Source organism: Sabethes cyaneus, chromosome 1 (assembly GCF_943734655.1).
Source record: "Sabethes cyaneus chromosome 1, idSabCyanKW18_F2, whole genome shotgun sequence".
NCBI lineage: Eukaryota > Metazoa > Arthropoda > Insecta > Diptera > Culicidae > Sabethes > Sabethes cyaneus.
Genome location: NC_071353.1, coordinates 153,508,226 through 153,752,018, shown reverse-complemented (window position 1 = coordinate 153,752,018; position 243,793 = coordinate 153,508,226). Strand labels below are relative to the sequence as shown.

At 40.6% G+C, this 243,793-nt stretch overlaps 6 protein-coding genes across 14 annotated transcripts; 3 read left to right on the top strand and 3 right to left on the bottom strand.

Annotated features, from left to right (window-relative positions):
* Positions 1-201: 201 nt before the first annotated feature.
* On the bottom strand, positions 202-55,294 carry LOC128733059 (actin nucleation-promoting factor WASL). 4 transcript variants are annotated; one of them, XM_053826639.1, is made up of 10 exons: positions 55,106-55,294; positions 53,897-54,263; positions 22,033-22,260; positions 21,854-21,953; positions 10,509-10,625; positions 10,153-10,415; positions 9,935-10,081; positions 9,677-9,868; positions 1,901-2,068; positions 202-1,829 (listed from the first exon to the last, which is right to left on the bottom strand). In XM_053826639.1, exons 2-10 carry the CDS (start codon positions 54,014-54,016, stop codon positions 1,545-1,547), a joined length of 1,620 nt encoding a protein of 539 aa, XP_053682614.1. In that variant the 5' UTR covers positions 54,017-54,263; positions 55,106-55,294; the 3' UTR covers positions 202-1,544. The 4 variants fall into 4 exon arrangements, with proteins under 4 accessions (XP_053682614.1, XP_053682613.1, XP_053682612.1 ...); XM_053826638.1 differs by having other exon boundaries at positions 9,677-9,865; XM_053826637.1 differs by having other exon boundaries at positions 53,897-54,216.
* Positions 55,295-75,268: 19,974 nt separating this feature from the next.
* On the bottom strand, positions 75,269-134,770 carry LOC128746081 (uncharacterized). Its single transcript, XM_053843133.1, has 8 exons — positions 133,521-134,770; positions 121,827-122,057; positions 85,840-86,007; positions 85,582-85,754; positions 85,411-85,498; positions 84,961-85,113; positions 77,091-77,366; positions 75,269-76,998 (listed from the first exon to the last, which is right to left on the bottom strand). The coding sequence occupies exons 1-8, from the start codon at positions 133,584-133,586 to the stop codon at positions 75,373-75,375; spliced, it is 2,781 nt and encodes a 926-aa protein (XP_053699108.1). The 5' UTR covers positions 133,587-134,770; the 3' UTR covers positions 75,269-75,372.
* Positions 134,771-142,753: 7,983 nt separating this feature from the next.
* Positions 142,754-143,455, top strand: LOC128732538 (baculoviral IAP repeat-containing protein 5.2-B). Its single transcript, XM_053825809.1, has 3 exons — positions 142,754-142,953; positions 143,044-143,223; positions 143,281-143,455. The coding sequence occupies exons 1-3, from the start codon at positions 142,849-142,851 to the stop codon at positions 143,416-143,418; spliced, it is 423 nt and encodes a 140-aa protein (XP_053681784.1). The 5' UTR covers positions 142,754-142,848; the 3' UTR covers positions 143,419-143,455.
* Positions 143,456-148,795: 5,340 nt separating this feature from the next.
* On the top strand, positions 148,796-168,107 carry LOC128737884 (riboflavin transporter 2). 3 transcript variants are annotated; one of them, XM_053832640.1, is made up of 5 exons: positions 148,813-148,932; positions 148,989-149,518; positions 149,839-150,277; positions 166,227-167,421; positions 167,483-168,107. In XM_053832640.1, the coding sequence occupies exons 3-5, from the start codon at positions 150,054-150,056 to the stop codon at positions 167,675-167,677; spliced, it is 1,614 nt and encodes a 537-aa protein (XP_053688615.1). In that variant the 5' UTR covers positions 148,813-148,932; positions 148,989-149,518; positions 149,839-150,053; the 3' UTR covers positions 167,678-168,107. The 3 variants fall into 3 exon arrangements, with proteins under 3 accessions (XP_053688623.1, XP_053688615.1, XP_053688608.1); XM_053832648.1 differs by lacking the exon at positions 148,989-149,518 and having other exon boundaries at positions 148,796-148,896; XM_053832633.1 differs by lacking the exon at positions 148,989-149,518.
* Positions 168,108-180,387: 12,280 nt separating this feature from the next.
* On the top strand, positions 180,388-215,540 carry LOC128734546 (DDB1- and CUL4-associated factor 5). 4 transcript variants are annotated; one of them, XM_053828813.1, is made up of 7 exons: positions 180,388-180,461; positions 180,632-180,724; positions 180,787-180,843; positions 191,411-192,609; positions 204,208-204,388; positions 204,454-206,234; positions 213,424-215,540. In XM_053828813.1, the coding sequence occupies exons 4-7, from the start codon at positions 192,390-192,392 to the stop codon at positions 214,356-214,358; spliced, it is 3,117 nt and encodes a 1,038-aa protein (XP_053684788.1). In that variant the 5' UTR covers positions 180,388-180,461; positions 180,632-180,724; positions 180,787-180,843; positions 191,411-192,389; the 3' UTR covers positions 214,359-215,540. The 4 variants fall into 4 exon arrangements, with proteins under 4 accessions (XP_053684788.1, XP_053684779.1, XP_053684797.1 ...); XM_053828804.1 differs by lacking the exons at positions 180,388-180,461; positions 180,632-180,724 and having other exon boundaries at positions 180,741-180,843; XM_053828822.1 differs by lacking the exons at positions 180,388-180,461; positions 180,632-180,724; positions 180,787-180,843 and adding an exon at positions 191,192-191,262.
* A 9,393-nt stretch (positions 215,541-224,933) lies between these two features.
* LOC128734590 (replication protein A 32 kDa subunit) lies at positions 224,934-226,014 on the bottom strand. Its single transcript, XM_053828866.1, has 3 exons — positions 225,901-226,014; positions 225,172-225,829; positions 224,934-225,109 (listed from the first exon to the last, which is right to left on the bottom strand). Exons 1-3 carry the CDS (start codon positions 225,911-225,913, stop codon positions 225,028-225,030), a joined length of 753 nt encoding a protein of 250 aa, XP_053684841.1. The 5' UTR covers positions 225,914-226,014; the 3' UTR covers positions 224,934-225,027.
* Between the last annotated feature and the right edge of the window lie 17,779 nt (positions 226,015-243,793).

Here is a 243,793-nt window from a genome sequence, read left to right as displayed (position 1 = left end):
GACTCACTCAATCATAACCTACAACAACGATATCTTGATTCGTTCCATTTTTAAACGACTTTTTGAAGCTCATAAAAAAAGTATTTGCCACAACCCACAAGTTAGACTTGCATTGGGGCAAATCGAATTCTTTCGATTCTATTTCACATTAACGTATACACACAGACAGAAATTAACAGAATAACTAGTTGTAAAGTTTAATCGTAATCGTAAATTGCTGGAAGAGTTCACAGACAAAAAGGTTGATAAAATTTATTGGAACACAAAATAGAAGTATAATAATAAGTAAGTAGGGTAGAAGACAAAGGAAATTCTAAATTTTTCTTGCTAAGCTTACACGATAAGTTTCTTACGACAACATATAATACACAGTTAAACCAACAAATTCCGCACAATAAGACGTGTGTTAATAAGTAGTATTGTTTTTTTAGACAAACAAAATTACTATCTATAGTTGCTACTACAAGTTAAAGTTGACCATTTAATAAAGTGACCAAAAGTTTCGATTTAGCCACTGAAAGAATGTTCATCATCCGCTCGTTATTGACTGCGCTCTTCCCTATAGAGTTACGTGTAAGGTAAGGTTAGGTAAGAAGGTAAGTTGTTTTTTTTTTCGTTATTACCCTGTTGATTGCCTAAAGCGACTCCTATAATAACGCTCCCTAACGATACATTGTGATAGTTGTGCAGTGTCAGTCTATGTTGTCCCTAAGTGCCACGGACCCTCTACCTACCGTCCGTTAATGGATTAGATATTAAACTGTGGTTGCTCACATCTCTTTTTGCATTGCACGAGAAGAAACCGAGCACAAGGGCGGGGCCACACGAACACGGGAGGGGCGGTGCAATTATCATGCTCTCTATATGCTCTACCTTTTTGATAATGCTAAACGCATCTCATTTAACGCAAATTATACATCGCATCGGTGCGGTTCGCGGTTTGGGTTCAGCGAGAGCGAGATCTAATCGTTCAAAATTAGTTAATTCAGACTCAGAGGCAGAGGATAAACGATAAATGGAAGAAAATACTTTCCATTTCTGTTGGCAAACGCAAACCGCACATCTTACATTTGCTTACTTTCATGCTTTGCTTGCGGTTTCAATTATTGTGGTTTGCTGAAGCATTAACGAAACAATAGTTCATCAAAAAATATTTACTCTCTCATTAATCTTTTTTGGCGGAGAGTCGCCAAAAACTTTTAAATGAACATACGTAATAATGTTTAGCTGATTAAAATTGTGCTTTGCATTTTAAACTTTCGCTAAATTAATCGAAAACTAAGAAGGATACGGAAATTAAAACGACCTACTGGTAAGTATGTTGCTAAAATACGGGACTGTGCGTAAAAATGTACAGCTTTAATCCTAACTTAACCCATTTCTAGTCTAAACATTTCACCTCCATCCGCTCATGTCCGGTAACCTGTTTCGTTCCACAATCTTCCTTTCCGTCTCGACTACAACTTCACATCACATTTGGCACCGCGTTCTTCCGTTGACTGGTTGAGAAACAAAAAATGACTCACCGACATTCCCGTGTGCCTTTAGTCATCCCAATCGTCGTTGGCCGAATTGGAGTCGCTGTCGTCCTCGTCCGACGAGCGAATGACACGGCCCCGTTCGGCGAGGGCCCGCCGCAGGGCGTCCGCCAGCGCATCGGTGCCGCAGTCCCCGCTGCCGCCGCTTCCGCTGCTCCGATCGACCGCAGCGTTCTGCTCCCGATCGGTGACCGGTCGCAGCTCGATGCCGTCGCGAATCTGCGACAGCAGATCGCTGCGCGGATCACCGCCGCCGCCGCTGCCCGTGCTCAACGCACTTTGGTCCACTTTCTAAAATGTTCAAAAACTCAAAATATTAAGAAAACACAATCTTGTTAACAAGAACGAATTGTTGGAATTACCTTAAGAGTGGTTCCTTTCCGAATGCTGTCCAGCAGTGCCGATCGGCCATCATCCACAACCGGTACGGGTGCGGATTTTTGCGACGACGATGATGATGGCGGCATGATCGGTGGTGGCGGTGGTGGAACCACTCCGGAGGAGGCTGGTGGCGGTGGAGGCGGAGGGGGCTAAAGCAAACAAAAACGTATGACAATTAAAATATCAATTAGCTGACGTCCTCTGCAAATATTAATAGTTCTTTTTGACACCCTGTCTATCAGTTATTTCACACTTGACTGCAATACCATCGAAGGTATGTAAACTATTGCATGTAACTAATTGTAAAACAACAAATTAAACGCCCAAAACCCATTTTTCGGATCAGACAGTCACTAACTGTTCCTCACTTTGAAAATTACCGCATCACTTCACATGCATGAATACTTTCTGTCAACCCCTTTTTCATATAATAAAACAACACATTCTTGCAGTATATGGATACAATCGGGCGTTCAGTTCAGTGTTTTGCGAGTCTATAAGGTTAGACAGACAGACAGACAGACAGATAAACAGACGGGACAGACAGACAGATGGGACGGACAGACAGACGATGGGACCGACAGACAGACGAGACTGACAGAGACAGACGGGACACACAGACAGACAGACAGGACAGACTGACAGACGGGACAGACAAACAGACAGACAGACGGGACAGAGAGAGAGAGAAGGACGGGACAGACAGACGGGACAGACAGAAAGATGGGACAGACAGACGGGACAGACAGAAAGATGGGACAGACAGACGAGACAGACAGACGGGACCAACACAGACGGGACAGACAGACAGATGGGACACAGACAGACGGGACAGAAAGAAATATGGGACAGACAGACAGGACAGACAGACAGATGGGACAGATAGACAGGCAGGACAGGCAGAGAGACGGGACAGACAGAAAGATGGGACAGACAGATGAGACAGACAGAAAGATGGGACAGACAGACGGGACAGACAGACAAACGGGTTAGACAGACAGACGGGACAGACAGAAAGATGGGGCAGACAGATGGGACAGACAGAAAGATGGGACAGACAGACAGACGGGACAGAGACAGATGGCACAGACAGACAAATGGGACAGACCGACGGACGGGACAGACAGAAAGATGGGACAGACAGACGGGACAGACACAGACGGGACAGACAGACAGAGGGGGCAGAAAGAAATATGGGACAGACAGACGGGACAGACAGACAGGCGGGACAGACAGACAGACAGACGGGACAGCAGACAGAAAGAAATATGGGACAGACAGACGGGACAGACAGACAGGCGGGACAGACAGACAGACAGACGTGATAGACAGACAGACGGGACAGACAGACAGACAGAAAGATTAGAGACAGACGGAACAGACAGAAAGATGGGACAGACAGATGGGTCAGACAGAAAGATGGGACAGAAAGACGGGACAGATAGACGGAACAGACAGAAAGATGGGACAGACAGACAGACAGAAAGATGGGACAGACAGACGGGACAGACAGATGGGTCAGACAGAAAGATGGGACAGAAAGACGGGACAGACAGACGGGACAGACAGACGGGACAGACAGACAGACGGGACAGACAGAAAGATGGGACAGACAGACGGGACAGACAGACAGACAGAAAGATGGGACAGACAGACGGGACAGACAGAAAGATGGGACAGACAGATGGGTCAGACAGAAAGATGGGACAGAAAGACGGGACAGATAGACGGGACACAGACAGACGGGACAGACAGAAAGATGGGACAAACAGACGGGACAGACAGACAGACGGGACAGACAGACAGACGGGACAGACAGACAGACGGGACAGACAGACAGACAGAAAGATGGAACAGACAGACGGGACAGACAGAAAGATGGGACAGACAGATGGGTCAGACAGAAAGATGGGACAGAAAGACGGGACAGATAGACGGGACAGACAGACAGACGGGACAGACAGAAAGATGGGACAGAAAGATGGGACAGACAGACGGGACAGACAGACAGACGGGACAGTGAGACAGACGGACAGACAGACAGACGGAATAGACGGGGCAGACAGACAGAAATTCATTTTTATAGTAGTAGATTTTTCTTCGTGTGGTTCTGGCATCTTTACATTGTGTTTTTGTCTACTTCCAACGATTTGTTGTTATTTTTAATTGCTCTTTATTGCATTCTTTTTGCCCTCATTTGTAGTACGTTTTTTGCATTTCTTGTCGTTGTTCGGTTGTCGTTTAATCGTCTCTTCATCGCCTTTTCTGCATCTTTTTTTCGTCGTTTTTGACATTTTTTGTCATTTCTCTGGTAATTTTTCGGTGTCCTTTTATCGTATTTTTTGTCATCTTTGGTCACTGTTATTTCAGCTTTTCTTCATCTACTTGTCATCATTTTTTGGTCATCTTTTCGTTCGCCTCGTCGTCTTTTTGCCGTCTTTTCGTCGTTCTTATCATGTCTTTTCACCATTTTTTGTTGCTTTTTCTCGACACGTTTTGGCGTCTTTTTTGTCGCCTTTTCAGGGACGTTTTGCCATTTTTACATCACTGTTTCGTCGGCATCTGTTCGTCATTTTGTGACTTCGTTTTGGCACTTTTCGTCACTTTTCGTCACTTTTTTCAACGGCTTCTGTTTTGACATCATCATTTTACAACTTTTCTTTCGTTCTTCGTTGTCTTTTCATCATCTTTTCTCGCTGTTCCGTTCGCTTTTGAGACAACCAAAATTGTCACTTTTTTTGAGTTATTCTTCCTTTTCTTAGACTTTTTTCGCCCTTTACTTGGACAGACAGAAAGTTTTCCTTCCTTTCCATTGAATTTTTATTCTTTTCTCGGAGGTTGGCTCTCTTTACTGTAGTTTTTCCTCGTTTGCTTTGAGCTTACATTTTTTCTTTGAGTTTTATTTTTTTCTTTTGATTTTTTCTTCTTTTTCCCGAAACTTTGCTTTGAACTTTTTTTCCTTTATTTTCCTTTGACTTGACTTTTAATTCCCCTTCTTTAAGTTTTCTTGCTTTTAAGTTCTCTCTTTTGAGTTTCGCTTCCTTATCTTTTAGTTTTCCTTCTTTAACTTCGAGTTACAGATTCTTTTCTTTGTGGTTTCTTTCCTCTTCATTGCATTTTTCATCCTTTCCCTTTCCTTTGAGATTTTTGTTTCCTTTGATTTCTTTAGTGTTCCTTTCTTTCCTTTGAGTCATACTTCCTTTCTTTCCTTCGTTTGCTGTGATTTGAGTTTTGTGATTTGAGATTTTTTTCTTTTACTTTGAGTTTCGCTTAATTCCCTTCCTTCGTTTGATTAAATTTGAGTTTTCATTCCTCTCCTTGCCGTTTTCCTTTCTTTCTTTTGAATTATTCTTCCATTTCTTAGACTTTTTCGTCCTTTCCTTGGAGTTTTCCTGCCTTTTCTTTGTGTATTCCCTCCTTACTCTAAATATTTGTTCTTTGTTTTGAGTTTTTCGCCCTTTGAGTTTTGTTTCTTTGATTTCCTTTAGCCTTCTTTGGGGTTTTCTTTGTTTTAAGTTGTGCTCTGCTTTGAATTTTGCTCCCTTATCTCTAGTTTTCCTCCCTTAACTTTGAGTTGCAGTTTGCTTTGAGTTTCCTCCCCTTCCTTGAAGTTTTTTCCTCTTCTTTGCGCTTTTCTCCCTTTCTTTTGAGTTTTTCTACCATTTCTCTGAAATTTGAGTTTTGCTTTCTTTCATTTGATTTGATTTTCTTGTTGTTGCTTTGATTTTTTTCTTCCTTTTCTTAGATGTTTTCTTTCTTTATTTTAAGTATTTTGCCTTTTTCTTTGAGTTTTGCTTATGTTTCCCTTGAATGGGATATTCCTTCCTTTCTAGATTTTTTTTTCTTTTTTTTAGTTTCTTCTACTTCTTGTCCTATCCTTGGAGTTTTTCTTCCTTTCCTTTGTGTACACCTTCCTTTTGTTAAATGTTTCCTCTTCGGTTTGAGTTATCGTCCTTTCCTTTAAGTTTCCCTTCCTTTCCTTTGAGTTTTTCGTCCTACTGTCAGATTTTTCTTTGAGTTTTTTCCTTGTCAATGAGTTGAGTTATTTTCCTTGGATCTTTGCTTTCTTTTATTTCAGCTTTACTTCTTTTTCTTTAATTTTTTCGTCTTTTTCTTCAAATCTTTGCTTTCTTTTCTTTGAATTTTCCTTCCTTTCTGTCGTGTTTTTCTTCCTTTTCTTTAATAATTTGCTTTGATTTTCTTTCTTTTCCTCGAATCGTTGCTTAGTTTGGTTTGAATTTTCCTACTTTCTTATGAGTTTTGCTTTTTTTATCTTTGAATTTTTCTTTTCTTCTCTTTGCTTTAGTTTCTCTTTCTCCATGCAATTTCAATACTTTCCAATAGCATTTTAAAGTTTTTATTCTTCTCTTTTGAATTTTCCTTCCCTTTAAGTTCTTTAAGTTTTTCCTTTTCCTTTCAATTTTGCTTGGTTTTCTTTCAAAAGAAGAACCTAAACTCAAAGGAAAGAAAGAAAAACTAAAAAAACACCATTTAACTAAAAACTTAAAAGAAAGGATGGATAATTCAAAGTAAAAGCGCAAAGATTTGAGGAAAAGAAGAAAAATTCAAAGGAAAACTCAAAACGTAAAAGAAAGACTAAAGCAAAGAAAGCAAAATTCTGAGAAAAAGAAGAAAAATGCAAAGGAAAACTTAAAGCAAAAGAGACATAAAAGAAAACATTTTTTTTTCTTTCTTTTCTGAGTTTAAGATCTGTTGTCTTTGCTTTTTTCTCTTTAGTTGAGTTTTTCTTTTTTTCCTGTGATCTTAGTTTTCTTTCCTTTGTGTTTTCTTTTTTTCCCAGACACGATCATTAAGACTGTCGCAATGCCCTGCGGGCATATAAAAAAAGGGACCCAAAATGTTGTTTTCTTTACTGTCGTTTCGTCGTTCTTTGTCGTCTTTTTCACGCTTTCTAAATCGTTTTCTTTTGTCATTTTTCGTCGTGTTTTCTGTATTTGTTGTTTTTTTGATGACTTTTTGCCATTTTTGTCGCTGTTTTGGCTTCTTTTCGTCGTCATGCTGTCGGCTTGCTGCCGTGTATTCATAATTTTCTCGTTATTTTGCATGTTTTTGGCGCTTTTCAAACGTTTTTTCATAGTGTTTTTCTTTTTTTTTTTGTTGTTTTGGCGTCTTTTTCATCATATTGTCCTGTTATTCATTCGTCCGTCGTTTTTTCGAGCTTCGTTTTTGGCAGTTTTCGTCGATTTTTTCGGCGCCTTTTTGGCGTCTCTGACGTTATTTTTGTTACTGTTTTGGCATCTTTTTAAGTCGTTTTTTATTGTCATCTCTTCGTTGGTTTTTGTCTCTTTGTTTCGCCGTTTTTTGTGTTATCTTTTAGTAGTCCACTTCTGCAATATTATCGTCATCCTATTTGCTGTTCAGACAACTAAAAGCTATATTTTTACTGTCTTTCCATGGTTCTTTCGTTGTCTTTCTGTCATATATTCACTATCTATTCATCGTCTTTTGTGCGTGTTTTGTCACCTTTTTGAAACTTCTAGATTGTTTTTTCGTCCCTGTTTTACCGTCTTTTTATCGTCGTCTCTTTATCGACTTTTCTACAGCTATTTATTATAGTCATTTCGTCATCTTATTGTTATCTTTTCGATACCTTTTCGCATCCCAATTTGTCCTCTCTTTGCTTTCTTCTGTTTGTATACGTCTCTGCCATATTTCTGTCGCCTTTTCGTGGTCTTTTTGCCACCATTTCAACGTATTTTCATCGTCTGTTCGTCGTTTTTTGAAGTCTGCTTTTGGCATTTCTGTTACTTTTTCAGCGGATTTTGCCATTTTCACCGTCATGTTTTATTTTGACACTATCGAACGTCTTTTTGTCGTGTTTTTTGTCTGCCTTGTCGTATTTAGTCATGTTTGTTTGTCGCTGTTTTGGTTTCTTTTCATCACCGTATTGTTTTTCGTTTCGTTTTCGGCGCCTTTTCGTCGTCTTGTTGCCATATCTCTGTCGTATTTTTGGTTCTTGCACATTGAAACCTTTTTGTCGACTTTTTAGTGGCTGTTTTAGCCTCTTTTCGTCGTCTTTTTTCGGTTTTATCATCTTTTCATCGACTTTTGTCGTCGTTTCGCTATTTTTTATTGTCATTTCATAAACTTTTATCAAGTTTTCATCATTCTGTTCGGTTGTCAAGACAACAAAAATGTCCCCTTTGTCTTTTCTTTGTTCTTTCGTTGTCGTTTAAAGTATGTTATGTATGTTACACAGTGAGACGGTTTTAACAAAAGGCGGACATCAGGTTTTGCGTAGAAACTACTAAGTTTCCTACATTGGTGTCTTCACAAAAGATTCTTGCTTTTCGAAGTACTTTTTTGTTCTACCAAAAAAAATTGCATTAAGAGGGTGGGTCAAAGACTGGAATTAAGGAGATACATTAGTTTGTAGCACTATACCTTCTTATCCTTGAGAGATAGAAGTTTTCTTTCTTCGACAAAAACTGCTCAAATAACATTTTATACAACTTTTTCTTAGACATTGTTTATATTTGGCTTCAAATAAAAAAGTTAAATTTTTGACCCACCCCCTTAATGCAAATTTTTTTGGTATAACAAAAAAGTATTTCGAAAAGCAAGAAACTTTTGTGAAGACACCAATGTAGAAAACTTAGTAGTTTCTACGCAAAACCTGATGTCCACCTTTTCGATGAAATCGTCCCACTGCGCGTTGCCTTGTTGGCCCATTTCAAACCTATTTTTATCATGTTTTGTTGCTTTTGTCACTGTTTTGGCGCTGAGTCTTGGCATTGCATTTTCATGTTGTTTCCGTCGTATTTTTGTCGTTTTTCGTTGCCTTTTTGTTAACTTTTCGACGCATTTTAGCCATCTTCTCATCACCTTTTCAATTTTTAATCGCATTTTTGTCGTCTTTACAGCGTCTCTTCGTTGTTTTTTCTTCGTATTTTAGATTTCTTTATGTCGTCTTATTGTTGTGTTTTCTGAAGGCTTAAATGTTCAACAGTTTTCAATTGTCACGTGAAAAGAGTAAAACCAGTCAAACTAATCAATGCAAATATAACAAGAATTTTGTTATTGAAAGAAATTTTCAACAATTTCTGTGAAGTTTACGAAATTCCGTAGATACGAGCACTTGATCCGTCGGTCCGTAGAAAATTCTTAAATCCGTAGAACCACGGATAAATCTGTAGATCTGGCATCACTGAAGATAGGATTGGACGCTCACTTTTTTATGACTGTTCACTTTCAGCACATGAAATTGGACTAGGATTTATGGGATAAGGAGACTCGTCATTTTTCCTGGTGCACTTCCCTAACACAGACATCAAATTGGTCCTAAGAAATTTTATTAGGACGAGAGGACTTTATCGTTTTTTTTGCGTACTTCCCAAGCACAGATATCAAATTAGTACATGTCTGGACGCCGTGGAGAATCTTCGACCGGTTGAGACAAGGGAGCTGACACTTTTTTTGTCTAAAATAAAGTAATCGAAATCGCAGTAATCACAGTAAAAAGATGATGCGTTTAACTGTCGTTTCTGCCTGTGAAGCAAGATGATCACAAAGCAAATGTATGGGGACATTTGATCTTGAAACTTTTCGTTAATTTTCACTAATAGAAACCACAATAATTGCTACATCTGTTGTGAATCGATCGGTATCTAAACCATGAAAATCCATTCATAATTGGCAGAGCTATTAGCGTTCAAAATCTGCGGTAAGACGCAGTCCTACGTCATAAATCGTTATCGTTTAAGAGAAGGAGGGCTTTATGGCGGGAATAGACTTACCGGTACCGCTGCCGGTGGTGTAGTCGTCGCCGTTTGCTGCTGCTGCATCGGGGGCGGTCGGGAAGGCGCTTGGTTTACCTTTGGTGGGGTCGTAGCCGGAAGTGGTGGCAGCGTTCTGTTTGGAGGCGGTGGCGGTGGGTTTCGCTGCTGATTGTTACCGTTGATTTGCTGCTGCTGCTGCTGCTGTTGCTGCTGTTCAAAAAACCAATCAAATTAATAACGTGTTAGTGTTATTGTTGAGTTGCAAACAAAACAAACCTGCTCCTGATGATTCCGGATCGGCACCGGCGGCGGTGCCGGTGGTTTCTGCTTCCGATTGCCACTCTGCTCGTACTTCATCGTGTCCAGTACCTTGTGGTTCTGAATGAAGTCGTAGATGAACTCACGTGTTTCGCGATCTTTCAGCTAAAAACCGCAGAACAGAAGCGTCAGACAGCTGTAAGAATGTAGGCAACGAGATTGCCGCAACTACTTACATGCTGGTCCCGCACGCCTGCCTTTTCCAGGAAGGGTTTAAGCGTTTCCTCTTCACCCTTTAGATCGAATCCGCTGGTTGGACTCCAGCCGACATGCGTCAGATGCTTGAAGTTCGATGGCATGCCAATGTCTTCCTTGCGTAGGCGTGCTTTTCCCTTGTTTTTGTTCGCTGACCGTTGATAGTACTGCGGCTGCTGCTGAGGCTGCAGTTGTTGTTGTGGCTGGTAGCCAGTGTTGGCGAACGCTGGTGTAGAAGAGATGACTGCAGTCATAAATTTGAGAAAAAAAAATTGGTTATGATTAGTAATTTATTTTCGAATGCGATTTTTTGTTTTTGCAAGGTTTCTTTGCTTACACGAAGGCTTGTTGCGTAGCGTCACGGTATTATCGTTGAAAGCATTGTTTTGGTTCGAAACTGGCGGCGGCCGTGCCGGTGGTGGATCTTTACGGGTGCTGTTCCGTTTGATACGATCTGTAATTGAAAGGAAAACACAGAATTAAGAGGTTTAAATTGCAATCGAAACGCATGGCAAAACTTTCAGTTTCATGTTGCCAAATACTTTTGACTTAGGAAAACCCCAAATAATGTAATTGAAAAAGCCTTTTTCATAATATCCTTCACAGATAAATGAACAAATAAGAAACCCCAATTAACCAGGACTGATTTATTGGAGCTCCTCATGTAGTCCAATTTCTAGTTTGGGCTATATTTAGAGTGACCGCCAGTAAACGACCTTTGCTGATGAGCAACACAGGTTTGGGTCTTTAGAAATAGACTCCTTCTCTGCCAAGCCCAGAAGAGGAAGGTTTCCTTCCGCGATTAGCGACGATCATTTTTATTCTTTTGCACTGTTTTGCTGGATTGATCATCTCTCTCTCTCTCTCTTGCGGTTCCAGCCTATAGCTCTTTGTGGTCTCTGTGGCCGGATACTCTCTCTATATTTCAGGCTTTGGGGCACGGAGTTCAGACTTGGCTGACCGTAGTAAATTCATATTAATAATAATACTGACATGTTGCTGGTTGGAATACGACAGAAATGTGAAATATTTTCGTTTCTATTTCTTCGCACATTTCACAACAGTTCCTGATAAGTTTTCTGTGGTAGGATAGAATTTCACTGTTGGCAAGTGAATAAGGTTAATCTTTATAACCTAGTATCTGAAATCCTAGTCATATTTGCATTAACTAACTTTGCTTCTTCTAAGCGATAAATAAAAACTGTTGAATATATGGAAGCCTTCAGAAAACACAATAAAAAGGCGATGGAAAGATGACTAAAATACAAAGTGCCGGCATAAAGACAACGAAAGTGCGATAAGAAGATGACGAAAAGTGATAAAGGATAATGAAACTGACGAAAATTAGGCGAAAATAAGAAAATATGTCGGAATTAAAATAAAAATACATTGAAAAGACAACGAAAAGTAGCTAAAACAACGACAAAAAAACACGACAAAGAGACATAAGACAATAAAAAGGTGATACAAAAACAAAGAACAGACGACGAAAATAAGCCAAAACAGTAAAAAAACAAACCATAAAAAACGACAAAAAATTGCAGAAAAAAGCGAAAAAACAGTCAACGAAAATACAGTGAAAAAATGGCAAAAATACGACGAATACGAAGAAAAGAGAATTGAAAAATGAATAAAAAAACAGCGCGTCGACAGGACAACAATATGATGACCAAGGAACAAGGAAAAAACAGGATGCGAAGAGGCGGCAAAAGACGATATAACAGCGACGGAAATGGCATGGAGTGATGACGACAAATTTATGAAAAGATGGTGAAAATGTAATGACAAGTTGAAAACCGATGAACCGATGAAAAAATACGGCTACAAAACCAATAAGAATGACAAAAAGTCGTTAAAAAAGTGTCAATAAGACGACGAAAAGATTTCTAATATCCGACGGAAGAACACACAGAGGCAATAAAAAAACAACTGATAACAAACAATACGACATAAAAATGGTAAGTAAGTGACGAAATAAAAATTAAACACAATAACACAAGAAAATATGGCAAAACGACGCAAAATACGATGAAAAAATGGCAAAAAACGAAGAGAAGACGACCAAATGACGACGAAAAGACATGTGACAACAGTAATAAAAAAGTAAAAAAAACGGCAAAAGCCGTCGCACAGTGGGACGGATTAAAAAGAATACGGACATCGATATTTGTGACGAAACTACTAAAGATATCAACTTAATGTCTTCTGCAAAGTTTCTTCGCTTTATAAGAACTTTTTTATGGTGTTGGAAAATTTGAGATTAAGGGGATAACACAACAGATAGAAAAAATAACTTTTTAGTTTTAAGCTTAACGTCTTCGATTGATAAGAAATATTTGTAGATATTATTATTTTAAGCAACTTCACTGAAGAAAGAAAGTGGCTATCTCTTAAGGGAAAAAAGTTACGGAGCGAATCTTGCGGGTACCCCCTTAATATTGTTTTTTTACATAGCTCTTTTATTTCAACTCTTATAAACATGAAATGTTCTGCAAAGTTGTAGACAATGCTAATTTGCATATTTTTGTAAAATATTTGGAAGCTCTACAATTGCCGGTTTTTAATTTGTTGAAATTTTTTGCTTTTTTATTGCAAACTTTAAGGCGATGTATCTTGAGTAGTAGCAGAATGTAGCAGCTGACTTATAATGTTTTTGCAACATCCACTCTTTATGTGTAAGAGCATGTATAAATGACAGTGGGATCTCATGGGCCAAATGAGTAAACTGCGTTTTAGTTTATCAGTTTTACAGTACAAAAGAACGTTTAAAGTCGTACAAATCTCATGTTACCTTAAATTAGCTGATTTCTTTTACTAAACATGTCTTATATATATACAGAAACATAAAAACAAATTAAGGCACGAATGCCATAACCTGGGTGAAACTAAGGTAAAGCCTAGATGCTATTTTCGAAACTTGGCACTTTGTTTTTTATTACGACAGACTTCACAGCCAGTTGTAGGAATTCAGGACAATTGTAGGGATAGTGCTGCGATTCTATCGCAGCATCTCCCAGTCAAGATTCGAACAGGCGACAAGTTGTTAGGTACATATTATTTACTTTGATTCTCTAACAGGTAACATCGGAAAAACCGTACGTTCGAGCTAATGACTTTTTCCACGATTCCATGTCTCCAGCGGTATATCTAAATATTTTTTAAAAATCAAATGTATTACAAAGTTTGAATAAATCATATGAACAACTCACAAAAATGATGAGGTCGATTAATTTGTTCTAAATGATCTTTTCTCTAAAAGTAAAAATGACGGAATAATCTTTTTACAATTCTCATGAATTCTTGGTTTTGAAAGATGATAACTCTCGAACGCATGGTGAGAATGTTGTAATCTTGTTTCCAAAATGTCAAGAAGTCTATTGTAAACAAACTTTTTATATTGTTCGTTCAAAACAAATTTCATAAATTGCTCTAAGGATCTAGGTCAGCAGGCGGTCTTTCTCGTTGGAGGGTTAAATCTTCAAAACTGGAAAACTTAAATGCAGTTTACTCATTTGGCCCATGAGATCCCATTGTCATTTATACATGCTCTTATACATAAAGAGTGGATGTTGCAAAAACATTATAAGTCAGCTGCTACATTCTGCTACTACTCAAGAAACATCCCCTTAAAGCTTGCAATGAAAAAAGCAAAAAATTTAAACAACTTGAAAACCGGCAATTGTAGAGTTTCCACATATTTTACAAAAATATGCAAATTAGTATTGTCTACAACTTTGCAGAACATTTCATGTTGATAAGAGTTGAAATAAAAGAGCTATGTGAAAAATACCAATATTAAGGGGGTACCCGCAAGTTTCGCTCCGTAACTTTTTTCCCTTAAGAGATAGCCACTTTCTTTCTTCAGTGAAGTTGCTCAAAACAATATTGCCTACAAATGTTTCTCACCAATCGAAGACGGTAAGCTTGAAACTAAAAAGTTATTTTTTCTATCTGTTGTGGTATCCCCTTAATCCCAAATTTTACAATACTATTATAAAGTTCTCATAAATCGAAGAAACATTGCAGAAGACAGTAAGTTGATATCTTTGGTAGTTTCGTCGCAAATATCGATGTCCGTCTTCTTTTGAATCCGTCCCACTGTGCGTCGGAAGAAACAACAAAAAACGAAACAAAAAAAGACGAACGAATGACGGAAATACAACAAAATCATAACAAAAATACTTCAAAGAAGCGACGTGATAAGACGATGAATATAAAGAAAAGACAACAAACAATGACAAGGCGACAACAAACAGGTGGCAAAAAGACCAGGGAGGGGGGGGGACCATAACTCCGAAACACCTGGACGGTTCTTCATCAAACTTGGCACACATGTTCCTTGAAATCAAGGAATTAGTACTGGGAAGTTGATAAAAGGGGGAAATCTCAAACATGGGGGGGGGAGAGATCTAAATAGGTAAAAGCGGTTGCGTTTCTCTTGCATTTCAACCGATTGCAGTTGTGCAATTCACTGTGAGAAAAGAGGGAGGTTCCACCGAGGAGGAATATATGGTAAATAAACCATTGTTTCGTTTTCTGTTATAGGCATTTTCATAGAACAAACCGATGCATAATTAGCTACGTGACTGTTCTTCGTCAAACGTCGTTTGTCAAACACATGTTTTTTTTGGCATAAAAGAATCAGCACCGGGGGGTTTACAAAAGAGGGAGACGGTCTCTTACAAGGAGAGAGAGAAAGGTTCAAATGGGTAAAGGGGTGCGTTTCTCTTGCATTTGGAACGATAGCAGTTATACAAGTTATGTTTTATTTCTGAAAGGGGGAATAGGGTAGCCAGGTTTACAAGTGCTTGGGGGACAACGCGAGAGGAATTGACAAAGAGTGGACATATTCAACTGAAAAAAGGGTTTTATTTCTTGCATTATGAGAGCTTACAAAAATAGATGTACAAGTGACTGAGTGACAAAGGGGCCTCGAGTGAGATCGGGCAATCAGCTACTCATAATCTATAGGGGAGAGACGTCTACAGTGAGACACTTTTTTTCCAAAACTTTTAAAAAATTTTCGGTGAAAGTTACCAACGAGGTCTTCAATCCATTTGAAAGGTATATCCTTCTAATTGTCTGAAAAAAAGTTTCAGCCCTTTTGGTTGAAAGCTAAAATAGTTACAAACGCAAATGTGAAGATGTTTTTTTGGCTCACTGTTCCCCAGTAGGTGGGAAGAGTGAGACAACCAGTATTGAATACTGAGACACATATTAGAATTAAACTTAAACCATATTTTTTGGTTACACAGAATAGTTTAGAGGTCGTACTGTATATTTTGTGCATAAAGCATACATTATTGTTGTGCATTATTGAAAATTCCGATTTTTCTCACATCTACATTTATATTCATATAAAGGTCCAATCCTGGTTATCTGACTTTCAACTTACACTTCAGAACTCATTTACAATCAATTCATATGGATTGATGGACAATTCAACACAAATTTTTTTTTTTTTTTAAAATTACTCACATCTGTTTGTCTCACTGTTCCCAATAGGAATGTTTTATAAGAAATAGTGAAATAGTGGTGTTAGCAAACAATTCGATGGTCTTATATTTTTTATTTTTATCTCTCATTCCTATGAGATGCCATGTAGTAAATTTAATTTGGATTACTTTTGCGATTTGCCGTTAAAATTCCCTGACAATGATCGCAATAAAATTTACTTTGACCCCCCCAAAAACGACTTTTGTTGAAAAATATACTAAAAAATTAACAATTTTTTTTCAAGCTGTATTATGTGATATAGATTCACAAACTTTACTTCGCAGGAAAATATCATGGATCTTGTATGTTTTATTGCGAAGCTATTCCCGATGTCTCACTGTTCCTGTTGTCTCACTGTTGACTACTCTCCCCTACCTATAAAAAAGGATTTCTGTCTGTCTGTCCCTATGTTCCTTATAGAATCGAAAACTACTGAACCGATCGGCACGAAAATTTGCATATAGGGGTTTTTGGGGCCAGGAAAGGTTCTTATGATGGTTAGAGACCCCTCCCCCCACTAAGAGGGGCGGCTCCCATACAAATGAAACATAAATTTCTGCATAACGCGAGAACTAATCAAGCAAATGGAACAAAATTTTACAGGTGGGAGTTTTTGGAGACAAGAATTTTTTCTATGGTGAATTAAGACCCCTCCCCACTTTAGGAGGGGGGCTCCCATACAAATGAAATTCAAATTTTATTATAACTTGACAACTAATCAAGCAAATGGAACCAAATTTGGCATGTGGGAGATTTTGGAGTTTTGAATTTATTTTATGATAGCCCCTGTGGTAGGGGGATATTGGCTCTCATACAAATGAAACAGAAATTTTGCGAAACTCAAAAACTAATCGAACTCGAGAAATTCGAGACTCTTCCATAAAACATTAGTCAATAACAAGACCACAAAAACTATCTATAGTAACACTAGATCATTCAGGACGAGACGGCCGCGAGAGTTGCCGGCGACCCGTTGTCGGAAGCGCCCACTGGGGGGAGACAACTCCCCGCAGAAATCACTACTGTCTAGGTTTATTTGTTTTCCTAAGTCTACCTGGGTTTCCTGGAACGAGCGACAGTGAGTAAGGAGAGGATTGCGAAATGGTACTTTCCACGAAAAAGTTTTCCGTGAAATGGTACATTCCGCTTAAGGTTTTTCGCAAAATGATATTCGGCGAAATGTTGTACAATCATGGCGAATATTATTATCCGCTTACTGGCTATGCAATGAGAGGACAGGGGAGTTGTTTTCTACTTTACTGTGAGGAAAAATTGCAAATTTGTATATTAAACTACCCATTCTTGGTAACTAATAAGCATTAACATAAGCAGCAAATCAGCTTATTTGGCATTTTATACTGCACGTAGTTGTATATTAGCTTTTTGACTGCATAGGTGTCAAACGCTTATTGGCTACAGTTGAATAGCATTGGTGATGCTTATTAGTTACCTGGGATGCTTTCATAGTTACGTAACTGCCAAAATGAATCATCTAAGGTTGAACCCCCTAGAAACTTGCAAAACTCGTGATTGTGACAACGATCATCCGAGATTCATGATTTATGTACAACACAGGTTAATTTGTGGCAATACGAAGTTTGTCAGGTCAGCTAGTTTATCGATAAAGAACGATCAATTTTTATTGAAGTTTATAACCTTTGCTTGGTATTACGCGTAAAAGTTTTTCGGGAAAATGCAAAATCGTTTTCGGGGAACAGTTGTACGACTCATCAACAGATTGGTCCATTCCGCAAGATGGTTTTCACCAAAATGCGAAAAAATGGTTTCGGCGATGAGAATTTGTGGAGAATAATCTATACTGGGGAATGGTACATTCTGGGAAAAATATTTCTGGGAAATGGTACTTTCTGGGGAATGGTTTTCGGGCAAATGTCATACAACTTAAAGGAAGCTGACCGCCGAGTGCTTGAGGTTCTTGAGCGTAAAATTCTGTGATTCTATGGAGCAGACGCATGAACCATGAGCTGTACAATGTGGCAAGCTGCGGTGGGCTGGGCACGTGACCAGAATGCCAAACGAAAGAGTAGTCAAAACTATGTTTAGCAAAGAACCAGGAAAAGGCCGTATACTTCGGGGTAGACCCAGCATCCGATGGATGTGCGCTTTTGAGGACGACGCACGGTTAGCTGGTGTTCGAGGGGTTTGGATAATTAGTTCCGCGCAGAATCGATGACGGATCGTCGCCAATAAAGTAGAACTAGAAAAGATGCGCAGTAAAATCCGTATGCATTGTGTCTGGGCCATATTTACAATCGTTGATAATCTCATTGCTCGCGTGAAGTCGCGATGAGTTGCGCCGGCTCGTGGTTCATCCTACTGTTCCATCTGCCGTTCTCACATACCCCGCCAAGAATGATCTTAAGCACAGGACGTTCGAAAACGACCAGTGCTCGTAAGTCCACATCGAGCATTATCCACGTACACATGTTACACTTATCACGCGGCGGTGAAGTTTAGTAAGCACGACTTCCAGCAAGAGTACATCAGCGGATTTCTCTGCTGCGATGGTTATCCGAAGTCACAAGTTCATCTACCATTTCGAATTCATTCCCATCGATTACAACACTATTTTCCCGCTCGGGTCCTCCTTCTAACAGGTACTTAGTTTCAAATGTATTTACTAGCAGTCCAACCTTCTCTGATTCACCTTTTTGGCTAGCGACAATGTCCACGTTGAAGCTACCAAATTGACTGGATTTATTGAAGATCGTGCTCCGTAGGTTAAGGCCTCAGGTTGAACCGCCTTGTCGAAGGATGTTTTAGACGAGCTTGATAAGGCACCACAGCACTGCACATCTCCCATCGTGACCTTAATTCATTATGTCAGCTTCCCGGGAAAGCCGTTCTCGTCCATTATTTTTCATAGCTCTTCAGTCTTCACGGTCGATAGTATTATAGGCAGCCTTGAAATCTATGAAAAGCTGATGCGTGGGGATTTGGTATTGGCGACACTTTTAGAGGATCTGTAGCAACACTAAGATTTGGTCCGTTGTCGATCGTCCACAAAATCGGCTTGATGACTTCCCACAAATCTACGACGAAAGATGATCTGAGACTTTGTAGCCGGCGTTTAAATAGTGATCGCTCAGTAGTTTCTACACATTTCGGCTAGCGGTACAAAGCCGTCGTTTTTCTTGTAGAATTTACGTGCTAATTTAGAACGAAACAGTTTCCTTTCCTCGCACTCCACTTCTTCCAGGCGGCACCATAGTGGTCCTAAGCCTGTTATTCAGCAACCAGGATACCTCCTCGTGAAACCAGCTGGAATACGACCAAGGTCTGCTGTAGATCAACCGACCGTATTTCTTCTTCCAAACTAGCGGATCTGACGATGTATGTTCTCTGCTCTTTTTTAAGTGATTAATCCCGTTGTTTACGCGGTTCCAGTTCCATTGATATTACATCGCTTGTTACTACTTTTTGTCATCTCTTAGGCAATTTTCGAATTCCTTCTAGGAAATGTTTGTTTTTTAAAAAGCCAATTTTCGATTTCTCCGAAAGAAGTTATTCGAAGAATACGAAGAATTTGAGCATTTCCAACCACTTTTGCGAAATGAGGCCAAGTATTGTGACGCAGAACAATCATTGTATCGTCTTTTTTCGCGTACCGCTTGAAAACTTTTGGTCCGAACAGATGCACAACTTGACCTTCGAACTATGGTGTTGATATTGAGGTCGATGGCAATGAGTGATTGAGCATTTCGTAGTATTTTTCTTCTTGGGATTGTCGTAGAATATCCATTTCTCTTCCTCAGTAACAATCCGATGTAAAAACCCTTTGTTGCCTTTGTTTCAGATACTCAAAAGTGAGTAATATTTTTTATCGTTCCTCGGTTTCGGTTCATAACCCAACTGGGTTGTTTCTAAATCATTCCCACGGATGTGAATCTTCAGGGTGTCGATTATCCGGTGAAAATAAAATTCCCTGACTTTTCCAGGTTTTTCCAGGTATATTTCGAAAAAATTCAGTTGCAAAATATCTCGCTAATTTCTCTTTTCAAAGTGTTTATTAGACTAAATTGGTTAATAACTCTTTAATTACTATTTCTTGATGAATCCATTTGTCTTTTTCAATTCAAATTCATCTTTTTTGCGACGATGAATTGAGCAACGCGCTTCGTTCTATTATTTGAATCCAGATCTTCTGTTTTTATTCAGTCTACTTGCAGCTAGCTTTTAATATTCAGGATAACTTCGGGTTTGCGATTCTTTGACTGTGTGTACCAGTCGAGTTTCACACATATGACTGATTTGTTTCACTAAATCAAGATTTTGAGGTTGAAATGGTCTATCCTCCGAAAACGAATTAATCGTAGATTTTTACTAGTGATCGACATCAGAATAAAAATGAAAGTCCGGGTTCCGGCACAAATGGGTTAAATGTCGTAGCTAATTTCAAAAGCTGATTTTGGTTCAGTTTGATTCGTTCTTATTTCGGTTACAGTCAGATTTCGATCCGGAAATCTGGAATTATCTAGATGCAAAATTTCTTTGTTTTAAAGATTGGACTTTTTCTAAATGTCAACTCCCATGACCCAATGAATAGTTGTTCTCGAAGCGTAGAATAGTGTTTTAAGAATCTTGCTACATTGGTCGCAGAGAAAGCAGAAAATGTATTGTTTCAACAATATTGCACGCACAGACTAAAAATATGCGCTATGCGTTTCAACATCCACTAGCCACACCGGACTTTTTATGTCACTTTCCACGCAAAATAAACAAATTTAGCACAAGTTGTGCATAAAACTTTTGTGCTAAATATCCGATCAATATCGAAGAATCCAATAAATACTGATAATGATTAATTAGGTGGTGAACCCTTCCGAAAGTCGATCAAATCGGTCCAACCGTTGTTGAGAAACGTGGCCTGGTAAAGAGCGGGTCAGTCGCACATTCATGAAATTCTAAATTTCGAAATTCTGTGAAATTTGTACGCAACAGATTGGTTGCACGTGAGTCAAAAACTTCATTTGTGCACACGTAATGGCATTGAGTAAAAATGTGCCAGCTACTTGAAATAAATGTTATCCTTGCGAAGCAACAGCTTTTTCAGTATATTTTCTTCTCGTGTTAAAAATCCCTGACTTCAAATGAAATTCCCTGACATTCCCTGACTTTTCCAGGTTGAAACGAATTTCCCTGATATTTCCAGGTTTTCCCTGATTTTCCAGATAATCGACACCCTGATCTTACAAAAAACTGCTTGTTGTGCCACTTCCAAAGATTCAGCAAGCTCTATTTGCATTTGACTTGGATGTTCGTCGAGTGATGTCTTCAATTCTTCGAACGTTTTTGACTATTCAGAGCAGGGTTTGTCTTCAGCACTGAAATTACCATCCTTGAAACGTCGAAACCTTTCCCAACATAATTTATCAGTAGGAGCATTGTCATAAACTTCTACAAGCATTCTATGCACTTTCTTTTAATTAAAGCAGAACATTAAAGCTTTCCACAACTGCCCAAAATTCGATATTTTCATAACGGTAAACAACATATCTAACCTTTCTGATATCATCGAAATCGTCAGCCATCTTATGAAACATTCACAACACCCAGAATCATCCCTTGAAAACAGACCGAACTAATTTGTACATCCAATAAAATTTGAAAACGTTTTTATATGAAACACTTGTGGAGCTAATTAATCTACAATATTGCTGAATTGAGTTCGCTTTTATTTTGTTGCTCACAAAGTGTGCATTCATTCAGCTGGTAACAAGGTAGCTGTAGTTGTAAAAGGACGGAACATATCAGCATTTATAATCCAACCCATTGCCGTGGAGTACAATGAAATATATTCAACCGATGGGGGAAAAATTCACATTTAAATGTGACGAACTTTGTCTACTGTTGCACGCTATCACGAATTATTTTCCTTATCTTTACTAAATCGCAAATTCAATACAGACTCCTCGAGAGAATGCATTGCAAACCATCACTATATCTTATCTCACCGTAAAATAAATCGCACAAGTAAAAATAAATTGCACAAGTTATCATTGTCTAATCTCCTTGAAATCGCTACCGCAGATAGCTAACTTGATAAAGTAAATCCGTTTTGCCCGATAAAGACTCAGGTGAACAGGTGACCCGAACAAACACATTCCGAACAATGATGTATTTTGAACGGAGAGAAAAAAAAAATACTTCCACCAACTAACATACCATCTCTCCGTCGATTCCGATTGTTGACCGTCGAACTAGTCGTACTCATGAAGGCGGTCGCTTCATCCTCCGTTGCAAAATTGAACGCCACTATGCCATCCTGTCAGAGAGAGAGAGAGAGAAAAATAATCACAAACAATTAGTCACTAGTTTACTCTCATAACCAGAAGACCTCTTACCTGACCCTCGAAAACGATCAGAAACGGTTTCGGCTTGGTCACGTCGATCTTGTCGTACAGCTCCTGCTCCCACACGAGCCGGTTCGTTTTCAGGCAGTACAGCCGAAAGAAGTACGACTTGCGGATGTTATCCTTGATGAAGCAGAGCGCTCCGGTCCACCTCTTGACCCAGGAAGCGTGTGCCGGCGATTGCGTCATGTACAGCTGCACCACCGCGGTGCATTGGGTCTGCTCGATGGGGTCATCGTCGATGTTGTTGTTGGATCAACGTGACACACGGTGGGTGGGGGAGATGGAGCAGATACGAGAGAAAAAAAAGGAAGGAAAAAGATAATTAAATATAATTGGGGTTGCTATATGGAGGCGAATAACGTGATTTGTTGATCTGTTTTTTTTTGCATATAAGATGAAAGTAAATCACAAGCGGTAACCAACCAACGCGTCGGATTGTTATTTCATATCTATCTGGATCGTCGTAGTAAGCGGGGAAGCATTATTCAATCTACACGACCGAAAGCATATTGGCTAACTAGGGGGGTGACATCACACATGTATGTAGGGTAGTAGAGAAATATGTGTTTTGCATTTGTCATAACCGTATAATAGTACTGGACCGGTTACCAAAGACACCGATTCTGAGTGTCAGATAAAAAAAATAAAGCAAATGAAGCCAATGCAAACTAATTCGCACGTGTAGCATTTCTCTTCCGCTCGCTCATCAATTTTATTATTATTCGTCGCCTATAGCTAGTAGAGTATTGAGGGTAGGTAACACAGCGAAACGGAATCGGAAAGAAGTCTGACTTTACGGTAATGCATTGTTATGCAAAAAAAGGCGAAATGCTTCGACTGCCGCAGGCTGATTTGAATGAACTACAAATGCTCTGCTCTGCTCTGCATCACGTTTTGGCTCGTATGAATGGAAGGTTTGTAACTATTAAGTAGTAACTATTTCACTCCAAGCCTGCTGAGCACACCGAAGAAGTACGGAGGGGGGGGGGACTGGGAACTAGTAAACCATCTATTCAGATAGGCAAACTTTGCTTTTCCATTCAAACACGTTGGCTTCCATCAAAGACCCAGCAGTCAAATTGGATCCGATTCCTTCCATGATTACACCATTTAGGCAGGTACCTCAGAGCGCAGACCGTCCGGCAATCGTAAAATAAAAGCAGCCGATAATTAGATATGGTAATCATCTGGTGCATAATAATTCGTGTGGTTACCCGCCTAATAAGCCGGGCAACGTTCATTCTGCAAGCATGGCGAGCAGCAAAAAACGTGCTCTAATTTGCGTTTGTTTTACAATTGGAAGTCACCTAGTTTTTTTTAACGATTTTATTATGCATTGGGTTAGATAATTGTTTCAGTGTTCAAACAGTGATTTAAATATACACGGTGAAAGCACGGCGATAGACAATTTTACGCTTGACTCGACGAATATGATCATTCTATTCGAAGCGTGACGAGTTTAAAGTTTTATGGAGAAAAGCAGCCAATTTGAACTACTGAAATATAAACTGATAAACAAATGAAAAAATTTCATTTCAACAGTCTATCCAGTAGGCCATGAGCTATTAAAAGCTGTAATAGGCCAAGCCAAGATCTCCATTTCCAAGAATCAGAGCACAAGACACGACCGCATAGGTGACGTAGAATTACGCAAGTCTCTTTGTAGCGATAGTAGGATGTATCCATGTATGTAATAATACAATTCTTCATGTATACATTTCCATGATTTGTTTCTACGTTGAACATTGCTTTTCCTGATAATCGGTAGACGGTACGCGCGAGCTTTCAAAAAGCCGAAAATTTTCCGCAAAACTTTTCTGTGGCTTACAAAAGAAGAACACTGAAAATAAAGCAGTTACAAGCTGCAGACGTTTTGGAAGTAGCAGAAAATGTCGCCCGTGACCAGAAAACTTATTTCCGCCATTTGTTGATCATCAGCAACGGCGAAAAATTCAACTTTTCCATCGGGGCCTGTGTTATTATGGTAATAACTGGATAAGAAAATATAATAAACTCTTCAATCGTTGTGTGGACCTTAAAAGGACCTATTGCTTTCAATAAAATCGTACTTGTACAGAAAGCCGTTCGTGACGGTCATGAAACACGATGAAATTCTAATTCTAATTACTCCATCACGACAGCCAGCTACAAAACCTACCGGTGGCTGGCTTTAGAGAAACTGATAACTATGCTAAGCAGTAGGCCCTGTTTTATTCGAACAAAGTCTATTTTCGCGGTTCGTCATTTCTGCCGTTTGTAGTTACTACCTTTTCAGCCGCTCGTTGCTTTAGTATATAACAAAGGGTTAGACGAAAATTGGCTACATTTTCATCAGTTTATTTGCCGTTTCAAACGTTTCTTCTGACATCTGGCATGTGGCAAAGCAGGGAATGGAAAAGTCCCGCTGGTCTGCAGTTCCGGGTAGGCATTGTTTGTTGAGAAAGCCAAATTGCGTGCGCCTATGAACCAGTAGCAGTAATTTCACAGCTGAAATTTTTGGATTTAGCAGTAGGCATCGCAGATTGTGTGACGACCAGAAGACTAGTATCATCTGCAGCTGGCTGTCCGTATCGACCAAGATTGCTCAAGATAAGTGAGAAGAATGCCGATATTTCTAACACTTGTATCAATTGCCAGACACCGTCCTTTTAAGGATGAACACATCTTCTATATATATAAAAATGAAATGCTGTTCGTGTGTCCGGTATAGACTCGCAAACCACTCGACGGATTTTGATGAAACTTGACATACATATTGCGTTTGATGTGAGGAATGTTGTTAGCATGGTTTGAGACCCCTCCCCCCTCTAGAAGGGGGGGCTCCCATACAAATGGAGCACAAATTTCTTCATAACTCGAGAACTAATCAAGCAAATGGAACCAAATTTGGCATGTGGGAGTTTCTAGAGACAGGATTTATTTCTACGGTTGTTTGAGACCCCTCCCCCTCTAGAAGGGGGGGCTCCCATACAAATGAAACACAAATTTCCTAATAACTTGGGTACTAATCAAGCAAATGGAACCAAATTTGACATGTGAATGTTTTTGAAGGCAGAAATTTTTTCTATGGTAGATTGAGAACCCTCCTTCCTCTAAGAGGGGGGGGGGGGTCCCATACAAATAAAACCAAAATTTCCTCATTACTTGACTATTAATCAAGCAAATGGAATCACATTTGGCATGTGAGGGTTTCTAGAGACAGGATTTATTTCTACGGTTGTTTGAGACCTCTCCCCCTCTATAAGGGGGGCTCCCATACAAATGAAACACAAATTTCTTTATAACTCGGGAACTAATTAAGCAAATGGAACCAACAAATTTGGCATGTGAAGGTTTTTGGAAGCAGAAATTATTTCTATGGTAGATTGAGAACCCTCCTTGCTCTAAGAGGGGGGGCTCCCATACAAATAAAACCAAAATTTCCTCATAACTTGACTATTAATCGAGCATATGGAACCAAATTTTGCATGTGGGGGTTTCTAAAGACAGGATTTTTTCTATGGTTTGAGACCCCTTCCCCTCTAGAAGGGGGGGGGCTCCCATACAAATGAAACATAAATTTCTTCATAACTCGGGAACTAATCAAGCAAATGGAACCAAATTTGGCATGTAAAGGTTTTTGGAGGTAGAATTTTTTTTTCTATGGTAGATTGAGAAACCTCCTTCTTCTAAGAGGGGGGCTCCTATACAAATAAAACACAAATTTCCCCATAACTCGACTATTAATCAAGCAAATGAATTTTGGGGTTACTGGAGGCAAAAATTTTTTCTATGGCGTATTGAGATTCCTCTCCCCTCTGGAAGGGGGGAGGGCTCTCTTACAAATTAAACAGAACTTTTTGCAATATTCAAAAAGTAATCGAACTCGCGAGTGTTGCCGTCCATACTAAAATATAAGATAAATTTGGAACAAAATTGTTAAGAATAAATCGGTGAAGCCATGATAATGGGTCAAATTAAATAAAAGTAAAATAATATAATACTTATTTTAAAAACAAAATTGAAAAGAAAATACATTGTTAAAATGAAAATATGAAGAAAATAATGTTGAGGTTACACTAAGTTTATGGTTTCTGACCAGTTTTCAACTGATTTCAATCGAACTGCACTGATATTTTATTACGATTTTGCCAACATTACCATTTTAAGGGTTGGTAATAAAACCCAAATCGTTACGTTGGACTTGCTGCTCGAGTCACAAATGCTTATGCGTTGGATTAGAAATTTGCGGCATGATTTAGGAATATCATGGGTTGTCAAAAAGAAACCTCTTGGTTGCAAGATTACAATTAATCAAATCTTCAGGATTATGCATGTACCCCCTTTTTAGAATGGCGTAGCAACGCGCGCCGGGTCCTCTAGTGCTTATATAAAGATATAAAAGATTGTTGTTCTCCACTGATCACAATAACGCTTATTGTGCCAGCAGTATTTCCGGAGTGATTCGCGATTAGGGCGCAACGAGCAAAATGTAAACAAATCGTTTTATTACACCATCAGCCTTAAAAGGATTGTTAATATCCATGGCAAGATTCCTTTCTTCTGTAGTAATCTACAGAATTATTTAAACAAGGTTTTAGTGATGGGCGACAGAAGTGCTTAATCAAAATAATTTTCAGTTTAGCCCTTTGCTTTGTTATGAATTAACTCATTTGCAAATTGTTTTGTAAACAGGCGATACTAAAGAGCGAAACTACGTTGTTTTCAAAACACAGTGCTATGGGCCAGAAATTAAAATTTCGGGACAAATATATTTGCGGTTAAACGGCATGTCTCAGTTCAATGTGGTCTTCGGCAACTTTTTGAATAAAAAAAATAATGCATCTTTTGAAGAGTTCGTCCAATATTTAGGTGTTACTTTAACAACAAATTAAATAATAACTTTTTGAGTAAATTGTTTTTCACCATTTTGGTTTCAAAATATTAAAGAAAAACCAATTATAAGTATTTTTTCTGAAGATATCAACCTTCTACCTTTTACCCATTTTCAGAATAGCATTTTCAGCTTTGTTTATAAACGACCCCTCAAATCACATTTCTTCTTGTAACATATTTATTTCAATAGACGGCTCAATGTGATGTTCTAGACAACATTTTGCACATAAAAGAGGAATATTTTTGCCGAAGACTATTTTACTTTTTCTGCATTAATTAATAAGATATAACTGATTTTAGGTTAAAAACCGTCTAATGAAAAATGTGTATATTTTCAAGGGTGGTGTCTTCGGAGAAGTAAAATAATAAAATATAGCGCATCTTCCTGCACTATTAGGGTGACCATGAATTCACCTGTTAGGGTGATACAAACTTTTGTTTTCTTAAATAATTTAAAAAAAAGTTTTTTTCTCCAAAAGTTGCAGAACATACTAAAAGAAGCAACTTTGCTGAATAAAGTAACTATCTATCTCTTACTGGTTGCGAAATAAAAGGATATGTTAGAAAGAGCACTTAAAAATCAATTACACTCAATAACTTTGCACACGATTATTTTATTGCTTTCAAATGTTCTACAAAGCTATTCAGTATGTTGAAATACATATTTTCTGTGAAGACTGTTTGACGCTAGGACGCATATTTTTTAAGTTATAAAATGTATGAAAAAAAAATCTGCAATATTCCCAGGTATTCCCAGCCATGGTATTCTCTGAAATACACATTTGGGCAGATAACTTTAACAATTGCTTACAAATTGGTATGCAAACTAATTGTAGATACTTGCAGATGGCTAAGATATTCGGATTTTCCGTCAGACGGTTTTTAACCTAAAATCAGTTATATCTTAATTATTAATGCATATAAAGCAAAACAGTCTTCAGCAAAAATATTCCTCTTTTACGTGCAAAATATTTTCGAGAACATCACATTGAGCTGTCTATTGAAATAAACATGTTACAAGAAGAAATATGATTTGAGGGGTCGTTTATAAACAAAGGTCTATTGCTGGAAATAGGTAAAAGGTAGAAGTTTGATATCTTCAGAAAAAATACTTGAAATTAGTTTATCTTTAATATTTTGCAACCAAAAAGGTGAAAAACAATTTACTCAAAAAGTTATTCCTAAAATTGTTGTTAAAGTAACGCTTAAATATTAGACGACTCCTTCAAAATATGCATCAATTTTTTATTCAAAAAGTTACCGAAGACCACATTGAGCTGAGACATGCCGTTTAACCGCAAATATTTTCGTCCCGAAATTCTAATTTCTGGCCCATAGTGCACAGGCGCATGTAAACAGGTGAAACTACATAAAAAATCAAAACAAGGCGTAACAGCACCGGGCGAATTTCATTGTCAAAATGCTTTGAGTCGCATTTTAAGGGATTCAACTAGAAAACATAGATTTTGAGCATGAATGCACAGATTTGATGCAGTTTAGTTGGGAAACTACATGATTGCTGCATTTTACACCAATTTATGTCTTTAAACTCGATTTTTCTCATTTTTATTTAAATTACGACATGAAAAGTACTTGCAAATTATCACAATGATATTCGTCATTGTATGCATTTTGCTAGTTGCGCCCGAATCACAAACCTATACCAGCTACCTTTCTGGAAGACGTAGTCCTACGTCAAAATTTCACTTCAACAGTCTATCCAGTAAGTCATGAACTATTGAAAGCAGCTGTAACAGGAAAGTAATTAACACACTTGCAGTTTTAACTACTTTAACTGCAAATTAGAAAACGTCAAGATCTCCACCTCTATAAAGCCTTTCGTCTAGGGTCTGGTGGCCCTTAGGACTAGTGGTACTGGATTGAAGGAACCATCCAAACAGTTCAGAGAGCTCTGGACAGAGTACTGACAGAGGAGAGAATCAATGTGTTTCGTCTAGTGTCCACATACCTTGCCAACCCGGCCGCTTCATGGTTTGCGTTATCAGCCCAAACAAATCCAGGAAGCACAGTGGTAAGGATGTTGTTGCAGTAGCAACTGAACGGATAGAGAAGAGTTTGTTTCCGGTTTCGTGACACGATGTATATTTGACGATGATTGAAACCCTCGGTACGCCACTGCAGTCACTGTGGCTTACCTTCCGTTGCTCCGACGTCGAGCGCCACAACTTTGGTCGCTGGTCTCTCCCGGAGTTCTCTCGCTGTCTGCACGGTTACTCGACGAACCTGTCCGTCCTTAGCCAGACCAGTAGTTTCTCGGGAGATTGCAGTCGATGACGATCAGCACAAGATCACCCTTCTCGAAGGGTTTTACGCGCTGGAACCATTTCATCTTCCGGGTCAAACTAGGTGGGTACTAATTCTGCCACTTCTTCCAAAAGATGTCCGATGATTGCTTGATAACAATAGGTCTATCGTCAAAACTGATCGGGGACTTTCTTCCATTAGACGACCCTAACCAAACATGGTTTGGTGTTAGCGGGGCGGTATGTCAGTGAGCAGTCGCGTGTTTAGTATCACTTCAATCTCCATTAGCATGGAGAGCACAGGATTTCATCGGAGGGCAAGCGCGGGGGGTTGAAATCGTTGACGATCTTCTTGACGGTTTGTATTAGCCGTTCCCAACAACCGCCAAAATGTGGAGCAGAGGGTTAAATGTCCATTTCGTATCTGGATCGACGAATTCCAGCTTTAGCTTTTCGTTATCTAATCTTTTCAAGGCTTTGCGCAACTGGCGGGAGGCTCCAATGAAGTTGGTTTCACGGTCGCTTATGATTTGCAACGGCGGGCCTCTTCTGGCGATCAAATTACGTAGCGTTAAGATGCACGAATCCGTAGTTAACGAATATGCGATTTCAATATGCACGGACCTGCTTGGCATGCAGGTGAACAGGACTTCCCATCTTATCTCAGTACGTCTGGAAACTGTCACCGACATCGGCCCAAAATAGTCGACTCCGATATACGAAAACGGTAGTTGGAACGCTGCTAATCGGGCAGGCGGGAGGTTTCTCATCGCTGGAGGTTTTGGGCTAATTTGTCGAATCTTCCAACGTTGCGAGTTCCTTCGGACTCAGTTTGTACAACGGGCTGGTTCTTGGGAGACTTTCGTTCCCTGGAGATGCGTTCGGGTTGCTGTCGGGGAGCATCGGAAGTTCGTCCGGATAAGCCTGTCTTTGAGCCAATCGATAGATGGTATTCTCTGTGAGTTTCAGCTCTTCCTGCGTTATCGCGCCTAGTTCTACTGCGATCCTTTTTTAGTGCGCTTACGAAGAATCGCAATGAAGCCAGAAGCCTACAAGAAATCCGGTCCACGGAGCCAACGGCTGCTTGGGTGGAAGTTGGGTAATCTTTTGTACCTTCATCTGCCACATTCTTTCGTGTTGGCAACCATCTCGATTCACTCACTTGAGTTATAGTGAGCTGCTCCACTAATCCTGAAAGCCACAAAATGGGTCTAGCGCCGATGATCCGATCGTAGCCAGTATACTACGTCGCGGAAGTCGGACCAAAAACCTCAAATTTTAAATATGCTACGGCAGCCATATATGCAGCTCGACGTTGTTGCTCGATTCAGCCAACGTTATGATTCGGTAGCAACGAGGAACCCTAACTTGACAAACATTTGGCAATGCTTCAATCCACGTCATCCACTTTTTGGATAGATTTCCCGTTATCTCGTCGTCTCAGCCGCAACCACATCTCCAAATTTCTTACAGGAGGATTTTCAAGTAGTCTAAGAGTTTTGATATGAGTCCCATGGGATCGTATACCACCATCAAGGTCCTCAGGTCCTTCGCATCGTGCTTTGGCGAGAACATAAATGTGAATGTGTCGGTTGTGGTATCCCATCACATGCCTAGCACCTTCTCTGTTGACATCTCCGTTCCGAACCTCATGTTACTTTCCGCAGCGTGCCGTTCGTGTAGCTTTTTCGTGACAAATCTGGAATTTGACAACCAATTCCGAATCTCGAACCCGCCTTGAGAGCTGCACCGGAAGTCATAACTGTTACCACGTACGTATCAGGCTCATCCGGAATCTTGCTTTCCCACAGGATCATATACTCCGCTGATCTTGTTTTTTCATCTTGAGTTGGAAGAACTTTTCTCGGATGTCTCCCACAACGGCCACGCGAAACTCGCGGAATTTATAAAGCACGGCGAGCAGACACCAGCTGATCAGGACCTGCATCGATAATTACCTTCCAAGCGAACTCCCTTCCAGTTTAGACGTCACTAATTTATGGTGTTTAATTTTGCTATTTTCAACATTTGTTTTATATTCTTGTGATTTCCTTATTCGCTAGGTGATGTTTTCAGTATATGAATCAAATGTTGAATAAATGAACAGAAATGATGACTAAAATATGACTAAGCAGATGAGAGCAGTGACCAAAAACGAATCATAGGTAGGACAACTTCCATGTCTTATGTTTATTTTGTGTCGAAAACATTACTTTATTTTTGATATTCTTTTACTTACTCCTTTTTACTTGCCTGTTGACTCCTTTTTTTTTTGTTAAGTTTTGCCTGGATTACTTCGGGTTTTGAGCTATTTTTGACTGTCGATCTGCTTTCCTTTCTTTAACTCTCTGGTGCTCACCGCCGCCTTTTAATGGGCTATGCGGAAACCTCTATAAAACTTCTTAAAGCCCAGATGTTTCTATTTTTTATGTTAACATACACTCACTTCTTCTTATTATAGTCTAATCCAATACATAGTTTGATTTATTACGTTAATTTAAAACAATAAATTCGTTCCAGGTACGACTCCGTATCGGTCAGACTGATCTAAAAACGCAATTTAATAGGTTTCATTTCGGTAGTTTGGCAAACGAAACCCAATTACAAGTGTAAATCATGTTAGTTTAACACTGGCTTTACTTAAACCATCCTGCTGCGGAAAAAGTAGTACCGTATACAGCTTATGGTAAAATAGTACACAGCTTTTTGATAAAATGGGAACACAACCACCATAACCATCGAACCAGGAAAAGCAAGTAAGTAATTACCGAGAGCAAACCTCAACACATTCCACATTCACTAGACCATCTAATGTGGAACAACGCCACCGGCGACCAGCAGCATATCATTGACGAGCGACGATTTTGCCGTATCGAAGCTTCCTACACAGACTGATCGGAACTCGTTTTTTTTTTGCTAAACCACCCTTACCTTCCTTGCCCAGCTCACCCAAAAACGGGGATCGTCAGTCACTCTTGCTTTCATTCGCACACACTCGTACGGCACATTTTCCTCACTACGCTACGGCGGATGTTCATCTCTAATTCATCTAACAGTGGACCGCCATCGTGGGTGAGAGTTGGAGAGTTCAGCAGCATCATCACCTAACAAACAGACCTGCTCGATGACGCGGTGGAGATACCGGTTGAATGTTGGAGCAAATTTTTCACTTCGAAAGCATTTCCTCCTTTGATTTGTAAGTGAATACAAACTAGCCAGTTAAACTGGATTCATTCGATATGCTTTCATTCCTTATTTTTTCAGTTTTTGTGTAGAACCTTCGCGCTTCTAAATGAAGTCAGATTTCTCTATTTCGGTGTTTGTTAATAAGGTTTCCTCGCCGTAAAGGTCCCGAAGAAGAAAGCTACCAAGTTATATCACCATTTTGATGCAAACAGCACAGAAATTCGACTTAAGCGTGTCAATTTGATGGATTGCGTAAGGAAGAGCACAATAAAAGCAAATACTTCGTAACTTATGCTAAACTAAAACTAATTTATGCTTCATCTTCTTCACTTATTCTGATTTCTCAACTGAATGGTGTGAATGACATTTTAGGGATTGTGGGCTCTAGTCGAATGAATTATACTATTCCAATTTGAAGACCGGAATGCATTATGCATTTTTGCTTCGTAGAATTAACATTAATATTTATTGAATTGTAGTTGAAATTTGAAATAACTGACCGTCTAGGGAGCAGGTCGCTTCAGATCGAAGATGAAGTAATCCATTGCCGTCAGAAACTACCGGACCATCCGGTATGGAACAGCCGGAAGTTCCAAAGCAGCAATTTATAGGATTTTCGCATCTGCTCTGTTCGGCAGATAAGCTTAAGCTGGTTGTGCACCAACCCTTATGCGCCTTCAGCCACGAATTCATTATTATATGGATAACGTTGACTGCATCCGTTGCAGGTTTGATGTTTATCACTTCATCCGATCCAAAGGGGACAGATGGACGGAACAAAATAAACAAACGGACATCCATTAGAAAAATTGAATAATAGGCAATAAATGGGTAAGTGAGTGAGTGAGTGAGTGACTGACTGAGCAGACGCACTGCTGCACGAGATTGCGGAAAATGGACCCAACGCATCGTTTCGCATCGCACAGCGGGAGGAGGGTTAATGGAAGAAGACAGCTAAAGAAATTAAGGCAATGGAATGACGATCGGGAAGTTCCCGGTCGATTTAAAATCAACGATACCGGTTGGCGATTGGCCGGTTTTCCACCTTGGGGCTGCGTTGGTAGTGGCAGGCAGGCAGTCAGTTCCTTGTTTTTTGTTTTATGGAACTAAGCGATGCACTAAAACTGGTGTCTGTGTTTTACGCGGCGGAAGTAGATTTCAATTAGTGTGCTAATCTGATAAACGATTATTTGATTAAGCCTGAGAAAATTCCAATTTAAAATAAAACCAACGCCAAGAAAATGCTCTATCGAAGCGTTAAAACAATAAGTTACGCTGTCCAAACGGAGTGGGTTAGTGCTTCCGTGCTCAACCGACTCAGACACCGCAATTGGATTGGAATGGACGTAGTCATAGTGGTTTCTCTTGCAATGTCTAAGGCGTCAACTATCTAAAAAAGCGTCCCTATTTTAGTCGGAAAATTGGTGAAATGTAATCTACTCTAGCTGAAGCATAGTGGTTAACATGCCAGACCAGCGACGTGACGACCAATATACGCAGAGAGCCATTAATCAATGCTGGTCCCCATCAATAAAAAAGCCATTTTTAATCATTTTCTTAGGTAAAAGTTAAAATCAAAGCATTATAATAGCCTAGAATGTAGGATAATTAGCAAATTGTGAGGTGATTTAGATGAAAAAAGTAAACACACGGGTAATCGAGTTCGGGTTGTACAATAAAAATGCAGTCATGCAACTAACAGAGGACGCTCATCTGCACTCAATGAGTAAAGAGAGTATTTAAATTGCATAAAACACTTTTACGCAAGGTTCAAGTAGTGCAGTATGGTGAAAAATTATAGCTAAAAACGAAAAAAATTATCTACTAATCCATACGTATCCTACGTTTCCATCCTACGTAACAGCTAGAAGAAGTTGTTGTCAAATTATGAGCTGTCGCTGTCATTCACTGAAGCTCGATATAAAGATGTCAATAGGCTGATAAAGAATCTATTTATATAAGAGGCTTGTCTGTAGTCAAAACCAGGTCTCGGACAGGACGTCATAAAAGGCTTATCGGTAATTAAAAACAGGCCTCTGACAGTACGTCATCTTTTCGTAGCAGTGAGTTCTATTCTCAGACACCTCACTGGTCGACTGCTGGACTATTCGATTGCTCAACTGGTTGGCTAGACTGCTCGACTGGATTGGTCGATTGGACTGCTCAACTAAACTGAACTGTTCGATTCGACTGCTCGATTCAATTGCTTGATTGGCCAGATCGACATAACTACTCGACAGCTCGACTGAACTGCTTAACTGGACAGCTTGATTTCACTGCTCGACTTAAACACTCGACCTGATTGCTCGGCTCAACTGCTTGATTTAACTGTTCGATTCGACTGCTCGACTCAACTGATAGACTGGACTACTCGACTCAACTGCTCGATTCAGCTGCTTAACTCAACTACTCGATTGGACTATTCGAATTGGCTGCTCGACTCAACTGCTGTACTCGATTGCTCGATTCAACTGCTCGACTGGACTACTAGACTGAACTGCTCGATTCTACTGCACAACTGGACTCAACTGATCGATTTCACTGCGAAACTCAACTGCTCGATTGAACCACTTGACCATACTGCTCGACTAGGCTACTCAATTCAACTGCTCGACTGGACTACTCGATTAAACTGTTCGATTGGACTGCTGGATTAAACTGCTCGACTCGACTGCTTGACTGGACCGATCTACATACAGCTTGATTCAACTGCTCGACTAGACTGCTCGACCAAACCGCTTGACTCGACTGCTTGATTCGACTGCTCGACCTGCCTGCTCAACTCGGTTGCTTGTCGCGATGTCATATGGCCGATGTTAAATCAAACCGGACCAAGTCGCAACATTTAAAAAAAATGAGTTAATGACAGCAAATGATCGAGAATTTTCTAAGCAACATTTTACCCTAATCAGATAACATAGTAATGAGATGATTTTGAACGATTGATAGCTATAAACCATACAGAGCAGCAAACTTTAAATGCGTTTTTCTCGAAGTCAGAACTTTGTCACTTGGTTCTGCCTGGCTTAACAACGACCGTATGAATCGGTTCGCTGCAGAAAATGGACGGTTCAAAGCCACTCACACAAAAGAGCCATTTGGCCCACCTATGAAATTAGCACAATGGAGATAATGTTTTTATTCAGTTAAATAAAATCCAATGCGAGCATAAAAACTATTCGTTTCAGTTTCCGGCTAAGACTCTTTTACGCACAATACTCAAAGAACTAATACAAAGATTAAACATCTTCGCAAACACTGGCCAATGGAATGTATCTGCAGTTATCTGAACAGATATTTATGTTTTGCGGATCGTAAGATTCGGGCTCAACTAGTCTAATATATCGGCACTAAATTTTCCAGAGGGCCTAACTGCAAAATGTAAACAAACCGAGTAAGAGTTCATTTGAGCTGGATATTCAAAATTAATTTTCGGTTCGCGGGAAACGTTTCCAAACAAAGTGCTGCTGCAGCTTCTCATCGTCAAACTTCCCTTCAGCAAATACTGCAACCTTAGCCGTTTTCAATTATTGTACCAAGCGTTCCCATGCTCCGCCCATGCGCGGCGCTCCCGGTGGTATGGAATTCCGTGTCATGATGACACTCGCGAAGGTTGTGCATAATCCCTGGCTTATCCGGTGCTGCAGTTCTCGATCAGCGACTATAGATAATAACCTGTTCTACAAATGTCCAATAAATAACTTTGTCATATTTGGCCCCGTTAAGACGGTACTGTCAAATGATTCAAAATTGAGTCAAAGTGATCGAACCATCCCTGGTTGGAAGTTGGTTCCACTGTCACTGAAGAAGGACCTCTGGAGGTCGGCGGCGATCCAAAAGTGACGACCGCAAGAGGTGAATGACTCTTTTATTTGTTTATTTATTTATAATCCATCTGACAATTTGTCTTAATGAAGTGTATGGTGTAATTATATAATATTTAATCTTTTCACTCGGTTAACAAATTGGGATGCAGACATTCCAAACTTGAACACAGATTCCACCGAAGTAAACAGGAGCACCATTGCAGCGATAGGCTGGTTGTAACCATAGCGTGTTCGATAAAATCCTGGCTGCATTAATGATCGCTGTCGCAAGGTTCTTCCTGATGCCCGGAAATCAAGTAGGGATAAAAGATGTGGGCAATCGATGTCGTCAGCGAGCAGTTTAACACGAAAGCGGCTTGCTGGATTTTGCGATACTGATCCCTTGCTCCCTTGCGGAACTCCAGATTTATTAACAAACTGTAACGAGATGCTTAGACCGTGTTTGACATGAAGCGTTCTATCAATCAGATAGGATGAAAGCCACGACACCAATCTGGTCAAGGCTCCCATTCGCAACAATCTACGCAGTAACACTTTGTGGTTAATTTTATCGAAAGCCGCTTTCAGATCCGTATAGATGACATCTACTTGCGCTCTACCTTCCATAGCCGTCGAACAAGTGGTAACGAACTCTAACAAGTTTGTAGTTACGGATCTGCCGGGAATGAAACCATGTTGATCAGAGGAGATATAAGACTTCGTTGCTTGTAGAATTCGGTCGCTGACGATAATCTCGAACAGTTTCGAGGCGGCGGAAAAGCTAGTAATCCCACGGTTATTTCTGACGTCACGACGATTACCGCTTTTATACACGGGAAACTTGTATGACAGCTTCCAGCTCGCAGGAAATTCTCCCCCAACGAACGATCGGTTAAAAATGGCGGCTAACAGCTCAGCAAAAGAACTAGCACAGCGACAGAAAACAACAGCCGGGATTCCATCCGGTCCAGGAGCTTTTTAACTTGAGGCAGTAACAATCATGGCGGGCGAAATTTCAAGTGTATCCAGGTCTACAGAATCCAGTAAGACATTAGACGCGGCAAGTTCGGCGTCTGCATCGGACGATTGTTCGGCTTGAAGGACTGAAGCAAAATGTATCGCAAAGAAATCACATGCTTCGGCTTCACTCGTAGATTCTCTGCCATCGTAAACCTTGTTAGATGGAATTGACTGATTTTTCCTCTTCGTATTCATACAACTCCAAAAGGATTTTGGATTCCGACGCAAACCAAACTGCACCCTTAGAACGTACAACTTATAAAGTGCAGCATTTAACTTTCTGTAGTTGTCACTCGCACTCTTGAAATTGTTCTTTAACACTACTGATCTATTAGTCCTCAAACGACGCAGCCAACGATTGCGGTCCCTTTTCGCTTTATGAAGAAATGGAGTACTCCATGGAGGTGAAATTGGTTTTCTTTTCACTGGAACGTTTGAGTTTAGCCATTGACGGATAACATCGCCGAACAGGCAGGCCATACCATGAACATCCACGCAATTGTGGATACAGTGCCAATCTGCACCTGATAGGTAAGCAGAAAGTCTGTCGAAGTCGATTTTCCGCAAGTTAAGTTCTCTTCTGCGTTCATCAGTCGTTGGCAGCGACCCCGAAAGTTCGCTACAAACATTAATGCGAATATCCAGTGGAGGATGATGAAAATCTACTGGTAGTAGGGGATCCTCTAAAGTGGTAACCACAGTACGGCTGGCCTCAGACACGAAAACTAAATCTAGTGAGCGGCCGTTGTTATTCAGTTGTAGATTTACTTGATTCATGGTCAAGAAGTCCATGCCATTGACCAATGCTATATTCGCTGGAGTTAAATATGACAAATTAGGAAGAGTACCGCTCTCGTCTTTGCGCCATGCAAGGCGGGGTTGATTATAATCGCCGCACACAAAGACTGTGTCATCTTGAGTGGTCCTGTTGCAGAGTTCACGGACGGTGCAAATGTGCTCTTCAATTAAATCAACTGATCGACTTTTGTCGGGAGGAATGTAAATATTGCACACCAGGAAATGATGACCCCGTATCGTAGCAGACACACACTTGCTCCAGCCTATCGCCGTTACATGTGTTAATGCGGGAACAACTATGCCGCTCGGCAACAGCAATTAACACACCGCCAAAACTAAGCTTGTCGCTGTTAACATTGGATTGGTCGCAACGGAAAACATTGAATGAGGTACCGAAAATCTGCAGTGAATCGATGCTGTCATTTAACCCAGTCTCCGTTAGCATAATTACGTCGTAACTACAATCGAAAGATGCCAGAAAGATGTCGTCAAGTTTAACTTAACTTATGTGCATGACTCGTATCGCCAGACAAGTAAAATACGCGATCTGGCTTCACCAGCAAGTTTAATCGTGTTTCCGAAGTGTCCCAGAAGGAATACTTGAGATGCGAGATATTTGGTTTTTCGACACAGATTTTGCAGCTGCAATTAAGAAACTAAAACCGCCTTTTCAACCGGGACCAGAAGGTATACCGCCAATGATCTTCAAGAATTGTGCAGATACCTTATGTTCACCCCTAACGCTTAACCTCAATTTACAACCTATCGCTGAGTCAGTCATCATTCCTAGATACCTGGAAGACAACGTTTTTGTGTCCTGTTTACAAGAAAAGTGATCGCACGGCTGTGGAAAACTACCGAAGAATTGCCTCTTCATGCGCAGGATCGACGTTACCGGAGACTCTCGTAAATAAGCTTCTATTTCATGAAGCAAAGCCCCATAGCTCAACTCCGCCTGCACATGACGGATCTCGGTAGAAGCATATTCGATGAACCTGAAAATACTGAGAGCCTGAGCAGAGGGTCCAAAGCCTGGTTTTAATAACTGTTATCCATGGCTAAAAGCAAAAACGTGCATGGATAAACCCCTAATCCAAGGTATCATGCGACCCGTGCCGAGAAATGGAAGGGGGGGGGGGGGGTTCTATAAATCCTCAATCTCAAACGGAGTCTGTGGAGTACCAGAGTGCCCTCCACAGTAATCAGTCCTTACCGCATCATGAGGGGCTCTGATGCGACGGACTTTTCTTTCCCTTCAACTCGTGGGATTCTATATGAATAATAACAAAACAAACCTAACTTCAGTGAGCGTGGACAGATTAGATAATCCGTTCACAAGAGGTGGTATCCACACATCTCCACCGATGGATACGAGTTGTCGCTCTAACTGCATCTACGCCGGACGCAGCGATGAACGATCCGTTGCTAATAAAAGCAGTGGAAGGAAAGAGAGACATGCTGCTAAAGAGTGGTAGCGGTGTCTCATCAGCTCGATGCCATTATCGAGTTCGACGCAGGTCACAGCACCCTAGCGAAGGACCTGAAACCAAGTCTGCTCATGCGTGCTGCGACGAAGGAGCACAGTGAACTCGATGCGCGAGTAAAAGTGGCATCGAGGTCTGCACAAACGGATGCCTGCCCGTTAATGACTGACCACACCGTGGCCCTCGTGACTACGGAGTAGTCCAACGACAACAAGGTATCCATCGAACGCGCAAGGCAGTTCCCAGGGGAAGAAACCCCCTCGGGCTCGAAGAAGCGCTTGATTGCAAAGGGTCGCAAGCCAACTGAAGAAGCAACCGAGGGTAATAAGACGTAGTTAGCGTCCGACAATCAGTGGGAATGCCCTTATCCTTAAAACTCAGGGGCTGAAATATTCAGAAGTTTTGAAGGTCATGAGAGAGGACGATCAGCTGAAGGGTCTAGGCGCGGATGTGCGGAGTAACCGCCGCTCCCGCACGGGCGACATGATCCTTGAGCTCAAAAAGCTGGTAGAAAAGGTCCTCGGCGATAGCGTACAGATCCGCGTACTACCGCCTGAAATAACTCTTTAGCTCTAAAACCTGGACGAGATCACTGAAGCGGGCGAACTAGCACGAGCTCTCAAGGAGCAATGTAATGTGGTGGTGACTACCGAGACAGTTCGTCTGCGCAAGGGACCGGCGGGAATCCAGACATCCACTGGTAGACGTAAATGCAGCTCTTTTTTGACGTAGGACTACGTCTTACGGCAAGTTTTGAGACAGGGTGTCATTCCAAAAAATCGAAAAATGCGAGCGTCACGAAATATGAAAGGTTTTTTTTTGTTTTATTTGGTCGGCCACCAGCACACCGAAAGGCTATCGGGCGTAAATGCAGCTCTGAAAGTGGCTAAACTGAAGGTGGAATGGTCCGTATGCCCACTGAGCGTGTTCCACCAGCCGGAGGCCTACTTCCGGCGCTTTAAGCGAGGGTACAAGTGCTGGAGCTGTAGCGGACCAGACAGAAGCCAGCAGATACTCACATAGATACTGTTTACACAGCCCTGAAAACGGCCTTAGCCGTGTGGACCATGATTTACTTTTGGTCTTTGTAGACTGGCTGAGGTCATATCTGGTTAACCGGCGTCTTGCTGTGAGACTGGGCAGCGCACACCCGAATCAATTTTGTAATCGATCGGGTGTCCCGCAAGGGAGCAATCTTGGACCTTTGCTTTATTTTCACTATTATTCAATGACGTACGTGCTGTGTTACCACGAGGATGCAGACTTCTCTATGCGGATAATTCGAAACTCTTCCTCAATGTTAAGTCTATTGTCGCGAGCTTCAAATGCTTCTTAACATCTTCGTCGACTGGTGCAAAACGAACGAGTTCCTCATCAGTGTGCAGCGAAATTTTCGACAAAACCTTTACAAGGAACAGCCAAGGACCCGACCATTTGTTTCTCGAAGCTTGGTCTTCCGCGTTTTATTCGAGAATCGAGATTTCACAGCCTGCTCCTAAAGAACAGGAGCTAGCGCAACAATCCTATTGACTCTAACAGCATCTCCCAGCTTAAATTCGAACATACGACGACTGACTCCTCAGGTCAGTGTTGTGACTCGAAACCAAATGGGGGGTGGTAAGAGCATAATGACATAAACAAAAATATCCGCTTTTTCTCACACACCAACCAACACAGCATAGGAGAATTCGAAACTATTTATTATCCTGAAGGTCGTTTTTAAACGATTGATTTGGCAAGTTATGATTTCTCATAACTGATGTTTTCAGAAGCGAATTATAGGTAGGACACTTTCCATGTCTTGTTTATTTTTTCGTTTATGTTATTTTATATTGAAAATTTAAGAAGTTTTATACTTACGGGGAAATATGAACTTGATTCGAACATACGGCGACTGACTCAAAGCTAACTGAGCGATCCTATCATCTTTTTTCACATTTGAATTCTGTTTTGAATTTTGACCTCCTTTCTTTCACTTTTAACTTCTTTTCTTTGACCTTTACCTTCTTTTAGTTTTTGAATATTAGACTCGAATTATAGGTAGGACACCTTCCATGTCTTATGTTTATTCATTCATGTTATTTTATGTTGAAAATTTAAGAGTTTTTATACTTACGGGCAAATATCAGTTGTAGGACTGACTACCGCGAGTCTTTTTTTACTCCGAAAAATGGAATGCAATCATTACCCTTTCTTCATGCTGAATTTTATATTATCCCGATGAGGCGCTTATGGACAGTGCAAAAGTCACTCTTATAGTTTAAGTGTACTGGTCAGAGGAATGCAATGAGTCCTTGCCAGGGACAGCTACAATGTAGGATAGTACATATTATATACCTTCTAAAAAATGTGGAAGTTGAAATAACAAATTTTCTTTGAAGACACTGTATAGGTACCTAGGACTAACGGTTTTAGCGCAATTACTTTTGTCCACCAAGATTTGTAGTTCAGACAAGACTACAAAAATACGACGGAAATAACATGCGAATGCGTTCAAAAGCGAACAGCGACAAAAATTTGGCGACAATGCAAAAAAGACAACATTTTTAATGTAATGTCAAAATTTATTTGTCTCAACTAGTTTGATAAATAATTTATTATTGTATAACGTCGAATATGTCGCCCGGGCCGCTCTTGCGGTACCGCCTAACCGTACATCGCGCTGGCAGCAGGTATATGTTGTGACACCCTGAACGACTGCCGCATGCATTCACAAACTGCAAATTTGAAACTTTTTCTGCCATTTCTTGCGTCACCCGTAGTACAATGTTGTGCAACGTTATTTGTACTAAATTCGGCAATGTAGACGGAAACGTTCGTAACCAGCCGGCTGGTATTCTCCAACCCCCAGACAGAACAATTTCATGCAGATCGGATAACCCTTCCAGCAAATCAAGCGGAACTTCACAGGCAAGCTCTACGGTTCTAAGATGCGAGAAACCATCGCCAATCTTTCCGACGGCTGATGCGACGTTAGTATTGCCCGACAATTTAAGATAATGAGCATTGGGAAAGGTATGTCGCATAGAAACATCGAAGCGCATAGGAACCGCGTTGTGCGAAGCCGCTAGGAAGAGTTCAACTATCTCCACGTTAACCAATCGTACATCTGCGTTCCTGAATAAGTTCAAATCACGACATTTCAAAGATAAAATCTGCAGCGAAAAAGAATTTTGCGATGAAAGGTTCAGCATTATAATTTAAATAATTTACCTTGAGCTGCGTTAAACTAGCCAAGCATTGCAACGATGTAATGTTGCTGGTAGTCATCCTTAATTTGGTCCACATCGGTGAGAACTGACACAGTCGTTGCAAACCTCTTTGATTAATACCATTCACACTTACTGATGTAAGCTTGGCTATTTTTGCACATGTTTGAAATGCACCAAATGTTTTCTTTGAAAAAGTCACAGCCAGGTGTTGCAGCGGTAATTTCTGAACGATCATCGGAAGAGTATCAAGCCTGTTCCACACCTGAAGCTTACGTAAATTCGGAGCTAGACAAATGACGCTAATCCTTGCTGTACTACTAAATACTAATTCCTCCAAATTTTCCAGAACCGGCAATTGATCAGATGGTATGACGTCGATAGAATTAAGGCGGACTTTCCTAACTGAAGGACACATCGAAAGTATTTTCAGCACCAGTCGGTCTGGGAAAAACGGATCTAAACATTCAAATTCCAGCAGGGACTCGCAAGGTTTCTCAACCATTGTCAGAATATTTTCAATGTCCTCTTGATTCAAAATGAAGTCTTTATAAAGACGCCGCAGGACAATGCTGCGGTAGCAGCGCACAATTTTATGTTGTTTCTTGAGGATTTCGCTGTGAAGTGCCACTCTCAGTCTAATAAAGCCCAAATAGCTGTGGTCGAAAGTCAGATCGTTCCATCGCCTGCAAACTAAGGATAGCGATTTTCGGTCCTTCAGCCGCGGTAGATAAGTGAAGATATGCAACAGCATCTCTTCGGGAAGGCCGCGGCAATACAGCTCGCTAGAATCCATGTTACTTCACTGTCGATCTGTGCCTGCAGCCTTTCGTTGACTATTTCTGGTTTCAAATTGATGACTATTTATTACTCTAGTTTCGTATTTCCTTAGAACTCACACACTGAACATCGATAACAACGATTTTCTAACGCACTTTATGCTAAAAGCAGCAACCTATCGTAACTGTTAACTTCGTTTCGGAGAGTACGACCAACGGGAAAAGAACTGAGAAGGAGTACCTAGTCTAGAGCTGGCCACCAGCTAGTGATGATACTTGTAAATGACTAGAGGGGTGTGATGACTACCTGATTTGCAAATTTACTCGTTACTTCAGGTAGACAGTTAAGCCACGACACATGACACTTGTTCAGAGTTGCCAGATTTTGCGGAAAATAAAACCACAGTTTCATCCGCATGTTTATTACCGAAGAAAGGAGTTACATTTTAAAAAATTGCCTTTCAAATGAAAAGGAAACAATTATTTCTGATCCCACCAAACACACAACAACCGAACCGGCATAGAAAACTATCAAGAGGCAGTCTTCTACAATTTCCTTCGTCTAACTTCATTAATAAGTCAACCCAGAAACATGAGGTAGACCTATTCTTCAAATTAATAAGTTATAAGTTTTGACTGAAAACTGAAATTGATCGTGTGTTCGTATTTCGGCTGAGCGGTGCTGCTAGAGTCGATAGGATCATTGCACTAGCCCCCTCATTGTCCTGTGTTCTAACAGCCAACTGCGAAGTCTGTTGATAAAGAGGGGTAATGACTTAAAAACGGTTTAAGCCCAACGCTTTGCTTTTTAGAATTTTTAATTGCTCTTGAAATTAAACTTATGGCTTGAGGTCGGTGGTAAAATAGAAATTTAATTAGAGGGACATTGAAAGTGTATGCTAATTGGACTTCGAAAAGTCCTTAAAATAAGGCTTGTACTTCAAATTGGAGGTGAAAAGGGAAGCAAATTAAACTTGGAATTTGGCTTAAAATGAGACACTTAATTGGACAGACCAAATTGGACTTGAAATCGGAGGTGAAATTGGAATTAAACTAAACTCGTATTGGACCTAAAATGGGACTTTACATTGGACATGAAATTACACTTAAATGGCATTTTTAAATCAAACTTCAAATTTGTTCTAAAATTAAACTTCTAAATTGCACTTGAAATCGGTGAACTTGAATTTAATTAGACTAGAAACTGACTTTAAAATGGGACATTGAAATTGGACCTCAATCGGTCTTTAAATTGCACTTTAAATTAAATATCAAGTTGGACCTAAAATCGGCTATTTGGCATTTGTAGACTTGAAATTGGACTTAAGGGGGCATAGCACCTTTTACACCATATTTTTTGCCTTATTTCAAATATTTTTTTCTCGATGACGCGAAAGACAAACTGAATCAGGTTTTCTGCATTCGAAACATTGCATTTTATACTAATACTAGCTGACCCGACAAACTTCGTATTGCCACAAATTAACCTGTGTTGTACATCAATCATGAATCTCGGATGATCTTTGTCACAATTTCGAGTTTTGCAAGTTTCTGAGGAGTTCAACCTTAGATGATTCATTTTGGCAGTTACGTGACTATGAAAGCATCCCAGGTAACCAATAAGCATCACCAATGCTATTTAAATGTAGGCCAATAAAAGTATTTAAGTCGCCTTAAATGCTATTTTGGCAAGATATACAGCTACTTTACTGATAACCGTCTTATAGTGCTGACAATGCTAATTTACAGCTAATTACCGACACGAAGAATTTGAATACAATTTTGGTTACCAAATTTCAAACACCTATGCAGTCAAAAAGCTAATATACAACAACGTGCATTATAAAATGCCAGATACGCTGATTTGCTGCTCATGTTAATGCTTATTAATTACCAGGAATGGGTAGTTTAGTACACAAATTTGCAATTTTTCCTCACAGTAAAGTAGAAAACAACTCCCCTGTCCCCTCATTGCATAGCCAGAAAGCGGAGAGTAATATTCGCCATGATTGTACAACATTTCGCCGAATATCATTTTGCGAAAAACCTTAAGCGGAATGTACCATTTCACGGAAAACTTTGTTGTAGAAAGTACCAATTCACGATCCCCTCCTTACTCGCTGTCGCTCGTTCCAGGAAACCCAGGTAGACCTAGGAAAACAAATAAACCTAGACAGTAGTGATTTCTGCGGGGAGTTACCTCCCCCCAGTGGGCGGTGCTTCCGACGGCGGGTCGCCGGCAACACTCGCGGCCGTCTCGTCCTGAATGATCTAGTGTTACTATAGATAATTTTTGTGGTCTTGCTATTGACTAATGTTTTATGGAAGAGTCTCGAATTTCTCGAGTTCGATTAATTTTTAAGTTTCGCAAAAATTTCTGTTTTATTTGTATGAGAGTCCATATCTCTCTACCACAGGGGTGAGAGGTCTCTAACTATCATAAAATAAATTCAAGACTGCAAAATCTCCCACATGCCAAATTTGGTTCCATTTGCTTGATTAGTTCTTAAGTTAAAACGAAATTTGATTTTCATTTGTATGGGAGCTCCCCCTCCTAAACAGGGGAGGGATCTTAATTCATCATAGAAAAAATTTCCGCCCCCTAAAAGCCCCACATGCCAAATTTTGTTCCATTTGCATCATTAGTTCTCGAGTTATGAGGAAATTTGTTTTTCATTTGTATAGGAGCCCCCCCCCCTCCTCCTAAAGCGGGGAGGGGTCCTAACTCATCATAGAAAAAATTCTTGCCTCTAAAAACACCTACATGCCAAATTTGGTTCCATTTGCTTGATTAGTTCTCGAGTTATGAGGAAATTTGTATTTCATTGGTACAGGAGCACGTCCTCTTAAAGTGAGGAGGGGTCCTAATTTACTATAGAAAATATTCTTGCCCTCGAAAACCTTCACATGCCAAATTTGGTTCCATTTGCTTGATTAGTTCTCGAGTTATGAGGAAATTTGTATGGAAGCCCCCCCCTTTTAAAGAGGAGAGGAGTTATAATTCCGCTTATAAAGAGGGGAGGGGTCTCAATTTATCATAGAATAAATTCTTGTCACCGGAAACACCCACATGCCAAATTTTGTTCTATTTGCTTGATTAGTTGTCGAGTTATGCATAAATTTGTGTTTCATTTGTATGGGAGCCCCCCCTCTTAGTGGGGGAGGGGTTTCTAACCATCACTAAAACCTTTCCTGGCCCCAAAAAACCTCTATATGCATATTTTCATGCCGATTGGTTCAGTAGTTTTCGATTCTATAAGGAACATACGGACAGACAGACAGACAGACAGACAGAAATCCTTCTTTATAGGTATAGAAGATTAGAATATTCTCCATAACCTTTTCCTGGTTCTATAAATAGATGCTATCTTCCAAAGGCCCATGCGCGGTGATAGGATTAGATAATATTTTAGCTGTACCAATGGCTGCACACTCGAAAATACCAGCAAAAAAGCAACAACGATCAAAATGTGCAGCATTTCATATAAAGAAATGTTTAATTCACTTCTCGTTTCCGTTTTTGTGGAATATTTTGGCTACGCGTCCCAAGAAACTCTTCAATTAAAGAATGCACTTTTTTAGTTTGTCAGCTAACAAATTTGCAGGGGTATGAAATGGGGAAGGCAACTAGGAAGAAGCGCCCAACATAGCTCTAGCCATCCCAAGCCCCTACCTAGCGCCTCCACGTGGCCATACCTGGAAATACTTCAATTTGTATAATTGAGTAGCCAAGCTAGGAGGTGCGGGGTCGTGCGGTTTTCAGTTCCTAACCTTACAAATGTAATTTTAGGCAACCATTAAACCACACGACTTTATTTTCAAGTATTATATGATTTAAACTAATATTTTTGGCAAACTAATCTATTTTCAGAGAGCGAAATAAGGCGCTATATCCTTGGCCAATTGCAGCCTGGCTTCTGGTCTAAATGCCATTAGTTCATCCCTGAGGGTCCCGAGTATCACTTAACCTTTATTAGCAAAGATACTCCCAACGATTGTAAATAAATCATCTATGTGTACGGGAAGCGTTTGGTACGGGAGGTCCACGCTTTCTTCCTTCCCCTTGATTTCAAGGAGTTAAATGGAATTAGATATTTTTTCTGGTTCCACTTGATTCCTTGGAATTCTCTCTGCGGTACATGCTGCGCAGTTGGCCTGGCCGTTGACAAGAAAAATGATTGATTCAAGTAATCGTCATTTTCCAGGATGCCTTCAAGAATTGGCTGCGTTAGTGTGAGATTAGATTAGATTAGATTATCAGCTAACAAATTTGCAGACATGGCGTCTTGTAGTATCACCGCTTGAATTTATTTTTTCTTTGCTTCTTCAAGCGTCGCCTGGTTGTCTTTTTTTTTACTTTAACATAAACAGAAAAAGATTAACAACAGAACTGTATGTAATTTTTCTGAGCAGTGTTGCCAGCTTTTTTGTCTCAATTTTAGAATTTGGCAACTCTGTCAAAACCTTTTTAAAGTGATTTTCATACAAAAAAATCTGGGAAATAAGATGGAATTGGGTGTTTAGGTTACAGTTGCTATTTAACTAGTTTGCAAGTTTCAAGTTTCGATTTAAAAGAATTAAAGAAAAAATGCACAACTCGTGTTAGCCTCTAACTGCTCAGTGGGGTGGGGGGGGGTTTGAGAGGAATTTATGTAGCTTACCGGTACAGTCACAACAATGCTTATTATCACCACGTAACTCGCGCGAACACAGAAACGGATATCGAAACAATATGCAAAGTTTAACCAAGGGAAAAACTTACCAGTTCAATTGCTGCTGTTGAAAGGCTAAATAAAATAGAAAAAGCAAAATTCTCAAAAGAAACCAAAAGAAGAGGGCTGAATACTCCTTTCGAGTTCGGTAAGCGGAAATCAGGGAAGTTAGTGGCGGATAATATTGCTTAAACCCAAAGTTATAATCACTATTACAATTTTTATTGTTCCCTATCCCGAGAATTCTCACGGCCTTATTAAGTTTACTTGCGCGCATTCGTTTTGGTGTACTAGAGGGGCTAGCGGTTGCTCCTTCTTCTCTGCGGTCTTCCCTCACCGCCGGCAATGGTCAAGCCGGTAGGACTAGGCTGGACTAAGCAGCCGAAGCACACGAATCCACCAGGATCTGTACTTCCCGGCCACCGATTTATTGACGTTCCGGGGATGAATGATTCTTTACCTTGAACGATGTTCGTAGCTTCGTGGTCGTAATTTTAGATGCGGATGCGGTGTTCTTGTGTTGCACTTTTGGTGACTGTCGAAGAAACGGTCCAAATTTCTGGAACCAAAACACAAAAGGCCCCTCCAGGACCTACGAGCGCATTAGATATCTCACCGTACTAGCCCTACACCTATTTCCCCGTACACCAGCATTTTTATTTAAAAATGTTTACCTTTTGTTTTTTGCTACTAACAATCACTTGTCTTCTCGGATATTGGATTACATTGTACTATCACAATAGCTATACTTAACAAACATACTTTTACAATAATATTCTTTTAAGATTGCACAATTAACTTTGACTTACTTTTGAATTTGAACAAAACAACATTATCTTCCGTCACAATTTAATTTTAAAAACTACAACTTTAAAAAAATCACCGTCGCGCACCTGTGTTTTCTTTTGGATTGCAAGAAAGAATAAAGCTTCATTTTACGGATTGGCCTTTTTAAAGCTTTTCAAGTTTAAAAGCGGGATATCCGAAGCTTCCCGATTTTAAACAACCTATTGAATTGGCAACAATCCTCTTGGTTAGCACCCTGTGGTATTGAACACCGTGTTCGTATTTATCGACGTATCTGTGGGCGTATTATTGTCTGAGTGGTCCGTCCATCCATGGACTTGGAGGGTTACCACCCTTACAGTTGCAAATCGGGGTGGTGATAGTAAGCAAAGTTTTCCTACTGAGTGACTATTCCGCCTAGAAGACTTGGAATATTATCACCCATATAGGTGACTGTATGCCGTCTCGGTAAAGTTATCCCGCCTGAGTGACCCTTCCATCTAGAAGATTTGGAGTGTTATCACCCACACAGTTGATAGCTTATCCGAGGCAGGTTGTTAGCAATGAGAGACATTCGCATCAGAGAAAACTTTCCCCTGTAAACCATCCCTCCGCCCAGAAGACTTGGAGGGCTATCGTTCACACAGCCGACAGCTTACTCAGATGTGGACTTAGGGCTTTAGGATTAAGGAAATTCGAGCAGGTTGAGATCTTAAATTGGCAAAGCTAATTATTTAAAATTTGTAACCGAAAGGTTACACTCGGCACCAACTTTTCAAAAGAGCCAATCTGCAGAATATAAACAAACCGAGTGAGGGGTTTTTTCCTGTGCTAGTCCAGCAGAAAATAACCCTCACTCGGTTTGTTTACATTTTGCAGATTGCCCTTTTGAAAAGTTGGTACCGAATTTTCTTTGATTATAAAATTTTTCATGAATCGTGCAAAATGTTTAGAAAGTAACGGTAGTAAAAGTAAAGTAGCTAGAGAAACAAATTGAGTGTTGAAGTTAAGTATTTCTCATAGCCTTGTAGTAGTGAGACAATTCTGTACTATTTTGATATCTATACCTATAAAGAAGGATTTCTGTCTGTCTGTCTGTCTGTCCTGTGTTCTTTATAGAATCAAAAACTACTGAACCAATCGGCTTGAAAATTTGCATGTAGAGGTTTTTGGGGCCAGGAAAGGTTTTAGTGATGGTTAGAGACCCCTCCCCCCACTAAGAGGGGGGGCTCCCATACAAATGAAACACAAATTTCTGCAAAACTCGAGAACTAATCAAGTAAATAGAACCAAATTTGGCATGTGGGTGTTTTCGGTGACAAGAATTTATTCTAGGGTAATTTGAGACCCCTCCCCTCTTTATCAGGGGAATTATAACTCCTCTCCCCTTTAAGAGGGGGGGTTTCCATACAAATTTCCTCATAACTCGAGAACTAATCAAGCAAATGGAACCAAATTTGGCATGTGAAGGTTTTCGAGGGCAAGAAAATTTTCTACGGTGAATTAGGACCCCTCCCCACTTTAAGAGGGGGTCTCCTGTACAAATGAAATACAAATTTCCTCCTAACTCGAGAACTAATCAAGCAAATAGAACAACATTTGGCATGTGGGTGTTTTCGGTGACAAGAATTTATTCTATGGTGAATTGAGACCCCTCCCTCTTTATAAGGGGAATTATAACTCCTCTCCCCTTTAAGAGGGGGGGCTTCCATACAAATTTCCTCATAACTCGAGAACTAAACCAGCAAATGGAACCAAATTTGGCATGTGAAGGTTTTCGAGGGCAAGAAAATTTTCTATGTTGAATTAGGACCCCTTCCCACTTTAAGAGGAGGGGCTCCTGTACAAATGAAATACAAATTTCCTCATAATTCGAGAACTAATCAAGCAAATGGAACCATATTTGGCATGTGGGTGTTTTTGGAGGCAACCATTTTTTCCATGAGGAATTAGAACTTCTTACCTTTTTAGGAGGGGGGGGCTCCCATACAAACGAAATACAAATTTCCTCATAACTTTAGAACTAATCAAGCAAATGGAACCAAATTTCGCATGTGAGAGTTTTAGATGGCAGAATTTTTTTTGTGGTGTATTACGACCCCTTCCCCTTTTAAGAGGGTGGGCTCTCATATAAATGAAATACAAATTTCCTTATAATTTGAGTACTATTCAAGCAAATGGAACCAAATTTAGCATGTAGAAGATTTTTGAGTCTTGAGTTTATTTTATGATAGTTAGAGACCTCTCACCCCTGTGGTAGGGGCATATGGACTCTCATACAAATAAAACAGAAATTTTTGCGAAACTCAAAAACTAATCCAACTCGAGAAATTCGAGACTCTTCCATAAAACATTAATCAATAACAAGACCACAAAAACTATCTATAGTAACACTAGATCATTCAGGACGAGCCGGTCGCGAGTGTTGCCGGTGACCCGCCGTCGGAAGCGCCGCCCACTGGGGGGCTTGCAAAACTCGAGATTGTGACAAAGATCATCCGAGATTCATGAATTATGTACAACACAGGTTAATTTGTGGCAATACGAAGTTTGTCGGGTCAGCTAGTTTCATATAAAGAAATGTTTAATTCACTTCTCGTTTCCGTTTTTGTGGAATAATTTTGCTATGCGTCCCAAGAAACTCTTCAATTAAAGAATGCACTTTTTTAGTTTGTCAGCTAACAAATTTGCAGACATGGCGTCTTGTAGTATCACCCGCTTGAATTTATTTTTTCTTTGCTTCTTCAAGCGTCGCCTGGTTGTCTTTTTTTTACTTTAACATAAACAGAAAAAGATTAACAACAGAACTGTATGTAATTTTTCTGAGCAGTGTTGCCAGCTTTTTGGTCTCAATTTTGGAATTTGGCAACTCTGTCAAAAACTTTTTTAAGTGATTTTCATACAAAAAAATCTGGGAAATAAGATAGAGTTGGGTGTTTAGGTTACAGTTGCTATTTAACTAGTTAAGAAATTAGTTAATATTTTACTATTTACCATTTGTTTATTTATTTATTTATTTATTTATTTATTTATGTAACATAATTGCCTATTTAGTTGTTGCAAGTTTCGATTTAAAAGAATTAAAGAAAAAATGCACAACTCGGCACCAACTTTTCAAAAGAGCCAATCTGCAGAATATAAACAAACCGAGTGAGGGGTTTTTTCCTGTGCTAGTCCAGCAGAAAACCCTCACTCGGTTTGTTTACATTTTGCAGATTGCCCTTTTGAAAAGTTGGTACCGAATTTTCTTTGATTATAAAATTTTTCATGAATCGTGCAAAATGTTTAGAAAGTAACGGTAGTAAAAGTAAAGTAGCTAGAGAAAAAAATTGAGTGTTGAAGTTAAGTATTTCTCATAGCCTTGTAGTAGTGAGACAATTCTGTACTATTTTGATATTATCTTATAACTGGCAGTCATTTGAATAACCTTCCCGAAGACCGCAACTTTCTAGATAGTCAGCAGCGCAAGATACAACCTGTAAATCAATATTACATATACACTAGCGCCACGTAGTGAACAATTTTGTGCTATTTTCCAGACCACCATAAAGCTGGTTGTCATTTGAATAACCTTCCCGAAGACCACAACTTGCTAGACGGTCAGCAGCGCAAGATACAGCCGTCTACAAATCCGATCCCATGGATATAGACCACTATATTGCGGAACGTTTTGGGGATTACGGTGAAAATATATATGAAATCATAGTGGTCTATGTACATTGGTGTGAATAAATCGTATATTTTGACAAAAGTTGGGATTTTTATATATTCTCATGTTGAATCACTTTATACACTACACATTAGAACACTTGGTTTGGATAAAATAATTGTATGGAATTTATTATAGAGTTTTTTAGACAATTGCGTCTCCTATAAAATTAACTAAATGGTCAATAAACCACTATAATTCGGAACGGCTCAATTGTGTGTGGCCCATGATTGTGGACTGACTGTAATTGTTGTCTGCTTTGGACACCATATTTTCATTTGCTTGTTGGTTGCTATGGCGCGCCCTTTGACATTGCCGGTTGCTGAGATCTTTATCAGTGTAAAGAAAAGTTAGTCAAATTACCTAACATTTCCATTACAAACACATGCTTTGCAAATTTTAATCCAAACAATTAACGTTTATTAGAAACCCCTCCCCGGCTGCAGGCAGCCTGTGGCTGTGCCACACCGGCCTCCGGTATGCTCCGTTCGCTTTGCTACCCAACTAGAAGCAGAACCAGCAATCTGCTGCTGCAGTGCTGCTGCACCACGATGCAAGCAGAAAAGTAGATAAATGCTTATTAAGTATGATACAGTTAATTGTGTATCAAGCCAAGCAAAAAAAAGAAAAGAGCAGATATTTCTTCATAATTCAGCAACCGCCGCGCCGACGAGTGCAATTTGCATAATCAACAGGACAGGACTGTGTAATTTGGTGCACCACCAAATTCGTTCGTTCGAATGTGCATTGACCTATTGGCAAACTGATTGCAGTGACATGTCGGGGCCGTCGCCGATTGGCCGGGCTTGACCCGTGAAAAGTTTCGAAATGAGAGGTGGTTTTTAGCCACGTTTTTCAGATATGATCGATAAACGAATCAAACCTTGTGTTTTAATAGTTAAGTAAATGTTGTTCCCCGGGACTTATCGCTCGCAAGTCGTGTTTCATCGCGGGTTCATGAAAGGACAGATAAGACAATCCGACTCCGATAAGAATGTTCCAGTTTTAATTGATAAAATTGCTTGTGACGGACAGAAAATGGAAACGCAAATGTCGATAGACATTTGCCCAATCAAGATGAGACTTTCTACGACTAAATGATTTTCGAACAAAGGAAAGAACTCTCAAAGCCCCTCGGAACTCTGAGTCATCTAGACAAAACAAACTGTCTATCCAGATCTGCATAGACTTCGAACAAAATATAAAACAGTAATAAACTCTCACCTGACATCGTCGGCCGAGCAGACTGAACAACTGCTCGTTCTCGTCGTTGGTCAGCAGCTGGCTCGGTCGGTTAGCCTTGCTGGCCGTCCGGTCCACTTCCGCCGATGCTGGCTGTTTCATCGTGGTGCGTTCGTTCACTATCACTATCACTGCTGCCCAAATCACTCACTCACGCACGGTTTCGTCGAACCACCGAGAATGTTGGTCTTATTAATTACTCGCACCGATCCACACCCAACACCCGATAAACACTCAGCTATTGTTCTTCCGACTGCAGCAGCTGCATACTTCAATTAACTGTAAAAACCTTAATTATTTTCCTGCACGGTTCGATTGCGTTGAATTAGCTAGGTAGTGTTTCGTTTGCCTGTTTTGTTAGAACTTGTAACTTTAAACTCGATCGAGGCTGGGTGAGAGCAAATTCTTTCCCGTTTCACGCCTAAGCTCCGGATTGCACTCCGAAATTCATTATATAAACATTCGAATCGAACCAAAGTGGAACTGAACTAGAAAACAACAACACAGACTATAATACGAATGATACGAAGATGGACAATCATTCCGTACCGTCGAGTGCTGTGTTTCGGTCTCTCAAATAGATACTCGATAGCTGTGTGAATTAATCTGAGATTTTCATATTTTAGGTGCTTCCCACTTATTTAAATTTGTTGAAAACTTGAAAGATATTTGCAATTTTGGGGGACAAACCCTCTCCACCGGACGGTGGCAAGTGCCATTATTAGGCAAAACAGAAACACAGATTCGTTTTTCGAGAAAAAGAAGCGAACGGTACCGTTTGGTTTCGCATTTTTTTCAGGTTCATTAGACATGTTTGTGGAAAGGCCTATTTTTCTGGTTGAAAACTTTGCATCCCCATCCATGCATGCATGGGGATGGGGAACAGGGAAACAACTACACGGGTAAATAAAAATTAATTGCTGTGTTATCACAGAAGTCGATTCGTCACCGTGGCGTATCGCGGACTGACTTCCGCTTGCGAAGCAAAGCGGGGCGCAGTCGGGACTTCGAAAAACACTTCCAATCAGGCGTCGGCCCATCCTTCTAGCTTGTTTCATTGTTATTTAGTTTCTAGGAAAGAATGATGTCACCAAGTCTCGAGTCCGTCTCCTGCCGTCCACCTCCGTAATGCCTATGCGGAGGAATCTCTAGCACTTCCCACAGCGAATCATCAGCCACAGAACTACTTACACATGCCACTATTGCAAACTTTTCAGTCTTTTCCACGACTATAAAACTAAACGCGAAAAACTATTTTCCACTCCACAATCTTTGCACTATTGTGTTGTCTCGGGAAATGATCACTTTCGAATGGATTCCGTCTGCGGACGATGATGGATTTTTCTACACTTTTGCTGCCTCTGACTGGCTCGAACGAAGTCAACTCGACAGCACGGCGGATGACAGATGGTTGGCTACGCGAATTGTGCACTAACACATGCTTGTGCCCTCTCGCGTTTGTTTATTATTCCGGATTGCACAACTACATGCTACAGCGAATGTTTTGGTTCAGCAGCACCCAGTGATGGGTGTTGAATGCTATGGTGTCATGATGAAATGGTGTTGCGCAGAAGCGACATCTGCTTCTGAGGTTATTGTTCGTTGATTTCCATTCAGAACTCGCTCAATTTTGCCGAGATTGTCTTCCATTGCGCCGGACCAATAATGCTAAAAACAGACTCTCCTTGCGTAGTTTTGTAATGAACCATATTCATATTATCAATTTCCCACCCTTTCGTACGCGATGAATTATAACCGTCGCGGGCGAATCCGTCGCCAGAATCGTCGCTGGGGCAAGAATTGTATATTTTGTCAAGCAAATCAATAGCTTACGTGCTAGACAAGCATAATATATACTTATTACAGTCAACTTTCGCTAATTGCACTAAGCTCTTAGCCCGTTTAGTGAAAGACTTTCGTTAATTGGGCTGAGATGTCAAAACCGAGGGATATATCGATTGTTTTTGTCGAAATCGTCACAGAAAGGTTTAAAAAAATATACACTTATATTAAATACAGAATCAAAGTGGAACCAAGAGTGGAACCTAATCTTTTCATTGTTGAAATTTAGTTGTAGATTGTTTAACAAGTTTCATGCTACAATGTTAATATATATTAGCATTTTTAACTGTTTTTTAACTAGCATCACGGTGAGATGCTAAAAATAGAAGGGTCAAGTTCATAAGGGATCGGAAAACGATATGAAGCAATTGTGTTCCATTCAATTAATTTTAATATTTTCTATATAAATTATTTTCCACATGTGAATGAACTATATTCAAGAGCCCCTCGAAAGAAAAAATACGCTGTCAGAAATGACGTTTGACTTCGTTTTAGATGGGCTATAACCCAATTAACGGGAGCCCGATTAAAACGTAGCCCAGTTAAAGATAGCCCAACGAACGAAAGTTGACTGTACTTACATACAGCCAAGCAGATTCTTTCTGCGACGATTTCAAACTATCAAAAAAGTGAGCAGCGCGTTTTGTTACCAAAGAAACGGACAATACCTACTGGAATTTAATCCGGAAATTTCATTCGTGACAGACGACAAGAATCAGCTAGCCAGCTCGCGTGTTGACTGCAACAACCGTGACACGCCAGAGCAGAGAGAGATACGGATGCTTTTACTTACTTTTATTAGTCCATGTTCGCCGGTTCCGGCAGAACAAAAGGATGAAATCAGAGATCTCCACTGCCGACGGTTACCTGCCATGGCCTTAACCTGTCGCCAGGACAGGTTCTCGTCTTCAGCCCGGCTAAGCTCCGTCGCAATGAGCCTCTGGGTCTGCTCTTGTACCCGTTGTACGATGTCCTTGCGGATTTCAGTCGAATGCTTCTCTGCAGATTTCGTTCGCTTCTTTCCTCAAGATGTGCTTAATCCACTTCAACCTACGTTCACGAATTTCTCTTGCTATCGGCCATTGATGACCTTGACGATGGAGTTCCTCGTTAGATATTCAATTATCAGGCCACCAGGTGCGAATAATATACCGCAGGTAGCGGTTAATAAATATTTGCAGTTTTTGCGTTGTCTCCGCTGAGACGCTTCAGGCTCCACGTTTCGCAGGCACACAGCACTACGGATTTAATGTGTGAGCTTAAAATTCGGGTTTTCGAAGGCCAAGTGATCTGTATTGGCGTAGCCGGTGAGTGAGGGTTGGGGAACAGACCCGCTCCAAATATTTTCACAATTGGAATTTAAAACCGGAAAAAATCAGTGTATAGGTTCCCAATATAATTTCTCTCTTTTCGCGTAAAAACCAAACAAATATCAACAAATTTGCAGTTGCGATTTTTAGTCGAGAGAACTTGGCCAAATACTGATGAGCAAGGTACCAGTTGACCGCGATCCTGAGAAGTCAAAAGCACCGAAACTCGAAATAGGGAAAGAAATCGTAAAGTTGACAATGTTGCAGAAGGAAACGGAACGGAAGTTTACCTAGGAGTGCCCATGGAAGATAGTAATCTCCCAGCACCTGATCTCCAAGATCTCAAACGAAAAATCCGGTTGCTGAATATCAACGAAGCCAGTGGTAAGAATTGTTTACCGGCAGAGCTTCATAAACATGGCCGGGTTTCGTAAATATATCCGCCCTCATATCTTCGGTTGGGCAGTACTCGAGACAAACAACATCGCGTTCAACCAAATCACGGGCAAAACTCTTTAGTCTCAATATGCTTCGACCTCTAGCTCTTTTTTTCGCATTGCACAAAACTCCAGCAGCCCTGGTTGACTTCGTGCACCAAAGTCGCACTAGTATGATTCTCACGGGCCGGAAACTGTACACCCAGATGCTGACGAAACTTCATTGTCTCATCATGGATGATGAGACTTACGTCAAGACGGACTTGCGGCAGTTTCCAGAGCTACTGTTCTTCACCATCCAGCACAAGTTTAATGTTCTGGAGGAAATAACGAAGCAGAAACTTTCAAAGTTTGCTAGGAAACACATAATTTGGCAAGATCGCTTGCCAAATTATATATTTCTTGGCAATATATACAGTACGAAGTTAACGGGGTTACTTTCGTACCCAAGGATATGAACCCCCCCCCAACACACCGGAACTAAGACCCATCGAAAAATACTGGGCTATTATGAAGCAGGCACTACGGAAGCACCCCAAGGAGGTCAAATCTGAGGAAGACATAAAGAAAAAGTTGGTTTCGGTACAGAAGAAGCTGCAGCCAGATGTACAGAAGCTTATGAGCTGAGTTAAGTTAAGCCTTAGATTATATATTATAGGAAGTAGATACGCCAGTCTTTGATTTCCTCATACTTGAGTAAAAAGTATGCCATCAGCACCAGACTGGTAGGTGAACTAGACTATCATAGTCTTTGTACCGCCTTCTCATTTTACACAAATGTTAGTGACAGATGATATAGTCAAACGTGTGCCTATGAGAACGCTTTACGAACACTATGACACGCTAGTACACGTTGTTGCCGTCAGGAATCACTTTTCTGACGATTGAATCTGCGAAGAGTGGCGTATCTAGTTCTTTAATAATCTGGCAGCTTAACATCGTGTTTTTGCCTCATTACAGCTTTTTATTGTCTTTGTTGTTGCTTTTTATTGCCTTTTCTGGCATTTTTGGTTGCTCTGGCGGCGTCTTTTTGTTTTCATTTGTTGTCTATTTTGACGTTTCATGTTTGCTATTTTGCTGTCGTTTAATCGTCTTTCCTGTATCTATTTTTAGTCTTTTCGTCTTTTTTTGCAATCTCTTTTGACATTTTTTGTTATTTCGTTGGCGTGTTTTCGGTTTCTTTCCGTCGTATTTTTATCGGCTTTTGTCCTTTATTTGCATCGGGGTTTCGCCTACTTGTCATTATTTTTCGTCGTTTCGTCGTCCTATTCGTCGTTTTTGGTACTTTTAAACGTCTTTTTGTTTTCTTGGTAATGGTTTTTCCCTATTTTGGCATCTTTTCGTCATTTTATTGTTGTGTTTTTGATACCTTTTCGCCGTATTTTTGTCACCTTTCTGTTATCTTTTCTTCGTATTCGTCATCTGCCAGTTGTCTACCAGTTTCTAATTTTTTGTCACGTTTTTTGTTCTTTTTGCTGTTGTTTTGGGGTCTTTTCACCATATTATTCCCATCTTTACGCACTTCTTTGTCTCTTTTCTGCGATTTGTGGTCATATTTTATCGTCTTTTTTGTCGTTTTAGATTGATCGCTTTTAGACGTTTTTTTGGTGCTTTTCGTCGCATTTTAGTCGTTTTTTCCCAATGGGTTTTTTGCCTATTTGTCATTATCTTTTTGTCATGTTTCTGTCGTCTTTTTGCTGCCTTGTTGCCTTTCTTTTGTCGTCTTTCTGTCACCTATTTGCTGTTTCTTTTGTCGTTTTTTCGTCTGCTTTGTCACCTCTTTGTTGTCTTTTCTTCGTATTCATCATCTTATTGTACTTTCTTTGCTGTATTTTTGTTTTTGTCGTATTTTCGTCAACTATTCGTCTGTTATTGCATCTGTCTTTGTATTATTTTGTGATTTTTTCGACTGCGTTTATCGTTTTCATTGTCATTTTGTCGTTTTTTCTTCGTTGCTTTACCGTCTTCTGTCGACGTTTCGCCATTTTTTAATGCCCTTTCGACGCAGTTTTGTCATTCTTTGCCGCCTTGTTGATTGTCAGTTGTCGTTTTACTGCCTTTGTGTTGTTCTCCGGTCGTGCATTCGCCACTTCTTCATCGTCTTTTCGTTGTCGATTTGCTGTCTTCTCTTTGTTCTTTGGACATCATATTGTAGTCTGTCATTTTCTGTTTTCTTTGCTTAGTATTTGTCGTCTTTTTGTCATCTCTATCGTATTTTTGAAGTTTGCTTTCGAATTTTTGCCACTTTTCGGCGATTTTTTTGCCGGTTTTAACAGTCTGTTGATTTGAATTTATTAGTGTCAACCAAGTGTGAAGCCCGAACCAAAACCAGAGAGAGAGAGACAGAGAGATCCAGCAGTTTTTGCAGATTACGACAATCTTCAATTGATCGTACAACAAGATACAATTTCAGATCGTTTGCGTACCGTTCTGATTCAAACTTAGAACAGTCTCAAACGTCGAACACTTCAGAATAAAATGCTCGTTAGTATCGCTAATTTGATTAAATATTATGCTTGTTATATTCCTCCGTGTTCGTTAGAATGACATTGACCTGTAGGACACCTTATAAGAAATCAGCAGGCGTTGGAAAAAAGTGAGAACTCAGATTTTAATTTTATTCGCTTATCCATAGCGTTTCGTATAAAAGTAACTGTTTTTTCGTTTGCATTATTTTACCAGTTCCTTTCCACTTAGCGATTATTAGATAAGTGCAAGATATGTATGTACAATATTTCATACATTCTTTTAAAGATATTAAAAAAATTAAAGTGTTCGAAATTTGAATCACGTTTTGAGGAGTGTTTCAAATATCGAACAGCCGCGAATAATCTTAGGGTTTTCCCGTTTTTCCTTACGGAAAATGAATTGTCCTGTTTGTAAAGCTGTTAAAAGTCAACTTGCATAAGATATGGTACATGCAGATCGAAAATATTAGCAATTAACTACACTGCCGGTGGAAGCATAACTGTCCCATGTTACATTTTGTCATTTCCGACATTTTGTTGTCTAACGTTATAATTATATATGTATTATAATATGAATTGAAAACATGGTGTTTATGCTAGAAAAATTTGAAAAAAGTTAAAGACAATTTGTCCCACTGGAAAGATGGACGCATATTTGTCTCGCTGCATATACCTTTCCATATAAAATGGTTTCAAGTTGTATACAAAATTTAGTGAAGTTTTTCAACATTATTTCAAAGAAGGACAAATAATAACATCAAAACTAAGTAATTTTAGAAAAATCAGTTTTTCAACTTTGAATGCGATTTTCTCATTTTCGTGTTTCGTAACATGGGACAGATATGCTTCCAGCGGCAGTACAGAAGTGCAGATTGTAACTAATTGTTATGTGAAAAATTTAAATCACACTATTAGGTGGATTTAAAAAGACAGTGTTTAGAAAAAGGATATAATTTCACTCATTTAAGTTAAATGGCACTAAAAACATAAATATTCATCAAAATAATACTAGTCTTCGATGTCTGAGACAGAAAAATTCGACCTTTGATTGTCGACCATGAAAGTGTTCGAAATTTGAATCAAAACCAAACTGTAACTTTTTAGTGTTTTTTAATGTAAAATTATATTTTACCGCCGTTTTGACCATTTTTCCGAGAAAATGATTAAATTGTCATGCTGTTAAACCATTTGAGAGGGTAAAATAACAAAAAAAAATCGAGCATTTTTCTTTGAACAAAGTTTCAGCATAGCTTAAGTGTTCGAAGTTTGAATCAGAACGGTACACTAACTTACAACCGTCACCCAGAAGCAAAGCGATGTTATTGAAGTACAGCGAGAAAAGCAATAGGCCCATATTGCTGCCTTGTGGTACGTCCGATTTATTTGAAAATGGGGTGGATAAACAGGAATTGAGCTGTACACGTAGAGTTCGTCCGCATAAGTAGGAACTTAACCACTCAGTAAAGTTTTGTGATGCACCAAGTCGAGAAAGTTTTCGTAAAAGTATGCGATGGTCAATACGGTCAAACGCTGCCTTTAAATCGGTGTACACTACATTGATTTGGGCCTTCTGTGATTGTATGACATTTGCCCGAAAACCACTTGCCAGAAAATTATTTGCCAGAAATTTTTTGCCAGAATGAACCAGTTCCCAGAAAACCATTCCCCAGAATGAACCATTTCCCAGAAAACCATTCCCCAGAATGAACCATTTCCCAGAAAACCATTCCCCAGAATGGACCATTTCTCAGAAAATTATACTTTGTCTCCCAGGAAACTTCACCAGAATGGACCATACCCCAAAATACATGTATTTGCATGAGCTTACCAGAAATTTGAAACAATGAAGCGTTTTATTGATTCTTGACTCTTTTTTGTATGTCAGAAGGGCATTGGGTTAAAAGGCCACTGCGACAGTCCTAATTATCGTCTTTTATGGCAGATCCCGATTGCTGTACACAGTTTACGTACCGCTCATACCCATTGATGGAGTTGAGCGGGATAGTTGTAATCCTGTGCCCCAATTTGGTACTGCATGGTTTATAAAGCCAATGATTGTTTTGGGATTTAGGTTCCATACGTGATATGGAGTAAGAAGGAAACTTCCGAAGAAGAGTACATTGTTTCCGCAAGTTCCTTTAGTTTTACCGTGATCATGCGGAAACAAGACGTGTGATATATTACTGAACTGTCAAAAACGCCGTTTAAATATTATGAACATGTCCGCCATTATGGCTCGTAAAAAGCTGGATACATGGATCAAGTGTATGATAAATACTTGAAACAAAAATGTTTATTGCTGTCTGGTTTTCGAATAATTTCCTATTAACAGTTTCCCTAAAATCAGCTTGTAGTAACTTGGGTTTAACTATTACTATTCGGAAACTGCGACAGCATGTTCGGCCTACTCATTGAGTATATGCTGTCCTTACTCGCTATCGCTCGTTCGGACTCAACTAAGGGATAGCCCCTACTAGTCAGTAAACCTAGGAAACTACTTGCACCTAAATTGAGGTGATTTCTGTGGGGGGGCTGCCCCCGTGAGTTTTGCAACTAAAAGAAAGTTTCAACTTTTTCCGTGAAGTTTGTGAACATCCGTAGATTCAAGCACTTGATCCGTAGGTCCATAGAAAATTCTCCGAGACTCCGAACCACTTTGCGGTCTATTTTACATCAACAGATACGCAAGGCATCGACGGTACATATGTCCAGCCATTTACGAACCATAATATTGGAAGAAGAAAGTTCGCATTGCGCTACAAAAGACTGTTGAGCTTTTATGTTTACCATACCTGGCCTGCTGGGTTTCTTTCGAAATTAAATTTTCTATTTCAATCGTCGCAGGCAGAATAAAACGGCGCACAACGCAACCAACGCAACAAGTGAACGTCAAAAATTTTCCATAATTTTATTGCACATCGAGGGCTTGCTATTTAGCGCTGATAATTATTTTATTTATTTACTTTTATTCTTTATTTCGTTGATCACACCGCCAATTCCATCCAGCATTATCATCAATCTGGATTAAAATCAACCTATATAGTCCGCCACTACTGAGTAGTTGTACATATCAGCCGCAGTAAGGAAAATTGGACAGATACTTGAGCCATGTGATCTGCTTCCGTGCGGACATAATATCTGAACAATTTTCCGAAACCGTTCTGTTACATGTACAAACTCAAACGTAGAATGCTAACGCTTTGGCAAGAATGGAATCGACAAACAGTGCACAGTGCCAGCGTAGTTCCAAATGGGGGTTAGCTTTTAATCGGCACTAGAATATCATTCTCTGCACTCACTTTGCGGCATCGTTCTACGATCTGGGAACAAAATTTGTAGGACCAACTTTTCTATCTAGCTGTTCTACGCACATCAACTGCTGTTTTAAATTCTCCTGTTTTTAGGTTTAGGGTTTTTTTAGACCCACGATTTTTATTTTTTGTTTGTTTGCTAACACAACTGCTTCTGCTGCTGCTGTGGAGGAGCTATTTTTCGACAACATGATGGGTACGATTAGGGATCTACATCCTTCGGTAAGCTGCGTTCGTTTACGAACGCACACAATATGGGTGTATATTAAGTACTAATAAACGTTATCAAATATATCAACAAATTAGTCTACAGTAGCTTTTGTAGATCGCTTGAGATCCGCGCGCAGCCGCGCTCCTTCCTAACGGGGTATTTTTTTTATTACGCGCTACTTCAGGTTAGCTTTCTACACAAAATATATGTAAATTCTTTCAGCATTTTTAATTTTCTTGGGGCTTAAATTCTAATTAATATACCCCTCTAATTGCATTGTCCCCTGCATATGGCACAAATCACTAGACAACAACTGTTAACTATTCTGGCATTTTTTTTTCTCAATGCATAAAGGACAGACAAACAGCCCGGAGAATTATTGTTTCTAGTTTTGTCGCTACATGCTTGGGTGGTATCGTTTTGGTTGGCGGGTCAGGTCTTCGGTATTTTACTAACAATTGACTGAATTGACGGGAAACTACTTTGGAAAATTGTGTGTTAACTAAACTATGCTAAGCTAAATGTACATACATTCTAACTTTACTGATTCAACGAGGCTGACTGGAAATGAAATCTATTGTTTTTTTTTGAGATTGCAAATCGAATTCGGTGTGTAGTCTTTGGCAACAATACGAACTCGACTGATTGTTCAAGCTGTTTCGGCTTAGCAAGCAACAAATCGTGGTTTTGTCTAACCTAGAAACAATCCACTTATCAAATAGTTTCTGAACCATTAATTATTGTGATTATTAAACAGCCAATAGAACCTTGTAACCACCCCAAGAGGTTCGTTTTCGAGTATTTAAAATAATTTTTGAAAAAAAATAACCCTAAATTAAACTTTGTTAATAAAGCAATTGCTATGGAATCAATAACGCATTCTAGCTTTGCGGTTTATTTACCAGGTATGTCGAGCGAGGAGAAAGGAAAAAAATTTTCATGGCTGCGCTTTTCACTTCGTCACACGACCTCTAAGGTCGTGTGAAGGTATTTTGTGTGAATGTAATAACGAGATTCAATTGACTAGCAATCGAATCAATAAACCCTTATACTTATTCCGTGTAAAAGTAAGCTAGTTTTTTTAAGTATACAAGTAAAATCTTTAGCGTACTTTGGTTGTTTAATTTCAGCTTAAAGTTTCGGCTGTTCATGCTGAAGCATGAACCGTTCCGTTTCCTATTCAATAAAACTTACGGCAAATTTATTACCCATTTAATGGAATGAAATTAACTATCTAATTCAAAGGCAGAAAATATGGCAACTCATCGGTATTCCAAAAGTAAAAATATAAATAAATATTGCCTCTCGTCAAATTCTAAAATTCAACTCCCCATAAATTCCATAAGTTTCCCCTTTTTAGACGGTCGTTTCGCGGAAAATCATCGCACTGCAGTGCGTCCCTGCAGCGGCATTCTGATGATGCTGCTGCTGCTGCTGATAGAACACCGAATCCGAATCGAGTGGCTCGGTGCCCGCCGTAGTCGTGGTACCGGCATCCGAAGTGTCCGAAGGATCATTTTCAACGGATCCTCCTTCCACAGGTAGACCGCCGTCCTCTGGACCTCCTCCTCCTCCTCCGGAGGAGGTCACCGAGTCCTGCGACCGTACGGGAAGATACTGAATGAAGTGCGATCTAACGGCCAGTACGGCGGCACCAGGTTCATCGCTGATTCGGGCATGCAGGTCGTCGTACTCCTGCAGACGGCTGCGAAGTTCCTCCTCGGTGATCTCTTCGGCGGTACCTGCAAACATGAAGGTGTTAAAAATGTTAGGATTCTTCAATTCCGTTGGTTAAGAGTTGGAACGTTTCCGGGGCACTTACAGCAGGGGAAACACACTATTGCAGAAAGCTTAGTAGTTTTTTCGGTGTGAATGCTGGTGTTGAAAGCACGTGTGCAGGAAAACGGCTACGAAAGGTTAAATCGAATAAACACTATCTAATTAACTACGAAACGACTTAAAAAGATCGGTAAAAAATTCACTTACCTGCGGATGTCATCACTTGGGGTTATGCCATCGGAGGAAGCCAACTTCCCGATTGCTAAACTTTCAACCCCCTATTTTTTCAAAATTATCGTACAAAATGGACTGAAGGGTCCTCTAAATTAATGAAATTTTGTACATGGGCTTATAACAGTACCTAAAAATTTATTGTCTTCTATTTTTTCAGGGAACTCGAAGGAAATTGTTTTGATTTTCTTCGATATTATTTACTTCGAAAATTCATATCTCTTGAACTGAACTCTTGAAAAAATACTTAATAAATCATGGTACAACTTTAAATTATTTGTTTCTCGTTTATTGATAGTAAAAAATTTCACCGATCAGACTAATCGCTCCCAAACTCCCCCCGTACGTGGGAGGCCAACTGATGGGCTGAAAGCTCACCTCATTCAGACGCGCATCGGTCGACTCACCAGCACGATCATTATTGTGATGTCGATAACACGTTTCGCCAGTTTCTTGCCTGCTTCTTTCAAATTGTCGGAAAAGAATTCTTGCGGTGGTCCTCTACGGTGCATGAGCGATAGCCAGCAAACAAAACTGTGTTGCTGTCAGTTTGGTGGAAATAAACTTCATCCGAATACCATCTATCCATTTAGCAGTAGGACGATCACTATTCATATTTAGTTTTTTTTGGCGTCTTCAACATATAGTACGATTTGAACCTGGAAATACAGACCACCGTCCTCCAATACTACATCGTGTGGAACAAGAACTGCGCTCGAAGCTCTTCCCCACGTTGCTATCTGCTCTGTTCAATTTCGTTCTCGTTGGTGTGTGTCCACCTTTGTGAAGCTTAGAATATCCCCTAAATCAAACTCAACGGACTGCTAATTAATAAATTTGTTGAACCAATCTGATCCAGGAGGTAGAATGCCGAACAAATTAGTGCAGAAATATTTCTGCTGATTTTTTTTCTGTTTTACTTGTCTCTGACTCTGTCGCTGCCCAACGTAAACCTTTTTTTTTTGTAAAGTGAAGGACCGCTTGGTGAGAAGAATGGTAAACTAGATGAAACTGGGATATTTTGATATGAGGTCAAAAATATACTGGGTCGTTCCAGTATATTTTTGACCTCATATTTAGTACCCAAGAGCTTTAGACAACTAAACTACAGTCGTATCGGTCTAAATCAATCGGTCTAAATGCTCCTCTTTTACTTATTTGGAACACCGCCACCCCCCGTATTTGTTATAAACCCCTAGTACAGATTCCGGTATGTCAAGAAACATGTTTGCTAAGTGGAGAACGGTCAAGACGTTCTGGAAGGTTGGCGGAATATAATGTCGTTGATTTTTTTGACGTATGACTACGTCTTTGTTTACTATACTGGGACTGGGTAACACTTTGTGAAAGAATAGAAAATAGAAGTGTAACGTTTGAATGAAAGATTTCAAATGCTAATAACTACTAAACTACTGAACGAAAATAAACAATTTATATGTTGTTGGATAGACAAAATGACCAGCAATTTAAGGGGGGTTAGATACCAATTTCAAGGAAGGCGTATGGGGGGGGGGGTCTCCCATATAAATGAAAGACAAATTTCCTCAAAACTCGAGAACTAATCAAGCAAATGGAACCAAATTTAGCATGTGGAGGTTTCAGAAGGCAGGATTTTTTTCTATGGTGAATTGAGACCCCTCCCTTCTTTAAGAGGGGGGCTCCCATACAAATAATACAGGGTGCTCCACCTTTTATGTCGGTACGTAAACGCTGTATAATTTTCACATTTACCAACCGATTTCTTTCATATATATTTTAGAAACGTCATTTCAGTACAATTTTCGCCATGTAACGCTTCACACCGAAAGAACGCGCTGAAATAGTGACATTTTACATCGAAAATAGTCGTTTCGTTGTGTTAACTCAACGTGCATATCGGAAAAAATATCGCGGCAAAAAGGTACCATCTGACAATTCTATTCGTCGTTTCGTGTCGAATTTTTTTGAGCACGGGACAGTAGGAGATCGTCAACACGCCATTCATCAAAGATCAAGACGTTCCAATGAACTGGTTGAAGCAGTGAGGGAGAGTGTTGCTCAGGACCCAACAATTTCGTGAAACTGTCGATGGAAATCGATATCGGTGGATGTTGGCTCATTATGTCTGCCCACGAATGCGCGAAAAAGGTCTAGAAGGTTACTGGTTTCAACAGGACGGTGCACCATGCCACACTGCGAATTCAATAACTTCATTTCTGCAACGAAAATTTCCGGGACGTCTGGTGTCAAAAAGAGGCGATATTGACTGGCCACCCAGATCACCTGATTTAACCCCCCCGGACTTCTTTTTGTGGGGTTATCTGAAAAGCAAAGTTTACGCCAACCAGCCACAAACTATTGACGAGCTCAAGGCAAATATTCGTACGGAATGCAAAACGCGAAAAAAAGGAGTCATTTTGTAATTTCTAATAAAGCTGGTCACTTAATTGATATTGTTTTCAAAAACTAAACCAAGAAAATTTTAAGGAACCAAACTAAGTAAAAATGCATAACTAATAGCAATCGGTTGTTTTTTTTAAAGTTATTTAATGTTTTCATACCGACATAAAAGGTGGAGCACCCTGTATAACCATCTTATTGCATCCTTCACGTTTCTGAACAGTTGGAAGCAAGCAAAGATTTTGCCACTGAAAAATAAACGTCTAGTGTACTCCAAGGCTCAGTGCTAGGCCCATTATTGTTCTGCTGCCGCACAAATGTCCTTCCATCGGTTCTCAGGTATTGTTCTATCCAAATGATGCGAGTGATCTGCAGCTCTACATCTCTCTCCGTTTATGCGTGACATAGTCAGTAGGGTGAATGAAGACCTTGAAATGATTTTGCAATATTCCCAACGGAATGGACTGGTCCCTAATCCCTACGAAAGCAAGGTATTGTTAGTTGCAAGTAGACGTCGAAGAACTAATGAAACTGTGTCCCCGAAGTACGACATCAAGATGGACGGCAAGAATTTACAGTAGTCAGAAAAAGTCAGCAATTTGGGATTTATTTTCCAAAGCGATCTTCAATGGGACGGCTTCGCTTAATATTACAACAGTGAGAAAAGATATACGCTGGTCTGCGGACATTGTATTCGTGCAAGTTCGCTGCACCGTTTGAAACCAAGCTTAGAGTATTCAAACCACACTTTCTGTTTGGAGTCATTTTTCACGTTTACCTCAGTACAACTTGCTTCGATCGCCTTCGAATAGCACTTAATTGCTGCGTGCACTCTGTTTATAGATGCTTATGGTATGACCATGTAACTCGCCTATAGAAACATTTGTTGGGATGCCCTCTTCAAGTTTTTTACTCATACCGTTTCTGTATTTTCCAATGGAAGCAAATAACAACACATTTCACGGAAAACTACATTTCCGTAGTCGACGTTTGCAGAATCTAGTTTTCCCTGCAAATAACACAACGTATTATGCCAATTAATTTTTCGGCCGGGGTGTAATAAACTGGAAGCGTTCACCACCTACAATTAAGCGGTTAAAGTTTTTAAGAACACTTAGCACGAAGTTCATCCCGAAAGCTCGATTTGGCAATAGATCGCCAATGTGATATCGTACTTGTTCGCCATGACTGACTGACTGACTGATGCCCCCATTTAACGCGGGAAATTGCCAACTCACTCTGACCGTTTCCCACTGTCCCGTTACCCGTTACAGGGCAATCCTCTAATATGGTATAAATACCAGGACGCCACAGGGCACACCTACGGGCCTAGAACACGAAAGACCTGCCGAAAGCTCATACCTTCATAGAGTAAGTACTCAGAACAGTGTCGATACCACGGACGAGAGAATCTTGCGATTCCTTCAGAATCAACACGGCGGCTTTTCAACGCAAATGTGGCACATAGGCCGTCGCAATGTGTTTGGAAAGATGGTTGAACTACTGATGGAGGTTGACTAAAATTCGGCTAGCCAGATCGCCGAGCAGCGCTTGATGCGAAACTACATGTTTGGTAAAGCACGCAGAAGGCAGAAATCCGATCAACACAGGCGCAACAGCCTCTTCTGAAGAAACGACGAAGGTACGAGCGGTACTCCTTTCTCCCGCCGCCACCTAAACAATGCAACCGTGCGAAGACTAGGTAATCAAAAGTCAATAGCAATACAACCTCAGAGGCTCAATCTACCGTTAAGTGTGAGTCTGTAACCTGTTCTTTTTGGATGCTTGGAATTCTGAACACTTGGATTTTGGGACACTTGAAGTTTAACTCTTATGCTGTGATTGTTTTGATCCTTCAACTTTTGAACTCTTGGATGCTTAAACTCTTGGGCCCTCGGGCTCGGACCCTTGATTGTGGACGCTTGGACTTTTGAAGACTGTTCAAGACTCCTAGACTCTTGAAATCTTAGGATCAAGTGCTCTTGGGCTCCCGGACTCTTGAACTCCTTATCCTCTTTTGGATTCTTAAGCTCTTGAACATTTAGCTTCTTAGACTCTTGGATTATTGAGCCCTAGGTTTTGGTCACTTGGACTTTTACGCTCTTCGACTCTCGGATTCGTCGACTCTTGGGCTCTTGAAACCCGGGAATATCTGGGAAGCCCGAACTCTTGGACTCAACATCAACATCAAAAATCACGAACTCAAGGAATCTTGATGTTTGGTCTTGGACACTTGAGCTCTTAAATTCTTGGACTCTCGATCTGGGTCGCTTGAATTTTTGACATTTTACTCTTGGTCCTTCCTTGTTGGGTACATTCTCCATTGCGACCAGATATTTAATCTAATGTGGCGGGCCCCTTTTGGTCACTTGAACTTTTAGAATTCTGGAGTCTACAAATGAAGAACTTTTGAGTTTTTACTCCCGGGTTCCTGGCCTCTAAAACTCTTGGACCTTTATATTCTTGGACCTGAGAAACGCCCACGGTTAAAAGCAAAGGTAAGAGAGTCAACTTTATTTATTTGATTCGATGATGCTGGGCCCTGGTGTTAACCGAGTTTTAGCTGAATCCAATGTCTTTACAGGTAAGCACAATTAAGAGTGTAGAGCTAGCACTAGGCTTTAAATTTGAAATCGATCTCCAGTGTGAACATAGATTTACTTTTGTACTTAGATGTGGACATAGCCACTCCCATGCGGTGACTGGTAGCCTTCCATCTCAATCTTTCCAGGCGCGATGTAAAGCCTGGCAAAAAGTAAATTTGGACGCACTGAGCAATCTATAACCCGGGACTGGAGTGTAGCAGAAATACCCATAAATGACTGGATTGCAGTATTTTTATTCAGCTTTAAGTTTCACAGTGTAACATTATTGCCTTTCTCTGGTTCTGACAAAATCTTGAACTTTTTTCTTAATAGAACTCATCATGAAACAGCATAGTTGAAGATGCGACTGAATCAGCATGTTTCTTCCAATTTGAACACTTTTATTTAGCACTATTGTTTGACAATTGCCCAAATTTTTCAAAATTCGTTTCTTCAAGTCATTATGTCAAATATGTCATTGTTAAGGAAGTGATGAAATGCTCAGTCTCCAGTCCACAGCTACATATTCCTTGCCACATCATGGCCTTCTTTGCGAATTTATCATCAGCAAACACGAACCTATACTTGCCTGACCGAACTTGTTCGTACAAATGCTTAGCATGCTTCTTGGCTACCAAATTCTGCTTCAAGAGCCGTTTCGGATGTTTACTGGCACTGTAAGACCCTTCTCGAGCGAGGATATTCAGCGTGGCTTGATAGTTGGCACCGTGCCTTCCAGCCATATCTCAATTGGAGATACCAGGATTGGGCTTAACGTACCTCGATATCTTCCACCTCAACTTTCGCTCTCTAGTTCTGGTTTCCTTAAAAGTTCTTTGCCGTCTTTCCGCACCTAGGTTCTCCTTATAACCTGTTGATTTTGGCATTTTTAGCGCTTTCGCCAATTTTGATCCAGACCACTCTGGATTTTACAGGTGTTTGGGCAAGATTTTGTTTACGTCGTTCGAGTTCTATTCTGTACTGCTCCGTACTGCAGCGTACAACGTTATGTCAAATGGTTCCTATTCCTACCACAAGAGGCGTGCCGGGGACGCATGAGATGCGTCTAAATTTACTTTAAGCCAGACTTTAGCGGAATCAAATGTGCATAGTGTGTCTTTCCAACAACGATATCTAAACAGGGTTATCACTTATGGGGTTAGATTAAGATCTATTTAGGAGAAACACTCAACACGTAGACGATAACGTAGACTGTCTTCCGCGAATGTCCAATCCTGAATATATACCATTTTTATATAAAGATTTTCTTTCCATGTCAACGTTTGCTGCGATCGTGATTGAAAACCTGTTTAAAAGTCGGGAAATCGTGAGGAAAATGTTAATTTTCACTATTCACCAATCAAAATACGATCTTTATCCATGCGAATCAAACCGTAGAAAAATCCATTATAAGCGTGTCTTTTGATATGCTTGCTTATTATGGCGTGCAAACCGTCAAAAGTTGTTTAGAATTGATATAACTAGGTATTAGCGTTCACAATCTTTCATGTTTTATGGTGCTTGCTGATATGAACCTAAATTTTAGATTAACACTTTACGGTAAGACGTACGATACTAAAATACACACGGTACGTTTTATAACATTCACATTTGATTAGCTTCTCGTAGTCTATACCTATAAAGAAGGATTTCTGTCTGTCTGTCTGTCTGTCTGTCCTGTGTTCCTTATAGAATCAAAAACTACTGAACCAATCGGCGTGAAAATTTGCATGTAGAGGTTTTTGGGGCCAGGAAAGGTTTAAGTGATGGTTAGAGACCCCTCCCCCCACTAAGAGGGGGGGCTCCCATACAAATGAAACACAAATTTCTGCATAACTCGAGAACTAATCAAGCAAATAGAACCAAATTTGGCATGTGGGTGTTTTCGGTGACAAGAATTTATTCTAGGGTAATTTGAGACCCCTCCCCTCTTTATAAGGGGAATTATAACTCCTCTCCCCTTTAAGAGGGGGGGTTTCCATACAAATTTCCTCATAACTCGAGAACTAATCAAGCAAATGGAACCAAATTTGGCATGTGAAGGTTTTCGAGGGCAAGAAAATTTTCTATGTTGAATTAGGACCCCTCCTCACTTTAAGAGGGGGGGCTCCTGTACAAATGAAATACCAATTTCCTCATAACTCGAGAACTAATCAAGCAAATGGAACCAAATTTGGCATGTGTGTGTTTTTGAAGACAAAATTTTTTTCTATGATGAATTGGGATCCCTCCCCACTTTAAGAGGGGGGGGCTCCTATACAAACGAAATACAAATTTCCTCATAACTCGAGAGCTAATCAAGCAAATGGAACCAAATTTGGCATGTAGGTGTTTTTGGAGGCAAGAATGTTTTCTATGATGAATAAGAACCTCTCCCCACTCTAGGAGGGGGGGCTCCTATACAAATGAAATACAAATTTCCTCATAACTCGAGAACTAATCAAGCAAATAGAACCAAATTTGGCATGTGGGTGTTTTCGGTGACAAGAATTTATTCTATGGTAAATTGAGACCCCTCCCTCTTTATAAGGGGAATTGTAACTCCTCTCCCCTTTAAGAGGGCGGGCTTCCATACAATTTTCCTCATAACTCGAGAACTAATCAAGCAAATGGAACCAACTTTGGCATGTGAAGGTTTTCGAGGGCAAGAAAATTTTCTACGGTGAATTAGGACCCCTCCCCACTCTAAGAGGGGGGGCTCCTGCACAAATAAAATACAAATTTCCTCCTAACTCGAGAACTAATCAAGCAAATAGAACAACATTTGGCATGTGGGTATTTTTTTTTGGTGACAAGAATTTATTCTATGGTGAATTGATACCCCTCCCCTCTTTATAAGAGGAATTATAACTCCTCTCCCCTTTAAGAGGGGGGACTTCCATACAAATCTCCTCTTAACTCGAGAACTAATCAAGCAAATGCAACCAAATTTGGCATGTGAAGGTTTTCGAGAGCAAGAAAATTTTCTATGGTGAATTAGGACCCCTCCCCACTTTAAGAGGAGGGGCTCCTGTACAAATGAAATACAAATTTCCTCATAACTCGAGAACTAATCAAGCGAATTGAACCAAATTTGGCATGTGTGTGTTTTTGGAGACAATTTTTTTTTTCAATGATGAATTGGGACCCCTACCAACTTTAGGAGGGGGGGTCCTATACAAACGAAATACAAATTTCCTCATAACTCGAGAACTAATCCAGCAAATGGAACCAAATTTGGCGTGTAGGTGTTTTTGGAGGCAAGAATTTTTTCTGTGATGAATTAGGACCTCTTCCCACATTAGGAGGGGGGGCTCCAATACAAATGAAATGCAAATTTCCCCATAACTCGAGAACTAATCAAGCAAATAGAACCAAATTCGGCATGTGGAGGTTTTTGGAGGCAAAAATATTTTCTACGGTGAATTAGGATCCTTCCACACTTCAAGAGGGGGGGCTTCCACACAAATGAAATACAAATTTCCTCATAATTCGAGAACTAATCAAGCAAATGGAACCATATTTGGCATGTAGGTGTTTTTGGAGGCAACCATTTTTCCCATGATGAATTAGAACTTCTTACCTTTTTAGGAGGGGGGGGGGGGCTCCCATTCAAACGAAATACAAATTTGCTCATAACTTTAGAACTAATCAAGCAAGTGGAACCAAATTTGGCATGTGAGAGTTTTAGATGGCAGAATTTTTTTTCTGTGGTGTATTACGACCCCTTTCCCTTTTAAGAGGGTGGGCTCCCATACAAATGAAATACAAATTTCCTTATAATTTGAGTACTAATCAAGCAAATGGAACCAAATTTAGCATGTAGGAGATTTTTGAGTCTTGAATTTATTTTATGATAGTTAGAGACCTCTCACCCCTGTGGTAGGGGGATATGGACTCTCATACAAATAAAACAGAAATTTTTACGAAACTCAAAAACTAATCCAACTCGAGAAATTCGAGACTCTTCCATAAAACATTAATCAATAACAAGACCACAAAAACTATCTATAGTAACACTAGATGATTCAGGACGAGCCGGTCGCGAGTGTTGCCGGTGACCCGCCGTCGGAAGCGCCGCCCACTGGGGGGCTTGCAAAACTCGAGAAGTGACAAAGATCATCCGAGATTCATGATTTATGTACAACACAGGTTAATTTGTGGCAATACGAAGTTTGTCGGGTCAGCTAGTATATCGATAAAATCGTAGTGAAGAAATGATTGTGCATAATCATTTATCACACTGTTTACTTCCAGGACATCATATTGGTCTAGGTTCAGAACAAATAAGCAATCTGTGACTTGTTGGGACGAGGAAATTTTGTCACTTTTTTTCTGAAATCGACGTAAGAAAGTAAGGTGCTGGAGGAAGGTGAGTAGTGAATTAATTATGTTCTTCAATTCTTAGATAAAATTTGTGATCGTTTGATGCAAAATCTCAAAAATCTTGTAGACAATACTCAATCGTAATTGGTCGTGTAAATCGACTCAACGTAGTCACCGTCGAGACGAGTGAAATGGTCGTATTATAAAAGTCGAGTAATTTTTCTTAACGAGCAACGAGAAGGGAAATTGAATTGACTACTAGTCCTAATAACTTACCATTTGAATTGCAAAGTAAAAAAGAGCAACAACAATACACTACCTGTAGGTTTACGATTTACGATCAACAACAATTTCAACAAAAGAAGCACAAACACTAGAGCAACTATTATCGTCGTAAAGAAAAGAACAAAAACAAAACACATACACATAGAATAAAAACAACTCGTTTTACTTTCTCGCTTGTTTTCCTTGCGCAAAAAATAAACCACAAAAAATATCTATCTAAAATTATCTCGCGTATAAGTACACAACAACAGAAACACACGGCCACAAACAATGTACAATCCACCGGGGCACTTTTACCCCTTTCGGGGCGCGGTACTACGAAATGGCGCAGCAATGCCGCTGGCAGCAGCTGACCAGCTTCCGATCCCCGGTGGCCGCCCCCCGATCCGAACCGAGCCGCTGGCCGGCGGTTCCATCGACGAGGGCACCGCCAACGCCATCTTTCGTCACCACCGAACCACCGCCACCGGGGACGAACACCAGTTCCTCCTTCAGGCCAACAACAAGACCCCCATCGGCAGCGACGAGACCGAGAGCGGCTTTTTCCGTCAACTGTTCGTCGGCCACGACGGCGGCGATCAGCGTTCCGCTGCTGTTGTTCGCACTTTTGCTCTGCTGGTACTGTTTCCGCCGGTCGGAGATTCGTTTTAGCTTTTCCAGTCGCGATTTGAGCTGCCTAGGGGAGACACCTCCGCAGCTGATGGTGCCCGTGCTGTTATTCAGGACGCCCGTTGCGTTGTTGTTCGCGATTGGATGCTTTTTCACCGAATTGGTGATCTGTTTTGGTGCGCCGCCTTCCAGCTGCTGCTGAGGCGTTTGGATGGATGGATCATCATCATCGTCAGCAGCATCGTTGTTGTTGGCCGCCAGTAGTGGTTCGGCCTGAGATTCGGGAAACTCCAACCGACCCTCGAAGGCACTTTCCGGCACGGGCGAGTGAGATTCTACACTTTCCGGAGTGTACGGTTCGAACTGATTGATCGTGCCCCCGGGGCTGGACATGCCTGTGGGTGGGTGGGTATAAGTGTTTAAATAGTGCGTATCGATACGGTTCACAATGATATCGTTAGCTAACATCAGACGGCGCGAGATGAGTGTCTTGCGATGCTCGATCGGTTGATGTTTGATGATGTTCCGACAGTTGGGACAGATCAGCGACTGGTCGGCGGTGGAACAGCTGACCGAACCGGACCGGCTGCGCTTCGGTTGTTCGCTGCCACCTGTCACTAAACTAAAGCTACTGCTGTACAATGAACACATGCAAACGTTGGCGTTGCTGTCCGTGTCGAACACGCTGATTCGAACCGGCAGCGGAGCCTTCGTCGACGCTTTGGTTGATGGTTCGTCTGTGGCGGTTTTTGTGGCCGCTTTTTTGCTGGGATCGTTCGTCGGTTCTCCTCCGACGCCGCCGGGTAGGCTGTCACTCTCGGCAGCGGAGGGACCGGTACCCGGCGAGAGTTCCAACACGGACAGGATCTGATCGAAGGTCGATTGAACACGATCGAAACAGTAAGAACAGTGAGATTTGTTGTTAGGCAGCGGTGAGTGACAGCTGTTGTTGTTGTTGCTGTAGTTGTTGTTGGCGGTTGGGGTGGTGGTGGTAGTTGTTATGGTAGCATTTGTGATGGCGGGAGAAGTGGTAGAAGAAACAATGGCACAACCAGGCGTGCTCGTGCTTGAAATGGGTTCATTAGCAATAGTGGGAGTTCGTATGCTGTGGTTATTGTTGTGGGTGTTGCTGTTGCTGACGCTGACGCTTCTAGCTTCACTACTATCGAAAGGTTTGCTAACTAAAGTACTACTACAGCTATTGTTATTATTATTAACAATCATAGAACTATTATTGGAAGAGTGTTCAACACGTTTAGGCGCATGCGTATCACAGGAACAGTAATTTAAAATACCTTGACTTGTCTTAATTCGTATATTCAGATAAACCGGCTGGAAGGAGAAATGAAACAAAACAAAACAAAACACAAATTAGTGAAACATTTTCCATGAAATCTCTTCAGTCTTTTAGGTTATGAACCAACCTTATGATCACCCATGCAGACCGATTCGCCGATGATACCGTAGGTCCCCTTCGGTACGATCCCACTCGCGGCCTTGCCGTTTTCCCGCTCTTCGTCGATAAGCCGCCGAGCGGCGGGGCTGATCAGTATCCGGTCGCACCAGGCCGGACAGCGGGTGGACATGTAGCTGCCCGGTTGCTGCGGGTCCTCCTCGTACGGGTAGGAGGGCGGGAATGTGATTGGATATTCGAACAGTATGCTGCGCAGCGAATCCAGCTCGCGATCGAATTGGCGCAGCTGGAAGAATAAAAAAAAATTATTACGCTAAAAACCATTAAAAACCAAATTGAATGAAGTATATGGTTCGATACGACCATAGATGAATTAAATGGTTTGGTACGATCATTGTATAATTAAGTATATGGTTCGGTATGACCATAGTTAAATGAAAAGATATGGAGCGGTAAGAACATAGACGAATGAAATTATTTGAAGTCAAAGTTGCTCTTAGGCTTGCCCTACGAGTCGTACCATCTTCAATGTGAATTTCAATCACAGTTTTCTCAAATGTTCCACCGTGATCCACAGTGACATATGTATGAAATGAAACAGACTACATTGCAGACCGTGAAGTAGCGGAGATTGGCTGCGCAAACCTGCGCCCTTTTAAAATAAAGCCTTTTAAAATTTGTTTAAAAATTAGACAAAAATTGCGTCAGCTCGGAACCACAAAAAGAAGCAACTACACTTCCTTTAGCAAAAAGATGTGTTTTCACAGTATGTTAAACTTTGTGGTTTACTGCGTAGGAATGAAAATAACCGAAGAAAATTTTGAAGAACTGGTATTAAGGGGATACATTAGTTTGCAGCACTATAACTTCTTTCCCTTAAGAGATAGAAGTTTTCTTCCTTCGACAAAAACTCTTTAAATAACATTTTGTACAACTTTGTCTCAGGCATTGTTTATTGTTGGCTTTAAATAAAAAAGTTAAATCGATTATTTTTTGGCTTACCCCCTGATGCAATTTTCAGTATTACAAAATAGTAATTTAAAAACCAAGAAACTTTTATGACTGTGTGACGTTGACGAAATTCGATTGCCTACAGTTGAATGACGAATGGCAGTCGAAAAGGTGACAGACATTGTCGAGCATACGAACCGGTCGAAATTCGCTCAGAAATATGTAGTTTAACGGCTTTTTGTACCAGTGCCTTAAAAAGCAACAATTACATTGCAATAGGTACTTCAGCCAGCACATTTACGTGAATGAGCGTCGGTTGGCTTTCCTGAAGCAACACAATTATTCCGTGCTGTTTTGACCGGAAGTGTTATCCTCTTTATGCGGAACAAAAGCCATGCCCAGCTAGCATTTTCATAGGTATAAAAAAGTTAAAAATCAGTATTACGTACAGGTATACATGCTAAATAAATCTTATTTCATGCGCAAAATTGGCATATCCGTACTATTTTGAAGGCGATATACGTGATTACGAATAATTTTGAGCGTTACGACTATATAAGTATTTATATACGATAATATCCGATTAAGCGCGAGTCGCTCCGTACTACTCTACGATTTTGTGCTGAAAATCGTATGTATGTCAGTCATTATCATTATATACGACAAAAAATCAACTTGATCCCACTTTATCCAGCTTTAGTTACGATTTCGAGTTTGTTAGGAGATATTTACGATAGTTTTCGTACATTGATATACGAGTTGGTGCTATCTGGGTGGCGTGGTACAACACATGCAAGTGGTGCCTAACAATAAGAACCAGACTTCCAACCAATCGAGAAATGCCAATAATCCAACATCAAACGGAACCAAAAGACCTAAAAAACGTAAAGTAAGGACGATGTGGCTGTTCCAAATCTGATGGCAGGAGTTAAAAGACAGGCCGGTGTGGGGGTTGAAGGCTCTTGGTACAGAATATCGCTTATTCCAGCATCAGCGCAGCGATACATTGTGCTGCCATTGCGATGAACGGTATGAACGCTTCGCCGCTGTTCAGCACCAGAGAAAAATTTAGAGTGTAATTCAATCAATCCCTTTTTGACATTATGAGATTTTAAAATTTTTAGTGACACAGTATTTTTCTTTTATTTTATCATACTCCAGTTTGGCGCCATGAAGTTACGTTATGTATTGAAACACATCTTCGATAAAACGAGCATATATGAACACAGTTTTATCTATTTCTGTATTTTGTTAGTTGGAGCGTTAACAGTACTGGGATAAAATTAGTATAAGATAAATGTCTTGGACACCCATTTTATTGAATGTTTTGGATTACGATCATTATTCTTGAAACATATGGTTCGGAACGACCATACATGAATCAAATGATTCGATACGATCATTGCTGAATGAAATACACTCAAGTCGCTTTTTTCGGGAAGGATACGTTCCGCGTAAATTCTGAAATTCGCGTAAAAAACTACGTAAATTTCGAAATTAGCATAAAAATAGACGCGTAAAAAAACAAACCGCATAAAAGGTGACTCCAGTGTATATGGTTCGGTACGACCATAGGCCAGTTAAATGGTTTGGTACGATCATAGTTGATGAAGTACAGTAATACCTCGATATAAAGTAACTTTATTTCTATTTCAACGAAATTGTTGGTAAGTGAAAAGGGAACCCTGCAAACCGTTAATTTCCTAATATTATGGGGCCCTATTCTCATAGTCACTTCACCTCACCTTACTTCTCTCACGCGTCCTATTCTCACAGTCACCTCACCTCACCTAACGGCTCCCCGTTTGATTTGTACAGTGTCTGTTTTCGAACTTAGAGTCGTAAGCTTGCGAGTCGTAGGCGAAATACGTATCGGTCGGAAATAAATAAAAATAGCAGAATTTAATTTGGGAAAAGTTTTCTTTTGCTTTTCTTTTATTTAATTTCAATTTGAATTAACCTTCATTAAGGAGTGACCTCGCATTGTTACTGTGCGAAAATCATTTCTATTTTTTCAAATTTTGTAAGTTTATGACACAATTCTGCTGTTTAGATTTTCAAATCTTTACACACCTGAATTTTTCAGCTGAGGTGACAATTTGCGGTTCTCACAGTCACCTAGGTGACCCCGCTCACCTGGGTGACTGTACAAATCAAACGGGGAGCCGTTAGGTGAGGTGAGGTGACTGTGAGAATAGGGCGCGTGAGAGAAGTAAGGTGAGGTGAGGTGACTGTGAGAATAGGGCCCATGATTTTCAAGTGGTTCGGTAAAACCATAGATGGATTAAATGACCTGGTGCCATCATTTTTGATGACACACATGGTACGGTATGACCATATATGAATTAAATAATTCGGTACGATCATTGTTGAATGAAGTATATGGTTCGGTACGACCATAGAAGATATAAATGATTCGGTACAATCATTGTTGAACTATACGGTTCGTTACGACAATAGATGAATTAAATGGTTTGGTACGATCATTGCTAAATAAATATATGATTCAGTACGACCATAGAGGAATTTAACGGTTTGGTACGATCATTGTTGAAGAAGTATGACAGATTTCACGCCAACTCGACAACAGGTTGGCACGAGCTCTGAGAGGGTGACCTTACCACCCAAATGAGAGTACGGCAAGCATACGTTTTATGTGTTTCGCATTCGCTATAGGTTCGATACATGTGCATTCTTTTGTGTTAGTAGATTTTTTTTCCTGTATGGACTCATCACTGCGACCAGTATGGTTAGATCTATTGTGATATCACCCGGGTGTTTGTTGTATAACCCGCACTGCATTTATTTTGGCTATAGTCGCTATTGAGTGAGCGATATGCTTATTGAATTTTATGCGTGCTTGTGTGTAATTTGTGTACCCTTCCTTCAATGCTTTTTCTTTACCCACCTCGGTCCACATGACAGCGCTGTCCCCAATTATAGCCATCCCTGGAACAGCTAACCAGTGCACTGAACTATAAGGGTCTCATTTTTTGCGCCCCCCGTGTTAGTAGATAGACACATGGTCTATAACTCTGCACTCGATAGAGATAGAAATGTCATTTCTTTAGCAAAGTTGTTTGCCTTCATGTTTTCTATAACGTTGCTGAAGAAACCGTGTTAGTAGATAGACACATTCAGTCGGCAGCAAGCCGGTAAGCGGTTAGGAGGTACCGCGCTCCAACCCACCTCTATATGTTGCCAAACGCGTCAACACCGTCTATCTTCAAAAACATTTTCATCAATTTCTGAGATGGCGTTTTCTGGAAAATCGATTTTTAATTGTTGAAATGCTTTTCTTTTTAGACTAGAAATTATTATTTTTGCAGTGTTTTTTTATGAAATTTCCGAATATTTTCTTAAAGTTACGCAAAGATCATTTTTTGCTATAGTTTTCGAGTCACATTTTTTAACAAAAAGTCAAAAAAAATTAAGCCCTTTCCCAATGTTAGTCTAGACCAATTTTGGAAAAAGTAAGTACAGTACCGCCCCGCTAATCCGACAAATTTATAGCCGGATTAGCGAATTTTGACTCGATAATCCGACAGTCAAATTGACGTCAGTGTGAGTTTGAAATGTGGATTTGTTTACATCCATACGTAAACAACTCCGGAAATTTTTGAAAATATCTGTCGAAAGTACGCAATAACTATGTTTTATACTCGGTAATGCTCAATTTCGTCAACAAAATACTTTGAAATTCTTAGTTAGTGTCGAAATAAGCGCAAGCACATCAGTCTATTGAGAGTAGCAATGAAAATATTATAGCCATGGCAAAAGTGAACGTAGTTAGAAGCAGCACCATGTGCCATTTCCATTTAGTTAGAAAGAGTGCCATTCTGACTTTAACGGAGACGCCAAACGAAGGTAGTGTTCGATTGAAAGAAGTCAAGTACAATACGTTTTAATTCGGAATTTTCCGGATTAGCGAGATCCGGACTATTGAGTCGTCGGATTATTGGGTGTCGGATTAGCGGGGGGATACTGTATGCAAAGTTGCTTATTTACATGAACTCTCTACACACACAAAGTATCATTGAATTCGGAGAGGGTGCTGCCAACTCCATAGACGAGTTGGCGTGAAATCCGTCGTATATGGTTCGGTACGACCATAGATGAATTAAATGATTTGGTACCATTATTTTTTTTATTAAACATTTGGTTCGGTACGACCATAGATGAATTAACCTTCTATAAGGCCGTGGAAACTACGAGTAGAATTACCACAAATTTCATCAATTCATTAATATACTTTTTGTTGAAAAAATAGCCGAAAAACTTGAAAAGATTGGTGGCAATATAGTTGCCACTGTCCGTTCAGTGCCAAAAATTAGTGGCAATATAGTTGCCACTGCCCTTCTAGCGCAAAACGTTGGTGGCCATATGCTTGCCGCTGCTCGTTAAGCCCAAAAAACATGTTTTCGAATATTCGTGCTAAGTTTTTCCAAAAAAAATCCAGTTTATTGGTTTTTCTACAAATTGAAGCCAAATTTACTGTTGACAGTCACAAATCAAGATTTGTTTTCATAAAAGTGACTCGTTAAAAACGTTGAGAAAGTTGCCAAAGGTTATCAGAAGCTGTTGAGTACATAATATGCTAAAACGATATTGTTAGAGAAGCAAAAACAATATTTTGCGTTGGTGGCAATATAGTAGCTGCCACTGCCTTATAAAGGCTTATATGATTTGGTACTATCATTTTTGATTAAACATATGGTTCGATACGACCATAGATGAATTTAATGGTTTGGTACGATCATTGTTGATGGAGCATATGGTTCGGTACGACCATAGTTAAATGAAAAGATATGGATCGGTGAGACCATAGACGAATGAAACTGTTTGATATGACCATTGATAAATAAAATGGTTTTATATTGATCATTGTCGAAAAGATGGTTTTATGCAGTGTGAATCAAATATCAGATTATATGCATAAGTAGTTATACAGGTTCGAGCTATTGTATCTTTTGAGAGATATTAGTTACAGGCATTAATCTTGGCCACAAACTCACGCTCAATTTCGTTAGAAAGAGTTTTCTACAGGGTTTCGTTTGCTTGGGAGATACCAGCTGAATGCATGACAAAGTCGGCTTTTAACTCAATACATGGTGCCGAAAAAATCCTTAAAAACTTAAAGGTTAAGCCCTGTAGAAGATCTAAGCCAAAGATCGAAACGTTGGCGTAAAATAAAACAAACCGTCCACTGCATTTAAAGACTGAACAGTCAGAATCCTCCAACCTGTTACTACCACAGTCGAAGAAACTCCCAATAATGGAAAATATTAACGTTACAGAATTTCTCCGACATACTCGCTAATATTGTTTCCGAAGCATGCCGGGCCAATTTGGGCGTCGAGTACCGACCGGGGGTAATATTGGTCGGATTTGAAACCGATTTCAGTCGACATTTAATCCGACTTTAAAGCCTATCGCGATTGTAGCCTCAGCCAATTTTGTTCGGACTTTAATCCAACACCAATTTGGTGATGGTGACTTCAGTTCGGGTCGATTTGAATTGAATTTGGAGCCGATTTTTAAGTCAGATTCGGAACCGATTTAAGCTGGACTTTAACTCGACTTTAAATTTTGCAGCGATTTCAGTCGAATTTTCGGGACAATCTGAGTTAGTTTTGAGTTGGATTTGGACCGGATTTACGGCCGATTTCGGTCGGACTAATTTGAGTCGCATTTGGAACCGGTTCGAGTTGGATTTAGTGTTGATTTGGGATCGATTTTTGATAGGATTTCAATCCGACTTTAAAGTCAGTGATGATTCCAGTCGGATTTGGAACCGATCTAAGTCGGACTGGAAATCGAGTTTGTTCGGACTTTAAAACCGGTGCGGACAGATTTTGAATCGGTTTTGAGATCGATTTGGGTTGCGACTGAAGCTATTGGAGCTGCTGAAAAACCGGTGCCGGTTTCTGTCAAATTTAGGACCGATTTAAGTTCGATTTGGGTCAGATTCGGAGTTAATTGGAATCTGGAATGAAGTCTGGGTTAGACTCGGACTGTTCCAAATCCGAGTTGAGCCCGAATTGAACTTGGATTGAACCCGGGTGGAACGTAGATTAAACCCGAATTGAATTTGGATTGAACCCGGATTAAAACCGAGTCCAACCTGAATTGAACCTAAACTAAACCTCGAATGTAGTTAGATTGAATCCAGATTGAACTTGGATTGATTCTGGTCAGACTCCAGTCGGACTATGTTCCTGATACGGGTCATATTCCGGTCAGTTTCTGGTCCAAATTCTGCTCCAGATTCTGGTCAAATTCAGGTCCAGATTTTGTTCAGATTCTATTCCAGATTCCCGTTCAGATTTTGGTCTGATTCTGGTCCATATTTTGGTCCAAATCCTGGTCTAGATTCTGGTCAGGGTTTGGTTCAGATGCTGGTTAGATTCTGGTCAGAATCCTGAGCGACAAGTCGGCAAAGTAAGAAACAAGGAGAAAGAGCAGTTTTTAGCCATTGTTCAACCGTCAATCCGAAACAAACTTCAAACTTTAAAGAGTGTGCATAAAGGATCATGGTAACGCTCCGTGCAAATTCACAATCCAAGTCAAATAGGAATAAACGCAAACGCTTACAAGTCTAAGGGTAAAGCGAAATTTCACTCCCTTAGTTGTTCCGCACTTGTGCGGTATTTGGGAGCGCATGGTGCAATCGGTGGAGGAAATTGGGACATCTTTCCGACTGTGTTGTCCCACGCAAAACCAACCCTCAGTAGCATGAGGACCCTGAGACGAAACTATCAACTGCAAGTCATCGTAAATTTTTTTTATAGTCTTTAACTAATTAAAATACTAAATTGCAGGTTAACCTGCTACTAAAAGCTGCTTCAAAACGGTGCAGTACTGCCATAAAGTTAACTCCAAACAATCGTCGAGGGGAGATACGTAAAAATATAGTAAACAGGTCTTACCCAATTTTCCTTGAATGTGCTTTGGTCAGTGTGGAAGAATTCTTTCTTGCCCACCGTAAGTACGTTGGCACCGTCGGAGTCACGGTACTGAACCTTGGTGTTGTCCATTTTTGCGTGTGGAATTCGGTGCATCGTGAGATCCTCAGTCAGTTTCTGGTTTGAAAGAAAATCGAAAGTTAAATCTGTACTAAAAAACCTAAAAGTATTATTTTCACACTCAAACTTTTATCATGAAAAACTTTGTGCAAAAACGCGCCACTGTTCAACGTCAATAACCTAACATACAGCTCAATTAGAATCGTAATTAGCGCTAATTAACAACCGTCTAGCAAAGTTCGCTTTTGTATCCCTTTATTAACCTATCATTTGCGTCATACCAGTCACAACAAACCGACTGAGCAACAAAAAAAAAGAACTGAACTCATAAAAAGAAGCTTCAATCAAACAAACCTTGACAACGCCTTCCGTGTCACAGCGAAAGTTGAAGTCACCGAAGACAAAATATGGCACGGCTCGGTTAACCTTATCCTTGTGAAATCTGCGGGAAGAAGAAAAGAAAAACAATAATAGACAATGACAAAGGCCAAGGACATGATGGCGGGTACGGCGGGTGGCGCTTACCTTTCCAGCGTGTGCACCAGCGCCCGCCGCCGGCTTTTGCAGTACACCGACGGGTACTCCTCGCAGGCAGCCAGGTTGGAAGCGTCGTGAAACAGATGGATGTTGACCAGATCGAACACGGTCCCGTTGACGCACCAGCGAGTCCGCAGGAAGCCCTTGCGGGACCATTTGCACTGAAACAAACAAACAAAGAGCGAATGTGGAATTATAGTGTGGTTGATTAAAAACAGCGAACTCCATTTTCGGGGGGCGACTAACCTCCGGGAAGAATTGCTGGGGAAACTTGGCCTTTTCTTTGGTTGCAATCGGTTCGATGTTGCCGGTGTGAATGTTTTTGTCCTCGACCGTCTCCCATTCATGCGTGAGAAAGTTCCACATTTGCAAATGGTCGATGGTGCGAATGGCGAAGTACAGATTGCCCAGGGCCTGCCAGGGGAGAGAAAGAGAAAGAGAAAGAGAAAAAAATAAGTAGAAATCTTAAATGGAAAAGACGTCACTGTAGATAAATTGAATGCATGCAAGACGAGTATCAAGCAAACGGATCGTTTGTTGAGCATCATTTGATTACAATCTAAACGATTCCACATCTCGCACGATCATAGCCCAGCTAAATGGCCATCAACGGCCGACCGGCCGGCCGGCTCGTCCGACCGTGTCCATCCGAGCGGTACACAACACAGTGTGGTCTATATTAGCGTAAGTGTGTCTGTCTGCCGGACACTCGATTTCTCTGTTTATAATGTTAACGGCCACGCTTGATTGCCAATCAGATTAAACATCTGCTCCGTCCTGACCTAATGGCGCTTACAGATGGGTGGATTATAAAAATTCTGTTTGTTTTCACGTTCGGTGTGCAATAGCAATAGCAACCGTTGTTATTACCAAATTCCGGCTTCGGAGGAGCGGAGCGGCGAGTCCGAAGCTGAATGGGCATTAGACTAGTTCATACTGTATTGCTACAATCTACAATCAAGCTCAGTACGCTGGGGCTTGATTTTGCAAAATTTAATCAGAAAGCAAATGAGAAATCGCAAAGTTGAATTTATTCTTGATACTTTCACATTCAAAGAAAGTAATTAATCGTTGCACTGGCTGCTATCCAAAATTGCTTTCTTTATTTTTTACCAAAAATGAATTCCTAAATACCTAAAATCAAGTAGCTTAAATTACTTATCTGTAAGATCACAGATTTGGCTTCTTCCAAGTTTTAGAAAAAAAAAGTTTTCCAAAATTTAGTTATTCACCATTTGTTAACATTTTAGTCCTGAATGGGAGTTGAGGGAGAACTTGACCCTTCTTTATCGACAGACGTCGATAAACGAGTGACTGGATCTGAAGATCTTGTCGGATGGTAGGCAAAGTCGCTTGAAATTCGTTCATGACCTTCACAAACGACTGCACTAACCTCTCCCTCCCAACGGCCTCCGAATTGAGGAGCGGGTTAAACGTCCACTTGGTGTTTGACTCAGCGATGGAGACAATCAGTTTTTTTTTGCACACCAGGCAAAGACAATTGTTCCACTCAGGTGAAACCCATTTCTTAACTCAACTTTCTGCAGAAATGAATGACGGTGCATTTTTAAATACATCACGAATTTTCCGATTGGCCCCATTGCATCACATATTGCCATTGATTAGCATTTTGAATATTTCCCGTTTCGGGGTCAACCTCGAACAACAGTTGCACATCGTGCTTCAAGGGTAATTCTTCACGTCGCACCGTGGGATGAAACCCAAAACATAAACTTTTTTATGGCTTAAGTTAGCTGAATTAAATGATCAGCAAAGTTAGAGAACATTAAATTTTGAGTAACTTTGCTGAAGAAATTAAAGTTCTATCTCTTATGGTTGATGAGCTAGAGCTTTTTAAAGTTATTTCATCGGGGTGGACCTAAAAGAATCGTTTTTTCTTTATATCTTCTTTCGTGTTTATTTCTCACAAATCATGCCTTCTGAACACTTTCACATGCATGGAAAACGCACATTTTGTTTGAAAGAATCAAGTTACTATCTCCTTCGGTTCCGAAGCTACAGGCATTTTTTGTAAAAAATATGCTTTTTTCAAATGTCAATAACATAAAAACGACTCCAAAGTAGCAAATTAAATGTTGTATAGATGCTTAGTAATATATTGGCCTCCAAAATTAATAGAGATTATATCGGTCCAGGTCGGCCTTCTTTTGCTAGACCGTATTGAACATTGAAGTAAAAATTACCGTTTTACTTACCAAAATTACAATTTTCACGTTAATAGAATGGCTTAGAAAAGGCTTAATCAAGTACAATTAATAATAATATAACTTCTCAGGGCGATTCAAGTTTCTTGCAAACCGGAATACCTCTAATGTTTGATAATAACAAATCTGAGTACTGTACCATCATACTAATTAAATCAATAGTTGTTTTCTCTCTCGAAAACTTTCGCGTATGTCTTTCTCTAACTTGCCTATATATCTTGGTAATTGCTTCCTGTGCTTCTTCAGGCATCATCCCAAACGGTAATATCAGAGAATCAGCTACAGTGGAGCCATGCATCCAAATTTCGTGCCTTGACGACCGATGGGTCCACTGTTTCAAGGCACTTAAAGTGTAATTCGCATTTTGTAACAATTTTTAACAACCAATCAAGTACAAAAGTACCAATATTTGAAGACCACGTGTCAGTAGTAGCCCGGTTTCAACAAGAATTTCTATTATATTTTCGGCGACCAAAAAATGCGAAAGTTAAAATAACAAATTTACTCAGAAGATACTATATACCTAGGACTAACGGTTTCAGCGTAATTACTTTTGTCCACCTAGATTTGGGTTTTATCCCACGGTGCGTCATATGTACAGCTTGGAGAACAATATACCCAAAATGCCTTCACTTTAAACACATAAACTAACTATCAGATCTTCATTGGGATTTCCGTTGGTCTATAAGATCAGCTGGCTGCGTCGGTCTTGCTACTTTAGGTGCACTTTGATAAACACAGAACCAAGCTTAGCGATACCAGCAGATATCTGTAGTCCTGATTGTAGCATTATTCACGTTCGTCAGACATTCCGTCATCATAGCAAAATTAAAAATTTAAGTGGAATTCGACTATAAATTAACTTTGAATAGCAGAACATACGACATAGGCTGATGGAAGACTTCGCTACTACTTAGTAGTACTGATTGGGTGCTCGTAACTATCACTGCCGACGCAGCACATATGGGAGGAAGCTGGGGACGACCGGTTCACACCGCCAAGAATAACCTGATGGCATTTTGCTTCTGGGAAAGGCCATCCAAACAGGGAGTAATCTATTCTATGAAGTAATCAATTTTCAAATCTATAACTTGCTAGCAGAAGTAACCATCGTAAACTGCTGACATATGCACTAATAGACAGGAATGATTTTGGGTAACATTTTCGACCACTTTTTTATCAGATTTTGGTTTTATTTGATATCAATGGGCCCCATTTTTGATCAAACTTTAGATAAAATTTTAGACCAGAGTCTAGACCTGCACTAGATTCTAGACCACATTTTTTCTCCGATTTTGTTTCAGATTTGCACACTTAAAAAAAGCCGAGTCGAGCGTTCGGTATTTTTTTATGATACCAAACGTTAGTAAAGATCCGTAAACGTCGATATGCACTACCGAAATTTTCACCGAACGCTCGATACTGTCCAAATCTCGGCAAATTTGTCCGAGTTTTTTAAGTGTGTGAAAATAAACTTGTACTAGATTCTGGACCAGATTTAGGACCACATTTTCATCAGATTTTAGACCACATTTTGGCCCATATGTTGCATCTTGGAACAGATTTTGGATCATATTTTGGGCCATGTTTTGGGCTATGATTTTGACCTTGGAACAAATTTTGGATCAGATTCTAGACCAGATTTTGGGCCACATTTTCGATCGGATTTTGGACAAGGGTCTTTGATCTCGACCAAAAATCTGGACTATATTTTTGATTGAACTCCGCCCAGTTAGCGTCGAGGTACGATGCTGGTCTAACAAGCCAGTCGTCGTAAGTTCGAATCTTGGCTAGGCGGGTTCTTGCTAGATAGAGTCAGTAGGATCGTTACACTGGCCCCGAGATTTTCCTGTACTCTAACAGCCGGCTGCGCAGTCTGTCGATAAAGAAGGGTAATGTCTAATGACGGTTTGAATTCTGAACCAGATTTTAGATCCGATTCTGGACCGGGCCTAAATTCTAAACCTGGATTAGATTATGAATTGAACCAAATTTTTGGACCTGGGATATACTTGACTATTTTTAGACCATACTTAGGACCATATTTCGGTCCTTTTGGTATTTTGGTTTATCAAATTTTAAGCCAACCCGAAAAAAAATTTACATTAAATTTTGTAGTAGAAACAATGCATCTACAACAGTTTTTATTGTGAACATTGAAACTTATGGTAAATTTATTGTAAAAGTGCCTCGAAATCAAATTTTATTCATATTTTTGTTTCTTATTTTATGCTATAGAATTGGCTATATTTCATCATAAATTTACTTCCTTTTTCAATTATATTTTATATTTACACCTGAAAAAATTACCATAAAAGAACGATAACTTTTACTGCAAATGAAAATTTTTGTTCGCGAAAAACTAGATTTTGTTATTGTTAAAATCTTAACAACCCGTCAATTTTATGGTAGAATCTCTGAAAACCATGAAAGTTATGGTGGACAACAATAAGTTTGATAGTTTGCTTCTTTTCGAACGATAAATGTTATTGTTTTTACTGTATTTTGTATCCTACTGTTACCATATTTTTTATCTTCGTGTTATGGTTATTTTTTCCGGGAGATTTTGGGCTATATTTTTGTTTATATTTTAAACCGCATTTTGAATCAGATTTGCGAGCATATTTTGGATCAGGTTTAGTTTTTTTTGTCAAATTTTGTTCTATATTTTGGTCCAAAATGGTCCAAATGGAACATATTTGGAGTAAGTTCTAGGCCTCGATCAGATTCTGGGCCAGATTTTTGACCCAATTTTTTACTTGAATCTGGACCTGAACCAGACTGTTGATCAGTCTTAGATTCTGGACCAGATTTTGGATCAGATTTTAGATAAGGACCTTGTTCTGCACCACATTTTTCATCAGATTTTGGTCCAAATTTGGTTTTAAATTTTGGACCAAATTCTGGACCTGGACCAGATTCTGGAGAATATAGACTAGTTTTGGGACCACATAAGACCACACATAGATACATTAGATTATCCACGTGGTCGCTGTCTAAACGTTGTTGCTGTTATGTGGAAGTCAAATAATGTCGTCACCGCGTTGAAGCTTGCCCACATAAAGCGGATGGAGTCATGTTGTCCGTAGGACGTCAGATTCCTGGGTCGTAATGATTTTTCTGGTGCATATAAGTTAAGCTGCTGCAAAATGTTCGGGGCATCGATTTTACCGGACAATATTTTCCCGACAAATAAGGCTTGTGCTTCGAATCTTCTTCGCTCTAGTGTTTGTATTCCGAGTAGTTGGCAGCGATCCGCATATTCTGGCAAGCAGTGTTCGTTACGCCATGGAAGAAAGCGTAAAGCATACCGTACAAATCTTCATTGCACGGCTTCAATTTTTGCATTCCAGTAAGCGTTGAATGGACACCAAACCTCTGGGTTAGACTCAAGAATAGAACGCACCAACGCACAATACAGTGATCGAAGACAACTAGGATCCCGAAATCCCGATCCCGATGGCCACGAATGGTAATTTCGGCCATTTGTGTTTCGGCCATTCGTAGGTAATCCGGCCTAAAGGTGAATGACGTATCCAGAGTTACACCCAGATCACGAACCGTATCTACTCTAGCTACAATCTGATCACTCATAGTATAGTTGAAGGTAACCGGGCTGGACTTGCGATGCAATGAAATCGCACAACACCTCTCGATACTGACGGTTTGTAGATTATTGGAGCACCATTGCAGAAAAACGTCAACTAAGCGCTGAAGCTCTAAACAGTCAGCATAATTTCTAATAATGTTAAATACTTAGTTTGATATCGTCTGCATAAAGCATGCGGCAATCTTCTGAAGGTAGGAGCCACATGTCGTTGATAAACAGCATAAAGAGAAGCGGGCCTAAATTGCTGCCCTGTGGGATGCCGGAGAGGTTGGAGAAATACTCGAATTGCACTTCATCCAACTTCACGTAGAGCATTCGATCTAACAGATAGGATCGAAACCATCGTACAAGGCTGGAGCCGACACCAAGTTTATCCAGTTTATCACAGATATGCTGTGGTCAACACGGACAAATGCAGCTTTTAGATCGGTATAGACAGCATCAATCTGGGCACCTAGGCTCATATGTGATCAGATTGTGGATCTAGACCAGATTATAGACCACATTTTGGGCTACATTTTTGATCAGATTCTACATCAGCCCAGTTAGCTTCGAGATACGATGCTGCACAGTGGAAAATATTGGGACAAAACACCCAAAATGGAACTGAAGTTTTTCATGAAGTATTATTTTTCTATGAAAGTAGACAGACTAAATAACTTAATTGCAAAATTTCAAAGTGCTGGGAATGATACAGCTTTTTGGAGAAATTTTTGAATCTGAGGTTTGTGTGACAACTTCTCATATTTTTCATTCAACGCAAATTTCGAAAAACGGTTTTTAATCGTATCCTGTTAGGTATTTGCATACAAAAAAACGTGATTTGGTATTGAAATGGTTATAGATTAGCACCTTATTTTGCAGATTGACGAACATCAAGTACACTCTAAAATATATTTGCTTCAAAACTCCAAATAGTAACACACATGTGACTTCGCATTTTCAAAGTTTAGCATCTTTTTTTTTGGGAACGGAAGGTAACCGTCATTTTTTCATATTTTATGTAGAATTTAGTCTACTTTCCAAAAATCATATCCGCATTTTGCGCAGATTTGCACAAAGACTAAAAATATTGAATTTTATAGAACCATGTGTTTTTAGGCAATTCCACTTTGTAATTACTTCAAGCAATACTGTTACAGATATTTTTAAAGTAAATCTTTGAGCATTTAGCAGGTATAGGTTAGTACCAGGTCGATAGAGCAGAAGTGACACTTTGATATTCAAATTTTAGTGAATAAACATGGTTATTGGCTGGAGAAAGCGCTATTTTTAAAATTCAAAATTTATTTTTAAATGTGGCGCAACCTTATGATTTGCTGAGTGTTACAAGGTCATTACTACTTCTCCTAATTATCCCAATGCAAAAAACACAAAATAAAAATAATAGTTCAAGTAGTTACGAAACTTTTCTTAGAGAATTATTTTAGAGACACCCTAATTATTGATTTTTTTTAATATTTGAAAACTAAGTTTTAGTGGTCAATTTGGTTCACAGTTATATACAAAATATGTAAGTTCCATGCTACTTTGCCAATTTTATTAGTTTTGTCTCAGTTTTGTTCTGACTGGCGCCACTGTGTGCTGGTCTAACAAGCCGGTCGTCGTATGTTCGAATCTCGACTGGGCGGCGGTGCTGCCTAGTTAGTTGGCTTTGATACCGACCCGAATTCCTTTTTGCTCGGTCCAACGATTCTAAGCCGCTTGCTCTCCTGGGCAAAATTTTTTGTTCACCAACTGCTAATCTTTTAGTGAAGAAAATTTTATTAAATCATTATTTTTCGTTCCTCAGTTATGGCAGCACACGAATCGGAATAGAAGGACATTGAAAAGAGTCTCTCAATATTATAGTGAGCACTTTGAAAAGTTACGCGAGAAATTATTTGAAAAATTATAATTTTGAATAATTTGGAGTTTCCACCACGGTAGAAACTTTTGCAAGAACACATTTCTTGTAATATTACCAGAGGTAAACTTGCTTACGTTTTAAAAGAAAGTGGTCCATGAGATGTGATTTATTTAAGTAATTTTCAGCAAAATTGATTTTTTTTTCAGCCATAATATAGGAACAAAGTAAAATTCCACTGTGTAATTTTCAACACCAAACGATGAAATGATGGACAATAAAACATTTTTTGAGGATTCTGCATTTTCAACAGTTTTCCCACTTTTCTTTTGAGTTTTATGTGTCCTCGATTACCGAGAAAATCTGCATGCGTTTTTCATTGAAAACAAAACGTACTGCAATGCTTGGATCAAGCAATGGCACTTAATTGGATTATTTCTAGGATTTGAGAGGAGGATAAACTACCGGAGGAGTGGACGGAAGGTGTAGTCTGTCCCATCTACAAAAATGGCGACCGGCTAGATTGCTGTAATTACCGCAGCATCACGTTGGTCAACACCCAGATCCCAGGCTCTCCCAGATTGTGTTACGACGGATCAAATTTTTACTCTCCGACAGATCTTCCAAAAATTTCGAGAGTACAACGTCCACCCATCACATCTTCGTGGATTTCAGGGCAGCATACGATACAGTTGAACGAGAACAGCTATGGCAGATAATGCACGAGTACGGTTTTCCGGACAAACTGACGCGGCTGATCAAAGCTGCTCTGGAGCGTGAGCAAGTGATGTGATACGTGCGCGTTTCGGGGACACTCTCTAGTCCTTTCGAATCGCGCAGGAAGCTGCGGCAAGGGGATGGACTGTCCTGTATGTTATTCAATATCGCTATTGAACGTGTGATCCGGCGAGCGGGCATCGAAACGAGAGCAACGATCTTCAGCAAGAGTAGCCAACTCTTAGCCTTCGCAGACGACCTTGGGACGGCGGAGGCAATCTACGCCAGACTAAACACGGTGGCTAGGAGGATAGGGTTACAAATCAATGCGCCGAAAACCAAATATAAAATGTAGGAAGAGGCTCCAGAGAAAGCAACGTTTGCCTCCCACGGACAGTGACTATTGATGGTGATGAACTGGAAGTGGTTGATGAGTTCGCATATTTGGGATCACTGGTCACTGCCGACAACAATGCAAGTAAGAAGCTTCAGTGATGCGTTCAAGCTGGAAGTCGATCTTATTTTTTTCACTGCAAGGCGCTTGGGTCAAGGACGCACAAAGCTGACGATTTATAAAACACTAATCAGACCGAGATCAGTAGTCCTCTACGGACTTGAGACAGTCACTTTACTTACGGATAATCCGTAATACAACCGGAAACCGAAAAGGAGATTTGGTATTAAAACTATTAAAATCGGTTCAGCGGTTCTGGAGAAATTCGTGTTTACTGTTAGTGTGTTATTGTAGAAAAATTTCTAATCAATCGATGCGATTTTTACACCATTACCACTACTAAAGCAGACCATTTGGCTACATTTCAACAAAGAGCTGTATTCTACGTGACTTTGCTTATCAATACTTGCTTCTAAGGCTGCAATATTCTCTATTGTACTTACTCTACATACCGTACACGCAACTAATTCTGCGCACCACATATTTTCCTGCATTTTTAAATAAATAACTCTATGTACATATATTTTCCTACATGTGTTAATTGAGATAAATTCGTGCAAAATTTGTTCATTGTAGTTTGATTATGGTCGATTATGATGACCATAATTTTATGGTCTAAGTTTGCGAAACACATTTTTCACAGAACACTAATTTTGTTGACACAATTGAACGATTCATAAACGTTGCTCAAGTGTGAGCCTTTCCATGATGAACTGGCAACAAAAATTGAGTATTTTTCAATTTGGCACGCGCCAAGAATCACGCATCAGTTGATTTGTTTGAAGTGAGCATTCCCAGAAAAACGACCGGAGCATGCAGTAAGGCACGAACCCGTCAGTAAACTTCCATCAATGCTTGGTCCACCACATGTCGTAGAACCGGTCTAATATGCTTACAGGATAGTGACTGAATAGTTTCACCTCCACCCATCGTATCCATCCCAGTGCGGGTTCCATCCAAGTACCATTTCATTCGTTCGATTCCAAACCGCCTCACTGCTGGAAAACGGTTTGCCTTCGATACCCGTGTACCTTTGAACCATAGAGGCGCTGGACAAAAGGAGACTGCGCAACCCCCCTTATTAGCGTAGCGACGTATCTGGTTTGGGTTATTTTTTTAGACACACAAATCGTGCCTCTTCCTCCTTCTACTGTAGAAACCACCGACCGAGAAGTTTTAATCTAACTTGTTTTTACTTTCAGGACGACGACACTATGCAGGCCCTTACGACTGCGCGTGACGCTGTTCGTCTGTCAGCGTGTTAGTCGCGATTCTCAGCGCGGGTTTTCGGACAAAAGGTAAGAGTCATTGCAACTTGTTAAGCGTAGCTACCAATTTGCTGCTTAGCTTTTAAGGGTAGAAAAATGATACTGAGAAATTATGAGAAGAGATATAAGAGCGTTGAGTATGTTGCAATGTGAAACTCCCAGCAGCTCGCTAATTGACGAGTTCAAGTTCAAGTTCTGCAAATGGGATAGTATCTGCAACATTAGACGTTAGACAAGCGTCAGCTAGCTATAGACAAACTTGAAAATCTTATTTTGGCACGGCAGAAAATAAAACGTTGCCCCTCTGACCTCTGGTTCGCCCAGTCGGTCGCGACGACGGGATCGGCAAACATGCATCATCACCGTCATCGTCGTCGCCGTCGTCGTATTATCTCGCTCTATTTCCTCTATGGTGCTAGGTATATGCGCACTTGGGCGCAACCAGCAGGGTAAATATCCGTGACAGGCGAATGCGATGATCCATTCGTTATGCCATTGGACAGTGAAACTAATTAGAAAAAGTTATTTAGAAAAAATGAGAAACCCAAACCGAGCAAAACAAACTTTTAAAAATCACCTATTAAATACCGCACTTTGGTAAAAAAAAAACGAATCTGAGTTTTTGTCCCAGAGTTTTTCCCACCGTGCGTGGGTTCGTATGCACTTGCAGAGTGCGCGCGAGAAAATTGCCTAGCATATGTAGCTATTTATGTTGGTTTCGCGCATACGTCAGACAACAATAGACACTAATAAACGGCGGCGTTGAACCAAACCAATATTCGAGGCGAACCCAGTGAACTGGTGAACTGGTCGGTGAAGACGCAAATCGTGAAAACAATATCGATCGATCAACGTTCCAGACGAATGGCGCACGGCTATGGATGTGGTGTGGTGGATGTCGTGGTGAATAATCCACCAACCAACCTTATACCCGGAGTCGGAACAGCGATTAGTCGTCGCACGGGGCATGGCACCGCACCCAAACATAACGGGGCGAACGTTGCGCGATTCGGCCCGGCGGCCTGTCTGTCCGCTGCTGTACGTACGCAAAACGTAAGCGGTCATATGAATGATATACACTCAAAAGCTAACTGAACTGAGATATCCAACATTTTAAATATTTTTTTCATTGTGCAAAAAAACAAAAAAACAAAAAAAATTTAAATAGTTCATTTTTACTGGAAAAAATTTCGACGTGTAATCATCCATAAGCTTCAACTATGAGTGCATCCTTCTCATTCGCAATAGCAATCGTCGAGTGGCTTCTTCCTCTTCCCGTACGGTGCCGGTTGCATAAACATATCAACGGGTTTATTTTGAAAAAAAAAAGAAGGTTTAAAATTAGATCGCTTAAGTAGATTGTTTAGTTTACGTCAACAAGAGCTTTGATCTGTACGGTCGCGGTGCGGCCGGCGGAAGCAAAATTCTTAAAAACGTCATCGCGTCACCACACATGGTACGGACGGACGGGGCGAACGGACTTCAGGACGTCAGTCCGGCCTGTCAGGATGAGCCCTTTTTTAAAAAAAAAAAACCCTCCATCACTGTCGTCCATTGCTGATGACAATGCAACGGAAGGTACTAATGATGATGACAATGAAACCGACGACAGTTTATTCTTAGATATCGTGAATTTAAAAATAACCCCGCCCATATGTAGGTAGCTATTAGAAGTGCACGGCTTCTCTACGCTTTGCTTTTTTTCTTCTATTGACCCAACCTCCCAGACAAGTTTTGCACGATTGACGACAATCCTCTCTCTCGATCGCACGGTGGTGGTGCCACTAACAATCTATAGTATCGCAAACAAACCGTGCTTGGTTTGATTTTTAATCTACTTATGGCTTTGCCGTTACAAATTCTTCTCGGAGTCGGGGGGTTTAAAGGAAAAATTAAATTTACCTTCTAGAGGGTAGGTTAGACCAGACGACTTTTTCAACTGATTGGCATGTACGTCCTAAATACCTACAGCATCGTCGCCGCACCGCACCGCCGTCGTCACAGTAGATATGTATGTTAAGTCAACTGTGCGTAAAAGGCGAAAAGCATGAAAACTAGACCGGCACCTAGCCTGAAATGATTGCTTTTTTATTAACGGGAAGCAGATCATTAGCATCTGAAGATAGATGTAAACCGACCGACCGGCCCGACCAACCGACCGACCGACACGGGAGGAAATTGATCGCACCACAGGCGAGACAGGTGAAGGTAGGTTGAAGTATGCTTAAAATTTCACCATCGCATCGCGAGAGATGCCTGGTGAAGGTGGAAAAATCGATTCATTGGGTGAACGTAAGCGACGCCGAAGGCGTTGCATCTTTGCAGTGTGGAAATGGAAATTGTCAAATCGATCTTCATAAATCATTGCCAATCGAAAGTGACTAATATGTTTCTGCTTGGCTCATTTAATTTTAAATTTTTCTTCTCTAAAATTGGATGTCTCGTTATTTGCGGTTAAATACTTTTTCTTGATTTATATAGATTGCACCGGTGTTGAATGAAATAAATATGAAAAAGTTCCCCCGTGCTCTGAAAACTCGGCCGCAAGAACAGCTGAGGCTTGTTCCCGTGAGTTTTGGAACAAATTCAAATCAAAATATCAACAACAAAAATATTTCTATGAAATAACGGCCTAAATTAGTTTTATTTGTCTAGCATTTATTTACATTTTTAGGTTAGGTTAGAATTAGGTTAGAAAAGGCCAATGCTTCTAAATACTAGAAAAGGTTAAAAATAACCCCGATTATGTGGAGAAAACCTCAAAATAAAAAAAATATCAAAAAATGCCAAAAATGCTCAAACTGGTTGTTACAAAACGATCCAGCTAAAGCTCAAAATTGTCAAATCACCGAAAATTCTCTGGAAGGTGGGACGGGGAAAAACAATTCCAAATATTGTTTGAAATGAAGCCAATAAAACTTCTAAAATAGTATGTGTAAAAAACCAGTTCTGTCCGGTTTTGAGCGTTCGAGCTGTGAATTTTGCTGATTTATGAGGCTTACCTAGTGGTTAGACATATTAGTTTTGAAAATGTCCAGCGGCATTTGCGAGAAGTTTTAATTTTCTGCTTTAAGTGGAAAAAGTGGAAACTTATAACAAAAATGATCCTTCTGATAAATCTTGTAATAAATTATTTCAACATTTCAAGAATGGTGATTTCAGAGTTGAAAAAGAATTCCGCTCTGGAGAGCTAAAAAGTTCGAAGACAAAGTATGGGAAGCATTATTTAATGAAAATCTGAATCAAATACAAAAGAAACTTGCTGATGAACAATTGTGAGTGACACAACAAGCAGTTACTGTGCGAATTTTTAAATTCCATTTTTGAATTGATGAGTTGTTGATCTTAAACAAACTGACCAAAATAATTTGTACTCCCAACAGACAGTACTGCCAGTTAAGCATAAAATGGCCAACAAACGCTTATAGTAAGCAGAAAAGACTACAATAAAAATTGATCCCAAAAAGTTCTGCTAACTAAAGGCCAGAATAAAAATATGACGGCTGCAAAAAAGCCAAAGGATAAAGTGGTCCGCATACCTACGGCCTTACGTCCTTATGCATGACGCAACTGAAAATGAAAATTCAAAATTCGCGAAAAAATCCTCCTGAAAGCCAGAATAAAACCTGATCCCAAATTACACTTGAAATGGCCATAACCATAACCAATGTCCATAAAAGTAGTCATATGTTATGTTTTAATTTGATTGTTTGTTCTAATGGCAAAAATATTTATGAATAATTCTCACTGAAACGGAGCCACTACTGACATGAGGTCTTCAAATATTGGAACTTTTGCACTTAATTGGTTGAAAATGGTTAAAAAATAAGAATTACACTTTTAATACCTCGAAACAGTGGACCCCTCGTTCGCCAAGGGGTCTAACAATTCCAAAAAAAATCAGAGGGGTTGTGTACAAGACACGACCGCATGTTCAGCGTAGGACTACGCAAAGTTAATGTAAAGGTGCGTTTAGAATGACCAATTTTGACTACATTTAGCATGCGATATGTTGCTAGTTTTTGCTCTTTGTTGCTCCTGTCGCCACCTGCACTTGTGTGATACGCCGCCACAGTTACTTGGAAACATTAGCAACAGTTAGGAACAACTTGCATGCCACTAGTTGCCAATCTAGACGCACCGTTATAAAAACACTTATGAGAAAATTGATTGCCAGTGGAAAACATAATACTCTTCATTGACGGTTATGATGGTTCTGAAAAGAACCATTTTGAAAGGTTATTATTGACTGGAACGAATGGATTGGCTACTGATCCCTACAAATATTTAACCATAAACAACTCTAAGGATTTCAAAATAATTACAATAGCTTTTAATTATCTCATGTTCTGCCACAAGCAGGACCTGTTAGGATTATAGGCATTAAGTAACAGAGAAATACGTATAAACGTAATAAACAAAAACGTTCAAGCAATAAAAGGAACTACTAATTACTAATGTCTGGTGACTGATCCCGTACCCTACATTACATCTTTTTGGTCTCCATAAGACTCACCAGTTACGTTAGGCGATACGCTGGCATCTACTTGCGCCGGAGCGGTCACCTCACGCAACACTTCAACCTTGGAGGGACCAGCTATTTCGAGCGATGCACCTACTAATGATGCCTGAAGTGGCTGCACTTAATCACTTCTGTTTTTTCTCAAACGATAGAGATTACTGCGGTCTGTTACCGTCAAGCTGGCCTCTTAGCCACAGGCTTCAGACGTGCTCTACAAAAAAATCTCTATACTCGGCGTTTTATTGGCAAAGCGCAGAAGACGAATCGATTTGCTCTCTCTCAGTCGGATGTTTCCTTCTCCGACGCGACGAGTTTTGTTTTGTATCTGCAGTGCTTTGCTCTCCGAAAAAAAATTACATTAAATTTTATACTAAAAACAACAACCGTTTTTATTGTGAACATTGAAACTTATGGTAAATTTATGGTAAAGTGCCTCAAATTCAAATTTTATTCATTTTTTTGTTTATTATTTTATGCTATAATTATATTTTGTTTTTTCGCCTAAAAAAATTACCATAAAAGAACGATAACTTTTACTGTGAATGAAAATATTTATTAGAGAAAAACTAGATTTTTTTATAGTAGATACTTAACAACCCGTCATTTTTATGGTAGAATCTCTGAAAACTCTGAATGAAAGTTATGGTGGACAACAATAAGTTTGATGGTTTGGTTATCTTTTCTGACGATAAATTTTATTTTTTTTACTATATTTTGTATCCTACTGTTGCAATAATTTTTATCTTCGAATTATGGTTATTTTTTTCCGGGTCTACCGGCGAGTGAGCATCAGTTTGGTTTTATCTTTCTTTTTCTGCCGGAGCGCTACCGAATGCATGCTTCCAAGGTCTTTGGGACACGGAACGAATAGTCTCGTGTCTCCAGTGTGCGAAGATAATTTTAGCTCTGCTTGTCGTTGTGCTCCTTCTGCGCAAGATAAGCGTTCGTAAGAGAAAACGGTATTCAGGCATCGATCGGAGGGAGAGGAAACGGTTGAACAGAAAACGAAAGCACTTGATCGTTGTGAGCAGCAGATTGCTCTGCCTCTGTATGCATAAGATGAGCAAAATGAAGCCTGCTTAGCCGTTACAGTTAATAATGCCTCCTCACGGACTCGCTTGCGGTATTTGCGCATGTATTTTGCTTGGAGCAATTGAGACATTGTGAATGAATCAGATGCATAAAATCACTCACTTCCCATTTAAATTGATTATATGTTATTAATAACAATTTCATATGGTAAGTATGGCGACAACTGAACGAATACTGTAGTGAATTTGGAAAAATTGCTCCACTTTACGTGGAAATTCCACATGCAAAATACAATCTTCTAAAAACTATACAAAAGGCATATATCTTGTGATTCGAATGGTATGCGAACCATAAAAACATATTCAGAATTGGCTGAGCTATAAGCGTTCAAAATCTATCACTTTTTCGTGTCACCGTCATCTTTGCGATTCTAGCATGTTACCGTATCAAAGTAAGACGTAGTCCTACAGGATTACCTATGAATGGCCGAAACACAAATGGCCGAATCACGAATGGCCGAAACACAAATGGCCGAAATAACGAATGGCATAATATATCAAATGGCCGAATCACGAATGGCCGAATCACAAAAGGCCGAATCACGAATGGCCGAATCACAAATGGCCGAAACACGAATGGCCGAATATCATATTCGACTGAAAATATTCATAGCCTTCAACCTGCGCAAATGTTGGGTACATGCTGTCCTTACTCGCTGCCGCTCGTTCGGACTCAACTAAGGGATAATTGTTAAAGAATAACTTTTGGCTGCACTGTTGTATCTTTTATGCAACCGCCGCTACTGTGCCCCTTAATATACACACTCTACTGTGTGTCAAGTGTCAATCATATAAAACACGTTTCTCATACAATAAAAGATTGTTCTAGTTTCTCTTGTTATAAAACGTGTCTGTTTTTCCTTTCCGAGTTTCGCGACATATCGAAAAACCATTTTAGGTTCTCGGCCCAGTAAACGCGTAGCGCATTTATTGATTAGATTAAAGTGGTGATCGTTATGGAGGAAGAAAAAGTTGATCGTGTCTTTCTACCGCTTTTCGACGGCACGAATTTTGCAGCATGGAAGTTCCGCATGCTGATACTCCTGGAGGAGCATGAGCTCGTGGAGTGTGTGCAGACATTTGCTGTAGAAGTTCCGGAAATACAAGTGGCGGCTGGTGACAACGAAGAAACGCGGAAAAGAAAAGAACTAGCTCGAGAGAAAAGGAAGAAAATGGACAGAAAGTGCAAATCGTTACTAGTTTCGCGTATACACGATTCCCAATTGGAGTATATCCAGGACAAACCGGCTCCTAAGGATATTTGGGATGCGTTACGTCGTGTATTTGAACGGCGCAGCATAGCGAGTCGAATGCATCTAAAACGTCAGATGCTCACTATGCGTTTCGCGAGTGGTACGTTACAGCAACATTTTCTCCGGTTCGATAAGTTAGTGCGGGAGTATCGAGCAACAGATGCTGTATTGGAGGAAATCGACGTGATTTGTCACCTCCTACTTACGCTGGGAAGTTCTTTTGATACCGTTGTTACCGCGATTGAGACAATGCCAGAAGAAAATTTGTCGATCGAATTTGTTAAGTGCCGGTTACTTGATGAAGAAACCAAACGTAAAGGTATAGAATTGTTTACCCCCACTGCCGGTGTAGATGAGGCTGCCTTTTCGGGCTACAAGAAAGCTGCAAAAGCGAAGAAATTTAGGTGCTTTGGTTGCAAGCAGGAAGGACACAAATTGTCTGAATGTCCTGTGAAAAAAAAGGGAGCCTACAAAAACGAAAAATCTAAAGCACACGTTGCAGAACAAAATGGTGTGTGTTTTGCCGGTGTAAGCAGGGGAATCGATGTACAGTGTGACTCGCAAAAAGTGAATTGGTTTATCGACTCAGGATGCTCTGATCACCTAGTGAATGACAGGTCGATGTTTGTCGAATTAAAAGAGCTAGATCAGCCGATTGAAATAGCGATCGCGAAGAATGAACAGTGTATAGTGGCGAAGCATTCCGGGGCAGTTCGAGTACTCTCTGAGATTAATGGAAAGCGAATCGAATGCACAGTGAAGAACGTGTTGTACGTGCCAGAATTAAGATGCAATTTGTTTTCTGTAATGAGGGTGGACGATGCTGGAATGAAAGTGGTCTATGAGCAAGGAAAAGTGCAAATCTTTCGTGGATCAGAAATCGTCGCAACGGGATCGCGTGTAGGCAGACTATACGGATTGAATTTCTTCGTTGACAAAGTTAGTGCGAGTGAATCGATGCTCACGTGTGGAAGAGTTCCAAAGGCTTTGGAATTATGGCATCGTCGGTTCGGGCATTTAAATGCAAGAAGCCTGGAGAAACTGATTCGCGATGAGATGGTGATCGGATTGAATCTGGATAGTGCGACTAACGACAGGAATAAATTTGTTTGTGAGTCGTGTGTTATCGGCAAGCAAACGAGGAGGCCATTCATGGTGCGGGAGGGAAAGCGTTCGTCTCGTGTACTGGAGCTAATCCATTCAGATGTTTGCGGTCCGGTTACGCCAGTTGGAATATCGGGAGCAAGGTACTTCGTGACATTCACTGACGATTGGAGTCATTTTGTCGTGGCATACTTAATTACATCGAAGGATGAGGTATTCGACTGCTTCAAGATGTATGAGGCGTTGGTGTCTGCAAAATTTGAGCGCAAGATTCACCGACTACGATGTGACAATGGCGGTGAGTACAAAAGTAGAAAGTTTGATCTATTTTGTAAATCCAAGGGCATACTAGTGGAGTGGACTGTTCCTTACACACCAGAACAGAATGGAGTCAGCGAACGTCTCAATCGAACTCTCGTAGAGAAAGCCCGAGCTATGATGAATGATTCGAGTACAGATAAGCGATTTTGGGGTCAAGCGATTCAAACTGCTGCATATTTACTGAATCGTAGTCCATCGTCTGCCATTGAACCGAATATGACACCGTACGAATTGTGGGAAGGATGCAAACCAGATGTAAGAAAACTTCGAGCTTTCGGCTGCAGTGCATATGTACACGTTCCAAAGGAGCTGCGAACGAAGATGGACGACAAAGCTTGGAAGGGCATTTTTTTGGGGTATGCGACTAACGGATATCGCGTATGGAATCCGAAGAAAAAGCAAATCATACACGCTAGAGATGTCGAATTTCTTGAAGCTAAGGAGTTGAAACCACATGTCGACAGATCACTTTCAAATGATATCTTCTCCATACCCAAGGCGGAATGTGGGAATGATGTTCATGAAGTCGTACGGGTAACAAATTCACGGGATTCCGAAAATGAATCAGATGAAGAATTCGATAGTTTCGATGGTGAAGGTTCGGACTCTGATGAGGAACCGGAGATGAATGATACCGAAGCTGACCCAAACGCAGTGATAGTTGAGAGCGGTAATGAACCATGCAGACCACAGCGAAATAGAAGAGTTCCATCGTGGCATGCTGATTATGAAATGGATTATGCTGCCTATGCCTTGAATGCGACAAGTTATGCTGAAAATCTGCCGAATTCTATAGCTGAAGCAAAAAGTCGAAGTGACTGGAGTTTGTGGCAAGCTGCTATTAGCGAAGAAATGGATTCCTTAAAGAAGAATAAGACGTGGAAATTGACTAAGTTACCGAAGAATCGTACGGCTATTACTAATAAGTGGGTCTTTACTGTGAAGCACGGCGTTGATGGAGCACCAGACCGGTACAAGGCACGGTTGGTGGCTCGAGGATTCAGTCAAAGGTACGGAATAGACTACACCGAGACATATTCTCCCGTTGCAAAGTTGGATACCCTACGTACTGTATTGGCTCTAGCTAACCAAGAGAAGCTAGTTGTCCATCAGATGGACGTAAAGACAGCGTTTTTAAATGGTACGCTGACGGAGGAAATATATATGGTACAACCGGAAGGCTTCGACCAAGGTGACGGTTTAGTATGTCGTCTTCACAAATCCATATACGGGCTTAAGCAAGCCTCGCGTGCATGGAATGAGCGATTCCATGTTTTTGTTGAAATGCGGCTGAAATTTCGAAGAAGTGAAAATGATCAATGCTTGTACACTCGCAAAGCCGGATCAGAAAGGTTGATTATCGTGCTTTACGTTGATGATATCGTCATTGCAGGAGCGTTGAAGCAGGTGAAGATGGTGAAAGCTCTTTTATCTCAAGAGTTCGAAATGACCGACGTTGGTGAAATCAAAAGCTTTTTGGGCATGATCGTTGACTACGATTTGGAAAAGGGAGTTCTACAAATTAGTCAGCAGAAGTACCATGAACAAGTTTTGCGGAGATTCGAAATGGTTGAGTGCAAACCTATCTCAACTCCTTTAGAGCATCGTTTGAAGCTACCGAAAGGCGTAGAAGAGAAGAGGATCACTAAACCATATCGAGAGTTGGTAGGTTGCTTAACCTACGCGGCGATGACGACGAGACCGGATTTGGCAGCAGCTGTGAACTTTCTAAGCCAATTTCAGAGTTGTCCAAATGAAATTCACTGGGTACATCTCAAAAGGATTCTACGATACGTCAAAGGAACGGTTGCTATGGCTTTGGTTTATTACAGAAGATATGATGTACCAGTAGTTCAAGTGTATACCGATGCTGATTGGGCCAATGATCAGTTCGATAGGCGTTCTGTCAGTGGGTGCATTTTCCAAATATTTGGGAACACAGTTGGATGGATTACCCGGAAGCAGCAAATTGTAACGCTGTCGTCGACTGAAGCGGAACTTACCGCATTATGTACAGCAGCATGCCATGAAATATGGCTAATTCGTTTGCTACAGGATCTGTGGTGTGAATCGAAAGAGGCGACTACGTTCTACGAAGACAATCAATCTGCGATACGGATAACCGATAGTTCAAGAAGTTTTGGACGACTCAAGCACGTCGATGTAAAATTCCATTTTCTGCGTGATCTAGTGAAGCAAGGGAGAATCCGACTTCAGTTCCTTCCATCAACGAATCAACCAGCCGATATGATGACCAAAGGGTTACCGGTGGCAGCGTTTCAGAAGCATCGAGCTGCTATTGGTGTAAAGAGTTGCAGCGGTTGAGCAGGGGTGTTAAAGAATAACTTTTGGCTGCACTGTTGTATCTTTTATGCAACCGCCGCTACTGTGCCCCTTAATATACACACTCTACTGTGTGTCAAGTGTCAATCATATAAAACACGTTTCTCATACAATAAAAGATTGTTCTAGTTTCTCTTGTTATAAAACGTGTCTGTTTTTCCTTTCCGAGTTTCGCGACATATCGAAAAACCATTTTAATAATCCCTAATAGATAGTAAACCTAAGAAAATGCATGCACCTAAATAGTAGTGGTTTCTGCGGGGGGGCTGCCCTCCCGCAGTGGCCGGCGCTTCCGACGGCGGGTCACCGGCGCACACTCGCGGCCTACGGCCGTCTCGCCCTGAATCATCTAGGAAACATTTGCTACTAACACGGTAAATACGTCTCGCACCTTATAATGAAGATGTATTTATAATCAAGAAATATGAGATAAAAACCAGTATAAAAATTATCTTTCGTAGATATATGCTTATATTATAATTGTAATTTTATTCTTACTGTCATGGATTTTCATAAAGAAGTAAATGCAGTAAACTACAAGTTTATTACCCTATTATTAAAGCGGCCGAAATATTTCATTCAATATCCCGTCGTGTCCATCCTTGTTGACCGCACATAGTAAACCCAACAGTTGTGTCCATTGTTGTTGAACACGGTTTGCTTTCCGCACGCTACTTTGTAGTTGTCCTGTGAAAAATGAGTGCATCCGGCGATTCATCCGATGTTGCTGGTTTCAATAACGAAGAAAGTGCACCTGTCGTTAAAATTGTACTGTCGCAGAGAGGAAAACCTATGCGAGGATTGATGGGATACTATTCAACAAAAACAAGCAGAAGCGGAATGCTTCTTATGCATTTTTCATTTCTCACAAAATATAATAAAACAATTAAATATACGCGGACTAAAACAACATTACTCGACCAACATAGACATATTCATGGCGGTAGAGCGGCTGCAGGTTTGTTGATAAAGTACTTTTATTTGATGTTTTTATAATGTAATAAAAATTCTAGGCTTTGTCTTTTCTGCCGCAAAATCGGGTACAGGAGGCGTACGACGCGATGGAAGGAACGATGCCTGAAGAATTGGAGAATTTCCTTACATATTTTCGGAATACTTACATAAGTGGGAGGAACCGGAACAAGCCATTGTTTCACCCCACTCTGTGGTCAAATTTTAAGCCTGTCATTGACAAGCTACCGCGGGCCACAAACAGCTTGGAAGCATGACACCAACGATGGACAACCATTGTTGGTTCCCATCACCTGTCAATGACCAGGATCATCACAGATCTGCGAGTGGAGCAAAAGGAGATAGAGGGGAACATCCTTAGAATTCTTCAGGGGGATGTTTCGAATTCGCGCCGAGAAATAGACGAAAAAATCTACTCGAAATGTGTTAATGCTCACAAAATGAGCAGCAAAAATTTTATTGACGCAGTTGCGCTTTTATTAAGCGCTAAACAAAGGCGTTCGTAAAGCATGTTTTGCTTGTTTAATAGTAGTAGTTTGTTTTTTGTTTGATTAAAGTTATTTGTTAACTAATTGCCAATTCATGGTCTTTTATTGAGTAGTTATTTAGACATTCCGAAAAATTTCGGCCTTTCGTGATTCGGCCATTCGTGATTCGGCCTTTCGTGATTCGGCCTTTCGCGATTCGGCCTTCTGTGACTGTTATTGAAATTCGGCCATTTGGATTTCGGCCATTCGTGATTCGGCCATTTGTGTTTCGGCCATTCGGTACCAGCCCGTCCTACATCAAAAGTTGAATTTTTAGCAAACCTTGAGATCTTTATCATGTGATATTTCGTAAATTTGCCATGACACAACTAATAAATGACCCGCTTCTGTAAAGAAGAAGAATAGGGCTTTCAAATGGAATAAATAAATTTCTTACGGCCATCTTAGATTTCGTCACGCCATATTGGATTTTATCAAAAAATTGCCGTGTTCCCCATGAGCCCCCCAATTGATTTTCATTTTAAGACGACCATTGGAAAGCTGAGAAAAAATGCTACAAGAAACAAAAATCAAGAAACTTTTTTCGGAACTGTTAGGTCCATTGGCGAACGAGGGGTCCACTGTTTCGAGGTATAAAAAGTGTAATTTTTATTTTTTTAACCATTTTCAACCAATTAAGTGCAAAAGTTCCAATACAGGTCGGACTCAATTATATAGAGACTCGATTATATACAATTTTAGACTCGATTATATATAATCAATAAAAAATTTACTCCGATTTTGTTAAAGCTCACTCATTTTTTTCTTTTTTTGAAAATAATTAAACCCGTAACTTTTTATTTGGCGCCTAGGGTGGCGCTTTTTGAATTGGAATGGTTCCAAAAAATGCTATTTTTACCTACCTTCCTCAAAATTTTTGAACAACTGGAGCGATTTAAAGCGTTGACGCAGCAAATGAAAGGTATTTCAATGGGCCTTCTAGAAAATATACTGCGGTAGGAAGGTAGGCTTAAATCGTGTTTTTTGAGACCACCCTAACTCAGAAAGGGCCACCCTAGGCGCCAAATAAAAAGGTTGAAGTCAATTTTTTTTCGATAGTACTTTTCTGCGGTATTGTTGTATATTCAGATTAATTTTTAATGTAAGAAAGATATTTTCTACCTTTAAGGTGAGAGCCAAAAATAAAATTTTTCTTTTACATTTAAAAAACACAATTATGTGTATAAAACGAAATTTTTTTTATTGATTCAATTATATAGAGGATTCGATTATATATAGTGAAAAAATTTCGGCGAGTCTATATAATCGAGTCCGACCTGTATTTGAAGACCTTGTGTCAACAGTAGTGGCCCCGTTTCAGCGAGAATTACTCAATATTAAGTTTAAAAATATCCTATTTGACTGATGACATTCGAGCTCAGTGATTGCAAAAAAAAAAAAGATTACCTTCACCTGATTGGATCACTGCCGGTGTCTAATAGAAATGAAATGAAATTTTTGAATTTATCTTAAGTTTAGATTATTTTCCCATCGATGCTCCTTTGGTTTGTTTATAGAAGTTATTTACAAATCAACGTATTTCTGCGCTTGAATTGAGTTATTAAAGCTCATCTTCAAGTATTTGGTCTTTCATTTGTGTATTCGTCCTATCATTTTACATGATTTCTTTGTAGGTCCCAAATTTGTATTAACGTCCACTTGTTTTACATCGAAAATTTGAATTAAGGTCCTCTCGTTTTAAGTCTCCTTTTATCGACCGATTTATTTAGTGGACGTAAAACGAGATTCGAGTGTACTACATGATGCTGCATTAAAGTCTATTGATGTAGTTTGTGGCAGGTGCGTGGTATGATGTGGGAAGGAGAGTTTTTGCTTTTGTCACCATGCATTTGATTCTTTGAGAGACGTGTTGTTTCGGGTGGACGGCCTCCGAATTCGTTCTTATTCTCGTTGTCATCGCATTATACTCACGAAGAGATCACAGTCTCGCGCGCATGTACTCGATTGAAATTATCGAATATCCAAGTTACTCGGTGTTAAGAGACTTCGCGGGGAGACCTGATAGGGTTACACAATGAGGAATAGAGTACTGTCCCAATTTTGCAAGTTTCATAATTCCTAGTCAATAACGGAGTAGCAGCATATGGGCGGCAACCTATGCTTAAGGTTATTTTTCAAAATTATCGTAAAAATGCAACGGTTTGGGCCGAAGTTCCCCAGGGTATGAAATGGGGAAGGCAACTAGGAAGAAACGTCCAAAATATAGGATAGCTCTAGCCATCCCAACCGCCTACCTAGCGCCTCCTCGTGGCCATACCTGGAAATATTCCAATTTGTACAGTTGGGTAGCCAAGTTAGGAGGTGCGGGGTCATTTAGTTTTCCGTTCCTGATGTTTTGGGCAATCATTGAACCACACGACTTTATTTTCAAGAATAATATTGTTTATACTAATAATTTTGGTAATCAAATCTCTTTTCAAAAATAAGAAATAAGGCGCTATATCATTGGTCAAATGCAGCCCGGTTTCTGATCTAAATGACATTAGTTAATCCTCGACGGTCCGGAGATTAAATTCGATTAGATTGGAAAAGTTTGGGCCAAAGGATCTCACTGAATTTTAGAAAATAAGAAAACCTATCTCCTTGAAAGTCTCATAAGCAAACAGTTGATGTACGAAGCAAAACGACACATTGCTTATGATCAGCCCGGATTCAACCATGGAAAATCTTGTTTCACTAATCTTCCAGAATTTACATCATATTTTGAAAGATAGAAAATGATGCTCGAACTTTTAAAATTAGCGGAAATCAAGCTTAGTTTAATCGCCGTCTCTCACTTTCAGTGTGTTTTGTAATCAATCTGGCGTCCCACAAGGAAGCAGTTTTGGACCTCTAGTCTTCCTTATTTTTTAACGACATGTGCTTTATATTTCGAATCTTTAAAGAGTTGTAAGATCTGTACCGTTTATTCGCTCTGTACTAGTCTATCGTGTGATCTGTTATAGAACACGCTACTGTGGTTTAGAGCCCTTCACTGTCTCAAGTCCGTAGAGAACTACCGGTCTGATTAGCGTTTCGTACATCGTCAGCTTAGCGTGGTAGCATATGCTCCTTGATCAAAGCATATTACGGAGGAAAAAGTAGACTTGACTTTCAGATTGAAACCCTATGCACGATTCGAAGGGACGCCAGTGTGCCCCCGAAACACGCACGTAGCTCATCACTCGTTCCAGGGTAGCCGGAAAACCGTTCTCGTGCATTATCTTCCGTAGCTCTTCGCGCTCGATTGTATCGTATGTTGCCCTGAAATCTACGAAAATATGATGCTTGGGCACAGAGTGAATATTTGATCCGTAGTAGTACTGAAAACAATAACAAATCACAAGTAATGAATGTGCTTAGGACCTCAGGACGAGTTTTTACGAGATTACACAAACAAAATTTTAAGGTCGCGAAATATTTTTCACCAACGATTCAAAATCTGCTGTTGGAACTGGTTGCAGTATTGTTTCACTTGAATGGAATAAAAGTGCTACACACCCTCTAATAAAATTCAAATAGCGAGTATTTACCGTCGAAATAGAAATATAGAGTTGATTTGGACGTTTAATTAGGAGGTTTAGAGAGTTCAACTTGCAGCTTGTTACTTGTTATGTGAACTTCCACTATCAGTACAACATATATTTATTGATTGCAGGTAAATGTAAGAAGACACGAGAACATTCATCGATTATTTACAACTTATATACAAGTGACTCTACACGAGGATAAATCCAGTTGAAAAACTTGGAAAACAAAAGAAAACTGTTGGTTGCATACAAAACAAAATGGATTCCTCATGGATCATCCTTCGGTTTGTTCATAGAAATTAGGCCGAATTGTAGACAAAAAAGAGGAATATTTAGAGTGTTACGTTTGGCTCCTGAAAGTTCTGGAAAAAGTTTTTGAGTATGAAAATTGGCAAGCTTTTTGAAGGAGCTTGCTTCAGCAGTTCCTGCAAAGGTGTGAAAGCAATTCGAATCATATATTGCTCAGGGTTTATCATCGTTTTAATCAGACGACGATTAATTTTAGACGAAAAAAAGCGGGGGCTTTAGTCACTGTATATATGGTCGGTTAGTAATAAAGTCTTTTAAATTTGCATCCGACAACTTGTGCTAGCAACAAGTTTTCACTGTCTTCTAAAGCTCAACTAGGTGATAGGTCTTATCAAAGCCAGACAGGAGGTGACCCCAGAAACTAATCAAAAATGTTTCTTCCTCGAATGACTCCGGCTAGAAGTAAACGTTGCATTTAACTTCCAACACACAGTGTTGGAGTATGCTATCCATTGGATGGACCACCATGGGGATTATGATTCCCACGTGAATAATTCCGCGCTCCGGGGAGATTACTCTCAATTACCGCCTGTTGCTGTAGTAGGCGACATGCACCCAGCACCCGAAAGACCGACCGGACCAAAATCATGCTGCTTTCTGCTCGCCAGGGCGAGTTCGCTTTGCGGCCATTTCACGGTTTTAATTATATTTTCCCACGCAATGGTCCCACCACGTTTTAACAGCGTCTTGGCAATGATCCGATCCGAATGCCATTGCCGTCAAATTAATAAAATTTCGATACATTTCTGATTTGTTTGTTTCACACACACACAAACTCCTTCGCGCTCGCTTACTGAGCTGATCGCTGGCGTCGGGATAGGTATAAATAAATAATCTCAAGGTAAAAGAAACCGTGCGCTTTATAGTTGTAATTTCGTTGGTACCACCGCACCGGTACGGTGCGGTGTTTTCCACTGGAACGGCTCACAAACAACACATGAAAAATTCATTTCCATTCGTTTACAATACTGTGAAGGTTCTGCTGACGGGTCCGGGTAAAGTCATTGAATCTTTCAATGCTCAATTTTCGCATAATGCAATGCATTGATTCGGTTTAGACTAAATTCCCATCGGTACTTGATACGGATCGCACACTGCACAGCAAAGACAATCGATACTTCCAGCCGGTGGTGGTGGCCTCTGGCTCTGCGCAATTGAAATGAACCTCATCGTTCCGAGCTAGACCACACTAATCGGATCGACCGCAGTTTGAGCTGCGGTCCGCTGTGCATTCGTTATGATATATCTGCTCTGATGCTCTGGATCAGATTGCGGGATCCATTCATTCAGACAGGCTCTTAGTCTCCGAGCTCGGTTACTCGTGACGGAGGGATCTCAATCAAAACAAGCTGTCACACACTTCATTTTCGCCTCTGAAAGTATCTGCCTCCTGATAGTCTTATATGATTAGCACTAGCGTGCCCAGACATAAACGAATGGTGGGGCAGTCGATCTTTTAGAAGAATTTGGTTTTGGCCTGGAATATTCGACCAATCGTAGGATGGTGAATCTATTATTGGCGAAAACTCCGCGCTTTCAGGTGCAATTGGTTGTAAAATCAAAGTTTAAATTGGACTAGAAATTAGACTTGGAAAAGGATTAGAAACTAAATTTAAATCGGGCTTAACATAGGGAAATTAGTTTAAAACTGGATTTTAAATTGGGCCTTTTTATTGTGAAATTGTACTTGAAATTTTACTTGAAACTCGAATTCAATTGGACTTGGAAATTATGGAATGGAATTATGAAATTTGAATTATGCTCGAATTTGAACTTAAATTTGAATTGAAATTGGACGTAAATTGGATTAAAATTGGACTTGCGATTAGACTTGGAGTTACATTTGGAATTAGACTAGAAATCGGAATTCAAGTTTTAAGAGAATTTGGATTTGAAATCAGAGTTAAATTTCACTTGAAATTGGAACAAAATTAGACTTCATATTGGGCTTAAAGTCGGAAATGCAATTGAACTTGAAATTGAACTTGACATTGTTCATTAAATTAAACTTGAATTCGGAACTCAGCACGAAATAGGTTACGAAGCTTTACTTGAAATTAGCATTGACATATTTCGTCTTCCGCTCTCGCACGTTTTACAGAAAAGATTTTGTTCCTTTCTCTTTTGCAATTCCGCTTTTCGACTTTTTGTTCCTTTTCTCTTCTTTTCTGTACCGTTTTCTTGTTTTTTTGCTCTCTTGCTCTTCTCTTCTTTTTTCCGTCGTTTTTCCTCCTTTTTTTTTGTTTTTCTATTTTTCCTATTACGTGTATTCTCTTTCATTGTTCTGTTTTTCTTCGTTTCCTGTCTTATTTTTTCTTATTTTCAGTCCTGTTTTTTTCTCTTGTAAAAATTCATTTGTTTGGAATTCTCTTTCCCGTTTCTGTCTTTTTTCTTTCTTTTTAGTTTTGTTCGTTTCCAGTTTTCGTATTTTTCTAACACTCTTCCTTCTCGTTTTTCGTCTTTGTCTGTTCCGTTTATCTTTTTCTGTCACATTAATTCCGGTTTTAGCTATTTTTTTTCTTTGCTTTCGGGATTTTCTGTTTCAACCATTCTTACCTTTTCCTTGGTCAGTTTTTCCTGTTTTGCTTGCTTCCTTTTCTGTCTCATTTCCCCAACACATTTCCATTTTAGAATTTTTCCTATCTTTCTTCTTTAATATCCCGTTCCGTTTCTCTCGTTTCTTCTATCGGATTTCTTTTCCTCACGTTATTCTTTTTGTTTCCAATTGGTTTCTCTTGTTTTCTGTTCCATTTTCCTTTTTTATCTCTTTTTATTTCCTGTTGCCTCACCTTTTCTATCACGTTTTTTGTTTTTATGCCATGTCTTTCTCTATTAGTCCCCTCTATTTCTCTCTCGTTTTTCTTTTATCCCGCTGTCTATTCTTTCTATTATTTTTCTGTCTCGTTTTTCGCCTTTTTATTTTCTGATTTTCCTATTGTTTTTCTTTTTAGTGTTTCGTTTTACTTTTTTTTCATTTTCAGAGCCTCTTCTCTCCCAATTTCTTGTTTTCTTTCTTGTTAACTCCTTTTCCATTCATTTTTGTTTTCATCTGTTCTGTTCTCCTGCTTTTACTCCTTTTAAGTCACCCATTTTTCCTTTTTTGTTCCATTTTTCTTCTTTTTAGTCCAGTTTTTACCGTTACCGTGTCTCATTTCTTTCTTCTTTTCTTTACTTTGGGTTCAATATCTTCCTTTTTGCTTCGGTTTCCTTTGCTTCCCATTTTCTTCTTTTTTTACTTCCGTTTTTCTTCCCATTTTTTTATTTTCTGTCCTGTTGTTTCCAGATTTACTTCCTCATAAGGTTTCCGCCTTTTTTTATCGTTGCCAGTTTTCGTATTTTTTCTTAATCTCCTCGTTTTTCATCTTTATCAGTTCCGTTTTACCCCGTTTTTTTGTTGTTCTCTTTTTGGCTTCCATTTCCTTCTTCTTGTTTCACCTTTTTCTTTTGTCCAGTTTTTCCTGTATTTGTTCTCTCCTTTTTCTGTTCCACTTTACCATCCCATTCCCATTTTACCGTTTTCTTCGTTTCTTCTATCGGTTTTCTTTTTTCCCCTTCGCCATTTTAGTCGCGTTTTTTCTCTCTCTATTTGTCTCGTCCCTCCTTTTTTTCTTTTTCCTTTTATCCCGCTTTTACTTCTTTCTCTGCTTTTATGTGCTTTCTTCTTCTTCTGCGTTTTATTTCGTCTTTTTCAGTCCTGATTTTCTTCTTGTTTTTCTCTTTACTGTTCTTTTTTTTCTGTTACGTTCATTCTGTTTTGGCTCTCTTTCTGACTGACTTTCTTTTTTTCACCTTTTTCTTCGTTTTTTGTTTTTCTTTTCTTCTTTATCTGTCCTACTTTACATTCCCATTTTTCTCTACTATCGGTCTCCTTATTTTTCTCTCGCTATTCTTTTTTCCCTTTCAGTTTCTCTTGTTTTCTGTTCACTTTCTTGTCTCATTTGCTCATTTCATTTGTTTGTCGTGTTGTTTCGTTTTCTCTCCTTTTCTTATCTTCTTTTTCTATCCTGTTTTTTGCTTTTTTTTGGTTCAAATTTTCCATTTGTTTTTCTCTTTTTTGATTCGCTTTTCGTCTGTCCCGGCCATTTTTCTTCTTTTTTGGTGCAGTTTCTTGTTTTCTGTCTCGTTAATTCTTTTTTCTATTTTCGTCTGTTCTGTCCTTCTTTATATTACGTCCTGTTTTTACTCTTTTTGTATGACGTCTATCATCTTTTTCATTTTATCTTGTTTGTTATCTATTTTAATTTGTACTCTTTATTTTCCATCATTCTCGTTTTAAGATTTTACTGTTCCCATATTTTCTCCCTTTTTTCCTTCTTTTCTATCCCATTTTCTTAACAGTCCAGTTTGCCGTCTTTTCTTTACCGTTTTTCTCTATTGTCTCTCATTTCTTTCTTTCTATTCAGTCGGGTCCTTTTTCTCATATTCTTTTTTTTCTTCGTTTCATGTCCCATTTTTTTGTTTTCTGTTTTACCTCTCTTGTGAAAATTCATTTTTTTTTGTAATGAAATTTTCTTTCCTGTTTTCCGTCTTTTCCCAGTCAATTATTTTTCACAGTTCTTCCAATATTCCTTTTTCACAAAAACACATTTATTAGATTTTTGGATTATTATCTTATTAGATTTCCGTCTTTTCACTTCCATTTTTCGTTTCCAGTTTCTGTATTTTTTCTAAATCTGTTCCATTTCAACTCTTTTAGATGCCCCGGTTTTTCTGTTACGTTCTTTTTGTTACGTTTATTTGTTTTTGGCTCTCTTTTATTCGTTTTTAGTTCTAGTTTCACCTTTTTCTTTAATTTTTTTAAATGTCTTTCTGTCTTTTTCTATCTCACTTTATCATCCCATTTTGCTCCCTTTTATATCTCGTTGTCCGTTGTCTCGTTCTATCGGTTTTCGTTTTTCTATCGCTCTTTTTTTCCCTTTTGGGTTTTCTTGATTTCTCTTCCGTTTTCCCTTTCTTGTCTCGTTTTCCTTATTTTTCTTTAACATTTTTCAACCATTTTAGTCGCGTTTTTTCTTTTTCTCTTGGTTTTTTCTTTTATACCACTTTCTTTTCTTTCACTGCTTTTTCTGTCTTACTTTTTGCCTTTCTTAGTCCTGATTTTCTGCTTGTTTTTCTCTTTCCTGTTTCGTTTTTTCGCCTTGTTTTATTCACAGGGCCGTTTTTGCTCTTTTTATTTTGTTCTAGTTTTTTGTTTTCTGTCTAGTTAATTCCTTTTCTATTTTTTTTTGTTTTCGTCTGTTCCGTTCTTCCTCTTATAAGGTCATTTTTTTTGCTCCTTTTTTTATGACGTCTATCTTCTTTTTCGTCCTGATCCTGTTGGTCTTGTTTTCATTTTTTCTCTCTATTTTCTAGCATTCTTGTTTTACAAGTTTCCGGCTCCCGTATTTTAGCTCTTTTTTACCTCCTTTTCTATCCCATTTTTTGCTTTTTGTTCCATTTTCACTCCTTTTATGTTCAATTTTTCGTGTTGTTTTTTCTTTCTTTCTGTCCAGTCTCTTCTTTTTTGCCTCGTTTTCCTTCTTATGTAATGTTCTTATGTTTTCCTTCGACATTTCTCATGTAAAAAATCACGATGGTAAGCTTTTCAATGGTAAGCAAAGTAGAAGAAATGTTAGGAAAAAGTAGGGCAAATTGCCAATTGTTGCATCGCTAAGCACTCGTTTGGAGCAATTTGATGATTTTGAACAAATGAAAGCAGATTTTTCCGGTAAAACCGCTTACTGTGCCGATAGACTAATATATAATTAGTTTCCATACAGATAGCTATGGAAACTAATTTTGTATTAGCCTATCGGCATGGTAAGCGGTTTTACCGAAAAAATATGCTTTCATTTGTTCAAAATCATCAAACGAGTGCTTAGTTATGCAACAATTGGCAATTTGCCATACTTTTTCCTAACATTTGCTTACCATTGAATAGCTTACCTCGTGATTTTTTACATGAGAAATGTCGAAGGAAAAAATAAGAACATTACATAAGAAGGAAAACGAGGCAAAAAAAGGAGACTGGACAGAAAGAAAGAAAAACAAGACGAAAAATTGAACATAAAAGCAGTAAAAATGGAACAAAAAGGAAAAAATGGGATAGAAAAGGAGGAAAAAAAGAAATAAAATACGGGAGCAGGAAGCTTCAAAAACTGCTGGAAAATAGAGAGAAAAAATGAAAACAGAAGACAAACAGGAGAAGACGAAAAAGAAGATAGACGTCATACAAAAGGAGCAAAAAAAGGACATAATAAGAGGAAGAACATAACAGACGAAAAAAATAGAAAAGGAATTAACGAGACAGAAAACAAAAACCTGGAACAAAAAAAAGCAAAAATGGCCCTGTGAATAAAAAAAAGACGAGAAAACGGAACAGGAAAGAGAAAAACAAGAAGAAAATCACGACTGAAAAAGGTGAAAAGAAGGACAGAAAAAGCTGAGATAGAAGAAAAAGCGGCATCAAAGAAAAACCCGAGACAAATAGAGAGAAAAAGAAAAAAAACGCGACTAAAATGGTTGAAAAATGGGAAAGAAAAATAGGAAAAACGAGACAAGAAAGGGAAAACGGATGAGAAACCAAGAAAACCCAAAAGGGAAAAAGAAGTTAATGTGACAGAAAACAAAAAAAATGTGACAGAGAAAGAGGAAAAATGGAACAGAAAAAGAAAAACAATAGGTTGATCAGGACTGAAAAGTTCGAAAAATGCGACAAGAAAAGAAGAGACGATGGAAACAGCGGGCAGCAAAAAGTAAAAACAAGCAAGGGGACAAAGGAGGAAAAACGAGACAAGTAGAAGGCAACCAGGACAGAAAAAGGTGGAAAAACAGAAAAAAATAGAGGGAAATGGAACAAGACAAATCAAAATGGAAAAGAGGAAAACGGTAAAAAGAGATCAAACAAGATATAAGAGATGGAACAAAATGGGATGGGAAAATGGTACAAACCAGAATAAAGGTCAAAATGACAGAAAAGAAAAATCTAAGAAAATAAACAAAGAAATAAAGAAAAACCAAAACTGACGAAGGCGTAAATCTAGAACGAAATGAGACAAAAAAACAAAAATAGGAATCGAAAAATGAAAAAGAAAACGGAAAGACGGAAAACGGAAGAAAAAAATATTTAAAAAAAACCGAAGAAAACATACAAACAATGAAAAAAACAGAACTGAAAATAGGAAAAATATGATAGAAAATGAAGAAAAACGGAACAGAAAAAGAAAAAACAATAGGTAAATCAGGACTGAATAGTGCGAAAAATGTGACAAGAAAAGAAAAGCCGAAAAAATTACCACAGAAAAAGGTCAAACCGGAGACTAAAGGGAATAGGGAGAGCCAAAACCAGAATAAAGGTCAAAATGACAGAGAAGAAAAATCAGAGAAAATGAACAAAGAAATTAAGAAAAACCAAGACTGACGAAGGCGCAAATTTAGAAAGACATGAGACCAAAAAACAAAAACAGGAATCGAAAAAAAGAAAAAGAGAACGGAAAGACGGAAAACGGAAGAAAAAATTATAAAAAACCGGAGAAAATATACAAAAAATTGGAGAAAACCAGGACTGAAAATAGGAAAAATGGGATAGAAAACGAAGAAAAACGGAGCAGAAAAAGGAAAAAAAACAATAGGTAAATCAGGACTGAAAAGTGCGAAAAATCCGACAAGAAAAGAAGATACGGTGGAAACAGCGGGCAGCAAAAAGAAAAAAAACAAGCAAAGGGACAAAGGAGGAAAAACGAGACAAGTAGAAAGAAAGCGGGACAGAAAAAACGTGACAGAAAAGGTGGGAAAACGGGAAAGAAATAGGGAAAGAAATGGAACAAGAGAAATCAAAATGGAAAGGAGGAAAACGGAAAAAAGAGATCAAACGTAAGAGATATAAGAGATGGAACAAAATGAGATGGGAAAATGGTACAGAAGAAAAAGGCCGAAAAAATTACCACAGAAAAAGGTCAAACCGGAGATAAAAAAAATCGGAGACTAAAAGGAAAAGGGGGAGCCAAAACCAGAATAAAGGTCAAAATAACAGAAAAGAAAAATCAAAGAAAATAAACAAAGAAATAAAGAAAACCCAAAACTGACGGAGGCGTAAATCTAGAACGAAATGAGACAAAAAGAAACAAAAACAGGAGTCGAAAAAAAAAGAAAAAGAGAACGGAAAGACGGAAAACGGAAGGCAAAATTATAAAAAACCGGAGAAAACATACAAAAAATTGGAGAAAATCAGGACTGAAAATAGGAAAAATGGGATAGAAAACGAAGAAAAACGGAACAGAAAAAGGAAAAACAATAGATAAAACAGGACTGAAAAGTACAAAAAAACCGACAAGAAAAGAAGAGACGACGGAAACAGCGGGCAGCAAGCAGAAAAAACAAGCAAAGGGACAAAGGAGGAAAAACGAGACAAGTTGAAAGAAAGCGGGACAGAAAAAACGTGACAGAAAAGGTGGAAAAACTGGAAAGAAATAGAGGGAAATGGAACAAGACAAATCAAAATGGAAAAGAGGAAAACGAAAAAAAGAGATCAAACATAAGAGATATAAGAGATGGAACAAAATGGGATGGGGAAATGGTACAGAAGAAAAAGGCCGAAAAAATTACCACAGAAAAAGGTCAAACCGGAGATAAAAAAAATCGGAGACTAAAAGGAAAAGGGAGAGCCAAAACCAGAATAAAGGTCAAAATAATAGAAAAGAAAAATCAAAGAAAATAAACAAAGAAATAAAGAAAACCCAAAACTGACGGAGGCGTAAATCTAGAACGAAATGAGACAAAAAAAAGCAAAAAGAGGAATCGAAAAAAAAGAAAAAGAGAACGGAAAGACGGAAAACGGAAGGCAAAATTATAAAAAACCGGAGAAAATATTCAAAAAATTGGAGAAAATCAGGCCTGAAAATAGGAAAAATGGGATAGAAAACGAAGAAAAACGGAACAGAAAAAGGAAAAACAATAGATAAATCAGGACTGAAAAGTGCAAAAAAAAACCGTAGAAGTAGACAAGTAGAAAGAAAGCGGGACAGAAAAAACGTGACAGAAAAGGTGGAAAAACTGGAAAGAAATAGAGGGAACTGGAACAAGACAAATCAAAATGGAAAAGAGGAAAACGAAAAAAAGAGATCAAACATAAGAGATATAAGAGAATGGAACAAAATGGGATGGGAAAATGGTACTGAAGAAAAAGGAGAAAAGAAAAGCCGAAAAAATTACCACAGTAAAAGGTCTAACCGAAGATAAAAAAATCGGAGACTAATGGGAAAAGGGAGGCCCAAAACCAGAATAAAGGTAGAAATGACAGAAAAGAAAAAATGAAAGAAAATAAACAAAGAAATAAAGAAAAACTTAAACTGACGAAGGCGTAAATCTAGAACAAAATGAGACAAAAAAAAAACAAAAACAGGAATCGAAAAATGAAAAAAAAACAGACGGAAAACGGAAGAAAAAAATTTAAATATTTAAAAAACCGGAGAAAATATACAAAAAATTGAAGAAAACCAGGACTGCAAATAGGAAAAATACGATAGAAAACGAAGAAAAACGAAACAATCACACAGAAAATACAGAACAGAAAAAAAGATAAAATAAGAGAAAAGGGAAAACCGAAAGGAAAAATAAGAAAAGTGAGGGAAAAACCAAGGAAATGGCCTGGAAAAGAAAATGGGAGAAAAAAAAGGAAAAGAGGCGAGAAAAGAGGAGATTGACAAGAAAAAGAGGCAGAACGGAAGAGAAAAGAAAGGAAGAAAAATGAGAGAAATTAAGGTTTTTCATTCGTTAAAGAAAACGAGGAAAGCAAGAAAGAAAATGACAGCAAATTGGACTTGAAATTACGCTAAAATAAGGCCTGATACTAAACTTGAAACTTATTTTTTAACTGGGCTTGAAATTGGACTTCAAACTGGAATTATTTCTACACAATTCATTTACTTGTCATAAAAATAGCGTCAGATTAAAATGAAAACTGTGGACTTCTGGGTTGCAGAAATTATTTTGTTTTATAATAAATTGTAAAGAGAGTTGTGCGCCCCCGCCTTAAGCACGACGGTGTCGATTAGTTGGAATTGAAACCAACTGCTCTCCGGTTAGATTCCGGGGAGGGCTGGCCAGGAGGGCCAGAGCTGGTTTGTTTTAACAAAAAATCTACAGCTACAGAAAAAAAGCTCACCGTAAAGTGTTCCGCCGAGTTGTAGTCCTCGTCCAGGTACACTCGAATCCGGTTGTAGTCGGCCAGTTCGGGCGATTCGCACAGGTGCTTGATGAACTCCTGCACGTACTCCATGGACTTTTCGTACGTTTTGCCGCCCACCTCCTGCAGGTGCAGCGCGATGAAGGCCGGCCGGCGGGTTACGACATGGTTGAGAAATTCCTTGATCCAAATGTTGAGCAAACGGGAGGGCTGTCAGTAAGTAAAAGAAAAATAAAGCAGAAAAAATCGAATTAGTAGGCGTTGAAAGCAAGTTTAGATCCCCTAATCTGATCAAGCCCAGTCATGTATGTCACTAAAAAGTTGTTACTTGTTACCATGGAACTGACGCTGACACCGACAACGAACCGAAAGACCTGCAGCAGCAGAAACAAATCCATCTGACGGTGGTTACGCAGAGAGATTTATAAATAGTAATTGCATTTTTTTAGTCGTCGTTGACGACGACGACGACGGCGACGGCAATGACGATGATGGCAGTAGTGGCGGCGGCCACGCCGCTGCTGCTCAACGACACGCGGTTTGTTTGTAAATATACACCGCGCACCGTTCGGATCCGTTCGCTCGTTCTGTCGTGTTCTCTGTTATCATCATCGCATCGCATGTGTGGATGAAATTCATTCTGGTCGCATCGTGGATCGTGTGTTGGCTTTGGCTGGTTTGGTACGACGACCGCAGTTCGATTGACGTTATTGAATTGCCTATTTTTTGTTGTTGTTGTTGTTTGAGTCGTGTTCTGTTTCATACGCGGGGTCGTATGTCGTGTCGTGATACGGCAAAGTACTGAGAGCCAACTATTCGATTCAAATGGAAGTTTGTTTTATACTTCTACACGAATGGGTCGGGTTTTTGATAAGGAAAGCAACAGCACCATTCATTCAAACTTGGCAAACTTAAGGGCGAAAAATGATTTAAAGAATAAATTGCCCTGATGAAATCCTGCCGACACGACCGACCGACCGACGTCATTCGAGACGTGTGTGCGTTCGCGTTCGTTCGTTTGATGGTTCGACACGGTACGAACGATATGGTAATCAGTCAGCCTCAGCAGCAGTACGGCTTTCGGCATCGGGATTCCGATGCGATGGCGAAATTAGTATTCATCAACCGGGACGGCGAGTTGCTTTGTAGACTTTCGCCGCTGGTAAATCTTCGAACCCGCGAGGGGGCTGTGACGCTGCGTGGAAGGAGGACCGAAGGGAACTATGGATTTGTATTCTGCGTTGAATCCTACGTTTGCGAAATGGTTATAAATTACCGGCAAGGACAGAGGCTAACCGAGGCACAGTAGCGCTCTCTTCTGTGAAGTAGGTTCTACCAATGAATGACCACCGGTCAGGTTCAGGTGATATTTTACTTTGATGGAATTAGTCGGTCAAATTCCTAAGTCGTGAAGGAGACATCAGCCTATGGTGTTGGAATTCAGTTGTTCGTTTTTGAACTTAGGCACAACAGAGATGGTACAAATACAGACCATTATTGGCTAATGGCATTTAAATGTATAACATAATGAAAGCTGGGTTGGTTGCATCTAGTAGAACAAGGACAGCATTCCTGGAGAATCAACTCTGTTATTTAATCAATTTCGCCATAAACACTGCTTATCGAATTTTTCTGCACGATAATCCAGATTGTCGTCCACATTCATAAACTGAAACTGTCGTGTAGCTTTCAAGATCGCATTCGAACGATGTCAAATGACAGAGTATGCTCGAGAGCAAGCAAAGTCGTTGACGTGATCAAGCTATGAGAGTGCTGTTGCAATTATCAATGGATTAAACTACCATAATTTACATAATTTTCTAACATCGTTAGAAGGAGTGCATTGGCAAAGCAAAGCCTTGGTGCTAAATTGCGCATTCGACCGAAACTTGACCTTCTGTTTTTTATTTTACACACTTCGCACTTCGCAGTCTTCAGTTAGAGTACAAGAGAATTGGCAGGCTAGTGTTACGAACCAATTGTCACAACCGCTATTTCGAAATCAAAAATTGGTCGGGATTACCGGTTTCGGTACTACCGGTTAGATCAACCTAGCATCCTTGGATTTGTTCGGGCCATTTTTTTAAGCTTGGTCGCCCTATTTATATGTTCCGTTCTGCCGTTCACGTAAAGATTGCACACACACGATGGCGGAAACATCCCTCGAACAACCGCGAATAACGTATTCATTCTACCGAATGAACCGAACGCATATGGGTGGACCGTGGGAATGAATGGTCCGTTCCGTCAAGTCGGCGGTGTGAAAGGAGAAACAGGGTTGAATGATGACGGCAGAAGAAATTCATTTATATGAAGAGAAGAAGCAGTTTCACCAATTGGTACACTGGGCCATGACATTTCGAAGGTATTTTAGATCGCAATAAATATAGCCTGATGCATTTTACGACGACCGACGTTCTGGCGTATCGATATCCAGTATACGGAAACGGTTTGGATACGACGGCAGGATCACGCCAAGGAAGCTCACGTAGGGCGAGTCGGACAGATCTTTTCTGGGTACGTTCAATTCTCAGAATCCAAGACAACTGATATCAATTTGCAGTTTTCCAATAGTAAATTAACTAGAGAGCAATAAAGAGCTTTTAGGCAGTGTTGATCTCTAAAATCACGAGCAATTTTGGCTTTCGATATCAAAGCGATACAGTAAGGAGGGGTAAAAGTGCGATGCGGGTAAAAGTGCGATTCAATGATTTATCGGTGCAGATTCCGAGTAAATTGACTACATTGGCATAGATGGGTGACTACTTTGACAGCATGAATGTAACGTAAACTTTGGTTGCTTACGAAGCATAGTTGCTGAGTTATGTGCAAATGTTATTTTAGGGCGGTTTGGATGTAATTTTTCGCTATACGGCAAATACGATATCAACAGTAGGATATTACTTGTTGAAAATTTGTAGCAGCGTTTTACATCACTCACATATCTGTTTTGAAAATACGGTAAAAAGAATTTACAAAATATATTTCGCTTTTCCATCATTTAATCTAACCCCGTCAAACGCCTAGCGGGGTAAAAGTGCGATTCACGAACGGGGCAAAAGTGCGATTCATGGACGAGGCAAAAATGTATTGCTAATTATATACAGCTAATTATATATACAACCGTACTGTGTTGTGTACAGGAATGACTATTGTAGTTCGACCAATAGCAGCAAAAACCCACCCCAACAAACTTGACAAAAATTAGTTTAATATGTTTTTGCCCTGATGAAGAGGTCCTTGAAACGTTGGCCTAGACAGCAAATAAACTCGTTTACTAGTAACCCGATGACCAAAACGCCATCACTAAAACCAAAATTAGTATCGTTGGTCAAACAAATCTCTTTATTATATACAACTTCAGGCACTATATTACAGACACTAGAAATGGAAGATCTGCAGAAAACTGTGTGCTCTACAGATGTTGGCCGAAGGAAAGCAATGTTTTCCGCTGGTGAAACAAAAAACAAACGCTTGGAAACGTTTCGATCTAACGGAGGCTGCAACACACCACACAGTGGTCCAATCAGCGAAATTCGTGATCGTGTGATATTGCACCTAAAAGTGAGATTTTTCGCATATAGTATCTTTAGGAACATTTCGCAGGTAGTGAAAGGGTTGGGTGTGACGGATATAGGGGTTGACGGTGGCGGTGGGAGCGGTGTCCAGCCGGAGGGTGAGAATGGTGATTTGAAGGGTCAGCAGGATGGTCCGGCAGGAGTTTCCGTTATCGATTTGGCAGACGGTGGATTACAGTTGCACAAATCAAACAAAAGCAAAAGCAAGAATGTGTTCAAATGTAAGATTAGTATGTCTATTCAATACGAAAAAATACTCTATTGAATCCAATATATTCTAGCCACTTACAACAGCGTACTGACTATAACAAGCCCCTTCTTGTGAGAGAAATCTTTGGGTGATTAATTCCCTTAAAAGTGAGATGAAAAATTTATTTTCTCGTTCATTCGAGATACAGGTTTGGTACTTTCGGCAAAGTTGTAGTAAATATCAATGCAAACAACTTTGTCAAAGACACCATACTTGTATCTCTTCGTGGAAATTGTCTATGATGCGTTATTCGTGGACAAACCCTTCAAAACAGTTTTTAAAGCATAACTTATTCTGGTCAACTTTTACGTGTTCATAGTGTTCTAGAAAATTGTTTATCTTGCTAAAATCAACGTTTTTGTAGAACATTACTATAAGTGATTTTCTGCAGTTTCGGAGATTTTGAGCATTTTTGGTGAAAAATACTACTTTGAGCTCAAATATTTCCCAAGGTGGCAAATGGTGGCAGACCAAACAACTCCTACATAAAAGTACAACAAAAAACCTTTAAAATCAAATGTCAATTGACTGTATCTGTTTGTATCCTCAAAAGTTATAATTGTTTTAAAAATCCTTCACAGTCATGTTAATCGAACAATTAAAATGTACTTCGGATGCAATAAACGCCATTTTGTTTATGTTGACAATCTCTTTCTAACAAGTTGAGTTACCAGCAATTTTTTCGCCTATTTTCGAGTCGAAAATGAATGTAGACTCAAAATTATTTGACGCAATTAATAACAGAAAAGCTTCCAAACAACTAACTTAAGTCTATTTTGTTCAATACCTTCGATTGGTGTCTTTTCAAAAGATCCCACTCATAATGGGCTAGTACCAAATGGCCTAAACACAAATGGTCGAATCACGAATGGCCGAAATCCAAATGACCGAATTTCAACAACAGTCACAGAAGACCGAATTTTCTCGGAATGACTTTTTAGTCTATTTAAATAGAAAACACGAATTGACAAGTAGTTAACAATTAACTTTACTCAACCAAAAAATAAAATAAGCAACACATCTTTTTGTTGTACTTTTAAGTACGAGTTGTTTGATCTGCCACCATTTACCACTTTGGGAAATATTTAAGCTCAAAGTAGTACTATTTTTCATCAAAAATGCTCAATATCTCCGAAACTTCAGAAAATCACGTATAATAATGTTCTACAAAAACGTTGATTTTAGCAAAATAAACAACTTTTTAGAACACTATGAACACGTAAATGTTGACCAGAATAACTCAGGGTTTATACACTGTTTTGAAGGGCCTGTTCATGAATAACGCTTCACAGACAATTTCCATGAAGAGATACAAGTATGGTGTCTTTGACAATGTTGTTTGTATTAATATTTACTACAACTTTGCCGAAAGTACTAAACCTGTATCTCGAATATACGAGAAAATAAATTTCGTATCTCACTATTAAGGGAATTAATCACCCAAAGATTTCTCTCACAAGAAGGGGCTTGTTATACCAAGAAATGTTCCTAAAGACACTATATGCGAAAAACTTCACGTTTCGGCGCTATATCAAACGATCACGTATTTCGCTGTTTGAACCACTGTGCACCAGTGCAAAATAGAAAAGGTGCAAATTGAGAATATTCCTTACCGAAACATTAGCAGATTGAAGATAATATGGTTTTGTTAGCTACTGCTGGGTTAATTTCATGGATTCTAGCTTCGAACTTTTGCCCCGCTAGTGGGGTAAAAGTTCGAATCTGCACTTGATAAGAAGAAAGAAGAATTTATTTTGCAAAACACTATTACCGCAGATGATTTATAGTTGAATGTGAAGACATTGAGTTACTGCCTCACTATAAAATATATTATGTTGTAATCCTTCTTTATATCTCACGAAAATTGATGACAACTTCAAACATCGCACTTATGCCCCGCCCTACTCTAGGTTCCTTTATTGGGGTTGATGCGTAAAAGATTTTCCGATCAATTGGCACAAAATAATTTAAAACCAATTTGGAAACCGCTAAGCTATAAGCCCTCAAAATTTTCCTTTTTCGTGACGCTCGCATTTTTGGATTTTTTGGAAGGTGTTGAAATCCTAACCTAGAAGCTATGTCAAACAAAATTATCTCAAACTTCCAACAACAATCATTGTAATCTTCTATTGCAATAAATATGGCCTCTTTATCGATCATAAGTTAGGTTAAGCTAGGTTAGATAATAGATTAAGATTTTTCATTTTTCTTTTTTTATCTAATACGTAGATTTTAATTCTTCCATTAATTCTAGTACAGTATGGTTCCGATTATACCAGCCCCGGATTATACCAGCCCCAAAAATAAATTTGTTCTTTTCAAGTTATTTAATGATTGCTTTGAGGTCATAGAACAGCCAAATGAGTGTTTCAGGCGGTTTAACCCTTTATGGACCAAGCTGCACAGTGCGCCAAACAGCGAAATACGTGATCGCGTGAGATTACGCAGATACGCGAGATTTTTCACTTATGGTGTCTTTGGCAATATTTCCCGGTATAAAAAACCGCTTCGTTTGACAGGAGCCATTATGTGATTAATGCCCTTAAAAGTGACATACAAAACAAAATTTATTTTCTCACATATTCGAGATGCAGGTTTGATGTAGTTGGCAAAGATGTAGTAAATATCAATACAAAAAACTTTGTCAAAGACATCATAGTTGTATCGCTACATAAAAATTAGCTATAAAGCGTTATTTGTGGACAAACCCTTAAAAACAGTTTTTTGTCCCTAACTTATTCTGGTCAATTTTTACGTGTTCATAGTGTTCTAGAAAGTTACTTGCCTTACTAAAATCCACGTTTTAGTGGAACATTATTATACGCTATTTCCTAAATTTTCGACAACCATAAGAGGTAGACAGTTACTATATTCGACAAAGTTACTTATTATAGTATGTTCTACAACTCTTTTGAATTAAAACACTTTTTTTGAATCACTCTAATGTGTAGAAACATAGCCATCCTAATAATGCAAGACAAAATTATAATTCATTAGTAAACTTGGCATACTTTGAGAAAAAAAACAAATTCCGATACCATCAGTTTTTCAATTATATCAGCCTAAAAGTCACGGAGGGGCTGATATAATCGGATAATCGGAAAATTATCGCAAAGGTTTAATCCGAAAAAATGCTAGAACATCATACGTGTACGGGCATGGTTTATAGGCTTATGAGCGTGTATAACGCTTATGTAAGCGTTGTTATTACTAAACTCCAAGAGCCAAAAGCGATATCTTTATTTATTTGACTGACTGATGTTAGGCTCTGCCCATCTATGACTATGAAAATGGATTTCTGTCTGTCTGTCTGTCCCTATGTTCCTTATAGAATCGAAAACTACTGAACCGATGGGCGTTAAAATTTGCATATAGGGGTTTTTGGGGCCAGAGAAGGTTCTTATGATGGTAAGAGACCCCTCCTTCCACTAAGAGGGGGGGGGGGCTCCCATACAAATGAAACACAAATTTCTGCATAACTCGAGAACTAATCAAGCAAATGGAACAAAATTTTACATGTGGGTGTTTTTGGAGACAAGAATTTTTTCTATGGTGAATTGAGACCCCTCCCCACTTTAGGAGGGGGGGGGGGGCTCCTATACATTAGTCAATAACAAGACCACCAAAAACTATCAATAGATTAGACATTAGATAATTCAGCACCAGACAGCCATAGGCCGCGAGTGTTGCCGGCCGGCCTGTTGCTGTTTTCCTTGATCTACTGACCTCTATTACTTCCCTTCAGTTGGGTCACCCCTGCGAAATAATACTTTCTACGAAAAGATTTTCGTGAAATGGTACATTCCGCGTAAGGTTTTTCTCGAAATGGTATTCTGCGAAACTCTATATTCCGCGTTATGGTCAACCGAGAAGTGGTGTTCCGCAAAATGGTATTTGGCGAAATGGTTCGTAATGATGGCGAACATTTAAATGCTATCCGCTTTATTTTATCAGGCTAAGCAATGGGGGGAGTTTTCTACTTTACTCTGAGGAAAATTTGGATATTAAAACACCCGTATTAGTTAACGCTGAGCGCCCTTTAAGGAATCCGTGTTGGAAAATTGATGTTTTAGGTTCAATCTTACGATACAAATGCTCATAAACCATGGATTCGAACATTTTCGGTATGGCCGCGAGAATGGCAATTCCTCTGTAATTTTCAACCAGTAACTTGGAACCTTGTTTTTTGAATTGGTATGATGTGCGATATCTTCCATAGTTTTGGAAATGAACCTGTTGCTAAAGACACACTGAATAAATTATGCAATGGAAATAAGAAGCCCTCCATACAAATTTTTAACACAGAATTTGGAATTCCATCTGGTCCACTGTTTTTAGATATATCTAGAGCCGGAATCGCTTTGCGGACATCTAACAACGATAATTAAAATGTAGCAAAATTTAAATCTAACGACGGAGCTGCATTGGAGGGTCCTGTTCGCTGATCATTATCAAAGGCATTTTTAAAATAGTCAGAGAATAATTCTGCAGCTTCAGTGGCGTTTTCAGCTTTCTTGTCTTTATACATTACATTTGTCGGTAGTCCTTTGTCCTGACGCTTTGAATTGACGTACGTCCAAAAAGTCTTCGAATTTCACTGTATATCTCTTTGCAATCTGTCCATAGAAAGGCTTTGTTGTGCTCTGTTTCTGAATTTGAAAGCATTCTTGGCTTGTCTATACATCAATTCGTCTGAAGAGAGCCTACTCTTTCTAAATTTGTAAGGAAAGGTCCTAGAGACTTGCAACCTTCTGCATAAACATGTGTTTTGAGTCTTTCACTAATCGCCTAGAACCATATATTCTTGTAAAATGCAACCAACATACGCTAAATATGAAAAACATTTCGAAGAATTTCCAAAGAAAATGTTCTAAAACTCTGCACTCGATAGAGATAGAAATGTCATTTCTTTAACAAAGTGGTTTGCCTTTATATTTTCTGCTACTTTGCCGAAGAAACCATGTGTTTATCTACTAACACAAAAAAAGTGGACGTGTATGGAGCCTATAGCGAACGCGAAACACATAAAACGTACACTTATTTAACTTAGCAAGTAAAGGTCCAAGAGATTTGCGGTCTTCTGCAAAAACGTGTGTTTTGAGTGCTTCGATAATTGCCTAGAACAATGTATTCTTGTAAGATGCAACTAACAAAAGCTAAATATGAAAAACTAATTTTTAAAGAAGTTTCAAAGAATATGCTCTATAGTTTAGCACGCGATAAATATAGAAATTTTACTTCTTCAGCAAAGTTGCTTGTTTTTACAATATTTACAACTTTGCCGAAGAAACTATGTCTATATTTCCTAACACAAAAAAAAAAATTTTTTAATTTGGTAAACATTATTGTGATTTTTAGTTCGGACGATGAAAAATTTTGACGGACGGATTTTTCAAACGTACGACGAATTTAAGAAATAAAGTCAGTTGCGTAATTTCAATAATATGCTTTAATAGTCGCTTTTCAGTGACTTCAAAGTTCACGGATCGGAAGGTAAGTGTGTTTTAGTCAAATAAGCACAAGAACTTTTGGATTATTCATTAAATCCATCCTGCAAATGATGAAAATTAGAATGGCTTTACTTACTACGACGGGAATTAGTAATAAACCCTATCTGATAGCAAGATTCACAATTTTCATTGAAATATTGTGGTATTATGGACTAGAAATCTATCGGGCGGTACAATCGCAGGTGGGTTTTCAACCCACAATCTTTTGGTTGGTACCCAAATGCTTTATGCGTTAAGCTACTGCCTAGATAGTCCAATATCTAGTTCTCTCAATTCTATCATTTCATTTATTCACCACATGCTTCCTCACCGACGGTAATTATTTTTGTATGACTGCCCTTTATTTCTATCACCGTGCAGATAGACAGTGATGGTCTCAGGTTAGAGTGTGACAAAACGGTCAGTCGTTGCCGACCGTCGCGGCAAGTTTTTTGGTTGTACCACCACCGTGTGTGTTTTTACCCTTTTTTTTGTTTGTACTTGTCTCTGAGTGTACGCAGACAAACGTAAAACTCTTTGTTGGAAAGTGAAGAAGTATCTAGTGCGAAGAATGATAAATTGGATAAACTGGGAAAGACAAGTCTAGCTTTCAGTCTAATTTAAACCCGATTCATTTTCATTTTTGAATTCAATTTGAAGTTAAATATGATAATGAAAAATTCCAAAAAAATAGGAAAATTATGTTTTGTCACATGGAAATTTCTTGTATATTTTTTTTCCTGTTTCTAAATTTTTAATCTTTTAATGATAGCGAAAACCGGGACCGAACAAAAGAAAAAAGTCCAAATGGGGCAAAAAATGGCAAAACAAAACGTGACAGGAATATAGGAAAACGGAAGCAAAAGACCAAAAAAAACGAAACAAGAAAATAAGACAAAAAGAACAGACAACGAGAAGACAGCGGGCAGAAAAACGGAGCAATCGAAGAGAAAGCGACGAAAAACGGGTGGATGAAAAAGGAAAACCGGCGAGGCCAGGGGCAAAAGGGAGACAAATACAGAATGAACGGTTCAGAAAAGATGGAAGAAAAACGGGATATCCAAGAGAGGAAAAACGGAACAGAGGAAAACAAACTCGAGAACGAAAGGAGATAAAAATAAAAAAAAATACGAAAACGACGGCGGAAACGAGAAAAAATAAACAAAGAGAAGAGCAGAGATGGAAATGGGAAAAAATAACAAAAAAAGCGAGTGAAAGGGACTAAAAATAAGAAAAGATGGGACAGGAAATGAAGAAACACTGAGCAATAAAATAGGAAACAGGACAGAAAAAAGGAAAATGTAAGAAAGAGGAAAAACGGACGGCCCCGGAAAAGAGAAAAAACGGAACAGAAAAGGGCTAAAACGTGTGAGAGAATAAGATGAAAAATGACAATTTTATTTTCAAAAAAAAAAAAAAAAAACTTCGTGTCTATGTCTGGTTTGAAGTAAAACTTCAAGATCATATTAATCCAAATCCAAATCTAATTTAATTCCAATTTAAGTTCAATTTTAAGTCAAATTCAGGTCTAATTTCGGTGCAATCACAATCGCCTGTTCCCAAAAGCGTATTCGTGCAGTACATTTCCACTGATACCCAATGACGTTTTAAACTGAATGTAGATTACGATGGCACAAATCCGTTTCGAAATCAACGAGGAAATAAAAGAATACTCCAAAAGTCATCCTCTTTCCCGTGGAAAGGAAGGAAAAAGGCAACGAAAACGATTAATCCCAACGTGTTTAGCCCCTCTGGTGCCGAGGCATATATGCCGAAACGACAAAGTTGTTTTTTGGACCATTTCCAATACCGGTTATAAGTGTCGAGCGTGTTGTACACTTTGTTTTTTTTTTCTCCACTCAATTCGTGCGATACGGTAGCTTAATATTCGCTTGATTGCTGCTGCACTGCATGTATCTACACGGTGCACACACGGACAGTGACGGAATAAGCCGACATGACATGTGCACACCAGTGATCAGCCAGCCCAGCCAGCCAATGAGCCGTTTTATGGCCCAGCCCAGGGGAGACATAGAAGTTATGATTTACGTCCGTCGAAAAAATCGATCTTTTCCTCGCTCGCGGACAGATTTGCTGCGGATGTGAGTATTTAGCGGAAAACTGGGTCACACGTCAATGTTTCATTGAAAGCTAAACACCCGATCGGAACAAGTTTTTCATTCTACTAGGTCCACTAGGCAGACACAGAACACTGCTCTGCACTTATAAGCTCATATGTTACAGTACAGCCTCAGCGCTGCTGCAGCGCTCAGCAAACCGGTGCCAATTTTCGTTCTCAGGCTTCGGATAGATAAGGGTGGGTTGGGTAGATGATTATTTTTGCTCTTGAACTTACGTCCTCAAAAACGCTGCCGACGTTCGCTGTGACTAGAAGAAATGGAAGCGAACTTGGAATTTCCATCTTGATCGCCTCTGCTGTAGCTTGCCGTCCGCTGCCCCTGGTCCCGTGATGCTTGCCGATGCGGGAAGAATGAACAAATTCTATTCACAATCTCACACACAGTAGTTCAAAGCCGGAGGATATTCGAAACCCAGCGGTCCTTGACTTAAAATAACAGTCACTACCGACTACTGGTAAGTGGTGAGTGCACTTCGCTTGTTTACACTTTATTTGGCTGCAACCGCCCGAACGGATGGATGCTGATGATGACGTTGATAGACTTCACACAGACAGGGCACTAAAAACAGCACTATTGACAATTCAGGTAACTTATCTCTCGCTGCGCGCACAGGTGGAACTAATTGCTTCCGAAGCATAAGCTGCTGCACCCTGGCAGTATGAGGGCGAATATTATTTCAATCTACAGAGTGGCGCCCCGTCGACTTCTTTGCTGCAGTAGACGACGACGACGAGTGTGGCACTTAGGTGTACGTATTTTTTTCTCTTTTCGCAAATAACAATTTTATTTACACAAGACTCTCCTCGGCCATTGGCAGCATCGGAGTGACAGCAGCGGCTGCTAAAGTAGGCGAAGGCGCTTTCACTTTCATTTTTTTATTGCTTGCTTCTACGGCTACGGCACCACCCCCTCACTGAACTCTCATCATCATCAGCATTATCATCACTACGGTCGTAGTTGGCTGTGGTTGCTGCTGCTGAAGCTTCTTCAAATCACTACAGCTTTTTTCTCATTGACATTCTTTTGGGACTGTGCTAACAAAATCTACCGATTTTCTTTTTTCTTCACTCAGCAGCAACTCTCTCTCTGCTGCAAAGCTATCACCACACTAACCCGGATTTCCGGAATGATCGATTTTCTTTGCGTCACCACACAACCGAGAACAACACGCACAATATTGGATTGTTTTGTTTGCCAGCCGCGACACTTGAACAATCAGATCAACACAACAGCAGTGCAGGAAGGAAGAAACGCACGGCACGCATGGAGATTGTCAATATGTAGGGTGAAGGAATTTTAACACTATTTTTCAAGCTCTGCTTGGTAGGTGCTGCACAAAGAAAGACGCCACTTTTTCGATGCTCGACGACCCGATGGGACCGCTGGGAAAAGTTTGCTGCACAAAGTCACGGTAGCGAATTATTCAACCAACCATCCAGCCACCCGAGCCAAGAAGAACAACTCGCGCAAATAACACCACCAAACGACGAACGAACAGATCGAGACAAGAGGTGAACTGCAACTGGTTGAAGAAAAATTTTGACAAGTGAACTTCATCAGCCAGCGACAGAGTGAAGCAAGGGCGAGAGACAGAACGAAAATAGCAAACAAAAGAAACTGTCAAAAGTGTGATGCGCGAGACCGAAACTGCAGGTGATAACCATGGTAACGCTTCATCCGCAGTGGCGCCGGAGAAAATTTTTCTTTCATTTAATGACACAATCCGTAATATATTATTTTCTACGTATTTAAGAATTTTCCACTGACCTAATCGGTACGGGTTTTCATATGTGTGGCAGCATGTTACTAGAGGATTTGCCTGGAATGTGGAATGTGCGGTAATTATTATTATTTAGGTAGTCGTGGAATCGAAACCACAACGAACATCGCATGGATTATTGAAGATACTAGAAGGCAACTAGTTGCTTCTGGTGCTGGTGGACAATTTAATGCATATTATTACCGCCAGAAGCAAAGTATTGTCACTGCAAAACTGGCTATCTTCAATGATCCACTGCTCAGGATTGCTAATAAATGTATCAGAAAATTTAACAAATCAGGAAAAAAGTACCATTCCGGCTTCTTATGACGGAAAGCCGGCCTTTTTGCAGGATTGACCGGCCACCGGCTTTGCAGTGTCGCTACGACGTCTGCCCACAGAGAACAGACTACCAGGTAATTAACAAAAAGTTTGTAAAAGGTTTTTATGTAATCAACAAGTAATCTTTCAATAGAGCACCCCTCGAGCAGTAAGTGGCAAACTAAATCTTGATGTCGCTGCCATCCAGAGATGCCAGAAGTGAAGACATGTCTTCATTTTGAAGACATTTTTGTTACAAAAAAGTGAAATGTCTTCACTTGAAGACATGTGAAGACATGTCTTCACCATGCAATTTAAATGGGCGGAGAGCCGAAAGCAGACAAATGAAGACATTTTTCCTTGATTCGTGAAGACTTTTAAAAAAATCACCTGGCATCTCTGCTGCCATCGCTGCTATGTAACCTATATGTAACTCCAGCACAAAGAAATATTGATAAAGGTACATGCATATTTTTTGATGCGTTTGGCAAACTATTTCTGGAGGGCGCTACCAACAGATTTTACACACAAAAAAACGATTACTTCCTTCGAGCCTGTTAATCTGTTATCTGTGGTCTGCCGATTGGAGAATCCTGAGATGAAACCGTGGGTGAAACCCAAGTAACAACGGTAGCTGAATTACAAGAACAATTGCTGTTTACTTACTTACTTAATTGGCCTAACGTCTTACGACAAGGCTTGCGCAGTATAATTTCTCCATCTATTTCGGTCCATGGCAACTGATCGCCAGTTCCGCAAGCACCCAGTGCTCGCCAGATGTCGCTCCACCTGGTCTTGCTACCTCGCTCGCTGTGCCCCTCTTCGTCTTGTTCCTACCGGATTCGATGATGCGAAAACCATTTTTGCAAGATAGTTGTCCGGCATTCTAGCAACAGATCCTGCCTAACGTATCCGTCCAGCTTTAACCACTTTCTGAATACTTGGTTCGCCGTAGAGACGCGTGAGCTCGTGATTCATTCTTCGCCTCCATACACCGTTCTCTTGCACTCCGCTAAAGATGGTTTTTAGCAAAACTCCGAGTGCTCGTAGGTCCTCTTCTAGCAGTGTCCACGTTTCGTGCCCGTAGAGGACAACCGGTCTAATTAGCGTTTTGTACAGTGTGCACTTTGTACGGGGGCTCAGATTGTTCGACCGCAAGTTTTTGTGGAGTCCGTAGTAGGTCCGACTTCCGCTGATAATACGTCTTTTAATATCACGGCTGGTATTGTTGTCCTCTGTTGCCAGTGAGCCAAGTTATACGAACTCGTCGACTACCTCGAACTCATCCCCGTCGATTACCACGGTACTGCGCAAGCCGGCCCTGTCGCGCTCGGTCCCGCCCGCCAGTTGATACTTCGTTTTAGACGTATTTATCTTCAATCCAATCTTCTCTGTTTCGCGTTTTAGTCTGGTGTACTGATCTTCCACCGCCTCAAATATTCTGCCGACAGCATTGACATCGTCAGCAAAGCAGATAAATTGACTGGATTTATTGAAAATCGTGCCCCGCATTTCGATCGTCGTTCGTCTTATAACACCTTTAAGCGCAATGTTGAATAGCAGGCAGGAAAGACCATCTCTTTCTCGAAGTTCCCTGATTCGAAAGGGTCCGACAATCCACTCGAGATTCTCACACAGCACTGGATCCCATCCATAGTAGCCATGATAAGTCTAGTAAGCTTACAGCCGTTTTCGTCCAAAAGTTTCCATAGCTATTGTCGGTTTACGCTATCATATGCGGATTTAAAATTGATGAATAGGTGGTGCGTGGGGACTCGGAATTCGCTGCACTTCTGGAGGATCTGCCGCAGTCTGAAGATTTGGTCCGTTGTAGACCGACCCTCCATCCCAGATAACACAAAATCGTAATAGAAAGTTCACATTAAATCGTTTTCATGTCAATTTCACATTGGAATTGTATAATAATCGTCAAATCGAAGTGAACAATAAGTTGTTTAGCAGTCGTGCGTGTCTTCATATACAATTCATGACTGTGAATTACAAAGCAGGATAGACAATTGCAATATTTGATTATATCTATATCATATATTCAGGAGTATTTAGTTGCGTGTTATAAAAACTGCGCAAAATAGAATTACAAATAGTTGTCAAAATTTTCGCACGTATATCGCCTCCACTTTGGTACATATATGTTCTTATATAACGTGAAATATAACTTTTTCGTTCAGATATGATTTCGTATACCTCAGTTGCAACCGAGATATACAAACCAAATGGTTTACTGGGATGAAGCCGGCCTGGTAACTTCCCACAAATCTATTGGCTATTGGCGATAGTCGATGAAAGATGACTTGGAACAGCACTTTGTAGGCGGCATTCAGGATAGTGATTGCTCGGTAGTTCTCACAATCTAGCTTCCCAAGGAACAATTTTTGCTTATTAAACGTTTCACCGACAGCTTTTATTCAGCACATGCTGTATAGCTGCTTTTAAGGTATATCTAAACACCTCTGTTCAATGCTTATACAGTTGGTTTTGGAGAATTTAAACAGCACAGTGCTGAATATGGGCGTGGAAGATGCGTTTGTATGACTGTTATGCAACGTATAGTAAAACGTTTATTCAGTATGCATAGATATATTTATTAAACTGCTGCTAATGGTACTGAAGCTACGTTTATTCCACAGCAGTTCAACATTTAGACAAGCAAAAAGAATAAAATAGGCAGGAAGTACTTTTATTTTATTTTGTGGGCTTCGCTATTTTCATGTTCACTTTTGTATTCGTATTTTTATAATTTAATGAGAAACTTATTAGTAAGGAAATCGTTGGTTGACTCAAAATTTATCAAGCCTGCCATTATACTTTTTTCATTCATCCGGATTCGAACTTACATCCTGACGGTCGGAAGCCATCGACGAACACATCTGAGGTAATCTGACATATGACAGGCGCCGAGTTTTTGGCCGATGTGGATTTACCAGTTTAAGTTTGTCAAGCGTGGAACAAAAATGGGTTAAAATACATTTAAGCGCTGAAGAGTAGTTTCTTAAATCGTGTTTGGCATCTGCTGTACAAGATTGCTTTAGAAGTATTTATTCTGCACATGTTAAACATTTAATAAACTATTTGTGCTAAAGTATTTCGCTTGTACCACCAGCAACATAACACACTCACAACGCAAAGGTTTTTTTTTCTCTTGAATATTGACGACGGTGAGCGGTGCTACTGAGTGAAATTCACTGGAAACTGGAAATTAAGAACTTTCGGCTAGCTGCGAACATTGTGTGCGATTGTTCAGTTAGTTAGTAGTGATGTGATTAGTTAGCAGCAGCAGTGATTAGTTAACAGCAGAAGTGGTTCGTTCGTTCGCAGAGGAATAGTACTTTTGTCACCCCGTCATTAGTTTACGCAGATAGTACTGCTTCCTGAGTTTATCGCTACTTTAAGTCGCTGCTCGCTGTCTGTGTACGTATATTTGTCATCGGGTCGGATTTAGTTTTTTTCATCCAAAAAACAAAGCAGCAGTGGCTGACACGAGAAGAAGTGGGGTTTTCGCACACCGGCAGCGGGAGCTGGTCAAGCGATTACGGCGCTACCAGCACTGGTGGTATCGCCACTATGCCACCTGACCATAACAATTCTGGCAGCTTCAGCCCGACACAATTCATCTCGCTGAGCAAATCTATTGTGAGTAACTCGTAAAGCGTCAAGCTGAGCTGGTTGCCTTGGACGAGGGATAACGACACGCCGAGGGAGAAGATACATACCGTCCAGACAACAACAAATAAAAGGATTGCCACGACCAGCAAAGATTCATGTGTGCAAATTTTTTCTATTCTTAATCTGTAAAAAAAAACAAATAAAGTGTACCTAATATAAATTTATTTATATAAATTATAAAATGTAAAGTATAAAGTGTCATTCAAGTTGTTGGTGTTATTGGCTGCCATCAAGCACTTTTTATTTCACACCTGCTCTTGGTGGTGCTACTTATACGTTTGTACGACGATTAATCGACACATATTTCACAATTTCTCTTAGCAATGCAGCTGATGCGTTTGGGCAACTTTCATTCGACCCTTATTCCATCACTATTCCACACTTGCTCTCAGCAATGCTGCTGATACGTTTGCGCCACGTTTATTCCATCCTTATTCCACTACTATTCCACACGTGCTTTCTGTAATACTGCTGATACGTTTGCGCAATGCTTATTCCACTCTTATTCCACTTTTACTCCACAATTGCTCTTAGCTGATACGGTAGCTTTTAAGCGACCGGTATTCCACACCTGCTCTTAGCTGTGCTGCTGATACGTTTGCACAATGCCTGTTCGACTCTCATTCCACACTTCCATAACAACATGTAGATGTTGATTAGAAGCTAGGAAAAATGTGGGATATGACGTTTAAACAACACGTACTTCAGCAAATTCGCTTATTCAGCACCGGATGCTACCACACAACTCTTATTCCACACCTGCTCTTTTAAGTGCTGCCGTTTTGTTCCTTGGGTTATCACCTTACTTGTAGATAGGGCAGATAACCCCGTCTTTCCTCTCCTCCGGTAGTCGTTTCGCATCCCGAATCTTGACAATCAGTTGATGCAGACAGCCGGCCGACTTGTCCGGGCCCATTTTAATAAGTTCCGCTCCAATGCCATCCTGTCCCGCTGCTTTGTTGTTCTTCAGCCGCTGGATGGCTTCTTTAACTTCCCTTACCGATGGGGGTGGCATATCTTCGTTACTTGCTACACCAATGTGGTCACTTCCTCCGCTATTATGGTCTTCCGCCTGCACGCCATTCAGGTGTTCATCGTAGTGCTGCTTCCACCTTTCGATCACCGCACGGTCGTCAGTCAAGATACCTCCATCTTTATCTGTGCACATTTCGGCCCGCGGCACGAAGCCTTTGCGAGATCCATTAAGTCTCTGATAGAACTTCCGTGTGTCGTAAAAGCGGTACAGCTGTTCGAGTTCTTCGCACTCCTTCTCCTATTGGTGGCGTTTCTTCTCCTTGAAGAGTCGGGTCTGTTGTCTCCGTTTCTGTTTGTATCGCTCCACATTCTGACGGGTGGCTGATATTGATGAATATTCTACGAAAGTTTCCACCTTTTTTATACGATCTTGAGCTGTCAAGTCCCATTACAGTATGTGACAAGTGTTGTTATGATGAGGTGGACACATTTAAAATAGTAAATATTGTCAATTGCAAGGAAATTTTTACCATCCAAAGTGCGATATCGCTCATAAAAGGGATTACCTACGAATGGCCGAAACACAAATGGCCGAATCACGAATGGCCGAAACACAAATGGCCGAAATAACGAATGGCATAATATATCAAATGGCCGAATCACGAATGGCCGAATCACAAAAGGCCGAATCACGAATGGCCGAATCACAAATGGCCGAAACACGAATGGGCGAATGCCATATTCGACCGAAAATATGCATAACCTTCAACCGGCGCAAACGTTGGGTATATGCTGTCCTTACTCGCTGCCGCTCGTTCGGACTTAACTAAGGGATAATCCCTAATAGACAGTAAACCTAGGAAAATGCATGCGCCTAAATAGTAGTGGTTTCTGCGGGGGGGCTGCCCCCCCGCAGTGGCCGGCGCTTCCGACGGCGGGTCACCGGCGCACACTCGCGGCCTGCGGCCGTCTCGCCCTGAATCATCTAGGAAACATTTGCTGCTAGCACGGTAAATACGTCTCGCACCTTATAATGAAGATGTATTTATAATCAAGAATTATGACGTAAAAACCAGTATAAAAATTATCTTTCGTAGATATATGCTTATATTATAATTGTAATCTTATTCTTACTGTCATGGATTTTCATAAAGAAGTAAATGCAGTAAACTACAAGTTTATTACCCTATTACTAAAGCGGCCGAAATATTTCATTCAATATCCCGTCGTGTCCATCTTTGTTGACCGTTGCTGGTTTCAACAACGAAGAAAGTGCACCTGTCGTTAAAATTGTGTTGTCGCAGAGAGGAAAACCGATGCTTTCCATTGATGGGATACTATTCAATAAAAACAACCAGAAGCGGAATGCTTCTTATGCTTTTTTCATTTCACACAGAATATAATAAAACAATTAAATATACGCGGACTTAAACAACATTACTCGATCAACACAGACATATTCATGGCAGTAAAACGGGTGCAGGTTTGTTGATAATGTACTTTTATTTGATGTTTTTATAATGTAATAAAAATTCTAGGCTTTGTCTTTTCTGCCGCAAAATCGGATACAGGAGGCGTATGACGCGATGGAAGGAACGATGCCTGAAGAATTGGAGAATTTCCTTACATATACATAAGTGGGATGAACCGGAACAACAGGCCATTGTTTCACCCCACTCTGTGGTCAAATTTTAAGCCTGTCATTGACAAGCTACCATGGATCACAAACAGCTTGGAAGCATGGCACCAACGATGGACAACCATTGTTGTTTCCCATCACCTGTCAATGACCAGGATCATTACAGAGCTGCGTGTGGAGCAAAAGGCGATAAAGGGGAAAATCCTTAGAATTCTTCAAGGAGATGTTCCGAATTCGCGCTGGTAAATAGACGAAAAAATCTACTCGAAATGTGTTAATGCTCACAAAATGAGCAGCAAAAATTTTGTTGACGCAGTTGCGCTTTTATTAAGCGCTAAACAAAGGCGTTCGTAAAGTATGTTTTGTTTAATAGTAGTAGTTTGTTTTTTGTTTGATTAAATTAATTTTTAACTACTTGCCAATTCATGGTTTTTTATTGAGTAGTTATTCAGGCATTCCGAAAAATTTCGGCCTTTCGTGATTCGGCCATTCGTGATTCGGCCATTCGTGATTCGGCCTTTCGTGATTCGGCCTTCTGTGACTGTTATTGAAATTCGGCCATTTGGATTTCGGCCATTCGTGATTCGGCCATTTGTGTTTCGGCCATTCGGTACCAGCCCCATAAAAGTGCTATTTTGCATTAAATCGTTTCGGTATCTTCGGCGCACTTTTTCGTTATCTTCCAAGCAATAAGTGCGCCGAAGATACCGAAACGATTTAATGCAAAATAGCACTTTTATGAGCGATATCGCACTTTGGATGGTACAATTTTCCTTGCAATTGACAATATATATATATTAATATTTATCACATATTGAATATTTATGCATGCAGAAAGTGATTTACCCTATAATATTTACCCCGTGGTTAATTCCGAAATTCGCGTCAAAAGCGACTTCAATGTAAATATTTTTTTCCAAAGATTTATTGGCAACCCTGATGCGTTACCTAGGACCCTTACCGATGTGTGTGCGGATACGTTAGCGTCGTTAGCTGCTCCAGAGTACCACAGTAACAGCAGTAACAGTAACAGTAAAGTCAAAATCAAACTTTAACAAACAAATTTAAAACTCGTATAAGCGGCTAGCCGAACGCCAGAATATTTATAGAAAATATCAGGTGTAAAATAGAATTTTTCAACAGCAAGCACGCCTATTCTGTAAACATGAGCCCAACGAACGTGGAGAAGGTATATCTCTTTGAAAAAGATCGAGTCAAAAGCTTCAAAAAATGGCCCTACTCAAGCTCCAGTTCGTGCAACATTCAGAAGGTAGGTAACGAACAACGAAAAATCGTTTGAAATAGTGTGAACGCGATCCTAGAGTATTATTTTTTTTTGGTTTCTCTGGGTTTTTTTTAGATGGCCGAAGCGGGTTTCTGCTGGCACGGTGACGACAACGAGGAAGATACGGCTATCTGTTTCGTGTGTGGCAAAGTGCTCGACGGTTGGGAGGATACGGACGATCCGTGGACCGAACACCGAAAGCACGCCCCGCAATGTTTGTTCGTCAAGTACGGCCGACCGGAAGCGGAGCTGACGGTAAGTACGGTGTCCTTAGATCCGAGGAATCTGATTCAATCGATCTGCTCGTTTTAGTGTGAAGAAATGATTAGCTTGCTGGAGACTATGCTGAAGGAAAGAGCCCAGAATAGACACAACGCCCTGAAGGACTGCCTTCAGTCGCATATCGAAAAGAAACGGAAGGAATTGATGAAGCATCTTTCGAAGAGCTGAGCGAACTGGTGAAATAATCTCGCTGCATATAATTACGTATCATTACTCTTAAGCTTTTTGCCATTAAATACAAATTGGATATCGGAACGGTATGTGTGTTAAGTGCAGTGGTGTGTTGTCACAATTTGACTGGAAAGTTATTTTTGGTAAACTCTTTAAAAGAACTTATTTTCAATAACGATTATTATCCCGTGGAGCTATCAGGTAATTACATTTTTACTTCAATTACATATATATGTGACACGGGTAATTATACTAAAGTTTCGCGGATCTAGATATCCTACGCCTACTATGTTGAAAAGGAACGGAAAAAGCTCAGTATCGCAGTCGACTACGAGCTAGTCTAGAATCGAGGACTTTGGGACCTGTTGATGTTTATATGAATTGTTAACTTGAGTTTCAACCGATTTTTATTATATTTTTTATAAATTTTTACCGTTGTTATACCTACTATGACAAAGGTTTAAAAATTGGTCGAAAAGCACGAAGTTAATCCGAGGCCCGTAGGACCGAGTCACATAGTGACACAAACTCGAATTCGTACACCAACATGAAGATTTCGTCTTTCTACATATCGAAAGTTAAGCAGTAGTTTTAGGGACATGTTATTTAGGTAAAATCATCGTGTCAAATGTAAATATTAGGTTATGTTACTGGTATTGAAAATATGATTTATATTTATCAGAATATTTTTTATAAATTTGCGCATGGAAAAATCTACTCAAATTCATATTCGTACAGGATTCGAATTAACAGTTTTGGTTTCCCAGATGTGGCTAAATTTCAAAGATTAGTATTTAGTATGGTATCCCTTGCTCATTGCAACTGCCTTTAGTCGTTTTGGAATGCTGTCTACGAGTTTTTCCATGTATTCGGCGAGAATTTTGTTCCATGTGCTTTCTAGACCGTTTTTGTTGCTTCTAAGATCGTTCTATGTGCTTTTTAAGATCGTTTTTGTTAGAAATCTGATAGTTTTTAACTTTTTTGTCTAGATATTCCTAAAGGTTTCCAATGAGCTTAATAACTGGAGACTGTGGTCGAGTATCAAACATTTTGAACGACGGTTGTAAAGTAACCATGCGCGCGTGCCTTAAGTGCTTTGTGCTTTGGGTCATTGTCTTGAAAAAATTTGAACCTTTGACTAAATCCTATTTTATTGGCACTTGGCTTCAAATTTTGCTTTAAATGTCCAACCAAATAGACATTTTGATCCATTATGCCATCGATGCAGACTAAACTGCCAACGCCTTTAGCTAGATCCACCCCCTTCATCACGCCACCCATGCCGTGTTTAACCGCTGCTTTCAGATTTTTTACATTTGGAATTCACGTCACTGCTTCACTAATGGCATCCCAAGTGGTCTCTTGTCGACACATTTCGGCGACAATATTCTCCGCGTAAAGAGTGGACATCTCTCTTCGCGCTGCCTCAAATCTAGGGCAGTCGAACACTACATGTTCTGGCGTTTCATCCGCGTGTCTACACTCTGGGCAGAGGGGTGACCTTGCATGTCCGAACCGATATAGATACTGTCTAAAGCAGCCGTGGCCAGACAGAAGCTGCGTCAAGTAAAAGTTGACTTTTCCATGCTTTCTTTTCGTGTAGCCTGTCTTCGTGGACATGTACCGATCCGGAGATGGCGACCGTCATGACTTCCATATTCTCACAGCCACCCTCACAGAGTTTCCGTCGAGCTTCGAACTGTTCCGACGAGTTCGCCGCTTCGCTTACACCTCACCTATCGAGACGTGCACCGATCTAAGGATGGCGACCTACATGACTTCCATCACAGAACAGAAGTGGAAGTCCGAACGATTCGGCGATCAAAACTGGTAACAGAGTCTTTTTTGCTTTTATTTTTCTTTTGGGAAGGTTTTCGCACAGAAGCGAATAACAGCAATATAAGCAGAACGCTCGCTACCAATCGCAGAGCAGATTTCATATGCTTTCGTGTGCATTCGTAAGCGTTCGGGTGTTTTCGTCGAAAAAAGTGACTCGCCACCGCCAGGTTCACTAGTATCTGCAGAAAGTAGCAAGTACCTGTTTGGATTTTAACTTCCACTTCTGTTCTGTGCTTCCATCCTTTCACGGCCACCCTCGTAGGGTTTCTGACCATCCAGTGTCGCTGCTTCATGCTTGCCTCTCCGCTTTCACTACGTCTGTTCAGGTGTCCTAATTAGCGTTGTTTATTCGTTGGTCGTCTCTCCAGTTTTGTTGCAGCTGCACCATAATCTGTGCTGTTACACTGTTGACTGCATTCCAAATACTCTCCTTCCGACACATTTCATTTACTACATTATCCACGGTTAAAGGTGGCATTTCGCTTCTCACCGCGGCATATCTTGGGCAATTGGTGGGCCCCTCAGCTTCGAAACCTTCGTAACAACCTCCGTAAAATGCGCAACCAATATTTCTTTACTAAAAGCGAATCTGATAGAGCTAAACTTCGGGAGCGTGAGGATGAGTACAAAGCTGTCCTTACCGCAACATATGACAATTATTTGCAAAGGATTCAGTCTGCCGTTAAACAGGACCCCTCCTGTTTCTGGAATTTTGTTAAGAAACGTAAAACTGGCAACAATGTTCCTCCGTAGGTCAACTTCGAGGGAACAACTTCTCACTCGAGCTCAGAATCAGCTAATCTTTCCGCTACATTTTTCGAGGGCGTCTTTGGTAAAGCATCACCCGTCCAGCGACACAACTGCTTCGACAACTATATACCAGGTCAGTTGCACCGATCATCTCTAACAGCCAGCATGGATTTATGAAGCATCGTTCAACAACATCAAATCTTATGTGCTACGTCACAGCGATATCACGTGAGCTAGAAGCTAAGCGACAAGTGGATATGATCTATTTTGATTTTGCGAAAGCTTTTGATACTGTACCACACAATCTCATTGTTGAAAAACTGAACTACATCGGATTTCCCTCATGGTTTACTGAATGGCTTTACTCATACTTATCCGATCGCAAAGCATTCGTTACAGTAAATTCTGTGCGCTCCAGATCATTTGACATATCGTCTGGTGACCCTCAAGGCAGTGTGCTTGGCCCGCTCATCTTTATAATTTACTAGCTGACCCGACAAACTTCGTATTGCCACAAATTAAACAGTGTTGTACAGAAATCGTGAATCTCGGATGACCTTTGTCACAATCTCGAGTTTAGCAAGTTTCTGGGGAGTTCATGGGTGTTTTAATATACGAATTTTGCTCACAGTAAAGTAGAAAACAACACCCCCCATTGTTTAACCTGATAAAATAAAGCGGATAGCATTTAAATATTCGGCATCATTACAAACCATTTCGCAGAATACCAATTTTGCGAAAAACCTTACGCGGGATGTACCATTTCACGGAAAATCTTTTCGTAGAAAGTACCATTTCGCAGGGGTGACCCAACTGAAGGAAAGTAATAGAGGTCAGTAGATCTAGGAAGATAAATAAACCTAGATAGAGGTGCTCTCTACAATGCCCCCCTCACCCCCTCCCGCAGTGGCCAGCACTTCCGACGACAGGTCGCCAGCAACACTCGCGGCCTGTGGCCGTCTTGCGCTGAATCATCTAATGTTACTATTGACAGTTTTTGGTGGTCTTGTTATTGACTAATGTATTATGAAAGAGTCTAAAATATCTCGAGTTCGATTTGTTTTTGAGTTACGCAAAAATTTCTGTTTTATTTGTGTGAGAGTCCTTATCCCCCTACCACAGGGGTGAGGGGTCTCACACCATCATAAAAAAAATTCCTGCCTCAAAAACCCCCACATGCCAAATTTGGTTCCATTTAGTTCTCTAGTTATGAGGATATTTGTATTTCATTTGTATAGTAGCCCCCTGCTATTGAAGGGAGAGGGGTCGCAATTCACCATAGAAAAAATTCTGTCTCCAAAAACACCCACCTGTCAAATTTTGTTCCATCTGCTTGATTAGTTCTCGAGTTATGCAGAAATTTGTGTTTCATTTGTATGGGAGCCCCCCTTCTTAGTAGGAGGAGGGGTCTCTAACCATCATAAGAACCTTACCTGGCTCCAAAAACACCTATATGCAAATTTTCACGCCGATCGGCTCATTAGTTTTCGATTCTATAAGGAACATACGGACAGACAGACAGACAGAAATTCATTTTTATAGGTATAGAAGATGATACGTAACAGAGAAAAGGTAAAGAAGGCTTTTTTCGGTTATCCAGCAGCAAAACTATTGTAAACATCTCTGAACGTTTGCTTCAATAATGCCACCGTATTTAGGTAAAAAGAGAGAACATACCGTCCTGTAGCGTAAGCGAATAACTTGAACCGCAATTAACGTATTATCAGTATGAGAAAAGTTTAATAACACTTCCAGGTGGACAAAAAAGGATTTTAGAAATGCTTGTTGCGTAATCAAATCATCCGTTTTCCAAACCATATCATTTTCTTTTTGAACTGTTACTTAAACGTTCCGGATATTCACAATGTACCATGCGCCTCCATTAAGTCAAATGCCCATCTAAATTTCAAGTTAAGCTTTTTCAAAAAAGTTCCATAGGCTACACCTATACGAGCAGTGCAGTGAAGTTCTAGATCAGTGGTGCCCAGGCATAGGCATGGTGCGGGCCAAATCAGGTCGCCCATGAATGCCATGGGCCGCAGTAATCTCTGGCCATTCCTGTGCATAACAAAATGTAAAATAGGCGACAACAAAAACCATTTTCTAGGAATCATCATGAGATTTAAACCGGAAAGCATTCAGATTCACAACATGCGCGAGGCATAACGATTAAACTGAGGGACTCCTATTATGTCATCAAAAAATTTTCTCCTAAGTTCACCATCTTTCAAACCAGTCCGCGGGCCGCACGAATCATCTTAAAGGGCCACATGCGGCCCGCGGGCCGCAGTTTGGCCGTCACTGTTCTAGATCGACAGGATTACACTATGGTGTATATGGTAAAGCTCTAAGCCTGTGACCTATAGTGATGTGTCCTTGTGAGTGCAAGAGAGCCCTGGTTGATTGCAAGAAAATTTCTATCTTTTACCATCAAAAATACGCAATCGTAATGCGCACTTATTGCTTGCAATATAACGAAAAAGTCCGCTCAAGATACCGAAACTATTTGACTTTTGATGGAAGAATTTTTCTTGCAATCAGCAATAAATCGATTAAAAAAAATTGACAAATTTTGATCCATTAACGAGTAATGCGATTATCGAACATCCCTACAACTTGAATCGCCGATCCGCCAGAAGTGTCAGAAAGTGCGTCGAAATGGGAACACTGCTTATGCACATGTGCACAGTGTTGCTTCGGTTGCTTTCAGGTGCTTGAATACATACAGTGGTGCTGAGAATTATAGTACCCAGCATATAAAATACATATACAACAGGCGAATTAGAAAGCGGCTCGTCGTTATCAGCTCGCTCGTCGACGGAAAGGAATTAGAAGGCCGGCGCAGAAGAGGCACGTATTTATTTACCAGCAAACGAAAGGATTGCGGTACGTCAGTTGAACAATATTTCCTTGAACAAAACGGTAAGGACAGTAAGTAAATCGTGAGAAAAGGTTAACTGTTCCTAATTGATGTACAGTTAGGTTCGATTAGTTTCAATCAACGGACGATAGTAATGTAGGTAGTCCGGTTCGTGCCGTGAATCAAACGCAAACCGGTCAATTGGTACCGAAAATAGATGAATCGAGCGCTCATATGCGAACCTTTAGTTAGTAGAGCAACTACAACGTCAAGGTCTGCCACCGAATCCACAAAAGAACAACCAACCAGCTGTGAAGAATTAATTTCCAACCAGCTCTACCGAGCAGTGTGACTTGTGTAACAAGCTTGCCGGATTGATTAAAATATAACATGCACTATAGGAAAATGTGACGTACAGGCTGTTATCAGCTTCAGATTGATTAGGTGCAGTTAGTTGAGTTAACGTGTCTACAATAAATATATGGGAAAGAAAAAAGTCAGTCTAAAAAACACTGTCGATGGAAGTCTAATGATGTAACTTTTCCTGACACACTGTGAATGAATGCGTAACAGTTTGTGCATCAGAACACACGTTCTTGCATCATTATCTATTAGGGGAAATCCATTGTGAGGGATTAAAAAAGACACGTGAGTAGTTCAGCACGAAATCACGATTGTCATCGTGATTTTCCATTTAAATCATATCATAAGTTAGTAAGCAGAAATTATCTAGTCTGGTTTAGTTGAAGTGCATAAAAAACGTTGTGTAATGTTGCATGTGTCAGCGAATTGTTGACTGAGTGCGGTTCCAAAGTACAATTCTGCGCTAAGTACCTATACCTCGCCGTCACCGGTGAGATGCATCGTTGTTTCAATTTGTTTTACTCTAATTTCATCATCTGATATTTTTCTAAATTCATAAATATAAAAAATGAATAAATTTCTAACAGTTAATGTTTCCATTTTAGTGGTGCATCAATAGCGGAAGCAAACTTTGAGTGAATCGAACTGTTATCAATCAATCAGCACGATTATACGGAAAGCGTAGAATTCAAATCACCCATTTCGCGAAACTAATCTCTACCGAAGATAGTCATCTCAATGCCGGCGCAGAAATAGAAAACAATCATCCACCCGTAAACAGAGGCGATAGTAAAAGTTCGTACATCATCATCAGTATAGTATGGTGAGGAATAAGTCACCGCAGGCGACGGCAGCCACTGAGAGAACCGCAGGAGTTTCCGCCAGCAGTGCCGGTGGTTACGATAGGATTCCCTCCGGTAACGACGTGCCGTCGTCAGTTGAAACACGGCACCCGCGAGGTGCAGCTGATCCAACGAGCAGCAGCTCGAGTACCGCAGCCGTCACCACAACCGCTGCTGCAGACAGCGACGTTCTAATTGCCAAGTAAGTAATCATAACCGTAGGCAAGGTATAGATAAGGCTTATTACCAATTTTTACTAGTTTAAACAACCGACACATGCCTTCCCTCTAGTCGCGTAGGTCACATGTAATTGCCGAAAAAAAAAAACGGTTGTACTCACGTTTTGGCTGATGGCGGTGCATGATGGTCGTCACAGCAGCTAGTCTGATGGGGCATGATTTGCAAGGTACCGTTCAATTGTTTAACTTCCCACACCACAATCGTCGTGTTCGGTCTGATAAGATAGGCAACATTGTTGCTCCTTCGGAATTAGCTCTTCTTTCGAGAGCGGCGCGGTATGGCTCTAATAGCTCAGCTGCAGTTTTTATTGGTGCACTTTAACCCGTGATCGTTTTGATTAATTTAATTGCCGCTTCACTCCAGACAAAATGTACCTTGAACAGGTTCCAAGGCAGTGCAAAATTTCGGGATGCGGTTTTTTGTTTTTACCTCTTACGGTGATTACCCTGAAAGTTTCGTAAATTCTTCTGTTTCATAAATTTCCCAATAATAATAGGTTATGTAGTTTGGTCAGAAAGTGTAATGGGAGTGATTACAAGCTGCTGCATAAATTGTTGCGCATGTTGTGCCAACATTCGCACACGAGAGGATGCTTATTTTAAAACAACAAATTGAGGTCACAGTTCATGTGTGCGAATCTATACGTATGGTAAACAGTTTTGTGAATTGTAATCTTCTTTATTGGAGCAAAAGAAGTAAAAACATGCCACTATCAGAACGCGTGCTGCGCTTTTGCGTTTCGTTTCGCGCGCAGCTGCACAGCGGTTTTAAAAAATGGCATGCTTTGGTTTTCAGCTTCCTGTCTAGATTTGATCGATGAAGAGTAATTTGACGTAAGACTACGTCACTAGCTCTAACCTAACCGCAGAATTTCATCATTCCAAACAATCTAGATTTAAGCTTTATAGCGCAAAGAATACGTAAAATATTTTAAATGTTTTGCAAATTTTGCAGGGAATTCAAAGGTTTCCATAATAACTGATTCGAAATGGGTGTTTTCTTAATTTCAAGTTTAAATTTCCTCATAGGTTTGGCCCAGTCACGGGCGATAATTACAATTCTGTTTTGTTCAGACCGAAGTGAACTCATTTAATAGATTACATAATGTCATCATTTGGGTTCTGGACAAGCTTCATTTGCTGTTTTTTTTGCTCAGTTTAATGCGCATTTGACTAGAGCGCTTCAGCGAAACAGAATTCGAAAAAGTGGCGCATGTTAATGAATTCTCGAAAGGGATACGCGGGAGTACCGTAACAGATTGTTACACGCACAAGATGTCATCTCGGTATGATGAAGCTCTTCTGTCCGAAAACCGTCGGCTCACAAAAAGAGAGGTCTTCTGAGTGCTGATGATGGCGTTTATATTGTATGTGATAATGTTCTTGAAGGTGCTCCTAGAAGACATCGATCATCTGGGATGATCCAATCTAGGACGCACAATTCGAAACATGGTTAACGTGACTGACAGTTTTTCCGTAGATAACATCGAGACACCTTTTCTGGACTAATCCCATGGACGTACTTTGCTGGAAAAGATCTGATTATCGACATTACTGTAATGTAACAGTATATTCGTCGCCTTTCGGGTAAATGAGATCCTTAAAACCACGGAGATTAGCGAATGGCGGTGGGTTTCTACAAAGCAAAACGCTGCCGATGATGGAACTAAGTGGACACGAGAGAATCAGATTTTTTTTTCGACAAGATAAACATAAGTGCCCTGTAAAACCAATCGTCGGAAAAACTACCGACGATGAACTACGACCACACTTGCAGTTTTACGAATCGGTAACAAAGCGAGTGTTAGATCTGCAAACCTTTTCCTCGCAGTCCCCAACTCAGAAGTACCGTTGACAACGAAGAGGAATTCTACGCGCAGTTGGAGCTGCACAAAACATGATATCAAGTCGGCCAGGAGGAGGAAAACAAACCGGTGATTTGAGGGTTCAACGCACACCTGCTAACCAACGAACTTATCGAAATTGCCGCCGTACGTAACGTAGTATCTTCCTCCAGTATAGACTCCTACGCAAGTACACCTGGAGGTCACCAAATCAGGCAGAATTACAGATCGATCACGTTTTGATCGACTGTCGGCACTTCTCGGACGGATCATTGACTCGGACCATTACCTAGTGATGGTTAAGATGCGCCCAAAACTCTCCGTTCTGAACAACATTCGGTACTCCGCAAAATACGCGCACTCGAAGCTGTGCTGCCGTAAAGGGACGAGCTGGACGAATCCCGTCTCGATGACTGTTGGAACACCATCAAAACAGCCATTAGCAGTGTACGACAGAACGTGAAAAGACACAAACGACGGAGTTGGAGCGGCTGCATCGTTCTTAGGAAACGAGAAAGTTCTACCAGAAACTAAACGTATCGCGCAAAAAGGCTTTGTGCCGCGAGCCGAAATGAGTCGCGATAAGAATGGCAGTTTTTTGACGGATGATCGGGAGGTGACCGAAAGGTGGAAGCAGCACTTCGATGAACATCTGAATGGCGCCAATGCGGAAAACCATGGCGGCGGGGAAAGCAATTTCGACGGGCAAACGGAGAAGAGGAGCCAGCCGTAACTATAGGAGAAGTTAAGGAAGCCATCATGAAGCTAAAGCACAATAAATTGGCTAATAAGGGCGACAAGTTGGACTGATGTGAGAACTATCGACCGATCACTATTCGCAATGCCACCTACAATGTGCTGTCACAAATCATTTTCCGCCGACTATCGCCAATTGCGAATAGATTTGTGAGAGCTTATCATGCCGGCTTCGTGGCTGGTCAGTCTACAATGGATCAAATACTGCGGCAATTCTCCGAAAGGATCGTAAATCCAGAGCTCTCACGCACCATTTGTTCGTTGACTTCAAAGTCGCATATGATACAATCGACCGGAAAGAGCTATGGATCAAACTGATTAAATCTACGATGGATGGTACACAGTACAGTGCGGATTTCGGGTGGATTGTCAAGTTCATTCAAATCACACAGAGGGCTTCGTCAAGGTGATGATCTATCATGGCTGCTGTTCAACATAGCGCTACAAGGTGTTATGAAACCGAGCGGATATCAACACGCGGGGCACGATCTTCAAAAAATCTAGTCAATTCGTCTGCTTTGCCGATGTCATGGATATTATCGGCAAAACATCTGTGGCGGTGGCTGAACAGTACACCAGAATAAAGCGCGAAGCAGAAAAGATTGGGTTAAAGGTAAATACGGCTAAAATAAAGTACATGCTAGTCGACGGAACCGAGGCCGACCTACGCCGCTTGGGCAGTAATGTAACGATCGACGGCGATGACTTTGAGGTAGTCGACGAATTTGTCTACCTTGGCTCACTGGTGATGGCGAACATTGATAACAGCCGTGAGATTCGGAGGCGTATTATCAGCGGAAGTCGTGCTTACTATGAGTTTCACAAGCAATTGCGAGCAGACTAAACCTCGTACAAAATGTACCCTGTACAAGACGCTGATCAGACTGGGGTCATGAAATATGGACAATGTTCGAGGAGGACCTGCTCGGAGTTTTCGAACGACGAGTGCAAAGAACGATCTTCGGCGGCGTACAGAAGAACGGAGTATGGAGGCTGAGGATGAACCAGTAACTCGCACAGCTCTATGGCGAACCCAGTATCCAAAAGGTGGCTACAACTGGACGAATACGATGGGCAGGGCATGTTGCAAGAATGCCGGACGGCTACCCTGTAAAGACGGTGTTCGCCTCAAATCCGGTAGGAACAAGACGACCAGCAGCATAACGAGGAAAATGGTAAGAGCAGGTGGAGCGGGATATGGCGGAGAGTACTCGGTGTCGTGAAAAATTGGCCTGTTCCGGACTAATGATTGTAGAATACTTGAAATGGTTTAGTAGAGGCCAAGACCGATGTATGTTATTTACACCGATACCCGACATGTGTAGAGACGAGGAGAGAAATCTGATCACAAACTTACACGGAATGGTGGACAGAACGGTTGATAAGCCATGCAAAAGGGTTGATTATGTGACCTTTTGAAAACTAAACCAACACGGAGAATAAAAATGTAGTTTCAACCATATTTATGGTTGTTTTACGCATAAACAAAAATTTCGTTTTGTTTCAAACTGAAATGTATGATTGAAATGAAAATATTTTTTGTTACATCAATGTCTACTTCAATTTTGAAAATACTTTACTTTTAATTCAAAACTGTTATTTACTTGATTCAAACAGAATCTCGTTTGGAAACAACAATATTTTCAGGTTGTTATAAAAATATTTTATTGAGGCTTAAAACAACAATCATTTTGTTTGAAACAAACTGGAGCTTTTTCGCTCCGTGCAGAATTGTCCACCAAACTCGTCCTTTGCTGCATAAGAATGTAACGTCTATGTCTGAAACTGTAAGTGAGGTCAGAGGTTCACTTCATACGCTTGTAGGTAAAATTGAGAAATCTCTTTCAGTAAAGGAAATTGCGCTTTGTTCTTTCCTGGATATTGAAGGAGCTTTCGACAATACTTCCTATTCATCTATGAAAGATGCTATGGAACGAAGAAAATATAATACGCACATATTCGACTGGATTCATACCATGCTGGCAAAAAGAGAAATCACTTCTGAGCTTGGAGGGTCCTCTATGCCAATAAAGGCAATGAAGGGATGTCCACAAGGAGGAGTTCTTTCACCACTTTTGTGGTCTTTAGTTGTAGATGATCTACTTAGGAGTCTAGAAGCTGAAGGTTTCGAAGTTGTCGGCTTTGCAGATGACCTTGTCATCATGGTGAGAGGAAAATTTGATAACATAGTTTCGGAAAGAATGCAACAGGCTCTAAGGTTTACCCAATCTTGGTGTAAGAAGGAGGGCCTAAGCATTAATCCGACAAAAATCGTAATTGACCCTTTCACTAAAAGGAGAAAACTCAACTTAAAGCTTCTCAAGCTTGAAGGAAAGCAAATAAAATTTAGTGAACAGGTAAAATTCTTAGGTTTAATTCTGGACGCAAAGCTAAACTGGAATGTACCTCTCGACGTAGCGATAAACAAGGCAGTCAGTGCATTGTGGCTATGTTCAAAAACCATCGGAAGGAAATGGGGCTTAAAGCCAAAAATGATAATGTGGATCTACACATCTCAAGGGGTCGGACACTCAGCACATTGTGCCCAGGCAGTCCAGAGATATCAAGCGGCACACCTCTAAAGCCCTATAAAAATAACATTTATATGGCTTTACACACCTCCGGTTCAATGTTACAGATGAAATGGGAGCACTGCCAGTTGTCAAAATCATCTCGCACGGTTGCCAGATCTATCAGATTAGAACGAATTTAACAAATCTTGCAGTCCGGCACTTTCGGTACAGCATCGGCACAGTTCGGCTTGTTTCAAGTCGCCTAACATTAAAACGGCTGTGCTGAGTGACCGACCCCTTGACACATCTATTATAAAACCGAAAGTTACGTATGCTTCGTTAGTCTGGTGGCCAAAAACAAAGGAGGCTACTGCTGAATCAAAGCTTGCAAAACTTCAACGACCTGCGTGCATTGTAATAAATGGAGCAATGCGTAGTACTCCATCGAAAGCATTAGATGCAATTCTCAATCTTCTCCTTTGCATGAATTTGTGCAATTGGAAGCAGAGAGGTGTGCTCTGAGGCTTAATAAATTTAAAAATGTTTCATCGGATCATTCTGGTCACATGAGCATTCTGAATTACTTTTAAAATAGGGCCTGTGTTAAGTATGAATGGAGATTGGATGAAAGCTGAGGGTAACTATGATACTCCCTGCAAAGTGTGCGAAACATCGCACCACGATTGAGAGGTTGGAGTTCCTATGGTTCGTCAAGGATATTTTTCACTGATGGCTCAACAATTGGGTATTTTAATTTTCCCAAAAAAGTGGATTTTTATATCTCATTTGATAGCCCGTCGTTTCCTGAATCTAGCAGTTCTTTTTATATTTCAATTAAGTCAATATTCGATTAAACAATTAATAAAAATCAAAACTAGAATGATTTGCTGTTTGACAGATATCAACCAAGCCGATTGATTGACTTGATGTCAGAAGTTCTCTCCCTCTCTTCTATCTCTCTGATAGAGCTCTTCATTTTAACCGAGCTTTTAAAGCTCTCATATGAAACCTGTATCGTTCGATGACCATAGTGTATCTATTCACTGTGTTGTCTAAGACGAGCTAAAAAGAAAAGTGGTTTACTTGTAAGCTATCGTCTTATTCCAAAATTTTTTTTCAAATATAAAAAAAATGTTTTTTCATTACTTCCATTAGTCAAATTCGGAAAAGTCTTCATGTAGCGATTGAATGGCATCATATCTTGTCAGAATATGCGGAAATGTATATACCACTAAAATACCCAATTGGTTCAAAAACTGGTGCTGGAATCTATGGCCCTGGAACAAAAATATCAGTGGCAATGGGAATATGGCCAACTGTGTTTCAGGCGGAGATTTTTGCAATAATTGAATGTATAAGTGTTTGCTTGAGGAGGAAATATAAACATGCAAATATTTGCATCTTATCTGATAGTCAAGCAGCACTGAAGGCACTAAGTGCTTGTCAATGTATTTCTAAAATAGTTTGGGATTGCATTCTTTCTTTGCGACGTCTATGTCAAATGAACTCAGTCAATCTGTATTGGGTTCCAGGACACTGCGGCATTGAAGGCAATGAAATAGCAGACGACTTAGCAAACGAAGGCTCTAACTCACAATTTATTGGTCCGGAGCCTTTTTGCGGAATATCAAATTGCGCAATAAAAATGGAACTTAGACGCTGGGAAGAACAAAAAGTGACAGTCAATTGGATGGCAGTCAGAGGATGTAACCAGTCCAAAAGATTTATAACTCCAAATGCAAAAACCACCAAAAAGCTCATAGAGCTCAATAAGAGAGCTCTTTGTACATACACTGGCCTAGTAACTGGGCACTGTCCGAGTAGATATCATTTTAAAAACATTGATCGGGTTGGTAATGATATCTGTCGCTTTTGCAATCTTGAAAGTGAAACTTCGGAACATCTCCGGAGTGATTCGCGATTGGGGCTCAACTGGTAAATTGTAAACAAATCGTTTTATCACACCATCAGCCTTAAAAAGACTGATAATATCCTTGGCAAGAATCCTTTCTTCTATTTTAATCGTTAAAATTATTTAAAACATGTTTTTAGCAATGGGCGATAGAAGTGTTTAATCAAAACAAAAGACAGTTTGCAGTTTAGCCCCTCGCATTGTTATGAAGTGACAGGCTTATTTGCAAATCGTTTTGTAAACAGGCGATAGTAAAGAGCGAAACTGCGTTGTTTTCAAAACACAGGCGCATTGTAAACAGGCGAAACTAAATAAAAAAATCAAAACAAGGCGAAACAGGGCTGGGCGAATCTCATTGTCAAAATGCTTTGAGGCTCATTCCAAGGGGTTCAACTATAAAACTTAGATTTTGAGCTTGAATGCACAAATTTTATGCAGTATTGTTGTGAAATTATAAGATTGATTTATTCTACACCAATTTATGTCTTTAAACTTGATTTTTGTAACTTTTATTTAAATTATGACTTGAAAATGTACTGGCAAATTATCACAGTGATATTTCTCATTGTTCACACTTTGTTAGTTGCGCCCTTATCGCGAATCACTCCGGATCTGTTATGCAGTTGTGGTGCATTATATACGAGCAGATTTAAATTTCTCGACAAGGGTTGTTTATCTCCCGGTGAGCTTTGGTTTGCTAATCCCGGGAAGGTTATTGGTTGCATATCTGCACCATGTCCATACCTGACTGGGAATGTGTAGCGGCAAATGGCCAATCACTTGTATCCAGCTTTTTACGAGCCATAATGGCGGGCGTGCTCGTAATATTTGAACAGCTTTTTTTGACATTTCCCCAATACTTCGCACGTTTTCTTTCCGCGTATTCATGGTAAAACTAAAGGAATGTACGGAAAGAAAACGTGCGATGTATTAGGGAAATGTCAAAAATGCTGTTCAAATATTAAGAATACGTCCGCCATTATGGCTCGTAAAAAGCTGGATAATGGTGTTTGGTTTGCCTGACACGTATAGCAAATAAGGATATACTACAAAAGTTCAATTCAATGGACAAAGTAGTTTAAGTCCCCCCTAACAAAAAAAAAAGAGGCCAGAGGTATCGCAGTGAGTGTTTTACAGCTTCCCAGTGCGTTGGACCAGCACACATTTGAAAGGACTCAGCTGCTTAACGGTGTAAAGAATATCGGGTGTTATACATCGCGCTAGGTAACGTATGCATTACTGATTGATTTCGCTAGGATGAAGATGAAAAAAACTACAAAAGATGATTCAACGGAACAAATTTTCTTTGAATCTCACGTTTATTAAGCCGGCTTTACGGCAGTTGGCCGCAACCTTAGCCATGGCTGATGAAAAGATCGGCATGTTCTTCAGTTCTTTTGCACCTTCAGCAGCACCTTCTGGGCGATTGCCTGTTGCTCAAATACGGTCTCATAAAAGTGTACATTTCGGTCAGATACTTCTTCGCCGTTTGGCTGTTGCTCCGGCCTCCCGGTCGAAGACGCGGAACGATGAAGCTACCTCCCAGATAACACAAAATCGTAATAGAAAGTTCACATTAAATCGTTTTCATGTCAGCTTCATATTGGAGTTGTATAATAATTAGAGTATGTCAATTCGAAGTGAACAATAAGTTGTTTTGCAGTCGTGCGTGTCTTCATATACAATTCATGACTGTGAATTATAAAGCAGGATAGACAATTGCAATATTTGATTATCATATATTCAGGAGTATTTAGTTGCGTGTTATAAAAACTGCGCAAAATAGAATTACAAATAGTTGTCAAAATTTTCGCACGTATATCGCCTCCACTTTGGTACATATATGCTCTTATATGGCGTGAAATATAACTTTTTCGTTCAGATATGATTTCGTATACCTTAGTTGCAATCGAGATATACAAACCAAATGGTTTACTAGGCTTGCTTTCGGTATTCCTCTTCAGCTTCTGTTGTACTTTATAGCCGCGCAGCGGCCGGATTCAGGCTTCTGTTCGACGCTTTTTCCTTTCCTCTAAAGAGAGAGGATGTTGTAAATATCGAATCCGCTATATCCGGCGAACACGATGTCCAGCTTCATCTCGGGTGGATCTAGCAGTATAAACAAAGCACTGAGCGTAGTTGCTGCACTGTTTTCGCCTTAGCACAGCAGGGTTGCTGCCATTGAGGGGGGTGGATTCACTACCAGGTGTCAGCGTAATGGCAAGAAAAATTGTTAAATTTAGTTTATTTTTGATTTTTACCTTTGTTATACTATATAACAAAGGCTTACAAATTGGTCGAAAAACACGAAATTGATCCAAGGCCCGGAGGGCCGAGTCACATGTACCAATCGATAGGGTTCGACGAACTGAGCAATGTCTGTGTGTGTGTGTGTGTGTGTGTATGTATGTGTGTATGTGTGTTCGCTCCGAATTTTCCATCGCCTGTTACTCGGCGATGGCTGAACCGATTCGACTGCTATTACTTTTGTTTGAAAGGTATTATTGCCTAGTACCGTGACCGCCCCTAATTCTGCGCAGCTCCTAATTCTGCGCATTTTTCTTTATATGAGTATTTTTCAACATTGTGCATAACTATGAGCATTGCGTTATTTTTTTATAAATGTCTGTTGAATATTACGCCATTATTCACTAACGGGCCATAATATTTGAGAGCGAAATAATTTAACGTGAAACTGAAAGTATTTTATATCGCAGAAAACATCGTCGTTAGCACCAAAGCTAAGATTGTCCTTCTAGAAAATTAACAAATTTATGATCGAAATTCTTTGCAATGATCAAATCACCCAGCATAATTAGAAAGAATAATTAGTTTTAGTCATGTTTTAGACAAAAAGAGTGATTGCATGCATCGCTTTCCTTAGAAAAATGCGATGCAATAATGCGCAGATTTAGGCACAGATTTTTTATTCATGTTCCAAATTCTGCGCAGTAATGTATCCTACGAAGAAATCGCGAAAGAATACACAACCTCGCCCAAATGGCTGAAGTATAGAGGCATGAAAATTCAAGTAGAATCTTTAACTTGCATTGATTGGCATCCTGTGCTGTGTCTCGGGGTCCGAACCAAAGAGCGCCAATTCATGAAACCATGTCTTCAACTTTTGTTAATGTCCAACCTCATGGGGCTGTCAGAGAGTGGGGAAGTGGTTTCTATATGAAAACACAATTTTTAGTGTGTAAAGTGTAATGTTCAGTATGCAGAAAACCCGAATCAATTTGCCCTTCACGTTATCGAGAATAAAACATTAAAATGAGGCAATCAAAATGATAACAATATTCTTTTGCCACCCGGACAGCACAAGAAGGCCGGATCATGGATTTAATTATGGTAATGGCTAATGCCGGATTTTTTTGTGTGCTTTCAGCGTATAAAGACATAAAAAGCATGGCAAGAGTATTTATTTTCACTTTTTGGGTGCGCAGAATTAGGAGCAAATATGCGCAGAATTAGGAACATGGGCAAGAAAGTGCGCAGAATTAGGCACCGTGGATAAGTTTACAAAACGAAAAAAATACTCAATTGTTGGTCGACTTATAATTCCCATATTTTTTACCAGATATTATAGACCGTAGCACTACACGTTGCTGCTATCCACGTTGTTAATTTAAATCTAGGATACTTAGAATAGCGGAAGAATCATAAAAATGTCTTAACTGCGCAGAATATGGTACGTTCACGGTATATCACTATTAAATGGTTTTGTGGTCTGACTTTTCGTTTGAAAGTTATAAGCAAAAATGTGAAAACTACGTGACACGGTTTTCTCCGGAACCACGCAACCAATTTTAACGATATTAGTACCAAACGAAAGCTCTTACTATTACTAAACATTTTGCTAAGTTTTATTGAAAACGGACAAGCAGTTTAAAAGTTAGCCTTGAAAAACTTGTTTTGACTAGGTACGAATGAACGCCTGTTTCTCAGAGATGGCCAAACCGATTTACACGCTATTAGTTTCGTTTGGCAGGTAATATAGCCGGATAGATCACTTTTGAATGGTTTTCTGATTGGACGTTTAATTTGAAAGTTATGAGCAATCGAATACACCACACCAAAATTAACAATAATTTATAATGATTTTGACCAAGATAATTTACCTAATATCAATTATTTTAATATCAAACGAGAGGTTTTCACACTACGAATATATATGCAAAATTACATAAGAATTGGTTTTACCGGTCAAAAGATATTAACCCTCGAACACTCGCGCCAACTTTTATAACACGGTTACTTGCGCGCACAATAGCCCAAAACCAAAGAAAACCTGCGCACTAGAGTTTTGACTGGGAAAACTTGGTTTTAAGTTTATCGAACCTTTGGAAGAGTTTCTTAAAATTGAAAGCTCTATCGTCTGGTAGAATTTGAATTTTGAATAATCCCCCTAAAAGTGAAATAAAAAAATTATTTTCTTTCAGTTTCAATACAACACATTGATGTGTTCTGCAAACTTTTAGAGCATATTATTACAAGAAATTTGGCTGAAGACAGTAACCTTCTATCTCTTCAGTGAAGGTAGAAAAATCTTATTTAATGTATATGAATTTGTAAAGTCAGTTTTTCTATTCTAACTCTTCTTGTAATTGTTGTATGACTTTTTCATGTATTACAAAGTTGTACAAATAATAAAAATATACAACTTTGCTGAATTTAGTATACCTCTGTTTGCTTGTTTAGCAACTGTAGAACTTTAATTGTAAAAAATAACCTGATTTTGACCCCGAATTACTCGATTACCAACAGACGGATACATCTTAAACATTTTACATTTGCTGGAAGTTTTGCTGCATACAGACACCATTTTTCCATATGAAGAAACGAGAGAAAATTCCAGTTGGGGTCAATTGCGGTACACCTCACATGCTACTTGCTTCGTTTCTGTGATGTCGGTTTAAGCTAATCTTGTTTCCTAACAATTTAAAGTATTAATGCATTGAATAATTCTGACATTTTGCTCATAACAAGTTTACTGAAGAATATACGTTAGTATATACGTAATATACGATTTGTAACTTTATAACAATATGGCATTCAAAAACCTACAAATGTTGTACAAAATACAACAGCGTGAGTAACCGAAAGTTAATAAAAATTGATGAAATTTATTCAAGAAAACTTTATTGTTGTGAATCAAATAGAATGGCATTACAGGAAATTATGCATAGTTCAAAAACTTATAAACTAGACCTTTACTACGCAATGCATATGTTAAAGAATAATATTTTATCTTACAACTCACTTTAACTTGGACTTACCCTCATTAGTAACAACTTACTCAGCAATTTCATGAGAAAAGGAACTATCAAAATTTATAAGTGCTTCTATTTGGTTCAAATTTTGTAAACTTATTCAATTTCCAAAAATTTCATGTAAGCCAAACATGTCGATTTCTATCTCAAATAGCAAGTAAGATCGTATAACAAAGGTTCCTTTCACCAATAGGTGGATTAAATCAGGTTTTTTACTAGCGATAGCAATATTCGATAAAGCACATCGACCAAAACATCGCCCGATGAAGATGTTATGACCTATCAGGTAGTCCATCGCCGTCGTAAAACTAGCTCCACCAACTAAATTGGAGGTTATGGTGAGCTTGTCACGTCGTAGGAATGCCGGACGGCAGTGCGGCAAAATCTGTTCTCTTCAAGGAATTACATACAAATGAAGGAGCTCAACATGCTATGTAGTTGGCTTGACCAGATTGAAATTGAATTGCGAGCGTCAAGATGCTCAACGAAATGGCGATGAGAACTCTACGACTCTAAGCTTCTAAAGAAGAAAAAGACCGAATATTTGACAAACATTATTGGGTTTACCCGCCAATTGGGTAAGACCCAATTTTGCACCACTTTTTCGAGCGTTTCGATTGGTATCTCAACAATGACCTGGGTAAAATGTTCTTCCGAGGCCACAATCGTTACCGGTTTATCCGTATAGATGAGATTTTGCGTAACCTCACAAACAGTAGTCTAGTCACATGATCTATGTGGTCAATAAACACGTCCTAAATAAGATAAGTCCTAAATAAATAAGTGAGAATAATTCTGGATTTAGTTTTCAAATAGCCACTGCAAAAGGGTTGATTATGGCAAGCAACGCCCTGGCCAATAGAAAAAAAACTAAACGCTCATTTTATAATTAGTTTTGGTTGGAAATGTTTCCGTATATTCGAATCTTCACTGGGTTGTGTTACTAGAGTCAGTAGAATCGTTAAACAAACCTCGTAATTGTCCTGTACTCTAATAATCAGCTGCAAAGTCTGTCGATAAAGAAGGGTCAAGTCTTAAAGACGTTTGTATCACAGGCTTTGCTTTTTAACAGTCAAAAATATCTGGTGAATGGTAGCATCCGCCATATTCGCCAGACTTGGCGCCATCCACAATACATTGTAATTGTAATTGTAATTGTAATTTATTAGAGATACGTTAACCACTTAGTTTAGAACTTTGTTCAGGGTCAAGGATTTGTAAAGAGAAACATTACAGTGGAAATCCAATAAGTAAGCAATTAAGTTAAGTTAGCAACAATGAGCTGTGCACGAATGATATTAAGTTATTAAATATAGAGCTATATATAGTTTAGATAGCGGATATAGTCACTGGTTATTCGGGAGAAATCTCTTGAACCCACTTATAGTTGGTTGCTGCTTTGTCGTCACGGGAAGTCTGTTCCACATCAGCGCTCCAGAGATCAGCAAACTTTTGCGCCCAGAAGTTGTGTGTCTTGGGATGATGAATCCGCGGGTTCTTTCGTGTTGACTACGTTGTAGATGCTGAAGGAGATATCCGGGTAATGTTCCGATATGAGCGTGTCTCATAAAGCAACACATACGATGGTTGTAGTTTATCAGAATGTCACGTCCTAGTATAGTATCCCGAACTGTCGCAGTCGATTCTCTTGAACGAAGGTTAAAGACGAATCGCACTGCAGCTTTAAAACAGCGATGAAGCCGCATTTTTTGGTCGGCAGATAATCCTGCATAGTAAATGACGTCACCGTATGTAAAAAATGGGATGATCACTGATTGCACTAACTTCTTGCGTGTTTGCGTGGATAATACTGCAGCAAATCTCCGAAAGGTCTTCAGGGTGCTAAATACTTTCGCAACTACGTTGTTGATCTGAGGGTTCCATTTCAGGTTGCAGTCCATGACCAACCCAAGGTTAGTCACTTTTTCGGATAATGGAATTGCCTCTCCACAAAACATAATAGGCAATCGTGGCACTATTTTACCTTCTTTGCAGAATATGATGGCTTTTGTTTTCTTCGGGTTGGGAAATAAATAATTATGAGCCGCCCAGCGCTCGATTGCAGCTAGATCACGGTTAACAATCGCAATGAGTCTGTCCACTTCCACGATTGGCCCAGAGATATATAGTTGTAGATCGTCTGCATACAGTTGGTACTGACATAGTAGCTCGCTTGGGAGGCTGTTGATGTACATGGCAAACAGTAAAGCACTGAGACATGAACCTTGGGGCGTACCGTCTACTGTTCCCCTTTCACCTGATGTAGAATTGTTTACTCGGACCATTTGCTTGCGATTAGAGAGGAACGATGCGATGAGATTCCGTGCTCCATCTGAGAAACGGAAATCACTGGATAGTCTATTGCTCAAGACCATGTGGTTAACACAATTAAAAGCGAGAGAAAAGTCTACTAACACCATCACCGTACAATGCCCATTATCTAGGTTATTATATATATCATGACTAACCTTGGCTAAGGCAGTTGTTGTACTATAACCTTTCCTGTAGCCAGATTGGTTTTCAGCTAGAAGCGAGGGATTGGTTGCTTCGAGATACTCAGTCGTTTGAACCAGCAAAATTTTTTCTAGCACTTTAGAGATAGCCGGAAGGACACTGATTGGCCTGAAATCCTTAAGCGCTACGGGATTCGAAACTTTGGGGATGGGTGTAACGATAGCTTTTTTCCATATGTTTGGAAACTCCTTAGCGTCAATGATGGCATTATACAAATGTGCCAAAGCAGGAAGGACGAACGGGCAAAGCATTTTTATGATCTTAATCGGGATGCCATCCGAGCCGATGGCATTTGATTGGATTTCCCATACTTTTGTAGAAACTTCATTGACTGAAGTATGACGGAATTCGAACCTTTCAAAGCCATGGACACCAGCAGTGCTATGAGCTGGGGTTGTATGCCGGCTGACAGTTGGGGAGTGCTGTAATCTCTGATGTCCTTCTGCGAAAAACTGGTTAAGTTCATTGGGGTCAATTTGTTCACTTGCCACGTTTTTCTTTGCGTTATTGTGGATACCTTCACGACGTAGATTATTCCATAACACTTTTGCTGGCAAATCGTGAGCGAAGTTTCTTTCTGCGTATTGTTTTTTCGCAGCGATCGAAAACAGAACGCGCTTATTGGAATATGTTACACTTCTGAGCAAGATGTCAAATCTGGTTTGATTCGTTGATTCGTCACAAAAATTGCAAAACACACCTTGGGTTCAATGAAATACAACCATGACCTCACATCTAGGTTGTCTTATGTCTAATTAGCGTAATAAAGTAATTTCAAGAATAGTGTTTTTTTCTCCTCACATACAACAGGATAATGTAAAAAACCTACCGAATTCGTCACCCCATTTCAAAGGTTGCTTTGTTCTTAAACGACACACGCGACACAGACTAATTTGCCAAACGTCAGATACCTACCTGCTATGCGAGACGCTAGGAGGAGTGCACCGGCAAAAGGAAAACCCCAATTTACCGCCTCACTAATTGCGGCAATTCAAGTTCACTGGTTCTTTGCCTGCAACAACCGACCTTATCTAATCACTGCTCTAGCCATTGAAACATTGGCTTAATTTTACATCTATCCTCTCTCGGTTTGCTTTCAGTCCATCGTCGTCGGTGCTGACCGAAAGTTACTACCTGTTGCGAAAGCCGACCGCCATGAAGCACAAGTTGGGAGGAATTCGGGACACGTTCCGGAACCGCAGCGTTCTGGTGGACGTGCTGGCGATTCTGTTTGGGATCAGTGCCTGGATCGGGGTGAATTCGAGCTTCGTGCAGCTACCGCTGCTGGTTAGTAGCGCACCGGAGGGATGGAACCTCCCGTCGTATATGGTGATTATGACCCAAATTGGGAACCTGGGACCGCTGCTGTATACCGCGGTGCAAAAGTGGAAAGTTGCCCGGGATTCGTTCATCATCTACGGGCTGCTGGTGCTCGGGTGCGTGGGTTCGATCTGTATGGCGTTTCTTTATCAGAGTACGGCCTATGTGTTCGGTGCCGAGCGGTCTGTTGCTATGCTGGCGTGCGTTTTTGCGCTCGCACTGGTTGGCTGTACGAGTTCGGTGCTGTTTATGCCCTATATGGGACGCTTTCGGGATGTCTATCTGATAACCTACTTAATCGGGGAAGGGCTTAGTGGATTCGTACCGAGTATTGTAGCGTTGATTCAAGGAGTGGGGGGGAATGCGGAGTGCATTCCGCACAATTCCACCGATCCGGATGCACCGGACTTTATTAGCTACACACCACCGCCGCGGTTTGGTTCAATGGAATATTTTATCTTTGTGTTTGTGGTCTTCATCGTGAGTACGGTGGCGTTCACCGTTCTGGACAACCACAAACGCTGCCGGCAGGAGTACGCGGCCGTTGTGATCAGTCACGGAAATGACTACACCTACGAAAGTGGCCACCAACCGTCGTCGGAAACCGCGTCGTCGAACGACGACAAGTCGTCGAACGTGAAGCTCGAAAAAAGCAAAATTCTCTCGAATCGCAACTATGCCTATCTGATGGTGCTGCTGGGCGTTTTGTGCACCTTCGGGAACGGTATTTTCCCGAGCGTTCAGTCGTATTCTTGCCTGCCGTACGGGAACGTAGCCTACCATCTGACGGTTACGCTGAGCACCATGGCCAATCCGGTGGCGTGTTTTATGGCACTGTTCCTGCCGCACACCTCGATACGTGCCATAACGTCCATTTCACTGCTGGCGGGCCTTTTTACGGTGTACGCTCTGGCAACGGCTTTCATGAGCCCCACGCCACCGTTTGTGGGTTACGTATCCGGTGAAATCCTAGTGGTAAGTTGATTTGAACGAAAACTAGCATCCTTGCCATGCTTAAAAGCTTTTTTCGTTTCAGATTCTCACCTGGACCATTCTGATCGGGTTGGTCAGCTACGTTCGGCTTTCGATCACGACGGTTTTCCGCTACCAGGGTGGCCGGTCGCTCGTTTGGGTCGGAGCCGTTACGCAGATCGGTTCGCTGCTCGGATCGGTTCTATCCTTTTCGCTGGTTAACTTTACCGATATGTTTCAACAGTACTATCCATGCTGAATGGATTCGTGGGAAGTGAATTTATTACCGTTTGTTGACTGATTCAGGGTTTTTTGATGAACAAATAGGATTTTTTTCATGTAATTGTAACGTTACTTATTAGGTAGGACGAGCCTTAACAGACAACTGCATTTAGAGCTTTATTAGGGTTTTCAAATTCTGTTTCTAATTTATGGTTTTTGTTTTTCTCGTGGAATTTCTACTAATTAAAAAAAACAAGCACGGCATGTTCGGCATAGTGAGGACAAATATTTTGCTCATTTGTGCAGCTATTAGGTTAAAACGAAAAACTTCCACTGTAATTTTTAATCGCTAGATTGCACCCGTTTCGTTACGTTATAGGTAAATTATTGTGTGTAGCTTTGTGAGCTCCTCTTTAGCCTTTAGACACAGTCAAACTTGTGTTGTCATCTCAATTCATTTAAATATACCAAATAACTCGAATATTGTTTTATGTTGAACGACCAGTGCGAAGCACCGTCATTAGTGTGTGTCAATGCTACAGTGTGTGAAGCGTTCTGTGTTTGTCCAGCGGTAGAAACTGTAGCAGGGAACAATATTGAGATGATAAAGAGCTTCCAGAAAGAAACTCCATTGTTGTAAGAACCCGGATAGTGCTTTTGTAGAGGCACGAATTGAGAGGGGTTGGAAACCGTAGACCATCCAAGTATGCCTTGGATTGTAATCACCATAGTAAAGTAAGAAGTTTTCATTCTCCTTTTAGGTTGTTTGTCGTTCTATTTTCCTCGTTGGTTTTTTATTTTAAATCATAAGATCTGGTCTAGCCAAGTCTAGATGCTACATTCCGTTTTCCGAATCTTTGGGTTTCTTATTTTGTTCGACAGTCTCTCCCGGGCGAGATGCGCACATGCGACGACTGGTTTTTCAGGGCAGCGATATCCATTGGAAGGAACCATTGCTTCCACCTCTATTGCATAACATCTAAATAGACAGACAGTGGGCCAGTTTCATTCTATTTCATCATTATTGTTTTTTTTTAAACTTCGCAGTTAAAGGAAAGTTCATTGTTTCTGATTGGTTGACGCCCAATCCTCTTATCTGGTTATCAATCTGCTAACTATCGCGGAGCGTTCGTAAAAAAAACGAATGATTGGAAAATTTCCAAATGCGTCGGTATCGAGATTAAATACAAAATGGCAGAGCAAAGCAGGCCATGATGCTGCTAAAGCGGAAGAGAGTTCGTACTTATTTTCTCTATTGATTTTGTCGGCGGCTTCCTGAAAATAATAATTGTTTATTTAATTGGCTTCTTGTCTTGAGACATAACCTCGTCCCCGAATGTACGTGCGACTATGGGGAACGGAGTTTCCGAAATTGCTCTCATGGACTCCCAGCAGAACCGTAGTCACCCCTTTCCTGCCAGCGTTCAACAGTCGTCTTGATCTTAAGCGCGGTCACGGGGTTTCCAAAATTACATTCATGTCAATTACAAATTTGCTTTGCGTTTCTAAACTATTAAATAACTCCGCCAGTGACGGACCTTTACTAATAAACCGCCACGTGTGGCTCCCTAAAAAGTCAGGATAAAGGAGGAGTGTTAAGATTTGTCACTCGGCGTGCGGCTTCGGATGGCTCCATGGCAAATTTGTGGTGGATCCATCCGAAACCGCACATCGAGTCTTCCGCGGCAAAGGAAGAGGAGCCCAATCGTCGATGCAATGCGACCCGCGCATAGGGATGAATGCTTGGGGGGGTCTAATAAAGTTTCCCAAGGTCGAACGAAGCCTGCATGGTACCAGAGCACCCTGTGCAGTAAATTGCTCCCTCTGTTCCAAGCTGGTGAAGGACAGTTGATTTTCTCCCCAGCAGAGCACAACCATTGCCATGGAAAACCTTACAAAAACAACGACCCCAAGAGTTGGTGATAAACACCGGAGTAGGTGTAGAGGAAGTGCGCACTCCGATCGGCACGGTCGATACTAGTGGAGTGATGGACACAGGGATGGAAGAGGACTTTAACCTCGACAGCATGTCGCTGGAAGGAGGACTCTCGGTTTCATCCCTGATCCTAAACTCGCCAACAGGGAATGCGGAGAGTGACACAGATAACCTTCCCGATCCGGCGACGCTGCCTTAAGTCAAGGGGCAACCTGAGGCTTCCGGAGATGCGGCCAAGCATCTCTCCAATGAGCAACGGCGACGGCAGAAGCGGTATCGTAGCAAGGGCTACTCAAAGGAGGAAGCGGAGGACCTAGCCCTTCTGCTGGCCGACCAGCCTGCCCAACGAGACTTGGTCGTTACCAAAAGGCAACGATCTGCTGATACGGCGTCCCCGAATATCAGCAACAAATGTCCCACTAAAAAGAGATCACGCAGCCGAGCCTGCGCGGATCCTTCGGCACCAAAACCATCCTCGGGGTGCACTTACAGGGAAATGGTGGATGCTTTCAGCGTAGCCATAACTACGGCCGATTATCCCGTTTCCCTGTTCACTACGGATCAGCTTCAGACTGTCCGCGCCGCCGTTCTTCTGGATCACATTGCTGACCAGGAGACTCCAGACATTAGGCCAAAGTTCAGGAGCTGCCAGTTCAAGAACGGCCACTTGACACTGGCTTGCTCTGACCAGAACACGATCAAATGGCTGGAGCAAACAGCATCTACTCTCGTCCCGTGGGAAGGGGCACAACTACGGGCCTACGACATGAAGGACCCCACCTTCATAGGATACTTACAGGACAGTGTCGGCACCACGGACGAGAGAATTTTGAGATTCCTCCAGAATCAGAACGACGACTTTTCAACACAAGCGTGGCAGATACGCCGTCGCAATGTGTTTGGAAATACGGTCGAATTGTTGATGGAGGTTGACCAAAAATCGACAAGCCAGGCAAAGCACGCATGCGACAGGTTGGCAGAGGTCTGATCAACACAGGCGCAACAGTCTCTGCTGCAAAATCGAGGAAGGTACGAGCGGAATTCCCTTCTGGGAGCGCCCCGCCACCACCAAGACAATGCAATCCCGCAACGTTGAGGTTGGCAAGTGCGGAACTTCCCTCCGGGAGTGTACAATGCACTCCTGCGAAGACTAGACGGGCGCAACGAAAACCTCGCAAGAGGCGTACGCAGCAACCACCAGTCGATAGCAAACCTCAGAGGCTCAAGCCGCCGTTAAGTGCGGGTCGGACATCTGTGGCCTGTCGCCTGCAGCAACCGAAGCCTGCCGGTGTGGGCGACTCGGCCGCTCAACTCAGCGAAAACGCTGCTGGTATCCGTACGCCAAGGCTCGATCCATCAATGGATCAAGCTGAAAACGGTAATCCTGCCACAAAATGAGCAGCTTTCGCTGCGTTCAGGTGAACCTCCACCATGCCAAGGGCGCACCTGCCGGAGGTTCACCAATGAGCTGCAGAATGCTGCTCTGATCCAGGAGCCATGGATTAACGATACCACGATCCTCGGTCTATCTGGCGCTAATGGTAAGTTGATCTACTGCAATACACAGTCCAAGCCGAGGACTGCCCTTCTGTTAAATAAGAAAAGAACATTTTCTCCAATTACAGAATTCATCCAACGCGACGTCGTTGCCATTACGGTGGTAGTCCCGACGACTAGAGGGAAGCCGGAGATAGTCGTTGTGTCCGCCTACTTTCCAGGGGACAAGGACGAAATACCACCGCCCGAGGTTGCTGAACTTGTGCGGTACTGCAGCGCAGTCAACAAGCCGTACGTGACAGGCTGCGACACAAATGCGCACCACACGATGTGGGGCAGCTCGGACACAAATAACAGGGGTGAGTACCTACCTACTCCCTCACCAAATACAACGCTGAGCTACGCAAAGCCAAAAGGAAATCACGAGTTAAATTTTGCGAAAGCATTTGAACTCTGCCAGAGGCTACGCGTCTGCAGAAAGCGATGTCCAAGGACCACTGCAATGTTCTAGGGCAATTGAAAAAAGAGGATGGGAGTCTCACTGTTATCACCAGGGAAACTCTGGAAGTTCTAATGAACACGCACTTCCCTGGTTCGACAGTGACCGCTGGACAAGACATAGGCGGGCAACAGCAGAACGGGTCATTACACAACGTGCCAAATGATTCGGTTCTACTTGCACGCCGATTGTTTACGGAGGGTTCGATCAATTGGGCACTCAGCTCTTTTGAACCAATGAAATCTCCAGGTCCGGATGGTATTCTACCCATTTTCTTACAAAAACGGACGTGGTGTTATAATGTGCGAGCTCATCAACCTCTTTCGTGCCAGTTTAACTTTGGTTCATACCTAAGGCTGGCAAAAAAGACAAAACCATGCCTAAGGCTTTCAGACCGATAAGTCTGACTTCAACGCTTCTTTAGCTGATGGAGAAAATCACGGATAACTATATCCGCAATGAGTTTTTAAAAAACTCTCCGACATGTAAATCAACGTACATACCAACACGGTAAATCTACGGAAACCGCACTGCACAGCTTAGTGACGATAATTGAGAAATCGCTCAAATATCAAGAGACAGCACTTTGTGCTTTTCTTGATATTGAAGGCGCTTCGATAACACGTCCTTCGCGTCAATTAATACGGCTCTCTGTCAAAAGAGAATCGACCACACTACAATGAGCTGGATTCAAGCAATGCTCTCGAGCAGAGAAATTACAGCATCATTGGGAGGTACGTCGGCCACGATTTCGGTGATCAAACGATGTCCACAGGGAGGAGTTCTCTTTCCTCTGCTCTGGTCACTGGTGGCCGACGCACTCCTTCACAAGCTATTACAGCTTGGTTATGAGACCATTGCTTACGCCGACGACGTTGTACTTATCGTCAGAGGAAAGTTTGACGCAGTATTGTTAAGTCGCTTGCAAGGAGCTCTAAACACCACCATTTTATGGTGCTCGCAAGAGGGACTTAATGTTAACCCCACCAAAACAGTCGTTATACCATTCACTAGGCGAAGGAAACATACCATTGCTCCCTCTATACTAAATGGTGTCAGACTGGGCTTCAGTAATGAAGTCAAACACCTCGGAATTCTCGATAGAAAAAACTAACTGGGCTGCCCACCTAGATTATGCTGTTAAGAAAGCAACTTCGGCTATCTGGGCATGCAGGTCATTGGTTGGCCAAACCTGGGGATTGAAACCTCAACTAGCCTTTTGGTCATATACTACTATTGCACGGCCTAGGATAACCAATGAGGTGACATCCCAAGCCAAACTAAACAAAGTTCAGCGCCTGGCCAGTCTTACAGTTACCAGTGCCATGCGTACAACACCTACTGCAGCCATGGAGGCAATGCTATGCTTACTGCCTTTGCATCTTCATGTGAAGAAGGAAGCAGAGCTCGGCGCACCACGGCTGCAAAGGAGTAAAACTATTCTCGAAGGTGACCAAATCGGCCATCTTCGCATACTTCGGGAATTCAATCTGACACCCTTAGTAACTTCAGTCTCTGACTGCATGGAAGCCAGGCCCAATATGGACGTTCCATATGAGGTGATTGAAACAGATCGCTCGATGTGGAATAATGGGTGGCCCCGATCTTTTACAGATGGTTCAAAAATGGGGGCCTGCACAGGCTCCGGAGTCTACGGACCCGGCATCAGGGAAGCTATCTCATTGGGAAAGTGGCCCACCGTTTTTCAAGCAGAAGTATGTGCAATATACATCTGTGCAACAATATGCTTGAAACGAAAGTACAGGCATCGGTATCTTCACGGACAGCCAAGCAGCACTACTGGCACTCAAGTCCACCAAATGCGTGTCCAAATTATTTTGGGAGCGCAGAACAGCATTGAGGGAGCTCTCCCGCCAAAACGTCCGAGAATACAGTCGCGCAAACTTGTTCAAATGTTTTGATGTATGTCATTGATAGATCTGTAGCGAAAAAAGTAAACCGTTCGGAATCACGCCTTCCATGGCAAACGTGCGAATGGCGAATTAAAAAAGAGTCGTTCTACGGAAATTATCCAGACGCCGTACGCTCGGGTTACCGGTTACTCGGGTTTGTTTTCAGCTATATCAACGAAGAATTCAGAAGAAATTCAGGTGGCACCCTAAAGCTTTCTGGAAATTTGTGAACTATGGTCTAGCAGCGATAAAGCTGCCTCAAACTCTACTCTAGATATATGGAGAAAGTTTAACCAGCGACAGTAACATCTCTTCGTACGGTCAAGCCCTGAACGTTTTGGGTCGGTGTAAAAATCGAGATGATCTCCATCGCCGCTACACAACTCCTCCTTGAGTCCTCCTTGAATCCCTGGCCAGATGGAATTCCGTACGCTTTCTTCACGAACCACTTCAGTTGTTTGCTTAGACCACTGTAGCTCGTATTGTAGAAGTCCCAGAGCCTCACCATACGGAGTCACACGGAGTAGAGTTGGTTTGATGGAGAATGGCAACAAGCGGTGCTAGGAAAAAAAAAACTGCTTATCAATTATCAGAGCATTGTCACCAGGGATAACTTGGCAAGTTTTACGAGAAGGTGAACCAATCTCGTGAGGGTTACTTACCGAAACCTGACAAGTGACGAGCGACGAGGAAGGGAATCAGATCACAAATGAACGCAAGGGGATCGACAAGTGGAAGCAGTTCTCTGGTGAACATCTTAATGGTGAAGTTGCAGAAGGAGGTGGAACGGAAGTTAACCTAGCAGCTAACCGGTAAGGACCGCCTACCACCAGAACTTTATAAACATGGCCGAGAAACACTGGCAACCAGCTCTACGTTTGGGTTAATGCCAAGATTTGGTGCTGTGGACGCTATTTGGCGGCAGCAAACTATCATATGAACTCGGGCGGCCCTGAAGATCAGCGCAACGGACAAAAACTTCAGCGAGTTTGTTTTCGATCCAGAGAACGGTATCACAATCAAAAGACGATTAGCATGTTATACGATTTACGATTCTCGTATAGTATTTAACGTCCAAAAACGTTGTGCAAATCTTCACACAAAATTTCGGCGAGCATTTTTTTTTGTTTGTCGGTTGATTTTAGTGTTTTTAGAGATTGCACATGTAAAATATTCTTTTGCATATAACTTGTTTTTGCATGGGTAGAAATTGATGAAAATTTGAGTAAAACTAGTTACGAAAGTAAGGTGCGAAATTTCGTCACAATCTATCAAATGGTTATCAAGATATAGGGCAAGAAGTAGGGCATTGAATGGTACTTTCGGCATGTGATAAAATTGTTCAAGAAGACCCGGACGACCCAGTGGCGAGCTGGCCGCGGAAGAAATGCGAAGACGACCGATCCCGTAAAGGCAAGGAAGGTAAGGGATTAATTCTAGCACAATCCGAACCTTTCAATTTGGGACGTTGCCAAGAAGGTCAATTCTTCCGTCTGGTTCGTCCAGCAGACAATGATGCGGGCTGGACCTCATGTCTGCAAGGTAACGAGGGCGCTTAACCGAGCCAATAAACAGAATACGGTGGCCAAATCTCGCGCCAGGAGGCTGTACTGCGAGTGGTTGGTGCCCAACAAACATTTTTGTTGAATAACAGCTTATCAAACGCTTGTTACCCGGTAATTAGCTGTACAATGGTTGAACAAGCTTCTATTCAATAAAAATGTTTGTTGGGTGTAACCGAAAAGCATAGTAATGGACGGCGAGACGAACATTAAAGCGGACGCCAAGCAAATCCCCGGCCTGGGGTTTTTCGACGGCAAGTCCAGTCTGGATGTTCCGGAAAAGTTACGGTTGAAGAAGGACATATTTGCCAAGAAGTACTTGGTGTGGCAGGCGTGCTGTGGGTGCGGCCAATTCAGCAAGTCATACATAACGACCGGCACCAGCAGCGGCCAAATATAAAAAGAGGAATGTCTCCAGAAGCGCCTGCTGCCCTTCTTCCGGTCTCACGAAGGTGACACTCTGTTTTGGCCGGATCTGGCATCGTGACATTACGCAAAACCGGTGATGGAGTAGTACGAAGCCAATGATGTTTTTGTGCTGAAAGAGGTAAATCCACTGAACTCGCCAGAACTTCGTCCAAGTGAAAAGTTCTGGGAGAGTATGAAGGTGAAGCTCCGGAAAACAGGGAATCTTCAGAAAGACCTGGATTTCTAAAAAGAGTGGATGAAAGTTGTAGTGTCTGCCTCGGTTGCCTCCGACCGAGCCCTCCGGAACACGGAACAACAACGTCCGTAAACGTCTACGTTCGTCCAAAAACTGACTCTCTGGTTTTAGAGCAAGCTTTATCATGCCATGTGCCAGTATACGTGAGTCTCATATTGACCGATTCAAGATTGCTCTCCTTGTCTCTTACCGTTCGTATGACAAATTCTCGCAACACATGCAAAGCAATTTCCGTTACACTGAAACAAATGATTTAGTTTCATTAGATTTATTTTTACGTTAATTCTTCTAACTTCGTACGTTCCCTACAAAAGTGTGCATGAAAAATTGCGGCTTCGGTAGCGGTTTCAGCTGACACAGATTGTAGCAGGGATGTGCGATCATAGCAACTATCAGGGCAATAGTTTGTTCAATTCTACATAAAAAGTATTCTTCCGTCATTATGGTTTTCTAACTGAGATCTTTGGCGGAATCCTTTGTTGACGAATACCACCCAGGTTATCAAGAGAGTCGCTCCCCGGCATGTTGATACACTATTTACTCGGTGATAGATCCCAGATAAGTTCCGTGAAAACAATCTGTACTCTTCATCATTCGCTGAATTTTAAGACGGCGTACGATTCGGTTGTCTACCTATGGCAGATAGTCATGAACAAAGTTTTTTTCCGATGAAATTTGTTAGGCCGGTTCGATTGACGGCTGGAGAAATCACAGCATACGCTTTCAAAGTTACTATTCAATAATGCTGTTCAAGGTTAAGTACAAACAGCAGATACGGCAGCAGAAAAAATGGATGGCCCGCGCAAAAACGCAAATTGAATTTGAAAAATATTATACTACAGGTAGGTAATCGAAACGCGAACAAGTTGCACTTGTTATCATCTGTATTATCTGTTCCAAATGAATGATAAAACTGTAACAAAGCAGTTTGACGCATAGCCATTGGCTGATATCACACAATGGAGTGTGTTAATCAAAATCGCTCTTTCAAATCTATAAAGATTTGAAAACTACAATTGAGTTGTAGGTCTTTAAACATTAACGTAATAGAAAGACAACGAAAGCTTGCATATTTCTGGCATGATATCGGGAAATCTTATTTAAAGTTATGCAATATTTTGTACTATCATTGAGTTTGAGAGTCAAACAACTGTCTCTCTTTCAAAATCACGACACTGCCGACGAAGTTCGATTGCGCAATGATGGACGGCGACGAAACCTACGTCAAAACAGACTTTAACAGTGAAGCTGACTTTAACAAAGAGAGCTGACAGTGAAGGAGGAATTTCAGCACCCAGACCAGGAAGAGGAATACAAACGAAAGGTTCAGCGCATATCAGCTGACCAACGAAGTGGGCCTAAAATTTAAAAAATATGGCCGTACACAGTACATTCCTCCAGTATAAACTCCAGAAGGCAGAATTTCAGACCGACAACGTTTGAACGCTCTCAGACATCATGGAAGTCAAATTGGCGATGATTGAGATACGCCTAAAACTCACCATTGTAAAAAGCGTTCATTGCCGACGCCGGTCTCGGTTAAATCTCGCATGGCTAAAGCAACTTGCTGTTACCGAAAATTGCGTGCATCTACTCGAAGTTGTGCTAGCGGAAGAGGACAAGCTGAGCGAAACTCCTCTAAATACAACTCAAAAAGCATCAGCGGGCACCTGGCATAGAACCAGCGGAACGACTGGTGTGATGAATGAGGAAAGTGTTGCGTGAGGAGTAAAATGGCACAATGCACAATGAGAACGTGGAAAGACACGCGGTCAGAAGAAGGTGCAGCGTACCCAAATCTTTCGGGAGACAAAAAGCGCCGCCTGGAAGAGGTAGTGTATGAAAAGTTGGAGCAGTTGCATTGTTTTCAAGAAACACGAAGACTAAATTGGCCAGGAAGGATGACATTTTAGCCGAGCTTTTTAAAAAGGACCAGGAAAATCTGGCCATTTGTCTAGTCCGGCTAGCTGTAGAGTGGTAGCGGTAGAGTGATATAATGGGATAATCTGTTCTATTTACAAAAAAATGCTGCAAGCCAAACTGTAAGAACTATCATGCGACGCCACCTACAAAATGCTATCCCAAATCATGCCAACCGATTTGTGTGGATTTGTTAAGTCAACTTCGGACCACGACCACGACGGACCAAATCTTTAGACTGAAGCTAATGCTCCAAAAAGTCCGTGAATACAGAGTTTCCACGCATCATTTGTTCGGCGATTTCAATGCTGCATATGATACCATCGGCCGCAAAGAGCTATGGCAAATCATAGACGATAATCGCTTTCCCGGAAAGCTGATCAGACCGATTTAGTCTACGAATGCTCATTATAATTGAATAAATGGAAATTGGCGTCAGCGGTCCGGTAAAGATTTTAGAAGACAATCATGAGTCTGCAGAGTCGCATATAACGTTGTTGGAGTTCGTGCACGATTTGCCAAGGTGGAAACGTGGTTGTTGTGTGGTGTCCAGCAACGTGCCAGTTACATCCTATTTCATCATCCATTTTTGTAATTTCGCAGTGATAGCAAAGGTTGCGTAAAGTTGATTGTTTTTATCGGTAGAAGCTCAGTGAAGCTTCTTATCAGGTTTATCAGCCTGGTTATCGCCAAGTGTTTTTGGAAAAATAAGAGTGATGCTGCACAATTCGATTGGATGTCATTTCGGTATTACGACTGAAATCAAAATGGCTGACACTTTTTGCATGATTCAATGATGTCAGTCGTAACTACGCGGAATATGCAGAAGGAGGATGAAAATAAATCGCGCTGCTGGCGCATGTAGAGAATGAAAAACTGGTGCTCTGACTTAATTTGTTTTAGAAAATTCCTGACATTGAGGACAGACGCTTAGAAGCTGCTCGAAAGCAAGGCTCAACGATGAAGCAATGAACCATTTCGACCGAATGCATGTTCCATTTCATCATGACGATCTCTTTTGAAGCATCATTTACACTTTTCTATCAAATATTGATGGCAAGAAGGCAAGTAACCTCGAATGGGATTGAATTGAAATGGCTTCTGTTTTCCAAGCTTCTGTTGACTAAATAAAACCAGTCGCATCATATTCGAATTGAAAGTGAGACAAACTGAAGACATTCTTGAAGACGCTGAAATGGAAAGTTAAACCTCTCCCGCCGTACTCTCCATCAGGCTTGGCATACACTTTTCGCTTCGATTTTGCTCTTTTGATTACTGCATCTTAGCCAAGCAAAATTTGAAAAAGTGATGTATGGGGCGTTCAAATCAAAGCGAAAAGTGTATGCCAAGCCTGCTCTCCATCAGTCGTTTATTCTTCCGACTACTGACTTGTTTGAGTCATTGGTGTAGGGTGGCAAAGTATTGCTTGTCATGAAAATCAGGTTTAGATCAGAATTTGTAGAGTTACTGGCACTCTCTGTTGTTTTCTCCCAAAAAATATGGAGAACATAGAATAGGCCCAAAATAGAGCACCCTATACGGTGTGATGTTTTCAAATTAAAGAACATTTCATGAAAAGTCTTGTTTGAAAATATAAAATCATTATTATTGATAGGGGATGAATTCAACAATGGAGAGCAATATCAGCTAATTACTGTAATACTTCCATCCGTTTTGTTACCGTTCATCAATTATTTGAAACAGATGATAACAAGTGCACATTTCTGTGTGCTTCGACTGCGTGTTTTGTTTTTCAAAATCAATTTGCACTGAACGGCTCTGAATTAACGATTAAAATTGACTTTACCCAGCCAATTTTAGCCGCCGAAACAAGGAAACAAAATAATCCGGCAATATTATGATGCTGGAGCCAGGCCTTGGCACACTCATTTTGATTCGATTTTGCTCGTTTGACTGAAACCCCTCATTCGAGCACAAGTTCGAAAAAGTTATGTACGGGGCACTTGCAGAGTTAAGTATTATCTGCAATATCGCTGAACTGAGTATTGCTTTAGCTTTTGTATTTACGGTGTTACAAGGTTGCTCCCACGTTGGCAGCAAAAAGAGCGTTGATTTGGCAAACCAACGGAATTGTATCATAGCAGAGGAGAACGCCCGTAAACCAAGTTGCGGGTTGTTTCGGGAGGCCAATTTTTACTGACGATATTGTCCTTAATATCAATTTCTTTGTATTGGCCACAATATCAATGTCAATTAGTGTCTTTTTTCTCGCCTTTGTAAAATATTTACTCATATAGAAAGTTAATTTTTTTGATCAAAAGTTAATACTATTTCGCCTAGTGGTTTACAGCGGAGATAGATTTTTGAACTCATGAAAACAAATAAGGACTCACCATTTACAAAAAAAATTCGAACATGATCATACTGATAAGGTAATTTCCGTTAGCATTTCCGATCGAAATTGCGATTACGTCAAGTAAACAAACCCGCTGAACCCACCGGGCGTGTATCAACCGGCCCGTTGGTATGCGTGAGTTTGAATGTCGAAAACAGCTGATCGGTGCTTGGTAGCGAAACAACCACAGCTGAGACGAGAGTGTGTGCGCAGGCTCGATACCATTACTTCGTATACGCTAAAAGCGTCCTCCGCAGTATTGGTATACGAACGTACCGTCTCGAACGTTGTGTTGGTTGGATGTTGTTAGTGGAAGCTGTCAACTGCGTATTATAAAGCCGAAAGTGTACACTGACTGACTGCGACTGGATGTGTTTACATCTCGAGAAGGAAACGGAAAGTAGTAAACGACATTTTTTTTTGCTCGGATTGATAGTGTTGTAAAGTATAGTGTTGGCGTGCGGTGTGATACAGGTGATTAGCGAACCGTTCGTCCGGTGTTGGTGTTTCATTGAACACTAATGATGAGGCGCTTTATCAATAATAATTATCTCAATGATTTGTTTACATTATGCTGCGAGTTGTACACAATGTTGTGTACAATTTTAATCTTGATTTACCTTTTGTGCTTTTTCTCGATCCAGTTGTGGCGACTCGTTTCGGCTCTATGCCACTGATGATGACTGTCCCGTCCCGTCGTCTCACACAACTATACATCAGCTTTGGGTGCAGTTGAAGTGTGTAATTTTTGCAGTAAACACCGATCATATTTTTTACCATAATTTTTTCGTACCTACAGGTTCAGGTTGGTTGATAATAGACGTAAAGCTTTATCATAATTGGCAGTGAAAAACTGGTAAGTGCGTTTAGATTAAGTACCTATAATGAAAACGTTAATTTTGGATTACTAACATAATTGCCGTGCATAAAAGTGCCTCTGTAGATTAAGCTTTGGGATAGTAAGTACTCCCTTAGGTAATAATTGGTACCTAATATGCTACCAGTTGAATTGTAAATTTAAGTTGAATGCGTTCTATAAGGACGAATATTTCTCTTTTTCGATGAGATATTTAAATAAGATGGATATTTTTAGAATTTCTTTGAGTTAATCGAGTCGAGAGTTCTATGGGCATAGCATAAATTTATTCTGCTTATCGTAGGTATATGCTGATCTAATCGATTCAGTAGTCGATGTCGACGTAGGCAGCTACCTATCTGCTGGTGTGACAGTGAAGTTTGGGTGTTTGAATGTGTAAACTCTGTGTGAATTAATGGTTGCGAGTGTGAAATGGAAGGGAACGGTGCATTGAGTGGGGAAGAAAAAGTGACATTTCATTTTTATTTCACAGAATGGTTGCGACAGGTTTCCGAAGTCTGAGAAACATATTAACCGGAATAACAAGTCAGTAGTAGGCCGTACGAATGAAACAGTTTGCTTTGCTTCCTTCGTGTAAACCTTCAAAAAATCTAAAACTGCGAACGTCACAAAAAAATGAAAGGTTTTAAGTGCAAAAATTGGTCATTTCTCAACCATTTCGAAAGATATTTATATCAGTTGGTCAGAATTCTTTTTACGAATTAAACAAAACAATAAAGACTATTTATTATTCCAAATTTACTATTGGAAAATTTCATAAACGCCAAGCTTTGTCAAAATTGATGAGCCTGCGAGTCGCGTGTGAGAGCACGTGTTTTTGCTTCCCAGTTCTGGGTGGACACTTGTACGATTTTATTTGTTTCTATTTCTGACAAACAGTGACTTTTTTATATCAACCCAAACGCATGTGGTGTTCTGAAGAACGTAAAACGTGACTATCCTTCAGGGCTGCAGGTTCGACAGTCAAAGTGACTTTAGCATGGGTTTATTCTCTGGCCCCTCATCACTCTTCCTTCATGCTGAGTTCTACATTATCCCGAAGACGCTTTTTATGGTTAGTATACTGGTATGAGGACCTAATTTGAACCTCAGGAGGACTCACCAGTGCTAACTATAACGAGGCGAAACAGGTTTGGTATAGTAGGACATGCATCGAAGCATGGGTAAAACCCTCAACACATAAGCACGCATAAAAAGAAATATAAGCTTATCGTTTACTCAATAACGATAAAGCACAGAAATGCAGTGCAGAATACAGCATACACCCGGGCAACATTACAATAGATCAATAATGTTGTGGTCAAAGTGATAAGCCCATACAAAAAAAGGGGGTAAGATTTGAAGAACAACAATTAAATAGTAATAATCTTGAAGAGTAAAAATTGACGGGCAAAATTGCCCGTATAAATTGAAGAGCGGCCACACAAAATACAATATTGTGTGAAGAGTGGTAACACTATCTGATAGGAAGGGTGCGACGGTGATGTAAAGGTCTCACACATGACCGGTTGCCATAGAACTCAATACATTGTTGGCCTGTGTTTCGAAATTTCCCAGTTACATGGGGTCGTTTCCGGTGTAGTGCAGTCTTTACACCTCTCACGCCCTTCACACTACTTCAATTACTGATATGTTTACTCCCTTTCCGAAAAAATCGAATAGTGTCAATTAAAGAGCAAAAATTCAGAAGTACACGTTGAATAAAAATAAAGGGCAAGGAGTATAGATTGAAGAATTAGAATAGAAATTGTGGGCAAAGAGTAAATATTTAAATATCAAAAATTAAAATTAAATTTTTAATGGAAAGCAGTTAAAACAGCCATGAACAGCGCAGCGGAGAACGTCTTAATGCGTGTGGTACCGAATTGGACTTAATAAATGGGTTTTGACGAGGAGCCCCAGGAGATATTGTAAGAGGAGAACGCAGCGCCGGTACTAATACTGTGTACATGTCACCCGTCGGAATGTGATGCAGAAGCGGAGGCAGAAAGATGACCCTTGACAAGAAGAAGAAGCAGACAAGTGGAACAGCTGTTCAACTCAATTGATTTTTAAGATTTGGGATACGGAACCAGTACCAGAGGAGCAGAAAGACGGGGTTGGCTACTCGATTACCAAGAAAGGTGATAACTGCTGAGCGATCACTATCCTAAAGTACTTTCCCAAGTCATCTTCCATCGACTGTCGCCAATAGCCAATAAATTTGTGGGAAGCTATCAGGCTGCTTTCATGGAGGGTCTCTCTACAACGGACCCAATCTTTAGCCTGCGGTAGACCCTCCAGAATTGCCACAAATTCCGAGCCCCACCTGTAGTTTGATTTCAAAGCTGCATATGATCGTGTAAAGCGGGTAGCGATGAGAGCTATTGGAAATTTCTGAACGAAAACGGCTTTTCCCGAAAGCTGACAAAACTTACCATGGATATGGTGGATGAAATTCAATGCTGTGTGAGAATTTCTGGCGGATTGTCGGGCGTCTACATCGTCGTGTCAGCCATGAGGCATGTAGGCATGAAATAGAGCGTACAGTGGTTCACAGCCGCATTTTCCAACAATTGCTATCCCTACCACCTCGTGGTACCAGCCGGGATACGAGTAACTTTGGTAGAGATCGGGTAACCAATTCTGGTGGAAGCCAAGGTCGTATGGTGACCGGGAACGAGAGTTCTTTCGAGCTTCGTTAATCCTCTGGCGAAACAGGGGTTGATGTCGCAGGCCTTGCAAGCTGCCACAACGAAAAACTATTAAGCAGTAATTGAGGAACAAAGAAATTCGGACTGGAACAATCGGAATAGACCCATGGGACGAAAAAAGACTATGGATTGGAAACTCGGGACATGGAACTGCCCGAACGTTCAGAGATGGATATACCATCTACCAGAGCTGCGGCAACTCACTCGAGCTGGATGCTGGGTACAGGGCGAGATGCGGAAACTTGTGATTGACCAATCAATGCTCGAATGTGCAGGTTGAGGATCAAGAGTCGGTTCTTCAACATAAGCATCAGCAACGTGCCACAACCCTCACCTCAGAACTACCGATGATGACAAGGAGGAATTGTACGCGCAGTTGGAGCGTGAATACGACCGCTGCCCAATACATGATCAAGATCGTCACCGGGGATTTCAACGCTTTGGTTGGCTAGGAGGAGGAACACAAACCGGTGATTAGAGGGTTCAGCGCAAACCCCCTGACCAACGAAATGGGCCTAAGACTAGTCGACTTTGCAGCTTCCAAGAACATGACCGTTTGTAGTACCTTCTTCTGGCATAGATTGCTATGCAATGCCCAAATGTCCATAGACACAGGCACACCTGGAGGTCACCAAATCGGACAGAATTACAGATAGACCACGTTTTGATCGACTGTCGGCACTTCTCAGGCATCATTGACGTTAGATCCTATCGAAGCGCTAACCTTGTCTCAGAACGCTGCCTGATTATGGAATAACATTCGGTAGCGAGCGCTACCAGTAAAGTGCTACCAGTAAGAGCAGGAATGTTCAGAGTTAGAGCGGCTGCATCGTTCTCACGAGATGACGCGAAAGTTCTATCAGGAACTGAACGGATTCCGCAAAAGCTTTGTGCCACGAGCTGAAATGTTTCGGGATAAGAATGGCACTGTTTTGACGGACGATCGTGAGGTGACTGAAAGGTGGAAGCAGCACTTCGTTAAACACTTGGATGGCGCCCAAGCGGAGAACCATGGTGACAAGAACAAGTCAGCTGGGAAAGATGGCATCGGAGTGGAGGTTATTAAAATGGTACCATACAAGCTGGCCGTTTGTATGTACCGGCTAATTGTTATAATTTGTGACACGGAGCAGCTACTGGAGGAGTGGAAAGTTGGCGGCAAGTTGGACTGTGAACTATCGAGCGATCACCGTTCTCAATCGCGCATATAAAGTGCTGTTCCAAATCATTTTCCGTCGACTATCACCAATTGCTGGAGAATTTGTGGGAACTTCAAGCCGGCTCCGTCGAAGGTCGGTCTGCAATGTATCAAATATTTACACCTCGGCAGATCCTCCTAAAGGGCTGTATTCAACAGAGTTCCCACGCACCATTTGTTTGTTGACTTCAAAGCCGCACATGATACCATCAACCGGAAAGCGCTATGGAAAATTATGGACGAGATCAGCTTTGAGCTTTCCCAGGATGCCCATCAAACTCACCCCTGTATTTATTCTGTATTTCGAACGAATCTTTATTTCGTTTCGATCGAACGAGATGTTTTGCCCATTTGATTTTGCTGGCGAAAATTTCGTTCGAAAAAACTTTAGTTCGAAAGACCAATCCGTTCGAAATATAGAATAGCGGAGACTGATTTAATCTACAATGAATCGTACACAGTACTGTGTTCGGATTTCGGGTAGATTCTCAAGTTCATTCGAATTACACAGAGGGCTTCGTCAAGGCGATGGTCTCTCACGCTACAAGGTGCTATGAACCGAGCGGATATCGACACACGGGCACGATCTTCAACAAATCTAGCCAATTCGTCTTCTTTGCCGATGAAATGGATATTATCGGCAGAACATCTGTGGCGGTGGCTAAACAGTACACTAGGCTAAAACGCGAAGCAGAAAAGATTGGGTTAAAGGCAAATACGTCTAAAACAAAGTACATGCTGGCCAGCGGAACCGAGGCCGACCGACGCCGCTTTGGGAGTCGTATATGATGACGGCGTGAGTTTGGGGTATATCTATTTTGGCTCACTGGTAACGGCCGTGAGATTCGGAGGCGTATTATCAGCGGAAGTTGTGCTTACTATGAACTTCACAAACAATTGCGGTCGAGCAGGCTAAGTCTCCGTACAAAGTGCACCCTGTACAAGACGCTTATTAGACCGATTGTTCTCTACGGGCATGAAAGCGGCGTACAAGCGGAGGATGAACCATGAACTCGCACGGCTCTATGGCGAATCCAGTATCGAAAAGGTGGCTAAAGCTGGACGAATACGATGGGTAGGGCATGTTGCAAGAATGCCGGACAACTACCCTGCAAAGATGGCCAGCGGTACAGCAAGGCACATGGTTAGATCAGGTGGCGAAGAGCACGCGCTGTCCAAGGAATTGGAGAGTGGTAGTCCACAACCGAGTAAATTGAAAAAACTTTGTTCATGAGGTTTTGTCTTGGGATGGCAAGCCAAGTAAGTGAAGGAATAAGATCAATGTTATTGAGTATAAGCAGTTGAAACCTTGTTACTGACATAGTAATTTTTTCGCGGCCTATCTCATTGTTAACTCTTGGCAGCTAATGGTGACCAATTTGTCTACTGGAGCGATTTTCGTGCATTCTACTCGGTACCGATACCGAAGAGGAATCAGTAAGGGTATTCCGCAAGTAACCCAACATTTGGAACTGTTGCAGCGCTCGGATCATCAGGATTTAACTGGTATAGCAGTCGTCTAGGGTACATAATAGGTTTAGGTTTTCTGTAAACAACTTTTAGGCATCTGTGTTGTATCACCTGGAGTTCTCGTAATGATGACTTACAGGTATGCCCTTAATTGGCAACCAAATATTGGAGTCGGGAGTCAATCAGTTAAAAATATAGTGTTTTGAGCGTGGTTATGGGCAAGAAGGAGGAAACCTTCCTGAAAAGCCCACACAAGGGTTCGACGTGGGCGTTCCATAGATTAATCGACAGCATGTTGTTTGCAAAGAATTCATTGAGAAGCAGAAGATCTTGCTTGATATCGAGTTGTATTGTAGTACCTACAATCATTTCCTTTGTAAAAAACAGATGTATCATCGGTAAAGAGACGCAATTTTCCACGGAGGCTCAGCTTGGCTAGTTCGTTGATGGATACCAGGAACCATATTGGCCCCAGATTACTACCTTGGGGCACACTCGTAGACACAGTTCCCAGCGAACTTTTAAAGTCTCCAACAACCACGAGCTGGGTTCCGTTTGTGAGGCAGCTTTCAATGAGTGATTTTGCGACTCCTCTAATTCCATAACACAGACAAACAGACATAACACTCGTTTTCCATTCTTCGCCCCGATTAAACCGTCATTTCAAATTTGGGCTTAGTTGGGAACGTCTCCGTTTTGATCAAACTAGCGCTTTTGAACGAAAGAAGGGATTTTACTATTTTTCGACTGTCCAACAAGTCATAAATGCTCTTCGCTAGGTTAGAGGGGGCTTGTACCTGAACCGGAACTATTCTCGGGCTCTATCAGAGAAATGGGACAGAATAACTAACGACGAACGATATCTTAAATAATTCATTTGTAACCATTGTTTAACAATGAAATTGTATTTTCATAAAACAAAAATTAAACATATACAATTACATGGGATCAAGCTTGGCATGTACTCTTCGCTTCGATTTTGCTCTTTTTATTACTGCGCCTCAGCCAAGCAAAATTTGAAAATCCCAGTGTATGGTACATTTGTAGAACAAGTAATTGTCTACACTTATTGCTGAAAAAAGTTATGTTTTATCTTTTGTAGCGAAAACAGCGCTCTTTTCAGCATTACAGCCCTATAGCGCTGTAAATACAAAAGATAAAATATTACTTTCTTGAGCAATATTGCAGATAATAACTAATTCTACAAATGCCGCATACACCAATTTTTCAAATTTTACTTGGCTGAGGTGCAGTAATCAAAAGAGCAAAATCGAAGCGAAAAGTGCATGCCAATCCTGCATTGGATGTACGAGCAGCTCACGTAGAGCTGTCTTATTATTTTGTCAATTTGAGAAAATTGTCAATTCTTCAATTACCATTTAATATTAATAGGTTGGTTTTATAATGCACAGCTAGTAGCTTGAACAACAACTAAGAATTTTGAAAGTGCTAGGTATTCTCGTTTGAAATAATACAGCAAAATAGTTGGAAAGTTGAAAATATTGCAATCCAAAATATAGGAACGCAGGAAATTTAAGAAGAAATGTATATCAGTAGGTATAATACGTATCATAAATCAGAACGAAAAGAATAATGTGACAGAATAGTTTGAATAATAGATGCACTTTATCCAACAAGCTATTCAGTTAATAGACTGCCAATACAACGATCGATTCACTGCATCTCGCAAGGTTATTTCGTAACAATAGTGGTATTGTAGATTTGTAAAAAATTGTCAACCTTTAACTGGTGCGACTAAATAAATGAAACTGATGAAACGTCCCTAATCAATTTTAAGATAGTCGATAGAAGCCTCAGTCAAGCTCGTCTGTGATTCCTTACTAAGTGTATCGTGATAAATTATTAGGACTAAAACCGTAAAATGTATGAAATGTTATTTTCCATCACCCAAGCTTACGCATAAGACATCGATTTTGATTAAATTCTAAAAGAATTTCTAATAGAACGTAAAGAGTGGTGGCTTCCCAAGAAACATTTACGCGCTGAATAAACATTTTGGCAGCCATAATTATTCAGCCATAGCTGAATACGCATCGAATAAAATTTATGTAAACAACTGTACAATACTTATCCAGCCGAAATTGGAGAACTTATACAACCTATTTTATTTGAGGCAGAAAACCCCTTGTTAAGCAGGTATATCGCCTCTCTGCACCTTGTTTCCAGCTTTATGCAAATTGGTCATTTAGAAACGCGTAAAAGCGTCTATTAGGCTACATTACAGCTTCAAAGCAGCTATTAGCAAGCCCGAAGCTTGACTTAGATGTTTAAGAGCTGAAAAAAGGTTTTTATTTCTATTACTAGACCATAGTTCAGCCACAGGTTGAATAAATTCAGCTAAAAAACGTTTGATCAGCCTGAAAATGTTACTTGGGCAGCTGCTTTCAAAGCTGCAATGGAGCTTAATAGAGACTTTTGTGTGTTTTTAAATAACCAATTTGCGCAATGCTGTCAATTCTATTTTTAGAACGAGAAATAGTTTTGCAATGCTTTTTCAGTCGCTTAATCAACGTCTTATCAACCTTTATGCAGCCAAAAAATAATCTAATTCTAAATTTAAAAAAGAATAGAACGCGTCATATTTAATTTGCTATGGCATCGTATGCTATGTTTTAAATTTTGAATAACTTGAATTCGTATAGGCAAGCTAATTAAAATTGCATGTCGTCATCTTTCGGGAATTGAACCGCCATCTTCTGATCCATAAGCACTCATCGTATGATCCGCTCCATCTGCATCTGCAGAACAGACAGTGAAAATATCTTAACACTTGAAGCAGTCGATAATGTCGATAAGTGACATATATTTTTGCTGCCAGTCGAATTGCGAAACTCTATGATCTGACGGTGTGTGTGCTGTGAACCGAATGAAAGCTTGGTATTAGTTTGTAAAGCCATTTTAACACCCTTAAGCAGCTTTAAAGTAGTTTGAAAGCTGTGAGGCCTAATGAAAGCGTCTACTGTTTTATAAAGCCACTTATGTTTATGGCAGTTTAGAAGCGGATTGTTTAGCAGAAAAATTCGCTATTAAGCTTGTTTATCAGCTTTGGAGGGAAGCTGGTTTGGAAAAACTTAAAGTAGCTTAAGCATCGCTTGGTCAAATACAATTTGAGTGCTTACTTTATGCAGCTTGGATCGCCTTAAACCAACTCGTAAAGGCGATCCAGTGTACAAGATTTTTCGAAAACAGACACTGATGAAGCCTGCATGTCGTAGGCGAAATACGTATTTGTCACGAATAAATATAAATGGCAGAACTTTAATTTCAGAAGATGGCGGTTCAATTCCCGAAACATGACGATATGCATTTTTAACTAGCTTGCATATACGAATTCAAGTTATCCGAAATTTAAAACAGCATACGATGCTATACCAAAATAAATATGACGCGTTCTATTCTTTTTTAAATTTAAAAATAGATTTTTTTTGGCTGCACAAAGGTTGGTGAGACGTTGATTAAGCGACTGAAAAAGCATTGCAAAACTATTTCTCGTTCTAAAAATAGAATTGACAGCATATTATTAAAAAACACGCAAAAACCACTATTAAGCTCCATTGCAGCTTTAAAAGCAGCTACCCAAGTAACAATTTCAGGCTGATCAAACGCTTTTATAGCTGAATTTATCCTACCTGTGGTGGCTGAACTATGGTTTAGTTTTAGAAATAAAAACCTTTTTTCAGCTCTTAAACATGTAAATTTGGTGATTTTATCAATCTTCGAGTTTGCTAATAGCTGCTTTCGAAGCTGCAATGGAGCTTAATAGAGGCTTTTGCGCGTTTTCAATTAGCCAATTTGCGTAAAGCTGGAAACAAGGCGCACAGAGATTATATAAAGGGCGATATAATTGCTTAACAAGCGTTTTTTCTGCCTCAAACGAAATGGGTTGTATAAGTTGTCCAATTTCGGCTGAATAAGTATTTTATTTTATTTTATTGTTTCGTGGGAGGGCTATAAATTGTTTCGTGGGAGGGCTGTTTATTAAGATGACAAATCGTTGATTCAGCTAGTAAAAAAAGCAAAGCCTAGTTGCTACATTCCGTTATCGAAACTTGACCTTCTGTTTTTTATTCGACAGACTTCGCAGCCAGCCAGTTAGCGCGCAGGACAATTGCAGCGCCAATTGCTACGATCCTGTTGACTCTAACGGCCTCTCCCAGTCGAGATTTGAACATACGACGAGTGGCTTATAAGGCCAGCGTCATACCTCGAAGCCAACTGGGGGGTTATTCAGCTGGCATAGCAGAATTATTGAGAATATTGACGGGTTGTGGAGAGGTTGAAGATGCGCCTTATCTGCTTGTAACGCTATTATGTGAAGCGGCAGATTTACAGCGCATTCGTTGGCTGCTTAATAACTTATGGAATACAGAGGCCTTTGCTTAAATTTATTCAGCGTCTACCTGTATTCAGAGTTAAACCAGCTGTGACCAAATCAGTAGCATTTTAATTCAGCTTCGGTGTTTGTTGGGTTACTTTGCGAACACATTTTTCGTTTTAGACATCAAATTTGTTTAGGTTGAGATAAATGGAAATAGTGCGTGACCTGTTGGGAAGGGGAGGTTCTTTCACTGGTTTTCAGTAATGGAAAAGAATGAAATGGCACGTATATATGGTCGTCGTCCCAGACTTGGAAACACAAAAATGTGCTGGCACTGGCACGTGGTTGGTAGGTTAATCGATCAATTATGGCAATGCTTAGCGTTTAAGCATTTGTGTGAATATTCAAAATTAAATTAGTTTTATTATATTGTTCAATTCATAGGAAAACTTCTAATTGACTTCAATAAATATCTTTCAAATCGGTTGAGAAATAATCGAGTTATTAGCGATCAAAACTTATTTTTGCTAAAATCTTCCCCATAAAATGCGGCGCATTTTTCCCATTTCATTATGAACTACCTTCGGCCGTAGTCCGTGTGCAGTACACAAACCGTACACAACAGACATAGGCACGTAGTACTACAGTGCAGTACCTATAGCCAGTGCAGTGTAGGAGTTTCAGTTCAGAAATACCAGGTACTTACTACTCCAGCTAGTGACCACACAACTATTTCCGATTTATTGACATTTTTCTACCCATCAAGAATGGGTAGGGTAGCAAGCAATCAAACTTTTGTTTTCTCATTCTCGTATACTGATGTGTTCTCTCTTGCTGTTGTTTCAGTTTCAGCTGAACCTTTTTCTTCTTGGTCGGATTGCTGCGATTGTGTTGTGTGGGGCATCCATTTCATTCAGCAAGTAGCAAGCAGCAGCAGCAGCAGCAGCAGATCACAACAGCAACAGCAGCAGCAGCAGAAACAACAACAACTAGTAACCGCAGTGCCCAGCAAAAGGGGAATCAAAAACTGTAAGCGAAACGACGAAAGACGACGACGACTACTGTGATGTGATGTGGTTGGTGACTGTGAAAGGGGAAAAATGGTAACGCAAGAAAAAATGTCAAAAAGTGTTTTCCTTTTCGTTGTGACGACGATGTTCATCGGTTCGGAGTAGGTAGGTAGGTGAAAATCACGGTGCCAGGATTCGAATCCAGGACGGACACTTTCCGGACACTATGGTGGTCCGAGAAATACTTTGAAGGTTCCAGTGATCAGTCAGTCGGCTGGTACGAAGACGAGTGAGTGAGTGAGTGGGTGGTGGAAATGACAAGAAGTTATTCCGGTGGGGCGTACCTACATAGAAACTTGAAAACTTTTTTCCGATAAAACCAGAGACGGTGAATATTGCTAGAAGTTATCGTCACCGAAAAAAAGCTGCCATAATAAGATTTTTCTCTAGATCTGGATGAGTGTAAAACTGGAAGGGGAAAAATGGTTGATGATGTGAGGTTGAAGTGTTCGGAAAAAAGCTAAAAAATCGTAGACTGTTCGGACGTCGAAACGGTGTGGGGGAATAAAATTAGTGTCTCGCAGAGTGAAGAAATTAGGCATATTCTTTCACGAAAAAAGTGCGATTGATATTTCAAAAGATAAGTGCAAGTGATAGCGACAGTGTGAAGAGAAACAAAAATTCACTTCGTTTAAAGTTTGTGCACAAAGACGGACGGAAAAAAAAGTAAGCAATAAACTTGCTACGTATTAGATAATTCGAGGAAGTTTCAACGCTGGAATTGCTGCTGGCTCTAGGCTAGACACTCGGATAGGATGGGCCATCATCGTCGGCATCTGCCGAAGCAACACCAGCCCAATGTACTGGGGCACCTGGTGAGCCGTCAGCTCGGGGACAACGTTCAGAACTTTCACAACAATCTGTTCCACGAGCGACTCCGGATCGCCAAGAACCTCTACAAGAAGGATCTGGTTTCGCACTACGGCTGTGTCAATGCAATCGAGTTCAGCCAGGAGGGCGAGCTGCTGGTTTCGGGTGAGTTGACCTTATCTGTCGAGCATACACAGCGCCTATAGACACGGACAGCAGGGACTTGTTTCTTTCCTTCCTTCCATCCATTCTCCGTTCAATTAATAGTCAACAATCATGTTTACGTTCCAATGTCTCGCAAGGTGAATGTATTTTCAGCATCATCGATGCTAATGCGTTAAATAAGTTTTGATAATCAAACCTCGGTTTGGGTTTGGGGGTTTTCATGTTTGATTCTGCAGCTACAGGCTCTTTGGAACACATCATCATCGGCACCGGGGTGAGGAAAATCTAACAAAATGGCCATCGATCGAAGGAAGGCCGAGTAAAAGGTCTCTGTCCGTTTTGTGGTGACTGCCTGGCACTGGGGCTGGTGTCTTAAACCGACACACGACACGACGACCACGGCAGGTCAATATAGGAAAGCAAAAGAAAGAAAGAATGAACGAATATACATTTTTTTTTGCGATGGAAGTGAGAACGCAGCGGAATGAAATCGAAAAAATACGACGGAGAGTGTGGATGACATTTAATCGAACATTTTTCGTTCTTTTCCATTGCCGTTTTTGGAATTGTTGTGCGGATGATTTTGTAGTATGGATTTGTCGAATTTCGCGAATACTGCGAAGGGGATAATTGACACAATTGCTAACTCATGGTGGTTTTCATATTTCAATCTTTCAAGTTAGTACAAAATATGCGTAATTTCCGTAACTATTAAACCTGTTATGACTTTTATGACAATTAAAAAAGTATTTTTTTCTCACTACTGAATTTCGCTATTTTTGTACTATTCTGCCTCTTATGGCCTTATATGGTATGGCAAAATATGGCTGCCTCCGGTACAGCGTACATTAAAGCTAAAACATGATTATTAAGAGCGTTATAATTAATTTCACAGTATTTGGTCAAGTAAAAACTGAACATGTTCATCCTAAATCTAAGATACAAACAATTTGTGTTTGTTCGGATTGTGATGTTCTTGCCTTTCTTCCGGAAAGATGTTACAAAGACTACGCTGATCGATTTTCGCTTGACACCTACTTTGTTTTGTTCGGGCAACTACGATTGGGGGCATCGAAAGTTATTGCCTGCATTCGTCATTGTTCTATAATCATTCATGTCACTAAATGTACATAATTTTCTTTATTGGATTCAAGTCAGGTCTTCGTAGTGGTGTTTCTCACATCAGGCACGAAATTATGCTTGCGGTAGTTTTTTTAATGTTCGTTGGTTCTTTCGTCAGGCATTCTGCTCACATGTCCAGTCCACTGCACCCTGCAATGTTCTATTGATTCCACTATTTCAGCATCATATTTTTACGCTCAATGGAACCCGTAACGCATGTGCTTGCGCCGCACTCCATCCTCCAATTTACCACCCAGTTGCTAACCACAGCGCAGCCCTGAATACCCTCTCCGTCAACCGAGGACACCGATTACTAAGTCCGGTTGTCAGTCTAATTCTAATATTTTAGTTCTCTAATTATTGTTTTATATTGACTGGTTCATTTTCGCTGTAATTTATCGTTCAGATCAGCTGTTGAAAATGCATCAGCTTGGAAATCATAGTATTGAAACAGAATATTACAATCCATCATTGTAATTTCATGCAAGACTTACTTGCTTAAGTGGCTTGCCGTCCTTCCTAAGACAAAGCCTGTCGAACAAGGTTTCTCCATGTAACTTTGTTGTGGGCTACCTCTCTCCAATTCCTTGGACACCGAGTACTATCCGCCAGATCTCTCTCAACCTGGTCCTGGTCCAACCATCTTGCTCGCTGCGCTCCTGGTCGTCTTGTTCCTACCGGATTTGAGGCGAACACCATCTTTGCAGGGTAGTTGTGCGGTATTCTAGCAACACGACCGCAATTTTTGTGAAGCCCATAGCAAGCATGACTTCCGCTGATAAAACGCCTCCGAATTTCACGGCTGGTACCATTGTCCGCCGTTACTAATGAGCCAAGGTAGACAAATTCGACGACTACCTCAAACTCATTGCCGTACTACTGCCCAAGCGACGTCGGTCAGCCTCGGTTCCGCTGGCCAGCAGGTACTTTGTTTTAGACGTATTCGCCTTTAATCCAATCTTTTTATTAACATTGACAACGATGACATTGTATTATCGGTAATGGGCGAAACACTGGAGGAGATGAAAATGCTAGCGACCGAAGTGATAAGTGATGTTTGGGCGAAGCTGCTAGTAACCAAAGAAAACGGAAGTCCTGTTGGTCAGTAATTGTAATGCCGTAAATTGGGTAGAAATTATTGTCGCAGAGTGCGTAATTGCCTCAACGCGATTGATTGATGATAGGCCTAACATCAACGGCCATGTCAACTACGCTTGTAAGAAGGCAGCAAAGAAATCCGGAAGCTGGTGCGAGATGAATCGTTGGGTAAATGGCGGCAGAATTCGGCCAGGATCGAGAACGATAGATGGACGTACAGGCTCCTACCGGTTCTGTCGACCTGGTTAAATAGGAATCATGGGCAAGTCAGCTTTTACTTGACGCAGTTTCTGTCGGGGCATGGTTGTTTCAGGCAATACCCAACGAGCGTGGCCGTGAAAGGATATGGAAGTCATGTAGCTCACCATCGATACACGTCCCGATATTTGTTTATTAATTGTACGTCATCTGACATAAAAGTCTTAATGAAGCAACTAAAATGAATTACTTCTATCTAATCTATTTTTAAACATATAAATTAGTTCGCCAAATTCGAAGAGATGTTTAACACTACTAAAAATTCTCACACGAAACGTTGTTGGTTCAAAATAACCGAAGTTCGTCCGGTTGTGATGCACGAAAGTTCATCATAGACAGCAGTTTTGGAGAGTCTATTTCACCGTTAAGCACTTTCGCCACGAGTAAGACCTGTTGTAATTTGTGGCGTCGTTCAAGTGTGTCTAATCCAACTAGGTGGCAACGATCCGGATAAGAGGGCAGGTTGGCCGGATCTCGCCAGGGTAAATTCCTCAACGCTAAACGAACGAATCTTCTCTGCACATGCTCATTCCGCAATCAATTGCAATAGAGCTGATGCGGGGTTCAAACCACACATACATTTTCCAGTCTCGGACGTACAAGACAGCAGTAGAAGGCTTTCACGCAATGAGGATCCTTGAAGTCCCGTCCTATTCCAGCGATGAACCCTAGTTGTCTACTCACTTTAGACACGATTGCCGTGTGGTGCCTCTCGAATGTCAGCTTTCTGTCAAGAATGATGCCAAGGTCATTAACGTGATCCACGCTCTTTAGCGCTTGCCCATTAATAGCATACTCGAAGAGAATCGGCGTTTGAGTTCGGTGAAAGAAAGGTAATTACTTCACATTTAGCGGTGCTTATAAGCATGAAATTCAGTTTACACCACGTCGTAAATTTATCTAACAAAAGCTGCGGACGATAACAATCTTCTAGGCTACGAATCGTCAAGTAGATGTTGACGTCATCGTCGTAAACAAGTCGACATCCATTGTCTATGGCATGAGCTGCGTCATTGAAAAATATAGTAAAAAGAAGTGGGCCAAGATTGCTACCCTGCGGTACATCAGATTCGTTTGCGAATGCAGATGACTGAAGTTTTTGGAGCGTCTTAGTAGAATACGAAACCTAAAAATAAAAAATAAGAAAACTTATCCAATTTAATTCTACTATGTGTATTTTATTCAATGACAGATACGTATTTCGCCTACGACTTGCAGGCTTCCTCAGTGTCTGTTTTCGAACTAGTTCATTGAATGAAATACACATAGTAGAATTAAATTGGATAAGTTTTCTTATTTTTTATTTTTAGGAATGCAGATGATAAATCCGATCCAAGCTTGACTAAACTAAAAAACTCTATCACACAGGAATGATTTCAGCTACGTGACAAACCGCTGAGTAGCACCCAAGCGCAAAATTTTGGTTAGCAGTGCAAGGTGATCAATTCGATCAAATGCTGCTTTCAAATCTGTATATATTACTTTAACTTGTGCTTTACGTTCGGTTTCCAAAATACAGTTTGACACGAAATCCAAAAGGCAGCCAGCTGTTAGAGTGCAGAACAATTGCAGGGCCAGTTGCTACGATCCTATTGACTCTAACAGCCTCTCCCACTCGGGATTCGAACATACATTATTAGGCCAGCATCATACCTCGAGGCCAACTGGGAAGACCTTGTCGTAGCCATCATAATACTAGAGAAACTATGAGTCAGATCAGTTGCAACACAGATTTGTCTCAAAGTTTTGTCTTTTAGATTCAGAATCGTGCAACAACTCACACAATCCGATCAAATATTCAGTAAGGTCTACAGTTCTTCCAAAATGGTTAACCATAATTCAGGAAAGCCATCACCGATCCAGAGGTACAGCGATTCTTTGATAGGCATGAATCTCTCACAACCGTTTAGAACTGTATCATGTTTGGTGAGCGACTGGTAATTCTACCCGTATTCCGGAAACGTTGTCTCGACCAGATGCACCGTGTTAATCTAGGAATTTATCGTATGAAAGCAACTGTGCCATCCTACTCTGAAAAGTCGGAAATATCGAATTTTATTTTTTTGCATTTTCGAGACGCTTACACCTGAAATGTCATGCCAAAAGGATTTTTTAATATCTGATCTCGTTGAAAACTTACGGCAAATATTGTGGAATCACCTCAAGCGAAGTCCATTGCTGTACGAAACTTTGAACGCGTTTTCCACAAAATCTTGTTGCTTTAGCTGGCGGGACGTGTATCTCAGAATCTAGCGGACAGCTTTGGCTGAATTTTTTTTCAGCATGTAAAAACGAATTATCTAAATTGTTTTTATTTATTTATTTATTTTTTGACGTAGGACTACGTCTTTGTTTACTATACTGGGACTGGGTAGCACTTTGTGAAAACGAAAATAGAAGTGTAACGTTTGAATGAAAGATTTCAAATGCTAATAACTACTAAACTACTGAACGAAACTGAACAATATATATGTCGTTGGATAGATAAAATGACCAGCAAATTTTTAGGGGGTTAAAAGAGAAATTTTAAGGGTGGTGTAAGAGGGGGGGCTTCTATACAAATGAAACACAAATTTCCTCAAAACTCGAGAACTAATCAAGCAAATGGAACCAAATTTGGCATGTGGGGGTTTCAGAAGGCAGGATTAATTTTCTACTGTGTACTGAGACCTCCTCTCCTTCTAAGAGGGGGGGGGGGGTCCCGTACAAATGAAATACAAATATCTTCATAATTCGAGAGCTAATCAAGCAAATGGCACCAAATTTGGCGTTTGGGTTTTTTTGGAGGCATGAATCTATTTTGAATTTATTTATTTTATGATGCTTTGAGACCCGTTACTCACCCCTGTGGCAGGAGGACAATTTGTTACCATTTCAACCTTTATGATGCACACAAGTGATGTTTAAAAGAAATTTATATGTCTCAAATGTTGCAGGCATTGTACTTATGAACCCACGTCCACGTATTTTCAAGGCCACCATTGCATTAAATGAAGAATTGAATCTGAATGTTTCGCTCTTCTCTTTTAAACATTCACTTAAACAATGGCACTCACAGATTCTTATAAACATACTTATGCCAAAAATGCAGTTTACATTAGTCTTTGATCTAATGATCTGTTATAGTCCTACGTCACCCTTTCGTACAACCCTTAGGGCTGTATACCTTGTAGTTTTTAACCCTCCCCTGACACACCAAAGAGCTCATATCGAGAGCCCTCTGGTAGTGGACACTTACTAACAAAAATTAACGCAATGCGGAGTATAAAACTACAACAAGAAAGACAAAGAGAATTCCCAATGGAACATTAGTTCCTTTGAAGGGATTCTAAACTAAGTATTTAATATTTAGTAATAAAACGCTTATGGTATAAAATAAAATTTAGTTTATTTTAGGAGCCAGAAAAACCCACATATGCAAAATGGTTGACACGTTACATGATATATTCGTTTACATTCATTAAAAGATACTGCTTCAACTTGCTTTTCATGAGAGTATTACTAGTTATAGACTTAATTTCGTTGGGAATCGAATTATACTTCAAGGGACCATAATTTGTGATACGCGATGAGCCTAAGTTCGTAGAAGCTCTACTTCTCAGTATTTCATTTGCATGTCCAGTGTGAGAATAATTAACCCTTTATAAAGCCGTGGCAACTACGCGTGGCAATAACACAAACTTCAGCGAAACATAATGTTAACATTCGGTAGAATTCATTTATATTCTTTTTGTTGAGAAAATTGCCGAAAAACTTGAAAAAATTGGTGGCAATATAGTTGCCACTGCCCGTCTAGCGGAAAACGTTGGTGGCAATATGTTTGCCGCAGCCCGTTAAGCCCAAAAAACATGTTCTCGAATATTGGTTCTAAGTTTTTGGATAAATCCGCATAATCTATCATAAAACGCCGTAAACTGAATATTACCATCCAAAAAGTTTCCTATTAACTGGTTTTTCTACGGATTTAAACCGAATTTACTGTTGACACTCAAAAACCAAGATTTGTCTTCATAAAAGTGATTCATAAATTACCATTTTTACAAATTCAGCGATTTAAAATCATTGAGAATGTTGCCAAAGGTTATTAGAATAAAGGGTTAACCCTAGAGGTGAAGGCAATATTACAGTGAAAATTTTGGCTATGTAGAGAACTATGTATAAACATGATTATTTGAGAATCACGCAGTCCCAGTAAGGGTAAAATTTCGTGATCTAAACTTGAGTAGAGCAAATTTGTCGAAAATAAATGAGGTAAGTTAAAAATTACTTTTACGCACCTGTTTTGCAATGTTTGGATTCTTTTGAGTGTTGATTTGGCCGCGTGGCCCCAGACAGCAATTAAATATTGCAATATGGAATGGATGCATGCATAGTAAAATTTAAGCAATGATTCGCGAGGCACAAAGCTGCGAATTCTTCTCATGACACCACATAGCGACGAAATTTTGCTCGATACATGCTTAATATGCGTGTCGCAAGAGAGACAAATATTTAAAAGTTGTAACGTTTTCGATATTCAGATTGCCGATGCATGGATCTGTATGTTGGGAGATTTTTTTACGCGACGAGTGAAAAATCATGTATTTTGTTTTTGACAAATTTAAAGAGAGTTGATTACCGTTGAAAAATTCAGTGAGTGTTGATTAATCCGATTCAATGGCATTTACAATAGACTGAACATTACTGCGGCGATAGATCAATGCTGTATCATCCGCAAAAAGTTTTGGTATTCCTTGAAGCTTTAAATTTCCCATATCATTAATGAATATTAAGAATAAAAGAGGACCTATATTGCTTCCTTGCGGAACTCCGATATTAATCGGGCGCAAGGTACTATGAACACCGTTTATGCCTACGAATTGCTTCCGATCTGTTAGATAGCTTTTAATCAAATCGTTAGTGACTCCTCTTACTCCGCAACGCTCAAACTTTTGTAGTAAGATTTCGTGATTTATGGTGTCAAATGCTTTTTTAGGTCGATAAATAAGCCACCTACGATTTTTGTTGATCAATTTCATATATTAACTTATCGATCAGCTCTATAATAGCAGTTGATGTTCCGCAGCCTTCCCGGAAGCCATACTGAAATTTGTACAAAATATTGTTAGCACAGAAAAAGTTTACAAGCGTTAGCGTTACTAGCAAGCTTACAAGTTTATAGCGTTGAAATTGGACGATAGTTAGAGGGGTCACCAGTATCGCCAGATTTGAATACTGGAACAACTTTGGCGATTTTTAAGATATTAGGATAAGTCCCGGATTCTATTATTTTATTGAAAATATTCGCAATAATCTCAGAAAACCGAACTGAGTTGGCATTCACTAAGTCTGTTGGTATATTATGCCCTCTACTTTTCCTGACATCAAGTTGACTAATCAAGATTGTAACTTCGTTGACACTGGTGGGTCTAAGAAAAATCGAGTTATTAACACATTTCACAGGCTTCGAAAAATCAAAGTTCGATTTTGGAAGTGTAACTGCTAGGTTGTTTCCAATAGATGCAAAATAGCTGTTGAACACTAAATGAATCTGAATCTAAATTGTTACGTAGCCGTTTTTTGATATCTCAATTTTTCAATTTTTATGAGCTTTCAATTGGCGATTTTTGATGAAAAAACATCTTTTTTTTGGAAAAATGGCCGCCATTTTGGTAATTTTTCGAATTTTCAAAAACCGCTACGTAACAATTTAGGTATTAACCTTAAGCTTCAAAATCATCCTTGAAATCCGTTCTACGATACTCCGTTGGTTCCCGGCACGTACCGCCAGCAAGGAACTATTTTCTAGAGGGCATTCACGCGCCCACCTGCCACCAGCATTATAATCAGAATCACTATTTTAGTATCCAAAAAATACAAAATATATCTTCAAATATACTTTAACCAATAACCAAAATACCATCCCCATCAATTAACTATAATTCTAGCATCTGAAAATTTTTTACGAAAATCTATTATTTTTCGGTCTTGCAGAGTAGAGTCCCCCCCCCCCCCCCTTAATGCATTTCGTAATTGTGAGACCGTAGCAAGCAGCCCACCTAAGCTGTTGCCACAACCGTGGCCTATAGCTGTAAGCTCGTGGTAATTTGTCCACATTGACTATGCTTGCCCTTTTAGAAGCAAATAGCTTCCTGGTCATCGAAGTCGTAAGAACCAGTTCAACAAAGTCTGCCTCCACGATCTCTATCCGGCATGGTCTCTTCACATGACTGGGAATGCTAGAGACAGCGACAACGTTGGTTAGCGACAACGGCGTCACAGTCCAGCAGTGCAGTGTTTACATAGTTTTGCCTCGGAAATGGTTTTGACGATGTCAGCACTGTTCCCCATCACCCACAGTCGAACGGTCAAGTTGAACGTTTTGTCGATACTTTACACACTAAGGATCTATCGGAACTTATCGAACAAGTTGGAAGTGTTATGTGCAATATTTGGATCGAGAATGGGTGTATGATTCAGTTACATTCCAATCAATTGTGAAATCGAAGTTCTAGCAGCAGCAGGGAATCAAAATATTATTGTTCATACGCAGAAAAAACCGACAAAAACGAAGAGCGATAAACCAGTTATTCTCTGCCTATAAAACAAACATACATGGCAACAAAAATGTATCACGATAACAAAATATTAGGACAAAGGAATGTCTCATAACACCAGTGAGAATGATAACTTTCGGTGAGAATATATTTTGATGCTGGAGATGCTTCGTCCTAGCTTTCTAAAAATCCTGTTCGTCGTGTTTGTCGGCTGCTCACAATTTATCCGATTTGTAGTCAGCTGATAGTGAAGCAGTAGTACCTCACATTTCACTGCGATCCTCGCGAGTTCGAAGACAACCCCAGTGGTTTGATGCGTACCGGCTATACTCAAGGGGGAGATGCTGTAAACAACTGGATGTAACGTTTGCATTAAAAAAATGGACAGAAATTGCCGATTTTCTATGGGTTTACCTTCACATGCACTGGCGAAACTGCCCATGCAGCATCAATCATAGTAATCCATGAGTCAGCAGAAACAATTTGACAGCTCTATCAGTCGAACTAACCGTGATGTCGAAAATAGTGACGCTACTCCGTTCAGAAGTGTGCCCGTTCAAAGAACGGTACCCTGCTGCGTCGAAAACGGACATCGTGCGGCACTTTTGGACAACAATCAGAGCATCGGCCAGAGGACGGCCGACGACCCTGAGCGACAAGACATGTTAGGAAGCGCGGGACTGCCGCTTCCTAACTGGTCTCGGAGCTACAGGCAATGACGCAGCGGCAGTGGTTGAATAAGGTGGTCAAGACGATTTTCCCGGTGAATCACGACGTGGCGGTGGTGGTGGACGACGAGACGTATCTCACCCTGGATGGCAACGACTGGTAGGGCACTTTGTATTTTACTTACCCCATGAAGGAAGTGAGCTCCGAAGTTAAGTCCATTTCACACACCAATTTCCTCACGAAGGTGCTACTGTAGCTGATAATCAGCGAGAAGGGGATGTCAGGGGATGCCTCTTCTTTCGCTCCGGACATGCCGTAACGGGAAAATTGATAGTATGAAGTGCCTACCGGAAGTTGCCTCGTTCATCAAGAAATATTATAAGGGCAAAGACGTGGTGTTCTGGTTGGATCTGGCGTCGGTCCACTACTGGAGGAGATGGAGCGGCTGAATATTGAAGTCGGCGAACCCGAATAACGTCCCCCAGCTGCGTCCCATCGAGAATTTCTGGGCAAACCTGAAGCGTAAGATCTACTCCAAAAATTTTGTCGCGAAAATTGACATGCCTACACCATGTTTTTGTCCGCCATGGCGAATGTTCTGGTTAATTGCCGGAAGGCCGCTCGCAAGGGCGTAGCATTTTTTTGCAAGTAAGCAAATATAATTAGGTACCTTCCATGGAAAATTTATCAATCTCAATTAGTTGTGTTAGTTTTTTTTATCTAAACAAGCATAATCTATCACAGCTCATTTCGTTTAACTGAATAACTACCCTGAAGTCTAAAAAAACAAATGGTGGGCCTGCAAATCGAATTGCCGGAATTTATCGAAGATCTATCGCAAGATGAACATTTGATCCATCGTAGAGCGTCCCTGTCGAAACCTGCGCTGGTATGTGCCAGTGTATGAAACAAGATGCGGGAGATAATTTTGTTTGCAGAATTGAGGAGAGTCATGCCTCGATAATTGCTGCACTGCATTCGAGTCGATGGTTCTTTTTGTGAAATGCATCTGAGACCTTCCAATCACCTACGCACAGTTCCTGCTCAGTCAGGATAGCCGTATCTTAAGTACAACCTGATGGATTGCACAATATAGCTGTTCGCTCCCGGCTTATAGAAATTCGGCTGGGATTCCGTTCTTTCTAGCTGCTTAGGACGGTGAAGTCTGTTTTCGACAGCCCTAGTATTTCTGTATCTATCTCAGCTCTAGTGTGTTTCGCTCTAGTTTCGATACAAAGTTTAAATTTGGCACTAAGGTTTACGACCGTCTAATACAGTCGTGGCCACGGTATAAGCATAATGTGGGTTAAATTAAATCTCCTCAATAGATCCGCGGCTCGAAATGACTACTGACATAAATAAATTCAACCTATAGTTCCCGTCCACCATCCATCAAACTAGTGCGCGGGTCTTAAGGACCTTATTCAAGAGTCGCATGCGGCCTGCAGGCCGCAGTTTGGCCATCACTGATCTAATACGTACGATCGGAGCTGCCTTAACGCTGTATACACTGATTTGAAGGCTGCAGTCAATCATATCGATCATGGGCTTAATGTACTAAACCTGGAGTATTTGTCACGATAGAAGGATGGGTAGAATCGTAATTTTCTATGAAGTTGGATACGTCAAAATCTAGATGGTTTAATAATAATTTCGAGGTCACCCAAGGCAATATTTTGGGACTTCTACTATTTTCATTGTTTAGCAATAATATCACAAAGCCACGAGGTAATCCACAATTGTTGTATGCTGGACCAAGTAATCGCTTTTTCAGTGTCTAAAGAACGTATTTTCTAACTATCATCAGACTCCGTATTTCAATTAATTCAAAATTCAAAATAATAAATTAAAAGATTCAAAAGATAAGTCTTAAAATATCCCAACGCTAATGGATCGCTTTTTCTCTCTCAAACAGGCGGAGACGATCGGCGCGTTCTGCTATGGCACGTCGACAAATCCATTCTGGAAAAGGAATCCCCGGTATCGATGCAGAAGCAACATCTGAGCAACATTTTCTGCCTAGGGATGGACTCGCGCAACACGCGCATCTTCTCCGGCGGCAACGATGACGTCGTCATCGTACACGATATTCAGACGTAAGTTCCTGTGACCGTCAATTTAAGAAATTTGCTAATCTAATTGTGATTCGTTTCTTTTTTAGTCGCGAATCGGTGGACGTCTTTTTGCACAGCAAACCGGTGTACGGTTTGTCGATCGATCCCTCCAACGATGACCTGTTCGCGACGGCCGGCGAGGACGGTAAGATACTGATCTTCGACATGCGGGACAGTTCGGATGTGATGTGCGTCTCGCGGTGCCGTTCGCCGTATCATGCCGTGATGCATCATCCGTACGATGCGGGTTTTATTGTGACCGCCAACGCGAAGGAGGGCGCAGCCCTGTGGGATTTGCGCGCTCCGAAGATGCCCACCATCCGGTATGGAGGCCAGAACGCAGCCCAGAGCTGTATGAGCGTTCGGTTTAACAGTTTGGGAACGCAGGTGTTGGCGCTGAGACGGCGCCTGCCGCCGATTCTGTTTTCGACGGCTTCGCCGGAACCGGTTTGCCAGTTCTATCACCCGGATTACTATAATTCCTGTACGATGAAAAGCTGCTGCTTTGCCGGGGAGCGCGATCAGTTTGTACTGTCCGGATCGGACGATTTCAATCTGTACGTTTGGCGCGTAACGGATGCCGACGTGAACGATACCGATCAGTGGGTGGATCGGAATCAGATGGTCCTGTACGGGCATCGGTCGATTGTGAATCAGGTGCGGTACAATCCGCAGAAGTGTGTGATTGCTTCGTCCGGGGTGGAAAAGATCGTTAAGCTGTGGACTCCGTTCGAGCTGGATTCGTGGCGCGGTAGTCTGGTTGAGGAGGCTACGGGACCGGAAAATCCCCGGGAAGTGTTCACTAATGAGGAGTATATTTCACTGAATATGACACACGATTATAGTCATCAGTCGACGACGGAGGATCCTCGGATGATGGCTTTCTTTGACTATCTAGTTCAGCAGGAGATTGAAGGGTGGAACAGTGAAACTTCGGATCAAAGTTCGGAGCACAGCTCCGACGAGAACGAGTCCTCTCGTCCGGACACAACGCAAACTTCCGACACGGAGTCGGTTCAGAATTACATCCCGATGCGTGGCCAGCAACCGGCTCGCCGGGGAGACGTGACTCAGCGCACTAAGTATCGCAATCGAATTGCCTATCTAATCGCTACGAAACGTAACCGTTTGAAGCGACTAGCGTTGAAAACCGCCGCCAATGCTCGGGCCACCAACAGACGCACCATAACGAAGGCTAAGTACGGACTGCGCAATCAGCCAAAGCGTCCGGGTTTGGGAGCTCTTCGGACCAGCCGAAAAGGTATCGGGAAGCGGAATCGCCGGCTCAGTACCAGCAAATACAACAAGCGCTGTCCGGTTTCGCACGAACAGACCAGCGATTCGGAGGTGTCAAAGTCGACGAAGAAACGTCGCATGCAGACCACCAATCTGAACCTGGCCGTCTACCGGACGTACCGGCGGAAATCGAAGGGAACACCGTCTTCTTCCAACACTAGCACACGGGTAGAGGAATCCAGCTCGGATGACGACGACGACGGAGGTAACGACAGTAGCGAACAGGCGCAGCAACCTTCGGCCGCGAAAAAGCTCAAACTAAGTGAGGACAGTTTGGCCAATATGCCGTCGACTTCGCGCGGTTTTCCGAGCAGTTTTGGACTGGGTGGCGCCAGTGGTGGTGGTGGTGTTACTGCCGGAGGCAGCAGCAGTAGCAGTTGCTACAACAACGGAGCCGGTCCGAGTGGGTTGTGCAATGCGGTACGAACGAGAGGTACGGCCAATGCCGCCGCTGGCGGAAGTGGTAGCAGCAGTACCTACGTCAGTATGGATACCCCTAGCACCAGCACTGGATTGACCGGTAATGGAAGAAGTGAGTATTTTATTTTATTTGTTTTATTTTTCACTTGTTTTGTCTTTTCGTGGTGTGCAGACCAAAGAGAGAAATTTCATATTGCATATCAAAAATTCAGAAATGCGGAGTTTTTCGATTTTGAAATACAATTTACTAAAGAAACAAAGTAGCGAGAATGCAATGGAGACGCATGGAGTCTTGTTTTTAACGACACGTCAGAGCACATTTATGGCAGCCAGTATGGCACCCTTCCCTTCCCTTTTTCAGTGTACCAACATGTCCCCATAGACTTGGGAAACCATCACAAAAAAATAAAATCAGTTTAACAAACCTGTTAGCCGTAATAAGATCTTGCAACTCAAAGCACTAAACATTGTATTCTATAGGTTCTATTACTTTTTGGGGCATAAATTACACTTAATATTGAGATTTCTGCCCAGTTAAAATTCTTCACTATGTTTTCACTTTTTCGCCGTCGATTTTTCATTCATTTTTTTCGACCGTTCCATTCGTCACATCACTCGCAAAGAAGCTTAACTTGAGGCACAGAAAACTTTAATTTACCACCCGAACAGTTATTTAGTAAGATATTATAATGATTTTGCCCAAACTGTTCACTTGAATTGATAGGAAAAACTTCACTTCGTTTCGATTGCAATTCCGAATCCGCGACCGTCGTTGTTGTACGTTGCCAAGGGAACGGACGTTTATATGGAGTGATGCCAACGTAAACATTTGAGCATGAAATTAACCAATTATTTTTGCTATTAAATTAAAGGTCGTAGAGTGTCGATAACATACATATAAAATTCACTGATAATAAAATTCACTGATAATAAAATTCTCCGTAAACAACATTTTATGTGATAGAATTACTGTCGGATCTAGTTCAACAGCAAAAATAGATACGCGATTCTACGTTTCATAATTGTTCATAATAGGTTATTACCTATTACTAGCAAGTCTATTCTGAACAAAACGATAGTGGCAACAAGTACAACTGAAATCAGTAAGAAAGCAACTGGACTCTGACGACCTTCACCTTAATTGACGGATATTTTTGGCAAAGAGGAAATAACCGTACATAAAACACCATACGTTTCCATTGTTGATAGCTATAATTGCCGATGAAAGGATAGGTTCTCCACTCACAGTTGTGAAACGTTGGAAGGGTTGGCGGTCTTCGGTACAACGTTTGTCTTCAGTTGGGTCATCTCCTCTAGTGATCTCTCGGCATAACCTGGACCGAGGCGGAGCCTTATTGCCTTATTATGTCCAACTTCTTCATTCAGTGGTAGTACAAACAAAGGATCAAGTTTTTTCTGTTTGCAACAGGGTTGCTACGATTGGATACGCATAAGTGGGTTCAGCACTAGTTGGCAGGGCAATTGCATGAAAAAGCGTTAAAAAGTTGTGTACCGCACTTTTATCCAAGCTGTGATTCGGACCCGCTTCTCCTCCCAGGCTCTGTGAACCACAGGTATTTGTTAACCTTCGTTTAACGGGCTTCAAAATATAATAACCTTAGAAATAACACCGAATATGTTATCCGACGAAGATTTAGCCTATACTACATGTATAACCATAATGCAATTAGGGCTTAAGGGCAAAAAAACCCTACAAAAGCCAGAACAAAAAACAAACCTTTGAACCACAGCAGACCAAATAAAAGAAAACTACACAACCCGTTTTATTGAGCGTGCGACGCACTTCAAACATCCCAAAACTGTCGGGATGAATTATTTTTAGACACGAATCGTGCCTTTTCCTTCGTCTGTTGCAGTCAAACAACCGAATGAGAAGTTTAATCTAATCCGGAAGGCCGAAACCATACAGGCACTTGCTACTTACAGGGCAGTGTACGTTTTTTTATCCAGGAGAAAAAACTTTTAAAAGGCTGGCTGAAAAAAATTCATTTCTTCTTCCTCAGCATAGAGCCGGGGCGGCTCGTCCTGTTTCACTCGGCTACCTTCAACTCGATCTTGGGCCACTCATCGCCAATTTCCTAGTTGTCTCAGAAGTCGCGAATCAGAATCACTTTCGACCTGGTCGAGCCATCGTGCACGTTGGGCCCCCCTGTTCCTGGTGCCGGTGGGGTTGTTGAAGAGGACCATTTTCGTCGCACTGTCGTCCGGCATCCTTACGACGTGTCCGGGCCACCGTAGCCTGCTAACTTTCGCTAGATGCACGATGGGAGTCTCCCCAAGCAGTGCCTGTAGCTCGTAATTCATACGCCTCCGCCACTCTCCACTTTCAGTTTGTACTCCGCCAAATATCGTCCGCAGCACTTTCCGCTCGAACACGGCAAGGGCGCGTATGTCCTCCGTGAGCAGCGTTACGGCTTCAAGTCCATAGAGAACTACCGGTCTAGAAAGGGTTTTGTACATTGTTAGCTTCCTGATCGTAGCGTTTTACGAAGGGTAAAGTAGGCCCGATTTCCCGTATGGATGCGCCGCTGGATCTCCTTACTAGTGTTGTTGTCCGCAGTCACCAGCGATCCCAAATACACGAACTCCTCTACCACTTCTAGTTCGTCGCCGTCAACGGTTACCGTCCGTGGGAGGCGCGCATTTGTTTCCTTTGAGCCTCTTCCTTTCATGTATTTGGTCTTCGACGCATTTATTTTTAGCCCAATTCTCCTAGACTCCGCTTTCAGTCTGGCGTAGATTGCCTCCGCCTGGTCGCCTGGCGCAAGTTTCTAGCTATGATATCGAAGTCATCTGCAAAGCCTAGAAGTTGGCTACCCTTGGTAAAAATCGTGTCTCTCGTTACGATGCCCGCTCGTCGCAACAGCATGCAGGATAAACCGTCGCCTTGTCTCAACCCTCGCCGCGTCTCGAAAGGACTCGAGAGTGTCCCAGAGACGCGTACGAAACACATCACTCGATCCAATGTAGCTCTGATCAGTCGCGTCAGTTTGTCCGGAAAACCGTGTTCGTGCCTTATCTGCCATAGCTTGTCTCGATCGACTGTATCGTATGCTACTTTGAAATCAATAAAGATGTGATGCGTGGGCACGTTGTACTCCCGACATTTCTGCAACATCTGTCGGATAGTAAAAATTTGGTCCGTAGTTGCGCGAGCCCCCATGAAACCCGCCTGAATTCCCTACGAAACCTTGTGCTATCGGTGACAACCGGCATAACAGGATCTGGGAGAATACCTTGTAGGCGGCGTTTACCAGCGTAATACCACGATAGTTGTAGCAGTCTAGCCGATCACCCTTTTTGTAGATGGGACAAACCACTACTTCCATCCATTCCTCCGGTAGCTTTTCCTCCTCCCAAATCCTCAAAATAACCCAGTGTAGAGCCTTTGCTAGCGTTTCTCCGCCATGTTTATAAAGCTCTGCCGATAGGCGGTTCTTCCCAGCGGCTTTATTGGTCTTCTGCAACCCGATTTCTCGTTTGACTTCTTGGAGATCAGGTGCTAGGACATTACTATCTTCCATGGGCACTTCTAGGTTAATTTCCGTTCCGCCTCCTTCTGCGCCTTCGCCATTGAGGTGTTCATCGAAGCACTGCTTCCATCTGTCGAATTTCATTCAGAAATTCATTTCTCCGTGCTTTCTATTTACCCAGACTGAGAGAACCGGTATTAGTCTTCGCGTCCAGTCGCTGCATTTCACTTCTGCTGCCACTTGATTAATGACTCTGCACGTATGACTTTTCTTATTCCTCTGATATCCTTCCGCTTATAACATGCACTGTCTTCTATCAAGATATCAATGGAAATCATCCCGACTATAACGCAGACCGCTGTTCACTCGCGGATTTTGCGTGCGTAACGAGGCGGACTATTCGCGACTGTCGTAGCGCGACAGATTCCTGCCAGCAGGGCCTAAGCTCTCTAATGACAGCCCATGGGTCCGAAAGGTCTAGGGGGTCAATAGAAGCGGAATGTCATCTATTAGCGCAGTTCTTAGGTCCGGAAGGCCAAGGGGGCGCATTAAAAACTTCCTAGCTTAAAGATGGATAGGAATCAATTCAATTCGTTTATTCAAAGACTGTTCTATTTATACTCGAATTGTGGCGATGGTGACATCATCACAAATCGATATTTTGGAATCGATACTTCTTGTTTTACAATGTTTCTTAATGTTAAAACGAGATAGACTACCGAGACAGCGGGTATCGAAAAAAGGTTCTATATATTTAATTGTTCAATTGCACTATGTACGTAATGCTTGTAATGTGACCCTTTGCCGAACACAGTTCGATGCCGGACCACCAGCAGCGTGGTCAGCATAAAATGTGCAGCCGATCGACGGTGCTGGTGCTTGTGCATCGCGGCGGACGGAAGAGTTTGGCTATGTTCTTATGACTCATGTCTTACCGTTTGTTTACTGTTTAAATAATGATCAATTTGGATGGCGTACGTATAGTACACGTGAAATATAACTTTTTCGTTCAGATATAATTTCGTATACGTCAGTTGCAATCGATATATACAAACCAAATGGTTTACTGGGCCCCCAATGCAATGCTTAGTCAGATAAAATAACGTGGATAGCGCTTAAATATTTCACAGAAAACCTTTTTGTGGAATGTACGATTCCGCGGGGGTGATCCTCTCCTTACTCGCTGTCGCTCGTTCGGACCCCCGGACTGATGGAAAGTAGGTCAGTAGAGCAAGGAAAATAAATAAACCTAGACAGTGGTGATGTTGGGGACTGCTCCCCCAGCAGTGGTCGGCGCTTCCGACGGCGGGTCGCACCCTGAACCATCTAGTGTTACAAGTGGTATTGTTGTTGACTAATGTTTTATGGAAGAGTTGTAGAGTTATTAGTTCTCGATCTATATTTCATTTTTATAGGACCCCCCCCCTGCCCAAGCACTTGAAACATCTTCCATGTTGCTATTAAGTCTTGTTTAAATTGCAAAAAACTCTACCGGTTACAGTATTGAAACACGCAACAAATAAGCAACTTCATGTTATTTATACGTTAGATTCAGGTTATCCAATACTTTACTGGCTGTCACAAATATATTAGTCTATATCTAGTAACATGAAACTTCATCGCAACATCGTGTTATAATGTCATTGCTAAACAATAATGCCACATGATGTTGCATCATGTTGATTACGGCATATTTTTAAATAAAATGTATCAAACAAATGCAATCAATGCAACATTATATCCCGCCATATTTTTATGAAAAATTTTTTTCAACGAAGAAATGTTTTTATTTTAACAATAATTACACGAACATTCATCAGGAATCCATAGCATTTACTGAAATATTATTTGATTACAGTATTTAGTTCGATTTTACACCGCATTTTTCCATCGTAAACGAATTCTTAATCTGGCTGGTTTAATTCTTTAAACTTGAAAATTAAGAAATTAATAACTTTCACGATAACATAAAGCAAAATTATATTTCGCACTATAAATTTTGAATGGCATGAAGATTAGCTCATAATAGGCCCAAAAAACTAAAGTTTTGTTTCGCATTAAGGATATTAATGTAAATAATTTTCGTCTTGGAGACCAGAGAGGAAATTTGTTTCCCGGTTCCCGCTAAACATAATTTGCGATTACAAAGTTGCCCATAGTTGTTTGGTTTTTGTCCGAGGAAAAAAAGAGAAGAAAGTATTTTTGTTTTTGTTTTCACGCAAGTTTTGACAACGCGGCATAGGATTTCGTGGGAGTGCGAACAGGCTTAAAATCTCTTTTAGTATCGTAGTCGCGAATGGATAGATAACGTTCATTGATGTTTCATAAAACATCTATGTAACAATTGGTTGCATATAGGCTCCACCTCTTGCGCTTTTTCAATCACATAACAGTTCGATAAAGGTAACTGATGCGAACTTTTACCATACTTGAATGTTCCAATTATAGTTGCGTAACCCTTCATGCAACAAATAGTGCTGCTTGGGTGTTAAAGGATTGAGGGGTCTCAGTACAGCATAGAAAAAAATCGTGCCTTCAAGAACCTCCACATGTCAAATTTGGTTCCATTTGCTTGATTAGTTCTCGAGTTATGAAGAAAATTTGTATTCGATTTGTATGGGTGCCAGATTGCAGACCCTGTCGCGCTCGGTCCGGCGCCCACCAATATATACTATGTTTTAGACGTATTTATCTTCAACCCAATTTGCTCTGCTTCGCGCTTTGGTCTGGTATACTGATCTTCCACCGTCTCAAATATTCTACCGACAGCGTGCACGTCCAGAATTTTTCATAGCTCTTGTCGGTTTACACTATCATATGCAGCTTTGTAACCAATGAACAGATGATGCGTGGGGACTCGGAATTCGCGGCACTTCTGGAGGATCTACCACGGTGAGAAGATTAAGTCCGTTGTAGACCAACCTTCTATGAAGCCTGCTTAATAACTTTCCACGAACCTATCGGCTATTGGCGGCGACAGTCGTTAAAAGTTGACTTGAGAAAGCGCTTTGCAGGCGGTATTTAGGATAATGTTCGCTCGGCGGTTCCCGCAACCCAGTTTATCCTTTTTCTTGTTATAGGACAAATAACCTCGTCTTTCCACTCCTCCGGTAATCGTTCCGTATCTCAAATCTTAGCAATCAGTTGATGCAAACCAGTGGCCAACTTTTCCCGGCCCATTTTGATAAGTTCCGCTCCAATGTCACCCTCTGCTGCTGCAGCTTTTTTGCTCTTCAGCCTGAAACAGAAAACTTCCTGCGCTATCATGGTCTTTCGCCTGCACGCCATTTAGGTGTTCATCGGCGTAATGCTGCTTCCACCTTTCGATCACCGCACGGTCGTCAGTCAAGGTACCTTCATCTTTAACAGTGCACATTTTGACCCGCGGCACAAAGCCTGTGCGAGATTCGTTGAGGTTTTGGTAGAACCTCCGTGTACCGTGAAAGCGGTGCAGATGTTATTTTTTGTTATTTTACCAACTTTTGCAGCCTAAATAAGACCAAAGTTTGTATGTGAAGTCAGGCATGGTCAAAAATCGCATCAAATTGTTGTCATCGATACTCAATCACCTATTCAACTCACACAACCATCACCTTTTATACGTTCACTCAGGCAGAGCTCGCGGTAGTTGACAGAAGCTTTAAACCATAGAGTCGCGCCCACCTCCCAACCCTTGAGACTAAACAGCTAGTGCGTAGTATTTAATCTATTTTTTGTTTTTTACTACATTTTTATTTATGGTTGTATGCATTTTCCAACTTGAAAATGTAAAATTTTCTACAGTAAGGCATTTGCTTTCTATTTTAGATTTGCTGTTCCACATAGCATCGACTACCAACGACGATGACGACGATTCGGACGATGATCCTTCGATCCCGGAGCACCCGGCATCGCCGGACAATCTACTACGTGTCATAACGTCCCCAATCAACCATTTCGAGCTTCCACCAAACTCGAGTGAACTGTTAGCGGTAGATCATAACGATAACAACATTCTAGACCACAGCAACAACAACAGTAGTTACGTGAATCACAACAATAACACTAATAATAATAACAACAACATCAACAACAACACTAGCAGTAGAATTGGCCACCTCAACAACAGCAATGCAATCGCCAATGGGAGTCAGAAGCGAACAACGGCGGGCACAGCAGCTGCTGCAGCAGCAGCAGCCACCACCGCCGCGGACAATAATAATGAGTCATCCTCGTCGTACAATCAGGTGTACGATCATACCTACTCGAGTCGGTCCAATTCGAGACTATCGAGCAGCTACGATTACGATTGTTCCTCTAGCAACGACAGCTTCGTTGACTACTTTAACAACAAGAAGAAGCTCATGGCGGCCGCCGCCGGCGGCGGGGACCATCAGCTGCAAGCGGGCTGTTCCAGCACATCGCTTAACGGATCGATACGCAAACCGGACTACAGTCGGGAGCTGTTGAACTACACACCGGACAGCGGCATCGCTACCGGTCCGTGCAGTTCCGTATCCACCAACGGTGGAGTTCCTTCCACCATCAAATCCCATCTTACCCCGCTGGGTGGGAGCACCCCAGGCGGCGGCAGCAATGGTAACTATCTGGAACCGACACCCGGTACCAGTGGTGGTTCGCTGACGACTACCAACAATGGCAACAATGGAATTGATCTTGGGTCGAAACTATTTCAGCAGAAGGTGGCCCGAGTGCGGAAAAACTATCGCAAACACTTCTGTGATGATTCGGATAGCGAATGAAAGTGCACAGCCTATCTGGACGCCTATTTGTGTTGATGTGTTGTAATGTAGAGTTCAACTTCCATGCAAGTTTCCCCTTGGAGAAAGCGCATTATTCCTAGTATGTACACTACCAGTCAGTGGCTCCGTCGTCTCCGTCGTCGTGTTGCCGGTAGTGCAAGTTTTGAGCGCCATAGCTGCTGATCCGTTTGAGATCATCATCGATTCGATGGAGGAAGAAAAATTTGCTTCGGCTCTGCTCTGCTCGGCCGTATGCTATTTGGTATGATTTTAATCAAAGTTTCATTTGTGGCAAGTCTGTCTGCGATATAAATGTTTGATGTAGAAAGAAAAACAAACAAAAAAAAAACCCTAAAATAAGATTCGAACTAATTCGAGAATAAAATTCTTAAACAAGTGTGTCAATAAAGCATTTTTTTACTTTGATTTGATAACTGAAATAGAGAGAGACTGGCAGAAAACGCCCGGGTCAGCGAATAGAATATCAGCGGAAACGGCGTTGTTGTGTTAGTTGATAGTCCTATTATGATTATAATTATAATTACTATTATTACTATATTACCTAACGTAATTGTCGTAGAGTTTAAGGACCTACCGAGGAAGCAATCCAAGCAACCACACAGGAAACCATAAGCACATAATAGTCTGACTGAACCGGCCGTCTAGCTGACAAGGCAGAAAAAATGAAACGAAAAAATCTCAGTAGGCGGTCGGTAATTACCGAACACAAACAAACTCTTGCAACTACTCACGCAGCAGCATAACCTGGAAACTAGAACCGACGGAAATACTTGAAATACTTGATACTAAACCAGAACTGCTAGGATGAAAGCGAAAACAAAAGTGATTTGCTAATCATATTGAAACTAAAAACTAGTAAACTAGTAACTGTATATTGAAAGTGACTAACTAAACCGCTAGAAACCGCTCTAGGCTATAACACAGTTCATCATCATCAGTTGTAATCAAACTTTATACATGTTCGAGTGCGAGTATCGTCCTGTACGGTAAACGTAAGCAGTTTATAAAACCCCACGGATAAGAAAAAAAAAAAAAACGGAATCGGTCATCGGTGTGTGTATCGTACAAGCAAATGTGAGCGAAAAAAAATGCAAACAAACAAACAAACAAACAAACAAACCACACTCACAGAGGGCCTCCAAAATGGAGAAAAACAAAACCAATTTGAAGATGAAATGAATGAATAAACATACTTTACGATTTATCACCTCTTTATCTTATGGCTGTGGCTTGTTGCGTTTCACTAGCGTTTGTATTTCCATTGATCCCTTTTTTTGTTTCCAAAAGGTAGGTACCTACAACGAAACGGAAACGGATAAAATTTTGAGCTTAAACTGGGAGATTGTAAAAACTACCATGCGGCCCCTTTTCCATGGTCTTCGATGGAGACGCCTTATTGATCGGTCATCCTGAGGGAGGCGCCGTGTAGGTAATTAAAGTTCGTTCAACACGAGTAAAGTTTTTGACGTAGGACTACGGCTTACGGTAAGTTTTGAGGTGGGGTGTCATTCCAAAAAATCGGAAAATGCGAGCGTCACGAAAAATGATTGGTTTCGAGCGCTAATAGCTTAGCGGTTTTCCGATCGATGTTCAATATTCTTACACCAATCGATCAGAAAATCTTCTAAGAATTCACCCAAATGAAGAAAAGTATGAATTCTTGATGTTGAACTATTGAAAAATTGAAAATAATGAACCTATGTTTTATCAGAATTCTTGCTTCGTGATTGGTTGTTGGAAATGACATCATCAAAGTAGAAACGCGTTTTCACGCTTCGACTTATAACTCAGTCAATTTACAATAGATTTCCAAGATATTTACACCAATTGATCAGAAAATCGATTGAAAATATTGAAAATACAGAAAACTATTGATTTTCAATGCGCGTCATTCAAAAATTGAAATATTTTCATATTTTTGCCATCCCTCGTCAGTGCTTCCCTAGCACGGATGACAGAAATATATACGATATAAGCTATGGGTTAAGCTTCCTTATGATTGTATTTAATTTACGCCCTAGGCTTTATAGAATCCAATCGAAAATTGTTGAGCTTCAGCTGTTGCTGCTTCCCACGGATAAGGTAACGAAGATATGCAAATTCACCAAGCGAGGTGTTGGAGCTGGAGCGCTCGTTTCGCTGCCGTGAAGAAATATCTGGCTGCTGAAGTTCTGGAATTGGCAGGAAATATGCTGCTCGCGACAACGAAACGGTCAGAATTATCGTCACTTGCAGCTGGCCATCCGCAACAACGAAGAGTTGAACAAATTGCTGTCCGGTGTCACCACTGCTCAGAGAAGTGTTTTTCTGAACATCCAAACTGTTCTGTTGCTGCCCAAGAAGACGGAAAAGAAGGCTTAAATTTCCAACATATCACGTCGAAAAACCGTTCGTTTAAGAACGAAACATATGTTCATGAAGATTTAAGGAAGTTTCACTCACTGATTTTAATTCTATTTAATTTAGATTGATCTAATTGTTCGCTTCTTATCAAATAATTTTAACCGATCACCTCTCGCGCTTCTGTTCGCTTGTTGCTGGTGGTTAAGAAGTTGTTCGTCTCGAAAGGTACCAAAGCAGCTCACAAATATTCCAGCTCCAAGTAAATGTATTCGGTCAAACGTCAAAATGCATAAAACCATGTGTTTAATAAAATGAAATAGTTTTAGTAACATCTTTTGCATCTTCATATGAGAATTTGTTCGTTCTTCAAAGAACGATTTTCGGTAATTGACGAAACCTAGGAAATTTGAAACTTAGGGATTTTCGCTCGGTTTTCTTTAGCAACACAAATTTATCCATCACCAATGCTACAGTAATAATACGTAGCGTAATTTTTCTTTGGCAGCAAAAAGCGAACAGCTCACTGGTAACTTTGCTCTTTTGTTCAGACTGAAATTGAAATGCTCTATTGTATTTAACGTAGATGATAGAATGAAGGACCATGAAAAATAGGTGGGGCCGATTCTTGTCGTTTGTTCTGGTACATAACACATGGTAAGCCGGCGAACAGCATTATTCAAACGCTAGCCGAGCTACTGCCAACATTGTTTGCCAGGACAAACGAAAGTCACGCTCGGCTCGTGCACTTTTGCAGTGTGCGCAGTGCAGTGTGTTGGAGCTGGAGCACTCGTTTCGCTGCCGTGATGAAATATCTGGCTGCTTAAGTTCTGGAATTGGCAGGAAATATGCTGCACGCGACAACAAAACAACCAGAAGCATCCCACGTCACTTGCAGCTGACCACTTGGAGTGGTATTTCATCGTGATTCAGGACCATACACGAACGGCTTCGTTAATCGCATAGCTGCTGAAGCTTTCCGGCTGGTCCGTTGCCACAAGCCGTGCCTGGTTAGCGGTTATCGGTACCGAACATAGAATTACGTTAAGTGCGTTAGTGCAAGTTTATTGCAAGCTGGAGTTATGATAATCAAACAATCGGTTCTTTTAAGGACCACACAACAATTGAAGAGTTTATTATATTTTCTTGTCCAGTTAATACGATAACACAGGCAACGAGGGAAAAGTTGAATTTTTCGCCATTGCGGACGACCAACAAATGGCGGGAATAAGTTTTCTGGTCACGGACGACATTTTCTACCACTTCCAAAACGTCTGCAGCTTGTAAATCAGTGTTCTTCTTTTGTAAGTCACAGAGAGTTTTGCGCAAAATTTTCAGCTTTTTGAAAACTAGCGCGTACCGTGACCGATTACCAGAGAAAAAGCACTATTCAACGTAGAAACAGATCATGAAAATGGATTTACTGTTTGGTTTAGTGTGACTGATTCATTTTAATAAAATCGACAGTCGGTCCCGACGAAACTACCATCGTGCCAACGAATCGTCTACGACAACATCGATCCCGAACAGCCTCTGCATACACCGGAACTGATCGATCAAGCGCTGGAATCCCTACAGTGAGCGATTGCCGTTGCCCGGACAAGTGCGGTTCCGGAACAACAACTGCAAGTGAACACCTCTCTTCAAATAGATTCCACCACCAAACATCTGATGAGGTTGCGTAATGTACACCGGCGCACTATGGGGCAGAATACTTAAAAGCTCGGACAAAACCTCAAAATTTTTATTTGAGATATTCTGTCAAACTTAATATTCTACGTATAGTAGACATAAAATCTATAAGAAATATGCATAAATTGTTTTATTGTGTGTTTATTCAATAGGCATTAAAGAAGGTGAAACATAGTGTAAAAGAAATTTGGAAAATGAAAAAATAAAAATCATTTAAGCTTTTAGTTTCTGGCTACCATACTGCTTAAAATTCTATACTTTTAAAGAACAATTCACATTAAAGGGATTATAAACTAATAGTTTAAGTAATATTAAGACAGATTTTTTACTAGTGGGCTTTGTTCTGATGAAGTGTTTTAGAACTAAAAAATTGTTAGTTTTTGTCAATTTTCAATAATGTGTAGAAAACGATTTCCGCAGATTTCCGCTCTGATACTACCATAAAATCAACATTCAAGGTGTTAACTACTAACAAGCAAAAAATTAGCTGCTACTAGTTGCGATGTTCGGAGATATTCAAGCTTTCCGAATGCATGTTGTCCGCCATTTTAGGCTACAACCCACAAATTAGTAAATGCGCGCGCCAGTGCGAAGTTCATTCCTGCTGTACGTCATACTTGTTGTATGTAAGACACGACATTATTATCATTATGAGATACATTGGAGTCGATAAGAGGAATTTAGGACTTTGTAAAGGGGACCACTTAACAGCTGTTTCCCAATTAGCTCTGTTTCAAGTTAAATTGGCAGTAGAATATGTTCGGTTGGACTTTCAGCTCGATTGAACTAGTCTCCATTTTGTTTATTTAGAGTCGAAGAATAAACAGATTGCTACTCTGTCAGTTACTCGTTATTTTTTGTGACTCGTTATATATGACATGAAACAGAACATACTAAACATAACACACATTTGAGCTCATAAAATGTTTGCTGCATTTCATTAATAATGCCTTAAAATCGACATTTTCAACAAGTGAGGGTCCAATAATACGGTTAACAATGCAAAAAATGTCGCGGGCCCTCTCCATGCAAAATAAAAGAAAAACGGACATTCCAATCTGTTTCAAAAAATATGTAAAATATAGAGATTTGCAGAATAAATTGATATATTTAGGCTTATTCGACAATTACTAATATTGTAATGGCTATTGGTTGGGTGTTTAGCCTTACGAGCTCAAAATAATTTATAGAAAAGTCCACAAACGGTTGATTTACCCTATACCAGAATAATAATACTAAATTACTCTTGATATACACAGCCTATAATCGCATATGAGTCCCATCTGCAATATCATCGAGTTGAGAAAACAGCGTTTGAAGGTATTTTTCTTGTTTTGGTTATTTCACCTGTTGAGTGCAGTTTATTCCTATTTTTTCGACATAATATATTAAAATAGACCTTTAATATAACTTCTTTATCAAAACATTGCATTTTTTGTGAAAATTGCAATTAAAAATAGGGTAGAGACTGATATGCGATTACTTAGGTCATCGAATAGCTAAATAATCGCATATCAGTCTCAGCTCTTCTCAGTCACAAATGTTCTGTGACGGATGTAGTTATGCTGCTAATAGCATTTTTTCTCAGCTTTCCAATGGTGGTCTTAAAATGAAAATCGGTTGAGGTACTAATGGTGAAAACAGCGATTCTTGTCATAAAATCCAATAAAGTGACCAAATCCAAGATGACCACCAAAAAATTAATTTTTACTTCAGGAATTTCAACCTGTTCTTCTTCTTTACAGAACTATGCCATTTATTAGTTGTTTCATTGCAAATTTAGAAAGCATTTCATGATATATATTTCAATATTTTGCTAAAAATTTAACTTTTTTTTAAACCATCAAGCCCCTTCGCGAACGAAAGGTCCACTGTTTCGAGGTATTAAGAATTCTCATACTTTAACCATTTCCAACCAATCAAGTATAAGAGTTCCAATATTTGAAGACCTAACGTGTCATTAGTGGCCCCGTTTCAACGAAAATTACCAAATTAATTTTCGTATGGAATTTCTTTGAAACAATCCTGTATTTATAAATTAACTGATGATTTTTAATAATTAAAAAGCGTAAAAACAACAACAAATATTGTTTATATGGATTGAAGTAAAATATTTGGCCATAACCTGGAAAAACATTTGGTGGGACTGATATGTGATTATTTTTAAGATGGGACAATTTGTCTTCATATTTTTTCAGACTTTTTGAAATAAAAACAGCTTTTTAGTATTCTTAATGGATAGTAACCAAGAAAAAGAGAGAATCTGATATTTAACTCAAAAACGATGAAAATGCATATGGGAATCGCATATCAGATTATAGGCAGTGCAGATTATGGTAATTTGTATAGGAGGTTGTCTGACTACCAATTTCGACTAAACACTGAAAAAAATATGTTTGAGTATTTAAAATATTTATAACTTGATTCCCGTAAGTCCTATAATTTTGGGATGTTCAGTAACTTTACGTAACTTTACAGGACAAACAACTTCTCTGAAGACACAACATTTCTAAAGTCATTATTTAAAAAGTTAGACTTTAACGCCATCTATAGGAATAAAAATACAAATACTTAAAATTTACAAAAAGATGCGAAATTTTATAACAAACAATGTTGCTGAACGCAATAAAGCTCTACGAAGCATATGAAAGAAGTTATGAGGTTTTGTCCGAGCGCCGGTCAATCTGCCCCACTGTGCGGCGTCAATACCAGCGTACTGGGAACCGGCAGAAAAAATCGATGGCAAACAGTCTTTCTAGGGTTATCCAGGAGCGAATTCGAGAGTTAATAAACAAAAAATTCCAACAGAAGCTGCAACAAATTCCACCTCATTCAAAACTATTCTGGTCTTTGACTAAAGTCCTCAAAAAGAAGCCAAAACCTATCCCTCCTGTAAGGTTCGTCAGGTGGCTGAGGCGATGGAATTTTACTGACCACTCCAAGTGAAAATGCGGACGCGCTGGGTCAGCGGTTTGTAATGTCTCACAATCTGGGACAGAATACTATGGTGAATACGGTGAGGTCGATCGATCAGACAGCTTGGTATCTGAGGAAGAAAAAATCACCGCTGACGAGCTGATGGGTCATGTCAAGGGATCTAAAAACACGAAGGCCCCCGGATTCGATAGCACGGTTAATATCGAGCTCAAGCACTTGAGCTACGGCTTATTTACTTTTGTAGCAAACCTGTTCAACCGGTGCTGGGAGCTTGACTACGTTTCTTCAAGGTGGAAATTAGCTAAAGTTATTCCAGTGTTGAAACCGGGGAAAGATCCTGCTGATTCCAAGAGCTATCGGCCCATCAGCTTATACTCTCTGCCCGCTCCAAGCCCATGTAACCAAAAGTTCCGATAAAAGTGGATTTTTTAGCTTAATCAGCTGCCAAAATGATCATGAGTGGAATTCTATTCAGCTTATTTTTTAAGCAACTTACCATACTTTCAAGTTCGCATTTGTTGATCAAACTTCGAAGGAAATGCTAAGCAATTTCCAAACAAAACTAGAAAGTTCGCAAAAAGTCTGCTTAGGTCGTTATATAAAACGCTGTTGAGTTTGAAAAAACTTCAATAATCTCAAAATTAAAAAGATTGGACAATTTTTCACTTTTCTCTGTTTTTTCCTTAACAAAACCATTTGTTTTGATTACTAATGATAAGTTTAGATTGAAACCATTTGTTTTGGTTACTAATGACAAGTTTAGATTGAAAACCTAGATTAGAAGAATAATGATTGTTTATTAATATTAATTTACTATTTGAACCCGAATCTTACGATCCGGAAAATATAAATGTCTGTTCAGAATTCACAAAACTGCGGATACATTCCATTGGCCAGTGTTTGGAAAGATGTTTAATCTTTGTATTAGTTCTTTAAGTTCTTAAATTGCATAATATAGCTCTAAGATGTTGTACATAAAAGAGTCCTAGCCGGAAACTGAAACAAATAGATTTTATGATCGTATTGGATTTTATTTAACTGTATTATCTCCACTGTGCTGATTCTATAGGCGAGCAATATGGCAACTTTTGTGTGAGTGGCTCTGAACCGTCTATTGTCTGCCGCAAACCGATTCATATGGTCGGTGTTAAGTCAGACAAAACCGAGTGGCAAAATTCTGACTTCGAGAAAAACGCATTCAAAGTTTGCTGCATTCGAAATCATCTTCTAACTCTGACTATTTGCAACATTTATGTAGTCTGATTAGAGTAAAATGTTGCTTAGAAAATTCACGATCGTTTGCTATCATTAACTCATTTTTTTATATTTTGTGATTTGGTCTGGTCTGATTTAACACCTAGTGATGTTCGGTAATCGCTCGATTAATCGAGTAATCGAATAAAGCATGGAATAACCGAATAATTTCTAATCGAATACTGCCGGCACGAGTAATGCCATAATCGAATAGTTCAAAGGAGATAAAAAAATGCGAATAATCCCCATTAATCGTTCATAATCGTACGATTAATCGAATTTATTAAGCGAATTATTCGAATATTTGTGGTCGAATAATACTAGTACGATTACTTAACTAATCGATTAGTGCATACAATGCTAATCGATTAATCGGTAATCGAATAATTGAAAATTTCGGACATCACTATTAACACCGACCATATGATATCGCGACAAGCAATCGAGTTGAGCAGGCAAGTCGAGTAGTCGAATCAAGCAATAGAGTCAAGCAGTTGAGTCGAGCAGTCGGGTTGAGTGGCTTAGTCGAGCAGTTAAATCAAGCTGTTCAGTCAACCAGTCCGGTCGAGCAGTTGAATCGAATGGTCGAGTCAAGCAGTCAAGTCGAGCAGTTTAATCGAGCAGTCTAGTCGAGCAGTCGAATCGAATGGTTTAGTCAAGCAGTAAGGGTCAAGCGATTAAGTTGAACAGCTAAGTCGAGCAGTTCATTCGAGCAGTCGCGTCGAGTAGTAAGTCAAGCAAATGTGTCAAGCAGTCGAATCGAGTAGCTAAGTCGAGTAATCCACTCGAGCAGTTAAATCGAGCTGTACAGTCAAGCAGTCAAGTCGATCTGTCCAATCAAGTAGCTGAGTCGAGCAGGGGAATCGAACAGCCCAACAGCTAATGTTTAGGAATCAAGCGCCTAACAAGCAATTATACATCAAAAATGTTTGTTGGGAGTTCAGTCGAGCAGTTCAGTTAAGCAGTCCAGCAGTCGATCAAAGGGGTGACTGAGAATGCAACCCATTGCTACGAAAGCATGACGTCCTGTCAGGGACCTATTTTTAGTTGCCAATAAGCCTCTTATGACGTCTTGTCAGAGACCTGGTTTTCGGTACAGACATAAGCTTCTTACATGTATAAATATGATTTTCATAACTTACCTGGGTTTCGAACTTACTTCGAAAGTACTTCTCTTGGTAACCTAGAAACATACAACTGCCCCATTGCTGAAATATGAGATCTGCATAGATTTCATTCGATGTACAGATTTCTCATTTACTGAAGGATCAAAAACAGCCCCTGGTTTCTTTTTGAGCTTGAAAGTCATGATCTGAGCTTGCTTGAAGTTCAGAAATAGCACTTCATCCGAATCCGATCCGATCAAGCGGAATCATTTTTCTCTTTTACGATGATTTTCAGCTGGGGAGTTTCTGTTACATGATCGAAACGCACAATTTGATTCTTATGAGTAAGAAGTTGTTTAAGAAGCAGTCCACATTCACGTTGCAATATAGAAGCGTAAAAATAAAATGAAATAGAGTAAAAATCGAACAATCTCACCAGCAATCCGTCGAATGAAATGTAATTGCGTCATTTGAGTTTCCATCTGTGTGCATCTAATATCCAATAATTAATTTAATTCTTCATTTTGATATCCATGTGCATTATTTAAACTTGTCACGGCCAAAGTTTTTACTGTACAGTAGGAGGAACTTGATGAGCTAAAACAAAACAAATCTTTAGAATAACATATTGGGCTTACCTCCTAAAAAGGTCGTGTGTATGACCGTCTGCCCAAAATCGCAGTTTTGAGATCAGGCAGCTTAGAGAATTACCGGATATGGTTGCGTGGAGGCGCAAGGTAGGGTCTTGAGATGGCAAGCGCAATGTTGGTCGCTTTCTTGTTTGCCTTCCCGATTTCATACCCCCCTTTAACGTGGGGGAACGATTGGTAATAAAAACGATCTTTAATTTCTGTAAGATAACAGAACAGCGATAGTGTCCTCTTGATTTTGTGAAATTGTTTCAAAATGCATGTAGAAATTGAGGATTGAACGTATACAATGTTATTACCATAACAAATGTTGCATGTATACCTACATGAAGAATCGTACTAAATATTACATATTACATGCATATGTATCATGCGACTATCACTACAAAGAGAGTTACGTAGTCCTACGTCACCTACGCGTTCGAGTCTTATATACAACCCTTCTCATTTTTATTTTCGTTTTGCTTCCTAAAAATGATGTCATCGCCTACTACGCCTAGGGGAATAGGATAAAAAGAAAAATGCTTTGAAAAAGTTTGTAAACCAATTTATGATGATCCATTTGTATTGTTTTAAATGCAAAGAAACAATTACTTGATAACGTATAATAATAAAATACACCAATAGACATTATAAATGCTTCGAAACCTATCTCACGATGGAATACCGCTACGCATCCACACAAAGGAAGTGATCGGAATCAATGCTGGTGTAGATAATGCCTTCCTGTGTCATGTAATCGGTGATGCTCCTACGAAAAAAAAAAGACACGCATTAGTTTAAGCCCCACAATCGAACACCGCATTGACTTACTGCATCTCCGATGCACTGATGTGAGTAAACTTCTTCTGCAACTCCTGACGGCTGATTCCGGTGTCGGAAATGTGACTTTTGATAGCTTTATACACCACCAAATTTTTACCCGTAAGCCCCAACGCATTGCCGTCGGTCTCCATAAACCCACCGCTGGAAGCGGCAGTCTGTTCTCCCGCTCCGCCAAACCCAGCTCCACCAGCCGATCCCTTCGCGTACTCCTCACTCTTGAAGCGAGCATTCAACACCTCCAGCAGATGTGTGGTCACTTCATTCGGCGAGGAAACTTGATTGATTTTAAAAATCATAATCACCTTGCTACCGCCCTGGTTCCGAACGGAACCGATAACCCGCGCATAGCCGTCCGTTCCGATGCCGGGCGTCTTGACGGAATCGCCTTCCTCCAGCCAGAGATGCGCATCGATCTGACCGGTGTGATCCTCCAGCCGGTAGGTGATTTTAGTGGACGAGTGGTCAATGCTGCGGACGATCGCCATAAACGTTACCATGCTGTACTGCATACCGAACAGCTGCACGCCGTTGTCCGATGATTCCATGATGTGCCGGATGGTTAGCGGCAGGATACCTTCGGCTTTGTTCTCCTGTACGGCACCGCCCCCACTGCCTCCGGCTGTGGCGTTGAATCCACCGGCACCAACTGCAACCGAGGGAATGTATGAATAAAAATTGCGGTTTACTCGAGTTTTATGGAAGGAAAACAATACTTACAGCTGTCGTTCATTGTTGGCACACAAACGGCGATGCTGGGAAAAACTTGAAACAAGTATTTTCTTGTAAAATTCACAATTTACACGGTGAAGGAACTTATGAGCGATGTGATGTCGTGAGCTCTGTGCTTTGTCGTTGTCGTCGTTTGCGCTTTCCGCTTTGGGCTTTGCGTTTCTGTTTTGTTTTGCTTTGACAGCGCGCGAAAACGAGTGAGTGCTCACGAATTCATAGGGTAAACGGTAAACGCAGGTGATATTGTACCCTGCTGCTTGTAAATCATTAATACTTGATCTACATTTTACAGCTGTTTAGTATCAATATATACTACTGTATAAAATCATATAAAATTAATCAAAAATTACGTTGCTTTATTCAGTATCTAATAAAGAAAATATATTTGTTTGAAAATATTTTTTTAGACGTGTGTAGAAATTGCTACTTTACCCGCATTTCATTTGTCATTTCCTTTATGAAATGCGCAGGGGAGAAGAACAAAACGGCCTGCTTGCGACGGTACGCCGTCTGGTGATAGGATGCAGTAACTGTCCGGCGTTGATCCGGTTGATTCTGGGGTGGTGATCAGCAATTCCAAAAGTATGTTTAAATTTTTATCAAAAACTCACAAAAATGTGGGATAAAATAAAGAAAAGGTTTTAAAACGATATTAGAACTAAACTGGAGGATCGTTAAGGTAAGATTCATGTAAAATAATGAGTGTTTATTCGAATGATTATTATGAAGAATGAAGAATTGTTATGATTGGGTTGAAACAGAGCTGTAACAAAATTTATTACAATTTTATCCCTGTTTGTCTACTGTTCTGTTAATTTTAGTACAATTTCTATGTTGCTAGTAGAATATTATATATTGCTGTTTGCCTGTTATTATGAGGTGATTGACTTTCCGTCCTAATGAGACAGCCTGACAAACAAAATCTCTCCAATTCACTCGGTTGTGGACTACCGATCTCCAATTCCTTGGGCACCGAGTACTCTCCGCCAGACTTGCTCCACCAGGTCTAACCATCTTGCTCGCTGCGCGTCTTGTTCATAGCGGATTTGAAGGAAACACGGTTTTTGCAGGGCAGTTGTTCGGTATTCTAACGACATGCCCCGTCCATCGAATCCTAGTTTTAGCCTCTTTTTGGGATCGCCAAAGAGCTAACCGAGATCATGGCTCATCATCTGCCTTCATACTCCATTCCCCTGTATGCCGCCAAATATCGTTCTAAGCAATCATCTTTCGAAAACTCCGAGCACTCGTGTGTGTTAATATCCATGTCATCGGCAACGCAGGCGAATGGACTAGATTTTTTGAAGATCGTGTCCCGCGTGCTAATATCCCTTCGGCTTATAACACGTTGTAGCGCATGCGCAATGTTGAACAGCAGGTATGAGAGACCATCACCTTGACGAAGCCCTCTGTGTGATTCGAATGAACTCGACAATCCTCACGAAATCCGAACACAGCACTGTGTACAATCCATCGTAGCTTGAATCAGTTTGATCACCTTCCTGGGGAAGCCGTTCTCGTTCATGATTTTCCATAGCTCTTTTCGGTCCATAGTATCATATGCAGCTTTGAAGTCAACGAACAAATGATGTGTGGGAATTCTGTATTCAAGACGCTTTTGGAGGATCTGCCGCAGTGTAAATTTTTGATCCGTTGTTGACTGTCCTTCAACGAAGTTAGCTTGATCCCACAAGTCTGTTCGCACTTGGTGACAATCGGCGGAAAATGATTTGGGTCAGCACTTTGAGAACGATGATTGTACGATAGTTCTCGTAGTTCAACTTATCGCGCTTGTAGATCGAGAAGATAATCCTATCTTTCCACTGCTTCGATAGCTGTTGTGTATCCAAAATTCTAACAATTAGTCGGTGCAGATAGGCAGGCAGCGGCTTTTTCCTGAAAGGTGTGGGTTCGGCGCATCTCCTGTCTGCGCCTTTCCATGTTCATTTTGGCCTCCTGCACAGCCTTTTCCTCATCCATCCCCTTCCTACGTTCATCATCAAACCAGTCGTTCCCCTGATTTCATGCCAAGTCCCCGATGCAGCTCTTCGTCACACTGTGAATGGCAGTTTCGATGCTGTTCCAACAGTCCTGGAGAAGGCCTTCGTCCACCTCGTCCTCGTCCAGAGCTTCGACAGGATCTGACGTCCATAATGTCTGAGAAGTACCGAGAGTCGATCAAAACGTGGTCGATCTATAATTCTGTCTGATTTGATGATCTCCAGGTGTACTTGTGTAGGAGTTTGTGCTGGAAGGAGGTATGGCCATGCTCTTGGAAGCGGCAAAGTCGATAAATTTTAGGCCCATTTTATTGTGGTCAGCTGGTGCGCTGAACTTTCCAGTCACCGGTTTGTGTTCTTCCTCCAGACCGACCTGAGCATTGAAATCCCCGATGACGATCTTGTTGTTTTGGACAGCACTCTCCAACTACGCCACTAGACTTCATCCTTGTCGTCATCGGTACTTCTGAGGTGAGGGCTGTGTGCGTTGATGATACTTATATTGAAGAACCGGTCCTTGATTCTCAATCTGCACATTCGAGGATTAATTGGCCACCACCCAATCAAAAGTTTCCGCATCTCGACCATCACTATAAAAGCTGTTCCCAGGTCGTGTGTTTTGCCGCAGCACTGGTAGATTGTATGTCCATCTCTGAACGTACATATCGTTGAGCTCTTCCAGCGCATGTCCTGCAGCGTAACGACGTCAAACTTGTGGCTCTTCAACATGTCGGAGAGCACTTGAGTACTCCCTTGGCAGTTGGGAGATCGGCAGTTCCACGTCCCGGGTTTCCAATCCATAGCCGCGTGAGTATATTTCGATTGTTCCAGGCCGAATTTCATTGTTCGTCGTCCAGTGCTTTAGTTTTTTTCATGCTGGCGGCTTGCAAAGCCTGCTGCATCCCGGCTGGTACAACGACGAGGAAGGGATAGGAATTGCTGAATAAGAGGTCGTGAATAAGTGTAGGGCCTATTTTGTGGCTACAGGTGCGGAAGGCACCGATGCGTCGCGACGGTACGCACTATTCGGCCGTTTAGCAGCCTCAATGCCCTTCTGGCATTCAAAAAGGCCTCGCTGCTTAATCTGCATAGAACCATCTTCCAGGCAGACGGAAACAATATCTCTCGCAGTGATCAATTGAAAATTAGCGAAATCGCAACACTAACAGCATAATTTTTGACGTAGGACTACATCTTTGTTTACTATACTGAATACAGGGTAGCACTTTGTGAAAACGAAAATAGAAGTGTAACGTTTGAATGAAAGATTTCAAATACTAATAACTTCTAAATTACTGAACGAAACATAACTTTTAATATGTCGTATAGATAAAATGTTCAGCAATTTTCTAGTAATAATAATCTGTTGGGGAAGAATAAATGCTTAATGCGAAAAATGTAGATTCAGGTAAACTGAAAATTCTTGATATTAGGCCAAAAATATAGACTTAGCGAAGGTGAGAGTCGAACTCGCAGCTTCCAATCTCTAGTTGAGCGTGTTGTTTAACCAATTACACCACTAAGTCGTCAGCGTGGATTTTTTTTTGGAAATATTGACACAATTTTGTTTTTGCCGTATTATTTGAAGAGGCACCGGGACCCTCGGCGTCCTCCAGCAGCCGTTTATCTGCTACGAAGCGCAGCTTGGACTTTCAAAGTTCTTTAACAGCCGGATCTTGCACCACCGGTACTCTCGTCGTTCTTGAGTAAGCTTTGTTACAGCTGGGGCGCCGCCGCGATCTTCAACGTTCTCGAGCGATCGCTGGTGAAGTAGAGGGCGCCGCTGGAACCCACAATGTTCTCCAGCAGCCATTGGCAGGGGCGTCACCGATTTTCTTAATCTCCTACAGTGGTCGTTGTCGAAGTAGGGGAGCCGTTAGGACTCTCGTTGTCATCCATCCAGCGGTCGTTCATATGCTACGAAGCGCTGCCGGGACTCTCAAAGTCCTTTTGCGGTCGGTCGATGCTGTTAGGAGCACCAAAGAGACTCTCGACGTTCTTGAAGTAGGGGCCACCTCTGAGACCCTCGACCTCCTCCAGCGAACGTCATTGAAGCAGGTTGTTCCGCCGAGACTCTTAACGTCCTCCAGCAACTGTTCTTATGCTACGAAGCGCTGTTGGGACTCTCAAAGTCTCTTACTGTCGGTCGTTACGGTTGGGATGGGGACCATCACCGGTGCTCTCGCGTGTCGTTTATAAAGAAGGGAGTGCCGCCGGGGCCCTTACCGTCATTCAGCGGTCAGTTTCGAATCAGCGGGTTCCGTTGAGACTCTCGTTGTCATCTTGCGATCGTTGTCGAAGCAAGAGATGCCGCCGGGACCCACGCCGGCTTCCAGCGGTCGATGTCGAAACATATGGTAGGTATGTGAGACTCGGCCCTAGGACCCTCGGATTAAAGGCGGTTACAATTAGGTATCTAGATAGAAATCGTGTGCAAGATGATCAGTTGTTAGATTAGGCGGGTGGTGTAATATGAAAAGCAAAAATTCTACAACTCTTAAAAATGGTCTCAAATTCGCAAATGTCGACCGATTTGACTGAAACTTTGACCAAAGGTTTAGGATTGAATACAAAACAAGTGGTGTGGAGCTAAGGAATGTGGGTCTTTTTTAAGGTCCCTTCAAGGACCCCTAAAGTGAGAAAATTTTTTAGTAAAATTTTATATTTAATTGAAAAAATCTCGTCTAACTTTTGTAGAACCATCGTGAATGTGTATATATCCAGAAAGCTTGTCCTATAAGCTTTCCAAAAATATATTCTTCTTCTTCAGCAGCATAGAGCCGGGGTGGCTCGTGCTGTTTCAAGCACTCGTCTCCATTCAACTCGGTCTTGGGCCACTCGTCGCCAATTTCCTAGTCGTCTCAGAAGTCGCAAATCGCTTTCGACCTGGTCGAGCCATCGTGCACGTTGGGCCCCCCTGTTCCTGGTGCCGGTGGGGTTGTTGAAGAGGACCGTTTTCGTCGCACTGTCGTCCGGCATCCTTACGACGTGTCCGGCCCACCGTAGCCTGCTAACTTTCGCTAGATGTACGATGGGAGTCTCCCCAAGCAGTGCCTGTAGCTCGTGATTCATACGCCTCCGCCACTCTCCGCTTTCAGTTTGTACTCCGCCAAATATCGTCCGCAGCACTTTCCGCTCAAACACGGCAAGGGCGCGTATGTCCTCCGTAAGCAGCGTCACGGCTTCAAGTCCATAAAGAACTACCGGTCTAATAATGGTTTTGTACATTGTTAGCTTCGTGCGGCGGCGTATGCTTCCTGATCGTAGCGTTTTACGAAGGGCAAAGTAGGCCCGATTTCCCGCTTGGATGCGCCGCTGGATCTCCTTACTAGTGTTGTTGTCCGCGGTCACCAGCGATCCCAAATACACGAACTCTTCTACCACTTCTAGTTCGTCGCCGTCAACGGTTACCGTCCGTGGGAGGCGCGCATTTGTTTCCTTTGAGCCTCTTCCTTTCATGTATTTGGTCTTCGACGCATTTATTTTTAGCCCAATTCTCCTAGACTCCGCTTTCAGTCTGGCGTAGATTGCCTCCGCCGTCGCAAAGTTCCTGGCTATGATATCGAAGTCATCTGCAAAGCCTAGAAGTTGGCTACTCTTGGTAAAAATCGTGCCTCTCGTTTCGATGCCCGCTCGTCGGATCACCCCCTCAAGAGCGATGTTGAACAGCATGCAGGATAGACCGTCACCTTGTCTCAACCCTCGTCGCGTCTCGAAGGGACTCGAGAGTGTCCCAGAGATGCGTACGAAACACATCACTCGATCCAATGTAGCTCTGATCAGTCGCGTAAGTTTGTCCGGAAAACCGTATTCGTGCATTATCTGCCATAGCTTGTCTCGATCGACTGTATCGTATGCTGCTTTGAAATCGATAAAGATGTGATGCGTGGGCACGTTGTACTCCCGACATTTCTGCAAGATCTGTCGGATAGTAAATATTTGGTCCGTAGTTGCGCGAGCCCCCATGAAACCCGCCTGATAATTCCCTACGAAACCTTGTGCTATCGGTGACAGCCGGCGTAACAGGATCTGGGAGAGTACCTTGTAGGCGGCGTTTACCAACGTAATACCACGATAGTTGCAGCAGTCTAGCCGATCACCCTTTTTGTAGATGGGACAAACCACTCCTTCCATCCATTCCTCCGGTAGCTTTTCCTCCTCCCAAATCCTCGAAATAACCCAGTGTAGAGCCTTTGCTAGCGTTTCCCCGCCATGTTTATAAAGCTCTGCCGGTAGGCGGTCCTTCCCAGCGGCTTTATTGGTCTTCAGCAACCTGATTTCTCGTTTGACTTCTTGGAGATCAGGTGCTAGGACATCACTATCTTCCATGGGCGCTCCTAGGTTAATTTCCGTTCCGCCTCCTTCTGCGACTTCGCCATTGAGGTGTTCATCGAAGAACTGCTTCCACCTGTCGACCACCTCGCGCTCGTTTGTAATTAGATTCCCTCCCTCGTCCCTACACATGTCAGGTTTCGGTGTGTAGCCCTTCCGAGTTTGGTTCACCTTCTCATAAAACTTGCGCGTGTCATTAGCTTGGAATAGTTGTTCTAATTCTTCACGATCTCTGTCCTCCTTTTGGCGCTTTTTTCTCCTCAGGATCGTGGTCAACTGGTTCCTAGCTCGTCGGTACTTGGCCAGGTTATCTCTAGTGGCAATACTTAGATAATTTTTCCAAGCGTTTTTTTTCTCCTCCACCGCTTGTTGGCATTCCCCATCAAACCAATCATTTTGTGTACTCCGAGGCTCAATACCTAGTGCCGCGGTAGCGGCCTCTCCGATGGCCGAGCGTATTCTGCCCCAACCGTCTTCGAGGTTTGAAGCACCTAACTCTTCGGAAGAAGGCAGTGCCTCATTCAGTACTCGCGCGTAGTTCTCGGCAGCTTGTGGGTTATCTAGCTGCCTGATGTTCAGCCGAGGAGGGCGGCTTTGACGTGTCCGGTATACGGTGGACAGCTTTGAGCGCACATGTACTGCTACTAGGTAATGGTCAGAATCAATATCCGCACCCCGACGGGAGCGTACGTTCGTGATGTTAGAGAAGAACCGGCCCTCTATGAGAACGTGGTCAATTTGGTTCATTGTACGTTGGTCAGGTGATCTCCAGGTGGCTTTGTGGATATCCTTGCGCGGGAAAAAGGTACTTCGGATCACCAGGCCTCGGGAAGCTGCGAAGTTTATACATCGTTGGCCGTTATCGTTTGTGTCGGTGTGCAGGCTATGGGGTCCTACCACCGGTCTATACATTTCTTCCCTACCGACCTGGGCGTTCATATCCCCGATGACGATCTTGATGTCCCGTGACGAGCAGCTGTCGTACGTAGCCTCCAGCCTCGCGTAGAACGCTTCTTTCTCATCGTCGGGTCTACCTTCGTGCGGGCAGTGCACGTTAATGATGCTATAATTGAAGAAACGGCCCTTTATCCTCAATACACACATTCTCTCGTTGATCGCCTTCCAATCTATCACGCGATCCTGCATTCCGCCCAGCACTACAAAGCCCGTTCCCAGTTCGTTGGTAGCGCCACCGCTCTGGTAAAACTGGGCCTTTCCGCCACGTATCTTCCATACCTTCTCTCCTTTGCGACAGATTTCCTGCAGAGCTACGATGCCGAGTTTGCGGGGTTCCAGCTGTTCAATCAGCACCCGCTCGCAACCTGCGAAATTTAGCGATCTGCAGTTCCAAGTCCCGAGTCTCCATTCGTCGTCCTTATTTCGTCGCCTAGGTCGATGCCGAATATTCCGCTCCGAATATGCTTGAATGTTGTTAGTTTGTGTTGTTTAGGTGTGTAGCCGTACTGGGGCAACACAACCGAGTCTCGTGATGGGGCTGCCATCTTATAGTGCCGAGACTCACTACCTCCTTCCCGGTTAGTATACGACCTTAGTTTCCACCGGGGTTGGTTACCCGATCTCCGCTAAGGTTGCTCGTATTCCGGCTGGTACCACGAGGAGGTCGGGATCGGAGTTGCTGGATAAGAGGCTAACGACCACTATGGGGTCTATATTCCGCATTATCTAGCCGTTTACCAACCAAGCCGTTTACCAAAAATATATAAAAAGCTTAAAATTACTTGGAAAATGATTGAGTTATTTATGATACTATACTGACACCTAGTCAAAAATTGTTTTTTTTGCAATAACTTGAAATTTTGGGGGTGTTAGGAAAATTTAAAATGTGTTTTTATGATGTAGGGGAAGGGCGGTAAAGACGGACACCTTAAGGTAAAGACTCAATATCTACTCAAATATAACTGTATTGATCCCAATTTTCGTATAAACTGAACCTTTAAGTCTCTATCTAATAAAGTTACAACGTGTGCTGGAAAATTTCTTCCAAAATTTATGCTTTTTTTAATATTATAAACATCATGTATAAATCAGAGTTTCTGCGCATGGGCGGGAAAGACGGACACTTGATATGGGAAAGACGGACACTCGCAAAAAGGTGTCACGCGTCGTTGAATTATCAGTATTAAGAAAAATTAACATATTTCATCATGTATTTAGGAAAGAATTGGTTTGGGAAAACCCCCTTCCCGATCACCCCTTTGAGCGAGAAAATAGAATGGTTCCCTTCAGTATTTTAATTGGTGACGAATTAATCGTTTCTAAAAGTTGGCTCATTCCAACTGTTATATGACTTCTGGTTACTTTTACATATATAATATGGAAGTATTTGCAATGTTAAATCGTTGTTGGGCAAAATGGGTTCAAAATCTATGCGTCCGTCTTTCCCTACCGTTGGGTGTCCGTCTTTCCCGACTTGGATACCATTTTTTCAAACTTCAATAACTTTTTACTGAATATTCAAAAATTCACTAGGTTTCCAATGGATATTCAGTGAAAGATCAAACTAACGCAATGTCGTCGGTTTAGCATGAATATGTTGTTTTTTAACGATTTACCAGCTATTTTCTTCACGCACAAAATTACATCGGTTAGCGTATATACGCATTTTTTCTTTGTTTTGCTTATAAATTTGTCAGCTACGCTGCTAAAAATCGGCAGTTTAGTTCAAAAGTGTTAATTCAATCTATAGAAACATTTCCCATCATTGATTTGCTTCAAAAAATTATTGTTTATGAAATATGACAAGTGTCCGTCTTTCCCGCAGTGTCCGTCTTTACCGCCCTTCCCCTACTAGGTGTGACTAACAACGCATGCTAGGTCTTTTGAGAAATATTTTTTACGTGTAACACCGTGTTATGACTTGATGTTGAAGGTCACCAAAGCCAATTGACGAATGATATTCACATTTAGCCTGAAACATTTACTAGGAGCTCGAATATCACGATTATAAGGTTTTGCAGGGGCGAGCATAACCTCACTTCTTTGACGCCTATCAGTGGTTTGTTTACATGGACTTGGAACATGGGTTAACAAGTTGAAACTGAATATTGCTTAAGGCCTCGACGGCAAGTCAGGAAAGCACAAAAACTGCCATTCCGAGTAGTTTGAAGGGCGACACTGCTGGATAATTAACACTTGGACACTTTTAAAACGTTTATTCCAATTTTATGCATATCGCGTTCGCATAACAAATAGTAAACAAACCACGAGTGGATGTTAAATGGGTGAATTGCGTTCATTCCGGTTCATTCGTGACATCACCTTGCAAAACCTTATTATGTGCCTTCTGTGACGGCATTTTGGCTAATTCACTCAGCAAGAAACAAACGAAGGTCTGAACCTCACGGGTGGTTTCCGTAGCGCACGTGCTCACTGTTTTAGTGAGCCAAGTAGGAGGCAATCCAGGTTTTTACGAGCCATAATGGCGGACAACATAATCCGTGTTCATAACATTTGTACAGCATTTTTAACAGTTCTTAAATACATCGCACGTTCACATTAAATCTTGATAAAGGACTGTTGGAGCCTTCGGAAATATGGGTTAGTTCTCCTCAGAAAGTAGTACAATTTATTCTCAACATATTACCGTGTTGGGATGATGCCTTCAATTAAAATAACAATAGCTGTTTATAAGTAAAGGCATACAGCAAAAGAGGACACACCACAATAGATCAAAGAACTGGTCGCAATGGTCCAAGGTCCCCAACAAGGAAAAAAAATCAGAATCTGTTATAAATTTTTTTTTTGTTATTGCTTCTTGATCAATTTGTTACCAATTTGTAACAGATTATGTTATAAATATCATAACGTGTTATAAAACTGATATAACCTTGTTATGGCCTCCTGATCGGGCTCCAAACAAATTTTCACGCCGATCAGTTCACTAGTTTCCAAGTCTCTAAGGTACATACAGACAGACAGACAGAAATTCATTTTTTATAGGTATAGATTTTCAATTTTCTGTTTTCTATTTTTCTATTTTCTAGTTTTTGTTCTATGTCATCTATTTTCATTATATTTAAAATTGTTGTGTTTCATATTTTTTCTTTTTTTTATGTTTTTTTTGCTTTTTAAGACCTGACCGTTTATCGACAGATTTCACAGTCGGTTATTAGAGTACAGGACAGTTACAGGACTAGTGCGACAATCCTACTGACTCTAACTATTAGCACCATCTCGCCGAGATTCGGACATACGACGACTGGCTTCCCGGGCAAGGTTTGACAACAAAAGTATATCAAAAGTGTTACATATCCTGCTGTTGATATTAACTAGAAATCTAGGTAGAATTAACAAACAAAAGGGCGAAAGTCGCAGATGTAAACAAAACGAGTGAGAGTTACATTTTGCTGGAGTAGCATAGGAAGATCAATTCTCACAACTCAACAATTTTGATATTTCAACCACTCCAAACCAAAATGAAATCCCACTAGGCAATCAAAATCCGTTACATCAAGGTATCAAATTTTGTTTTCAATTTGCTCTGAAACTTTGCAACTGAGTTTCTGTTTAATGTTATTTATTTTCGTTGTTCAGAGCGATTTCGATTCTGGCATGCCTCGATTTTGTACAAGGTTTTGGCAACACAAATTATCTAACACTTCTAAAAATATGCTTAAATATCAATCAATTACCGCATACATGTTCTAAATGACGAAAACATATGATGCCCTTAGTATGCACGTGGAAAAAAATAGTAATAGAATGTTTCGATAGATAATATTTTTAGCCATTTTTGGCCATAGGACTACGTCTTACCGCAGGGTGAGAAAAACTTACTTGCATTTGCCGGACAGCTTTTACCGGGCTTTTGGAACACTATATGGTTGCAATCGTGGAATAATCGTTGATAAATGATATTTAGTCACTTTCTAACGCATTTACATTCAATTTTTAAATTTTGAAAAAGGGTCTCGATTTTGGCACGGTTTCGATTTTGGTAACATAGGCGACACACTTTTGTTGCCAAATTCGGAATCTTACTGTGCATTTTTTAAGTTTTCTGTTTCCTAATTTCCTAATTTCTAGTTCCTGTTTTCTAGTTTTGATTATCTATTTTCTGTTTTAGGTTTTCTATTTCATTTTCAGTTTTCTGCTTTCTGATTACTGTTTTTTGTCTTTTATTTTCCTGTTTTCTATTATATATTGTATAAACTATTATATATACTATTATATATTTGAGATATTAGAAAATGGTTTTACAGAATGATTTCTAAGCAGAAAACATTTTAGAATCGTAATACATTTTATGAAATTAATCAATAATTGTCGAAAATATTTCGAATTTTTCTATAGATATATATTAAATGCATCTCCTTCACACATTGTAATGGAAACCTTCTGTCCCGATTCTCACACCGACATGGCACCTCGAGACATAGCAAAGACCGTAGTAATGTCTGAGGAAGCAGTTCCATAAATCGAACATAAGGATAGGAACGTCGCGACTGCATGGCCAAGGTTTACTGTCTGACCCCAGAACGTTTTTTTTTCTCTCACTTTTTTGTCCATTCCTCCGTTTCACTGGCACTTGCTTTCAGCCGGTGCGGTGCAACAAAGTCATGCATAATTTCCACCCATCATCATCCATCCCATCATCGAATTTGGCCGGTCGGTGTGGAACCCCCAACTTGGGATTACATACATATGTATGTACCTACTGGAAGACCGACTGTGACACAGACCGCTGGCTGGCTGGCTGGTTCCACCAGCAGCCATTCCTTTCCGTATCGAAACCGGAAGCCATGAGCCTGACGCGCGGGTTTAAAGTAGCGCTTCATCAACGTTAATTACTTCTAGACCAAGCACCAAGTCTCGTTCCTACCTCAACCCGCTTTCTGTAACGGCGGGTTGCACGAAACTCTCATCCCTTGTTCCACTCGTCCTCGTAATAGGTAAATACGACAAAATACATATATGTGGAGGAAATTTCTCGATCTGCAGCAGCAGCAGCAGCACACAAAGTCGAGATACCTAGATATTTACCACCCGCAACGCAACCCGATGCAGTTGGTTGGGGTTGGTTCCGAACAAAGTAAATCATCCTCCTTTCGTCCTCGTCTTCCACAGCCAGTCATTCCATCCCCATGGCACGATCACGTGGCGAACGGAAGAACGAAAAACAAAAAGTGCAACACCGGAGCACTACCACCACTTGCGCAAGGCGGAACTGTACGGCGGTACATAGTTGTAGCGCACCCAGTTTCCCATTGCCCGTATTTCTCTCCGGCCGGCGCGGCGGCGGGTAGGTTCCGTCCTCCGTGTCGTTCCGTTCCGTTCTGTTCCGGCCAGCATCATGGACGACGACGACGGGCTTTGTGTGTGTCTTCAACATCGTTGGCTAAATCGTTGGCCAATCAATGAAGATAGACGTGTCTGTCGTTGTTCTTCTTTGGATTTACTTTGTGATTTTGTAAATCTTTTTTTTCTCACATTCTTAATTGAGTTTAGCGCAAATTTTACGATAAATTTTTATCTGTTTATTATTTGCACGCTCTGAATGAAGAGGTTATTTTCTATTGATTTTTTAACTTTTTTTTCATGTTATCTAACCTATCCTAACCTAACCTAACCTACCCCAACATAAACCCTACCTGGATCAATCATGCATCGTCTAATGAGGATTCATCGCTGTCGGTCACGGGTTTAGTACTTAGCCATATGCACCGTAGCTTTGTATAATCGTGCGATATTATTGCTTTCTTCAAAGAGGAGGTTATTTGAAAAAAAAAAGCTTGAACAAAATGCCATTAAATTTTATGTTGCATTATTTTTTTGGTATGTTTTAATTGACTTTTGGAGCAACATTGGAGCGAGCTGTTTTCCTACTTGTTTGGCAGCCAAATGTCTTTTTCGTTCATTTTATTTTACAGGCAACCTCTTCTGAAGGCACTCATTTTGATTAATTTCATGGTTCCACAAAGCGCCAGAAGCAATTTTCTACTGCATTCCGGCGATCGAACGAGATTGCCCCGTAAGAACGGACGGAAGCGTATGCCGTCAGCATTTCTTTGCCTTCAAACTTTGACTTTCACGTTGCAAATTTGCTGATGATAACTTTGGATTTTGTTGGCGAAGAGCCTCCGCCCTTGAATGCGTTTTAGGATCAGCTGCATTTGCATTTCTGCTATTTCCGTCCATTCATACCGTTGGATGGCAATCCACCGCAGTCGACAAGTCGCCTGAGCATTCTAATGGATATTTTCGGACTTCATCCTGTACCGGCAGCAACCATACCTGAGACAACAGTTTGACCACCTGTTCTTGCGGGCATTCCAGAAGATCCAGTTGAGGTAACTGTCGAAACCCCAATAATTCAAGAGATTTTTAATTTACCAACAGGCCATGAAGATGAACCAGCATAAACTACATGAACCAGAAGTAGAAGAAGCGGAAGATTTATAACAATCAGTCACGCCAGTTCCTCCTACGCCGGAGTCCAGTTCAGAAGTAAACAGCGGTGACAAGTAAACGAAAATCAAAATTCGATTCATTTACCTTGTTTCACCTTTCAAACCATCAAGTTTGAACAAGTAATTAGTTGAAAAGTTCAATAGTTGTAGTTCGTTTCATTTGTCCGGAAGTGTTCCGGATGTAACACGACCAAAATTTGGTCTTGATTCGGAATATGGTCCAAAATTTGGACAGCAATCTTGTCAAAATCTGTTCTTAAAGGGTCTAGCCGGTTTTCCATACAAAAAATGCCCCCGAACCTAATTAAATTATGCAATGATTCAAACAAAGTACTTGACTTGAGGAGCATTTTGGCAAATTTTCAGATCATTAGACGCCATCTTGAATCAGTAATGGCGGCTAGAGTGAATTTCATTTTTCGCAGTTTACTCCGAAACCAATTATCATAAAAAAGTGAAAAAAATCACAGATCCCGGTCAACACTGAATGTAACACAATGTTGCTGTTATGTAACACAGAAGCAACATTGTAATGTAACCACAGAGAACAGACATCCAAGCGAAAGGTTCCCACTTGGATAAAACTTATGTCAAATTAATTGGGAAACTATAGTGATGATGTCACCAAAGGCGCATAAAATTCTACACTAAACTCACAACAGTTAGCTTCTGGCGCTAGCATAACGCTTATAGTCCATATATACTAGCGCCAGAGGAGCCAAAAGTTGTCAGTGTGCAAATCAAAAGAATCATTTAGTTGGGAAACTATAGTGGTGGTGACGCTAGCATATTAGGTGATTTTAATTTGAAATTTTATCCAAGAATTCCCGAAAAATTTGTTCCTGAATGGATGTCTGTTCTCTGTGATGTAACAAAGTTATCAAAATTTGACGTAACATTTAAATAAAAAAATAGTAGCATTCCCAAGCAACCAAAAGTTCGAATTTCACTTTAGGAACAAACTTGAAAGTTCATATTTGGTTCAAATCTAGTTCCGCAGAACTTTCTTGCTGAACAACCAGACATTACATTTGTAAGCCGAACTTCATTCTCATTAAAGTACCGTTAATATCTGTAGCAACTTGAAAGTCCAACATGCAGCTTGAAAGTTCAACATAAAACTTGAAAGCAACTTAGAGTTCGGATAATGGTGTCTAAGGAAGGTTAACAAGCTTTATGTCTATGGAGGTATAGCTTGCTAGGCAGCTTTACCTGTAACTAACCGAACTTCAAAGTTGCCTTGAGTTCGCTGCATAGAGCGCTAAGCAGCTTCTGAAGAAACTTTGGCAAAAGTTTATAAAACAGCACTTGTAGTTCTATTTTTATACTTTTCCGTTTTCTATCTCCGCCTCCTCCTAACTTTTGTAAAGTCGGTTCATGCGATTAAGATGGACCATTTAAAAAAAGCCTAACTAACACCGACCGCTACTGGATTTGAACCCGAGCGTTCCTCGTTGCATGCCTATCCTGATGCATTGCGCCATCTCTGACGCCGCTAGTGACATGAATTTTGCCGATGAGTTGTTCTTAAGTGTAAGTTCGTTTCGGGGCTGTGATAAATGAGAAATTAGCACATCGAGTAAAAACGATGCAAATCGCATATTCCAGCAACGGAGCAGTGGTATGCGTCGAAGTTACCGAAAAGAAGTACTCGAGTTCAAATCCCCGAGGTTTTATGTTGGTGGTGTGTGGTAAGTTACAATAAATTAATATTTATAAAAAAACAGTCGATTATTAACCGAAATTAAATACCTTAGTTAATGAGAAATGTCATGAATCTGCAAAACAGGAAGAAGTGGGAAAATATTCCCCCAATATTTTTTATTTTGAAAATTATTGGAGTTTCTTTTTGGGCTGAACAGTGTTCTATATAGCGACTTAGGTGAACTTTTTGCGAACTTTCTAGTTCTGTTAGAAGTTACTTTGTATTCCTTTCGAAGTTTAAACATCAAATACGAACTTGAAAGTACGGTTAATTACTTAAAAATGAAGTTGAATAGAGTTCTATTCATGATCATTTCGTTGGCTGATTAAGCCAAAAACCCCCTTTTATCGGAACTTTTGGTTACTTGGGTTGTTATGTTAAAATGTTACCTATAGGTTATGTAACAATAACATTAAGTTTGTTACATTACAAACTTAATGTTATTGTTACATAACCGACAGGTAACATTTTAACGTAACAATGCTACCATTTTTTATTTAAATGTTACGTCAAATTTTGATAACTTTGTAACATTACAATGTTACTTAACAGCAACATTGTGTTACTTTCAGTGTTGACCGGGTAATTAGTGGGCAACACTGAATGTAACACAATGTTGCTGTTATGTAACACAGAAGCAACATTGTAAAGTAACAAAGTTATCAAAATTTGACGTAACGTTTAAATAAAAAAATGGTAGCATTGTTACGTTAAAATGTTACCTGTAGGTTATGTAACAATAACATTAAGTTTGTTGCATTACAAACTTAACGTCCTTGTTACATAACCTACAGCAAACATTTTAATGTAACAATGCTACCATTTTTTTATTTAAATGTTACGTCAAATTTTGATAACTTTGCAACATAACAATGTAACTTAACAGCAACATTGTGTTACTTTCAGTGTTGAACCCCGTGTGTTCACCACAGAGGTGCTGGACAAAAGGAGACTGCAAACGCCCCTTATTAAGCTAGCGACATGGGTTGGGTTATTTTTAGACACAAATTTTGCCTCTTCCTTCTTTTACTGTAGAACCACTGAGCGAGAAGTTTAATCTAACTTTGTTTTTACTGGCAGGACGACGACACTATGCAGGCCCTTGCGACTTACAAGGCACTGCGTGTGACGTTTGATACTTACCAAATGAAACTGGTACTGGTATATCGATACTTCTCAAACTGCACCAAAATCTGCAAAAATAACGGAATATTTAAAGTTTCCACCACTATAGGTACTACCACAGAGAACAGATTAACAGGCTCGAAGGAAGTAATCGATTTTTTGTGTGTAAAATCTGTCGGTAGCGCCCTCCAGAAATAGTTTGCCAAACGCATTAAAAAATATTCATGTACCTTTATTAATATTTCTTTGTGCTGGTGATACATAGCAGCGATGGCAGCGACATCAAGATTTAGTTTGCCACTTACTGCTCGAGGGGTGCTCTATTGAAGGATTACCCGTAGATTACATAAAAACCTTTTACACACTTTTTGTCAATTACCTGGTAGTCTGTTCTCTGTGGTACTACCACAACTACTCGAGCATCTACCCTACATGAATCAAAAGGAATCGAATAATAAATGATTTGGAATCTAAAAGTAGGGTAGTTGATCCAGTAGTTGTGGTAGTACCAATAGTTGCGCTACTATTCATTATTAATGCATATTTTCGTCACCGTAGCATTTTAGATAAAACAATTACATTCATTATATAAAACAAGTTTTTAAAAGTATTGGTAGTTAGACTACACCATTTAAAATTAAAGCATTATTTGCTAAAATGCCAATTTTCCGAAATCTAACGCGCAGTTGGAGCGCACAACTATAGGCGCTCATCTATAGTTTTGCTACGATGTTTTTTCACTTAGCAACCTAGCAATGTATATGGAATAACACAATTAAAGGAACACCAAACTTAATTAAGGAAACATTAGCGCAACTGTTGGTACAATATAATTGAATCGGAAAATTCATTTTTTCTTTATAAAGCTTCTCGTACAACGAAAACAATTGTCTTGCCTTGTGACAAATACCTTGTATTTGATAAATTTATATCCCACAAGCATTAATTGAAGCATATACCTCAACAAACAAGCAAAATGAAGGTATATTGTGCTTAGTGGCGCAACTAATGGATCATCTACCCTACTTTTTATTTGTCGATTATTTAAAGAACAAAGATTGGTGACGGAGGCCTGAATATATGTAAAGTCTCGAAAATACTAGGCGAATTGAGAATTGACTATGTAGCTACTAGCAAATGCGCTTGCAAGCTAATCGTAAACTGCGTGAGTTTATGATCAGCTTTTAAGTGCACTTGCTAGCAGTTAGTCAATTCGCATAGTATTTTTGAGGCTGTACATACATTCTGGTGGTAAGTATTATCGAGGTGTCACAGTTAAGTATTTTTTG

Bases quoted from the DNA above. Each gene is read 5' to 3' on its own strand.
- LOC128733059 (XM_053826639.1), bottom strand. From the start codon at position 54,016: ATGAAACAGCCAGCATCGGCGGAAGTGGACCGGACGGCCAGCAAGGCT. The intron at 21,954-22,032 runs GTAAGAGGTCTT...TCTCTCTGACAG, and splicing joins TGATCGTTTTCGAGGGTCAG to GATGGCATAGTGGCGTTCAA. The intron at 2,069-9,676 runs GTAAGTCTATTC...TGTTTGCTTTAG, and splicing joins CACCACCGGCAGCGGTACCG to CCCCCTCCGCCTCCACCGCC.
- LOC128746081 (XM_053843133.1), bottom strand. From the start codon at position 133,586: ATGGAAATTCCAAGTTCGCTTCCATTTCTTCTAGTCACAGCGAACGTC. The intron at 85,755-85,839 runs GTTAGTCGCCCC...TGTTTGTTTCAG, and splicing joins CCCAGCAATTCTTCCCGGAG to TGCAAATGGTCCCGCAAGGG. The intron at 76,999-77,090 runs GTTGGTTCATAA...TTCTCCTTCCAG, and splicing joins TCTGCATGGGTGATCATAAG to CCGGTTTATCTGAATATACG.
- LOC128732538 (XM_053825809.1), top strand. From the start codon at position 142,849: ATGAGCCCAACGAACGTGGAGAAGGTATATCTCTTTGAAAAAGATCGA. The intron at 142,954-143,043 runs GTAGGTAACGAA...GGTTTTTTTTAG, and splicing joins GTTCGTGCAACATTCAGAAG to ATGGCCGAAGCGGGTTTCTG. The intron at 143,224-143,280 runs GTAAGTACGGTG...TGCTCGTTTTAG, and splicing joins GACCGGAAGCGGAGCTGACG to TGTGAAGAAATGATTAGCTT.
- LOC128737884 (XM_053832648.1), top strand. From the start codon at position 150,054: ATGGTGAGGAATAAGTCACCGCAGGCGACGGCAGCCACTGAGAGAACC. The intron at 150,278-166,226 runs GTAAGTAATCAT...GTTTGCTTTCAG, and splicing joins AGCGACGTTCTAATTGCCAA to TCCATCGTCGTCGGTGCTGA. The intron at 167,422-167,482 runs GTAAGTTGATTT...TTTTCGTTTCAG, and splicing joins TATCCGGTGAAATCCTAGTG to ATTCTCACCTGGACCATTCT.
- LOC128734546 (XM_053828813.1), top strand. From the start codon at position 192,390: ATGGGCCATCATCGTCGGCATCTGCCGAAGCAACACCAGCCCAATGTA. The intron at 192,610-204,207 runs GTGAGTTGACCT...TCTCTCAAACAG, and splicing joins GGGCGAGCTGCTGGTTTCGG to GCGGAGACGATCGGCGCGTT. The intron at 204,389-204,453 runs GTAAGTTCCTGT...TTTCTTTTTTAG, and splicing joins ATCGTACACGATATTCAGAC to TCGCGAATCGGTGGACGTCT.
- LOC128734590 (XM_053828866.1), bottom strand. The intron at 225,110-225,171 runs GTAAGTCAATGC...TTTTTTTCGTAG, and splicing joins ATCAGTGCATCGGAGATGCA to GAGCATCACCGATTACATGA.